At 37.6% G+C, this 288358-nt stretch overlaps 6 protein-coding genes, 1 non-coding gene and 4 pseudogenes across 16 annotated transcripts in view; 3 read left to right on the forward strand and 8 right to left on the reverse strand.

Moving 5' to 3' along the window:
* The first annotated feature begins 3655 nt into the window (after positions 1 to 3655).
* LOC143570126 (uncharacterized) lies at positions 3656 to 6524 on the forward strand (annotated as a pseudogene).
* A 9998-nt stretch (positions 6525 to 16522) lies between these two features.
* LOC143570122 (alpha,alpha-trehalose-phosphate synthase [UDP-forming] 5-like) lies at positions 16523 to 20696 on the forward strand (annotated as a pseudogene). Its single transcript, XR_013141873.1, has 4 exons — positions 16523 to 16620; positions 17104 to 19137; positions 19233 to 19506; positions 20059 to 20696. The product of XR_013141873.1 is annotated as an alpha,alpha-trehalose-phosphate synthase [UDP-forming] 5-like (transcript).
* Positions 20697 to 21596: 900 nt separating this feature from the next.
* On the reverse strand, positions 21597 to 172949 carry LOC143570123 (uncharacterized). Of its 5 annotated transcripts, none has more exons than XM_077055862.1 (5): positions 172531 to 172949; positions 166417 to 166687; positions 165534 to 165725; positions 165338 to 165413; positions 21597 to 22068 (listed from the first exon to the last, which is right to left on the reverse strand). In XM_077055862.1, the coding sequence occupies exons 1-5, from the start codon at positions 172914 to 172916 to the stop codon at positions 21929 to 21931; spliced, it is 1065 nt and encodes a 354-aa protein (XP_076911977.1). In that variant the 5' UTR covers positions 172917 to 172949; the 3' UTR covers positions 21597 to 21928. The 5 variants fall into 5 exon arrangements, with proteins under 5 accessions (XP_076911977.1, XP_076911974.1, XP_076911976.1 ...); XM_077055859.1 differs by lacking the exon at positions 21597 to 22068 and adding an exon at positions 47049 to 47261 and having other exon boundaries at positions 164973 to 165413; XM_077055861.1 differs by lacking the exon at positions 21597 to 22068 and adding an exon at positions 164884 to 165307.
* Positions 22696 to 22768, forward strand: TRNAE-CUC (transfer RNA glutamic acid (anticodon CUC)). The gene has a single exon. It is a non-coding gene; the product is annotated as a tRNA-Glu (tRNA).
* Positions 25984 to 28435, reverse strand: LOC143570125 (F-box/FBD/LRR-repeat protein At5g56420-like). The gene is made up of 3 exons (XM_077055864.1): positions 27402 to 28435; positions 26482 to 26676; positions 25984 to 26286 (listed from the first exon to the last, which is right to left on the reverse strand). Exons 1-3 carry the CDS (start codon positions 28356 to 28358, stop codon positions 25984 to 25986), a joined length of 1455 nt encoding a protein of 484 aa, XP_076911979.1. The 5' UTR covers positions 28359 to 28435.
* Positions 172950 to 206096: 33147 nt separating the features above from the next.
* On the reverse strand, positions 206097 to 209063 carry LOC143570127 (F-box protein At4g22280-like; annotated as a pseudogene). Its single transcript, XR_013141874.1, has 3 exons — positions 208035 to 209063; positions 207181 to 207375; positions 206097 to 206988 (listed from the first exon to the last, which is right to left on the reverse strand). The product of XR_013141874.1 is annotated as an F-box protein At4g22280-like (transcript).
* Positions 209064 to 222291: 13228 nt separating this feature from the next.
* Positions 222292 to 223557, reverse strand: LOC143570128 (protein FAR1-RELATED SEQUENCE 8-like). The gene has a single exon (XM_077055865.1). The coding sequence runs from the start codon at positions 223555 to 223557 to the stop codon at positions 222292 to 222294; it is 1266 nt and encodes a 421-aa protein (XP_076911980.1).
* A 7034-nt stretch (positions 223558 to 230591) lies between these two features.
* LOC143570129 (putative F-box protein At1g32020) lies at positions 230592 to 231779 on the reverse strand. The gene is made up of 2 exons (XM_077055866.1): positions 230954 to 231779; positions 230592 to 230611 (listed from the first exon to the last, which is right to left on the reverse strand). Exons 1-2 carry the CDS (start codon positions 231777 to 231779, stop codon positions 230592 to 230594), a joined length of 846 nt encoding a protein of 281 aa, XP_076911981.1.
* Positions 231780 to 250772: 18993 nt separating this feature from the next.
* On the reverse strand, positions 250773 to 252745 carry LOC143570130 (F-box protein At4g22280-like). The gene is made up of 3 exons (XM_077055867.1): positions 251759 to 252745; positions 251080 to 251274; positions 250773 to 250997 (listed from the first exon to the last, which is right to left on the reverse strand). The coding sequence occupies exons 1-3, from the start codon at positions 252743 to 252745 to the stop codon at positions 250773 to 250775; spliced, it is 1407 nt and encodes a 468-aa protein (XP_076911982.1).
* Positions 252746 to 278125: 25380 nt separating this feature from the next.
* Positions 278126 to 281594, reverse strand: LOC143570120 (F-box/LRR-repeat protein At3g26922-like). 3 transcript variants are annotated; one of them, XM_077055856.1, is made up of 4 exons: positions 281520 to 281594; positions 279943 to 280918; positions 279160 to 279351; positions 278126 to 278777 (listed from the first exon to the last, which is right to left on the reverse strand). In XM_077055856.1, exons 2-4 carry the CDS (start codon positions 280900 to 280902, stop codon positions 278361 to 278363), a joined length of 1569 nt encoding a protein of 522 aa, XP_076911971.1. In that variant the 5' UTR covers positions 280903 to 280918; positions 281520 to 281594; the 3' UTR covers positions 278126 to 278360. The 3 variants fall into 3 exon arrangements, with proteins under 3 accessions (XP_076911971.1, XP_076911970.1, XP_076911972.1); XM_077055855.1 differs by having other exon boundaries at positions 279943 to 280937; XM_077055857.1 differs by lacking the exon at positions 281520 to 281594 and having other exon boundaries at positions 278126 to 278269; positions 278355 to 278777; positions 279943 to 281019.
* Positions 281595 to 283097: 1503 nt separating this feature from the next.
* The window catches only part of LOC143570121 (putative F-box/FBD/LRR-repeat protein At4g03220), a 7274-nt pseudogene continuing 2013 nt past the window's right edge, over positions 283098 to 288358 (reverse strand). Inside the window, exons 2-4 of the transcript XR_013141872.1 lie at positions 284247 to 285237; positions 283718 to 283909; positions 283098 to 283631 (exon numbers count right to left, since the gene is read on the reverse strand). The product of XR_013141872.1 is annotated as a putative F-box/FBD/LRR-repeat protein At4g03220 (transcript). The remainder of the gene's footprint in view (positions 283632 to 283717; positions 283910 to 284246; positions 285238 to 288358) is intronic.

Raw genomic sequence — 288358 nt, forward strand, 5'->3', positions numbered from 1 at the left:
CACAACTGCCCAAATCGGACCCCTAAAACGTCGATTTTAGGCCGATTTGATGGTTGGGATTTGTAGGCGCCGATCATACGATTCCGTGGGTACCAAAATCGAGTTATTTGGCTAAGAAACGAAGGAGTTATGGGCAAACAGATCTGCAGCGCGACAACTTCGCCTTCATCTGGGCAACTTCGCCTTCAAGCGATGAACTTCGCCTGCAAGCTAAGTTCGCCTGATGAACTTCGCCTGCAAGCCAAGTTCGCCTGATGATAAGTTCGCCTGAAGCCAAGTTCGCCTGATGGCAACTTCGCTGAAATGGTAACTTCGCCTAAGGTTTAACTTCGCCTAAAAGCCAAGTTCGCCTGAGGTTTAACTTCGCCTAAAAGCCAAGTTCGCCTGAGGTTTAACTTCGCCTAAAAGTCAAGTTCGCCTGAGGTTTAACTTCGCCTAAAAGCCAAGTTCGCCTAAGGTTTAACTTCGCCTGAAGCCAAGTTCGCCTAAGGTTTAACTTCGCCTGAAGCCAAGTTCGCCTAAGGTTTAACTTCGCCTAAAGTAAAGTTCGCTTAGAAAATAAATTAAAAACCTAATGGAAAATGTGTTAAGGCAGTTATCGAAAATAAAATTTTTTCCAAGCTGACCTGGCAGCTTAACCCCAGCCAGGGGCTCTGCCCCTTGGACCCCGCTAGGGGCTGCCGCCCCTAGAACCCCGCTGCCAGGGGCGCTGCCCCCGGACCCCCGTTCGTTGTGGGTCATATATAGATAGAAATACAAAACGAGAAGTAGTAGTTAATTGATATGTGTAAATATTATACAGTTAGCCGAGCCCAGTTAAAGAAAGGAATTACGATCAACGGCGAGCGTAACAGGATCCAGGTGAGTTTCTAGCCCCATTCCTTGTTATGTTTTCGGGGCTGTGTGCATACTTGATGTGTTGTTAATACATTTATCCTAAGTGATAAGTGTATGCCATATGTGATATATGTGATATGTATGAATGATTGCTTGATGGTACGTGAACGATCTTCGGATATTGCACGTACTGTCAGGTTGTAACGTTATAAATATGGCAAGTATGATATGTATGTTTATGTGTATGAACGTAATAAAGTTAATAAAAGAAGGAAATAACGGTTGTATGGTTGTATGGTTACGAAAAGGGTACCGAGCCCTAATAATACTCGAGGTATGATGTATGGTTGTATGGTAACGAAGAGGGAATCGAACCCTACTAATATTCGAAAACTAGGGACCAGACCCTAATAATATCTGTGATGTTAGGGACTAGACCCTCATAATATCTGTGATGTTAGGGACCAGACCCTTATAATATCTGTGATGTTAGGGACCAGACCCTTATAATATCTGTGATGTTAGGGACCAGACCCTTATAATATCTGTGATGTTAGGGACCAGACCCTTATAATATCTGTGATGTTAGGGACCAGACCCTTATAATATCTGTGATGTTAGGGACCAGACCCTTATAATATCTGTGAGGTTATAGGGCGAAAGGCTCTTTAAAACGTATGATTATGAATGTAAAGAAAGTATGTAAGTAAGAATGAAGGCATGAGTACTTATGTGTGTATGAAAGAAAGTTATGAGGTTAAGTACGTATGTATGTAATATGGTATTGTATGGTATTGTATGATTAACTAGAACTCACTCAGCGTAGCTGACTTTTAGTATGCACGCAGGTGAGTAGGTTGAGACAGCTGGCTTGAGTGGAGGACACATGGCAGAAGACTAAAGCCTGGCATCTGAAGATCTGATATGTTTATTAAGTTATGTTTTGATTTTGAAAGACAAGAGGAATGTTTTAAGACATGATTATGAATCGATATGTAATGTTTTATGAAAGTTTTATATTCCGCGTAAAGTTTTTAATTAACTCTGATATTTAGAACTGTGTTTATGAGTAAATCCAACACGAAAGTAGGGTTACCGGTAACGGGGCCTTACAAAACGGGTCCTAACTAGGGATGAGTGTGGGACAGTACCCGTATCCGTACCTGTACTTGTACCCGATTGTACTTGTACCAAAAATCAGTAAAAACACGTACCCATACTCGTACCAAATTTTTTGGTAGGGTACATGTACGGATATTGGTACGGGTATTTCGGTACAATACCCGTTTTTGTACCACTTTGCTTTTTTATTTCCAAATTTTCGACAATTTTGAAACCAGTACCGCTACAAGTACCAAACAACCTGAATTAGTCGGGTATCGATACTTGCACAGGTACGTGACGGGTACCAAATTAGTACATGTATCAAATTGGCCGTCGATTTAATGATAAGATAGTACTGAAGAACCCTAATTCGGTCGCCGACTTTATGTGATTTGTTTGTTGGTTCGAGTCTTTTATGTTATATTATTTTATTTTGAAGAACGTTTGGTACTTGTTCAATAATAACATGATTGGAGAATTTATATTATATATTAAATATGAACAATCCAAATTAAACCCTTATATAATCCAAACATGTACAGAATACCAAATGTACCCGTACCTGTAGCCGATTGTACTAGTACCACAATTCAACAAAAATGAGTACCAATACCCGTACCGAATATGCAAAATCTGTATGGATACAGGTACGTGTACGAGTACGGTACGAATACAAATACTAGTATTTGGAACAAAATACTCATTCTTAGTCCTAACACTGCATAAGATTGCTTCCACATGTGTCATATATGGGTAGCAGTTAATGTCGACGCCACCTTTTTTTTACAGTTTATTTACATATCTATAATAGTACCAATAAATTGAATATAAAATAAATATTTATGTGGTTTGATCAAAATTATTTATTTTTACAATCATTCAGGCAGACTATGCATGCACATGTGTCATTCCTGTTTTTATTGTTTGTTTTCTTATCCATACTCTCTGGTTTAAGCAAAGGGTAATTATATTCAAACACCACCGTTATGGTGTGTTAACAACTTTATACAGTTTTTATAGGGGCTACACGAGTCATATAGCCCTCACATGACTAACTAATGTACGGATAGCAGTTTTTCCAGCCTATACGGGTCGTATAATCCCTATACGAGCCGTATAGGCTTCAAACGTCTGACACTCTCCATCACAAAAGGACAAACTTTTGCACTTATACGGGTCGTATATTCCCCTATATGAGCCGTATAGGCGCATATGGTGTCCAAATAACTTATATGGTGTGAGAATAACCTATGTCAGACCAAGTAAACTTATTAAAAAATTAATTGTTTAAACTCAATAAAATACAATTTTACTTAAGGCCCGAAAACTTAAACGATTATTGGAGACATCCCAGACTACACCTGCCTAAAGTCTAGACCTTGTTAGTTTCCTTAAATCTTCTTATTTATAGAAATACGTACAAATTTTGATTCAGTCATAAAACCGAAAGCGTAACCTCCAAGTTAAATTTATTTTTGCCGGCTTGAGCATGTGAAATCATGCAAATCATAACAATAAGTGATTAATTTCACCTGTTTTTACAAGTCATCTAATTTTCGGCATGATATTTATTTATGTAAAAGCGATCTTATATGCATTTAAATTCACATAATAATTAGGAGATAATATATATCGTGCTTAATTAACTAATACGGTCTGATAATTTATAAATAGTTAAATATATAATATTAACGTGAGAAGGCTAGCTTCAACGATGACAAGAGAAGGTTCATCTCACATTGACGAAAGCTGGAGCTTCAAACCTCATCATCAACAAGTTCAATCTGGTCCCGAATCTTCAACGATGCCTTCGATGTCTTCAGAGTTCATTCCTAAATCACCTCAATATGTAAATAACTATGAACCAGATTTTCACAACAAACATGATCATGCAAGGATGATCATGTTGAGGAAGAACATGATGGCGATGTTGTGATGAGGTTAGAAAAGTTGATACTGTTTGGTGAAGAACCGGATTTATCGGAGGAAGTACTTGCACATAATGATTAATTGCAAGAGGATGAGGTAAATTTATATGACTTTTCATGTGACTGCTTAGGATCGGGTTGCAAACACACATAAATAAACTGCAGAAAAGTAAGAACGTATATTATTATTATTGCTCAATGCAAAGAAATTACAGGTACAAGAATATATTTGAGCATGCAATAAAAGGGAATAAGGGTTTGACTTTATCTGTTTTGTAGTTACCATTGTTACATTTGTCAAGATTAATACCTAATTTAATTTCCAATCTCTGAGTAATTAACTCATGCATGCAGTAAGTATTATTATTGAATTTGTTAATTATTGCAAGTGTCTTTTTTTTCTGAATTCTAGGCACTGGTTATCGAATCCATTTATGGAGAGAACGTTTTTATCCTCGACAACCAGAACGGATTGCGATCGTTTCAGGTATGTAGTAATGATTTTAAGCTGATACTGATCATTCAATTTAGCGATACTAAACAGTTATATTCATGTATCCAATTGCAGATTCATATCTACATTGATACTTCTGAAGAACTAACCATCTCCACAAAGCTAAATACAGATACCAACAATTCACAAGTATTTTCGTACTCTTTTGAAGTAAATATATCCCACCGATAGTTTTGACTTGCATATTGCCCAAATCATACCTGACACATCGCCCTCCATATTTTACAATCTCTGTACAATGGTTGGATTCTTCAAGAATTTCAAGTTTGTGTTCCATGTTGGATTCAATATGGGATGAACAACAAGGGCAAGAAGTTATTTACTCGTGGGCCGAGTGGTTGCATAGTTCTGTTATTTCTTTTCTTGGATTTGATAAAGAAATTGTTCTTGGCCCGTATGGTGTGACACACCAAGCGGACCCGCGTGCACTTTCGGGATGTGTCTCACCTTATGTTGACGTTCCTTCGTTAAAAAGTTATAATGAAGAACAACAGCTTGAAAATTTCCTTAATACCTTGCAAGAATGTTGCATTTGCTTTGGTGAATATCATCATCGTACTCAGTATATCCCATCAATAGCAAAGCTATGATAGGGTCTGAGGAGGGTAAGATGTAGACAGCCTTACCTCTACCCCATGGGGATAGAGAGGCTGCTTCCGGTGAGACCCCCGGCTCTATAGTAGTTTTGCATCAAGCCTTGGACATAAGGCACATAGCACTTAATCATCGGGACGCTGGCTGATTGGTGCATGTACCCTTGTCTTTCGGCTATCAACGCCACCACATGATGCCTGATTAACCTTCCATCACTTTTAACGTTATTTTCACGAGATTAGTAAAATAACGTCAAAATTAGTGCAATTTTACTTTTGCCCACTCGAGGGTTCACACATATATACATTATATGCGCGCACTGCAAGCAGGGCACGCTTTGGTGAATATGCAGGTAGTAAATTTTCAATCTTCCAAGTAAAAGGCTAAAAAAATTGATTGCTTTTGTTCACAGGTGCTGAATTTATAAGACTGCCATGTCAGCATTTCTTCTGTGAGAAATGCATGACAACTTACGCGGATGTTCTTATAAAAGACAGAACTGTGAATAAGCTTTCTTGCCCGACTGCAAAATGCGGGGGCATGATTCCGCCAGGTCTTTTGAAGGGATTACTCGTTGATGAAGAATTCGAAAAATGGGAATCACTTACATTACAAAAAACACTGGAATTAATGTCTGATGTTGTTTTTTGTCCAAGATGTGACACACCATGCATTGAAGATAATGAAGATGCTCAATGCTCTAAATGTTTCTTTAATTTCTGCACAATTTGCATGGAAAAACGCCATGTTGGCATCATATGTTCTACACCGGAAATGAAGCTCAATATATTGCTGGTAACATATATAGTTATGAATATGATTTACCTTAGCTAGCGCGTATTAAAAATTAAAATGCAGGAGAGACAAAAGTCAAGTCAAGTGAAAGGAAAACAAAGGCAACGTGAACAAGACATGATACATGAGCTTCTTAGTGTGAGAGAGATCCTTCGTAATGCAAAACAATGCCCGTCTTGTAAAACTGCGGTGTCAAAAACCGAAGGTTGTAATAAAATGACGTGTCTAAATTGTGGAAAGTATTTCTGTTATCGTTGTAACAAGGCCATAAAAGGATACGATCATTACAGGTTATCTCCGTAATTATCTGTGTGTTTGTTTTGGCAATTTTATGTACCCTTGTCACAAACAAGCTAGAAATTAATCATGTTAATTACTAATGATTATTGAAGGGATGGAGCTTGTGAAATTTTCCCACAAGAAGAAATTCGAAAGTGGGAGGCACACATGAACCCGCAACAAGTGATAGGCGAGGTTCATGCTAATCTGTTTGGTGATAATCATGGTCATCCATGCCCTCAACGTGGTGAAAATAATGTGAAGGTATGTTATTTGTTTAGAGATTAATTGATTATGATTTTAGGAAAGTAATTAATGATGTTTGTTTTGCGGCCGGACAGGTTGGGAACAACAATCACATGTTTTGTTGGGCGTGTTTAGGGCGCTACTATTACTTATGTAGAAAGGTGGTTAAGCGTGGCACACGACATTTTGGTCCAAAGGGATGCAAACAACACTCGGCCGGATTATAAGGAGTTTTTAGTATTTGTTTTGAGTAAATTATTTGAATGAATGAATGAATGAATGGTGTCTATATGTTATCGACAATGATTTCTATATGTTGTTTAGTAAAAGCAAATGATGCACAAACCTATTTTACGTACCCTTAACAACATTCTCGGTTGTCAATAAATTTTGATTTGGTTTAATAGTTAATGGTAGGAGACGATGGGTGGGGTTGCCGATGTTGGCTGTAGTAATTTGTTTTAAAATAAATTAAAATACAAACTAAAGAATTAAAAAAAAAATGAAAAAGGAAAAATTGACAGTTTAGTCATTTTGCTTGGTTTTGATTTAGGATGTGCGAAATTTTTAGGTTTAAATGAGTTGAATAATTGAATTTTAAACAATATAAATACATGTTTTTTCATTAGATGTATAAAAATCTTTTTTTTTTATTTTTGGGCCGGTGTCGGTCGACCACCCTGTCCTCCTTGAGAGTCGGCCTTGGTTAGTGGAGTAACATCTCAAATCCACTTCGTCACTTTTGTAGCCCCATACATCCGAGTCAACATCACTTTTTCACGTTTTGGGCGCAAAGAGACATTAAACATTGCGCAAGAGTGGACGTGAAGGGTATGACACGAACATGGTAACCCCTGAAAGGGTGGGGTGATGGGACGTGGCATGTGACTTCGACGTGAGTGGTGGTAACGGAGTACACTTTAGTCTTTAGATTAAAGTGATTAAAGAATTGAACAAATATTTCATAAACTGTGAAATTTTAGAAATTTGTGCATTTAACCATACTCGACTTATGTATAGAAGTCTTAGCTTTACCAAAATGTAACTCGAATTCAAATAACTCATGTAAAAGTCCTAACTAAGCACCAAGTAAAATCCCAAATCATGTAAACTTATTAAAAAAATGCTTCTTTGAAACCCTAACTTACTAACCGTAGAGTGGGCTCATAGTTTGGGCCTGACTATTCACTCCATCAATAGGGGTTGTCTCACCTTATACCATTCCCATTAGTGATCGTTTTCCTTGGTTGTAACACCCGTCAAAATTTTGTGCTGAAATGCCAACTTTTAAAAGTTGAGGGCCAAAGTGTAAACATAAAATATGGCCGTTTCGAGATATAAAAATAGAATATTTTGTTTAAACAATCATTTAGAAGGAAAATAAACGTTTAAAGTTATGTGATATTTAACCGAGCGATTAAATTAACTCGTCGTCTAAACATTTTAGATGAGTAAAAATATATGTTTTTATATATCATGAATGTAAAGAAATATATACTTTCCTTGCAAAATAAAAAGTACACATGTAAGGATATAATTAACAAGGGCAAGTAAATGATACATGTCACATTCTTTTAAAAATGCCCTAATATTTTAACACACAAGACCATATGCTATGGGACGCCAATGAGGGGTTGGAAGGGCGCGTTGGGCGCGGGACACCATCAAGGGGCGCCCTTGGTGGTGGGGCATCGAGACTAGGGTCGTTCCAACGATGGGCGCCGATGTGGGTGTGGAGGTGGCCACCCTCTCTCCAACGGCTAGTTAACGTAAACCTAAAAAAATTAATTTATTTATTTTCTATATAATATAAATCGTATTTTCAATTTTTAATCTTAAATTTCACTCAAACAACTCTCAAATTTCACTCTAAATTCTCTCAACTTTCTACCATGGATCCTAGCTTAAACCTAAACCCGAACACCCAAACTCGAACACAAGCTTGAGATCAAACCCAAACCTAAATCTCACCCTTTTCAACTTCCTATTTATTTGCAAGTATTTGAAATGGCATGACGACGAATCGGATGATTTCTCGATTAAAAGTATGTGTCTTCTTAGGCTTTGGCAACTCTCTAACTAGAATGTTTCTATTGTTCCAACTAAGACTAACCGCTTTGTGCTAAGAATGGTTAGAAATTGGATTCCTTTATCTTCCTACCTGCTAACTTGAGGTGTTAGGGGCGTGTCTACTAATTGCCATTTTTGTTCAAATGGTTTGTCGTTTAAAGGGCGTGGACCACTTGTTTTTTTGGGTGCCTCGACAGTTTCTATCTATCTTGGAGGCATTGTTAAATCTAAAGAAAATTCTATTACTTGTGGCTCATTTATATTCTACACGCATACTTGAAAAGTTAGGAATTCCCGGGTTTTTCGAGGGGAGGTCCGTGCTTATATGAGATTGACATATGAGATTGTGCCTGTCTGGCCGTCTCTTTAATAGGGTTAGATTTGATGCATAAAATCTTGTAATATCGATCAGATTGATGATTCGACGCTATTTTGTAATTGTATTTGGTTGTCTAGCTTCTTGTTACCCTTTTTATATATTTATTTCCACACCGTTGTTAGATAAACAAGAATTCACAATTAAAACTAATCTCACAAATAAATATCCCATTACACTCCTAATTACAACAGATAATGTTTTTATTGCATCTAATCTATAACCATATATATAACACTCCTCTTATTACTTAACATGGTTTGGGTAGGTAGTTGGCATTTTATGTTATGATGATTTTCAATGATGGGTTTACCATTGGATACTATATTACATTTATTTAATGAAAAGTCAAGGTTGTGTCCTTCTCCCCCTCTTAACAAACAAAATAAAGTGTACTAATGCCATAATGATTCTATGTTCAACAATTGTTACTTCACTATACTAAACGGTGTATCTAAAAGATTAAACATACGTTTGTTTTCATTCCCCATAGGAGCAAACTATACCAAACCTTGATGATCACTAACATTATTCCAGAGTTTAATAAATAAAAGAAAAGAGAGAAATAGAATTAAGGAGATAAAATAAATGAAGGGGGAACCATCAATTTCATGTAACAGTGTGAGAAAGGGTGCAAAAGCTCCGTCACCTAAGCAATTGAGGTACGAGGACGTTGGTGTGAGCCGAATTGCGAGCACGAGGGGCATGTTTTTTTTTTAGAAAAAAAAATAATTAACAGTTAACCAATCATTTCAATCCACCCCACCTCACCTACAACCACATTACACATGTTTTTTATTTGTAATACGAAAGTCCAACTGTCTACGTGTCATATTTTCTATACCGGTTAATAAACACATAATTTCTTATAATCTATCTCACGTCTCGAATATCAACTCCAATACATCCAATACACAAACCCAAGATTTTTCGGTCGCCCTAGAACTCTGGAAGGGTATCGGGTTATGTTTATTTATGTTTTGATTTAGCTAGTTTTTGTTAACACTAATGTTTGTTTGCAAATAGTATATGCTTTATTAACATAATTGATGTCAAAATCAGTAGCTCTGGAGTCTTGGTTATAATAATTGTTGTGATGTCGATTTCGTTGTTATGATTTTGCATTAGCCTGAATTATTTCATGATAAATAATTAAATATCCGACTACTTCACTTTCCAAATATGGACAATTCACTCAACTATTATTGAAATAATAATCAAATACAATAACGCAATAGAAATGAGTGACGATCGCAGTTTCGTATTTTAGGGTTTTTGCCATTATTAAATCCTAATAGACACATATTTCTACTGTTTTTGTGAATGTGACTATTTGTCTGTCAATTTAAGTTTTTGTTAATTTTAGACTATGGATGAGCTTGGTATCATATTGCCCCGCTACCGATCTTGGATTTTACGATCCTGGTTTTCTTAAAAACATGATACCGGATGTTTTAGAAAAGTTCATTAAAAAAACAAAAAAATTATAAAGGAGCCCATTCAATTTGTCCCATGACTCGTCCGTTGCCACAAACTTGTTTTGATGACGGACTGACCGACAATGCAACGTCCATGGCTTCCATGCATGTCGCCAATATTTTTTTTAGTGTAATTAAAGTTGTAAAGTTGTTATACAACTATACAAGGGCTTCAATTATTACACAATCCCAAAAAAATTAAATACACATGATACAAAAAAATATATATCGGTATTGGGTTTACTAGTCTAGCCCATTTAATAATCGAATCATGTTTAGATTGAAGAGTCTAACCGGTTTTAACAACTCTGAACAATCAACTCGTTTTAAATTAGACAAAAATAATAAACCGAAAAAGATAAAGTTTATAAGTTTGCTATCCGTCTAGCCTGTTTATATCATGTTTAACTTTAATAAAAATTGGTTATCTACTTTATCTTTATGGGTTTATGCTCAACAGTACAGTGTATACTGGATTCAATATCACAAATTTAAAAGACAACTATGCATAATTGGTTGATTGTCTTTTCAATTCACAAAATCATTTCATGTACAAAGAAAACCAGTAAAGCTATTGGGTACAGTAACTACGAAGAGAGTGGAGTTTGCTGTTCTTGTTTCTCCACTGGTAAACAGAAAATAATAAAAATAAGTAAAAGAGAGTGCCCCTTGATTGTCATATTAAAAACCATTAATTGTGAAAATAGTTTGTACACTAATAGTGGTACTATTCATATATAATGCAACATTTTGAGCTTTTTGTACAAGTTCTTATGGTTTTGGCGTTAGTACACGTGTTTAAAGCTCCATTCTTTTTCTGTTTTAAATTTATGTTTTAATGAGTACTTTGAATTTAGAGTTAAGAACATGTTTGAGATTGAGTTTTAAAAAGGACAAATTTCTAAAATAAGTGTTTATGAATACGTTTTCAGGTTTTATGTGTTATTTCCAACAAATTCTCAAAATAGGTATTATAAACTAGTCGTGACGAATAATTTATGATTACACACGGTAGTTTGTATAACCAATTAAAACTTGTCACGTGTCGATAAACTAACCGTAACGACCAGTTTCACTAATCATCTACTTGTAACGATTAACTAAGTTTAAAGCCTCGTAATCAACGCCCACGAGTAAATAAGAAATCCTTTAGTCGCGACGAGTAGATTTTAAAACTTTACGATTCACGAGTAGTTTATCAAACTAACCACGACGATGCGTTTGTTTACCAAATACATCGAACCGGTTAGTTTTACAAAATACTAACTGGAATGGTTAGTTTGACAGGTCAACTAGTCGTTACGAGTAGATCTTGATAAACGACTAGTTTACGTTCACCATACAAGTATTTTATTGGTAACTAAATCGTCTCAATAAATTTACCTGGTAAGCATTACGCATACGAGTAGTTTATATGGAGTTAACTCGTCGTGACTAGTTTACCTTGTTTCCAATCCCGATACGAGTATTTTGTTAGTAATTAACTCGTCCAGATAAGTTTACCTGATTTACATCACCCATACGAGTATTTTATATGTAGTTAACTCTTCATGACTAGTTTACCTTGTTTACATTCCTATACGAGTAGTTAATTAGTAACTAACTCGTCTTGGCTAGTTTAACGTAACAATCTACTCGTCTCATTACTTTATAGTCTAAACTAGTCGTTACAATGTTGTTTTGAAGCCGTTGGGTTTATAAACGTCATGTTCTTGTTGTTTTGAACCTGCACATCAATGGAGGAGGAAATTGATAATATTGTAGTTTGTTACGGCGGAAAGTGGGAAGAAACAAAAGGAGCTACCGAGTATGTCCCATTTGATTGTGGATGACAAAGTGTATTTCTATCTTTGAGGTTCGGTTATTGTGAGTTTATAGATTTTGTTACTAGTCGTTTTAAAATAGGTAATGTCAAACGATTATCTTATAAGTTCTGTAATTACTCATATCTGATGGATATACACGACGACTATGACATGACGTTTTTTTTCCTAAAACGTGCTAAAGGAATACCAAATTAAGTCACAATGGGGGTATCGAACCAACATACAAAACCACATCTAGATGCCTGCAAACAATTTATTGTGACATCTAACTAAAAAAACTCACACTCATGCAGCAGTAAAATTTTCTGCCAGAATTTGCTTCGGTCCAAGAAATGCGAATCGTTGTAGCATAAACACAACAAATAACCCTTCCATCATTACTTCGGTGGCGAAGTGATTCCGACAATTCATTTGACAGCCTAGACATTTTCTACTTTTGGTGTTTTTTCAACGATAATGGTTTACCAGGAAAGTTAACTGGTAAGGGATTATAGTAAACTAAACGAGTAATATACAAATTGATATATAGCCGCGACTAGTTTATAGCGTGATATTAGTCACGACGAGTTAACTACATATAAACTACTCGTATGGGTAATGTAAATAAGGTAAATTTATCACGACGAGTTAATTACTTATAAAATACTCTTATCGGGAATATAAACTAGTCACGACGAGTTAACTACATATAAACTACCCGTAAGCGTAATGTTTACCAGGTAAACTTATCGAGAAGAGTTAATTACTAATAAAATACTTGTATGGTGAATGTAAACTAGTCGTTGACTAAGATCTACTCGTAACGACTAGTTGACCTATCAAACTAACCATTCCAGTTAGTATTTTGTAAAACTAACCGGTTAGATGCATTTGGTAACCAAACGCATCGTCGTGGTTAGTTTGATAAACTACTCGTGACTTGTAAAGTTTTAGAATCTACTCGTCGCGACTAAAGGATTTCTTATTTACTTGTGGGCGTTGATTACGAGGCTTTAAACTTATTTAATCGTTAAGAGTAGATGATTAGTGAAACTGGTCGTAACGGTTAGTTTATCGACATGTGGCAAGTTTTAATTGGTTATACAAACTACTCGTGTGTAATCATAAACTATTCGTCACGACTAGTTTATAATACCTTTTTGGAAATTTGTTGAAAATGACACATAAAACCTGAAAAACGTATTCATAAATGTCTATTTTGGGAATTTTCCCTTTGAAAAATGCTTATTGGCTTTTTCAAAAAGCTATTTTGAAAAGTCAGGATTTAAGACTTTTGGAAAACTGCTTTTTAACCCTTTCAAAAAGCTAAAATAAGAAAGTTTTTTGTGTTTGCTAAACTCATTTAAACTTATTGGCTTTTTAAAAAACTCAATAAGCCAATAAACATTTTTCAAACTCAATCTCAAACATGCCCTAAGTACGGTTTTAGTATTTGAGGTTTGCTCAGGTTTCAATTCATAATAAAGTAAAATAGATAAGAGTTTTTTTAAATCAAAATACCATTATATGACAGACAGATGAAAAAGTTAACAATATCTAACGGAGTTAACTAATTGAATGTAAATTTGACTAAAACAAAACTAAATGATCGGAAAAATAGAAAAAATAACCTTTTGTAGTAACCCACTAATTTTAGGGTTGAATTATTCAACAAAAGTCAATAAAAATTAGAAATGTGAGAAGCCATAATTAATTAATATGTGTCAATACATATTTCCTCTTTCCACATGCAAGTCACATGTTAATTTCCCTATCATTTTTAAACGTCTATAACTTTTTCATATGATATTTTTTAGGAAAAATCACCATAATAACAAACGCTTTTTTATCTTCAATATAAGTATGATTTTGTTATATAAAAATAAAAAAATATACGTAACTGTGTCTTTTTACTTACTATTGTGTCCTTTTTTTATCATTGTGTCTTTCTGTATGTCATTGTGTCTTTCAACTCATTATTGTGTTTTTTTAATATTAATAAAACCACTGTGTAATAATAATATGTAAATTTAATGAAAATACCAACATATTATCTAATACATAAAACACGATGATGAATACATATTACATAATAACATGAAACGTAAAACACAATAATTAATACATATAACACTATGGCTTAAAACATAATACACAATGATAAATACATATAACACAATGACCTGAAACGTAAAACACAATGGAAAGCACATATTATACAATGACTTGAACGTAATACACAATGAACATAATACTATTTTTCTCAAATTAAGTGAATGTTGAGCACAATGACTAAACACATAATGATAAGTAGAAAGACAAATGTTAAGCTTAAAAACATAATAACAAATAAAGACACAATGATGTAATATATGTTTTAATTTTTATCTTTAATATGAGTACCAATTGAAAAACACAATGACCAAAATATAGAACACAATGCTTAGAAAAATCCAAATAAAAAACACAATGAACAATCAAATAATACAATATAAAAAACCCACTAATTTTTGTTATTTTTATATAACAATATGATATTCATATTAAAGATAAAAAACATTTGTTATTATGGTAAAAAAATTCTAAAAAAATGTCATATGATAAATCTATAGACGGGTTATAATGATAGATGAATTAACATGTGTCTTGTATGTAAAAAGAGAAAGCCATCATAAATAAGTTATTATGTCATTCTCATTAATTTTTATTCTTTAAATCAATCTTCACAATTAAAATCTAAGATCATGGATTATAGATTAGATATTTTTTCTCCACTTTCATTTTTAATATACTTTGAATTTTAACTTTACCCTTATTATATTTGGTTTATTGGATTTAAATAATCCAAACTTTGGTCAATTGGCCAATATTAATCCCAACTTAAGAATTGGCCCACATTAATCCCAACTTTCACTGTATTGGCTGTCAACGAACCTTTTCCCAACGGAGTCTAACTCCGTTAATTTTTGCTTACGTGGCTGCTTATGTGGCACAAAAAAACATTAATTTTTTAAAAATACTCTTTTAACATATATATCAAAGTTCATAGACCATTTGTAAAAATTACCCATCACCATCTAAATCTTATACCACCACTACACCATTACTACCAGTCTACCACCACCACATCAAGCTACCATCACCTCACCATTATCACCACCATCACTACATAAGCATGGCCACCACACCATTCTATTCAGAAAAATCAGAGTATGTGGATCTGAACGAAATCTGAACATTGATAGAAATTTGATCGGAACAAAATAAATATGTTTTGTAGAGATATTCTGTCGCCGTACAATTAGTAACACATTGTTTTCTTATACAAACCCGCTGGAAAACTTAATCATGGCCGGAAAAACAAAAATGACCGGAAAAAGTAGTTAGGCCACCAGAACAATTTTCGTCATCGGAGAAATCTGTTACAGTCGGAACTCGATGTGTTATTACTAAATCAGAAAATGACACTAATATGGCTTGCCGAAAACGCGTCCCCGGAATGGCCTCACCGGAATATCCAGTTTCTTGCCGGAAAGAAAAACGGTTACGAGATCAATTAACACTCAACAAATCATCAAAGAATTCTGATCATGCTCACATCCATGGCATGAACGTCGCCGGAAATTTCTGTTGTTACAGCGAAAAATATGGTTACCTTGCCGGAAAAACCGTTTTAAGCCGGAAATCTTGCTGGAATTGTCAAAAACATCACTGGAAAATATGGTAGCCTGATGTGGTACTGGTGGTAATAGTGTGGTGGTGGTATAAGATGTTAGAGAATGATGATGGTGATGGGTAATTTTTACAAATGGTCCATGAACTTTGATATATATGTTAAAAGAGTGTTTTTTTAAAAAATTAATGTTTTTTTGCGCCACATAAGCAGACACGTAAGCAAAAATTAACGGAGTTAGACTCCGTTGGGAAAATGTTCGTTGACAGCCAATACAGTGAAAGTTAGAATTAATGTGGGCCAATTATTAAGTTGAGATTAATATTGACCAATTGACCAAAGTTTAGATTATTTAAATCCTATAAACCATTATATTTTACCTTTGAATGTATTCTTTTTAAATAATTAAGTACATCTAATAATCTGGAACCGTGGAAGTATTTAATATTGTTTAAATACTAATAAAAAACAAAAGAAGTGTATGAGTGACAGAGTGAGTGCTAGCTCTCACTTTTAGCATCTTTTCAAACAACTTGTACCATACGCAACAAAACATATACATTTGTCTCTATTAAATAGTACCATCTCTGGAAAGGTGTCCTTTGGTGGATGAACAGTAAAAGTAAGTACTGTGTTTATTTATGTGAGGAATCTTACAAAATATATATATTTAAATGAGGAATCTTTGATATTTTTTTCACCAAATTGTTCTTTAATCAAAGTTAACCTTTCTCTTATTTCATCACTACCATTCATCTAATCAACCTTTTTCTTTAATCTCTTATATTATATTATATTATTATTATTATTATTATTATTATTATTATTATTATTTCTTGGTTCTCTTTCATTATCAAGCAGCAAAATTTGTAATCTTTACTTCATCACTGATAATGGCAGGACATTGAGCCACTTTTTAAGGTTTGTTCCATCTTTTTCTCATAAAGATTTTATTTTTATTCAGAGCAGATGTGAGATATTTAACTTTTTATTATGTTTTCTCAAGGTGTGCATAACCTGTTTGTTCATATTCTTGATTTTTAGGGTTCTTGTTTTATACATATTGCTAGATATAACTTCATTTTTGTTAGTATTAATTGCTTTGTTATTGGAAAAATCAATCTTTTTTGCCATATTCTTGATTCTAATGATTACCCCTAAAAAATTTCAGATTTTTTGTTCATATATTTGAAAAAAAAAAAAAAAACCCTTGACTCAGGGTTTTATAAATGGACCTTAAAAGGGCTTTGTTTGATTATAGGTTGCTGGTTGGTTCAAAATTTTTAATATTTATTTTGTAAATTTACAGTTGTTCTTTAGTTTCTTGATAACTTCAAACATATGAATATATGATGCATGTATTGATTTGATCTAATGGTATATTATTCATGTGTTGTTTTGTAGAATCTAGCTAGAGTAAAAAAGTAAACTTTGTGGAATTGGTACCGATAATGATGTCGAGATCATACACGAATCTCTTTGAACTTGCATCTGGTGATGCACCATTACCCTCATCGGGTTTCAGTCGGACGAGTAAAAAACTGTCCCGTGTGGCAACCGTGCCAGGGGTATTATCGGAACTAGACGATGAAGGTTTCAGTTCTGATGCCCCGTCATCGGTTTCTCAAGAGCATATGATCATTGTAGGCAACCAACTCCTGCTTCGGGTCAATAAACAACCCGATGGCAGTTGGAGTTTCAGTTGGGATGAAGATTCCCTCCTTTTACAGCTCCGAGACGGGCTTCGTGAAGATGTGGAAATCACATATGTAGGCTGCCTTAGAGAAGAAATCGACCTGAAAGATCAAGATGACGTGGCACAACATTTGCTTGAAAATTTTAAATGTGTGCCCGCGTTTATACCACCCGAGCTTTTTAGCAAGTTTTATCACGGGTTTTGTAAGCAACATTTATGGCCATTGTTTCATTACATGCTTCCTTTATCACCCGACCTCGGTGGTCGGTTTGACCGGTCTCTTTGGCAAGCTTACGTGTCGGTCAATAAAATATTTGCTGATAAAGTTATGGAAGTTATTAGTCCTGATGATGACTTTGTTTGGGTACATGATTACCATTTGATGGTTTTACCTACCTTTTTACGAAAACGGTTTAACCGGGTCAAACTCGGGTTTTTTCTCCACAGCCCGTTTCCGTCCTCTGAAATATACCGAACCCTACCCGTAAGAGACGAGCTTTTACGAGCCCTTTTGAACTCTGATCTCATTGGATTTCACACGTTTGATTACGCGCGCCATTTTCTTTCGTGTTGTAGTAGAATGCTCGGTTTATCTTATCAGTCTAAACGAGGCTATATCAGGCTCGAATACTACGGTCGGACCGTAAGCATCAAGATTTTACCAGTTGGGATTCATTTGAAACAGCTTCGAAATGTTCTCGATCTACCTGAAACCGAGTCGAAAGTGGCAGAACTGAGAGATCAGTTTCATGGTCGAACCGTGTTACTCGGGGTTGATGACATGGACATCTTCAAAGGCATCAGTTTAAAACTTTTGGCATTTGAAAATTTGCTGACTCAGCATCCAGAAAAGAGGGGTAATGTGGTGTTAGTTCAGATTGCAAATCCAGCTAGAGGGCGCGGTCGGGATGTTCTCGAGGTCCAGTCAGAGACTCACATTACTAGAGAAAGAATTAACCGAAAATTCGGTCGGCCCGGTTATAAGCCCGTGATCTTATCGATGACCCACTTCAGTTTTACGAGTGGATCGCTTATTATGTGATTTCCGAGTGTTGTCTCGTTACTGCTGTTAGAGATGGTATGAATTTGATACCGTATGAGTATGTTATATGTCGACAAGGGAACGATAAACTGGACGAAGCTTTAGGGGCAAATCCGTCAGTTCCTAAAAAGTGTATGCTCGTTGTCTCGGAATTCATCGGGTGCTCACCGTCTCTAAGCGGGGCCATCCGGGTCAACCCTTGGAATATTGATGCAGTGGCGGAAGCTATGGATTCAGCATTGGTTTTTTCTGAACCCGAAAAACAAATGAGGCATGAAAAACATTATCGATACGTTAGCACTCACGATGTCGCGTATTGGGCCCGCAGCTTTTGGCAAGATCTTGAAAGGTCATGTCGCGACCACGTAAGAAGAAGGTGTTGGGGTATCGGGTTCGGGTTAGGGTTCCGTGTTATCGCATTAGACCCAAATTTTAGAAAACTTTCAATCGAACATATTGTTTCGGCTTACAAACGCACAAAAAAACGCGCGATTTTGTTGGATTATGATGGTACTATGACCCTGCCGAGTTCAATCAGCTCGGGCCCAAGTTCAGAAGTTATAGAAATAGTTAATAGTTTGTGTCGAGACCCGAAAAACGTTGTTTTTGTAGTTAGTGGGAAGGATCGTGTCACATTGACCGAATGGTTTTCTTCGTGTGAGAAATTGGGTGTTGCAGCTGAGCATGGTTATTTCCTTAGGTACAAATCTGTACTTTTAACCCTTCAAAATTACAGATTTACCCTGCATGTATATATATTTTTTACAAATTGTGAATTTTTTTTTGTGGGTGAAGAGAAAATAAGGATGCAGAATGGGAAACGTGTGTGGCGGTGGCGGATTTTTATTGGAAACAGATAGTAGAGCCGGTGATGAAGTTGTATACCGCGACAACTGACGGATCAACTATTGAAACCAAAGAGATTGGACTTGTGTGGAACTATCAATACGCTGATCCGGACTTTGGTTCGTGTCAAGCTAAGGAGCTTTTGGACCATTTGGAAAGTGTTCTCGCTAATGAGCCCGTTACAGTAAAGAGCGGGCAAAATATTGTTGAAGTCAAACCACAAGTTAGTACCCTTTCCCTTTCTTGTTTGCATATACTCTTTCCCATTTTGATCAATTGACTAGTTACCGACCGCCGCCCCTTTACTAAAACATGATTATTTAAGGGTAATGTTTACTATGATTGATAGTAAAAAACACTTCTCTTTACTGAGTATAATGATGATGATGATGATGATGATGATGATGATGATGATTGTTAGTTAAGTCGAAACTCTTTTAAGACATGGTTGTTTTTTTGAATCAATACAAAAAAAAAAGTCGGTGCTTTCTACGTGAAAGTCATTATCTAAAAAGCAAGTCTGACTCTCAAAAGTCAAACTGAAAAACAAGTTTGACTCTTAAAAGTCAAACCAAATAACGAGTTTGACTTTTAAGAGTCAAACTTATTGAATATGAGAAATTGATGCGGTTTTGTTGCAATTTCACACCAACAATGGTCTATTTGCTTTCACACAGAAGTCAATGAAGTTTAATGACAAATTGTAACAAAACATATCAGTTAATAATATTGATAAATTTGTTTAAGTAACATTTCTATTGCCCATTTTGAACAGGGGGTGAACAAAGGGCTCGTTGTAGACCGTCTTTTAACAACAATGAAACAAAGAGGAATGGTACCCGATTTTGTGCTTTGCATCGGGGATGACAGGTCAGATGAGGACATGTTTGAAGCAATCACACGAGCAATAGCGGCCCCCGCTCTTTCCCCAGTAGCTGAAGTCTTTGCTTGCACAGTTGGCAGGAAACCAAGCAAAGCCCGGTACTTTCTTGAGGACACGACTGAGATCCTGAGAATGCTGCAAGGCCTTGCTACCGCTTCTGAGATGCATTCATTACACAATGTAACTAAAGATTTTCAGAAAGTGGTCATTGAGTAGGAGGAATTTACCAAACTGCCATTCTTCGAGTTGTTCGTGTTTGTTGGTTGCTTATGAATAACTATTATCTTCTCCAAATTGGTTACAAATGGAGAGGCTTAGTTTTCATGTTTTGAAAGTTTGTGAAATTGTTGTTATAGAATGTATGTACTATGTAGTTGGTTGGTTAAACTTTGAAGTAAATAAGTTGACTTCTGATGCTTCAAGTCAAACATTTAAGGATATGTATGCTGCTTGTGGTTATGGTCAACCCTCTTTTATGTATTTGATAGTGAATAGTAAGTTTTGAAGATAAATTACATATTTACATGATACCCCTTTTAAGTACAAATTTTCTTGACAAATGTTATGTAGCAGTGTAAAAGTATTAACGAACGCAAGTTACCATATTAAAAACTTGGTTATCATTTAAAAAACCTGTGGAATTGTTTGTATAACTTAATGAAACTCTTGAGAGTTACTATATAAAAAAGTTGTGAGAGTGGTTATATAACTTAATGAAACTTGAGGGTTGGAAAAAAGGTGATGATGGGCTTCCCCCACCCACCATTATAACTGATATTATAACATATAATATATTAAGCTCACCCATATAGTAATAGATGATATGATACATTAAAAATTTAAAATCATTATGTATAATACATTGCTTCCTAAAAATCATCCTATGTATAAAAAATTTAAGCTCAAAACCACTTAGTACCTTCCCTTTAAAGGAAAGAAAACTTATGACTGAGAGAAATAGATCGTTCTAAATCAACATCGACTCATGTTATCTCTTTATGTATAAAAATTATGAAGAGTACGTATATTTTTAGTCTTTCCTCTCTAATTTCCCAAAGTAATCCTTGAGTTTGTAGCTTTGTAACTACAACCCCTTAGCACCTAACGCTTCAACATTAACCATATTTTCGACTTATTATCTAACCTGCAAACCTTGTGACCATGTAACATTTTGACTAAATAAAGGACTAATTATGTAACTTTGCAAGGTTAAACCCGAAAGGTATTTAAAAGAACATTTTAACCTTTCGCACTCCCATTCATAATCTAGTTTCTGATAGGAAAGCATACAAGGTCATTACAACCCAAGTCACTAGATCAATTTGATTCTGCATGACAACAGCAACAGCAAAAAACCATATCCTTGAATAGTTGAGTTCTTAAGTGCTAAAAGCTCAAAAATATACCATTCCAAGTTGGACAAGCGGGTTGTTAACTACTGCATTAGAGTAGTAACAAAAAAAAACATGGGACTTGTTAGTAAAACATAAAAGAACGATATGTCACCAACAGTTGGCATTTTGCAGGTGTACGGGAGAATGGCAGATCATGAACTTACAATTTACTAAGGCGACGAATCCAATGTTGTAGGAAGTTTATGAAAGTAGATACTCAAATGACTTTGATTTTCATTGCACTGGATCTTCATACAATCCGTTATTTTCATTGCACTTGTCTCATAATGTTCGCCTCTGCACACAGACTAGAAAAACATGGTTGCATCTTACTTCTATTTGTTGCAGGCAGCTTTGTCAGTAAATCTTTAATGCGCTGCAGCTATGAAATAATGAGACAAGCCTCTTTTTTTCCTTAGCTGTGTTTGCACGCCCAGATTTTCCCAATGGTCCTTGATCTGCGCCATGTCCACCTCAATTTTCAGCTTCTTTGGTTCATGGCTCTCAACTGGTGCTTTCCTCCATTCCACGTGTAACTTTTTGTAAACAGAAATTACACATACAAAACAAGATAACTGAAACCGACCGATTCACACATAGTGGTAAGTGGTAACCAAAACGAAGACGGCTAGACTAAAATTTATGTCAAAACGTGGATACACATATTCTCACAATGCCCCCTTTTATCATCGTGGATAAAACTTATGTCACAACCCTTATTAAATTTAACCATATTGTTAAATAACAAATTATTCGGTCCATAAACACATTTTACATTTCACCATATCTTAACACATGTTTTTAATGTAAAATGTGAAACTGTTACTAATGTAAAATGTAAAAGCCTCTTTAACACCTCATTGCTTACGTGTCACGATTCGTCCTTTTCACCTTGCCACTTTCACCCCTCTCGTAACACATTAAAACATTGAAATGGTCATCTAAAATACCAATACCACTTTTTCGTAATTGTTTAGTGTTATAAATGTTCTACCTAGTAACCAATATGTCACTACTATTTTTTAACCAGTTATCAAATTAAAAATACACCAACGGCAAATGGCAATACTTTTAGCTGTATATTCAAGTAAGTTGGTATAAAATGACAAGATAATTGTACAAAAATATTACGTCTTCCGTTGTAGTCTAGTTGGTTAGGATACTCGGCTCTCACCCGAGAGACCCGGGTTCAAGTCCCGGCAACGGAATATTTTTTTAATTGATATTATTACTAACTGCAAAAAAGTATTTACAAAAATACTTGTGGGGTGAGAGACTCTCGAACTCTCGACCTCAGGATTACGCAGAAGCTATGAGACCTACGCGCTAGCCAACTGCGCCACCACCCCAATGCTGCAAGGTTTTGTCAGAAACATATATAAGGTACAGGGTATCAACGTCGATGATGTGGCCAGGATGATTGGAAAAAATGTGTACTGGTATGGAGAAAGCTTAGGAAGCAGTAGAGGAGACATAGGGATGGAGGAGATTGGGAAAGTTAATCAACATTACAAACATACCTTTTTTTTTTGTTTTATACTTAGCGTTCGAGCCATGGTCATGACTCATGGCCGAAAACTTGGTTTGGTATGCTATAAGTGGAATTTTCTGTTACTTAAAAGATGCTTATGAAACCTTGGTGTGGCTACTTATTATTGATGAGTCTACTTTTGTTACCTTCATCTTTGTTCAAAAGGTCAAAGAACAAGCTTAAAACTGCTGTTTTTGAATGTAGTATACCAAATTTTGAGTCAAAACTCTATTGAAAATGGGCTTATGCACAATGAACCAGTTTAATCAAACATTTGGTATTTTAATGTTTAAACATTTGTGATTGTTTAAAGGAGAAACAAATAAGAATATGAAAACAAAAAAAAAATCAAACAAACAAGAAACTGGTTAACTCCCAATATTAGTATCAAGATAATGTAACTACTGAAACCTTGATACAAGTTTACGACTCTCCAAACACATCTCCAAACATTCCATGTCTGGTTTCTGCTAGGCAAGCACACAGCATAGAGATATTATGTAATTACAACCTAAGCCACTAAATCATATTAGTTCTGCACTCTAGCAACAAAAAACCATATCCATTAATAGTTGAGTTCATAATGCTAGAGGTTCAAATTTTATCATTCCCAGTTGCGCGAGCTGGTTGTTGACTACTGCAGTAGCCAATAGCATAATAACAATAAACTTGGGACCTGCGAGTAAAACAAAACACATGGCACCAACAAGTGGCATTTTGATTATAACTATCACATGTGGGCATAAGGGAAATCATAAACTTACATTTTACTAAGGCGACGACTCCACTGATGTAGCAAGTTCATGCAAGCAGACACTCGAACGACTTTGATTTTCATCACAATGAGTCTTCATACAATTTGTTATTTTACTAACGGCAATGTTAGCCTCTTCACACAGACTAGAAAAACATGCTTGGATCCTAGCCATGTTAGATGCAGGCAGTATAGAGGTAGGGTACTGAAAAGACCCAAATACCCTTAAGTAACACCCGCATGTCAACCGTGAACCTACCACAAGTCACCCGCGGGACATATAAACCATCCGCATAAGCATTTGAGGAAGAAACACCCTCGGAGAACATGCGGAAGCACCTTGGCACCCTCAAGAGTCATCCGCAAGAAGGAACTTTCTTCCGCGTTAATGACTGTGAGGTATTACCTTGGGAACAGCTGTCAATAGTCAAAAACCTTCCAGAAGATCTACCAGGATGCTTTCTTGGGCAATACGTGACCTCTCAACCAATCAATAAAGGACACCTGGCAAGGCCGTTATAACCGTGCACATGGCCAGTGTTGCCCATCAACTTATATCAAAAGGACGCGTGTCCAGGTGGTTATACATGCACATGCAACGTATAAACCGAACCTATCAAAAGAGGACACGTGTCCAGGTGGTTACGAGAGCATCTTCTTAAGGGCAGCTGGCCCAATCACTCTTCCCACACTCTTCGGCTATAAATACTCTCTTCGTTACCATGAGGTATTCATTCACTCTCACTGTACTCTCTCAATTTACTTAAGTGCTTATCTTCTACAGAACAGTACTTATTCTCACGCCGGAGGGTGGTTATGGGAAGACCCCATCTTGTCCTTCCCGTAACGAGACTCACGGTGTCTGTTTTGCAGGTTCTGGTCACTGGACTTTGGATGTTGTACTCATATCTTGGTTGTAATTATCGTATCCTCGGTGTGGACTCATTAAATCCAGGACCCATACCCGGGGATTGGATCTGTGTTTCTTCATTGGCGCCATCCGTGTTTTGTGTTAGAACAGCAATAGTTTTCGTTGGTTTTTTAGTTCATTTGATATGAGTAAACTTCCTGAAGGGCCGACGGGAACCCCTGCATCCGATTCACGTGTGACTAACACGGAAGCACCTCTGGGTCTTAGTGTTTTTGCACGTATTACGACTCCAGGTGGCCGTACTCTTGAACGTGTCACAACTTCGGGGTCACGAATCACCAATGTAACACCTGGGGGGGTTTTACCCTAGAAAATGTTACAACACCAACCGGTCCCACTCCCACAGACGGGGGACGTGGCTCGGCAACGGAAGGTTCAAATTTGGGTAATCTCAGACGGATTACGAATGAGACTCGCCGAAACCAGTCAGAATTTGATCTGGAAAATGATTCAGGAAAATCTGACATGGCGCGATCTCATCAATCAAGAGAAAAGCTAACTCCCGAGGAGTGGTTTCATGGCGAGATCTCAACAACAAAGTTTGGTGGCTGAACGATTTCATGCCCGCACTTTGAATTATGAGGAATCTCCCAAGAGATCTCCTTCTCCTCCACCAACAGTAAGAGGAAGTCAGCTTCGTTACAGCCAATCGACGGAACCAGAATTTTGCGAATTACCGAGGTTACGTCCTCGTCCTCGCATAAATATGCGGATGCCATCTTACTTGGAAGAATTTGATAGTTACGACTCAACTTACCAACCGGGAGAATACAGTATGTACACTGGTGATAGTAGGATGAGTTCACGGGCAAGAAGTAGTCGTCCGCAGGACATAGTCCGCCACACTAAGTACCACAGTAACGCCGAACGGGACTTCACCAAACCGAACCTATCAAAAGAGGACACGTGTCCAGGTGGTTACGAGAGCATCTTCTTAAGGGCAGCTGGCCCAATCACTCTTCCCACACTCTTCGGCTATAAATACTCTCATCGTTACCATGAGGTATTCATTCACTCCCGCTGTACTCTCTCATTTTACTTAAGTGCTTATCTTCTACAGAACAGTACTTATTCTCACGCCGGAGGGTGGTTACGGGAAGACCCCCTCTTGTCCTTCCCGTAACGAGACTCACGGTATCTGTTTTGAAGGTTTTGGTCACTGGACTTTGGGAGGTTGTACTCATATCTTGGTTGTAATTATCGTATCCTACCTTGTGGACTCATTAGATCCAGGACCCATACCCGGGGATTGGATCTGTGTTTCTTTAGGCAGCTTTGTCACTATTTCTTTAATGCGCTGCAACTTTGAAATAATGAGAAAAGCCGTTTTTTTCCTTAGTTCAATCTGAACACCAAGATTTTCCCAATAGCCCTTCATCTGCGCCATGCTCCCCATAGTTTTCAGCTTCTTTGGTTCATGGCTCTCCACGTGAGCACTGTTAGTCTCGATATTATCCTTCTCTTTCCATATAAGCGCCCGCAATTCAGCAATAAGTTTTCTTGCTGTAATCTCCAGCATTAGATCATAGAATTTATAAGAAACATGGAAACACTCCATTTACCATCATAAACTCCCAAATTTAAACGTATGTAAACTTTAGGACACAGAAAACAGAAGCATCAACACTTTTTTTAAACTACAAATGTAACTTGTGTTGAATGCCAGAAGGTTCACACAACCATTCACAAGTTGTTGAAAAACTACCTCAAATAAGACCATTGTGAAGGTGCACCCTGGAGAGCCATCCAGCAAATAGGTTTTGAGTTCAGTATGCATGGCTACTTTCTTGGGTGACCGCTCCCACCAGCAGTATCTTTCAAGTGGGTAAATGTGTAGCCTTTTTAAGTTCACAAACGGAGAAGGTTGATGCAACTCTAGTCCTACAGATGAAGACAGAAGCTGTAGAACATTTTGTAAACAGAAATTACACATACAAACCAAGAACAGATAAAGCAGCCTTCGTAATTATGTCTACAGTTTTATAAATGCAGGAAGCGTCTCTCTCTAGAGTGCAATTTCATCTTCATTATGGTGTTTGGCTAATTATTGCATTAACGGCATGTAGATTTCATGTTTCTTGATACTTGGCGCCAATATAAGTATCAAAGCATGTTTCTATATATATCTAGTTTTGGCATTGTATTATTATAAAGCAATTCCTGATTTTCGATGTAACTTAAAGAGAGCAATATATCATGATGTGAGATACACGAAAGCTTTTGTTTGGAGATACAACATAACAAAGGGAAATTACATATAGCGAGTTTGACTGACCCAAATAAATTTTATTACTTGACTTTCTTTGACTACTCAAACATCTCAACATGAATTTACACATTTGTTGCACTTCCAAATAATCATCTATAAACCAATAAGACATATATAACATATGGCCTTTTCTCCACAGTTTGGTCAAGGGCTAATTTAGAACTTTTGACTTATGAGTCGGTCAAATTGGCTATATATGTGACTTTATCTAATAACAATGCACTTTAATCACCTATATATGCAAGTAGATCAGTCGAATATGTAATATGCGTCTTTTCTAACGATGCTTAAGTTTCAAACTTTGGTAGTTCTTGGAAATAACTAAAAATCATTGTAAGTTGCTCATTAAATAATACCTCGACAATTTCCAGGTTAAGGGTAAGGAAGTGGACATTGTAAAGCTGCAGAAGCAGATTAACGATTTGATGAGCATCTGCATCTCGGGGATAGGAAACACAAATATCCGCCTTCTCCAAGGAACAGAAACCGTCAGTAGATAGAAGCAAAGGACGAGAACCGCCATAGAGCAAGGAAGCAAGGTGAGGTGCAAATATCACATGTTCTGCATGACAGAACTCAATAGTGAGATTCCCGAGATGAGGTGCAACCACCTTGACCACTTTCACACTATCGTGGTCATTTCCAAGTGTGAGATTTGACAATAGAGGATGAGAGATATTGAATCCATCTGATCCCATTGTTGTGAAGTTTTTTAACGTGAGATTCTTCAAGTTTGCACATTTTGTAAAAATACCAACGCATTTGTCGGTTTCGTCATCACACAGAGCGACTGAATGAAGTTCCAATGTTATCAATGCTGAAAGTTCCCACGTGGATGTCTGAGTAAAGAAATAACAACGAAAACGACTCCTACGCTTTTTGTGATGGACATATGCTGTCAAACTAAGATGTTTTAGAGACTGAGAGCTAAAGAGAGAAAGAGGAATCTCAGTATCTTTCTCATGCAAAAATACCACATTCAGTTGCTGGACATTGTGAGAGAATGCATAATTCAGAATTCTTCTGACAAACACCTGGCTCACCTTTCCTCGAAAACTTAGCTTTACCGAATACACTTCAGTTAGATTGTTGCGGCGAGATAGAACTTGGGTAACAAATTTGGAGAACTTTGGCAATGTAGAGAAATCCTCAGTTGAGAAAGTGAGATAGGGCATTGAAGTCCAGATGTACCTCCATCTAGGCGACAACACACTGTTACCGATAACTTCTGTGATGTTGAGAAAAGACAGAATTTTATGGATAAGATCATCGGGCAAGCTGCTTAATCTATCAGTACCAACTTCTACATCCATTATTCTCGATCGTTTTAAATACTTTTGGCTCGTTTATCCAACGGCTGCAATTTAACAGTATGAAAGGATCTTGACATGCAAAAACAAGTGGCTCGGGTTCAAAAAAGCAACCAGAAAGTGTATCGTATGTATGTTAAATAATAAACATAAGAAATGGGGTCATCTGCAGATATAATTTACTAGGCAAATGCTTATATATCTTACAAGCAAATAGTATGCTTTGGATAATAGCAAATGAGAGTTTTTATGACTTACTCAGTATTATGAATGCTAATCTAGTAACAGATTCAAATGTCACGAGCAGAGAGCAAGGACGATCGCGTGTGACGTTGAGTGTTGAAGATCAGTGATCAAAGGGGCGTGATATATATATATATATAGACTAGACCCTTATGAAAAGTGAAAAGACTGCTAACTAATTAATACCCGACCTTTAATCTACGACTAATGAGTAAATGGCACAACGATTGAGAGAACGAGATCTTAAAATATTAAATAAATAAATTAATTACGTCTTCATCATGATATTGATATCTAATAATTGTTGTTACCAAGGTGAAATAAACCAAATTGATACAATGGTGGATGAGGCAAGCGACAACTCAAGCATCGATGGCTTAAGTTTGTTTTACTTAGACTGAGGTCACATTCTGGTGTTTTGGAGTGGAAATGCTAAAGGCACACCTCTCCCTAGTTTTTTGGCTTGGCGTTTGGGTCAAGCGTTTCTCACAAAACGCGATAGAAGCACAAATTTTAATGATTTTTTTACTGTTGAAATATATAACTGTTTGATAAAAAAAGGAAGGAATTGGACAACTGTATCGAGGTTTTAACAAACGAGCTATCCGAAGACCACCCGAAAGTCCAATCTCTAAAACAAATTCGGCAAAATAAAATTTTTAAAAAATACAACATTTAGTCTTATTATTATTGTATTTTTTATGTTTAAATTTAATGTATTTTTTTAATGTAGTTTTTATTTTTAAATTTAATGTATATTTTTTTTTATTTTAATGTAGTTTTTATTTTTAAATTTAATGTACTCGTTGTATTTTAATGCATTTATTTTTAATTTAATATTTAATTATTTAATGAATAAACCAAAAAAATATAAAAGTGATTAGGCGTCACATGACACAAAATGCCCAAGGGTGGTCATTTTGACTACACTCTCTTCTTCCAAAAAACCAAAACTCTAAATAGACGTCACATGACTCAAAATGCCCAAAGACACATGGGCTTAAAACTAAAACGGTTCGGTTTAGGTCAGGTTTCAAAATTAAAATGCAACAACCTTTTTTGATTATTCGTTATTATAACTATGCCTCAAATTTATTATTTAGGTTAAAAAGTTTTAGGGTTAACTCATACGTAAAACTTAAACTAATCAGTTTTCTAAAAGCAAAAAAGAAAAAAACTGGAGTTCTAATTTGGTTTACAGTTTAAAAACAGTCCCGTGTACATCCGTATAATAATAAATTATAAAATAAAATAAAAATTGATGTAAGTTCCGATAAGAGTTTATTTTCCGGTTTAAAAAACACAATAATCAAATTGAACCTTTAGGCTGTCCACTATGGGCGACACATTGGGGCGCAGAGGGCGATATAAGCTTTGTACACATCAGAGAGCCGGTATAAAGGAACGGTGCGGTGAAGACGAGCGATGAAGGGGGAGAGTGGTGGGTTATGTGTTTTTTTTTTCTCTCTCTCCTCTCTCGCATACATACATACATACATACATACATACATACATACATACATACATACATACATACATACATACATACATATAACATGGTTAAGGGACATTAGACCATGCGTAGTTAAAAATAAGCACAGCCGGGCATTTTGCGTCATGTGATGCCTAGTCAGCTTTTGGACATTTAGCAAAAAATGGATGTAGTGGGAAAATGCCCCCAAAACACCTCTCTCTCCTCCCCCTATCTCTACCTCTCTCTTACAAGACCTCAAAACTCGTGCCACACCAAAGTTATGTAGAAAACGTCAGTACCAAAAAATCACCCCAAAACGCCAATTGGGGGGGGGGTGTTAGGCCAAAACGCGTGGATAACGCCACTACTACGGTGTAACATTCCTAAATTTCTAAATTAATATTAATTATACTATTTATTTTTGGTGAGAAAGTTTACTCGGGTTAGCGGAGAAATGATAAATAGAGTAGGAGTTAGCATGGGTCGGGCTAGTGTTGTGTAATGGATATGGGTTATGGACTTGGGTTAATAAGGAAGATGGACCATGGGCTCAAACCCATGATCCATAATATTTAAGCCTTAAATCACCCTTTAATCCTTTCATTTCACATATTCCATACACCACACAAAACACACACTTAGCTCTCTCTCATCCTACTTTATCTCTAGCCGAAATAGAAGAAGAAACCGAGCATCAACCCGAGGTAATGATAGTATGATATTGTAGAGATACAAACCCGTTAGATTTAGTCACGAAACAGCGAGCCGACACCGTTAAACCGTTGAAGTCATGAGATCCGGGTGGAATTGGGTATAAAACGAACCTAAGATGAGCTTAGGGATCACCCTAGCTCAAATCTGGATCGAACAGGATGAAAAACGGTGAAAACGGTGGCCAAACGAGTGAGATCTCGCTTTTCCGGCGAGATTCACGTTTTTCCGGCAACGGCGGCGCCGGAGGTTGTGTCACATCAGATGTGACGTCTGACGTCTGACAAAACCCTAACCCTAATTCTTTACGGAATTCTAACGAATTAGCGGTGATTCGTTAACGGAAGGGTAGCCAGTTCGTTATGGCAATTCGTTAAGGTGGGAGGACGAACTAGAAGCAGCTCGCTAAGTGATTCGTTAAGGAGAAATGACGAACGAGGATAACGAATCAGACCATGTTAGCTGATTCGTTACTCGTCCATTCGTCATGGCAAGATAACGAATTAGCTCACTAAGTTCGCTAAGTTAAGATAACGAACTAGGCGGTGTTTTGATAACGAATTAGACAGTGTTGTGATAACGAATTAGGCTTAATTCGTTATAGCAAACAAGTGGGTGAATTAAATAATAATTTAAAATCGTAGTGGAAATGTGATAAGACAGTTAATAGAAATAAAATTAGACAGCTCGACCCCAGCCAGGGGCTCTGCCCCTTGGACCCTGCTAGGGGCTGCCGCCCCTAGACCCCGCTGCCAGGGGCGCTGCCCCCGGACCCCCATTCATTGTGGGTTGTAGTTGAACTAGAAAATACGATATGGATAGAAATAGTTAATTGATATGTGTAATTGTTATACAGTTAGCCGTGCATAACTCAAGAAGGGAATAACTATTAACAGTGAACGTAACCGAGTTCAGGTGAGTTTTTAGCCCCATTTCCTTGTTATGTTTTCGGGGCTGTGTGCATACTCGATGTGAAGTGTGAATACACTTACCTTAAGTGGTAAGTGTATGCTATAGATGTTATACGAGGTAGCTATTATATAATGCTTGTCGATGCGTGAACGATCTTCGGATATTGCGCGTATCGCCAAGGATAGTGATTGCCAAGTGGTTGTTAGTGTGTACGAATGCTATGATGTGACTTGCTTATTATGTAATGATATGAAGTGTGTGTAGACAAGTAGAGGTAGAGTGTGTTAGAAGTGGCAAGAGTCTAGTAAGAGTGTTAGTGGCATGACGATAGTACGTGGTAGGGTAAGCCTATACGTGACTTCGTTATTAAAGTGGCATAACGTTATACGTTATTAAAGTGGCAAAGTGGCATAACGTCATTCGTTATTAAAGTGGCTAAGTGGTAGGGGTAAATAAGAGGTCAAGTGGTAAGGTGAGCAGGTCAGATTGTGGTCTACGTGCCTACGGACACGTATATGATGCATGATGTGCGAAAATATATATATAAATAAAACACAAGTCGCAACTAAGCTTTAAAAACCAAACAATCTATCCTAGTTCACACAAACGGCAAGTGTACCGATCGCGTATAGCACAGATGAGGAAAGTCCGGATATCGAACTCGAAGACACGTGAAAACGTTTATAATTACAAAACTCTAACCAAGACTCACCAAAATATTTAATTAATTTATTTTAACTACTTAACTTAACTAAATGAAAACTTTTGACAAAACTTTGAAAACTTTGATTTAAATTCAATATATAAAAACGTCTACCTAGGAATGAATCATGTTGATAGAAATAACAAGACAACGGATTGAAAATATTCACGACACCGGTTATAAAAGATGACACAACTAAAACTTGTTTAAGAAAGTCAAATTACCTCTCAGTCTCTCTAACAAACTCTAACTTATTTTAGTTGATTTTAAAGAATAAACCGGAAAAACAATTATTAACGTGTTCAAATGACGACTCACCTCTCGGTCTCACCGACACACTAGCCTAATGGAAACGAATACTACGCAACCAAGGATAGAGGAACAATTTAACTTAACCCAAATTAAACCAACTAATTGCATATAAACACTCAAACTTGACAAGACAAAAACCCGCTCTCGCGCGGTCTTAATTCTAACAAGTAAAAGCAACGAGACAATATTACTTCTTATCACCTCTAGGTCTCAAAGAAGGTGTATTTTAACTGATTTTAGATGATTATATTACCCACTTATCCCTACGGTTGTACACCCCGCAAATAAACCTGAAACACCAAGTCAAGAGTCTAACAAGCAATCAATTAATCAAAACCAATTCAATTAACTAATGCAAGAGGATTATAAGTAATAATAAATAAAACACAGCCATCACACACAATCTAATTTATGGTTTAGTTAAACTTTACATCAATAATTCAAGTCTTGAAAATTAACAATCCATTAAACAAGTCTAAACTATGCAACAATCATCTATCCTAGGTAGAACAAACAAGTTTAGCCTAACATAGATTTTGGACAGCCATGCATACTTAAGAAAAACATCACAAACATCAACTTAAACATGATTAAATTCATTCAAGATCCAAACAATATCAATAACAAGACAAACTATCAATCAACTGCAAAACAATTCAAAACAAAAGACCAAATCAATAAAGTTAGGGTTCTTGAACAATAAGTAAAGTTTATGAGTGTTTTACTATCAAGTATGGCTGAGATCTATGCTTGTTATTGATCCCTAGCTGCTGCCCCAATGTTCCTCTTTCTTTTCCAGCCGCCAATAGCCTCAGCCGCCTCTTTCTTTCTTTTTTTCTTTCTTCTTTTTCCGGCCGGCTGCAGTTCCGATCGCAAGGGGCTGCCAAGGGGTTAGGGTTTTGTGATTTCGGGATTAGTTGATGATTAATGGCTGGTAAACTTTTTAATTAACTTAATATAACATTATATAAGGCTTTTAAGATGTGGGCTTGGGTCGGGCCTTGACTTGTAAGTTTGAAAGTTGCACAATTAAACCCCTAAACTCTTCAATTTAACTCTTTTTTCCACCAAGCTTCATCACCTACAAAAAAACAATCATCTTTGTAATATCAAGCATAAACAAACCATAAAACTTAATAATTAAACTAAAAAGTAATTAAAACATGATAAAAATGATACGGAAAGTAAGTGTGTTTCACTACACATCAATGCATGTATTGATTGTATGATAAGTTGCTTGATTAACTAGAACTCACTCAGCGTGGCTGACTTTTAGTATGCGCGCAGGAGAGCAGATTAAAGAGCTAGTATGAGGATGACACATGGCATGGATTGAATGGCTGACATCTGAAGATGGAAGAAACGATGTTTTAAATATGATATTTTATGTTATGGTTTTAAAGAAAAGGTCAAATGTTTTGTAATAAACGGTTAAAGTTTTATATTCCGCGAAAGTTTTAATAAACTCTGATTTGTAGAACTGTGTTTATGAGTAAATCCGACGTTAAAGTGAAGTACCGGGAACGGGGCCTTACATACGGGTGGTCTTAAACCACAGCGGGGTGCAGGGCCGGCCATGGCATGGGGCTGAGTGGTCGACGACCATATGTCCGACTACCCGTTAGGCCTGATATATATATATTTTTTAAATTATGTGTTTTTTTATGAAAAATGATATGTATATTTAATGTTTAAACTTAATTACATAACAATTAATTGGTCTAGTAGCAAATGTGTATGACTCCCAACAAAAGGCTTTGAGTTCTAGTCTCAATTAAGATATACTTACATATATACGTATCCGAATATACATATTACATACTTAACCTGTTACCTTTCTTTCATTCATACATACATACTTTCATTCTTTCATATCTTCATACTTTCATACTACATGCATAACTATTTTTACCATCTCAAATATTAGTAGGGTCTGGTCGCTTTCTTTTCTATCTCAGATATTATTAGGGTCAGATCTAGGGGTGTTCTTCGGGTTCGTTTTTCGGGTTTTGGGTTTTTCGGGTCGGGTTCTTCGGGTTTCAAAGTTTTAAATCTTGACCCGAAACCCAACCCGAATCCCTCACGAGTTTTTTGGGTTTGGGTAATTTGGGTTCGGGTTTTTTCGGGTTGGGTTAATCGGGTTTCGGGTATTCTAGAAAACAAAAAAAAAATTAAAAAACTGCAATGCTAAAATTAAAACAACGTATTATTTTTTGCTCGTAAGCAAATAATCAAATAATAAACCAACATAACTTGATAAAACAATCCAAAAGAAGAGTAAAACTAACCCGAACCATAAACGTCTTCAATCAGGTATGATTTGGTTGTTCGATTACGGTAGCTATTAGTAATAAACGAAAAACATTAATTAACAATAAACAATCAATCTATAATAGTTGTAATGAAAACAATCGATTAGGATCAAATTACGATAACGTTAGTGGCTAATACTAAGCCTATAATACCTAAAAATATATTTAATTTCAAAACTAAAAGTTTATTCGGGTTGACCCGGAACTTATAAATTAAACCCGAAAACCAACCCGAATTACTTCGGTTCGGGTTCGGGTTAGTCTTTTCTCGGGTTCGGGTTTTTCAGGTCGGGTTAGTTCGGGTTCGGGTACGTGTTTTCTCGGGTTGGGTTTCAGGTTTCGGGTAAAAGTTAGGGCTGGCAATTCATACACGAGACACGAATACATGAAACGTACCTACACGACTTTAACAGGTAACGGGTAAGACCTTAACAGGTTTCGTGTACTAAACAGGTAGACACGAAATTACCTGTTAATTTTCATGTCTAAACAGGTCTAATACCTGTTTACTTGTTAGATACCTGTTAGTACCTAGTTATTTTTAAAATTAAATAAATATATATAAAATATATATAGTTATATCTCATATTAAAATATCCACAACCCTAAGTCTTCTTTACAAGTCAGAAGTTACAGCCGCAACACCAAAATCCTCTCACGCCAGCCATCACCAAACTCAGTCGCCGGCCCATCGCCGGCCATAACCCGTTGCCGCCACACTCTCTCCGGCCTCCACTCGTCGCGTCCAGCCGTCCATACTCTCTCCGGCCTCCAAGTTATTGGTAAGTTATTGTTTGTTCCGTTCATAATTCATTCAGGCTATTACTAAATCGATTCATCGTTCGTTCATTCTTCAGTTCCGTTCACCCGTCGCCTCCAGTTCACACAAAGTTCGTCAGTTCCGTTCACCCGTGACCCGTCACCTCCAGTTTCGTTCATCATTCATCCTTGGTAAGTTATTGTTAAATCCATCTTTAGTCGGTCATTAATTCATATTATTGTTTTGTACCAAAGGGTTTGTCAGATTGGGTAAAAATATAAAATCCATCTTTAGGGCTATTTTATTTTAATTATTTCACTTATTTGGTTTTGAACTTTTGATTATAAAATCCATCTTTAGGGTTGTTTTAGTTTAATTATTTCACTTATTTGGTTTGAACTATTGATTGCTCACATTTGTTAGTATTTACTATTTAGGTAATTATGAGTAACCCACAAAAGAAGGTGGAAAAGGCAAAGGATAAGAAAGCCAAAACAACGGTATGTTTGTTGATTCAACTATACTTATTTTGGTTCAAGTTTGGTTTTATTTTTGTGTAACTTTATATATTTTTTCTTTAATCATTCTAGACGGAGAGTGATTCTATCCAAATTGATTTAGAAGATGACTTCTCGATGGATTTAGAAGTCGACATTTAGTTCAAGTGGAAGAGTGATTACCGAACATCGAAGTTCACTTAGTAAAGCTACCGTTGAGGCTCTAATATGCATAAAAGATTGGTTACATGGAGAATTTTGTAATGTCCATCTTTGCTTGATTTTTATAAGTTTTATACATGATATTATATTAATTTTATAATGTATATGTTTGTTTGTACTTTGTAGCTTCTAACAAAGTTAGTGTGGAAGAGCTCACTGAAGATATAATGTCGCTTGACATTAGTTGTGAATCAAATGCTTCAAACTCGGTGAACAATGCTAAGGTACCAACTCCAAATGCTTCAAATAGTGTTACTCGCTAAAAACAATGAACAATCCTAAGGTACCTCACTCTAAAACTTTCTAATAATGTTACTTGATAAAACTATATGAATATGTCCAATTGTCCATGATTAATATGACTAATTGACTATACTTATTTTGTGTGTAGGTTTGATTGCTTGGAATTGAAGATTTGAGAAGAAAGCCCAATTGGAACTAGGAAGCTTGGAACTTGATATTGTTTTCAATATATGTTTTGATTAGAATTCTATGTGTTTTTGTCTTAAATTTGTTAAGGAGCATGGATTTATGTTATATTTTAAGACTTTTATGAACTTTGGTCGCTTTTGTTTCGCTAAAAGGTTGTCAAATATGCGTTTCTAAACAACTATTATCGTGTACTATCGTGTATTATCGTGTATACCAGGTATTAACAGGTTCGTGTTCGTGTTTGGGTTACAGGTACACGATAAGTTTTCGTGTCTTGTACAGGTATACCCATTTCGTGTTCGTGTCTTATCGTGTTCGTGTCTTATCGTGTACGGGTATACATGATATGCCAGCCCTAGTAAAAGTGACAACCCTAGTCAGATCCCTCCTGTCTCATATATTATTAGGGTCTGGTCCCTTCTATTTTAGATATTATTAGGGTATGGTCCATTCTTTCCATACAACCATACATACGTTTCTTTACATACACATTTCATTATATACTTTCATACATACTCTTAACCTCTTACATATATCTTTCATACACATTCACATATCATACACATTCACATATCATACACTTACCAGTTAAGGTAAGTGTATTAACTATTCACATTGAGTATGCACATAGCCCCGAAAACATAACAAGGAAATGGGGCTAGAAACTCACCTGGGTCCTGTTTCTTTCTGAGTTTATAGTAATACCCTTCTTTTAGCTGTGCACGGCTAACTGTATAATAATTGCAAGTATCAATTAATTATCTATAACTATATCATACTTCTAAGTTATTGTAACCCCTCAACGAACGGGGGTCCGAAGGCAGCGCCCCTGGCAGCGGGGTTCTAGGGGCGGCAGCCCCTGGCAGTGTCCAAGGGGTAGAGCCCCTAGCTGGGGTTAAGATAATCTAATTGAATTCCCAGTTCTAATCGAATTGCATATTCTATTCGAATGGACGTTCTATGCGGATGGAAGATTCTATTCGAATGGCAGATTCTATTCGAATGGACGTTCTATGCGAATGGCAGATTTTATTCGAATGACAAATTCTCTTCGAATGGACATTCTATTCAAATGACAGATTCTACTCGAATGGACTTTCTATTAGAATAAACCATCAGTTCGAATAAATCCTCCATTCAAATCCAACCTCTATTCGAATGAACCCTCTGTTCGATTCAAACCTTCTATTCGAATGGACCCTCCATTCGAATCAGACGATACCTAAAACTTTTTCCTTCTTTCTTTCCTTTCTTTCTGTCTATTCGAATGTTTTCCATTCGAATACTCTTCATTCGAATACGTCCACTGTAGTGTATTAATATCATTATTACTACATATAATAATCATCCATTCTCATATTTCTGTATTATATCATATAATTTTAAACGCTTTCATTTCTATCATTGACCGAGATCTAGCTTACTTAGCAATAAAATTTAAACCATTATTGATTTCAACCCGTTTAAGCTAGATCTAGGGCTATTACATGAACTGTACATCCTAACGAGTTCATTAAGTCCACTTTTAACTTCAAGTTTACATATTTATGGTATAAAAATACTCGATTTGCCTTAATACCAAGTCTTAGGGCAAATCGTTCTTAAAAACACAACCTTTGTACATAAATCACGTACCTTTTTTGACGTTTTAGGCTACGGGTTATCTTCATGTATAGCTATGGACTGGTTTCTTTCTTGTATAGCTAAAGATCTAATAAAATCTTCTCTAAATAGAGGATTCGAATCACGATCGTAAGGTTTAAGAGTGTTTGTGTGTGTTTTTGAGTGTGTAATGATGCTAGAAGATAAGAATGAGGGTATTAGGGAGGTTTAAGGGGGTTTATATACCCTTAACCCATGGATTTAAGGTCCATCACCATCCCTTATTCTATCTTTTATTAACAAAGCCTACACTCTATTATTTTATTTAACTTAACTAAATCTCAACACACTTTTAAATAACACACATATCCTTTTATTTATTATTATTATCAAAAGTAGGATGTTACACGAAGTAATGAGAGAAAGTGGAAATTCCAAATCTTTCTCAGGTAAGCACACCACAATATGCAGCTGCTAGACATTGTGAGGGACTGCATATTTTAGAATTCTTTTGCCATGAAAACTAAGCTCCACCGAATACACTTTTGGAGAACTTGGGTAATGTTGGGCATTGAAGTCCAGATATACCTACATCTAGGCGACAAAACACTGTTACCGATAACATTTAAATTATGTGTATAAGATCATCCGGCTAGCTGTACCAACTTCTACATCCATATTCTCACCGTAGTGCATGAATTTAACATAAATCATATAATCTTAACCGATTTAATAGGAAAATATAAATCTATTATTATATCTCACATTCAAATGAAAGATATATTCTGTCAGTTATAGTAGTTTATAACTAACTAACTAACTCGGTGTAATTGATTAATGTTATAGCAAACTGTGAGGCAAATTAACGACGTGATTTCTCTGTTATTAAAACAAGGGCTCCAAACGTTCCGAGTTTTCCGACCAAAAGTTTAATTAATAACACAAACATATGCTGCATTCATTCAAAATGAACATTAGGTAATGTGTTCATTTTTATAAATGTTTTAAAAACGAATGCTTGTATCGGATTTGGTTCAAAAATGGTATAACCGGTAGGATTGAGATGCCTCGTGATGTTTAACTAGGTTAAATATACCATGTAATTTCATATAAATACAAATTTAACAGAAAATATAACCCAAAAGTACATTAAATAACATCACATGTAAATCAAACATTACACACGAACACTGATCGAGTCAAACAGATTTTTGTACTTTGTACACAGACTTAATCAATTACACAAGATGTAAAGAAACCAACCGTGGCGTATTAAGTTTTAAAAACTAGTACGTACCGGTTGCGCTTGCTAACATGTATATGTTCGTTTATTAGAATTTATTTATTTTTAATATTACTATAATGATATGCTTATTAGCGTATTAAGTTTTTTTTTTTGGTATTTTATGTGTTGTATACTTTTGAACTTTTTTGGGTGATTTTGTGTTTATCTAATGATTATTACTCTTGAATTAATATATGTCATTGGTATCCGCTAATCCTGCTTGTTGGTGTTCATTAATGCTCATTTACAAAATTAACGAAATGACACTAACAAGCTCAAATTCTTACTGAACGAACACGGAATTTCGCTCGGTTAAGTGTTCATGAGCCTCCATTTGTCAGACACAACTTTAACGGACGAACATGAATAAGTTCTCGTGCTATTCGATTTCATTTACAACAATATTTGCAGATATTGAGTATTGGTACAAAAATCAAGAGAGAACGAAATCTAATAACCCGTAAATAAACTGAGCTTGAGCTCGGCTCCATCATGCAATAGACAAGTTCTATTAGAATGAGGGTTAGTTTAGCAATTTATGTATAGTTCAAGGGTATTATTGTAATGGTTTCAGTTAAGTCAATTAAGTGGTAATATAGCATCTTTATGTACTCAATTTCTTTAATGCAAAATTGATTAGAAAATATTCTCCTCCAAGTAGTCCATATTCACCTTATATCTCAGGTTTGACTCGTATATTATTTATTATTTACTTAATTTTATTTTTTTATATTTATAATTTTATATATTATTAATTTATCTATCATATGTTTATATATATTAACAACGATTAATATATACAAAATTAGCTCGTTTAGGTTCGCGAGCCGGCTTGAACCTTATACGTGAAGATTGCGCTCGATCTCGTTTATTAAATGAGCCTTAATAAAAGCTTAGATCCGGATTTAATCCATTTTCGTACAAATGTGAGCATTTAAATTAATTGGTTGGATTAAAGTTGTGACTTAGTGAATGTAGAGGTGAACAAAAAACCCGAACCCGGAATCGGACCTGTAAAAAAACTCAGAACCAGGTTTTTTATACTCATGTTTTTAATACCCGAACCCGACCCTACCCGTGGGGTACGAATAGGTATGCATTTCAAATACCGGGTATTATAATACTCTATTTCTGGGTTGTAAGGCCCCAAACCCGGTAGCCCTACTTTAGCGTCGGATTTACTCATAAACACAGTTCTTACAAATCAGAGTTAATTAAAACTTTCGCGGAATATAAAAACTTTCATAAAACATTACAGAAATCCAAAACTTGCCTTAATTAAACATTATTGTCTTTCAAAATAAACGTCAATTAACATTAAAACATTTTGAGTCTTCAGATGCCAGTCTCCTATTCACCCACCATGTGCCCACTCAAGCTAGCTGTCTCATTCCACTCATCTGCGTGTATACTAAAAGTCAGCTACGCTGAGTGAGTTCTAGTTAATCGGACGCCACACAATACATACACATACATACATATCCGAAGATACATAGCCATACTCAATCCGTTACCCTACTACCGTACATACATACATATCTACAATCCCTAACCTCAGTCTACTGAGAGTACGTTCATAGTCCGCCGTCTATACCTGTACTCAGGGTCGTGAACACGTAAAAGGTCCTTAGTCCTTACCTATGTTCACCATTCATGGTACGTGCAAGGTCTGCAGTCCTTCCCTATACCATCCTACATCCACAACACGTACAAGTTTCACAGTCCTTCCCTATGTTGCAACCTAATTCATAGCACGTACGAGGTCCACAGTCCTCCCCTATGCTACCACAATACAATTACAGCACGTATAAGGTCCGCAGTCCTTTCCTATGCTGATGCCTATCTATATACGTATAAGGTCTGCAGTCCTTAACTACGTTGTCGTCTATTATCTGTAACACGTATAAGGCCCACCGTCCCCATCTACGTTTACATCTATCACCTATATCACGTATAAGGCCCGCAGTCCTTAACTACGCCCTCACCTGCCAAGTCTATGTCCAATAGAAGCTAGAGGGATTTGCCATCCTAACTTACTATGTCGAACGTAGAACTCACATACCATTCGTGTACCTGTATACACATACTTCATATATACAATAATTACATTATAACATAAGAACACTCTAGGCGTTCTTCACCTCATTCATTTATCGTACTTCTTGTCGGTCCGTGCAATATCCGAAGATCGTTCACGTCCCGACAAGCATTCATTCAAAACGATCATACATCATTCATTTATAACATTCATATCTTTGTTTACAACCTGACAGTATGCGCAATATCCGAAGATCGTTCGCGTACCGAAAATCAATCATTCATATCTATCACATATATCATATATGGCATACACTTACCACTTAAGGTAAGTGTATTAACTAATCACATCGAGTATGCACACAGCCCCGAAAAACATAACAAGGAATGGGGCTAGAAACTCACCTGAATGCGGTTCCTTTCTCCGTTTATCGTGGTTCCTCTCTTTAAATGTGTTCTGCTAACTGTATATAGGTTACACGTATCAATTAACTACTACTACTCATGTTGTATTTCTATCTTTATATAACCCACAACGAACGGGGGTCCGGGTGCAGCGCCCCTGGCAGCGGGGTTCTAGGGGCGGCAGCCCCTAGCAGGGTCCAAGGGGCAAAGCCCCTGGCTAAGGTCGAGCTGCTAGGTCAGCTTGGAAAAATTTTATTTCCATTAACTGTCTTAACACATTTTTCATTAGGTTTTTAATTTATTTTCTAATTTGCTAATTCCAGCGAACTTATCACTAAGCGAACTTAACAATAAGCGAACTTAGCATAGGCGAAGTTGTCATCAAGCGAACTTAAGCATAGGCGAAGTTCTCATCAGGCGAACTTAGCTTAGGCGAAGTTCTCATCAGGCGAACTTAACTTAGGCGAAGTTCTCATCAGGCGAACTTAGCTTAGGCGAAGTTGTGCAGCAGCCGCCGCTGTTCGTCCTTAATCCCCAAAATCATCATCGTTTCTTAACCAAACAAATCGATTTAGGTATCAACGGAATCGTCTAAGCAGCGCCTACAAACCCTAACCATTCAATCATTCAAAACATCGGGTTTACAGGCTGCGATTCATGTATATACATACGGGTTTTTCATGCTAACGATTAACCTATCAATCTGTAATCAATTTCAGTAAGTTTGGCCTCGTTGGATTCGTTTTTACCATACTAAGACAGATCTATGATTTCAAGATGAATCCGAACCTAATTAAATGATTTCCGATCCTAAACGTACCTTAAACGAGTCGAACACGAAAACGAGCTGGTCTTTGATGTTGCTTTGGTCCGTCACGACGATCTAGCACCAACAAGCTCGGGTTCTCGTCTCCGGATCTTGGTTCGGGTTGTGTGTGTGTTTTGGGTGTGTGTAGGGATTATGGAAAGATGGAATGGGAAGTTAGGGTTTTAGGATGGTTTAAGGGGTATTTATGTCCCTTAAAGCCCATGGACCTAAGGCCCATCCCACCATCTTAATCCATGTAATTACCCAAGTCCATGATTCTTTCTATATTTAATATTAATTAAATATTAACACTCATTTTTAAATCATGGACTTCTTTTATTTATTAATATAAAATTCGGGATGTTACATGGGTATTGAAAAAACCTAATTTTCGGGGTTGTATCGGGTTTTCTTTTTTCGGGTATAGATTGGATTTTTAAGAGTTGGCATGCTTTAAGGGTATTTTTCAGGTAACTTCAGGTATAGATCGGGTAGTGGAAGAACCCGGTTCCGGGTATGAAACCTATTCCGGGTTTCGGGTATTAGTGGGTACAAATCAGGTCCGGTTTCGAGTACGATTTTGGAACTGAAATGCATACCCTATACGTACCATATGGGTAGGATCGAGTTCCGCTTTTTTTGTGCATCTCTACCTCTAGTGACACCACCTCTTAAGTGCCTTAACCCATTAAGCGGTTAGCAACTTTGCAGTCTAGGGCTGTTCACGAGCCTAGCCGAACCGAGCGAGGGTTTGCTCGTTTTTTGACTCGTGTCAAATCGAACCGAGCCAAAACTGAACCGACTATTTTCTAGCGAGTTCGGAGCATTACTTTTTTTCTTTTTCCCTTAAATTATAAAGTTGTAAAGAACAAGTTTAAATTTGAGTATGATGTGCATGAAAATAAATTAGTAGTTTTTAGAATAACTAGTAGCAGCTTATAACTTTGATAAAATTAAAGTTTGAAATTGGATATAATGTATAAAACAATTAATAATTAAAAAAATAATTATTTATATAAGTATATATGCACAAATATATAACTTATTTTTATAATTATTTTTAATATTGAAATATTAGAAACTAAATATAATTATCTTTTATTAAAGTACTTATAAATATTCAATAATTAAAAGATATTATAATTACTTGTTGGTGCATTTTGTGACCGTCGCTATGCAATTCTGATCAGCGGAAACGAAGTACGAAGTTAGAACAACTTCACCATAGGCGAAGTTATAACAACTTCGCCATAGGCGAAGTTGTAACAACTTCTGCCATAGGCGAAGTTAGAACAACTTCGCCATAGGCGAAGTTATAACAACTTCGCCTACTTGCCCAAGCCCAAGCCCGCGAAGTTGTTTTGTCTATATATATATGTGTCTTGTTTAGGTTTGAGTATCCAGAAAATTAGAGTTTTGTGATCAGTTTATTTGTCTAGAGAGAAACCGAGAGGGAGAGTCGTGTGGGACGGCCCGAGGTAGAGCTCACCTCGGGTCAGCCGTCATTTGTTTTCGTGTTTGGTATGTAATGTGTTTCGGTTATTATATAAAAGATCTGCAGATGTGTTTATCCCATTCGTGTGTTTGTTCGTGTGTTTGTATGTGTGTAATCGTGTTCTTCGTCTTCTACACCATTAAACGAGTCTAGGAGGATTCCTCACTCCTAGACCTCGTGCGGATCTCGTATCGATCGGCGACGCCCCGCGGGAACTTACAATTGGTATCAGAGCCTTAGGCTCTTATGCTATGGTTCGAGATATGCGTTTTGGTGTTTCTGGCACGTTTCTGATGCGTTTTTGGCCGAACAGCCGCCGCAGGCGAAGTTATGGGGTTCAGGCGAAGTTGTCGCTTAAATTTTAGGGTTCAGGCGAAGTTATGGACAGACGAAGTTAAGGAGGGGCGAAGTTGACTTTTAGGCGAAGGTATAAAAAAAAAATTAAAAAAAAAATTGTTTGGAGTTTTCGTCTGTATGGCCAGGTGTACACGATTATTGTGAGACCGAAGACGTTGTTCCGTCAACGAGTGAAACTTGTTATCTCCTGGTCGTACGTGTGAACAAATACGTGTCAACTCTGGATATGGAGTTGAGGTTGTGAATGGGATATTGATTGAAACTGGATGTTGACACATATTTGGGTGTTTGTGGGCAATGAAATAGTTGTTGTTCGAGGTTGACCAACTGAAGAAAGTCAAATTGAACTGAAGGTTTTTGTCATTACTGGATTGCGGTCAGAGCATATTATTTATGTTATTTTCAAGGCGTTCGAGAATTGGATCCTGAAACGTGATGCTTATTTATTAAAGTGAAAATTCTGGAACAAGTTGGATTTAATCGGGAATTAAAGTGTTTATGTTCTTGATCGTTATCCCTGGTGATTGAAGATGCTTCGGATTAATTAATGGTCATGTGTGTTAGATTCTGTCAAGGTGGTTTTGTGATGAAATTGATCACTTGATGTTGAGTAGTTGAAGATTAAACCTTATCGTATGCCGACGTGTTGGTGAAGTTGTGGAGGGAGCCCAACTTCACGTGTTGGTGAAGTTAGAAGAACTTCACGGGTTGTGAAGTCAGAAGGACTCACGTGATTGGTTGAGATAATCAATTAGGCACGGGGATGCATGCATTTCAAAGACCTCAATCTATATAGTCGGAGAAGCTTACACTGAAGGGGAGATCTGATATGGAAGACGCTGGGTGATTGGTAGATTTGTGAAGCTACAAGACAGTTTCAGACACGGCTTGTTGAAGAGCAAACAGAAGATCATCAGTTAAGAGGGAGTCTGTTGGTGCATGTTTTGTAACAGATGATCTTTTGTGTTTGTTAGAATTGAGAGCAACGGTCAAAGGGGAGTCTGTTGGTGCATTTTGTGAGCGTCGCTATGCAATTCTGATCCGCGGAAATGAAGTATGAAGTTAGAACAACTTCGCCATAGGCGAAGTTGTAACAACTTCTGCCATAGGCGAAGTTAGAACAACTTCGCCATAGGCGAAGTTATAACAACTTCGCCTACTGGCCCAAGCCCAAGCCCGCGAAGTTATTTTGTCTATATATATATGTGTCTTGTTTAGGTTTGAGTATCTAGAAAATTAGAGTTTTGTGATCAGTTTATTTGTCTAGAGAGAAACCGAGAGGGAGAGTCATGTGGGACGGCCCGAGGTAGAGCTCACCTCGGGTCGGCCGTCATTTGTTTTCGTGTTTGGTATGTAATGTGCTTCGGTTACTATATAAAAGATCTGCAGATGTGTTTATCCCATTCGTGTGTTTGTTCGTGTGTTTGTATGTGTGTAATCGTGTTCTTCGTCTTCTACACCATTAAACGAGTCTAGGAGGATTCTGCACTCCTAGACCTCGTGCGGATCTCGTATCGATCGGCGACGCCCCGCGGGAACTTACATTACTATTCAGACTTTTAATATTCAAAATAATTATTAAAACAAAATATATATTTATGAGTACCCTATATAATGAATTAACAATATTCAAGTCGAACCAAATAAGCTCGTTTACAATCGGGCGAAGAAACGAGCGAGTATTTTCCGAGCAAATTCTAAACAAGCAGCGAGCGAGTTCGAGCGGTTGAACAGCTCCACTTAGCACTACCTCTTTTAACAATGGTGAAATGGTTTGGCTGACGATTTGTTGGTGATGTGACAATGAAGAATATACAAAAAGTCAAAAAGAAATGTAAATAAGATCATTTACCTTTTGATTCATATGTGATTAGATTCATTTTCCCACGGATGATCAAGACAAATGTGACCATATAACTAGGTGACTTTCAAGTTTCAACCTCTTTTTTATTTAGTTTGCATTCAAGTTTCAACCTCTTTTTTTTAGTTTGCATGTGACCATTCACTCATATTCGCATATGTATAGACTTGAAAGTTATTCAATATATCATAACTAATTAACTAAACTTGGTTACTAGATATTATATTAACGGTTTCAAACACATCTCCAAACATTCCAAGTCTGGTTTCTGCTAGGCAAGCACACAACATAGAGATATTATGTAATTACAACCTAAGCCACTAGATCATATTAGTTCTGCGCGCTAGCAACAAAAAACCATATCCATTAATAGTTGAGTTCAGAATGCTAGAGGTTCAAAACTGTATCATTCCCAGTTGCGCGAGCTAGTTGTTGACTACGGCATTAGCCAATAGCATAATAACAATAAACTTGGGACCTGCGAGTAAAACAAAACACATGGCACCAATAGTAGGCATTTTGATTATAACTATCACTTGTGGGTATAAAGGAAATCATAAACTTACATTTTATTAAGGCGACAACTTCACTGATGTAGCAAGTTCATGCAAGCAGACACTCGAACGAATTTTGTTGGCAGCTTGCTTTGGAGGACAGCTGAACATTCTTCACTTAGAGTGATATGTGAGAGCTCCTCCAGATTCCTTTTGTTTTTCAGCACTTCTTTGAGAAACTTGGCATATTTTGGCATCTGAGCGATGGCTTCGACAAAAAGGATGTTGATATGGAGTTGCTTAAAGAGTTCTAGAAACTTCCCGTACTGAGCTTCCAATCGTTCATGCTTCAGTCTTCCAGGATATGGAATAGGTGGAACATAAGTTCGGACTGACTCCTTGGGCTGTACTGTGCTTGTTGGGGCCAGTCTCTCCTGTGTTTCATCAGGAGACCTCTTTTCCATAACTGAGTCTAAAGTTGGTGAGGCAACAGTGGTCGTACCGCTTCTGAGTGTAACAGCGTTAGCTGTCGCATTCGGGTTGGTGATTGTGTTGCTTGAAAGAGTGCCAGGTGGTCTTTCGGATAATTGTCGGGCAATTTGTCCGATTTGAGTTTCTAGATTCTGAAGTGATGCTTGTTGACTTTTGAGATCGGCTTCATGTTTTAATAATACTCCGTTGATATCAACGGCTCTTGAGTCGGCCTTCTTCTCTGCTTTGTTAGTTTTGGTCATGAGTTGGATTAACATTTCTTCGATCTTCGAGTAGCTTGGGTTTTGATGACTACTAGAACTTTGATCTTGAAATTGAGGTTTAGGCTAGAAGGATTGATTCATCGGTCTTTTTTCGAATGTGGATAAGGGTTGATTGTTACCTCCGTCCTTCCATCTGAAATTCAGGTGGTTTCTCCATCCTGGGTTGTAGCTGTTGCTGAAAGCGTTGTTCTGTTGAGCGATTAAATCGACTTCTTCCATGGCCATGATGACTTGTTTACAGTTACTCGCCTTATTATTTCCTCCACAAGTGTCACAGGTGAGTCTGGTTTTTGATAGTTCGGCCTGAAGTTGTTCGAATTTCTTAGAAAGGGCTTCAAGCTGTGCTGTGACAAGAGTGTTGGAATCAACGTGGTGCATTCCATTATGGGTAGGTGTAGATCTTGGTGGGTTGTAAGAGAAACTCTTCTTTGTGGCCTTCTCCAGGACTTCAAATGCTTCGTTAGGTGATTTGGATCCCAGGTCTCCACCAGCGATCTGGTCGATGGCCTGTTTGTTTTGACTGGATTGGGCGTCAAAGAAAGTTTGTACTTGTAACCATACGCTCAGTTCATGATGTGGGCATCTTCTTAGAAGACTTTTGTATCTTTCATATGCTGCGTGTAACGATTCATCATCATCGGTTCGGAATCCGGTAATGCTGGCTTGCTATTTGGCAGTTTTATCGGGTGGAAAATATTTGAGGAGAAACTGTTCAACCATTGATGTGCTTGCGTGTGTGGTAGTCAAATATAAAGGATGGAATGATTTGTTTTTGCACAAGATTGTGTTTTAAATTTATAAATGTGATTTCTACAAAGACTAAACACACACAAAATAGACAAGTGTACTTATCGCATATGTAGGATAGTATTGGTAAGAACCAAGTATCGATCCGTGGACACAAATGTTTCTAATAATGAATCGTTGTTTTACTTTAATCGGAGGTTTTAATCATTTTGGGGTTAATTTTTGAACTTTTTACAAAATGTAAATACTTATATATAATATATAGGTGACCAAGACAAGAAATTCTAAACGAGTTGTTCAATTATGCTTAGGTTACCATCTAAGATCAAGAATCCACTCCATTTTATCATTGATAATTAATATGTAGACATGTGATAAACTTGCCGTGGCAATATATGATAGATAGCTTCTTAAACCTTAAGTGAGCATCTTTGGCACTAAGGAGATGATATGCGCATTTTAAAGTCCACCCTTTCCTAATGTCATACCATCTCAATGATGTCAATTTAAGTTGGCAAGTAGTTTCGTAAAGTAGAACGATTAGGATTGACTTCAATTTCTCGAATACCAATTCTAACAACTTCGGGTGGTTGTAGTTCATCACACAACCTCCCCTTGGTTGATTTATGTAGGTTATAATTACACATTCCGTTAACATATGGTTTCTTTAACTAATTTGATATCCTAAGCAAATCCATTTTCGGATTACCAAGGGTTAGAAAAATACACCATAGCTTATATCTCATCATTTCTAAGTACAATATAAGGATCCTTGTTTCGATAATGTATCAAAGTATTTCTATCTTTCAAGAACATGAATCGATCATGAACGATTGCCAATGAGATTGACAACCACCAACTTTGAATTAGTGATTTAAGATGGTGAAACATTTCTCATTTAAAGATAATTGTAATATAACCATATACTTTACTAGACTACATCACATATCTTGATTAATTATCAAGTAAAACAAAGCTTCTTCATAGATTTTAGATGGTAAAAAGGAGTTTAGCTCATAATGAGCATAATGATAAACATTAAGATGATTGATAATAACAAATACATGATTAAACTTGGAACAATCTAACCAAATGTAGATGAATCTTTCTTCTTAATGATGGTAATGATGGTTGATTATGATGATTAATGGTGATGACCTCCAAGCCTTCAAACTCTTCACTAGATCTTCAAAGTGAGTGTTAGTGTGTGTTTTAATAAGTGAAAACCGGAGAGAATTCTTTTCAAGGCACACCAAATGAGTGCAACATGAGCCACTATTTATAGGCAATCTGGATGGTGAGGCACGACCCCGTGCTTGATGAGCACGCCCCCGTGCATTTTTATGACATGTGCCAGATTTGTTTTGTCTTTTCTGTGAGCTGGCAACGGCTCCGTGCTTGATGAGCACGGCCCCGTGTTTTTTAGTGACATGTGCTAAATTCTTCTTTGTCTTTTCTGTACTCTCGTCCACGGCCCCGTGTATGATGAGCACGACCCCGTGCTTTTGCTTCCAGATTTTGTCTTTTCTTGTTTTAAAAGCATGGGAGCGTGTTTCTTGAGGCATGGGGGCATGTTTCTTTGTTTTCTTGTGTTTTCTTCTGTTTTTCTTCGTCTTTTTGCTGGTTTCTTCGTTTGGGGCATGGTTTCACCTGAAATTATGTTTTATTATGATAAGTAGTCTTTTATGCTATGTTATTAGATAGAAATCGCAGCTTTTAGAGATTGTTTGATGCCGAAAATATGTATATTTCTATGTACATCAAACATCCCCACACTTGAACATTGTTTGTCCTCAAGCAATCTTCTTATAAATATCCTCTAAAAACAGCAAATTTAGATTATAGCAATTCCTTAAGTGAGTTCCAAGAAGATAAAACAAAATAACCAATCTTTATGTTAGTGATAAATAAGAGAGAACTTTTGTTCTTATGGGCTTCCATTTATGCAAAACGTCACGTTCTCACCATGTTCACTCACACTCGGTTTTATATCTGATCATACCTGTGATGTATGTATGTGAACACTCTTTAACCAAAATGCAACCTGTGATAAATAAGCTTGTAACAAGTTTAAATCTCCACCTTTTGAAGGGTTGCATAGATCAGAAGGTAAAAAGGGTTTTGGTTTAGTGTGAGTAGGGATTGGTATTTTGTGGCGGTTCAAGGGTTAATGGTAAATACAACTTCCACTGTTTTTTGGGAGTTTGAGATGTCTTTATTGGTTAGCTCCTTTTCTCTGAGAGTTTTTTTTAATATATACCTAATGACTCTTTTAAGGTCAGATCGTCAAGACCAGTTTTATCGAGGACGTGGATCAATTCTTCCTCAATCCTATTCTGAATATGACTTCCAACTCTAATGGATCGTTCGACTTTGAGCCTAATAGCCCCCACCCTCATTAGTTCGGTATATTCATGCTAAGACTGAGTTTGGCTTTTTCCACATCTTCCTTCGTGGGACCAGTTTCCGCAACCTAAGCATCGTTCATATCTTTTTGCTCTTCTCTTTATTGCGTTTTTGGAAATTCCACAGAATGGCGGCCTTTGTTCGTTTTGGCGCCACTTTTTCTTCACCTCATTGCTAAAGAGAAAGATTCTCTCCCTAGGTTCTGGATGCAACCTAGGTTTTGTGAAGTGTATGCAGCAAAGGAAATTTAAATCGAAAGAATGCATTTCCAGTTCTTTAGGGTCTTCCGGTAAAAGACCAGTGTTGTATTTTACCGTTGAAAATGGATAAAGTGATCGGGTTTTTGGGTTTTGTAATTTGGTAATGGGTTTGATGGAATTGTGTAAATATTACCTTCTTCCTTATACAACGCTTCGTGCGGTCTTGAAATGAATAATTGCGATAAGTTCTAAATCACACGAAACATATGACTCACTCAAAGCCTTCGAAAAAATTATTTATATGGCATGAGGTTTATCTCACAGTAACGGAGGAATTGGGTATTAACGCCATATTTTGCATAACTTATTCTTAATATTACAAAACTTCTTCTTACTTTTTCACTTTTATGTAATGATTGGTTGTTTGCAAAAAAATTTCTTGGTTTTCTCTTTAGGTTTTAGAGTAATCTTTATTTGCTGCAAAAATATTTGTTTAGAGAATTTTTGTAATTAGTTGGACAAACAATTGGTCAAGTAATTCCCCTCCCCATACTTGAATCTCACATTGTCCTCAATGTGATAAGATTCATGCAAAAAATAAAATAAAATTTTAATTGAGTATCTTGGGTAAAAATGGAGAGTTACTTCCCTATGGTTTAACGAAATTTCGACAGAGCGTCCCCTGTTTTTCGTCTGTTTTCCTGTTTTTGTACCTGTATAATATAAAACTGCAAACATCCACAAACAACCAAGCATAAACTACTGAAAATTGGGTATGGAATCATCCATCCCTTGCCCTATCGGGCCAAATTAGTACCTAGCATAATGTCTTTGGCACCCACGGCCATAAAATATCCAAACCAACATAAAAAACAATCAAACAAGTGCGACGAAAAGTAAATTGTTCAAAACACACATAATAAGTTCATAAAATACTGCCAACCCGCGCCTGTGCCCGACCTACCAGTGCCGCCAGTCATCAGTTACCCGCATCCAGGTCAAATAGTCCCCACTGCCTGTCCATGCGATAGTCCAAACGATCAATCTCTTGCCTTGTCTTCGCATATTCGGCTGCTCACTGTGCATCCGAGGCAGTCATCTGCTCTGTAATCCTGTTAAATGAGGCGGTAGTGTTAGATGAGAATTGATCAATAAGTCCAAATATACCCTCGAAAGAGTATCGGCTATCATGTGACGAACTGGGGCCGGCCCCTGATGAAGATGGGCCTCCTCTCTGATGTTAGGTGCGGCGGCGTTGTTGTCTGGGTGGTGACTGTCGTCTCTCATGCACATCCTGTATCATCATCTCTGACGGGTCTTCTGGGTCCCAAACTTGGTTGTTCTTGTCACAAAATCTCCACAAACCCGGGCTTATTTGCTGAACCATCTGCATGCTTTCACAGTAGTCAAGGTTGAGAGCTATCGTGTTTGGGCTTGGAGTTCCCTCTGTGTCTGCACCATAGGCCCTGTAGAGGTTGTAGATCCAGGGGCCACCGAAGATCGGGGATTTCCCTCGGGCAGTAGCATTTGATATGAAAAGTTTGCAAAATAGCATCGTGATATTGCATGGTACTTTGTTTTTCATGCAGTACAATGCCCAAAGATCCTTTAGGTTGACAACCCCTTCGCTCTGACCCCGAGCTGTGATGGTATGACTCAACAAACGGTGGATGTACCTCATCAGCGGGTCACGCAGTGCTGTGCTTTTAGAAACGCTTGGACTGTACGTTGTTGTTCCATAACTTAATTGTTCCCAAGCTTCTTCCCTTATGAGACCCGCTTAGGCTTCATCATCGTCACCCTCATACGTAAATGTTGATTTTGCTTCGAACCAGATATCGGTGTCAGTTTCCTCGGCCGTGTAAATACCCAAATCAATTCCCAGTTGAATGACATAAGTTGTATGCCAAATACCTCCACATCGGAATTCGATTGCCTTGGTATCCCACATGTCGAACTTTTTCTTCTTCATGTTGAATGAGGTTAGGAATTCTTTTGTTAGTTTCGTCACTGAATCCCCTGTCTGGTTAAAAACCCGTCTCCAAGGCCGCTCTACAATGTTTTGATAGCGGTCCCATTGGTTTACGTGTCTTAGGGTGTTTTCACATGCACGGAAGTGGGCTTCTGGATATCTATTGTTGAGGTACGTTAATCTTTCGTTTGCCGAACGGTCCTTTGTCTAACGGTTTCCAAAGACTAGGCATGCATGAACGTCTTCCCCATACTCAGCCATCTGCAATTTACACTTAAATTAGTCAAAACTCATGAAAAATTTTCATTTTGCTGAAACAGAGAGCAAAGCACGGTGGCGTGCTTTCAGAAGCACGACCCCGTGCTGCTGCTTCTGGTTCAGTTCCTTTGATGCTTGACTTTTGGTTGACCACGACTCGTGTTGGTTTGGGCACGGCTCGTGTTTTTTAATATTGATTTCTAACTTACTCAGACTCGAACCCTCGTTCCTAACCGGGTATATCAAATTGGTTTAATGGTGGGTCGGGTATTTATGCCAATACCCAAAACCCGAATTGTTTCTTTCAATTAAACCCTAACCATTAAACATTCAACAATCTATTCATCAAATGCAAGAAAATTAACCCATACCCTTTTCGTGTTTTGACCCGATTTGGTCGATTTGAGTGATTTTAGGGTTAATCTAAACCTAGAATGACGAATTTGAGTAATGCAATTAACATACCTTAGGTTTAGAATCGAAGATTTGATGAAGAAATTCGCAAAATAGTTGAAGATCGGCAGTTTTCGGTTCAGAATGCAGTGAAATTAGGGTTGGAAGTTATTTTATTAAGTTAAAACTCGTAACTGCTGTTTGTTGGTACATGTGTGTCAGTAATTCAAAGTCTACCATTTGTAATCGAGTCTGTAATGTAATTATGTTTATGATTATGTTTATGTTTTTGTATGTGCGAAGTTGTCAACAAGTTCGCTCAGGCGAACTTGTTGAACAAGCGAAGTTATGGACAACTTCGCCTGAGGCGAAGTTGTCGTGCTTATTTAAACTGTTCAGCCGTAACAGTTTAGGGTTAATGAGTTGAGCGTTTTGAGAGCTAGTTCATTTCGTGTATCAGTGAGTTACGTGTTTACAAGTCAGAGTCTGTAATAGTGACCTCGAGTCACGTGTTCGGTTATCAATATAACGTATTTCGGTTATTGCTCGTGTGTTTGATTTATACATATTCTGCACTCGTATCTACCTACGCAGGGATTCCGCACCTGCGCAGATAGCGACTTCCCGTGTACGATCCGTCCAGGAGCCTACAATTGGTATCAGAGCCATCGGCTCGATTGTGAGGTTCGGGATTTCACGTGGGTGTAGAAAACGTCTCGTTTGACCTATTCGCGGGACGTGTTTTTATTGGGATTGTGTTTTACTCGGGTTTGACAGTCATTTGCAAGCCATAACATCGATCGGAAACTGCTAGATTGACGAAATCAGATCTGAACAGTTTCCTTGTTCATCGGGCGAAGTTACCGTTCTTCAGGCGAAGTTGCCGTCACTGGAAGTAGGGTTTCGGCGAAGATATAAGGATTAAGCGAAGTTAACCACAACTTCGCCTACCTCCTAAGTTCGCCTAAGCGAAGTTATCCTCAACTTCGCTTACCTCCCAAGTTCGCTTACCTCCTAAGTTCGCTCATCCTAATCGAAGTTATTCTTAACTTCGCCCAGTCAAGCGAATTTAAGGCCCAGCGAAGTTACACTTTCCAGCGAAGTTAACTTTCAAGCGAAGTTATTCTTAACTTCGCCTACTGTACTGTTTGGAAGATTTTTTTTAATTTTCGGGTTTTCGGGTTTTCGCAAAGATGTCGTCAATTAACATCTCCGATTTAGTCAAGATGGAAGTAGAAGCGGGGTCAGCCACTAAGGCCCCGAGGTTGATGAAAGGAACTGACTTCGTGGCATGGAAGGACAGATTCATCCAATACATTAAATATCAGGATGCAAAAATGTGGGTGTGCATCCAGGATGGATATATCCCTCCAACTATGCAATACGAAGGTCGTGATGTGGTTAAGAAGTATAGCAAAATGGAGGACGAAGAAAAGAAAATGTATGAGGCCGAGAGCAAGGCCCATGCTGCTATAACAATGGCACTTCCTCAAGAGGTTCTCCATACGTTCCGAAAGTACACTTCTGCGAGAGAGCTTTGGGATGCTCTTGAAAATAGATTCGAGGGGAACGTGGGTATCCGTGCATCAAAGATCAAACTTTTAAAGACCCAGTTCTCCGTTTTCAAATATTTGAAGAACGAATCACTGGATGATATTATCACCAGATACTATCATCTAATGACAAAGCTTAACAATTATTCGCTTCTTATTACCCAGTCATACACGAGCCCATGTGTGTTCTGATTCCAGTGAAGAAAGCGTTTCAAGACACTGCAGTGATCCAGATTCGGGACTTGCAGTAAAATTCTACTTTGAAGTCTATGTTAAAAAAAAAAAAAAAATTGTAGGTAGATACGAGTATGTTGAGCAACCTCCGGGTTTTCCTGACCCAGACTTTCCTGATCACGTATACAAGTTGAGCAAGGCGCTGTATGGTTTACATCAGGCACCTCGTGCCTGGTATTCAACGTTATCGGACTACTTGCTCGAAAATGGTTTTGAAAGAGGTTTGATCGACAGTACGTTGTTTGTGAAGAGAGAAGGAAGCGACTTCCTACTAGTTCAAGTCTACGTGGATGACATCATATTTGCTGCATCAAGAGTATCCATGTGTCAGGATTTTGAGGCTGTCATGAAGAAGAGGTTCGAGATGAGTGCTATGGGTAAACTAACTTTCTTTCTAGGATTGCAGGTTGATCAGAAGAAGGACGGGATGTTCATTCATCAGACGAAGTACGTTCATGATGTGCTCAAGAGATTCAAGATGGAGGACAGTTCTCCATATGACACTCCAATCTGCGTCAATCACAAATTGGGCGCTGAATCAGATGGTGACGCAGATGTGGACCCAACTCTGTATCGGGCGATAATAGGTTCATTAATGTATTTAACTGCTTCTAGGCCTGATATAATGTTTGCTGTTTGTCTTTATGCTCGTTTTCAGGCAAACCCAAAGGAATCTCACATGAAAGGTGTGAAGAGGATTTTGCGGTATCTCAAAGGCAAGCCGAAGCTAGGGTTGTGGTACCCAAAGGGAGGAGACGTTGAACTGGTGGCATATACAGATTCTGATTATGGAGGATGCAATCAGAGTCGGAAGTCAACAACAGGAGGCTGTCAGTTTCTTGGAGGAAGATTAGTTTCCTGGCAGTGCAAGAAACAGACATCAGTTGCAATTTCAACATGCGAAGCTGAATACATGGCAGCATCCAACTGCTGCTCTCAGGTTTTGTGGATTCAGCAACAATTACGCGACTATGGTCTGAATTTCTTACTCACTCCTATTTTAATTGATAACACTGCCGCCATCTCAGTAATTAACAATCCCGTGAAGCATAGTAAAACTAAGCATATTGACATTCGTCATCACTTCATACGGGATTGTGCTGAGAAGAAACTGATCAAGATCGAAAAGGTTGATACACTGGAAAATTTTGCTGATTTGTTTATCAAAGCATTTGATAAATCCAGATTTCAAAACCTAATTGAGCTGAACGGGATGATCAATCCCGAGTAACCATGTTTTTGTGCTTATTAACAAATAAAAAAAAAAAATTTTTTTGTGTCATTATTGCTTAAAATAAGTCGGTTACCTCAGTTTGATGGACATATCCTCGGATATGTTTTGGTCCTCGTTTTGACTTAGAGAATGGGGATCGCCATTAACCAGAAGACTGAAAGTGACCGGGGCAGTTATGACGTGTGTTCTTTCAGTTGCTGAAAATTAGTCGGTCATTCTTAGTGAGAAGGACACATACATGTATGTGGTCGGTCCAGTTGATCCATTGGATCTTCAGGATTGCCGTTTACCTGAAGACTTTGAAGTGATCGGGGCGATTGAAATCAAAAATTTTATTGGGAAATGAAATTACTTTTCAAGTCTATTACTTCGTATGAAGTAAATGTGCTATGTTTAACAGAAAATTGATCTAACCTTGGAAAATGATATATATACTGATTGTGTGTGCTTAACTGGTGAAGTTATTAGGCTTAAAAGGCTTTAGGACAATCATTGTATGTCATGGTAACTTTTTATGGTGCGTAAAAATAGATGTGATACAAACTAATTTTACTTGATTTTACGTGGAAACTCCTTAAGAGTTTTGCGTGTCTTCATATATATCTTTTCGAATGATAGGCAGAAAAGCGATTACCCAGTCATACACGAGCCCATGTGTGTTCTGATTCCCGTGAAGAAAGCGTTTCAAGACACTGCAGTGATCCAGATTCGGGACTTGCAGTAAAATTCTACTTTGAAGTCTATGTTAAAAAAAAAAAAATAAAAAAAAAAAAAATAAAAATAAAAATTTTGAGTTATTGTAACATATTAGTGATCATAAATTCAAGACTTCTCTATCTTAGAGCAAGATGAAGAACGGGAAACAGAAGAAGAATACATACAAGTTAATCAGACACTATGGGTCGAAGTCAATTCGGGGTGACTTGGGGAAAGCCAAATACGCTTTGAGGATAGATAGGAGGCATCAATATTTCTGAGTTGTTGCCCACTTAAATTTTAAGGATTAATTGAACCTAACTCGTATCACAGAAACGATGAAAACCATCTTAAGTATATTACCTGCTTACAACCTGTCTCTATATGTCATAATACAGCTAAACACGGATCTATGTGACAGTCACGTAGTTAGTATGATTCCTGTTAGGATCTTTTCTAAAACATAGCTGTCCCTACCAAGACTGAAATTTGATCCCTTATTTCGTTAAATTTTTATAAGTTTTTCTATTTTTGTAGTTGTATTATTTTATATCTGGTTACTTAGACTTGATCATTTTTGTTTAACTCTTTATGAAACTTTCAAATGTTAATTGCAAAATGTTCAAACTTAAAGGGTTGATTCTGAAAATATAGGCGAAGTTGTTGAATCAGGCGAACTTGTGCTTAACTTCGCCTAGGCGAAGTTATCCTTAACTTCGCCTGACCAACTCTGACCCTATATAAGGTGATTTGTCAACAGTAAACATCATTATATCAGCAAAATTGTTTTCTTTCCGGCGAACTTGAGAGCTCCGGCGAACTTGATTTTTATCTCCGTTTTCGATCTTTGCTTCTAGTTTCTGTCATCATTGAGGGTATGTGTTGTCGATATCTCTCACAAAATTGTTCGTTCTTGATCGTTTTTACCCGGTTCGAGACCTCGGGTCGTCGGACCTTCAAAACTGAAATCTTAAAAACTTGTGTTAACGTGTGCATGGACGTCCTTTTCAACTTCACATCCTTAATATCATGTGTATTGATGTTCTTGATCGTCGGATTTAGCCGACAACACCGGAATTCCGATGTTGGAATCTGGACAGTCGCCGTTAGGGTTTAGGCGAAGTTAGGGTTAAGGCGAAGTTATCCACAACTTCGCCTGGGGCTTAATTTCGCTTGAGGCGAAGTTTTCCACAACTTCGCCTGAAGCTTAATTTCGCCTAACACTTATCTTCGCCTGAGGCGATGTTGTGATAAGGCGAAGTTATCTTCAACTTCGCCTAAATCAATTTGTTTAACAGTTACATTAGACGAACTTACAGATGAAGCGAAGTTGTTCCCAACTTCGCCTCACCTTTAATTTCGCCTATACAGTTTTAATCACAACTTCGCACATGGTATAACGCGAACTTGTGAGTTGCTTAACAGTTATCTAACTTGGTTCGTTTAGTGCAGATATGGCTGCTGTTGGCGGTGCTGGTGGTGATGACGGTGATGATCAAAGACAGTTCTTTCCATCGCATAACCAGTACATCATGTTAGACCCAGACGCAAGTGGCGTGGAGGACTACAGGGAAATAATCTCATTTCTCCTGCGCTCAAGGATCTTCCATGCAATCACGAATACCTTGCCTATTTCACTACCTAACATTGAAGACTTTTGGCTTTCGGTAGAGTATGATTGTCGGGTTGAGCCCCCGGTGATGCGAGCAACCGTAAATGGTCATGTTGTGCAGTTCTCTTCAGAAGATATACGGTTGGCTTTACAGTTTGGAGAAGAAACAAGGGATGACCCGACGGAGTTCGTAGCTCCTTTTCGTGATGGGGCATATCTCAGGATGTGTTATTCAGGTCCGTTGGGGGACACGCAGAGGAGAAAAGGATTTTTGCTAGATCAGTGGCGCTTCCTAATGCACGTCTTGATCGTGTGCATGTCTGGGAGGAAGGCAGGAACTGATGGAATGGGCGCGACGATGCAGTCTGCCATGACTGCCCTGACTTACAACAGAAGATATTCATTTAGTCAGCTGATATTTTACGAGATTGATCGTCAGCGAAGGGCTGTGGCGCGTGAGCGATTTGTTATGTATCATCGATTCTTACAAATGATTCTCAATCATGTGGCTCCGTTGCTACCACAGAGACGCCCTATTAGATACGTTGAATGTGTGACGAAGCGTATCTTTGCTCAGTGTCGCACTTCTAGCGCACGAAGCAAGCCTGAGCTGCGTCCCAGGCATACTCCACTGTTCGGGTATCTTGTCAACCCGGAGTATGTTCCTGCTGGTGGGGACGAGTTCAGAGACCCAAGACCACAACAGGCGGCAGCACCTCATGCTGTATCAGCTGCGCCTGCTGTGCCTACTGCTGAAGACGTCGACCTTGATGCTGCTTTTAGCGGCCAAGGAATGTTTGATATGGATGTCTCGGGTTCTCAGGCCATGGATGTTACTAGAGCAGTTACTTCGGTAGCTGACTCCGATCTTGATGAAACATTTGCTGAAGCGAGACGACTAATGGTGTCTCGGGAGAGAACGACTGGAAAGAGGCCGAGAACTGTTGACGATGATGATGAGGAAGTTGATGAAGAAGAAGCAGTTCAACTAGTGCTCAGGCGTTCAAGAAGAGAACGGATAGGTATGGGTTCGGGAGCTGGAGAATCTTCAAGGCTGGTACGTTTTGCTCCACCTGCCTTGTCTGGTATGTCTCTTATTCCTTCTACAGCACAGGTTACTGCCGTCGAGACGTCGGCTCCAGCAGTTGTGTCTCTACCACCCCAATCGCTTACTCCACCGGTGGTAGTTGCACGATTTGTTGAGTCCACAGTTACTACTACTGCAGGGTTACCAAGTGTACCACCTGCGATCACTTCTGCTGCTGATGTCCCGCCGACTCCAACGCCTACTTCTGACTCCGAAAGGATTGCATCGCTAGAGCGGATCGTTGCTGAACAGTCAAAGACCATTCAAAGCCTAGTGGAATCCAATCAACTGCAAGCCTCCCTCCTGGTTGAACACGGGAAAGTAATAGATGCCTTCAAGGCATTCTTGGCATCTCAGGGGGAGAAGACTTGTAGGGGAGATGAGTTGCGGACAAAACGGAGAGAAGATCAGGACGATGATCCCAATGCACCGGAAGGTGCAGGTGGTGAGCTGCCAAGAACCTCTCAGGCTCTTGGGGCTTCCACAGCTGAGGGGGAGTCTACAAGTGCAGCTGGTGACGAGGTGGTAGCTGTTGATGATGATGATGATGTCGAAGACGTAATCGACGCATTGAAAGAGTTGGATGAGGATGATGATGATTTTATGCTGGAAGAAGATGTGCTGCCGGTTGATGAGATTGAGAAGATCGGTGAGCAAATTACTGTTGAGAATGTGATAGAGGAGGGGGAGATTGTAGATGACTCCGTGGAACACGAGATTCCGGAGGTTGAGATGCCAGAGATGGGTGATAAGACTGTTGAGGAAGATACTGAATGGGAGGAACAACCGAATTGGAAGGATGGTTGTGCTCACTGGTTCATAAAGACGAAGAAGCCGGCGGTCCCTAAAATGTTCAAAAAGAGTTACAATATTAAGGGATACGCAGAAGCAAAGAAAGGTATTATCTGCTGGATATATGATGAGCAGCTGCGGCTCTTCGTGATCAAAAGATACGATGGAATTCAGTACTTCAGGAGAACGTTGAGATCTTTAAACACACTGCCTGAATGTGAGGTAAAAGATTTAGCCAGATTGGGATTGATAAACCGAAGTGAAGACAACATGGCTAGAATTATCGGTAAGATCGTGTGGAAGGAGTGTATTAAGGAGAAGAAGTTTGAGCTGATGAGACCACAAAAGGGGAAACTTGTCGAAGACAAGGATAGGGGTCTGAGAGTTGATGGAAAACCTTGGATGATTATGAAGTATAAACCGATCCGGTGTCTTAAAGAAGTACCGATGAAGATTATGCCCAAGGACGTGCTCAAAGACCTAAAATGGTGGTTCGTGGATTGTGAGACAGCGGAGGCGGTAATGGAAGATGAGGATGAACAAGAAGTGCTTAGGGTTTACGACCCGATGCATCTTGTTAATCTATCGCAGGCTGATCTGAAGGTGCTCAACGAGAAGAAGATCTTCTACATTCCTGCTTGGAAGGATCAAGCTAGGAAATATCAACGGGTGGTGTCGGTGTGTGTTAGAGAGGGAGCGCACGCGTAGAGATGCAAGATTACAAGACTCAAGATTTAAAGATCAAGATATGAAGCTACTGCCAAGGGGGAGTCTGTTGGTACATGTGTGTCAGTAGTTCATAGTCTACCATTTGTAATCGAGTCTGTAATGTAATTATGTTTATGATTATGTTTATGTTTTTGTATGTGCGAAGTTGTCAACAAGTTCGCTCAGGCGAACTTGTTGAACAAGCGAAGTTATGGACAACTTCGCCTGAGGCGAAGTTGTCGTGCTTATTTAAACTGTTCAGCCGTAACAGTTTAGGGTTAATGAGTTGAGCGTTTTGAGAGCTAGTTCATTTCGTGTATCAGTGAGTTACGTGTTTACAAGTCAGAGTCTGTAATAGTGACCTGGAGTCACGTGTTCGGTTATCAATATAACGTGTTTCGGTTATTGCTCGTGTGTTTGATTTATACATATTCTGCACTCGTATCTACCTACGCAGGGATTCCGCACCTGCGCAGATAGCGAAATCCCGTGTACGATCCGTCCAGGAGCCTCGGCTCCAGCAGTTGTGTCTCTACCACCCCAATCGCTTACTCCACCGGTGGTAGTTGCACGATTTGTTGAGTCCACAGTTACTACTACTGCAGGGTTACCAAGTGTACCACCTGCGGTCACTTCTGCTGCTGATGTCCCGCCGACTCCAACGCCTACTTCTGACTCCGAAAGGATTGCATCGCTAGAGCGGATCGTTGCTGAACAGTCAAAGACCATTCAAAGCCTAGTGGAATCCAATCAACTGCAAGCCTCCCTCCTGGTTGAACACGGGAAAGTAATAGATGCCTTCAAGGCATTCTTGGCATCTCAGGGGGAGAAGACTTGTAGGGGAGATGAGTTGCGGACAAAACGGAGAGAAGATCAGGACGATGATCCCAATGCACCGGAAGGTGCAGGTGGTGAGCTGCCAAGAACCTCTCAGGCTCTTGGGGCTTCCACAGCTGAGGGGGAGTCTACAAGTGCAGCTGGTGACGAGGTGGTAGCTGTTGATGATGATGATGATGTCGAAGACGTAATCGACGTATTGAAAGAGTTGGATGAGGATGATGATGATTTTATGCTGGAAGAAGATGTGCTGCCGGTTGATGAGATTGAGAAGATCGGTGAGCAAATTACTGTTGAGAATGTGATAGAGGAGGGGGAGATTGTAGATGACTCCGTGGAACACGAGATTCCGGAGGTTGAGATGCCAGAGATGGGTGATAAGACTGTTGAGGAAGATACTGAATGGTAGGAACAACCGAATTGGAAAGAAGGTTGTGCTCACTGGTTCATAAAGACGAAGAAGCCGGCGATCCCTAAAATGTTCAAAAAAAGTTACAATATTAAGGGATACGCAGAAGCAAAGAAAGGTATTATCTGCTGGATATATGATGAGCAGCTGCGGCTCTTCGTGATCAAAAGATACGATGGAATTCAGTACTTCAGGAGAACGTTGAGATCTTTAAACACACTGCCTGAATGTGAGGTAAAAGATTTAGCCAGATTGGGATTGATAAACCGAAGTGAAGACAACATGGCTAGAATCATCGGGAAGATCGTGTGGAAGGAGTGTATTAAGGAGAAGAAGTTTGAGCTGATGAGACCACAAAAGGGGAAACTTGTCGAAGACAAGGATAGGGGTCTGAGAGCTGATGGAAAGCCTTGGATGATAATGAAGTATAAACCGATCCGGTGCCTTAAAGAAGTACCGATGAAGCTCATGCCCAAGGACGTGCTCAAAGATCTAAAATGGTGGTTCGTGGACTGTGAGACAGCGGAGGCGGTAATGGAAGATGAGGATGAACAAGAAGTGCTTAGGGTTTACTACCCGATGCATCTTGTTAATCTATCGCAGGCTGATCTGAAGATGCTCAACGAGAAGAAGATCTTCTACATTCCTGCTTGGAAGGATCAAGCTAGGAAATATCAAGGGGTGGTGTCGGTGTGTGTTAGAGAGGGAGCGCACGCGTAGAGATGCAAGATTACAAGATTCAAGATTTAAAGATCAAGATATGAAGCTACTGCCAAGGGGGAGTCTGTTAGTACATGTGTGTCAGTAGTTCATAGTCTACCATTTGTAATCGAGTCTGTAATGTAATTATGTTTATGATTATGTTTATGTTTTTGTATGTGCGAAGTTGTCAACAAGTTCGCTCAGGCGAACTTGTTGAACAAGCGAAGTTATGGACAACTTCGCCTGAGGCGAAGTTGTCGTGCTTATTTAAACTGTTCAGCCGTAACAGTTTAGGGTTAATGAGTTGAGCGTTTTGAGAGCTAGTTCATTTCGTGTATCAGTGAGTTACGTGTTTACAAGTCAGAGTCTGTAATAGTGACCTCGAGTCACGTGTTCGGTTATCAATATAACGTGTTTCGGTTATTGCTCGTGTGTTTGATTTATACATATTCTGCACTTGTATCTACCTACGCAGGGATTCCGCACCTGCGCAGATAGCGACATCCCGTGTACGATCCGTCCAGGAGCCTACACTGTTTGACCAAAAACACGGCCCCGTGCAATAGGAAGCACGGTACCATGCTGCTTAGTGCAGACAGTACTGTTTTGTTTATTTTGTTTATTTGTCGAGCTGGTTTGTTTTTAACTGGGTTTTTATTTTCTGGTTATTTTAACATGGTAATTAAACATCCTAGATTTCATTAAAAAAACATAAAACTAAAGACATAATTAAAGATAGATAAAATGAAAAGTACAACAACAATTCTCGGGTCCTAACACATAGCACTAGCGGGAACAACTTAAACATGAAAACGAAGTCAGAACTTCAACGGCTACCACTCCCGAACAAGTCCTGGATGTGTGGTGGTGCTTGTTTGGCTTCCAAAAGTTCGTCACGCTTTTTGTTGAGCGTAATGATTTCTCGGTTGAGAAAGTTAAGTTTGGAAGTCACATCTTTGTGGTGGCCATCCACAATATGGAAATTCTCGAACCTAAGCAGGTCGACTTTGCTGATTAACTCGACTACTCGAGCCTCAGTTTGCATGTTGCTCTCAACTTGGTCTCTTATGATGCATTGGAGTCTCATGATTTGTTCCTCAAGGAAGGAAGATTCATGTTGTTTCCCTTTTTTCACTGGCCTCCATTCAACCCGTTTTCCTTCCATTTAGGTAATTTGTGTTTGGTGTGAATGGAATAGTGAAATTATGCATGCATTATAAAGAGACTGAAAAGTTGAACACGACCCCATGTTTTTGGAACACGGCCCCGTGCTGCTTGAGGAATAAGTGTTTCTGAGTCAGAGAATTGTACGGACTCAGCGCGTATCATGCTGAAGATTCTAGGGTGACCACGGCGCCATGCTTAGGAAAACACGACCCCGTGCTTTTTATCACAGTGAATTTCCTTTTAGCTTTTCAACATGATTTACGATCCGGAATTTTTAGAATGAAGTTTATTGTGATACTTTGGAAGTTTGGTCATCTAAAAATTACTTTTCAATAAATAAAGATCCTCGAACAATTACGGGATAAGCCCGGGTTTCTTAAGAAAAGAAAATAATCGGGTTAAGCCCGAAGTCCTAACACATTGTGCTTAATGCACTTGTTTACACATAAAAACAGAAAATTAAGTTTTCTAGAGTTCCCCGTAAGGCTCTCCTCCTCCGAATGGTCCTGGTGGTGGAAAATACGTGAAACCGAGAACTTGAAACTGGAGTTGTTCGTTGATGTCTCGGAGTTCCATTTTCATGTTTTCCACTGATTCGGTGAGTTGCACGAGACGCATCTAGGCAAGGAGATTCATTTCGGTGAGTTCTTTCACGAGTTCTTGAAGTTTCAAGAGAAGCTCGGTTTTGGAAACATGGCGAGCATCGTTTCTCGGATGTCGAGAAACGGGGATTGCTTCAATTATCTCCGTTGGCATGCTGAATTTTCAGAGCTTTTTGGTTTTGGTTTTGGTTTGTGCAAGTTATGCAATGACACAAGGTGCCTTTTATAACCAAACAGGAAACCAAGCACGATACCGTGCTTTAGAAAGCACGCCCCCGTGTTTTTGTTCTGACAATTCTGTTACAAGCCAGTCTGATTGAGATTTTTTTTTCGCAGCGAAGATGCCGGCCCGCATTTTTAGGCACGGTACCGTGCTTTTGAGAGCACGCCCCCGTGATTTTATTTTATTTTATTTTTTTTGGATTTTAATAATTATTTACAAGGCCTAGTTTTGAGAAGGTCTGGGCCAGACCTTGTTTCCTTAATTTCTTAATTAAAAAGTTTGGAGGGTTAATACCTCCAACACTTCTTTAAGTGGACCATCGATGTATGGTTTTAATCGATGTCCATTTACTTTGAACTTCTGGCCGCTTGAATTTGAAATTTCGATTGTCCCATAGTCAAAAACTGATTCAACTATGTATGGACCTGTCCATCGGGATTTCAGTTTTCCTGGGAAAAGACGTAAACAAGCGTTGTATAACAGTACACGATCGCCAGCTTGAAATTTTTTGTTTCCTTTTAAATGAGCGTCGTGTATGCGTTTAGTCTTTTCCTTGTAGGACCAGGAATTTTCGTAGGCCAGTGTTCTCAGTTCCTCGAGCTCATGAATTTGATCTTCCCGGTTTGCTCCGGCGGACGTTAGATCGAAATTCACTGCTCTGAGGGCCCAGTAGGCTTTGTGTTTTAATTCTACTGGTAGATGACATGCTTTCCCGTAAACGAGCTTGAAGGGTGTCGTTCCTATGGGAGTTTTATAGGCCGTCCTGAGGGCCCACAATGCGTCATCTAACTTTTCTGCCCAATTTTTGCGATTCATCCCCACACTTCCTTCCCAAATTCTCTTAATTCCTCGATTTGAGACCTCTACCTGCCCACTGGTCTGAGGGTGATATGGTGTTGCTAGTCGATGATGGACCCCATATCGTGCTAAGACTTTGTCCATCAGAGTGTTACATAAGTGGGTGCCTCTGTCGCTGATTAGGGCTTTCGGAGTACCGAATCTTGAGGATAAATTTTTCAGAAATCGTACAACAACTCGAGCATCGTTAGTGGGAAGAGCTTGTGGTTCTACCCATTTAGATACGTAGTCGACTTCTACAAGGATGTATTTATTTCCGAATGAGTTGGGAAATGGGCCCATGAAATCTATTCCCCACACATCAAAGATTTCACAAATTTGAATGCCTTTTTGAGCCATCTCATTTTTTGATGAGATGTTTCCGGCTCTTTGACAAACATCGCATGCTTGGATCAAAGTATGTGTATCTTTGTATATAGTGGGCCAGAAAACCCTACATCAAACACTTTCCTAACTGTGGTGGCGGTACCATGGTGTCCACCTGTTAGTCCTTCATGGCAGTGTTTGAGAATGTCTAAGGCCTCCTTGCCTGCTATGCACCTACGAATGACTTGATCCGCACATATTCTGAATACGTATGGATCTTCCCAGAAGTAAAACTTAAGATCGGAGAAGAATTTCCTCCGCTGTTGGTGGCTAAGCCCTTTTCTAAGGATCCCACAAGCTAAGTAGTTTGCGAAGTCAGCGTACCAAGGACTTTCGTCTTTTTCTTCTATGACTCCTTGAATGTGCATGAGGATCTCATGTGGGAAATTATCATTGATAATTTCTTCGTGAAGTTCCTCGGGAGTTGGACATTCTAAACGTGAAAGATGGTATGCGGCTACATTTTCTGCTCCCTTCTTGTCCTTAACCTCGATGTCAAATTCTAGGAGTAGTAAGATCCATCGGATGAGTCTGAGTTTGGCATCTTGTTTGTTGAATAGGTACCGTATTGCGGCATGATCGGTGTAAACTATGGTATTGGAAAGAACTAGGTATGATCTAAATTTTTCAAAGGCAAATACTACTGCTAGTAACTCTTTTTCTGTTGTGGTATAATTTTCTTGTGCATCGTTAAGAGTTTTACTGGCATAGTAGATTGGGTGAAAGTGTTTTTCTTTGCGTTGTCTGAGTACGACTCCAACTGCAAAGTCACTTTCATCGCAGATGATTTCGAATGGAAGGGTCCCATCGGGTTTGGTCATGATTGGTGCGTTGACAAGTTTATCTTTTAGTGTATTGAATGACTCAACACACTCCCTAGAGAAGACGAATGGTGCGTCTTTTCCAGAAGTTTGGTCATCGGTCTTGAGATTTTTGAGAAGTCTTTTATGAAGCGGCGGTAGAAACCGGCGTGACCTATAAAACTTCTAATGGCTTTGACTGAAGTTGGTGGCGGGAGTTTGGATATGGTTTCTATTTTGGCCCTATCAACTTCTAGTCTGTTTTGAGAAATCTTGTGACCTAGAACAATGCCATCCTTTACCATAAAGTGGCATTTTTCCCAGTTGAGCACTAGATTTACTTCTTCACATCTAGCTAACATTTTGTCTAGGTTTTTCAGACAATGATCGAAGGAGTCTCCAAAGACTGAGAAGTAGTCCATGAAAACTTCCATGAAGTTTTCGATCATTTCATGAAAGATGGCCACCTTGCAACGTTGGAAGGTGGCTGGAGCATTACACAGTCCAAATGGCATTTTTCGGTAGGCGAAGGTTCCGTATGGACATGTAAACGTGGTTTTCTCCTGATCTTCAGGAGCAATGGGAATCTGAAAGTATCCAGAAAATCCATCAAGAAAACAGTAGAACATTTTTCCAGATAATCGTTCGAGCATTTGGTCTATGAAAGGAAGTGGAAAATGATATTTTCTTGTGGCATCATTAAGCTTCCGGTAATCAATGCAAACTCGCCAGCCTGTGATGGTTCTCATTGGTATTAGTTCGTCCTTCTCATTCATTACGACCGTCATTCCTTCCTTCTTGGGTACCACTTGAACGGGACTAACCCAAGGTGAATCCGAGATCGGGTAGATTAATCAGGCATCAAGCAGCTTGTTTACTTCCTTCTTCACCACATCTTGCATGTTTGGATTGAGACGTCTTTGATGTTGGACCACGGGTTTGTATTCCTCTTCCATGAGGATTTTGTGAGTACAGAAAGAAGGACTGATGCCCTTGATATCCATGATCTTACATGCGATAGCCTTCTTATGGTTTTTGAGAACCTTAAGAAGTTCGTCTTTCTCTTATTTGGAAAGGTGAGATGAAATATTACCGGGAGTTGAGAGTCTTTTTCTAGAAAGGCATATTCGAGATGTTTTGGTAGTTCTTTTAATTCTAAGGCTGGTGGTTCTTCAATTGATGGTTTTGATTTTTCATTGTTTTCAATGATTTCGCATATCGTTTCTGATTCTTCGTGGTAGTTATTGTTGAGATTTTCGTTCTCTAAAATGGGTTTGTTGAGTATTTTGACTAAGACCTGTGTTTCTAAGGGAGTGTTGATGGAGGAATCTCGCATATAGCAACTTACGATGGAATCTATGATGTCAACACAATATAAGGTGTCATCGTGCTGTTGCGGATATTGCATAGATTTTCCTATGTCAAAGGTGATTGCCTCGTCATTGACCCTGAGAGTGAGTTTATCGGTGCAAACATCAATGATAGCCTTTGCGGTGGCTAAAAAGGGTCTTCCTAAAATTAGAGGTACACTTTTTTCTTCCTCCATGTTAAGAATCACAAAATCTACTGGGAAAACAAACTTGTCAATTTTGACAAGCATGTTTTCAACAATGCCCGAGGATATTTAACGGATCGGTTAGCTAACTGAATGATCATGCGGGTGGGATTTGGTTCTCCTATCCCTAATTTTGCAAAAACCGCATAAGGCATTAAATTAATACTAGCTCCTAGGTCCGCCAGGGCATTGCTAACAGATAAATTTCCTATGAGACAAGGGATAGTAAAGCTCCCTGGATCGGTCATTTTTGTTGGTAGCTTGCTTTGGAGGACAACTGAACATTTTTCACTTAGGGTGACATACGAGAGCTCCTCCAGCTTCCTTTTGTTTGTCAGCACTTCTTTGAGAAATTTGGCATATTTTGGCATTTGAGCAGTAGCTTCGACCAAAGGGATGTTGATATGGAGTTGTTTAAAGAGTTCTAGAAATTTCCCATACTGGGCTTTCAATCACTCCTGCTTCAGTCTTCCAGGGTATGGAATAGGCGGAACATAGGTTTGGACTGGCTCCTTAGGCTTTACTATGCTTGTTGGGGTCAGCCTTTCCTGTGTTTCCTCAGGAGACTTTTTCTCCATGACTGGTTCTGAAGTTGGTGAGACAACAGTGGTTGTACCGCTCCTGAGTGTAACGGCGTTAGCTGTTGCATTCGGGTTGGTGATTGTGTTGCTTGGAAGAGTTCCAGGTGGTCTTTCAGATAATTGTCGGGTAATTTGTCCGATTTGGGTTTTTAGGTTCTGAAGTGATGCTTGTTGACTTTTGAGATCGGCTTCATGTTTTAATAATACTCTGCTGATATCAATAGCTCTTGAGTCGGCTTTCTTTTCTGCTTCATTGGTTTTGGTCATCAGTTGGATTAACATTTCTTCAATTTTCGAGTAGCTTGGATTTTGATGGCTACTAGAACTTTGATCTTGGAAATGAGGTTTAGGCTGGAAGGGTTGATTCATTGGTCTTTTTTCGAATCCGGGTAAAGTTTGAGTGTTACCTCCGTCTTTCCAGCTGAAATTCGGGTGGTTTCTCCATCCTGGATTGTAGTTATTGCTGAAGGCGTTGTTCTGTCGAGTGATGAAATCGACTTCTTACATGGCCATGATGACTTGTTTACAGTCACTCGTCTTATAATTTCCTCCACAAGTGTCACAGGTGAGTCTGGTTTTTGATAACTCGGCTTGAAGTTGTTCGGATTTTTTAGAAAGGGCTTCAAGCTGTGCTGTGACAAGAGTGTTGGAATCAACGTGGTGTATTCCTTTATGGGTAGGTGTAGATCTTGGTGGGTTGTAAGCAAAACTTTTCTTTGCGGCCTTTTCCAGGACTTCAAATGCTTCGTTAGGTGATCTGGATCCCAGGTCTCCACTAGCGATCTGGTCGATGGCCTGTTTGTTTTGACTGGATTGTGCGTCAAAGAAAGTTTGAACTTGTAACCATACGCTCAGTCCATGGTGTGCGCATCTTCTTAGAAGACTTTTGTATGTTTCCCATGCTGCGTGTAACAATTCATCATCATCGGTCCGGAATCCGGTAATGCTGACTCGGTATTTGGCTGTTTTATCGGGCGGAAAATATTTGAAGAGAAACTGTTCAACCATCTGGTCTCACGTGGTAATGGAACCAGAGGAAAGAGATTCTATCCATTCTAGGGCTTGACCCCTCAGAGAGAAAGGAAAGAGTTTGAGTTTGATTTGATCTTCTGAACAGTTTTGGATTTTAAAAGTTCCGCAGATTCGTAAGAATTGAGATATGTGAGAAAGAGGGTCTTCGTCGAGGAGACCATGAAATTGAACTGAATTTTCCACCATATGAATGGTGCTTGATTTGATTTCAAAATTTCGGAGATTTCGGGTGGAGCCACTCCATTGCCGTAGCCTTCGAGAGATGGCTTGGCATACTGGCTCATGTTCGGCTCATTGTTCTGGGCTGGCATCATTTCTTCGGTTTGATTTTCTCCTGATGTAGTGGCGTCTAATGATTCTTCTTTGATTGCCTCAGCGGTTTCTGTAGTCCGTTTACGAGTTCGTCGACGAAAGAGTCGTTCCGGTTTAGAAATTGGAGAAACAAGCTCAGGCTCAAAAGTAGAGGACATACATGGGACTAAATCAAAATTAAATACTAAAGTGAAATTTAGCTAAAGTTAGTCTAAGTTAGTATAATATTAAACTCTGAGTTATGATATGCTATTTTTAAACTAAACTAAGGTCTAAATTTATTAAGCTAAAGTAAAGCAAGGTAAATAAAGGTAAAAAGTTAGGCTAGCCATAAAATTATATTTTAGTATTTAGTAAAAAAAAAAATAAAGATAAAATGAAGAAGAAGTTAAAATTTTGTACAAATATAAACAATGATTAAATTAAAACTTGGAACGTTCTTAGAAACGTACCGTGTGTCCCCGGCAGCGGCGCCAAAAACTTGATGTGCTTGCGCGTGTGGTAGTCAAATATAAAGGATGAAATGATTTGTTTTTGCACAAGATCGTGTTTTAAATTTATAAAAGTGATTTCTACAAAGACTAAACACACACAAAATAGGCAAGTGTACCTATCGTATATGTAGGATAGTATTGGTAAGAACCAAGTATCGATCCGTGGACACAAATGTTTCTAATAATGAATCGTTGTTTTACTTTAATCGGAGGTTTTAATCATTTTGGGGTTAATTTTTGAACTTTTTATAAAATGTAAATACTTATATATAGTATATAGGTGACCAAGACAAGAAATTCTAAACGAGTTGTTCAATTATGCGAAGGTTACCATCTAAGATCAAGAATCCACTCCATTTTAGCATTGATAATTAATATGTAGACATGTGATAAACTTGCCGTGGCAATATATGATAGATAGCTCCTTAAACCTTAAGTGAGCATCTTTGGCACTAAGGAGATGATATGCGCATTTTAAAGTCCACCCTTTCCTAATGTCACGCCACCTCAATGATGTCAATTTAAGTTGGCAAGTAGTTTCGTAAAGTAGAAGGATTAGGGTTGACTTCAATTTCTCGAATACCAATTCTAACAACTTCGGTTGGTTGTAGTTCATCACACAACCTCCCCTTGGTTGATTTATGTAGGTTATAATTTCACATTCCGTTGACATATGGTTTCTTTAACTAATTTGATATCCTAAGAAAAGCCATTTTCGGATTATCAAGGGTTAGGAAAAAACACCATTGCTAATATCTCATCATTTCAAAGTACAATATAAGGATCCATGTTTCGATAATGTATCAAAGTATTTCTATCTTTCAAGAACATGAATCGATCATGAACGATTGCCAATGAGATTGACAACCACCAACTTTGAATTAGTGATTTAAGATGGTGAAACATTTCTCATCAAAAGATAATTGTAATATAACCATGTACTTTACTAGACTACATCACATGTCTTGATTAATTATCAAGTAAAACAAAGCTTCTTCATAGATTTTAGATGGTAAAAAGGAGTTTAGCTCATAATGATAAACATTAAGATGATTGATAATAACAAATACATGATTAAACTTGGAACAATCTAACCAAATGTAGATGAATCTTTCTTCTTAATGATGGTAATGATGGTTGATGATGATGGTTAATGGTGATGACCTCCAAGCCTTCAAACTCTTCACTAGATCTTCAAAGTGAGTGTTAGTGTGTGTTTTTATAAGTGAAAATCGGAGAGAATTCTTTTCAAGGCACACCAAATGAGTGCAACATAAGCCACTATTTATAGGCAATCTGGATGGTGAGGCACGGCCCCGTGCTTGATGAGCACGCCCCCGTGCATTTTTATGACATTTGCCAGATTTGTTTTGTCTTTTCTGTGAGCTGGCAACGGCTCCGTGCTTGATGAGCACGGCCCCGTGGTTTTTAGTGACATGTGCTAAATTCTTCTTTGTCTTTTCTGTACTCTCGTCCACGGCCCCGTGCACGATGAGCACGGCCCCGTGCTTTTGCTTCCAGATTTTGTTTTTTCTTGTTTTAAAAGCATGGGGGCGTGTTTCTTGAGGCATGGGGGCGTGTTTCTTTGTTTTCTTGTGTTTTCTTCTGTTTCTCTTCCTCTTTTTGCTTGTTTCTTCGTTTGGGGCTTGGTTTCACCTGAAATTATGTTTTATTATGATAAGTAGTCTTTTATGCTATGTTATTAGATAGAAATTGCAGTTTTTAGAGATTATTTGATGCCAAAAAGATGTATATTTCTATGTATATCAACCATCTGGTCCCAAGTGGTGATGGAACCAAAAGAAATAGATTCTATCCATTCTATGGCTTGACCCCTTAGAGAGAAAGGAAAGAGTTTGAGTTTGATTTGATCGTCCGAACAGTTTTGAATTTTAAAGGTTCCACAGATTCATAGGAATCGAGATATGTGAGAGAGAGGGTCTTCGTCGAGGAGACCATGAAATTGAACTGAATTTTCCACCATATGAATGGTGCTTGATTTGATTTGGAAATTTTTGGTGATTTCGGGTGGAGCCACTCTATTGCCGTACCCTTCAAGAGTTGGCTTGGCATACTGGCTCATGTTTGGCTCATTGTTCTGGGCCGCCATCATTTCTTCAGTTTGATTTTCTCTTGATGTGGTGGCGTCTACTGATTTGTCTTTGATTGCTTCGGCGGTTTCTGCAGTCCGCTTACGTGCTCGTCGACGAAAGAGTCGTTCCGGTTCAGAAATTGGAGAAACAAGCTCACGCTCAAAAGTAGAGGACATACATGGGACTAAATCAAAATTAAACACTAAGGTATAAGTTAGCTAGGATTTGTCTAGTTTAACTATGAGTTAGGCTAAGCTATTTTAAACTAAACTAATGTTTAAATTAATTAAGCTAAAGTAAAGGTAAAATAAAGGTAAAAAAACAAAAAATAGTCTAGTCGTAAAATTATATATATTTTTTTTTGTAAAAAAATAAAGATAAAATAAAATAGAAGTTAAAAATTTGTACAATTATAGACAATGATTAAATTAAAACTTGGATCGTCTTAAAAACGTACCGTGTCCCCGGCAACGGCGCCAAAAACTTGATGTGCTGTGTGTGGGGTGTATAATATGATGGATGGAATGATTTGCTTTTGCACAAGATTGTGCTTTAAATTTATAAAAGTGATTTCTACAAAGACTAAACACACAAAATAGACAAGTGTACCTATCGTATATGTAGAATAGTATTGGTAAGAACCAAGTATCGGTCCGTGGACACAAATGTTTCTAATAATAAATCGTTGTTTTACTTCAATCGGAGGTTTTAATCATTTTGGGGTTAATTTTTGAACTTTTTATAAAATATAAATACTTATATATATATATATATATATATAATATAGGTGACCAAGACAAGAGATTCTAAACGAGTTGTTCAATTATGCGAAGGTTACCATCTAAGATCAAGAATCCACTCCATTTTAGCATTGATAATTAATATGTAGACATGTGATAAACTTGCCGTGGCAATATATGATAGATAGCTCCTTAAACCTTAAGTGAGCATCTTTGGCACTAAGGAGGTAACGTGCGCATTTTAAAGTCCACCCTTTCCTAATGTCACGCCACCTCAATGATGTCAATTTAAGTTGGCAAGTAGTTTCGTAAAGTAGAAAGATTAGGATTGACTCCGATTTCCCAAATACCAATTCTAACAACTTCGGGTGGTTGTAGTTTAGTCACACAACCTCCCCTTGGTTGATTTATGTAGGTTATAATTACACATTTCGTTAACATATGATTTCTTTAACTAAAATGATATCCAAAGCAAAGCTATTTTCGGATTACCAAGACTTAGAAAAATACGTCATAACTTATATCTCATCATTTCTATGTACAATATAAGGATCCGTGTTTCGTTAATGTATCAAAGTATTTCTATCTTTCAAGAACATGAATCGATCATGAACGATTGCCAATAGAATTGACAACCACCAACTTTAAATTAGTGATTTAAGATGATAAACATTAAGATGAATGATGATAACAAATGTCACACCCCCAATCTAGGGCCTAGGAGTGTGATCAATAGTTGGTACCATATTTGAAATAAATCAGAGTAGCGGTTATTTAGCGAAAGTTTTATAAAAACAAAGGATCGATATTATAAATATTTATAATACAAAAGACGAGACGAAAGTCTCGTTTAGTATTTACTTGTTTATATGTTTAACAAAAAGATTATATTTTAATATTTAAACAAAATTTATCCGAGCCATAGGATTCTTGAGCTTCTTCGTTCTTCAAGCTCTAATCTTGATTACCTGCAAAATGTTATAAAAATACGTCAGCAACGAATGCTGGTGAATATGTTGACGCTATTTTCTTTACTTAATTACTCCTCGAGACCACGTAAGCCTCGGCCCATCTTGGCTTAGGAATAATCAAGTTAAATAATCATTATAAACTCGAGTCTCTACACTAGGTTACCTCAGCAAAACACCGCAGCGTTTCGACGTACTTAGGTACCATAAATATACACAAGGTCATTTTCACTCGAACATACTTTGTTTCGGCCCATCGTGGCTGGAGGTCGTGACCAGGCGTGGTGCGATGTGCCCACCGCATACCACATATGTAAGGATCCAGACAAACGTATACCACAGCCTGAGGGCTAGGCTCATACTCTTATTTATAATGTTTTTAGAGACACTTAGTCTCATGTAAAGTTTTACACATAACACATTTGTTTGTTTGAAAATAAGTTTGTAAAAGTGGGGTGTATTCACCTTTTCAATGGGACCGGCTTCCAACACCGTCCGTGAGTCTTTCTCTTGCTATCTCGCACCTATAGTACGAGTATAACTTTTTGTTAGTCGGATACATGATCCGGCTTAAGACCTTTAGTCTTAATTATCTCGATGAACCTTTAGTTCATTATCTCTTTTTTACTTTAAAACCTTTAGTTAAAAAGTAATCTTTATAAACCTTTAGTTTATTTATAAAACCCTACGTTTCTTCTTCTTCAAGAAACGCATTTCTTTCTTTATTATTTAAGTATACTCATTATACCTAAATAATATATTTTATAACAAAGAATAATCTTATACATATATATACTCACATATATATTTCATTTTTCTTTTTCTTTATTTTCTTTGTTATATATTTCTTTGTTTATCGAGAATAACTTTGACTTGGGTTTTAAGCCCTTATAATATTTATTATTATTTTATTCGGGCATTATTCCTACCTTTGTCGGCTTAATAAATCCTATTCACTCGGGCAGCACTTCGAATTTGTTTCTCTTATCAACAATCGCTTGATCAATCCCTTGACACGCTTATCGAGACGCCAACTCTTCATGGCACGTACTTCGAGATGATCGTTAGGACGTCAGGGCAACACCTCCTTCTTGACTTAGAGTGTTTTCGGGAATTGGTACGTATATCGAGGTAATGGGCACGGAAAACGAGGAATCGGGGCACGAATTTCGAGGTGGTTCGAGGACACGCTTTATGAGGTTTAGAGAGAGAGTAGTGAGAGAGTAATGTGTGTGATTATGAGGTGTGAATGGATCAAACCCGTGGCTGCCTATTTATAGACTGAAATTGGACCCTATCGTGGTACGGGATGGGTTCCTTGGCAAGCCCATCGCGTACCGCGATGTAGGCTTGCTGAGTCAGTGTATAGACCTGCCACATGGTGACACGTGGCAGGCGCCGCGCCACGTGGCAGACGTGTTGCCACGTGGTGACACATGGCGGCAGACGTTGCCACCGAGTGCCACATGGCACACGTGTCACAATTTGTCAGACACCCCATCGCGTATCGCGATGGGGTTCTCTTCTGATCCATCGCGTAGCGCGATGGGTCAAGAAATCATAATTTTCTTTTTTAGCCCCTTGAGTTTGAATATTGATAAATTTGGTCCCTTGACTTTGGAGATTGACATTTTTGGCCCGAAATTTACGTGATGTTACAACAAATACATGATTAAACTTAGAACAATCTAACCAAATGTTGATGAATCTATCCTCCTAATGATGATGATGATGGTTGATGATGATGATGATTAATGGTGATGACCTCCAAGCCTTCAAACTCTTCACTAAATCTTCTATGTGAGTGTTAGTGTATGTTTTAATAAGAGAAAACCGGATTGAATTCTTTTCAAGGCACACCCAATGAATGCAACATGAGCCACTATTTATAGGCAATCTGGAGTGTGAGGCACGCCCCATGCTTACGTAAGCACGCACCCGTGTATTTTTATGACATGTGCCAGATTTGTTTTGTCTTTTCTGAAAGGTGACCACGGCCCCGTGCTTACTGATGCATAGGCCCGTGATTTTTAGTGACATGTGCTAATTCTTTTTGTCTTTTCTGTGTTGACGTCCACGGCCCCGTGGTTGAGAGGCACTACCCCGTGCTTTTGCTTCCAGATTTTGTCTTTTCTTGTGTTCAGAAGCATGGGGGCGTGTTTCTTGAAGCATGGGGGCGTGTTTCTTTTTTTTTCTCGTGTTTTCTTCTGTTTTTCTTCGTCTTTTTGCTTGTTTCTTCGTTTGGGGCTTGGTTTCACCTGAAATTATATTTTATTATGATATGTAGCCTTTTATGCTATGTTATTTGATAGAAATTGCAGTTTTTAGAGATTATTTGATGCCGAAAATATGTATATTTCTATGTATATCAAACATCCTCACACTTGAACATTGCTTGTCCTTAAGCAATCTTCTTATAAATATCCTCTAAATACAGCAAGCTCTGATTATAACCATCCCTTAAGTGAGCTCCAAGAAGATGAAACAAAATAACCAATTTTATGTTAGTGATAAATATTAAGGAACTTTTGTTTTTATGAGTTTCCGTTTATGCAAAACGTCACGTTCTCACAATGTTCACTCACACTCGGTTTTATATCTGATCATACCTGTGATGTATGTATGTGAACGCTCTAGTCAAAATGCAACTTGTGATAAATAAGCTTGTAACAAGTTCAAATCTTCACCTTTGTTTAATGGTTGCATAGATCAGAAGGTAAAATGGGTTGGTTTTGTGTGAGTAGGGTTTTGGTATTTTGTGGTGGTTCACGGGTTTAAGTTAATGAGGATGGTAAATACAACTTCTACTATTTTCGGTAGTCTTGAGATGTCTTCAATGGTTAGCTCCTTTTCTCCGATGATATATATATATATATATATATATATATATATATATATATATATATATATACACCTAATGACTCTTTTAAGGTCAGATCGTCAAGACCAGTTTTATCGAGGATGTGGATCAACTCTTCCTCAATCCTGTTCTGAACATAACTTCCAACTCTAATGGATCGTTCGGCTTTGAGCCTAATAGCCCCCACCCTCATTAGTTCGGTATATTCATGCTAAGACTGAGTTTGACTTTTTCTACATCTTCCTTCGTGGGACCAGTTTCCGCAATCTAAGCATCGTTCATATCTTTTTGCTATTCTCTTCGTTGCGTTTTGTGAACGCCTAAATCGATCTCGGATCTAAGATTACCTTAACCGATTATACGGATCTAGTTCATGATGCTATTGATTATATGTTATATGTTAGTATTAATATTTGTTGTATATATGTGTATGTATAATATTAGGATTGAATACGTTAATGAAGATTGAGAGTAGATCTGGACAGAGATTCGATAACATATTTCTCAAAACTTAAATAAACTATGAACAGTGTTCACATATAAATAGAAGATGGACCTAGTTCGTTAACATCCCCTAACGAACTAGGGTCCACTTCGTTACATACATTAAAACGAAATACTCTTAACGAATCACCCCCTGATTCGTTAAACATCCTTAACGAATCTGGAGGGATAATAACTTAAGTCTTATTTCGCTAAACATCCTTAGCGAACTAGACATTACATTTAACGAACTAACTTAATACTTTATTAATTTATTACATAAATAAAACGACAATTACGTTAACGTTAAATACAAAGACTCGAGATGCAAAACCGTGTACTAACAGACACCCCCTCGTCTTGAGCTCTTTGTCTTTGATCTTCACTTGAAACACTTGGACTTCCAATCCCTACAACTATGAATCTCGTTCTCATAACAGACACGCACAACGCGTTGGAATTGCATAGCCAGCTCATAGTCTTCATTGCGTTCAAACAAAATCTTGTTCTTGTGCATCACGTCATTATCGGTCTCGGTTAAATTAACCAACCACATCGGATTGATAATCTGAATCAGCTCAGTCTTTAGACCCTTTCCCAAGACAATGACGGCCTCGCCGGTTCGGTAATCGTAGTACCAGCGGTTGAAGGGTAACGCCATGTGCTGGTTCAAAGTCTTCACTGGAACCTGCTTCATGGTCTTTGGAGGTTTTACTTTAAGGATCAACTTCCTCCAACCAGTCCTTGGGTCAATCTTATCAATACGTTTACGAGTGGGGACCTGAGGCTTGAGAAATTTGAACCCAGAATTGACCTCGAATAGCAATTGTTGATGAAACCAATCAGCTATCCGGTCACCACCTCGATTGATGAATGGACGACACGCGAGGGTACGAACATCCCATCGCGGTAAAGTAAGCACGTCCATAATCTTCTTGTAGTATTGAACCCCCTTTTCCCACTTCACAATACATACCTTAAGATCAGAATCAAACAGCCATGAAATGATATCACCTTGAACCTTTGACACAGTCTTGAATGATGTTACTTGATTGGCTTTGGCACGAGTAGCAGCTTCGTCCTTTCGTTCTTAATCAACATATCGATACGCATCAATAATCTTTCGGGTTCTCTTGCTTCGATACCCAAACCATCTTGCAATATCGGCATCAGTCGGGTTCTCAATCGACTTGAACCTTGTATCAGCCACCTTCTTACCCTTAAACTCATTTTCCAAATCATCCTCAGCAGCTTTAAACGTTTGCTCGTTGAATACTGGAGCACCTTGATCAACATTTGTGTGTTTAAACAAGTCAGGATACTCCTCAGCAGTGACGTCTTCAACCTCGACTTCCTCGTCTTCATAAATAAAATCCGTGTTCTTCTCGACGGTTGGATCATTTAAGATCTCTTCATCATTTAATACCTCAACGTCAGGCTCTGCCTCTAACATGGTCAACTGTTCGTCATTCAGACCAAGCAGTAATGAAATCTGCTCTCGTGTTCGGGCTCGCTCAACAAACTGACCAACCTCAATCTCATTCCTGTTCACCACACTCCTAACCACCCCCAATCCATCCACAAAAATAACCATATCATCTTCGATCATCTCAATCGGTTAAGCAGCAGTCGTATCCTGATAAATAATAATCTGCTTATCCATTTCACCACCACCACTAGTACCTGCACCTGAGGCTGAACCATGAGATTGTTTAGGCTCACCTTCTGTACCTGAATCGTCGGGATCTTCATCATCGTTCTTGATCTTCTTAAGTGCATCATCTTTGCAAGTTAACTGCAAGATCAGATCCTCCTGTTCTTTGAGCTTCACCCCCTGAGACTCAACAATCGCACGAAGCGCTTTTGCCTCTTTCTGACAATAGGAAACACATCCCATCAACTTTCGTTGGTTCTCCATCAAAGTTTCTTGGTTAATCCCATCAGCAGACATTTGATTTTCATACAAATGAAGAAGGTTCAAAAGCATGTCTGTCTGACAGTGTGGTGGCAAGTTATACACTAGGTGGATGAACTGGTTGGATTGGTCCTTGAGGCCGTGTAATTCTCATGAATGAGATATCACTAGGTGGAGGGGGCCTCACAGACGGTGTTGGAGGAACAGTAGAAGGTGTAGCAGAAGGCATTGGTATTTCCGCTAAAGCCATTTGTGGAATCATACAAAGCCTATCATGAGATACCATCTTCGTCGTCAAGGTAAACGCCGGAGTGCTAGTAGTAAGCGACACTGCCGGGCGTTGAGACATAGTTGTACGAGGCGGTGGAACACCAATAATTACACCGGCTCCAGCTGATACTCGTCTCTTTGCTGGAACTTCAGAAGCTAGTGCTTTACTTTTTCGTTTCCGTTCACGTTGAGCTGCAATTGTGGCAGCTAACGCAGCATCGGCTGCAGCTTGTTGTTCTTGAAGAGCTGCATTACCAGCACCACCATGTCCACCATCACCACCATCATCATCATCTCCATCGTTCCCACCTTCTCTTCCCTCACGCTCGGAATCCGAGTCATCATGGATCCACCGATCCTCGGGAGGACATACATAGTCAGGGTTAATAATATGATCAATAATGCGTTTGTCCCATGGTCTCCCCTTGCGATAGATTGTCATTCTACGCACCGTATCGGCCTTCATATGTTCCAAAGGAAAAACGTCATCCACCAATGTCTGATCAATTACCAAGTTGGGAATCAAATCTTGAATAATCAGTTGGAGAAATCTTGGATACATGAGGAATTTCTTCTTTTGAACCGTTTTGCTGGACTTGCTCCTTGAAATGATAGAAGACCATTTCTGAAAAGTTGAATGGTTTATTGAGAACAAGGGCCACAAACGCCGATTGTAGACTAATTCGGCATTCATCAAATCCACCTCGATGACCACCCAAACAATGAATCAATACGTGTAAAAGATACTTGTAGGGTGGACATAGACCATTCTTGTTAAACATAGAATCCTCAATATCTCCACCATAACGTACACGTCTGAACAAACCCTTGTTTAACTTCTTATCAAACTCACTTGGGTTATTATCATTGTCCCCAAACCGAAGCACACGTCTGATCACTTTAACATCCATTGTTATGGGAGTTTGATTGATTGTGGCTCGAATGTGATTCTCGACTTCAACAAACTCAGCAGTATTCCAGAACTGCCTAGTAATGCTCAGATAAACTTTAGGTCGAGCAGCTATAGCATAATGTATCGCTGAAAGTCGTAAAAATGTTAACATGGTCCAAAAAGAGCTTCGTCAGCAATGTTTGAATCAGCATAAGCGCAGATGTTGTGTTTCTTGTCATATGGTAGCAACTGTACTTCATCTTGTTCTTGATGTTGTTGTTGTTCTTGGGGAGCAACGAGTGGGTCTTGATTCATTTGATCGGCAATTATACTAAATAAATATAGACGAATATAAGTAATGTGTAGGTTTAATATACATTAAGCACTTATACATATCTAACACTAGACAATGTATTTAATTTTAGATGTCGTGTGTAATCGATGTATCTACGCGTTTAGACCTTTGGAATGTTTTATTAATTTACAATATTAAGTTAAATTAATTAAATAATTAATTTTGAAATGTCATTCGTTATCAAAACAGTCTGATTCGTTATAGAAGTATAACGAATCAACTGATTCGCTATCATGTAAATATTTTAACGAAGAAGAATTAGCGAATTAACTATTTATAATAACGAACCAACTTCTAGTTCGTGTCAAAATAACGAATCCATATCTGATTCGTTAAATAAGTGATACGCTAATTTAGTTCGTGTGAATCCTTAACGAATTGGACACAGAGGAGTTCCAATTCGCTAAGGTTAACGAATGGTCAAAATTTGACTTAATCTTTGACTCTTCTGGTCAAAGTCAAAATTAACATGAACACAGATGGTCAAAGGAGCAAATCAAAGATCAATTACTCCATAATTTACGATGAGTAGCCGAACAAATGACTCTATAAGTCTCGGAAACTCATTGCGAAGTCAATAATACCGTTTATGAGGTCCTATAACCAACAGATAGGTCAAGTGATGAACATAGCTGAAACATCCAAAACTACCAATAATTATACACCCGGCAATCAGTCAATCATGTTGCGATTAAAGATTACCAAGGATGTCGAAACTATATTCCGATCAAAATAATATCAAATTTAAGTCTATTAACAGAGTATTATATCGATTAAGAAGGGTTTCAAAAATCGTAAAAACTCTTATATCAACATTACATACTTACCCTATAAAAACTGTGTTATTTTTGACGAAAATCACAAAGAAATAACCATCTATACCTTACGAACACAATGGTATATTCAAAATATCGAATTTCGAAGGTCGAAAAATCAAGAAAAATTTGAACAGGGTAACTTTGGTTGTAAGGAAGATGAGTGAATAGTGTAGGACTATTCGTTTCACGCCGTCCTTTATACACTGTCCTTACACGCTTCCCAATGTACGAATCAAGCTAATTCGTTTGAAATTTGAAATAACGAATCAGCTGATTCGTTACCCGAACTGAACGCGTGGTATAGCGAATTTGGTTTGATTCGTGACTTTGATTCGTTAAATATGCATAACGAACTAAGTGTGTTTCGTTACAGAGAGCGGAAGCGAATTAGGGAACGAACTAGGATGTAGTTCGTTAAGACAACCTAATTCGTTATCCATAAATAACGAATTATGCCTAATTAAATTTTAACTTTAATTAAAATAAATAAATCAAGTAAATAAATAAATGAATTAAATAAATAATAAATTAAATTGATTATTTAAATAACTTAAATGAATTACCGAGAACCTTTATATTGATAATCGAATAACTTAAAACGTTTCTCACTTTTGAAACATAATTTAAAAAACAACTTAAATAACATGTAAAATGAAAAAGTAAAATATTTTTGGTATTTATTAAAATTTGAAGAATGTATTTACATGAAAAAAAATATATATTCGAAACAAAGAATAGACAATCTTTTTATGTTTTTCTATGATTTTCAAAAACAGTACATATTTTTGTGTTTTTGTTAAGTTTGAGCAGAGAATCATATTGACCAAAATGACCTTCCATCACAGTTTTATATTTCAGCAATATTATGACTGGCGTTTGATCGGTCATTGATATTGTTGTCCACTTAAATCTATTAACAAGCTTTCGAGCATTTTTGTGATATGATTTAAGGTTCAATTAGCGCACATAATATCAGAAACTATCAGCCCCTAATCTCGGTTCAAGCTTAATTTGATTTTTGCCAAATCACCCCAACTTGACTTAAACCATTATAGTGTTGATCAAAATTTTAAAGATTTAAGAATATTTGAGCAATGCATCGAGTTTCCTTTACTGTGAGTGAGTATGCACGAGTCCATCTGTCGGTTTACATACATTGTATCCCCAAGGGTCCGTTTCTTATTGGTATTGAGATGCGCGCAAGGTAGGAACAATTGTATGACTAACAACGGATTTTGATCAAGTCAGTAATTTGGATTGTACAAAGTACAACAGTGATCAAGTTTAATGACTTTGGGTTTGCTCTAAAAGCGAGTGAAATATTCATGCATATGAATACCCAGATGATTAAGCCGCAGACTCACAGTGTCCAAAATCCAAACGCTTGTTATTTGCTTTATTATATTTTTGGGAGATCAACAACTATAAGGCTTGAGTATGACCGGTTATTACATTTCTGCCATCCTCACCGAGACTTTTGCTAGAGACTAACACCTCTTTCAATTTGGCTTTTCTTTAGGTTTATATCACTTACTTTACTCTAACAGCTTGTTTACGACCTATCAATGCACCAATGATTAAGCACTCAGTCTTTTAAGCTTATTTCTTTCTGGATTTGGGGTCAAATAATCAATTTACTATCATTTTCTCTTTTTGCTTCAAAAACTCAAAATTTTGAGGAGCATAAAAAAATTTTAATCGCCCCAGTTAATTTAAGTTTATAAATTAATGGCTATCCTGTCAAGCTACACGTAGATAACAAGACCAATACATGCAAGCATGCTTCACAAACTTAAATAACTGACATAATTTTCAGCTAAAAATAAAATAGAAAGCTTAACGAACACCCGAAATACTTTCCATTGTCAGGTGAATGGCTATCCCGAAGATTTACAAGAAATTATCAGGGCCAAACATATACAAGTATATGTCTTTCAAAATAGAAGTAAATGACATAATTTTCAGCGAACGTAAGCAAAAATCTTTTTGATTTTTCTCTTTTACAAACTAAAAAACAAAATCTTTTTGTCTTTTCAGATTTATCTTTATAAACAGGAAATTCACAATCTTTTTGACTTTTTCAAAATTTTCTGTACAAACTGAAAACACAATCTTTTTGATTTTTTAGATTTTTCTGTACAAGCTAGAAATTTACAATCTTTTTGATTTTCAATTTTGGTTTTTCAAATTTTGAAATATAAAGACATGACCACACATTATTTTTGAATTTTTTAAACTTTTTAATGCTTTTGGGTTTTATCTATATAAACTAAAAAAAAAAAGAAAAATAATCATCCTTGTTTCAGGATATCAGTAAGGGTCTTCAATCCATTTAAACCAAGCAAAAATTGAAAACATGTTTTATCAAAGGCTTTGGTAAATAGATCGGTTTTCTGAAAATCAGTATGTACTTTCTCAAGGTCAATTAATTTCTTTTCATAACAATCCCGTATAAAATGATATCGAATTTCGATATGTTTCGTCTTAGAATGTTGTACGGGATTTTTGGTGATACTAATAGCAGCAGAATTATCAATTAAGATGGGAGTAGTAAGAAACTTCAAACCGTAGTCACGAAGATGTTGTTGTATCCACAAAACCTGGGACAGCAACTCGAGGCTGCAACATACTCAGCTTCGGCTGTTGAAGTGGAGACCATTGTCTGCTTCTTACACTAGCAGGAAACAAGCCGGATTCCTAAGAATTGACATCCTGCTGTGGTAGACTTGAAATTAATCTTGCATCCTCCATAGTCTGAGTCTGAATAAGCGGTAAGATCAAAAGTATCATCTTTGGGGTACCATAACCCGATGTCAGGATTTCCCCTTAGATATTGCAGAATACGCTTGACCGCTGCCAGGTGAGTCACTCGGGGATTAGATTGGTACCTAGCACATAAACAAACAACAAACATTATGTCGGGTCAAGAAGCAGTTAGATACATTAAAGAACCAATCAGAGCTCGATAGAGGGTCGGATCAACGGTATCCTCCAATTCATCCGGTGATAAATTGTGACCCACGGGAAGAGGAGTAGAAGGGATTTTTCCGGCAGTAATCTTGAATCGGCTCAAGACATCGCTCACATACTTTGTCTGGTGAATGAAGATTCCCTTCGCAGACTGATGAACCTACAACCCTAAAAAGAAATTCATCTCTCCCATCGAACTCATCTCGAACTTGGTTTGAATTGATTTCTCGAACTCCTTACACAATGTGTTGTTTGTTGACCCAAAGATTATGTCGTCGACATAAATCTGAACGAGAGAAGATCATCACCAATATTCTTATAAAACAAAGTGCAGTCAACAGTTCCAAGTTTGAAACCATTATCCGTCAGATGGTCGGCGAGCGTGCTATACCAAGCTCTTGGGGCTTGATGTAGACCATACAATGCCTTGTTTAAACGGTAAACACGGTCAGGATAATCAGGATCTTCAAAACCTGGAGGCTGTAAAACAAACACTTCCTCATGAAGTTCACCATTGAGAAAAGCACTTTTGACATCCATTTGATATACTTTAATGTTCTTGTAAGCAGCATACGCCAGAAAAATTCGAATCAACTCTAATCTTGTAACTGGAGCATATACTTCAGTGTAATCAGTACCCTCTTGTTGATGAAAACCTTGCACCACTAAACGTGCCTTGTTTCTCACAATTACCCCATGATCGTCTTTCTTACATTTATATACCCACTTAGTCGGAATCGCCTTCTTGACTCTAGCAGGTTTGTCGATAAGATCCCAAACACCCAAACGTGCAAATTGCTGTAATTCTTCTTGCATGGCTTCTACCCAAGAAGGATCTTGAAGTGCCACACGAGGAGTCGTTGGCTCTACTTGAGATAGGAAGCAAGTGAATTTAGCAAGATTTACAATCCCAGACGAATGTAAGTCAGCATAAGCACATAATACATTATTCTCACTTGAAGAAGCAACCTGATGTCGTGTTTGAACTCCCACATCAAGTTCTCCAATAATGTTTTCTTTCGGATGATAATTATGAATCCTAAGAGTGGGATTCTCAGGAACATCAACAGTTTCAAATAAATTAGTGTAATGTTCACCCAGATCGTGAGATGAAACATCACTATCAAGTTCGATAACTTGATCAACAACTTGAGTGTCATCAGATGAAGTAGATGCGTTGTCGAAGAGAACTGGAAACTCATTATCAGGTTCTTCTGTTGGAGCCACGATTGGAAATTCAACATCATTAGAACTTGAAAATCTTGGAATTACCAATTGTTCTTCAAAATAAGCACGGACTAAGTCTTCATCTGGTTGATCGGTTGTTGGAGTAAACGAATTAAATAAACCATCATAGTCAAACATCCAGTCGGGACCTTTCCCTTGAGAATGTGTAGTGTACTTTTGACAGTCCACATGGTACCATTCTTCAACACAACCAGACGTAAAATTAATACTCGTTTCTTAGGAGAAGCATAACCCAAGAAATATCCTTCAATGGCTTTTTCATCAAACTTTCCCACATCCTTTTTCAACATCGTACTCGGACACCCAAATAGTTCCATGTACTTTAAATTAGGTTTACGATTATTCAACAACTCATAACTTGTCTTCTTTAGTCTCTTAACAGTTAGAACTCGATTGAGTGTATAACAAGCAGTATTCACCGCCTCATTCCAAAACTGGACAGGAAGCTTTGAATCAGCAAGCATCGTTCTAGCAGCTTTAATCAACGTTCTATTCTTTCTTTCCTCTACACCGTTCTGTTGTGGTACATATGGGGCATTGTATTCTCGATAAATTCCCTTTTGTAAACAAAAGAAATCCAATACAGTATTCTTAAATTCAGTACCATTGTCACTTCGAATTCTCCTCACTTTCTGTTTGTATAGTGATTCGATCTTAGTGATTAAATTTTGAACGAGAACCGGTGTTTGATCTTTCAAACTCATAAACAAAACCCATGAGTATCGTGAATAATCATCAGTAACTACCAGGCAATACCAATCTCCATAAATACTCGCACGATTCGCTGGACCGAATAGATCCATATGAAGTCGCTCAAGTGGAGTATCAATGGAATTTAATAACTTAGAGGGATGTGACTTCTTCTTCTGTTTGCTCTTTTTACAAGCAACACTGTGATCGAATAACTTAAAGTTCTTTAAAGACACACCTTCAACTTGGTCATTTGCCATTAAATAATTCATCTTATGAACATGAATGTGACCCATTCTACGATGCCATAGAATAGAATCTTTCTCGGTTGCTTTCGAGACAAAGCATGTTTTGATCGATGTTGACACTTTAGAACTCATATTCAAGACATAAATATCATTTGATCGAGGTGATCTCATGACAACCATGTCCTCGGGAATCACATACCTCGGTTATAGAATCAGACACTCTTTATCTGTAAATACTGTAGTGTATTGCTTGTCACAGATTTGCGACACACTCAATAAATTATGGTCCACTTTATCACAGTAATTAACCTTCTCAAAAGTAATATGCCCATTCGAAACATCACCTTCTTGTGTAATCATACCCCCAGAATTTCCAGCAAACGCCACATAACCCCCTTGAATATTTCTTACATTTGTTAAGAGGTTGAGATCTCCAGTGATATGACGAGAACATCCACTATCCATGATCCAGTTTTCACCAGAAATGGTCTTGGATGTACCCTACACACAAATGAAAATGATTAGTTCAAAAAGGCAGCCTAGGCCTCAGTCTTGGGCACCTTTTGGTTTTCTTGAGAAAAGTTAAACTTAGCTTAATTCAATTGTTGTTCAGTCACCTGAGAATAAGTTACAGGTTTCCTAGACTTTCGTCTTAGATATGCAGCCTGAACGACATTTGAATTAACCTTCTTGCACAATGGTTTAGTTGGAATAAATTTTGGTTTTACGTAACCATGAGTTTCATTCACATGAACAACCTTTCGAGTATTCATATTCGAGAACATAATATGAGTATCATCATCATACGATACAGGTCGTATCAAAATCTCTTTTACCAAAGGAACCGGTTTGGAATGGTCATTGACAAAAGGGTGGAGATTTTGAAATTTCTGTTGACCACAATTTTTCACGACATGACCATGTTGACCGCAAAGAAAACAACTGCGCATGTCAACCCGATCTTGTTGAGGTTTAGCAGTAACATATGACACAGACGGTTGATGAGAACTCACATTCTTTGTAAAGCTCTTAGCTAGATCATCAGATGACTTGGATTTCTTTTTTAAATAAAAATCTAAGTTAGAGCAATTTGAGAAACTTTTCAAAGTGTCAGTTCCGGTTGACTTTACAAGTTGAACTTTCTTAGCATGTTTTAAAGTTGCATAGCTTGAGTCAACGGATCTGATGAAGCTGATGTTTTAGCTTGATCATACAAACGTTCAAGTTCTTGAATCTTGGAAGTTTCATTGTGAAACACACTCTCAATCAATTCAGGTTTAATGATACTTATTGGAATGTCTTTCTCAGTGAACATCGTGTCCATCCCCTTTAACTTAAACACACGAGCAGATGACGTCTTTAAAACATTAGGATTGATGAAACGCAACAAATCCTCATCAGAAATTTTAGGTTTTTCTTGTTTCTTAGTTCTCACTGGTTTGACTTTAGCATGAGACTCGTGTTTCACCTGAGTTGTGTGCGAACCATACACAGCTTCCTCAAATTCATGAGGTTCACACAATATGTGATTTGAACTTGGAATATTCTTGTTTTTGTGTATAATTTCAGGTTCGAACACATCCTCAATGATGACTTTGTCAACATTTTCAACAAAGACTTTGTTACTTTGAACATGAGGTTTCTGAATTGAAGGTCGGGCTTTAACAGATTCAGGTTTAAGTGGTTTTGATTTTTCTGAAATCACTGGTTCCTTAACTATCACATCTTCCTTAGTCGGAGCAAAAGGATTTGGTTTATAGTCATTATGAAAAGGTGGTGGAATTTCAACAAAACCTATTCCTTTCTTTGAATCTTTTTGCTTACCAGATATTTCAATTATCTCAATTAACAAAAATGATGAGTTTCTAAATTTTCCCAATTTGTTTTTCAAATCAAGAACCTCATTTTCAAGCTCGGTTATCTTTGATCTATGTTTCAAGATTTATTGAAAAATTTGATCATTGATGGTCATTTTCACTGATAACTCAGCCTTAAGATCATGATTACTTATAGTCAAAGCCTCAATTTTCTCTCTTGAATTCATTTGAGAGGTCAAGGATTGTCTATAAGTATCTTTTAACGAAACAACCTCTTTTAACAAATTATCATTTTGAAGTTTCAAGGCATCTAGCTTAGGCTTATTAATCTCACAATCAGCACATGACAATTTAGAAGTAGAAGTACTAACCTCATTTGGCTTAGCCATGTAAGCAGATGTGGTTGAATCACTGATCTTTGCCATACAAGCAAAAGTAGTTGGAAGATTTTCACTTGAATCATCAGACTCAGACTTAGTATCAGCATCAGAAGAAATTTCACTTCCACTTACATCTTGAAAGTACTCAGGAAATCCAAGCATTGCCAGATTTGCTTAATTGTTACCACACAACAGTCGTTGTGACCAGTCATCTCCATCTACGTTAGACAACAGTGCTTGAGATCCAGAAGATGACGGTTTACCTCCAGAAGACTTTACAGCATCACTTTAACTTTTACCCGATGAGTTCTGATCTTGCTTTCTAGGACCGGTGTATTCTATTTTAGGCTTGTCACATTCTTTGACAAAATTTCCAAACTCTTGACAATTGTAACGCTTGACCGTTAACTTATCAAAACCCAATTTCTTGTTCAAAGGTGGAAGATTTTTACCCGTTCTCTGCATGAACTTCTTCACTTTCCTGACTATTATAGCCATGTTCCACTTTAAATCCATTAGTTCCAAATCATCAGGATCAATCTGATCATAATATTCATCGGTCAAATCACTTGTGGCAATCTTACTACTAACCAAATTCTCATATGAAGTCATGAAAGTAGACAAGAACGCAAAGTTTTGTTCAGCTTCTCTCATGTTTACATTTGGTTGTGATGAAAAATGATTTGATGGTGATGAATTCCCAAATCCTCCAGATGAACCAACATTCCCAGCTGTGTAGAAACAAGCACGTTGATCATTATAGATAGTTGGTGCAGTTTCACTTGCAGCTTGTGTTAGAAATGCAGTGATTGGTGAAATGGTTGAACTTAATGGCATACTTCCTGTTAGTGCACAGAAATTTGACACTGTGGATACGTTATCCTGGCATATGTTCTTGGATCAGTGATCCTTAGTTAGATCCCGTCAGGATCAAGGATCCTCGGTACTTATTATTTACTAACGATTGTTTCCTGTGTATAATATTATATATAACAGATGTAACGGCTAGAAGACCTGGTCTACCACCTATTTCGCAGCCTGAGTGATGGAGCATGTGGTCAAAGTGGCTGTTACAAGTATATTCAAGATAAAGGCGGATTTTTAGGAAAAATAGTTAATTGTATTAATTATTAATAACTCCATTGAGTTATGATTAGTTAAGGCACACTACTATATATAGTACACGTCCATAATCATCCAGAGGACAAGCTAGGCTAGCAATACACACACTTAGAATTATTGTATCACTGATCATAATCTCCACTATTGTAACCCGATTTTTGATTAATAAAGTGGTGATAGACGATTTGTCATCACCCGGGGTTTTTATGCCGGCGATCCGACCAAGATCAAGGGCTTTTCCTCGTAACAAATCCCGGTGTTCTTCATTATTTCGTTTATACAATCGTTGTTAATATCATAGCACTATACCTCACAATTACGAATTTGGATACATTATCCTTAGCTGATTTTTATCCAAAACAATTTGGCGCCCACCGTGGGGAAATTGGTGCTATAATCCAGATTATTTCCTATCAATTTTCAACCTTTCATATCCATATCACCATCAATGGCCTCTCAATCAACCTCTGTTTCATAAACCATGCCATCTTCGGTTCCTCTCTCATCAAGGACTTTGCCGCCAATGCCTCCTCCAATCACGGGAGCACCACGGGCTGCTGCTGCTGGAAACAAGACACAAATTCCAGTCTTCCAGAGCTCAAAGACCACTGCTGCCACATCGGTGGTTAACTTTAACAATGATATTTCTGCTATGTTTTCACAGGTTAAGGCATACATGGAGCAGCAGAACAAAACCAACCGGAGGATCCTACATGAAATTGAAGATCTCAAGAAAAGAAAGAGGCCAGCGGAGGATCAGACTCCCTTGATGCCTAGGGTGCTGGATTTCACTACTCCAGGATCCATGGCTCAACATACTCAAGGATCCTCGATCCTTCAGCAAGGATCATCCATCCTTCAACCAGGGTCTGTGGGTCAACAAACTCAAGGATTCTCGTTCTTTCAGCCAGGATCATCTATCATTCAACAGGGGTCCGTGGGTCAACAAACTCAAGGATCCTCGTTCTTTCAGCCAGGATCATCTATCCTTCAACAGGGGTCCATGGGTCAACAAACTCAAGGATCCTCGTCCCTTCAGCAAGAATCATCTATCCTTCAACAGGGGTCCATGGGTCAACAAACTCAAGGATCCTCGTTCCTTCAACAAGGATCGTCCATCCTTCAACCAAGATCCTCTGGATTGTATCCTCAAGGATCCTTCAATTCCCAAACTCAAGGATCCTTCTAGCAGAATCAAGGATCCTCAGGAATTCAACATCAGCGATCCTCTGAGGTCTATGAAGAAGATATAATCCCCATGAAGACCATTGCCTCTAGTGGACCTGCTACTGTAGCAGATCCCTCTTATCTTAACTACACTTCTGGGATGCCAACGTTCAACCAACCAAGAGGTAACGCTTATAATCATATATCCTCAGACACTAACCTTGGCTCTATGCAGGATACAGGTATCAATCAGGCTATGGCTAGGGAACTTCAGAAGCTTAAGGATATGATATCCAGTGTGCCAGGAGTGGTCCGTTCAATTCCTGAAATACCTGAAGGGAGCCACAAGCTGTCCAGATTTGCTCCACCGATATGCGATGCGGAGATCCCGAAACGCTTTCAAACCCCCAAACATGAAGGTGTATGATGGGACCACTGATCCAGAAGAACACGTGGCTCAGTATAGGGAAAGGATGGAGATCAATCCAATTCCTGAAAGACTCAAGGAAGCTTGTCTATGCAAGGGTTTAGGATCCACACTAACAGGATCTACACTTAAATGGCTGCTAAGTCTTCCTCCTTATTTTGTTACTTCTTTTTCACATTTAGTTAACTTGTTCAACAGCCAATTTTCTTGTAGTATGAAATTTGAAAAGTTAACTAGTGATTTATATAGAGTTGTCCAACCTTATGATGAATCCTTAAGGGATTTTGTTGCAAGGTTTGGCAGGGAGGCCCTAGAAATACCTAATCTTGATATGGCTATGGCTGTTGAAGCATTCTAGATGGGACTTCAAAGGGGCTCCCCATTTTATGATGATCTTGTGATGACTCCATGCAGGACTTTAGATGAAGTCAGAAATATGACACTCAGATTTATAAGGCTAGAGGATGATAGGAAGATCCAGGAACGGTTAGGAGCTCCAGCAAAACAAGAGTCACCTAACCGGAAACAAGAATCCTTATTCAGGAACAATAACTCGAAGCCTTACTCCAAGTTCAACAACCAAAACGTCCGGGCAGTTGAAGAAGGAGATGATGATGAGGACTACCCAAGTATTTCTGAATATTGCTTCTCTGTTGATACTCATGGTTTGATTTGTGCCATGAAGGATCTTGGAGAGAAAACAAGATGGCCTCGGAAAATTGAGAAAACAACATCCTTCAAAGACAAGTCCAAGTGGTGTCATTCCATGAAGACTTTGGCCATCAGACCGATGATTTTATTGGTTTAAGGAGGGAAATTGGATAACTCCTAAGCAAAGGCCATTTCAAAGAACTATTGGGAAGAAAAAAGTCGAGGATCCAGGATCCTGAGGATATCCCGCAAAAAGCAACTCCGCCCCCACCAGATGCACAAGTAATCAACTTCATCTCCGGTGGCTCGGATATATGTGGTACTTCCTTCTCTGCAGCTAAGAGACTGGCCAAAGAAACCAAGATGGAGAACGGGGAACGACCAGTCATATCCACTACTTTGACGACTGACAAAAGAATCTTCTTTGATGAAGAAGATAAGACAAGCATCCAGGATCCTCACCACGACGGTTTGATTGTAACTTTATTTATAGCTAACCATTATGTTCGCAGGATCCTAGTTGACGGTGGAAGCTCGGTCAACATCATACAGCATGATGTCCTTCAAAAGATGAACATACCAGATTCAGAAATCATCCCAAGAACATCGGTGCTAGTTGGTTTTAGTGGAGAAACCAAGAAAACATTGGGGGACATTAACCTCCCAGTATACATCGAAGGGTTAAATTCTTATCAAAAATTTTGTGTTATAGATAACCTTTCTTGTTGCAATGTTATTTTAGGCAGGCCTTGGCTACATGGGATGAAGGCTGTAGCTTCTACTTACCATCAGTGCATTAAACTACCAACTTCTTGGGGAGTAGTAAGGATAGATAGTGACCAAGTGGAAGCCAAGAATTATTATTCTTCATCCATGAAGCCGACAGCTAAACAAACGATAGCATAGCAATTACAACAAAATCCTAGGAATGTACTGGAAGCTGGGGAGAAAGACATTAAAGAAGTATCCTTAGATCCCGAGGATCCAGATGTAAAGGTGTTCTTAGGATCCAGTATCCCCAGCGGAATCGAGGAGGATATGATATCCTTCCTAAGCCAAAGAAAATCCACTTTTGCCTTCAAACATTCAGACATGACAGGTATTTCCAAGGAGGTAATTACTCATAAATTAGGTCTTGATTTATCTATTAAACTCGTCCATCAGAAGCGAAGGAAATTCGCTCCTGAGAGGAACGCGATCATACAAGAAGAAGTTGAAAAACTTCTTAAGGCCGGTATGATCAGAGAGGTTAAGTATCCTCGATGGTTAGCTAATGTGGTTGTTGTTTCTAAAAAGAATGGAAAGTGGAGGGTGTGTGTCGATTTTACTGATTTAAACAAGGCATGCCCCAAGGATCCTTTTCCGTTACCACATATAGATTCCATGGTGGATGCAACGACAGGACATGAAATGCTTACCTTTATGGATGCTTCCTCTGGATTTCAACAAATTCAGATGAAACCATCTGATCAAGAGGATACAACATTCATGACTCCTACCGGCATATATTGTTATACTTCTATGCCGTTCGGACTAAGAAATGCAGGGGCAACATACCAAAGACTAGTCAACATGATGTTCAAGGATCAATTGGGCAAGACCATGGAAGTATACATAGACGATATGGTGGTAAAGTCGAAGAAAGCTGAGGATCACCTCACAGACCTCGAGGAAGCATTTAATATGCTCGACCAATATAACATGAAATTGAATCCATCAAAATGCCACTTTGGTGTTAAGTCTGGAAAGTTTCTGGGATATATGGTGACTAAAAGAGGAATGAAGCAAGCCCCGAGAAAATTGAAGCCATCATCAACTTGAAGTCTCCTGCAAATGCCAAGGATGTCCAAAGGCTCACGGGAAGAATAGCCGCTCTCAACAAGTTCATCTCAAGATCCTCCGAGAAGTGCAAAGACTTCTATGACATTCTGAGAAAGAATAAGAAGTTCGAGTGGACGGAAAAGCATGAGGCTGCACTCAAAGCCTTGAAGGATTACTTATCCTCAGCTCCGGCTCCGATGAAGCCTGTGGATGGAGAATCCTTATACCTGTACCTAGCTGTCTTAGGAAACGCTGTAAGTGCTGTCCTTGTGAAGGATCATGAAGGTGAACAACATCCCGTTTATTATGTAAGTAAAAGTCTTTTAAATGCAGAAGCCAGGTATTCTCATTAAGAAAAATTAATTCTTGCACTTATTATGGCTTCTACTAAATTGAGACATTACTTTGAAACACATACTATTATTTTGAGAACTAACTATCCTGTTAAGAATGTTCTTAGAAAGCCAGAATTATCAGGTAGAATGGCCAAGTGGGCTGTGAAGCTGAGTGCATATGATATTCAGTATGAACCTAGAACAGCCATTAAATCACAAGCGCTTGCAGACTTTGTGGCTGATTTCAGTAGTGACATGAAAATTGAAGCTGATCTAGAGGTCCAACAACTTGAAGAAACCAAGGATCCTTGGATCCTCTTCACAGATGGAGCATCCAATGTAAGAGGAACAGGTTTGGGAATACTACTAAAATCGCCACAGGGGGACATAATACCCCAGTCCATTGCATGTGCATTCCAAGCCACTAACAATGAGGCAGAATATGAAGCTCTGATCGCAGGTTTGCAATTAGTCAGAAGCATGAGGATCAGGTATCTTCAAGTATATATAGATTCTTTGTTAATAGCTAACCACTTTAACGGTTCTTATACTGTGAAAGGTGAGAATATGGTCAAATATTTAGAAATTGTGAAGGAATTGGCAAAATCCTTTGAATTGTTTAGTATAATACAGGTACCAAGGGAAGAGAATGCTGGGGCAGATGCCTTAGCAAACTTAGCATCATCGTTGAAGATCCCGGATGATGTAAAGATACCCATCATTCATATATTGTATCCGGCAATTGGAGAACAAGAATCCGTGAAGATAACAGTGGATTGCACAGGAGAACATACGGATCCTCCATCCTCTTCAAAAGTAGGATCTTGGATCCTTCCAATCAAAAAATTCCTGCAAGATGGAGAGATCCCTATAGGGGAAAATCCTAAAGCTTTCAGATTAAAGGTATCACAATTCATTATTTTACAAGATATTGTGTATAGAAAATCTCTTGCAGGTCCCTATTTGAGATGCATTGAGGATCCTGAAATACAAGAGGTACTTCAAGACTTCCACGAAGGCGATTGCGGCAACCACACAGGGGGAAGAGCATTATTCTCCAGAATACTTAGGACTGGATACTTCTGGCCAACAATGAAGAATGATGCTATGGAATACTCAAAGAAGTGTGATGCTTGCCAAAGGCATGGAAATATTCTTCACCAGCCAGCAGAACCTATGTATCCTATATCCTCTTCATGGCCTTTCATGAAATGGGGAATGGATATTGTAGGCAAGCTACCAAAGGCACCAGGCGGAAAGGTCTTTATGCTTGCTATGACAGACTACTTTTCAAAATGGATAGAAGCAGAAGCTTTTGTTCAAGTACGCGAAAAAGAGGTGATATCTTTCATTAAAAGAAATATTATTACGAGATTTGGTATTCCATCGAAAATTATTTGTGACAATGATTCCCAGTTTATTAGGAAAAGAACCACTAACTTTTGTGACAGCTAGGGCATCAAGATGATAACCTCTACTCCAGTACATCCTCAAGCTAATGGTCAAGCGGAGTCTAGCAACAAAATCATCATCAATAATCTGAAGAAGAAACTAGGATACAAGAAAGGAAAGTGGGCTGAAGTGCTACCTTATGTTCTTTGGGCCGACAGGACAACACCCAAGAATGCAACAGGCCAGACACCATTCTCATTGGTATTTGGCTCAGAGGCAGTAATTCCTACAGAAATGGTGATTCCTACAGCAAGAACGAGCATCCGTGATCCTGAAGCCAATGAAGAAATCCTTCTTGAAGACTTGGATACTGTAGAAGAACTCAGAGACCTAGCCAAAATCAGAATGGCAGCGTATCAACAAAGGGTAGCTGGGGCATACAACAAAAATATAAGGATCAGAAGATTTCAAGAAGAAGATTTAGTTTTGAGGAAAGCCTTCCAAAACACGACCAATCCGGCTGATGGGAAGTTAGCACCCAAATGGGATGGTCCTTACCAGATCGAGTCGGAGGCAGGAAAGGGGGCATATCATTTGCTCACTATGAAAGACAACAGGTTACCAAGAGCATGGAATGTTATCCACCTCAAGAAGTACTTTTTCTGATCAGGATCAAGTATCCTAAGAGGATTGAGTATCCTTAAATAATCTAGGATCCTAAAAGCGGTAACATCTATCTGATCACTTTTCTTTTTCAAATTCTTATTAATATAAGGATAATATATTTTTAATGTTTGTATTTTCCAAGTTTTTAATTAACAATGCAGGTTTCAATAAGAGGTACATCGCTAAGGTACATCGCTATTTTCCTTGGCCTAGCCCACGATTGGGTATGACCCCTGATGGTCATACCCTCCAAGGTTTAAAGTTTTCACCTTTCTTATAAATTAGAGTTTCTACACTCTCGCCTGGAGCGTACACTATACAACGTATAGTCCGGGGCAGCGGGATCAGTACACGCTTAGTGGCTGACAATTTCGTTGTCTTCGGCTATATGGAGGATCCTACGATTTATGGTAGACGTACCATACCACCGGTTTATAAAGTTTTCACGTTATCTCAAGACAAAGGTTTCTAACATTTTCATGTTAGCTAAGGTTTATAACGTTTTCACGTTATCTCACGTTTGGGCTAAATCCCGGTTTGGTCGAGTCCCCAGTTAACATCCGTATCCTTGGGCCAGTCCCCAGTTTGGGCTTGTCCCCAGTTTAACACCAGTTCACGGGCTTGTCCCCAGATTACATGGGCTTGTCCCCAGTTACACGGGCTTGTCCCCAGTTGCATGGGCTTGTCCCCAGTTTATTTTACGGGCTTGTCCCCCAGTTTATTGGGTTTAATCCCAGATAATATCATAAGTTATTTGCATCAGGTATCATAAATTAGATTCTGAGGATCACCGAAGGATCAATACTTATGGATTCAAAATCCTTAAATTTCGTTTTATAAGGATTGCAAAAGGATCAATACTTATGGTAACTTAGGTCTAACCAGACCTTACAATATGATTTATGTTTATCAATTTACACTTATTTGATTTCAGTTTATATCTTCATAGATATAAGGATTCATTATTCTCAATCTATTTTTATAAGGATTTAAGATCCTGGTTTATTTTTGCAAGGATATTTTATCCTAAAAGCTTTTTCATAAAGAATATTTCTTAAAACTATATAAAGATCTAAAACTATAACAAACATGCTTTTATAATATATAAACAATCAGGAAATAGTTAAAAAAATACTATTTATTAAACTTACTTGCAATTACCAAAAATCTTTAACCCGGATTTCACCATTTAAAAATGGACCATCCACCCGGGTTACACAGGTGTTACTAATTGTTCAGGATTTGCAGGAAAAAGGATATACAGTAAAATAAAAGTTAAATATTTGTACAATTATAGACAATGATTAAATTAAAACTTGGATTGTTCTTAGAAACGTACCATGTCCCCGGCAACGGCGCCAAAAACTTGATGTGTGCTTGCGCGTGCGGCTTAAGATGGGATGATTTACTTTTGCACAAGATCGTGTTTTAAATATATAAAAGTGATTTCTACAAAAACTAAACACACACAAAATAGGCAAGTGTACCTATCGTATATGTAGAATAGTATTGGTAAGAACCAAGTATCGATCCGTGGACACAAATGTTTCTAATAATAAATCGTTGTTTTACTTTAATAGGAGGTTTTAATCATTTGGGGTTAATTTTTGAACTTTTTATAAAATACTTATATAATATATAGGTGACCAAGATAAGAAATTCTAAACGAGTTATTCAATTATGCGAAGGTTACCATCTAAGATCAAGAATCCACTCCATTTTAACATTGATAATTAATATTTGGACATGTGATAAACTTGCTGTAGCAATATATGATAGATAGTTCCTTAAACCTTAAGTGAGCATCTTTGGCACTATGGAGATAATATGCGCATTTTAAAGTCCACCCTTTCCTAATGTCATACCATCTCAATGATGTCAATTTAAGTTGGCAAGTAGTTTCGTAAAGTAGAAAGATTAGGATTGACTTCGATTTCTCAAATACCAATTCTAACAACTTCGGGTGGTTGTAGTTCATCACACAGCCTCCCCTTGGTTGATTTATGTAGGTTATAATTACACATTTCGTTAACATATGGTTTCTTTAACTAATTTGATATCCAAAGCAAAGCCATTTTCGGATTACCAAGGTTTAGAAAAATACACCATAACTTATATCTCATCATTTCTAAGTATAATATAATGATCCATGTTTCGATAATGTATCAAAGTATTTCTATCTTTCAAGAACATGAATCGATCATGAACGATTGGCAATGAAATTGACAACCACCAACTTTGAATTAGTGATTTAAGATGGTGAAACATTTCTCATCAAAAGATAATTGTAATATAACCATGTACTTTACTAGACTACGTCACATGTCTTGATTAATTATCAAGTAAAACAAAGCTTCTTCATAGACTTTAAATGGTAAAAGGAGTTTAGCTCATAATGAGCATAATGATAACATTAAGATGATTGATAATAACAAATACATGATTAAACTTGGAACAATCTAACCAAATGTAGATGAATCTTTCTTCTTAATGATGGTGATGATAGTTGATGATGATGATTAGTGGTAATGACCTCCAAGCCTTCAAACTCTTCACTAAATCTTCAAAGTGAGTGTTTGTGTGTGTTTTTCTAAGTGAAAACCGGAGAGAATTCTTTTCAAGGCACACCAAATGAGTGCAACATGAGCCACTATTTATAGGCAATCTGGATGGTGAGGCACGGCCCCGTGCTTGATGAGCACGCCCCCGTGCATTTTTATGACATGTGCCAGATTTGTTTTGTCTTTTCTGTGATGTGGCAACGGCCCCGTGGTTGGTAGGCACGGCCCTGTGTTTTTTAGTGACATGTGCTCAATTCTTCTTTATCTTTTCTGTACTCTCATCCACGGCCCCGTGCAAGATGAGCACGACCCCGTGCTTTTGCTTCCAGATTTTGTCTTTTCTTGTTTTAAAAGCATGGGGGCGTGTTTCTTGAGGTATGGGGGCGCGTTTCTTTGTTTTCTTGTGTTTTCTTTTGTTTTTCTTCGTCTTTTTGCTTTTTTCTTCGTTTGGGGCTTGGTTTCACCTGAAATTATGTTTTATTATGATAAGTAGCCTTTTATGCTATGTTATTAGATAGAAATTGCATTTTTTACAGATTATTTGTTGCCGAAAAGATGTATATTTCTATGTACATCAAACATCCCCACACTTGAAAATTGCTTGTCCTTAAGCAATCTTCTTTATAAATATCCTCTAAAAACAGCAAATTTAGATTATAGCTATCCCTTAAGTGAGCTCCAAGAAGACAAAACAAAATAACCAATCTTTATGTTAGTGATAAATAAGAGGGAACTTTTCTTTTTATGAGCTTTCGTTTATGCAAAACGTCACGTTCTCACAATGTTCACTCACACTCGGTTTTATATCTGATCATTCATTTGATGTATGTATGTGAGCACTCGTAGCCAAAATGCAACCTGTGATAAATAAGCTTATAACAGGTTCAAATCTCCACCTTTTGAAGGGTTGCATAGATCAGAAGGTAAAAAGGGTTTGGTGTGAGTAGGGATTTGGTATTTTGTGGTGGTTCAAGGGTTAATGAAGATGGTAAATACAACTTACACTGATTGTCGGGAGTCTTGAGATGTCTTCAATGGTTAACTCCTTTTCTCCAAATTGTGTTTTTTTATATACCTAATGACTCTTTTAAGGTCAGATCGTCAAGCCCAGTTTTATCAAGGATGTGGATCAATTCTTCCTCAATCGTGTTCTGAATATAACTTCCAACTCTAATGGATCGTTCGGCTTTGAGCCTAATAGCCCCAACCCTCATTAGTTCGGTATATTCATGCTGAGACTGAGTTTGATGTTTTCTACATCTTCCTTCGTGGGACCAGTTTCTGCAACCTAAGCATCGTTCATATCTTTTTGCTCTTCTCTTCATTGCGTTCTTGGAAATTCCACAGAATGGTGGTCTTTGTTCGTTTTGGCGCCACTTTTTCCTCACCTCATTGCTAAAGAGAAAGATTCTCTCCCTAAGTTCTAGAGGCAACCTAGGTTTTGTGAAGTGTATGCAGCAAAGAAAATTGAAATCGAAAGAATGCATTTCCAGTTCTTTAGTGTCTGCCGGTAAAAGACCAGTGTTGTATTTTACCGATGAAAATGGATAAAGTGATCGGGTTTTTGGGTTTTGTAATTTGGTAATGGGTTTGATGGAATTGTGTAAATATTACCATCTTCCTTATACAACGCTTCGTGCGGTCTTGAAATGAATAATTGCGATAAGTTCTAAATCACACGAAACATATGACTCATTCAAACCTTCCGAAAAAATATTTATATGGCATGAGGTTTATCTCACAGTAACGGAGGATTTGGGTATTAACGTCATATTTTGCATAAATTTATTCTCAATATTTCAAAACTTCTTCTTACTTTTTAACTTTTATATAATGATTGGTTAATTGCAAAAAATTTTCTTGGTTTTCTCTTTAGGTTTTAGAGTAATCTTTGTTTGCTGCAAAAATATTTGTTGTTTTAGAGAATTTTTATAATTAATTGGACAATAAATTGGTCAAGTAATTCCCCTCCCCACACTTGAATATCCCATTGTCCTCAATGTTACAAGATTCGTGAAAATATAAAAATTCTAATTGAGTATTATGGGTTAAAATGGAGAGTTACTTCCCTACGGGTTAACGAAATTTCGACAGAGCGTTCCCTGTTTTTCGTCCGTTTTCCTGTTTTTGTACCTGTATAATATAAAACTGCAAACATCCACAAACAACCAAGCATAAACTGCTGAAAATTGGGTATGGAATCATCCATCCCTTGCCCTATCGGGCTAAATTAGTACCTAACATAATGTATTTGGCACCCACGGCTATAAAAGTATCCAAACCAACATAAAAACAAACAAACAAGTACGACAGAAAGTAAATTGTTTAAAACACACATAATAAGTTCATAAAATACTGCCAACCCATGCCCGTGCCCGACCTACCCGTGCCGCCAGTCATCAGTTACCCGTGTCCGGGTCAAATGGTCCCCACTGCCTGTCCATGCGATAGCCCAAACGATCAATCTCTCGCCTCGTCTCTGCAAATTCGGCTGCTCACTGTGCATCCGAGGCAGCCATCTGCTCTGTAATCCTATTAAATGAGGCGGTAGTGTTAGCTGAAAATTGATCAATAAGTCCATATATACCCTCGAAAGAGTATCGGCTATCGTGTGACGAACTGGGACCGGCTCTTGATGAAGATGGGCCTTCTCTCTGATGATAGGTTCGGCGGCGTTGTTGTCTGGGCGGTGATTGTCTTCTCTCATGCACATCCTGTATCATCATCTCTGCCGGGTCTTCTGGGTCCCAAACTTGATTGTTCTTATCACAAAATCTCCACATACCCAGCTGATTTGCTGAATCATCTGCATGCTTTCACAGTAATAAAGGTTGAGAGCTATCGGGTCTGGGCTTGGAGTTCCTTCTGTGTCTGCACCATAATCCCTGTAGAGGTTGTAGATCCATGGACCACCGAAGATCGAGGTATTTCCTCGGGCAGTAGCATTTGACATGAAAAGTTTGCAAAATAGCATAGTGATATTGCATGGTAGTTCATTTTTCATGCAGTACAATGCCCAAAGATCTCTCAGGTTGACAACCCCTTCACTCTGTCCTCGAGCTGTGACGGTATGACTCAGCAAACGGTGGATGTACCTCATGAGCGGGTCATGCAGTGCTGTGCCTTTTGAAACGCTTGGTCTATACGTTGTTGTTCCATAACTCAACTGTTCCCAAGCTTCTTCCCTTATGGCACCTGATTCAGCTTCATCATCATCACCTTCATCTGTAAATGTTGTTTTAGCCTCGAACCAGAAATCTGTGTCAGTTTCCTCGGTGGTGAAAATTCCCAAATCAACCCCCAGTTGTGTGACATAAGTTTTATGCCATACACCCCCACATCGGAATTCGATTGCCTCGTTGTCCCACATGTCAAACTTTTTCTTCTTTATGTTGAACGAGGCTAGGAATTCCTTTGTAAGTTCCGTCACTGAATCCCCCGTTTGGCTAAAAACCCATCTCCAAGGTCCCTTCACAATGTTCTGATAGCGGTCCCATTGGTTGACGTGTCTCAGGGTTTCTTCACATGCATGGAAGTGGGCTTCTGGATACCTGTTGTTGAGATAAGTTAATCTCGTGTTTGCCTCTCGGTCCTTTTTGTGGCGGTTTCCGAAGACTAGGCATGCATGAACTTCTTCTCCATACTCGGCCATCTGCAATTTACACCCAAATTAGTAAAAAATCGTCAAAATTTTGCAATTTTGCTGAAACAGAGAGCAAAGAACGGCATCGTGCTTTCAGAAGCACGGCCCCGTGCTGCTGCTTCTGGTTCAGTTTACTTTAATGTTTGACTTTTTGGTTGACCATGACTCGTGTTGTTTTGGGCATGGCTCGTGTTTTTAATATTGATTTCTGACTTACACAGATTCTAACCCTCGTTCCTAACTTGGTATATCAAATTGGTTTAATGGTGTGTCGGGTATTTATGCTAATACCCAAAACCCGAATTGTTTTCCTATTTGGAAGGCTGCAATTTCTTAACTGTCTTCCAATTAAACCCTAACCATCAAACATTCAACAATCTATTCATCACATGCAAGCAAATTAACCCATATCCTCTTCGGGTTTTCCGATTCAGTCGATTTGAGCGAATTTAGGGTTAATCTATTCCTAGAATGACGAATTTGAACAATGCAATTGTTAAATTAACATACCTTAGGTTTAGAATCGAAGATTTGATGATGAAATTAGCAAAATATTTGAAGGTCGGCGGTTTTCGATCCAGAATGCAGTGATATTAGGGTTGGTGGTTGGAGAAAGTTATTTTATTAAGATAAAAACTCGTAACTGCTTTGTGACCAAAAACACGGCCTCGTGCTTTTAGAAGCACGGTACCGTGCTGCTTGGTGCAGACAGTACTATTTTTTTTATTTGTCGAGCTGGTCTGTTTTTTTAACAAGGTTTTTATTTTCTGGTTATTTTAACATGGTAATAAAAATCCTAGATTTCATTAAAACATAAAACTAAAGACATAATTAAAGATAGATGAAATGAAAAGTACAACAACAATTCTCGGGTCCTAACACATAGTACTAGCGGGAACAACTTAAACACGAGACGAAGTCAGAACTTCAACGGCTACCACTCCCGAACAAGTCCTGGATGTGTGGTGGTGCTCGTTTGGCTTCCAAAAGTTCGTCAAGCTTCTTTTTGAGCGTAACGATTTCTCGGTTGAGAAAATTAAGTTTGGAAGTCACATCTTTGTGGTGGTCATCCACAACATGGAAGTTCTCGAACCTAAGCAGGTCGACTTTGTTAATTAACTCGACTACTCGAGCCTCGGTTTGCATGTTGCTCTCAACTTGATCTCTTACGATGCATTGGAGTCTCATGATTTCTTCCTCAAGGAAGGAAGATTCATGTTGTTACCCCTTCTTCACTGGCCTCCATTCAACCCGTTTTCCTTCCATTTGGGTAGTTTGTGTTTGGTGTGAATGGAATAGTGAATTTATGCATGCATTATATAGAGACTGGAAAGTTGAACACGGTCCCGTGCTTTTAAAAACACGGCCCCGTGCTGTAAGAGGAATAAATATTTCTGAGTCAGAGAATTGTACGGAGTCAGCGCGTATCGTGCTGAAGATTCTGGGGTGACCACGGCCTCGTGCTTAGGAAAGCACGACCCGTGCTTTTTGTCACAGTGAATTTCTTTTTAGTTTTCAACACGATTCAAGATCCGAAATTTTTAGAATGACGTTTATTGTGATAGTTTTGAAGTTTGGTCATCTAAAAATTACTTTTCATTTAATAAAGTTTCTAGAACAATTACGGGATAAGCCCGGGTTTCCTAAGAAAAGAAAATAACCGGGTTAAGCCCGAGGTCCTAACACATTGTGCTTAATGCACTTAATTACACATGAAAACAGAAAGTTAAGTTTCCTAGAGTTCCTCGAAAGGCTCTCCTACTCCGAATGGTCCTGGTGGTGGAAAATACGTGAAACCGAGAACTTGAAACTGGAGTTGCTCGTTGATGTCTCGGAGTTCCATTTTCATGTTTTCCACTGATTTGGTGTGTTCTTTCACGAGTTCTTAAAGTTTCAAGAGAAGCTCGGTTTTGGAAACATGGTGGGCATCGTTTCTCGGATGTCGGGAAACAGGAATTGCTTCACTCATCTCAGTTGGCATGCTGAATTTTCAGAGGCTTTGGTTTTGGTTTTGGTTTTGGTTTGTGCAAGAGATGCAATGACACAAGGTGCCTTTTATAACCAAACAGGAAACCGATCACGGCACCGTGTTATTGGAAGCACGCCCCCGTGTTTTTGCTTTGACAATTCTGTTACAAACCAGTCTGACTGAGATTTTGCAGCGTAGATGCCAGCCCGCATTTTTAGGCACGAGACCGTGCTTTTGAAAACACGCCCCCGTGGTTTTTAAATTTTTTTTTAGAGTTTTACATTTATTTACAAGGCCTAGTTTTGTGAAGGTCTTGGCCAGACCTTGTTTCCTTAATTTCTTATTTAAAGAGTTTGGAGGGTTAATACCTCCAAAACTTCTTTAAGTGGACCATCGATGTATGGTTTTAATCGATGTCCATTTACTTTGAACTTCTGGCTGTTTGAATTTGAAATTTCGAATGTTCCATAGTCAAAAACTGATTCAACTACGTATGGCCCTGTCCACCGGGATTTCAGTTTTCCTGGGAAAAGACGTAAACGAGCGTTGTATAATAGTACACGATCGCCAGTTTGAAATTTTTTGTTTCCTTTTAAATGAGCGTCGTGTATGCGTTTAGTCTTTTCCTTGTAGGACCAGGAATTTTCGTAGGCCAGTGTTCTCAGTTCCTCGAGCTCACGAATTTGATCTTCCTGGTTTGCTCCGACGGACGTATGATCAAAATTCACTGCTCTGATGGCCCAGTAGGCTTTGTGTTTTAACCCTACTGGCAGATGACATGCCTTCCCGTAAACGAGCTTGAAGGGTGTCGTTCCCATGGGGGTTTTGTAGGCCGTCCTGAGGGCCCACAACGCGTCATCTAACTTTTCTGCCCAATTTTTGCGATTCATCCCCACACTTCTTTCCAAAATTCTCTTAATTCCTCGATTCGAGACCTCTACCTGCCCACTGGTCTGAGGGTGATATGGTGTTGCTAGTCGGTATGGACCCCATACCGTGCTAAGACCTTGTCCATCAGAGTGTTACATAAGTGGGTGCCTCTGTCGCTGATTAGGGCTTTCGGAGTACCGAATCTTGAGAATAACTTTTTCAGAAATCGTACAACTACTCGAGCATCGTTAGTGGGAAGAGCTTGTGCTTCTACCCATTTAGACACGTAGTCGACTACTACAAGAATGTATTTATTTCCGAATGAGTTAGGAAACGAGCCCATGAAATCTATTCTCCATACATCAAAGATTTCACAAATTTGAATACCTTTTTGAGACATCTCATTTTTGATGAGATGTTCCCGACTCTTTGACAAGCATCACATGCTTGGATCAAAGTATGTGTATCTTTGTATATAGTGGGCCAGAAAAATCCTGCATCAAACACTTTCCTGACTGTGGTGGCGGTACCATGGTGTCCACCTGTTGGTCCTTCATGGAAGTGTTTGAGAATGTCTAAGGCCTCCTTGCCTTCTACGCACCTACGAATGACTTGATCCGCACCTATTCTAAATACGTATGGATCTTCCCAGAAGTAAAACATAAGATTGGAGAAGAATTTCTTCCGCTGTTGATGGGTAATTCCTTTTCTAAGGATCCTACAAGCTAAGTAATTTGCGAAGTCGGCATACCAAGGACTTTCGTCTTTTTCTTCTATGACTCCTTGAATGTGCATGAGGATTTCATGTGGAAAATTATCATTGATAATTTCTTCGTGAAGTTCTTAGGGAGTTGGACATTCTAAACGTGAGAGATGGTCTGCGACTACATTTTCTACTCCCGTTTTGTCCTTAACCTCGATGTCAAATTCTTGGAGTAGTAGGATCCATCGGATGAGTCTGGGCTTGGCATCTTGTTTGTTGAATAGGTAACGTATTGCGGCATGATCGGTGTAAACTATGGTTTTGGAAAGAACTAGGTATGATCTAAATTTTTCAAAGGCAAATACTACTGCTTGTAACTATTTTTCTGTTGTGGTGTAATTCTCTTATGCATCGTTAAGAGTTTTACTGGCATAGTAAATTGGGTGAAAGTGCTTTTCTTTGTGTTGTCTGAGTACGGCTCCAACTGCAAAGTCACTTGCATCGCACATGATTTCGAATGGAAGGGTCCAATCGGGTGTGGTCATGATTGGTGCATTGACAAGTTTGTCTTTTAACGTATTGAATGATTCAATACATTCCTCAGAGAAGACGAATGGTGCGTCTTTTTCCAGAACTTTGGTCATAGGTCTTGAGATTTTTGAGAAGTCTTTTATGAAGCGGCGGTAGAAACCTGCTTGACCTAGAAAACTTTTAATGGCTTTGACTGAAGTTGGCGGCGGAAGTTTGGATATCGTTTCTATTTTGGCCCTATCAACTTCTAGTCCGTTTTGAGAAATCTTGTGACCGAGAACAATGCCTTCCTTTACCATAAAGTGGCATTTTTCCCAGTTGAGCGCTAGATTTACTTCTTCACACCTAGCTAACATTTTGTCTAGGTTTTTCAGGCAATGATCGAAGGAGTCTCCAAAGACTGAGAAGTCGTCCATGAAAACTTCCATAGAGTTTTCGATCATTTCGTGAAAGATGGCTACCATGCAACGCTGGAAGGTGGCTGGAGCATTACATAATCCAAATGGCATTATTCGGTATGTGAAGGTTCCGTATGGACATGTAAAAGTGGTTTTTTCCTGATCCTCAGGAGCAATGGGAATCTGAAAGTAACCGGAAAATTCGTCAAGGAAACAGTAGAACATTTTTCCATATAATCGTTCGAGCATTTGGTCGATAAAAGGAAGTGGAAAATGATCTTTTCTCGTGGTATCATTAAGCTTCCGGTAATCAATACAAACTCGCCAGCCTGTGATGGTTCTCATTGGTATCAACTCGTCCTTTTCGTTCATGTCACACCCGGCCCTGAGCGGCGGAATCAGCCGGGCGCGCGCGAGTGGGGATTGATAATTAAGCACGGGCCATTGCAAACATTCAAAGATTTTCATTGCGCATGAAATGTCTAATACAAATACATTACATTGTTTAAAAATTACATAAAAACATCCAAGTACAAAACTGTTGAAGATTTCCACGCCATATCCCTTTGCGCGGCGGGAACAACCACGCGCATCGAAGGGATAGAACTAAAATCTTCCAAAAAGCTAGTTTTAGATGTTCAGCGTGAGGTGCTCTAAGTGTGACTCCATGCGCTATCTAGTTATCTCCTGAAAGACACGTAAAAACATTTGAATCAGTATAAACTGAGTGAGTTCACAAGTTTTAGTAACTTGATAAATCGCATTGCATCTTAGTCTTGATAAAATCATATTGAAACACATTTGTGATTTCATGTCTAAACATATACTTGATAATCCGTATGAAAACATAGATCTGACACATATTTCGGATAAAAGTCGTTCCGCGGGCTACGCGCGATCATTACTGGAAGTGTGCTCGTCCATGCAAAGTGGCGCTGCCACTACGAGCTAAATAATATAATGCCGTCCCGCGGTTTACGCGTGGACATTTCTGAAAAACCGTGCTCGTCTATGCAAAGAGGCGCTGCCCCTGCGAGCTAATCAATAATTCCGTCCCGCGGGTTACGCGCGGACGTTGTGCCGGAAAACAAGGCGCTCGTCCATGCAAAGAGGTGCGACCCCTACGAGCGGGCTCAAACCCATAGTACTGCCCCATGACCATACTAGGCACTCGTCCATGCAAAGAGGTGCGACCCCTACGAGTGGGTGGATCAAACCAGCAGTCCCTACCCTTAGAGTTCCAATGGTAAAGTGATCACTTACTCGAGTTCTAGCGCACATACATCGAAAACCTTAGATAACCGTTCGCATTGCTCATCAAGAAATATAATTTAAACACATAATCGCTTGCATAGCTTGTAAGTATACCATGATAAAACATTATTTAAGTACGTGTCCCTCGCCCCGAAAGCAGTTTAAAAACAGTGAAAACAGCGAGAATAGGGGCTGTGAGACTCACCTGTGGTTCTTGTTAAGGGGTTAAATCGAGATTAGGGTTTTCTTGGTGTTGGCCTCGGAATTGAAGGTCTAGAATACGATTAAATAACAAGAAGTATATATATTAAGATCAAGAAATAGGAGAATATAAGGGTTGGAAAGTAGATCTCAAGGTTATATTCTCGGCTTACCTAGTAACAGGATCGGAGCTGAAAACAACGGATGCTTGGGAGAGGATTAGTGCAAGTTTGCAGTTCTTTGAAGTGTGTTTTGGGTGATAACTTAGGTTACATATTTATAGGCAAACTCAAGGGAACACAATCCCTTGCTTTAGGGGATTGTAATCTTTTCATATCTAGGGGTAATGATGATAAAGTATGGAAATTATTATTATTTATTTAAAAGTGGAGTAGTGGATAAAAGATTTTGATTTGATTTGGTCAGGGCATGCAGGTCTGGGGTTGGTGAGAATAGGGTGGCTGATAGTTGACTTTTCGTGTTACAGTGCTTTTTCAGGTACTTTTGTTAGTGTACAGTAAAAAGTGGAAAATCTCTGAAACACGCTACTGTTTCCTTTTGGGCGGGAGTAATCTCCTTACGCCTGGAGAATAGACTAAGTGTTCTGTGCGTATTACTTTGTGCGCATAGCTTTCTGCGTGAAGGACATTTCTTTGCTGCGGGTAGGTGCGTAACCTTCTCGCAGTTAGGGACATTGAGTTTCATTTGTAGATTCTCCAGGTGGTCTTGGTATTTCAACATAGTGATCAGTTATGTTGAAGTCAATTCCATCTTAGAGCTTCAGACAAACTAGCTCTCAATGTTCCCGCCATGCGGGGAGGTTAGTTCCCTTCCGCACGCGCATAAACGATTTAGGATGCACCCGCCTTAGCATCATGCGGGATGGTCAACCCATTAGACAACATAACGTTGAGGTACATGAAAACATAAAGCCAAAACATTCGCGCATGGCGCATATAACATATGCCCACGCTGGTTCTTAACATGGCGCGCTCGCGCAGGGCGCACATAACAAATGCACGCGCTGACTATCATGGCGCGCTCGCGCAGGGCGCACATAACAAATGCATGCGCTGACTAACATGGCGCGCTCGCGCAAGGCGCATATAACATAATTACCTAATATTTAGGTTGATTACTTGGTTTAAGGGATTGGGAATTTACCGGGTGTCACATTCTCCCCCTGTTAAGAGAATTTCGTCCCGAAATTTAGGAGACGTCGCTGGCAGAAGCCATGTTCTGAAAGAGGTGTGGGTATTTCATGCGCATCTGGTCTTCTCTTTCCCAAGTGAATTCAGGCCCACGCCTCGAGTTCCATTGAACCTTTACTAACTTGATTCTGCTTCTGCGTAACTTTTGTTCTTTCCAATCGGTTACTGCTATCGGTTCTTCTACGAAGTGCAGCTGTTTGTCGATGTGAATCTCTTCCAACGGCAAAATCAACGTTTCGTCAGATAAACACTTTTTGAGGTTGGACACATGAAACGTATCATGAACTCCACTGAGTTCGGCGGGTAAACGGAGTTTATAAGCAACCGGACCGATCCTTTCCAGGATCTCAAATGGTCCAATGTAGCGCGGATTCAACTTTCCTCGCTTGCCGAAACGGGGGACTCCTTTCCATGGAGAGACTTTCAACAGTACTCTATCCCCTACTTGAAACTCCAATGGTTTTCTTCGCACATCTGCGTAGCTCTTCTGTCTGTCGCGCGCTGTCTTAAGGCGATCCCTTATCTGAAAAATCTTGTCTGTTGTTTCTTGGATCAATTCTGGACCAGTCATTTGCTTGTCACCCACTTCAGCCCAGCACAGTGGGGATCTACACTTGCGCCCATACAAAGCTTCGAACGGCGCAGCCTTGATGCTTGTGTGATAACTGTTGTTGTAAGAAAATTCAACCAATGGGAGATGAGTATCCCAGCTACCTCCGAAATCGATTGCGCACGCGCGTAGCATGTCTTCCAATGTCTGGATTGTTCGCTCGCTTTGCCCATCCGTTTGAGGATGATAAGCTGTACTCATATCAAGGCGAGTACCTAGAGCTCCTTGTAACGATCTCCAAAACCTTGATGTGAACCGACTATCTCTATCAGAAATGATGGACACTGGGACTCCATGTTTTGAAACTACTTCTCGAATATACAATCTGGCTAACTTTTCCATCTTATCGGTTTCCTTGATTGGCAGGAAGTGCGCTGACTTAGTTAGCCGATCCACAATAACCCAGATCGTGTCGTAACCCCCAGGTGTCCTTGGCAGTTTGGTGATGAAGTCCATAGAGATTTGTTCCCACTTCCACATGGGAATTTCTGGCTGTTGAAGCAACCCTGATGGTTTCTGGTATTCAGCCTTTACCTTCGAACACGTCAGGCATTTATTGACATACGTCGCGATGGCGCCTTTAAGATTGGGCCACCAATACAGCGTTTTAACATCTTGGTACATCTTGTCTGCGCCAGGATGTACGGAATACCGTGTCTTGTGAGCTTCGTTTAGTACTTGCTCGCGCAATCCTCCCTTGAGAGGGACCCATATGCGGTTAGCGAAATATAGATTGCCGTTCTCTTTAAGTTCCAAACTCTTAATCATACCCCCAAGGCATTCGTTTTTAACAAACTCTGGTTTCAAGGCTTCTTGCTGAGCGTCTCGGATGCGGGTAGAGAGATCTGTGTGAATGGTTAGCCTTAGGGCCTTGACTCGTAGCGTTTTTATTCGCTCCTTCCTACTTAGCGCGTCTGCTACCACATTCGCCTTTCCAGGGTGGTACTTAATTTCACAATCATAATCATTCAACAACTCCACCCATCTTCGTTGCCTCATGTTTAAATCCTTTTGATCAAATATATGCTGAAGGCTCTTGTGATCCGTAAAGATTATACACTTTGTACCATAGAGGTAATGGCGCCAAATCTTTAGCGCGAAGACAACCGCTCCAAGTTCCAGATCATGCGTTGTGTAGTTCTTTTCATTGGTCTTGAGTTGGCGCGAGGCATATGCTATGACTTTGTCTCGCTGCATAAGGACACATCCGAGTCCTTGATGTGAAGCGTCGCAGTAAACGACGATGTCGTCCGTCCCTTCGGGCAGAGACAAAATTGGCGCACTACATAATTTTTGTTTCAACATTTGAAACGCTGCTTCCTGATTTTCGTCCCAAACAAACTTCTTGTCTTTCTGAGTTAGCGCGGTCAGAGGTAGAGCTATCTTGGAGAAGTTCTCAATGAAGCGTCGATAGTAGCCAGCTAGTCCTAGGAATTGCCTCACCTCAGTTGGGGTTTTTGGCGCTTCCCAGTTTTCGATGGCCTTGACTTTGGAAGGATCAACGTGTATTCCTTTCTCGTTTACAATGTGACCGAGAAAGTGAACTTCTCTAAGCCAAAACTCGCACTTGGAAAACTTCGCATACAACTTTTCTTTCCTCAACAATTCCAAAATCAATCTCAGGTGTTGCTCATGCTCGGCCTTGGTCCGAGAGTAAATCAGAATATCATCTATAAACACAATCACAAACTTGTCCAAGTATGGTTTGCATACGCGGTTCATCAGATCCATGAATACAGCCGGCTCATTAGTTAGCCCGAAAGGCATCACTAAGAACTCATAATAGCCGTATCTAGTTCGGAAGGCTGTTTTCGGCACATCTTCCTCATGGACCCTAAGTTGGTGGTATCCTGACCGTAGATCTATCTTCGAATAATAACTGGATCCCTGCAACTGGTCAAATAAGTCGTCAATCCTCGGTAAGGGGTACCGATTTTTGACTGTCAGCTTGTTCAGTTCCCTGTAGTCAATACACATTCTGAACGAACCATCCTTCTTCTTAACAAACAGTACTGGAGCTCCCCAAGGTGAAAAGCTTGGGCGTATGAAACCCTTATCCAATAGTTCCTGTAACTGATTGGATAGCTCTTGCATCTCAGATGGAGCTAATCGATAAGACGCTCGAGCTACTGGCGCAGCTCCTGGGACCAAATCAATACGAAACTCGACTTGTCGCGGCGGCGGTAATCCGGGCAAATCTTCAGGAAAAACTTCTGGAAATTCGCGCACTACTGGTAAGTCTTCAATTCTTCGCTCATCTCCTTTCTTTTCTACGACATGCGCCAGGAAGGCGTAGCACCCTTTCCTTAGGCACTTACGCGCCTTTAGGCACGAAATCAGTTTCGTCGCAACTCCCCTTCTTTCCCCTTGAATTACCAAGGTTTCTCCGTTCAACAGTGGGATCCGAACCTGCTTCTCATGGCAAATAACTTCCGCGTGGTTCTCGACTAACCAATCCATACCTACCACAATGTCAAAACTTCCCAAGTCTATTGGCAACAAATTAATATTGAACCCGTGACCTCCCATGACTATTACACATTGTTCAGTTCTTTCGTTCGCGCATAACTGCCTACCATTGGCTAGTTCTATAGCATAAGGCGTGTCTAGCCTACTGGTTGCTAGGCCTAGGGAGTCTTTAAACTCAGCGGATATAAAACTTAGGTCAGCGCCAGTATCAAATAAGACAGATGCAAAATGTCCGTTAAGCAAAAACGTACCGGTTACCACATTCGGCTCTTCTTTAGCTTCGCCTGCGCCGATCACAAAAGCTCTCCCGCGAGCTTGGTTTCCCTTTTGCGGGCAATCCCGACTAAAATGCCCTGGCTTCCCGCATGCGTAGCAGTTGTCGCTTGCTCCAGCTTCTCTGACACGGCAATTCATCGTCTTGTGCCCTGGTCTGCCACATTTGGCGCATTCGATTCTTGCGCATTCACCCTCGTGGTGATACTTGCATTTGTTGCACCATGGGCGAGGCCCGCTGTATCCTTTTCGTGGTGGCTCCGCGGCCTGAATCGCGTAAGTCCTTGCGCTCTCCTGCTTCTTGAACGGTGGCTGCTTGGAGTCGGACCCTCGGTGGTGAGAGTTCCATTTCCTCTTGGGATCAGAGGTTCGCTGCTCGTTTCCGCGTGTAGCTAACATACCCGCACGGACCGTATCCCTTGTAAGGGTGATGGCCCGCGCTACCGCCTCATCAAAAGTTGGAGGCGCTGCGGCGTTGAGCGGAACCCTAACAACAGGAGGTAACCCAAAAATATACCTCTCGATCTTCTTTTCCTCCGTGTTTGCCATGTCTGGTACCAATTGGCAAAGCTCGTTGAACCGGTTGTTGTAGGCGTCGATATCCGTTCCTACCATGGTGTGGTTCCAGAATTCCTGTTGTAGACTCTGGATTTCTGCGCGAGAGCAGAACTTTCTTATCATCATTTCCTTCAGTTCCTCCCAGGTCTTGTGGAGAGCAACTTCTCGCCCCAATGTTTTTGTTTGAAGCTTCCACCAAGACGAAGCTGCTTCTTGGAACATGCAGGTCGCGTAAAGGACCTTCTGGTTCTCACTACATCCGCTAATGGAGAGAACTGTCTCCATCTTGTCAATCCAGTTGTAGAGCCCAATGGCCCCTTCGGTACCCTTGAATGGCCAAGGCTTACAGGCCAGAATGTCTTGTAGGAGCATCCTTTGTCCAAGGCTCCTGATTCGGGTTATGGGGTCTCATTCTGACGACCCTGACTTGATTCGGCCTTGCTGGCCTCATGTGTTGCGATTGCTTGCGCGATTATTTCCGCGAGTTCCTCGGGTGTCATGGTGATTCCTTTGGCTTTAGTTGGAGGCATTTTCGCTTTAAAAGAGTGAAAATATATCAAACTTAGCGCATGTACTCTGAGCACATAATGTTATCATTATTTACTAGACACTGAGTGACCCGTGTTCCTAAGTGTGTGTATAGTTTCTTTTGAAAATATTTTCTTTGAAAAATATTTCATGCGATTTCCCCCAACGGTTATAGTCTAGGTTAAAACTTCCTTTCCTAGTTCGCTATAACCAGTGCTCTGATACCAATCTGTCACACCCGGCCCTGAGCGGCGGAATCAGCCGGGCGCGCGCGAGTGGGGATTGATAATTAAGCACGGGCCATTGCAAACATTCAAAGATTTTCATTGCGCATGAAATGTCTAATACAAATACATTACATTGTTTAAAAATTACATAAAAACATCCAAGTACAAAACTGTTGAAGATTTCCACGCCATATCCCTTTGCGCGGCGGGAACAACCACGCGCATCGAAGGGATAGAACTAAAATCTTCCAAAAAGCTAGTTTTAGATGTTCAGCGTGAGGTGCTCTAAGTGTGACTCCATGCGCTATCTAGTTATCTCCTGAAAGACACGTAAAAACATTTGAATCAGTATAAACTGAGTGAGTTCACAAGTTTTAGTAACTTGATAAATCGCATTGCATCTTAGTCTTGATAAAATCATATTGAAACACATTTGTGATTTCATGTCTAAACATATACTTGATAATCCGTATGAAAACATAGATCTGACACATATTTCGGATAAAAGTCGTTCCGCGGGCTACGCGCGATCATTACTGGAAGTGTGCTCGTCCATGCAAAGTGGCGCTGCCACTACGAGCTAAATAATATAATGCCGTCCCGCGGTTTACGCGTGGACATTTCTGAAAAACCGTGCTCGTCTATGCAAAGAGGCGCTGCCCCTGCGAGCTAATCAATAATTCCGTCCCGCGGGTTACGCGCGGACGTTGTGCCGGAAAACAAGGCGCTCGTCCATGCAAAGAGGTGCGACCCCTACGAGCGGGCTCAAACCCATAGTACTGCCCCATGACCATACTAGGCACTCGTCCATGCAAAGAGGTGCGACCCCTACGAGTGGGTGGATCAAACCAGCAGTCCCTACCCTTAGAGTTCCAATGGTAAAGTGATCACTTACTCGAGTTCTAGCGCACATACATCGAAAACCTTAGATAACCGTTCGCATTGCTCATCAAGAAATATAATTTAAACACATAATCGCTTGCATAGCTTGTAAGTATACCATGATAAAACATTATTTAAGTACGTGTCCCTCGCCCCGAAAGCAGTTTAAAAACAGTGAAAACAGCGAGAATAGGGGCTGTGAGACTCACCTGTGGTTCTTGTTAAGGGGTTAAATCGAGATTAGGGTTTTCTTGGTGTTGGCCTCGGAATTGAAGGTCTAGAATACGATTAAATAACAAGAAGTATATATATTAAGATCAAGAAATAGGAGAATATAAGGGTTGGAAAGTAGATCTCAAGGTTATATTCTCGGCTTACCTAGTAACAGGATCGGAGCTGAAAACAACGGATGCTTGGGAGAGGATTAGTGCAAGTTTGCAGTTCTTTGAAGTGTGTTTTGGGTGATAACTTAGGTTACATATTTATAGGCAAACTCAAGGGAACACAATCCCTTGCTTTAGGGGATTGTAATCTTTTCATATCTAGGGGTAATGATGATAAAGTATGGAAATTATTATTATTTATTTAAAAGTGGAGTAGTGGATAAAAGATTTTGATTTGATTTGGTCAGGGCATGCAGGTCTGGGGTTGGTGAGAATAGGGTGGCTGATAGTTGACTTTTCGTGTTACAGTGCTTTTTCAGGTACTTTTGTTAGTGTACAGTAAAAAGTGGAAAATCTCTGAAACACGCTACTGTTTCCTTTTGGGCGGGAGTAATCTCCTTACGCCTGGAGAATAGACTAAGTGTTCTGTGCGTATTACTTTGTGCGCATAGCTTTCTGCGTGAAGGACATTTCTTTGCTGCGGGTAGGTGCGTAACCTTCTCGCAGTTAGGGACATTGAGTTTCATTTGTAGATTCTCCAGGTGGTCTTGGTATTTCAACATAGTGATCAGTTATGTTGAAGTCAATTCCATCTTAGAGCTTCAGACAAACTAGCTCTCAATGTTCCCGCCATGCGGGGAGGTTAGTTCCCTTCCGCACGCGCATAAACGATTTAGGATGCACCCGCCTTAGCATCATGCGGGATGGTCAACCCATTAGACAACATAACGTTGAGGTACATGAAAACATAAAGCCAAAACATTCGCGCATGGCGCATATAACATATGCCCACGCTGGTTCTTAACATGGCGCGCTCGCGCAGGGCGCACATAACAAATGCACGCGCTGACTATCATGGCGCGCTCGCGCAGGGCGCACATAACAAATGCACGCGCTGACTAACATGGCTCGCTCGCGCAAGGCGCATATAACATAATTACCTAATATTTAGGTTGATTACTTGGTTTAAGGGATTGGGAATTTACCGGGTGTCACAGTTCACTACGAACGTCATTCCTCCCTTCTTGGGTACTACTTGAACTGGACTAACCCAAGGTGAATCCGAGATCGGGTAGATTAATCCGGCGTCAAGTAGTTTGATTACTTCCTTCTTCACCACATCTTGCATGTTGAAATTGAGACGTCTTTGATGTTGGACCACGGGTTTGTATTCTTCTTCCATGAGGATTTTGTGAGTACAAAAGGAAGGACTGATGCCCTTGATATCCATGATCTTCCATGTGATAGCCTTCTTATGATTTTTACGAACCTTAAGAAGTCCGTCTTTCTCTTCTTTAGAAAGGTGAGATGAAATAATTACTGGGAGTTGAGAGTATTTTTCTAGAAAGGCGTATTCAAGATGGTTCGGTTGTTCTTTTAACTCTAAGGCTGGTGGTTCTTCGATTGATGGTTTTGATTTTTCATTGTTTTCACTGATTTCGTATATCATTTCTGATTTTTCGTGGTAGTTATTATTGAAATTTTCGTTCTCTAAAATGGGTTTGTTGAGTGTTTTGTCTAAGACTTGTGTTTCTAAAGGAGTATTGATGGAGGAATCTCGCATATAGCAACTTACGATGGAGTCTATGATGTCAACACAATATAAAGTGTCATCGTGCTGTTGCGGATATTGCATAGATTTTCATGTCAAAAGTGATTGTCTCTTCATTGACCCTGAGAGTGAGTTTACCGGTGTAAATATCAATGATAGCCTTTGCGGTGGCTAAAAAGGGTCTTCCTAAAATTAGAGGTACACTTTTGTCTTCCTCCATGTCTAGAATCACAAAATCTACTGTGAAAACAAACTTGTCAATTTTGACAAGCATGTTTTCAACAATGCCCCGAGGATATTTAACGGATCGGTCAGCTAACTGAATGCTCATGCGGGTGGTCTTTGGTTCTCCTATCCCTAGTTTTGCAAAAACCGCATAAGGCATTAAATTAATACTAGCTCCTAGGTCAGCCAGGGCATTGCTAACAGATAAATTTCCTATGAGACAAGGGATAGTAAAGCTCCCTGGGTCAGTCATCTTTGTCGGTAGCTTGCTTTGGAGGACAGCTGAACATTCTTCACTTAGGGTGACATGCGGGAGCTCCTCCAGCTTCCTTTTGTTTGTCAGCACTTCTTTGAGAAACTTGGCTATTTTGGCATCTGAGCAATAGCCTCGACAAAAGGGATGTTGATATGGAGTTGCTTAAAGAGTTCTAGAAACTTCCCATACTGGGCTTCCAATCGCTCCTGCTTCAGTCTTCCAGGGTATGGAATAGGCGGAACATAGGTTTGGACTGGCTCCTTGGGCTGTACTGTGCTTGTTGGGGTCAGCCTTTCCTGCGTTTCATCAGGAGACTTTTTCTCCATGATTGGTTCTAAAGTTGGTGAGGCAATAGTGGTCGTACCGCTTCTGAGTGTAACAACGTTAGCTATCGCATTCGGGTTGGTGATTGTGTTACTTGGAAGAGTGCCAGGTGGTCTTTCGGATAATTGTCGGGTAATTTGCCCGATTTGAGTTTCTAGATTCTGAAGTGATGCTTGTTGACTTTTGAGATCGGCTTCATGTTTTAAGAATACTCCGTTGATATCAACGGCTCTTGAGTCGGCTTTCTTTTCTGCTTCATTTGTTTTGGTCATTAGTTGGATTAACATTTCCTCGATCTTAGAGTAGCTCGGGTTTTGATGGCTACTAGAACTTTGATATTGAAATTGAGGTTTAGGCTGGTAGGGTTGATTCATTGGTCTTTTTTCAAATCCGGGTAAAGGTTGAGTATTACCTCCGTCTTTCCAGCTGAAATTCGGGTGGTTTCTCCATCCTGGATTGTAGTTATTGCTGAAAGCGTTGTTCTATCGAGCGATGAAATCGACTTCTTCCATGGACATAATGACTTGTTTAAAGTCACTTGTCTTATGATTTCCTCTACAAGTGTCACATATGAGTCTAGTTTTTGATAGCTCAGCTTGAAGTTGTTCGAATTTTTTAGAAAGGGCTTCAAGCTGTGCTGTGACAAGAGTGTTGGAATCAACGTGGTGTATTCCTTTATGGGTAGGTGTAGATCTTGGTGGGTCTTAAGCGAAACTTTTCTTTACAGCCTTTTCCTGGACTTCAAATGCTTCGTTAGGTGATTTGGATCCCAGGTCTCCACCAGCGATCTGGTCGATGGCCTGTTTGTTTTGGCTGGATTGTGCGTCAAAGAAAGTTTGTACTTCTAACCATACGCTCAGTCCTTGGTGTGGGCATCTTCTTAGAAGACTTTTGTATCTCTCCAATGTTGCGTGTAGCGATTCATCATCATCACTCTGGAATCCGGTAATGCTAGCTCGGTATTTGGCAGTTTTATCGGGCGGAAAGTATTTGAGGAGAAACTGTTCAACCATCTGGTCCAAGTGGTGATGGAACCAGAAGAAAGAGATTCTATTCATTCTAGGGCTTGGCCCCTCAAATAGAAAGGAAAGAGTTTAAGTTTGATTTGATCTTCTGAACAATTTTGGATTTTAAAGGTTCCGCAAATTCGTAAGAATCGAGATATGTGAGAAAGAGAATCTTCGTCGAGGAGACCATGAAATTGAACTGAATTTTCCACCATATGAATGGTGCTTGATTTGATTTCGAAATTTTCGGTAATTTCAGGTGGAGCCACTCCATTGCCATAGCCTTCGAGAGATGGCTTGGCATACTGGCTCATGTTCGGCTCATTGTTCTGGGCCGCCATCATTTCTTCGGTTTGATTTTCTCCTGATGTGGTGGCGTCTACTGATTCGTCTTTGATTGCTTCGGCGGTTTCTGTAGTCCGTTTACGGTTCATCGGCGAAAGAGTCATTCCCATTCAGAATTGGGGAAATAAGCTCATGCTCAAAAGTAGAGGACATACATGGGACTAAATCAAAATGAAAACTAAGGTAAAAGTTAGCTAAGATTAGTCTAAGTTAGTCTAACATTAAACTACGAGTTATGCTATGCTATTTTAAACTAAACTAAGGTTTAAATTAATTATGCTAAAGTGAGGTAAGGTAAATAAAGGTAAAAAGTAGGCTAGCCGCAAAGTTATATAGTTTAATAGTTAGTGAAAAGAAAATAAAGTAAAATAAAAGTTAAAAATTTGTACAATTATAGACAATGATTAAATTAAAACTTGGATTGTTCTTAGAAACGTACCGTGTCCCCGGCAACGGCGCCAAAAACTTGATGTGTGCTTGCGCGTGCGGCTTAAGATGGGATGATTTACTTTTTCACAAGATCGTGTTTTAAATTTATAAAAGTGATTTCTACAAAAACTAAACACACACAAAATAGGCAAGTATACCAATCGTATATGTAGAATAGAATTGGTAAGAACCAAGTATCGATCCATGGACACAAATGTTTCTAATAATAAATCGTTGTTTTACTTTAATCGGAGGTTTTAATCATTTTGGGGTTAATTTTTGAATTTTTTATAAAATACTTATATAATATATAGGTGACCAAGATAAGAAATTCTAAACGAGTTATTCAATTATGCGAAGGTTACCATCTAAGATCAAGAATCCACTCCATTTTAACATTGATAATTAATATTCGGACATGTGATAAACTTGCTGTAGCAATATATGATAGATAGCTCCTTAAACCTTAAGTGAGAATCTTTGGCACTAAGGAGATAATATGCGCATTTTAAAGTCCACCCTTTCCTAATGTCATACCATCTCAATGAAGTCAATTTAAGTTGGCAAGTAGTTTCGTAAAGTAGAAAGATTATGATTGACTTCGATTTCTCAAATACCAATTCTAACAACTTTGAGTGGTTGTAGTTCATCACACAACCTCCCCTTGGTTGATTTATGTAGGTTATAATTACACATTCCGTTAACATATGGTTTCTTTAACTAATTTGATATCCTAAGCAAAGCCATTTTCGGATTACCAAGGTTTAGAAAAATACACCATAACTTATATCTCATCATTTCTAAGTACAATATAAGGATCCATGTTTCGATAATGTATCAAAGTATTTCTATCTTTCAAGAACATGAATCGATCTTGAACGATTGCCAATGAAATTGACAACCACCAACTTTGAATTAGTGATTTAAGATGGTGAAACATTTCTCATCAAAAGATAATTGTAATATAACCATGTACTTTACTAGACTACATCACATGTCTTGATTAATTATCAAGTAAAACAAAGCTTCTTCATAGATTTTAGATGGTAAAAATAGTTTAGCTCATAATGAGCATAATGATAAACATTAAGATGATTGATAATAACAAATACATGATTAAACTTGGAACATCTAACCAAATGTAGATGAATCTTTCTTCTTAATGATGGTGATGATAGTTGATGATGATGATTAGTGGTGATGACCTCCAAGCCTTCAAACTCTTCACTAAATCTTCAAAGTGAGTGTTAGTGTGTGTTTTTATAAGTGAAAACCGGAGAGAATTCTTTTCAAGGCACACCAAATGAGTGCAACATGAGCCACTATTTATAGGCAATCTGGATGGTGAGGCACGGCCCCGTGCTTGATGAGCACGCCCCCGTGCATTTTTATGACATGTGCCAGATTTTTTTTGTCTTTTCTGTGAGGTGGCAACGGCCCCGTGGTTGGTAGGCATGGCCCCGTGTTTTTTAGTGACATGTGCTCAATTCTTCTTTGTCTTTTCTGTACTCTCGTCCACTGTTGGTGCATAATGCCAGTAGTTCAGTATCTCGTGTTTTGTTGTGTCTGTAATCGTTTATATTGATAGTTTATAATGAACGTGCTATTGTATGTTCGTCGAGTGTTAGGCGAACTTGGAGGATAGCGAAGTTATGGAAACTTCGCCTAGTGTGTTAGGCGAAGTTGTCGGGTGTTATAAACCCAAACTTCGGCTGTTTTGGTTTGAGTTTTTAGAGAACGATTTGTTAAGGGTGATCTTTTGTATCACGTGTTGGCCTTTGCAATATATCAAGTTTCACAGTATAATCTCGTGTGTTTCATATACATATTCAACGTATTAATTGTCTCGATACCCGTATCGTATACCTGGGGATTCCGCACCCTCGTGTTACGAGATACTCCTGTGTAGATCCGGCTGGGAACCTACAATTGGTATCAGAGCATTTTGCTTGTGATTGTGTGGTTCGGGATTATCACACGGGTGTCAAGATCGTTCCGTTAGACCATTCGCGGAACGAGTTTACGTTGAAATACCTCGTTTTTGTCATTTGCTTCTCTTCCCTCATCATATATACCAACATATCATCCTCACGTCCCTTGCAATCGACCTAATTAGATCTGCAAAACTCCATTGTTCGTCAAGCGAAGTTGTCGTCACTAACTCTAGGGTTTTCAGTGAACATATAGGGTTTCAGCGAAGTTGAGATTAGCAAAGTTGAGAAGTAGCGAAGTTGAGAAGTGCGAAGTTAAGTTCCAGCGAAGTTACATGCTAGAGCGAAGTTGCCCTAACTTCGCTATAGCTGTTCACAGAATTCTGTTTTCGATTCTTGAATTACCATTCTTTCGACTATGACTTCGTTAAACATCACAGAACTGGTAAAAATGGAGGTTGAAGCTGGTTCAGCAACTAAAGCTCTGAAACTGCTTAAAGGTGCCGATTTCGTTGCATGGAAAGATAGATTTGAACAGTATGTGAAGTATCAAGACACAAAGATGTGGGTCTGCATTCAATACGGGTACATTCCAACAACGTTCATGTTTGAAGGTCGTGAACAGTTTAAGAAGTACAGTAAGATGGAAGATGATGAAAAGAAAATGTACGAGGCAGAGAGTAAAGCGCATGCAGCTATTACAATGGCACTTCCACATGAGATTCTTCATACCTTCAAAAAATAAAAACTGCTAGAGAGCTATGGGAAGCACTAGAGAATAGATATGAAGGAAATTTTGGGATCCATACCTCCAAGACAAAGCTGCTAAAAACCCAATTCTCTGTATTCAAGTATCTGAAAAAGGAATCACTTGATGACATCATCACATGATATTATCATCTGATGACCAAGCTAAATAACTACTCCATTGAATACAAGGAAGAAGAGATCGTAGAAAAGCTTCTTGATGCTCTCCCACCAAAATGGGAGATGTACACTGTTCTGATGAGAGAAGATAAGGACTTTGACAAGATTGATTTGGAGACGGTGGTAAATAAGTTACGAAATTTTGAACTTAACATGATTCGAAAGGAGACACCGATTGATCAGGTTCAGGATCCGGGAATGTATGGTGCAAAAGTCACTCCAAACTCAAGTTCAAAATCAGAATCCACTGCCTACTACTCAAAGGGGGAATCAAACTCCACTCCAGATGGTCATGTGATCCTCAATATGGATGGTGACGTATGTTTCGTAGCATGAGGTAGTAATTCCTCAAAACCTCAAACTACAACTTGTAATTTCTCATCCAATGCTCCAAGCAATAACTACTCACAGATGCCCATGAGTGTAAAATCAGCTGAACAGCAGTTTGCTCTCTATGCATCCTTCATTGCATCTTATGAGAATTACATCAAAGGTAAAATAGTCGACCCTACAACTTTGGATGAAGACTATGATCAGATCGATGCTGATAATCTGGAAGAGATGGATCTGCAGTGGCAGATGGCTATGATAGTTAGAAGGGTAAAGAGATTTAAGAAGAAAACTGGTAGAAAGTTTGTTGGAGAAAGACCGGGGTTTGATAAGTCAAAGGTTCGTTGTTATAACTGTCAACAAAATGGTCACTTTGCTAAGGAATGTACAAATGAAAGAGTCGAACGAAGTCAGAACAGGCCTGCTCAACAGAATGGGGATGGTAGTGAAAATAGGGCTATGGTATCTCAACAGAACGGCGGATACAACCGGAATATACAAGTTGAGGAGGTGTTCGAACAGGCAAATCTGGTAAACATTGAAACTGGAGAAAGTGAGAGAGAGACGGGGGAAGATCAAGCATACATGGGAGAAGTAAACGATCAGCTCTCTGAGGTAAGTTCTGAACTTCATTGTGAACGATGTGAAAACCTGTCTGATCAATTGAAAACATTAACTGATCAGTTTGTTAGTTTGGATACTCAATTTAAAAACTTAAAAGAAGAACATCACTATTCTAAAACTAAAGAAAATAGCTACTCGGTAAAAATAAAAGCTAGTGAAAAGGATATCAGAAGTCTTAAAGCCACTCTAGCTGAAAAAATACAAGTGATTGATCTTAGTTATGAAGTGTTAGAAGAAAAGACCAAACTAATTGCTGAAAAAGATAAACAGATAGCTGATTACCAGGTAAAAGTGATGGAACTGAAAAGAAAAATTGAACAATTTAGAAATTCTTCTGCTATGTTAGATCACATCATAAGTGTTCAACATTCCCCGGTTAACAAAGGGGGAATTGGATTTTCTGAAGTTCCACCACCATACAATAACAACTATACTTATGATCCTAGTAATCAGCAATCTACGAATGTTGAGATTAGTTAGACAGTTCCAATAAAAGTTTCTGCTAAGGAAACTAAAGTTAATGAGAGTGAAACAAGTAAGACAAGTTCAAATGTCACAAGTTCTATCTCTAGTTCTGTCTCGTCAAATTTGGACAAGACGTCCGAATCGAGTGAGATAAAAGAAGAGGTTGTGTTACTAAAACGAGGGGAGGACTATAAGTTTGATGAGAAGAAATCTTCCCTAAATCCATTCATCCCACCATATGTGAGACAAACGGATAGTAACGCAACCTCGACATCTGCAACAACGTTTGAAACGAAAGTTCAAAACCACCAGAATAGTTCGAACAGAAGTTGTTTTAGATGCAACAGAATAGGACATCTTGTTGCTGATTTTCCTCTGAAACAATGAAAACCTAGAAATATGAGGCCTACTAAAACTGAGTATAAAACGAGTACTAATTATGATGCTGGTAAGAACACTAACACACCAAATTTAAATCATTGGTCTAATCCCATATTTCAAAGAAATCAGTCTCGCTTTTTCCCAATTACCAAACCAATAATTATAATTTAATTAACTCAAGAAGGTTTGGATGACCTCATAGCCAGTCATCTAGAAGTTTTTCTTACAGAACTTATAGAAACTCTCCTCAAACTAACTTTGGGCAACCAAGATACTGGATGCCGGAAAACAGATTTAATCAACCCAAGACCAGAAGGTCTTGGGTCCCCAGATTTTAATCTATTTCTTTAATTGTGCAGGAACAGTCAAACATGGCTGTAAACAATATGTGGGTTGTTGACAATGGCTGTTCCCGGCACCTGATTGGTAACAAGAAATTGTTACGTGACTGGAAATCTGTTCAAGTAGGAAGGGTTAGTTTCGCAGGAGAAAGTGGAAGAAGAATTAGTGGTATTGGTACTGTGACGAATGGAAGAATAAAGTTGGAAAAAGGTGAATTTTGTGGAAGAGTTGAAGCATAACTTGTTGAGTGTGTCTCAGATTTGTGACAAAGAATACACTGTTCATTTTACTAAAGATGAGGCACTCGTACTTTATCCTGGTTTCAAGATACCAGAGACGTGGGTTGTAATGAGAGCTCCAAGAGAGAAGAACACGTATGTGATGGATATGAGATCTACCGAGATACCAACAGAAGAATCATGTCTCCTGTCTAAAGCAACAAAATCTGAGTCAGAACTATGGCACCGAAGAATGGGTCATATTCATCTTCGCAAGATGAATTACATTGTCAAGAACGGGCTTGTACTTGGGGTTCCCTTGAAGAATTTTAACTTCGAAGATCAATGCATGTCGTGCAAGAAAGGGAAGCAACACAAAAAGCCTCATCACTCCAAGAAGGTTAACTCAATTGTCGGCACCTTAGACCTACTTCACATGGATCTCTTTGGTCATGTGAATGTAAAGAGTCTAGGAGGAACTTCATACTGTTTGGTTGTAACCGATGATTACTCTCGATACTCTTGGGTATATTTTCTGAAGGAAAAAGATGAGACAGTTCAGTTGGTAATTAACTTTATTACCAAGGTGGAAAATATTGTCGGGAGGAAGGTTAAGTACATCAGGAGTGATAATGGTACAAAATTCAAGAACTATCAGATGGAGACGTTTTGTCTACGGAAGGGAATAGAGCATCAGTACAGTGGCCCATATACTCCACAGCAAAATGGAGTAGCTGAAAGGAAGAATAGAACTCTAATCGAAGGAGCCAGGACCATGCTGGCAGATGCTAAACTTCCCGTGGTGTTCTGGGCTGAGGCTATTGCTACAGCCTGTTATATCCTTAATCGTGTTTTAACCGTTAAAAGATTAAATAAAACATGTTATGAACTTATGCATGGTAGAAAGCCAAACTTGAAGAGTCTTGAACCTTTCGGGTCCCCTTGTTTGATATTAAAGACTAACTCTAAATTTGGTGAGAAAGCTGACGAAGGTATCTTAGTTGGCTATGTTGTTGGGACACCCAATAGAAGAGTCTTTAATCTATCTAACAACAAGGTTGAGGTGGTCTGTAACAATGACATTACTAGTTACAAATCACCAAGGCTTAGCATGGGACCGGCAGAGGCTTTCGACTATGATAAGCTATTCAAATCTTTTAATGTGCCCTACTTGGATTTTGCAGAGATTGATGAGAAAATGGCCTCACAGATACTGTATGACGACGAGGAGACCATAGTGCAACGTCTACAATATGATGAAAATCAACCAACCTCGTCAAGTGCGGTTGAAACTCCTTTTGTCTCGATTGAAGACGAATTCTACAATCCATTTCACACTCAACCTCAGTCTCACACTGATGAACTTTCTTCAAATCTTGAGAATGATCTGGAAATCGGTCCGGTACAGTCCACCAAAATTCACAAGAATCATCCTTTGGAGAATGTAATCGGTAATCCTTCTGATGGTGTACATACAAGAAGAAGTTTGGATGAACACACATGTGTTTACGCAAGCATTAAAGACACGGGTATTATAAATGAATGCTTGTACACCTGCTTCATCAGCCAGATTGAACCAAAGAATTATCAAATGGCTCTGAAGGATAGCTCGTGGGTTGAAGCCATGCAGGAAGAACTGGCACAGTTTGAGAAAATGGAAGTATGGCAATTGGTTGAAAAACCGCAAGAAGTGAACGCTATCGATACAAAGTGGGTTTTAGATGTAAGAGAGATGAAAAGGGAATAATCATACGCAACAAGGCAAGATTGGTAGTGAAAGGGTTTAATCAGCAGGAAGGAATCGATTACAATGAAGTATTTGCTCCTGTGGCGAGATTGGAGGCAATCCGATTGTTTTTGGCATTTGCTGCACACAAAGAGATGAAGGTGTTCCAGTTAGATGTTAAAAGTGCCTTTCTTAATGATAAAGTCGATGAGGTGGTGTATGTTGAATAACCTCCGGGTTTCCCTGACCCAGATTTTCCTGATCATGTGTACAAACTGAGCAAAGCATTATATGGGTTACATTAGGCACCTCGTGCCTTGTACGCAACACTGTCAGATTACTTTCTAGAGAATGGGTTCGAGAGAGGAAAGATTGATAGTACGTTGTTTGTAAAGAGAAAAGGGGGAGATTTTCTACTCGTTCAGGTTTATGTGGACGACATCATCTTTGCAGCCTCAAGAGTTACTATGTGTCAGGAATTTGAAGCAGTCATGAAGAAGAGGTTTGAGATGAGCGCCATGGGCGAATTAACTTTCTTTTTGGGATTACAGGTAGATCAGAAGAAAGATGGTATGTTTATTCATCAAACGAAGTATGTCCATGATGTGCTCAAACGCTTCAAGATGGATGATAGTACCCCATTTGACACTCCAATCTGCGTCAACCACAAATTGGGTGCTGATTCCGACAGTGATGAAGATGTGGATCCCACTCAATATCGAGCAATTATAGGTTCTTTAATGTATCTAACTGCATCTAGACCTGACATTATGTTTGAATTTTGTCTTTGTGCTCGTTTTCAGGCAAATCCGAAGGAATCACACATGAAGGGAGTGAAACGAATCTTGCGATATCTCAAAGGAAAGCCTAAGTTGGGACTATGGTACACGAAAGGGGCAGAACTGGACTTGGTAGCTTACACCGATTCGGACTATGGAGGTTGCAATCAGAACAGGAAGTCAACAACCGGTGGATGTCAGTTTCTCGGAGGAAGATTGGTGTCGTGGCAGTGCAAGAAGCAGACCTCTGTAGCCATTTCCACCTGCGAAGCAGAGTACATGGCAGCCTCAAACTGCTGCTCCTAGGTTTTATGGATACAACAACAATTGTGCGATTATGGTCTGAATTTCACTCAAACTCCTATTTGCATTGATAACACTGCTGCTATCTCAGTAACTAACAATCCTGTTAAACACAGTAAAACTAAACACATTGACATTCGTCATCATTTTATACGGGATTGTGCTGAGAATAAATTATGTGCTTGAAAAGGTTGATTCACTGGATAATTTTTCCGATCTTTTTACTAAAGCGTTTGACCGATCCCGTTTTCAAAATCTTGTTGAGCTTAATGGAATGATCAATCCCGAGTAATCTTGTTTTCTGTTTTTTTTTAAAACATCACTATCGCTTAAAAACATGTCGGTTACTCAAGTTTGAAGGGCATATCCTAGGATATGTTTGGTCCTTACTTCTACGTGTAGATTATAAGGATAGCCATTAACGAGATGACTGAAAGTGACCGGTTTTATGATGGGTTTTTATTCTTTCGCTTAAAATTATTCGTTCATACTTAGTTAGAAGGACACATACTTGTATGTGGTCAGTCCGGCTGATCCATTGGATCTTCAGGATAGCCGTTTGCCTAAAGACTTTGACTTGATCGGGGCGCTAGAATTTAAATTTTTTTTTAAGGGAGATGATATAATTTTTCAAGTCTATAACTTCGTAAGAAGTTTCAACACGGTGTTTAAAATGAAAATTGATCCAACCTTTGAAAGTGATAGATAAACTGATTTTGTGTGCTTAACTGGTGAAGTTATTAGGCCTAAAATACTCTAGAACAGTCATTGTATGTTATCGTAGCTTTCTATGGTGCGTAAAAGTAGAAATGATACAAACTAAATCTTCTCGATTTAATGTGGAGAATCATTCTGAGTTGTGCATGTCTCCATATATATCTTTCCGAATGGCAGAAAAGTGATTACCCAGTCAAACACGAGCCCGTGAGTGTTCTGATTCCCGCGAAGATAGTGTTAAGTATCTGCAGTGATCCAGATTCGGGACTTGCAGTTGTCTTCAATTTGAAGTTGTATTACTGTCTTTGATAAAAATAAAAAATAAAAAAAAATAAAAAAAAAACTCTAGTTATTATTGTTAAGCCTTCTGAAGCTTATTTTTTTACAAAAATCTAGAAAGAGGCAAGAAAGAATATTTCAAAGTAGATAGACGTATGCTCATTGTTTAATCAGACACTACAGGTCGAAGTCAACTCGGGGTGACTTGGGGAAAGCCAAATACGCTTTGAGAATAGATAGGAGACATCACAATCTCTCATGTGATGTCCATCTAAATTTTGAGCTTAATTGAACCTAATCCGTATCACAGAAGCGATGAAAACCATACCAAGTTTTATACCTGCCTACAACCTGCTTCTTTATGTCATAATACCGCTGAACATGGATCTGAGTGACAGCCGCTTAATCAGTATGATTCCTGTTCGGATCTTTTCTAAAACATGCAGGCTCACGTCAAGACTGAAATTTGATCCCGTTTATTCTATTATTCAAATTTTCGTTATGTATTTGGTATTATGTTTAGACTTTTATGCTTTTGGTTACTTGGTTCTTTGATCGTTAAGTTTAAATCTTTTTCGAATAAATTTTAAAAGCAAAGTTGACCTTTGGTCAAGTTTATGTGTTTCTGTTTTTAAATGGGCGAACTTAACGTCTTGGCGAAGTTAATTGGTGAGCGAACTTAACTCAAAGTTGGCGAAGTTGACCAAGTGGTTGACCATAGGTGAAGTTATGAACAGGGAGAAGTTAACCTTAACTTCGTTGCTGGGTTTTCGTGGTATATAAGGGGAAACGGTGGTCAATTTGAGTCAAAACCTTTAAACCTTTCAATCGTAAACCCTCGACGAAGTTATATTTTGAATCAAACTTAGTTTTTTTAATAGTCTCTGGTCTAATCTTAAGGTTCGTTGGTCCTCATCATGATCTAATTCATATATTTTGTGTGTGAATTTGGATCCTATTGCCTGTTTTAATTAAGTTTGTTATCGAAACACCTTGAAACTAGGGTAATGATTGTTTGGAGGTCTCGTTTATGTTAATCGGTCTTTATTCTCTTAATCGCACATTCATGTACAGTCGATCGACATCGAATTACTCATCCTTCAACTTAAGCTGGGTGTATATCATACGCCGCTTGATGGGGCGAAGTTAGGGTTTTAGGCGAAGTTAACATAACTTCGCCAGTCACTTAACATCGCCGAAGCTATAAATTCGCATGTACCATGCAGGGCGAAGTTGTAGCCTGTGGTACACCAGATCTGACTTGGCTCGTTTGTTGTGCAGGTATGGCTGCTGTGGCAGGTGCTGGTGGTGATGAAGGTGGAGATAATAACAGACAGTTCTTTCCGGGTCACAACATGTATATTACTTTGGATCCGGATGCTCGGGGAATAGACGATTATCGTGAAATCATGGGGGCGTGTTTTTGCTTCCAGATTTTGTCTTTTCTTGTTTTAAAAGCATGGGGGCGTGTTTCTTTGTTTTCTTGTGTTTTCTTCTGTTTTTCTTCATATTGTTGCTTGTTTCTTCGTTTGGGGCTTGGTTTCACCTGAAATTATGTTTTATTATGATAAGTAGCCTTTTATGCTATGTTATTAGATAGAAATTGTAGTTTTTAGAGATTATTTGATGTCGAAAAGATGTATATTTCTATGTACATCATTGCCCATACTTCTCATTCAGATATGTTGAAATAATGAAGCACAAATCTTTATACCTCCTACTTGGTGAAAGATATTTTCAGGTAAAGCCATAGTAAGAGTAGAATAGGCTTTTGTTTCAATTTCTAAAGATTTCTTCTCTTCAACCTAATATTGTGAGATAGCTTTAGGTGTAAAACCAATAGTCGCATCCCCAATCATAGGAACAGTATAAACCTCATCCAAACAGTATGAACAATCAGGGTGAACTGACCCTAGATGAGCTCGGAAACGGGGTTCCCATTTAGCAAAATTGCTAAAATTTCATCAAACGTGGGCATTTCGAATGTGAACCAATCTCAGTATCCAACTGTAACATTTGTTGCATTAACATGTTTTGAGAAGCTAATGCATACATACCAGCCATGTTGGCTAAATGATCAATTTTCAAACACCAAGGGTTAAACTTGAAAATTAATTAACGAGCTATGAACAGTGTTAACGAACTGTAAACAGTCGAGGTAACGAACTGTGAACAGTAATCAACGAATCAAATCTTAACGAAGTTAAGATTGATCGGTAGCGAATCAGAATTGAAATTAACGAATTGATCAACGAATCAGATGGTCAACGGATAAATCAAATAACGAATCACTAAGTATTAGCTTAGCGAATCATAAAGTTATCTTTAACGAATCACTAAGACAGTCCTAGCGAATTAGATAACGAACAAGCTACAGTTGATAACGAATCAACTTATAGCAAATCAGGTTGTTACAACGGTTTGTAACAAACTCTGACAACAAATGCCACGTGGCAAAAGTTTTTATAACACAGTTTCCATGGTATCACACGTGTCACACGAATCAGTTGACACGAATCAGAGAGTATAACAAATTGATTAACGAATCAACCAAAACTCATAACGAATTTGTAGGTTCCCAGCCGGATCTACACAGGAGTATCTCGTAACCCAAGGGTGCGGAATCCCCACGTATACGATACGAGTGTCGAGACAATTAATACGTTGAATATGTATATAAAACGCACAAGATTATACTGTAAAACTTGATATATTGCAAGAGCCAACACGTGATATTCAATATCACCCAAAAAAACAAATCGTTCCAAAACTTAAACAAAATAGCCAAAGTTAAGGTATTTATAAACCTCGACAACTTCGCCTAACATACTAGGCGAAGTTGTCATAACTTCGCTAATCCATAAGTTCGCCTAAACACTAGCGAACATACAATAAACAGTATTCAACACGAAACAAACAAACTAAACGATTACAGACACAGACAAACACAAGATACTGAACTACTGACATCATGCACCAATAGCCTCCCCCTTGGCAGTAGCTTCATATCTCTATCTTCTTTCTCGTGTCTAGTAATCCAAAAATCTCGTACCACTCGTCTTCAAGCATGAACGCCCTGTCTTACACAGACAGAGACCACCCTCTGGTACTTCTTGGCTTCATCCTTCCACGCAGGAATGTATAATATCTTCTTATCATTGAGTACCTGCAAATCAGCTTGAGACAAATTAACCAAGTGCATAGAATCATACACTCTCAGAATCTCCTGTTCGTCCTCATCTTCCATAACAGCTTCAGCAGTCTGGCAGTCAACATACCACCACTTGAGATCGTTTAATACATCCTTGGGCATCATCTTCATCGGAACCTCTTTCAAGCATCGAATCGGCTTGTACTTCATCACCATCCAAGGCTTACCATCAGCCCGCATTCCCCGTTCCTTATATTCAATAAACTTTCCTTTCTGAGGCTTTAGAAGTTCAAACTTTTTCTCCTTAATAGCTTCCTTCCATACTATCTTTCCAATTATTCTAGCAATATCGTCATCACTCCTGTTAATCAATCTCAATCGAGCCAAATTTTTCACCTCACACTCAGGCAAGGTGTTGAGCGATCTCAAAGCCTTCTTAAAGTACTGAATCCCATCATAACGCTTTATCACAAACAACTTCAACTGTTCGTCATACAACCAGCAAATGATACTTTTCTTTGACTCAGTGTACCCCTTGATGTTGTAACTCTTCTTAAACATTGTTGGCACCGCGGGTTTCTTTGTCTTGAAAAACCACTGAGCACAGCCTTCTTTCCATCTCGGCTGTTCTTCCTACTCAGACTCATCTGACACATCTGCATCTTGACTCAAGTTCACCTTGTCAACATTTGGAATATCATGCTCTACACCATCATCAACAATCTCCCCTTCTTCTAAGTCACTATCAATCTCTATATGTTCCTCAATCTTTTCAATCTCATCAATCGTTAACACATCATCGACTAACTCATCATCGTTTCCCAACACTTCCTCATCATCCACAACCACCACATTCCCACCACCTGTACTGCCTGACGGACCAGCAGACTCCCCCTGAGATGTGGAAGTCCCAAGAGTTTGTTCAGTTCTTGGCAACTCACCACCTGCACCTTTCGATGCATTGGGATCATCGTCTCTGTCTTGCCTCTTCTTTGTTCTCAATTCATCACCCTTGCAGCTCGTCTCCCCCTGAGATGCTAAGAACTGTTTAAGAGCATCAAAGAGTTTACCGTGTTCAACGAGGAGGGACGATTGTATCTGATTCTCTACCACAAGTCGCTGAATAGCTTGAGTCTGGATGAGATTGATTCTTGACTGTTCAGCAACTACCCGCTCAAGAGCCGCTATCCTTTCAGAGTCAGACAAAGTAGCATCAAAATCAAACCGCATGTGAGAAATATCTTGAGCATACGGTGAAGGAATTCCCAAACTAGCTGGTATATCTGAGGTAGGATGAATAGTAACCGCGGGTGGTATTGAGACAGGTAACCCCGCAGTAGCAACCAATGTCGAGTCAACAAATCTAGCAACAACCTCCGATGGAGTAAGAGTAGGAGGTGGCAAGGAAACTATCTCCGGAGCAGTAAACTGAAACGTGGTTGGAGGAGTACCAACAGATGACGACGTGGTCACCAAAGGAACATTTGTGGTTATCGGCAGTGTTACAGTCGAAGAAGCTAGAAACAAAGTCATACCCGATAATGATGGTGGGGAAAATTGAACAACCCTCGAACTTTCACCAACTCTTGAAGTTTCACCAACCCTTGCCTTCTTTGATCTTCGCACCAGACGATATAAATCTTCCTCATAATCTGATTCACTGTCATCCGAGTCTTTCTTACGCTTGCCATGAATCCTTTCTTGTCTGGCAAGTATCTGTTGTGCTTCGACTATATCGTCAGTAGAGGAGTCAGAGTCGGTTCTCTCAGAATCTGCCACCGATGTAGCGATCATGGAAACATTCACACCAGACGCCTCAGCTACTGAGGCTTGAATTTCAGCAGCTGGATCAATCCGGTCCATGTCAAAGAACCCTTGCCCTCCAAAGGCAACTTCAAGATCAACCTGTTGCTCCGGAGCGACAACAGGATCAGCAGGCGGTGCTTGTTGTACCACTGGTGGTGGTTGAACTACAGGAGGTGGTTGAGGGATATTAGCCTGTTGTGGTGGAGGATCCATAAACTCATCTCCCGGAGGAGCAACATAAGCAGGGTTCACTAGATAACCGAACAAGGCAGTGTGCCTCGGACGAAGTTCAGGTCTACTGCGAGAACTTTATGACTTACATTGCGCAAAGATTCTCTTAGACACACTTTCCACATATGAAATAGGACGTCGTTGTGGAAGATTAGGGGCTACATGATTCAGAATCATCTGTAGGAGTCTCGGATGCATCAAAAATCTTTCCCGCGCAACAACACGTCTCTGACGATCAATCTCATAAAAGATCATCTGGCTGAAACTATAGGGCTTGTTGTAGGTTAAAGCAGTCATAGCCGATTGCATCGTCGCACCCATACCATCTGTACCAGCTTTACGACCAGACATGCACACTATCATCACGTGCATCAGAAACCTCGACTGATCTAGCAGAAACCCCTTTCGTCTTTGAGAATCTTCCAAAGGACCCGAATACCCCATACGAACAAAAGCACCATTTCGGAAAGTGGCCGAAAACTCAGTAGGATCGTCAGTAGTCTCAACTCCAAACTGCAAAGCTACCCTTATTTGATCGGCCGAGAACTGGATCACTTGATTATTAACAGTGGCACGCATAACCGGAGGATCAACCCTACAATCATATTCGACGGTTCTCCAAAAGTCTTCAATATTTGGTAGTGAAATGAGTAGAGTAGTTGTAATGGCGTGAAAAATACGCGAACGAATGAGAAAAGAAATGATTTCACGATAATCGTCTATTCCCCGAGCATCCGGATCCAAAGTAATATACATGTTGTGACCCGGAAAGAACTGTCTGTTATTATCTCCACCTTCATCACCACCAGCTCCACCAGCACCTGCCACAGCAGCCATGTCTGCAAAACAAACGAGTCAAGTTAGATCAGTACCTCAACAGGTCATAACTTCGCCGTTACCAGGAGCGAAGTTATGATGTGGCGAAGTTGTATAATTCGCAGAAGATTGAACTTCGCTGGATTAGAGGAATCCAGATTCAGAAGATAGCAAGATCATAGTTACTCGGGCGAAGTTAAGTTCAACTTCGCTTAGTTCTAACTTCGCCTAACCCTAACTTCGCCTAACTTCGCCTCTGTTCATCACCGAAATCACTATTCGATTTGACACAATAAGGTGCAATCAGAGGGTAGGCGAAGATAGGTAAATAGGCGATTAAGACTTTGATACCATCTGTTATAAATCAAACAGCCTTAAATCGAACGAAACATGGGTATATAGGGTTTGATGAAGAACAAGAGCAAAAACATACATTGCAGACCAGATTAGCAACCAGATAATAAGAATTATGAGACACTATGATGCAGCGAATCTTTAATCACTAACAAAAACGGATTATAATGAGGGTTGATTCGAGTGGATAAGTTCGCCTAGAGTTTAGACGAGGAGGTTCGAAACAGAAATTTGGAAAAATTGACCAAGTTAGACTATCAATCCACTTATATAGATTTGAAAAACCCAGGAGGCGAAGTTGGGTTTAACTTCGCCTGAAATCAACTTCGCTTAGTCAACGCGAGGTCAACTTCGTCTACTTTGAGTTAAGTTCGCTCACCAATTAACTTCGCCATTACGTTAAGTTCGCCCGTTGTAACTTAAAAACAGAAACACATAAAGTTGACCAAAGGTCAACTTTGCTTTTAAAATTATCCGAAAAAGATTTAAACTTAACGATCAAAGAACCAAGTAACCAAAAGAATAAAATTCTAAACATAATACCAAATATATAACAAAAATTTGAATAATAGAATAAACGGGATCAAATTTCAGTCTTGACATGAACCTGCATGTTTTAGAAAGATCCGAACAGGAATCATACTGATTAAGCGGCTGTCACTCAGATCCATGTTCAGCGGTATTATGACATAAAGAAGCAGGTTGTAGGCAGGTATAAAACTTAGTATGGTTTTCATCGCTTCTGTGATACGGATTAGGTTCAATTAAGCTCAAAATTTTGATGGACATCACATGAGAGATTGTGATGCCTCCTATCTATTCTCAAAGCGTATTTGGTTTTCCCCAAGTCACCCCGAGTTGACTTCGACCCGTAGTGTCTGATTAATCAATGAGCACACGTCGATCTTCGGAGTCTTCTTCCCATTCTTTCTTATACTTTGAAATATTCTTTCTTGCCTCTTTCTAGATTTTTGTAAAAAAAATAAGCTTCAGAAGGCTTAACAATAATAACTAGAGTTTTTTTTTATCAAAGACATTAATGCAACTTCAAATTGAAGACTACTGCAAGTCCCAAATCTGGATCACTGCAGATACTTAACATTATCTTCGCGGGAATCAGAACACTCACGGGCTCGTGTATGACTGGGTAATCACTTTTCTACCTATCATTCGGAAAGATGTATGTGGAGACATGCACAACTCAGAATGACTTTCCACAGTAAATCGAGAAGATTTAGTTTGTATCACTTCTACTTTTACGCACCATAGAAAGCTACCATAACAAACAATGACTGTTCTAGAGTCTTTTAGGCCTAATAACTTCACCAGTTAAGCACACAAAATCAGTTTATCTATCACTTTCCAAGGTTGGATCAATTTTCTTTTAAACATCGTATTGAAACTTCTTATGAAGTTATAGACTTGAAAAATTATATCATCTCCCTAAAAAAATTTAAATTCTAGCGCCCCGATCAAGTCAAAGTCTTTAGGAAACGGCTATCCCGAAGATCCAATGGATCAGCCGGACCGACCACATACAAGTATGTGTCCTTCTAACTAAGTATGAACGACTAATTTTAAGCGAAAGAATAAAAACTCATCATAAACCGCCCCGGTCACTTTCAGTCATCTGGTTAATGGCTATCCTTATAATCTACACATAGAAGTAAGGACCAAACATATCCTAGGATATGTCTTTCAAACTGGAGCAACCGGCATAATTTTAAGCGATAGTGATGTTTTTTTTTAAAAATAAAACTGAAAATAAGGTTACTCGGGATTGATCATCCCATTAAGTTCAACAAGATTTTGAAAACGGGATCGGTCAAACGCCTTAGTAAAAAGATCGGCAAAATTATCTAGTGAATCAACCTTTTCAAGCACAATTAATTTCTTACCAGTACAATCCCGTATAAAATGATGACGAATGTCAATATGTTTAGTTTTACTGTGTTTAACGGGATTGTTAGTTACTGAGATAGCAGCAGTGTTATCAATGCAAATAGGAGTTTGAGTGAAATTCAGACCATAATCGCGCATTTGTTGTTGTATCCATAAAACCTGGGAGCAGCAGTTTGATGCTGCCATGTACTCTGCTTCCCAGGTGGAAATGGCTACTGAGGTCTGCTTCTTGCACGGCCACGACACCAATCTTCCTCCGAGAAACTGACATCCACCGGTTGTAGACTTCCTGTTCTGATTGCAACCTCCATAGTCCGAATCGGTGTAAGCTACCAAATCCAGTTCTCCCCCTTTCGTGTACCATAGTCCCAACTTAGGCTTTCCTTTGAGATACCGCAAGATTCTCTTCACTCCCTTCATGTGTGATTCCTTCGGGTTTGCCTGAAAACGAGCACAAAGACAAACTGCAAACATAATGTCAGGTCTAGATGCAGTTAGATACATTAAAGAACCTATGATTACCCGATATTGAGTGGGATCCATATCTTCATCACTGTCGGAATTAGCATCCAGTTTGTGGTTGATGCAGATTGGAGTGTCAAATGGGGTACTATCATCCATCTTGAAGCGTTTGAGCACATCATGGACATATTTTGTTTGATGAATAAACAAGCCATCTTTCTGCTGATCTACCTGCAATCCCAAAAAGAAAGTTAATTCGCCCATGGCACTCATCTCAAACGTCTTATATGTCGTTTTTGAGTCTATTGATCTGTCCATGAGTATTATTGAAAATGATTTTGTTCCTCGCCTTCCATATACATTAACATGTCGTGAGTATAATTGATTGGATGGATCATTTTTCCCTTCATGTTCGTCTATGTTGAGATGTGACTTTAATAAATCCTTGACCCCAAATGAGTAGACCGGGGATGCCACACCAACCACTAACAAATTGTTAAAAAAACAAGGCTATATAGCATGATATTAGGATATAGATATACCGACTTCAACGAATCCACACATAACGCGCACCATTTTAGGCTCATCAAGGACCCTTCGTTTGCATACAACGTGTGATGTAGCTATCTTTTTCATCTCCGTTCGCTAGGTTGCGTTCGTTTACATATATATATATATATATATATGTAGGGTGAGGATCCTAAGAGAACATTTTGGAAACTGAGAACTTTTGAGAACCATTTTGAGCCACAAAAAAACCCTTAAAAAAATTTAACAAATAAAAACGAAAATATTTAAAAACTAAAAAAACCAAAAAAATTGATTTTTCATCCCAGTTTCATAAAAAAAAAAAAACTTAATTATACATATATGTATATTTGTATTTAATCTCGATTTATATAATGTACACATATGTACATCATCATTTATCTTAATGAACCTATACTATTAAAACAAAAACAATAGAGTTTATGGGCACATGACATTTTTTTATTTGTCCAACCCTATTGTTTCCATATATATCAACCACTTCTTTAATTTTCTTCCCTATTAAATAATTCAAAAAGAAATTAAATTAATGAAAACCCATTTATGTTGGATAACTTGTATATGGATGCTTTTTGACTAATGGTTATTCTTTTATTTTGGACCAGAAACTACCTCGCAAAGTAACATATGAAGTTAATTTCGATGACGACTATATGATGATTACCACGAGGATAATTATGATTATAACTATTAAAATGGCATATATGCTCATGACACTGGTAATTAATTTTTTAGTATATCTGAGTATTGCTTTTGGAGTCACTTTTTAACACATTATATTTTTTTATAGATCGACTCAGTTCACCGGTTATAAAAACAACCCATTTATACATTTGTATATATGTGTGTGTGTTAAAATATGATAAAATTTGGCACTTTAAAAGAATATATTTTAGTCTTTTGACTTTTATGGTCAAAGAAACAACTACCCAAATTGAATATTATATCTATCGACTTATTCTTTGTAGATAAATTTGAAATAATTTCTTTCAAAACACACATCTAAATAGTGCTATTAGTTGCTTTGGTATTTGACCCATGAATGATAACAGGAATGCTACACAGATGGAAGGTCTGCCCATCTTGAAATTTGTAAATATTGAATATTTGACTTTAGATCTAGCTTTGCATATGGTATTTTATAAAAATAATTTTCCTTTATAGTCTTTATTATATCAATGCAATATATAAAATATATCTAAAACATATTTCATTTTAAAATTTTAGTATCTTATTCAAATTATTACCAAAATTATATATTTAATATAGGTACATAAATGTTGTAATTATGTCTAAACAATTATTGGTAAGTATTTAATAATTGGTTTCACTAATAATAATGGTTTTCGTATTTACATACCAATATTTGAATTATTTGATTAATTGATTTTTAGTTATTTCCTTAATACGTTATAATTACTAAAGATGTCCGTTATTATTGTTTTAATTAAATTAATTATGTCATTATGAGATTTTCAAATTTTATGACATTTTTTTGATTTTTTATTTTATTTTGTGATTGATGTTTTTTTATAACTATCTTCAAGTCATTATCACTATCTATATAATGAATACAAAACTCTCAATAGCTCATAGATCCTTCATCCATTTCTACTATGATTTCTGCAAGTTTTTTCATCCACCATCACGCAACAAATGCATGCTATATTTTATTAACATATTAATCCATTTATCGATTTTGTTTGTACAAACAGTATTATATAGCCAAATGAACCAACTGGATGTTATTAAAGATAATTATGTTTTAAAGGTTCAAATCATAATAATATGGCGACAATCAGACATGGAAATCCTAAACGAGGACTACTTGATTTTTCATGACGCATCAAACACTTTTCCTAAAATCCGCGGTGAAGAGGTTACAAATAAATAGTATGCGTTTCTTTATTTTTATTTATTTGTTATTCAACTTTGTCTATTAGAATATTAATTATAATTATATTTTTTGTAATTAACAACTATAAATTTAGTTGTGAAGCATATTTGATGCACAGGGGTAGGGTAGTACAGGAAGTTATGTTATGGGATACTACATATCAACGGCATTAAGAGTATATGCTCTTTCCGCTAATTACTATGATGTTTATTCAAGCGAACTGTAACAACTCGGGTTTTCGAACTTATACATTTACCCAACTTAGTTCAATGCTCGGATTATTTTATTAAATAAATATAATTGGCGTTTATCGAGCAAAATTGATTATTTTATTAATATATAATTATAATTATAATTAAATCTTTATTGTTTTTTTTACACTTTTAGCCCAAATCATATAGTTTCAACTTCTTATGTCCATCTTTAAACATTAGGGATTAGATTGTAAGTATTGTTATAACCCATATGATAATCTGGGTATCCTAATACCCAAACCCGTACACAAAACGTCTAATTCAACCCTAGTTTGTTCTTGAGCCCAAATCCATCATCCAAAATCTAATTAGATACTTTTAGATTTCAATTCACGTCTAGCCTACCCGAATCCTTCATTCAATTACGTTTAGAAGGATCCAGAACGTGGGCCTTAGCTTATTATTCACGTTATGAACCCTAATCTCGTTTTCTATATAAACGACCTCATAAACGCAATTAAATCCACATCAACCTTCCCTCAGTCGTCGCCAACATTAGCCCTATACATAATTATATTGTAAGGCCCCGTTACCGGTAGCCCTACTTTCGTGTTGGATTTACTCATAAACGCAGTTCTAAATATCAGAGTTAATTAAAACATTCGCGGAATATAAAAGCTTTCATAAAACTTTTCATAACAAAACACGTCTTGTCTTAAAACATCATTTTGTCTTTCCAAATAAACGAAACATTAAACTTAAATGTCTTGAGTCTTCCGATGCCAGCCTCTTATTCAGTGCCACGTGTCTCCTCAAGCGAGCTGCCTCATTCTACTCACCTGCGTGCATACTAAAAGTCAGCTACGCTGAGTGAGTTCTAGTTAATCATACACTATACAATACACATAAACTTATATTCTTTCATTCATACTTTCATACTTTCTTTTGTATTAACTTGCTTTCATATCTTACGTTATAAAGAGCATTACGCCCTACATTCCTCGAGTATTATTAGGGCTCGGTACCCTCCTTCCTCGAGTATTATTAGGGCTCGGTACCCTCCTTCCTCGAGTATTATTAGGGCTCGGTACCCTCCTTCCTCGAGTATTATTAGGGCTCGGTACCCTCCTTCCTTGAGTATTATTAGGGCTCGGTACCCTCTTTCCTCTAGTATTATTAGGGCTCGGTACCCTCTTTCCTCGAATATTAGTAGGGTTCGGTTCCCTAGTTCTCGAATATTAGTAGGGTTTGATTCCCTCTTCGTTACCATACAACCATACCTCATACCTCGAGTATTATTAGGGCTCGGTACCCTCTTTCCTCGAATATTAGTAGGGTTCGGTTCCCTAGTTCTCGAATATTAGTAGGGTTCGATTCCCTCTTCGTTACCATACAACCATACATCATACCTCGAGTATTATTAGGGCCCGGTACCCTCTTCGTAACCATACAACCATCATTTCCTTCTTTTATTAACTTTATCACATTCATACACATAAGCATACATATCATACTTACCTTATACTTAGCGTTACAACCTGACAGTATGTGCAATATCCGAAGATCGTTCACGTACCGTCAAGCCATCATTCATACATATCACATTATTCACATAAGGCATACACTTATCTCTTAGGATAAGCGTATTAACAAACATATCGAGTATGCACACAGCCCCGAAAACATAACACATAAATGGGGCTAGAAACTAACCTGAATCTTGTTACGCTCTCCGTTAATAGTTATTCCCTTCTTGAGCTGTGCACGGCTAACTGTATAATATTTACACGTATCAATTAACTACTACTACTCATGTTGTATTTCTATCTTTATATGACCCACAACGAACGGGGGTCCGGGGGCAGCGCCCCAGGCAGCGGGGTCTAGGGGCGGCAGCCCCTAGCAGGGTCCAAGGGGCAGAGCTCCTGGCTGGGGTCGAGCTGCCAGGTCAGCTTGGAAAAATTTTATTTACATTAACTGTCTTAACACAATTTCCATTAGGTTTTTAATTTATTTTCTAAGCGAACTTAACTTTAGGCGAAGTTAAACCTTAAGCGAACTAAACTTTAGGCGAACTTATCAATTAGGCGAACTTGGCCTTAGGCGAACTTGGCCGTAGGCGAAGTTATCAGTTAGGCGAACTTGGCCTTAGGCGAAGTTATCAATTAGGCGAACTTGGCCGTAGGCGAAGTTAAGCTTTGAAGGCGAAGTTAAGCTTTGAAGGCGAAGTTAAGCTTTTGCAGGCGAAGTTGCCCAGTTCAGCTACGGGTTTGGTTTTTATCAAGCATTTTGGCGATTTCAATACCCTTGTTATGGTTCGACATCACCCACTAACGTTCCCTAACCATTTTCGGTCGTATATATATCCCGTATATACTATAAAGCTTGGATCTTTAAGCTTAAGGACATTCAAAAGGCTAAACGTTCAATAAAACGTAAACTTTAAAGGTCAAGAACATACCTTTTATACGTTCGGTGTGGTCGCGGTTTGCTTGGTTATCTCGTATATAGAAGATCTAATAATGGTTGGCTCGATTTTGGTCTTGGACGTCTCTCTCTCTCTCTCGGCCGAAATATGGTGTGTGTGTGTGTTTGGAGTGTGTTAGAGAATAAGATGGAAATGAAATGAGGGTTTAGGGTTTTAGGTTGGTTTAGGGGATATTTATATCCCTTAAAGCCCATGGACCTAAGGCCCATTCTCATTTAACCCATCTCAATTAATCTAAGTCCATGATCCGTTCTTTACTCGATATTAATTAATTAATAACGCGAAATCACTAAACGTAACTTTCTTTATTCAACATTATAAATTTCAGGATGTTACAATTCTTCCCTCCTTAAAGAGGTTTCGTCCACGAAACCTAACTATTACTTAAAAAAACTAGGGTAGAACTTGCGCATCTCATCCTCAGCTTCCCAAGTAGCATCCGATCCTTTGCGATGTTTCCATATCACTTTTACCAAAGGTATAACCTTGTGACGAAGCTGCTTCTCCTTGCGATCAACGATCTCTATCGGTTGCTCGATGTAGTTCAATTGTTCATCAACCTCGATGTCCATCAATGGCACGTGAGACGTGTCATCAGCTAGACACTTCCTCAGATGAGAAACATGGAAGGTTGAATGAATTCCTTCTAACTCATCGGGTAAATCCAGCTTATAAGCTACTTCCCCCACACGATCTAAAATTTTAAACGGTCCAATGTACCTCGGACTCAACTTCCCCCTCTTTCTAAAACGGATAATTCCTTTCCAAGGCGAGACCTTAAGCATCACATTGTCGCCAACGTTAAACTCAATTGGTCGTCGCCGCTTATCTGCATAAGACTTTTGTCTGTCTTGAGCGGCTTTCATTCTTGCTTTGATCTGATCGAACTTTGAAGACGTTTCTTGAACCACTTCTAGGCTTCCCATTTCTTTCTGACCAATCTCACCCCAACACACCGGGGTTCTACATCGTCTACCGTAAAGCATCTCGAACGGTGGCATACCAATACTTGAATGGTAACTGTTGTTATAGGAGAACTCTGCCAGGTGCAGATGATCATCCCAACTCCCACCAAAATCTAAAACACAAACACGCAGCATATCCTCAAGGGTTTGGATCGTCCTTTCAGACTGTCCATCGGTTTGAGGATGATACGCCGTACTGATTTTCAACCTCGTCCCCATAGCTTCATGGAATTTCCTCCAGAACCTCGAAGTAAACCGTGTATCTCTATCAGACACGATCGATAACGGTACTCCATGCTTAGCCACAACCTCTTTAATGAACAAGTTTGCTAACGTTTCTGACGAGATAGCCTCTCGTATAGACAGAAAGTGAGCACTCTTGGTCAAACGGTCCACTATCACCCAGATGGTATCATGATGCTTAGCTGTACGAGGTAGCTTAGTTATGAAATCCATGGTGATGTGTTCCCATTTCCATTCAGGTATATCTAGCGGTTGCATCTTCCCATAAGGCTTCTGATGTTCGGCTTTGACTTGTAAGCAAGTTAAGCACTTACTAACATAATCCACTACATCATTCTTCATTCCAGGCCACCAGTAATCTCTTTTCAAATCTTGATACATCTTTGTAGCTCCTGGATGAATCGAATATCTTGAACTATGGGCTTCATCTAAGATTCGACTTCTAAGATTACCATGGCGTGGGATCCACATACGGTCGAACCTAGTCTTAACTCCATGAGTGTTTTCCATCAACTCATCTTGCTGGCCATAAATCCTTTCTTTCTTTACTAACCCTTCATCTACTAACACCTCTGACTGCACCTTGATGATTTCTTCAAAAAGACTTGGGTTCATGATCAACTTGTATGACTTCACTGTTGCAAGGACTTCCTCATTCTTACGACTTAACGCGTCAGCGACTACATTAGCTTTACCGGGATAGTACTTAATGTCGCAGTCATAATCCTTAATCAACTCCAACCATCTTCTCTGCCTCATGTTCAATTCTTTCTGCTCGAAGAAGTACTTTAAACTCTTATGATCTGTATAAATAGTACACTTAGTACCATACAGGTAATGCCTCCATATCTTTAAGGCATGCACTACTGCCGCTAGCTCTAAATCATGCGTCGGATAAGTACTTTCATGGACTTTCAACTGTCTAGACGCGTAAGCTATCACCTTCCCTCGTTGCATCAAAACGCAACCTAGCTTTTGATGCGAGGCATCAGCACAAACAACGAAATCCTCATCACCATCGGGTAGAGAAAGGATTGGAGCTTGCGTGAGTCTCTTCTTTAATTCTTCAAAGGCTTCTTCTTGAAACTTTCCCCAACTGAATACTATCGCCTTTCGGGTCATACCGGTCAGCGGTGCGGCTATCTTGGAGAAACCTTCGATGAATCTCCTATAGTAGCCAGCTAACCCTAGGAAGCTTCGTATATCAGTCGGATTCTGCGGAGTCTTCCAATTCGTTATCGCTTCAATCTTAGCTGGGTCCACGGTAATCCCTTCAGGATTAATCACGTGACCTAAAAATTGCACTTCTCTTAACCAGAACGCGCACTTTGAAAACTTGGCATACAACTTCTCTTTCTTCAGAATCTCCAATACCTCTCTCAGATGCTCAGCATGGTCAGACTCGCTCTTTGAATAAATCAATATATCATCAATGAAGACGATAACCGACTTATCCAACGTCGGTCGACACACCCTATTCATCATGTCCATAAATGCTGCAGGAGCATTTGTTAGACCGAATGACATTACGAGGAACTCGTAGTGTCCATACCGCGTTCGGAACGCTGTCTTAGGGATGTCTGCCTCCTTCACCTTCAGCTGATGGTAGCCTGATCTGAGATCTATTCGTGAGAACCAACTTGAACCTTGCAGTTGGTCAAACAGATCATCAATCCTTGGCAAAGGATATCTATTCTTTACCGTAAGCTTATTCAACTCACGATAGTCTATGCACATTCTCATACTTCCATCCTTCTTTTTCACAAACAAAACCGGTGCGCCCCACGGAGAAACACTCGGTCCGATAAAGCCCTTGTCGAGGAGTTCTTGCAGTTGGGACATCAATTCTTTCATTTCGGACGGCGCTAGACGGTAAGGCGCTTTCGCGACAGGTTAGGCTCCTGGTATTAAATCTATCTGAAATTCTATCTCTCGCTCCGGTGGCAACCCCGGAAGATCCTCAGGGAATACTTCTGGGTAGTCTCGCACAATAGGAACATCTTTCATTTCTTTAATCTCGGCCGTAGCGTTGACGACATACGCCAGGTAGGCACAACACCCTCGCCTTAGCAAACCCTCGGCTTTTATCATCGAAATGACATTAAGCCCAGAACTTTCCTTATCACCATAAACCGTCACCGCACTACCATCCAAGGACTTTAACCTTATTATCCTACTCTTACATACTATCTGAGCCTCAAACTCAGACAACCAATCCATCCCCAAAACCACATCGAACCCTCCTAAGGTCATAACATACAAGGTAACAGGGAACTCATGTCCCTCCAATTCTATCCTACAGTCCTTAACCATTTTCATTATTTTAACCGAAGTGTCACTAGCGGTTTCTACTATAAGAGTCTCAGACACTCGGCAACATTTCATTTTAGCTAGCTTACTAAATGTCGTAGCTACAAAACTTCTATTCGCACCAGAATCAAATTATACGGAAGCAGAAATGCCGTTTACTAAGAACGCACCGGTCACAACATCAGGAATCTGTCTCGCTTGTTCCTGGGTTAGCATATAGGCTCTAGTTCTTGGCCTAGCTTGATCGGCATCCTTCTTTCTACTACCTCCAGCTTCACCCTCGGTGCATTCTCTAGCAAAGTGACCTGTCTTACCACACTTGTAGCATGCAGGCTTAGAACTGCACTCATGAGCATAATGACCTGCCTTCCCACACTTGTAGCAAACATTCGACCCAACTCTACACTCTCCAGCATGCATCTTTCCACACTTATGACATGTATCCAAACCCTTTCCCCACCTACACTCACCACTGTGTGCCTTGCCACAAGTCTTGCACGACCTGTTCTCCCAAACTCTCGGCTGCTTGTTCTTAGGGTTCCACATCTGGTTACCGGGTCGTTTAGCAGGAGCGACCCATTTCTTCTCTTTCTTCTCGTCTCCCACCACCACATCATCCGCAGCCAAGTCTGCATAGACCATTTCTGCGAGTTCGACAGCAGAATCGAAAGTAGCAGGTTTACTTGTCCTGACTAACATACGGACTCTCTGTGGTAATCCCCTCACGTAACACTTGATTCTATTCTAAAAGGGAAAACACAAACATCATCACTTAAGGAACTATTTAGTACAAGGATAGCAAGGCTAACAGGTAATAACAGTGGCCAGCTGTGACTAGCTGATCACGTTGCTCTCCGTGTCCTATACACTTCCCTTTATGAGTCTATTTGTGCTGGTTCTACTTAAGCAGTTAGTCAAATCAAACAATCAATTATTCCTATCAATTATTTCGGGTCATACGCTTGTTGTTGTGATTGTTGTTGCGGTGATTGTTGTTGTAGGAAGCAAGTTTGGGTTCGGCTTTAGCATCAGATGTTGAGTCGGTTTCAGTCTTGTTGGGATTAGGCTTGGAATCCTTGCGAGACAAGGTTCCATCCAAACTTGCAAGGATTCCAAGCCTAATCCCGACAAGACTGAAACCGACTCAACATCTGATGCTAAAGCTGAACCCAAACTTGCTTCCTACAACAACAATCACCGCAACAACAATCACAACAACAAGCGTAAAGCCTATGCCGTTAACCAACCCAATAACCAACCTCCTTCTAACCAAAACCAAATTACCCCGAACAAAAAGACTTACCTCGGTCCTCATCCCCTATGTGCTAAGTGTAACTTCCATCACTCTCCCCAAAACCATTGCCGACTATGCACCCAATGCAACCTTTATGGCCACCTTGCTAACACTTTACGTATCCCGCCTAATGCACAAGCCACCTCACGTACTCAACCCGGTGCTCCTAATACCCGTGCTTGCTATCATTGTGGAGACCCAAACCATCTTCGCAGCTTGTGCCCTCTACTTATTCATGCCCATCAAGCTCAAACTGTGACTACAACCGGCTACTTGACACATGCTCATCAAGTTCAAACCCAACCACCTCATGTTTTTCAAGCTCCTACCATCAATCCAAGTCAGTCTTACTTAACAACTTTATCAGACCCCGCATCCGCAAGCTCAAGTGTACCAAGCATACTTTGCTAAAGCCCCTGCTATACAAGCTCAACCTATTCAAGTTATTCCAAGCCAATCTACCTCAACTGCTCCTACTCATGCAACTCCTCATGGTGCCCCAAGTCACATCAATTAATCTACTCAATGATATTGAAGACTTTTGCCGTTCCCTTTACCTATCTTAATTTATTTTGTCTTTTTCTTAATTATTGTAACACCACTTTATGGCCTTGGATTATTTCTCATTTGAACTATTTATCTTTTATAATCTACCTCATGAATAAAATTCCTTTGGTTCAATAGATTGTTTATTAAAGTTTACTCTTATCTTATTTATTTACCTTCATAAGTGATGACTTCTTCAAATACTTATATTTTTGCGATGTCTTAATAAAATCACACTGCAACTTTTGGAATCATTTTATACATTGATGTTTTCTAATTTAAAACTCTTTAAAAACTTTGTTCCCTTAAAAATAATGTTTTACTTAAACTTTTTGTAACCCACACAATGGGACGAGTCATGTGGACCATCCGATGATCTAAGTAATTATGAATGCATACGTAATTACCAAAGTCCTCGCATGGAAATCATGATCCGAATAATTGTGTGTCATAATCTAGAACTGTAAGTAATTGAGATAACGGTACGAATGCAAAGATGATAAGGACATGGTGGATACGTCGCTGGTACATCCTATATATAAGTGTCCTTATCAGATTTTCATTTGGAGCGTTACCTCGACTATCTAAAGTTCTATATTATGTATTTTATTTAATGGTGTTGTTATGGTATTCCTTAATTTCGGGACGAAATTCCCTAAAGTGGGGGAGACTGTAACAACTCGAGTTTTCGAACTTATACTTTTACCCGACTCGGTTTAATGCTCGGATTATCTTATTATATAAGTATAATTGGCGTTTATTGAGCAAAACTGATTATTTTATTAATATATAATTATAATTAAATCTTTATTGTTTTTTTCCTACACTTTCAGCCCAAATCATATAGTTTCAACTTCTTCTGTCCATCTTTAAACATCAGGGATTAGATTGTAAGTATTGTTATAACCCATATGATAATCTGGATATCCTAATACCCAAACCCGGACCCAAAACATCCAATTCAACCCTAGTTTGTTCTAGAGCCCATATCCATCATCCAAAATCTAATTAGATACTTCTAGATTGTAATTCATGCCTAGGCGACCTTAATCCTTCATTCAATTACATTTAAAAGGATCCAGAGCGTGGGCCTTAGCTTATTATTCACATTATGAACCCTAATCTCGTTTTCTATATAAACGACCTCATAAACACAATTAAATCCACACCAACCTTCCCTCAGTCGTCGCCAACATTTGCCCTATACATAATTATATTAACTTTTACGTTTACTTGCTCGTTCGTGAACATCTTTGGCTGGCTCTGCTCTGTCCCCGTTAACCTATCACTGATCGTTAAACGAGGAAATTGTTTATATCATTAGGATCGCGATATTGTGAGGATCAAAAGCCCTAAGGTTGGAATCGTTAAAATTAACGGATTTGATTGATTGTTAATCCTAGGGTTCTTAATCAAATCTGTTAATATATGCGTTTGTAATTAATAAATCAGATCGGGTTTACGATGCAAGTACTGGTGAAGCCTAGCTGGTTAGTTCTTGAGGGTTCGGGGGTGGTCGCGGGTTCGACCCCCTGCCACCCCGATTTTTCTATTATTTTGATATTTATTTTTTTTAAAAGACCTTTACTAGTATAATAATAATACTAATGATTAAATAAAACTATTTCATTAAAAACCGATCCTATAATACTTGTTTCTCACGTCTTTTGTCCGTGTATGTACGTATACGTATATTTTGATATACATACATGTATATATGCGTATATATAATACCACGTAAACTAATGTTTTGGTTATACAATATTAAATGTTTTAACGAACGAATAAATATTTTTAAAGATTTATTTTAGTTAAATAAAATATTTTTATATAATAAAATATTATAATACACTTTTAAACGGCTTTAATGAAGTAATAATATTATTAAAGATGTGTTTTACTTATATAATCTTTATATATATATATATATATATAATACAGTATTATAATGTACTTTGTTTATAATTTAACAAACTAGTAATTTTTCATATAATATCTTTATATAAAATAAAATATTATATTACTAAATAGAATATAATATGACTTAATAATAATTATAATTATCGAGCTTTCTTAATCGATCTAGTTCATTAACTTAGTATTTTCGTATTCTATTATCCTTGTTAGGCTTTATCGTCAAAACGCGTGACCCGCAATCAACAATCTTAATATTTCTCGTTTCACTTTTGTTCGTATATCGAGGTGAGTACCACATTCCCCTCTTTTACTTGTTTTCTCACGTTTTGGGGACATATGCGTAGATCATATTTTTTATATATACTTATACTCAAAACTGCAACTATTGTCTTATGTGTTAACAACTTATACCTTACTTGTTTATGTGCTTGCTTGCTTTATATGCTTCCGCATTCGGAGAGGTCCAGTATAATCTCATAATAGTATGATCATAGGCCAGTCGTTATAGCTTTGTGCTTCTCGACATCTCAGTTATACTTGCTCATTTGGTTAATTTGTTATTCTCATATGACTTGTTGCAAATACTTATTTTCTATATGGATATTTAACCTGGTGTGTTGCTCACTCAACCTTGTGTTGACAAAACCATTCTATTTTCAACGCATATGTAGGTTATCGTTTGATGTAAAATAACTGAAGTACAAGATTCTTAAGGATTTACGCTAGAAGAAAACTTATGTGTCATATTGTTAGTGATTAATATACGTACGTTGTTTATTTGGATTTTGTAAAGATGATTCTTATTTGGAAATTTGATTAATAGATATCGAGACATTTATTAATGCGTGATAGTAACCTGAGAGCTGTGACAATCAAATCACGCCCCGACATTTCCCCCGTAGGTTGGGGTGTGACACGAACGCAACAGGTATTGATTTGATTTTATCATTAATAATGTTGATTAATAACTTAATATATTAATCATGGTGATTTGATGATTTAGGTGAGGATTGTAGTACAAAAAAGCTTCAAGGAAGCATTAGATTTACATGATATTTTTTATTTCACCATCTACGACATATAAAACCGGTATTTACCAATACATCCTATGTATCATATTATTTACCATAATCTTGTAAGTGGTAACCACTGGTGTGTTTTTTTATTTATAGGCGAAAAGAAAAACAATCCCCTAGCAATGCATGCAGGAGATATCATTAGTGTGAGTTCATTAAGAAGAATAGAATATGAGTTGGTGAATCTTGCATATTCATGCTTCACTAATTCAAGATAGTATGATGATTTTGAGCAATGTCTCAATGTGCAATTAAAAGTAAATATTGAAAATTGACTTATAGAATGACAAAATTGGTAAAATGATGTTTAATATGAAAATTGAGTTGAGCATGTTAAACTTACTAGATGGGCAATTTTTGGCACCTGTCAAAACAGGTCAGGTTGGGTTGACCAATTATGGATGTTTTTTCTCCAAATTTTGTATTTTATAAAATGTTATTGTATTCACCCTTTACTATGACAAATTCATATGACAGGAAACTATAAGCACAGGAGATTCTTGGGAATTTTGTGTCATATTGGCAAAATGGCGGAGAAGAAGTCTCCTCCAAAACTTTATTAAAGCAGGAGTACCAGGTCATGTATTTTTGTCATTTAAATATGAAGGGTTAAATTGAAACCCAAAAGAACCCGACCCAAACAAACACGAGTTTGACCCAGCCTTTTACGGTTCGGTCCTTGACCCAATATTTCTAGAAATTGCTTGATTCGTTCTGTGTCGGATCGGACCAATTGCACACTCCTAATTAGGATGCTTGATCATAGCAATAAAAATGAGAATGTTCATGTTTAAATCTCAGAATTCTCCAAAACAAGGGATTGGAACTCCAGTCTTGCCTTACGCCATGTTCTAACTGCATGTTTTATAATTATTTTTATGCTTTCAAATTAAAAGTAATTCTCAATTTGTGGTCAATATGTTCTTGGCAGCAGGTTGTAGGGATTCAATTGCCTATTAATTGCGTATGGGTTATGAGTATAATTAAGATGATTAGTTTTCTGTTTTCGTTTAATTAAAGTGTAGAAATATAAAATTGTTTAGTATATGAAAGATATTTACAATGACATGATTTTTTTTGTTATACTTGAAGTAATGATTTGGGTGGTAATTTTTCATCAAGTACCCGTGTAGTATACAAGGACGATTTAACTTATTTATTGTTGAAGGGTTTGGTTTATTTTATCTTTAATGTATACTATTTTAGTGATTCATTACAAAAGCATAACAATAAAGTAAAATCATCCATTCATACTAGCTATGTTAAAGTTTTACAATTTGTTCAAATATATAAACATAATTTCAAATTTGCATTTTTCATAATTTCTCGTTTTGTGGTACATGATGTGCCAATAATGTTACTAGGGAATATTGACCAAAAGAATGGTATGTGCAATGGAACTACACTTTATATAATTAAATTGGGGAGGCGTGTTGTTTAAGTTTACGTAATTTTAGTTACTAATATTGATTATCACTCTTATATTATTGTAGTAATCTAACGCTTTCAGATAAAAAAAACCTTCCGTTTAAGTTCAACATAAGGTAGTTTCCCATTGGAGTTTGTTCTGCAATGAACATCAACAAAAGTAAATGCCCCTATCAAGAGTTACATATACTTGAAAGACCCAATTTTTATACATGCCCAACTTTATGTAGCTTTATCTAGAGTCAAACGTAATTTTAGTTACTATTATCGATTATCACTCTTATATTATTGTAGTAATCTAACGCTTTCAGATAAATAAAACTTCCGTTTAAGTTCAACATAAGGCAGTTTTTCATTGGAGTTTGTTCTGCAATGAACATCAACAAAAGTCAATGCCCCTATCAAGAGTTACATATACTTGAAAGACCCAATTTTTATACATGCCCAACTTTATATAGCTTTATCTAGAGTCAAAAGTGGAGATGGGCTTAAAATATCTATTTCAATTAAGGTAAAATCACAAACAAAACAACAAATATAGTTGGTTTATAAGGAAATTTGTAATAGTTTATGAAATTAATGTTTGAAAGTTAAATTTTCTTTATCAACATTCTACTATTTAATGTCAATATTTATAATTTTATGTCCTTAAATGTTATGTTTTCGTTTGAATGTGACTTGCAATTATAAATCATGTTGCCGTATGAAAAAGTAGATTATAAATGATCTTGACCCCTTCTTAAAACAAATTGCCATTTTAAATAATAAGTTTTATCATAGGCCCAAACTAAATATTTTAATATTAATTAATTACATGTAATAATTTATGTATGTGTGTGTGTTTAATTGACGATTTTTATATTTTCACCCGTATCGTACACGGGTTAATAACCTAGTTGTACATATGTGTATAAAGAATAACATGTATAAAATTTAAAAAATAAGTATTATACATATGTGCATAATTTTGCTAAACCGATATTTTTTTTATTTTTTTATGAAACCGTGATGAAAAATAAAAAAAATTGGTTGTTTTACTTTTTTTATTTTCGCTTTTTTTTATAATTTTTTTTAAAAGAAATTTTGTTCAAAATTGTTCTCATAGTTCTGAATTTCAAAATAATTCTCACATGATCATAATCCTCTCTCTCTGTATATATATATATATATATATATTACATTATAATACATATTAGCAACTTTTGGCCTTCCTACACTCTCTCTCATGAGACGCCGTAATATTCAATGACCATAAATATCTCCGGCGTATTCTCAGTGCTTTCCGGCGGATTCAATTCAACATCGACCGTTACCTATTCAAAGTAATTGAATGGTATTGTTTGATCGATTGAATGCAACAATTGAATTGTTTGTCATCAAAGACATCTGGCTCCTTCATTCTCATCGTCGGTTCAAGGGAATCTTCAGTTTTATTCATCGTTCAATTTAATTGCAGCCAACACGATACCCATAAATCTTTACATGTTGCTCTGCTAACTCTCCATGCCGGCTACCAAAATCCTAATTCTGAGATTTGGGCATCTGTGTGGTATGCACGCTATTTCATTCTCAACATATTCAGTTAAATTAACATGCAAAAGTACTAATTAAATGCAATATTTCAATATGAAATATGGTTATTGGTTTGCCTTTTTGCATTTGTTTAGGTTGTTGTTGTTGTTCGGGTTGTAATCATTCGTGTGATTCAAGGTACTTCCACTCCTATTTTAGTTTGCTTTTAATTCAACAATAATCGGGTTAATTGGTGGTTCGGTTTTTATACATCTATATTACATTATAATACATATTAGAAACTTTTGGCCTTCCTACACTCTCTCTCATGAGACGCCGTAATATTCAATGACTATAAATATCTCCGGCGTATTCTCAGTGCTTTCCGGCGGATTCAATTCAACATCGACCGTTACCTATTCAAAGTAGTTGAATGGTATTGTTTAATTGATTGAATGCAACAATTGAATTGTTTGTCATCAAAGACCTCTGGCTCCTTCATTCTCATCGTCGGTTCAAGGGAATCTTCAGTTTTATCCATCGTTCAATTTAATTGCAGCCAACACGATACCCATAAATCTTTACATGTTGCTCCGCTAACTCTCCATGCCGTCTACCAAAATCCTAATTCTGAGATTTGGGCATCTGTGTGGTATGCACGCTATTTCATTCTCAACATATTCAGTTAAATTAACATGCAAAAGTACTAATTAAATGCAATATTTCAATATGAAATATGGTTATTGGTTTGCCTTTTTGCATTTGTTTAGGTTGTTGTTGTTGTTCGGGTTGTAATCATTCGTGTGATTCAAGGTACTTCCACTCCTATTTTAGTTTGCTTTTAATTCAACAATAATCGGGTTAATTGGTGGTTCGGTTTTTATACATCTATATTACATTATAATACATATTAGAAACTTTTGGCCTTCCTACACTCTCTCTCATGAGACGCCGTAATATTCAATGACCATAAATATCTCCGGCGTATTCTCAGTGCTTTCCGGCGGATTCAATTCAACATCGACCGTTACCTATTCAAAGTAGTTGAATGGTATTGTTTAATTGATTGAATGCAACAATTGAATTGTTTGTCATCAAAGACCTCTGGCTCCTTCATTCTCATCGTCGGTTCAAGGGAATCTTCAGTTTTATCCATCGTTCAATTTAATTGCAGCCAACACGATACCCATAAATCTTTACATGTTGCTCCGCTAACTCTCCATGCCGTCTACCAAAATCCTAATTCTGAGATTTGGGCATCTGTGTGGTATGCACGCTATTTCATTCTCAACATATTCAGTTAAACTAACATGCAAAAGTACTAATTAAATGCAATATTTCAATATGTAATATGGTTATTTGTTTGCCTTCTTTACATTTGTTTAGGTTGTTGTTGTTGTTCGGGTTGTCATCATTCGTGTGATTCAAGGTACTTCCACTCCTATTTTAGTTTGCTTTTAATTCAACAATAATCGGGTTAATTGGTTGTTCGGTTTTTATACATCTATATTACATTATAATACATATTAGCAACTTTTGGCCTTCCTACACTCTCTCTCATGAGATGCCGTAATATTCAATGACCATAAATATCTCCGGCGTATTCTCAGTGCTTTCCGGCGGATTCAATTCAACATCGACCGTTACCTATTCAAAGTAATTGAATGGTATTGTTTGATCGATTGAATGCAACAATTGAATTGTTTGTCATCAAAGACCTCTGGCTCCTTTATTCTCATCGTCGGTTCAAGAGAATCTTCAGTTTTATTCATCGTTCAATTTAATTGCAGCCAACACGATACCCATAAATCTTTACATGTTGCTCTGCTAACTCTCCATGCCGGCTACCAAGATCCTAATTCTGAGATTTGGGCATCTCTGTGGTATGCACGCTATTTCATTCTCAACATATTCAGTTAAATTAACATGCAAAAGTACTAATTAAATGCAATATTTCAATATGTAATATGGTTATTTGTTTGCTTTCTTTGCATTTGTTTAGGTTGTTGTTGTTGTTCGGGTTGTCATCATTCGTGTGATTCAAGGTACTTCCACTCCTATTTTAGTTTGCTTTTAATTCAACAGTAATCGGGTTAATTGGTGGTTCGGTTTTTATACATCTATATTACATTATAATACATATTAGAAACTTTTGGCCTTCCTACACTCTCTCTCAGGAGACGCCGTAATATTCAATGACCATAAATATCTGTAAGTCCCCCCGGGGGGTCGCCGATCGATACGAGATCCGCACCAGGTCTAGGAGTGCGGAATCCTCCTAGACTCGTTTAATGGTGTAGAAGACGAAGAACACAATTACACACAAACACATACACGAACAAACACACGAATAGGATAAACACATCTGCAGATCTTTTATATCATAACCAAACCATGTTACAAAACGAACAAAAACGAAGACACGGCAGACCCGAGTTGAGCTCTACCTCGGGTCGTCCCACACGACTCTCCCTCTCTGTTTTTCTCTAGACAATTGAACTACACAAAACACACTCTAACTTTTCTGGATACTCAAACCTGAACAAGACACATATATATATAGACAAAACAACTTCGCGGGCTTGGGCTTGGGCCAGTAGGCGAAGTTGTTATAACTTCGCCTATGGCAGAAGTTGTTACAGCTTCGCCTATGACGAAGTTGTTATAACTTCGCCTATGGTGAAGTTGTTCTAACTTCGTACTTCATTTCCGCTGATCAGAATTGGATAGCGACGGTCACAAAATGCACCAACAATATCTCCGGCGTATTCTCAGTGCTTTCCGGCGGATTCAATTCAACATCGCAGTTACCTATTGAAAGTAATTGAATGGTATTGTTTGATCGATTGAATGCAAAAATTGAATTGTTTGTCATCAAAGACCTCTGGCTCCTTTATTCTCATCGTCGGTTCAAGGGAATCTTCAGTTTTATTCATCGTTCAATTTAATTGCAGCCAACACGATACCCATAAATCTTTACATGTTGCTCTGCTAACTCTCCATGCCGGCTACCAAGATCCTAATTCTGAGATTTGGGCAACTGTGTGGTATGCACGCTATTTCATTCTCAACATATTCAGTTAAATTAACATGCAAAAGTACTAATTAAATGCAATATTTCAATATGTAATATGGTTATTTGTTTGCCTTATTTGCATTTGTTTTGGTTGTTGTTGTTGTTCGGGTTGTCATCATTCGTGTGGTTCAAGGTACTTCCACTCCTATTTTAGTTTGCTTTTAATTCAACAATAATCGGGTTAATTGGTGGTTCGGTTTTTATACATCTATATTACATTATAATACATATTAGCAACTTTTGGCCTTCCTACACTCTCTCTCATTAGACGCCGTAATATTCAATGACCATAAATATCTCCGGCTTATTCTTAGTGCTTTCCGGCGGATTCAATTCAACATCGACCGTTACCTATTCAAAGTAATTGAATGGTATTGTTTGATCGATTGAATGCAACAATTGAATTGTTTGTCATCAAAGACCTCTAGCTCCTTTATTCTCGTCGTCGGTTCAAGGGAATCTTCAGTTTTATTCATCGTTCAATTTAATTGCAGCCAACTCGACACCCATAAATCTTTACATGTTGCTCTGCTAACTCTCCATGCCGGCTACCAAAATCCTAATTCTGAGATTTGGGCATCTGTGTGGTATGCACGCTATTTCATTCTCAACATATTCAGTTAAATTAACATGCAAAAGTACTAATTAAATGCAATATTTCAATATGTAATATGGTTATTTGTTTGCCTTCTTTGCATTTGTTTAGGTTGTTGTTGTTGTTGTTCGGGTTGTCATCATTCGTGTGGTTCAAGGTACTTCCACTCCTATTTTAGTTTGCTTTTAATTCAACAATAATCGGGTTAATTGGTGGTTCGGTTTTTATACATCTATATTACATTATAATGCATATTAGAAACTTTTGGCCTTCCTACACTCTCTCTCATGAGACGCCGTAATATTCAATGACCATAAATATCTCCAGCGTTTTCTCAGTGCTTTCCGGCGGATTCAATTCAACATTGACCATTACCTATTCAAAAGTAATTGAATGGTATTGTTTGATCGATTGAATGCAACAATTGAATTGTTTGTCATCAAAGACCTCTGGCTCCTACATTCTCAACGTCGATTCAAGGGAATCTTCAGTTTTATTCATCGTTCAATTTAATTGCAGCCAACACGATACCCATAAATCTTTACATGTTGCTCTGCTAACTCTCTATACCGGCTACCAAAATCCTAATTCTGAGATTTGGGCATCTGTGTGGTATGCACGCTATTTCATTCTCAACATATTCAGTTAAATTAACATGCAAAAGTACTAATTAAATGCAATATTTCAATATGTAATATGGTTATTTGTTTGCCTTCTTTGCATTTGTTTAGGTTGTTGTTATTCGGGTTGTCATCATTCGTGTGATTCAAGGTACTTCCACTCCTATTTTAGTTTGCTTTTAATTCAACAATAATCGGGTTAATTGGTGGTTCGGTTTTTATACATCTATATTACATTATAATACATATTAGCAACTTTTGGCCTTCCTACACTCTCTCTCATTAGACGCCGTAATATTCAATGACCATAAATATCTCCGGCGTATTCTCAGTGCTTTCCGGCGAATTCAATTCAACATCGACCGTTACCTATTCAAAGAAATTGAATGGTATTGTTTGATCGATTGAATGCAACAATTGAATTGTTTGTCATCAAAGACCTCTGGCTCCTACATTCTCAACGTCGATTCAAGGGAATCTTCAGTTTTATTCATCGTTCAATTTAATTGCAGCCAACACGATACCCATAAATCTTTACATGTTGCTCTGCTAACTCTCTATGCCGGCTACCAAAATCCTAATTCTGAGATTTGGGCATCTGTGTGGTATGCACGCTATTTCATTCTCAACATATTCAGTTAAATTAACATGCAAAAGTACTAATTAAATGCAATATTTCAATATGTAATATGGTTATTTGTTTGCCTTCTTTGCATTTGTTTAGGTTGTTGTTGTTCGGGTTGTCATCATTCGTGTGATTCAAGGTACTTCCACTCCTATTTTAGTTTGCTTTTAATTCAACAATAATCGGGTTAATTGGTGGTTCGGTTTTTATACATCTATATTACATTATAATACATATTAGCAACTTTTGGCATTCCTACACTCTCTCTCATGAGACGCCGTAATATTCAATGACCATAAATATCTCCGGCGTATTCTCAGTGCTTTCCGGCGAATTCAATTCAACATCGACCGTTACCTATTCAAAGAAATTGAATGGTATTGTTTGATCGATTGAATGCAACAATTGAATTGTTTGTCATCAAAGACCTCTGGCTCCTACATTCTCAACGTCGATTCAAGGGAATCTTCAGTTTTATTCATCGTTCAATTTAATTGCAGCCAACACGATACCCATAAATCTTTACATGTTGCTCTGCTAACTCTCTATGCCGGCTACCAAAATCCTAATTCTGAGATTTGGGCATCTGTGTGGTATGCACGCTATTTCATTCTCAACATATTCAGTTAAATTAACATGCAAAAGTACTAATTAAATGCAATATTTCAATATGTAATATGGTTATTTGTTTGCCTTCTTTGCATTTGTTTAGGTTGTTGTTGTTCGGGTTGTCATCATTCGTGTGATTCAAGGTACTTCCACTCCTATTTTAGTTTGCTTTTAATTCAACAATAATCGGGTTAATTGGTGGTTCGGTTTTTATACATCTATATTACATTATAATACATATTAGCAACTTTTGGCCGTCCTACACTCTCTCTCATGAGACGCCGTAATATTCAATGACCATAAATATCTCCGGCGTATTCTCAGTGCTTTCCGGCGAATTCAATTCAACATCGACCGTTACCTATTCAAAGAAATTGAATGGTATTGTTTGATCGATTGAATGCAACAATTGAATTGTTTGTCATCAAAGACCTCTGGCTCCTACATTCTCAACGTCGATTCAAGGGAATCTTCAGTTTTATTCATCGTTCAATTTAATTGCAGCCAACACGATACCCATAAATCTTTACATGTTGCTCTGCTAACTCTCTATGCCGGCTACCAAAATCCTAATTCTGAGATTTGGGCATCTGTGTGGTATGCACGCTATTTCATTCTCAACATATTCAGTTAAATTAACATGCAAAAGTACTAATTAAATGCAATATTTCAATATGTAATATGGTTATTTGTTTGCCTTCTTTGCATTTGTTTAGGTTGTTGTTGTTCGGGTTGTCATCATTCGTGTGATTCAAGGTACTTCCACTCCTATTTTAGTTTGCTTTTAATTCAACAATAATCGGGTTAATTGGTGGTTCGGTTTTTATACATCTATATTACATTATAATACATATAAGCAACTTTTGGCCTTCCTACACTCTCTCTCATGAGACGCCGTAATATTCAATGACCATAAATATCTCCGGCGTATTCTCAGTGCTTTCCGGCGAATTCAATTCAACATCGACCGTTACCTATTCAAAGTAATTGAATGGTATTGTTTGATCGATTGAATGCAACAATTGAATTGTTTGTCATCAAAGACCTCTGGCTCCTTCATTCTCATCGTCGGTTCAAGGGAATCTTCAGTTTTATTCATCATTCAATTTAATTGCAGCCAACACGATACCCATAAATCTTTACATGTTGCTCTGCTAACTCTCCATGCCGGCTACCAAAATCCTAATTCTGAGATTTGGGCATCTGTGTGGTATGCACGCTATTTCATTCTCAACATATTCAGTTAAATTAACATGCAAAAGTACTAATTAAATGCAATATTTCAATATGTAATATGGTTATTTGTTTGCTTTCTTTGCATTTGTTTAGGTTGTTGTTGTTGTTCGGGTTGTCATCATTCGTGTGATTCAAGGTACTTCCACTCCTATTTTAGTTTGCTTTTAATTCAACAATAATCGGGTTAATTGGTGGTTCGGTTTTTATACATCTATATTACATTATAATACATATTAGCAACTTTTGGCCTTCCTACACTCTCTCTCATGAGACGCCATAATATTCAATGACCATAAATATCTCCGGCGTATTCTCAGTGCTTTCCGGCGAATTCAATTCAACATCGACCGTTACCTATTCAAAGTAATTGAATTGTATTGTTTGATCTATTGAATGCAACAATTGAATTGTTTGTCATCAAAGACCTCTGGCTCCTTTATTCTCATTGTCGGTTCAAGGGAATCTTCAGTTTTATTCATCGTTCAATTTAATTGCAGCCAACACGATACCCATAAATCTTTACATGTTGCTCTGCTAACTCTTCATGCCGGCTACCAAAATCCTAATTCTGAGATTTTGGCATCTGTGTGGTATGAACACTATTTCATTCTCAACATATTCAGTTAAATTAACATGCAAAAGTACTAATTAAATGCAATATTTCAATATGTAATATGGTTATTTGTTATCGTTTGCTTTCTTTGCATTTGTTTAGGTTGTTGTTGTTGTTCGGGTTGTCATCATTCGTGTGATTCAAGGTACTTCCACTCCTATTTTAGTTTGCTTTTAATTCAACAATAATCGGGTTAATTGGTGGTTCGGTTTTTATACATTTTTTTATAATTTTTTTAAAAGAAATTTTGTTCAAAATGGTTCTCATAGTTCTCAATTTCAAAATAATTCTCACATGATCATAATCCTCTCTCTCTCTCTCTCTCTATATATATATATATATATATATCAATGCTGTAAAACTCGCTAGGCGGTCCCTAGGCGGCCGACCCCCTTGTAGGGAGTACTCGACTACTCGACATGTACTCTGGCATGATAAATATAACACAATAATTGCTAGATGTGAATTTCACTTTATATTAAAAAGAACATTATCGAACTATTGACGGACGAGCATGAACAAGGTATCGTTCGTTCGATTCATTTACAACTCTACTTACAACTATTGAGCAGTGGTACAACAATTAATAATTGTTAGATGTGAATTTCACTTTTTATTAAAAAGTACATTATCAAACTATATGAGGTGGTTTAAATAAAAGTGAATAACGTTGTCGTTTACTTAAAAAGTGAAAATGTCCCGCCACATCATTACCTCACTTCCACTTAGACGCAAGGCTTGCTAACTTTTCACTCAAAAATACGTAATGACAACAAAAACACAATTATTATTTATTTAGTTTTTATATAAAAATGTGAGCAGGTAAATACCCTGTTAAGCCACTCAACCTGTTAATCGGTTTGCACCCCCTCTTTAACAATGGTGAAAAAGTTTGGTTGAAGATTTGTTAGTGAGGTGGCAGGGAGACCACCCCCAATTAATCTTAATAAAATCTAATGATTATAAAGAACATACAGGTAAATAAGATCATTTAGCCTTACAGAGGTTCAACACAGACTAGTGGAAGACGGATGATTTATCTTGTGTTTCGTATTTGATTAGATTCGCTCTCTCGTGGATGATCGAGACAAATGTGACAATATAACTAGGGGAGTTTAAAGTTTCAATTTTTCTTTTTTAGACGGTACGCTATGGGGCGCGGAAATGAAAGATGACGGGCGCTGAACACCACCAAGAGGCGCCCTTGATGATCGAGCAAATGTGACAATATAACTAGGGGAGTTTAAAGTTTCAATTTTCCTTTTTTAGACGGTACGCTATGGGGCGCGGAAATGAAAGATGGCGGGCGGGCGGGCGGGCGTTGAACACCACCAAGGGGCGCCCTTGATGGTGAGGCGCTGAACACCACCAAGAAGCCCCCCCCCCCCCCACACACACACACACCATGAAGGATAGTCTTAGTATGTGACCATTCTCTCATGCATATATCATATGAATTTAAATGATCAAATTTCACTCTCTTAAATTCGATATCACAATTAATTAACTAAACTTAGTTACTGGATGTTATATAAACGGTTCCAAACAAAACATATCTACAAACATTCCAAGTCTGGTTTCTACTAGGCAAATAAACAGCATAGAGATATTACATAATCACAACTAAAGTCTCTAGATCATATTAGTTATGCACGACAACAGCAAAAAACCATATTCATTAATGACAAAAGGTTCAAAATTTTGCCATTCCCAGTTGCACAAACTGGTTGTTGACTACTGCATTAGCCATTAGCATAATAACAAAAAACATGGCACCAACAGTTGGCGTTTTGATTATAACTAAACTTGCGGGTATAAGGGAAACCATAAAATTACATTTTACTAAGGCGACGGCTCCAATGCTGTAGCAAGTTCATGAAAGTAGATACTCGAACGACTTTGATTTTCATCGCACTGGATCTTTATACAATCTGCTAGTTTACTAATGGTGATCTTAGCCTCTGCACACATACTAGTAAAACATGGTTGGATCTTAGCCCTATTTGTTGCAGGCAGCTTTGCCAATAATTCTTCAATGCGCTGCAACTTCTGAATAATGAGACAACCCTGTTCTTTCGTTAGCTGTATCTGCGAGCCCATATTTTCCCAATGCTCCTTGATCTGGGCAATGGTCCCCCCAATTTTCAGCTTCTTCGGTTCATGGCTCTCCACTGGTGCTTTCTCCCGTTCCACGTGAGCACTGTTGGTCCTGATATTATCTTTCTCTTCTTTTAAAAGCAATTGTAATTCATCCATAAGCTTATTTGCTGCAATCTCCTGCATCAGATCATAGAATTTATAAGAAACATGGAAACACTCTCCGTTTATAATCATAGATTCCCCAAATTTAAAAGCATGTAAACTTTAGGACAAGGCAAGACTACAAATGAAAGTTACCTCACGTAAGACCATTGTGAAGGTGCACAATGGAGAGCCATCCAGCAAATAACTTTGGAGTTCAGTACACATAGCTACTTTCTCGGGTGATTGCTCTAACAAGTATTTTCTATGTGGGTAAATATATAGCCTCTTTAAGTTCACAAACGGAGAAGGTTGATGTAACACAAGTTCTCTAGATGAAGACAGAAGCTGTAGAACATTTTATAAACAGAAATTACATATACCAAAAAAGAGCACACAATGCAGCCTTCATAATTATGTCTACAGATTTATAAATGCAGACAGCATTTTCATCTTCAATTTGGTGTTTGGCTAATTATTGCATTATAAGAGAGAACGACGTGCAGATTCATGTTTCTTGATACTTGGCGCCAATATAAGTATGCAGTTTTAGCATTGTATTATTATGGAAAACAATTCCTGATTTTCGATGTAACTTAAAGAGAACAATATATCATGATGCGAGATACGCAAAAGCCTAGTTTGGAGACACAACATAACAAAGGGAAATTACATATAATCAGTTTGACTGAACCAAAACCATTAATTAGCCTAAATTTTATTACTTGACATTCTTTGACAACTCAAACACCTCAATATGAATGAACACATTCGTTGCACTTCCAAATAATCATCTATAAACCAAGTAAGACATAACATATGCCAGTTTGGTCAAGGGACAATTTAGAACTTTGAGTTGGTCAAATTGGCTATATATGTGATTTTATCTAATAACAATGCACTTTGATCACCTATATATGCAAGTAGATCAGTCAAATATGTAATATATATGCCTCTTTTCTAACGATGCTTAAGTTTCAACCTTTGGTAGTTCTTGGAAATAACTAAAAATCATTGTAAGATGCTTATTAGATAATACCTCGACAATTTCCAGGTTAAGGGTAAGGAAGTGGACATTGTGAAGCTGCAGAAGCAGATTAACGATTTGATGAGCGTCTGCATCTTTTGGATAGGAAACACATATATCCGCCTTCTCCAAGGAACAGAAACCGTCTGTAGATCGAAGCAAAGGACACGAGCCTTTATAGAGCAAGGAGGCAAGGTCAGGAGCAGAAATCACAAACTCCGCATTACAGGATCTAATGTAGAGATTCTCAAGTTGAGGTGCAACCACATTGACAACCTTCACACTATAGGAGTCGCGTTTAACTGTGAGATTAGACAGTCGAGGATGAAAGATACTGATACCACTGATCCCATAGTTCTGAATTTCCTCAATGTGAGATTCTTCAGGTTTGCACATTTAGAGAAAACACCAACGCATTTGTCGGTTTCGTCATCACACAGAGTAACTGAATGAAGCTCCAATGTTATCAATGCTGAAAGTTCCCACGTGGATGTCGGAGTAAAGGAATAACTATCAAAGCGACTCCTACGCTTTTTGTGATGGGCATACGCTGTCAAACTAAGATGTTTGAGAGACTGAGAACTAACGAGAGAAAGAGGAAATTCTAAATCATCCTCAGGAAAGCACACCACTTTCAGTTGCTGAACGTTGTGAGAAATTGCATAATTCAGAATTCTTTTGACAAACACCTGGCTCACCTTTCCACGAAATTTGAGCTTCAGTTCATACACTTCAGTTTGATTGTTTCGGCGAGACAAGAATTGGGTAACAAATTTGGAGAACTTTGGCAATGTAGGGAATTTCTCACTCGAGAGACGAAAATATGGCATTGAAGTCCAGATATACCTCCATCTAGTCAACAAAACACTGTTACCAATAGCATCTGTGATCTTGAGAAAAGATAGAATTTTGTGTATAAGATCATCAGGCAAGCTGCTTAATCTATCAGTACCAACTTCTACATCCATTATTCTCGATCGTTTTAAATACTTTTGGCTCGTTTATCCAACGGCTGCAATTTAACAGTATGAAAGGATCATGACATGCAAAAACAAGAAACCATAAACAAATAGGGCAGTAATCGAGCCATTTGACGCTCAATATTAATAAGTTATTTTCACTTAAATAAGCAATCCTAAACACACCCTTATTAAAAGAGTAAAAGTGTGAAAATCCTCTCTAAGGTTGGTCAAATATGCAAATTTAATTCAAATAGTTTATTTTTTGCAACTAGATCATTGAGATTTGTCATTTTTTGCTAAAGTTTAGGGTTGACAATTTAGGCACGATACACGACACGAACCTACACGAATTTAACAGGTATCGGGTATTGCCTTAACAGGTTCCGTGTACCAAACAGTTAAGGTTTCGTGTACCAAACATGTAGACACGAATCGACATGTTAATTTTTGTGTCTAAACATGTAAAATATCCGTTTACCTGTTAAGTAACCGTTAGTGTACGTACCTGATTAGATTTTCATATAAATAATATAATATGTTATATACCGTAAATAGTTAACCCTAAATTTTTATATCAAAAACTGAACACGATGCACTAGAAATGAGATCAGTACCGTACATGTGCCTAAAATCAGTAAATCTTGATACTCGTACTCGTACCTAATTTTATGGACCGGGTGTATTCATGTAAGTCAGTATAAAATGACTAAAAACACTCACTAACAAAATCACATCTTGGAAGCTACAGAATCACATCTTAAGGAATAGCGGAGTTGTCGACCTGGACTCAGAATACGTGCAGGCCCTGGAACGCCTAAATGGCGAGCTGGGATATCAGCTAAAAATGAAGCCCCCTAAACTTCCTTACAGACCCCACGGAAGGGAGATCCACCCTACGACCGACAGATTTGCTCGTCTTTGGTTGGGCCGGGGGAAAACACGCTTGTGTTGACCTCACAGGGGTATCTCCTTTAGCTGGTTTGAGGGATAATGGTTTTGTAGCTGGGCAAGCAATGAAAAGGGCTGAAACGAAGAAGGTGGAGAAACATGCTAAAGCCTGCGAAGAGAACCAACATGTTTTTGTCCCTCTGGCTTTTGATACCTTTGGCTCCTTGGCACCGGAAGCTATCCGTTTCCTAACCAGGGTCCAACGGGTTGTGCATAGCAATGTGTCGACTCCAAAGGGCCAGGGGTATGTCTTTAGCAGGTTAGGGTTTGCAATTCAGAAAGGGGTGGCGGCGCAGCTTGTTGCCCGCCTACCTGCTATGTTACCTGCTATGTTGATGTAATATCTATGTTTCTATATAAAAATCCAATAATATAAAATAAAAAAGAAAAAAAAAGAAAGGAAACTAACAAATGAAAAATTAATTACTTATTATCCTCTCTTTATTTATCTCTTTATATCTATTGCTAAAAACTCTGACGGTGTTAGTTGTAAAAATTAGTTGATTGATAACGATAAGAAAAAAAAAAGAATCAATTTACTTTTTTCTAGAATTGTGACGTTACACACAAGACTCGGCATAACTCAATTAAGTAATTAACTAGTGGGGTTGAAGGACCTGGCTTGAGGCCTTAATTGGCTTAAACCAATGGAAAGGGATGGCAATGCGTCAGGTTTGGGACGGGTTTAAGTATTTCCAAACTCATGTCCGGTTATTAAAATCCGTCTCAAACCGTCGGGTTTTAATCGGGTAATTACCCGTCGGGTTTCGGGTTTTTCCATCGGGCTTCGGGTTTCTTATCGGCTTTTGATAAAATACCTGTCGGGTATACCCGGCACAAACCCACCAGATTTTGACAAAATATAACTAATCGATTATAAAGGTAGTTATCATAAAGATAAAACATCTCAAATATTTGACATAAACAAGTTTCGACAAATAATATATTTGGAATATAGTATATATATATTACCCTATATATATATATATATATATAATATAATAAGTTATATTAGATACATCGGGTATATAATCGGGTAAATGAATTTATGTTATCGGGTAATCGGGTATATTAGCCATCCCAAACCTGTGAAAAATTTCAAAACTAATCACAAACCCGTCCCAAACCCTAATGGTCGGGTATTACTCATCCCATTTATGTCGGGTTTCAGGTTTTCCCATCGAGTTCGGGTTTCATTGCCATTCCTAGGAAGCTGCATATTATTTACCTTTTGATTCTTATGTGATTCCATTCGTTCTCTTGTTATTAAATCGAAAACACTGACATATAAATAGGCAAGTTTCAACCTGTTGTAGTTTTCATGTGACTATTCACTCATTTCACATGTGAACAGGCTTAACCATATAGGTAATATAAACAATGAAAATATACACAATCACTCTTACATTCTATTTCATCACAACTAATTAGCTATATTTGGTTACTGGATGTTATATAAACGGTACTATTAAACGCATCTCCAAACATTCAAAATCTAGTTTCTGCTAGGGAAGTACACAGCATAGAGATATTACAAAATTACAACCCATGTCACTTGATCGCAGCAAAAAAACATATCCCTACCTAAATGGTCGAGTTCATAAGTGCTACAACTTCAAAAGGTTACCATTCCCAGTTGCACATGTGGGCTGTTAGCTGCATTAGGTTAATAACAAAAACAGGGACCTGAAAGTAAAACAGACAACAACATGGCTCCAAAAGTTGACATATTGATTATAATTATCACTCGGGAGTATAATGGAAATCATAAACTTACAATCTGCTAAGGTGACGACTCCAGTGTTGTGGCAAGTTTATGAAAGCAGACACTCGGAAGACTTTGATTTTTATCACACTGGATCTTTATACAATCTGCTAGTTTACTAATGGCAATGTTAGCTTCTTCACACAGACTAGAAAAACATGGTTGGATCTTAAGTCCTATTTGATGCAGGCAGCTTTGCCAGTAATTCTTCAATGTCTTGCATCTTCGAAATAATGAGGCAACCGTAGTTTTCCTTAGTTTAACCTGAGCTTCAAGATTTTCCCAATAGCCCATGATTCGTTCCATGTCCCCCAGCGTTTTCCGCTTCTTTGGTTTATGGCTCTCCGCTGGTGCTTTCCCTCGCTCCGGTTGAGCATTGGTGGTCTTAATATTATCCTTCTTTTTATTTAAAAGCACCCGTAGTTCAGCCATAAGCTTATGTACTGCAATCTCCTGCGCGAAATCATAGAACTTATAAGAAACATGGAAGCACTATCCATTTATCATCATAAATTTCCAAATTTAAGCGTATGTACATTGTTAGCTTAATTTGGACCTGATCAAGAATGGTCTTGTTAGCTTAATTTGGACCTGATCAAGAATGGTCCATATCACACGTGGACCAAGGAGTTTGAGTTGTTTATTTTTTGGTTTTATTAGGGTATTTTTTATTTTGATAATTATTTATTTTTATCTGGTAAGATATAAAATTTGCCTTCTATTTCGATGTAAGAGAATCTATATATTTTATGAAACAGAACAGCCTGGTATTGAAGTTTAATTTTTACTACAAAAAAGGGTTTAAGGTTATTGTATTTTGTGTGGTTTTAATTTAGGGCTTATCATAATAAAAGGAGCCGAGCGGACTGCTCAACAAAAAATTAGTGTATTTCGTGTTTGTTTTTGGCCTGCATAACAAGCGGAAACAGCAACACTTTTTATAAATTTAGTGTGTATCCACACCAGATATCTAGAATTCTGACGTTAATTTGCAAGTAAACTAAAAGAAAAACCATATGGAAAAGCTTCAAAAAAGATCATAACTTAAAACTGAAAATGCAAATTGTGTTGTGATTTCGCATAAAACGATGAAACTGCATTGCCTGAATGAATGGATATTAAAACCTGTTGCTACATCAAACGAGGCCTTACGAGAAATGAATGTCAGGAGGTTTACATATCTTTGAAAATAAATAAAACCTTACACAAGTTGTTGAGTAAATACCTCAGGTAAGACGATTGTGAAGGTGCTCCCTGGAGAGCCATCTAGCAAATAGCTTTTGAGTTCAGAAGACAAAGCTTTGGGTGCTTGCCCCCACATGTACATTCCTCCTGGGTAGATCTTCAAGCTCTTTAGGTTCACAAACGGTGAAGGTTGATGCAAGAGAAGTTGCACAGATGAAGAAAGAAGCTGCAGAAAATAATATAAACGAAAATTACAATTCAGAACAAGAATATATGCAGTCTTCATAAGTATGTGACTATGTGTAATGTGTGCATTTTATAATTGCCGGCAGCATATCTTTGTGGAGTGTAATTTCATCTTCAATAAGGTTTTTGGCTAACTATTGTATCACAACAGAAATCACTTACAGTCCCACGTTCCTCGATCGATACTTGGTGCCATAAAAAGTATCAAAGCATGTTTCTATATCTAGTTTTGGCATTGCATAATTATGGAAATAAATTCCTGATTTTCAATGTAACTTAATATGTAATACCCAAACGCCTAGTTTGGAGATACAACATAACAAGGGGAAATCTCACATAACCAGCTTGACCGACCCAAAACCATGAATTAGCCTTTTTATAATTTTCTACCTAACCCTGCTGATAGCTTTTGATATATGTGGGATTCACTGGGTTTGGTGGTTGTAGTATAATTTTCTACCAGACATCTTTTGACTACTCGAACATCTGAATAGAAATGTACATATCTGTCGCGTTTCCAATACAATTATCTATTAACCAAGTATAACATAACACGCAGCCTTTTTCCCCCAGTATGGTCAATGGCTAATTTAGAATTTTTGGTCAGTCAACTTGGCTATATATGTAGTAAGTAGAGCACTCAAATACTCAACATGCCTCTTTCCTAACAATGCTTACGTTTCAACCTTTTGTAGTTTTTGGAAAAAAATGAAAATCACTGTAAGTTGCTTATTACATAATACCTCGACAATTTCCATGTTAAGTGCAAGGAGTTGGACATTGTGAAGCTGCTGTAGCAGACAAACGATTTTATGAGCATCCGCATTGAATATACAGGGAACACAGATATCTGCCTTCTCCAAGGAATGGAAACCGTCTATAGGTCGAGGCAAAGGGTGCGAACCTTTAAAGAGCAAGGAGGCAAGGTGAGGTGCAGAAATCACATATTCTGCACTACAGCCATTGATTGTGAGATTCTCAAGTCGAGGTGCAACCACATTGACAACCTTCACACCATACCAGCCATGTTCAAGTTTGAGATTAGACAATCGAGGATGAAAGATACAACAACCATTTGATCCCATTGTTTTGAAATTCCTTAATGTGAGATTCTTCAAGTTTGCACATTTTGAGATAATACCAACGCATTTGTCAGCTTCGTCATTACATAGAATGACAGAATGAAGATCCAATGTTGTCAATGCCGGGAGTTCCAAAGTTGATGCCGGAGAAAAAGAATAATTACGAAAATGACTCCTACGATTGCTTTCACTGGAGAAGCACGCTTTCAAACTAAGATGTTTGATAGACTGGGAACTAACGAGAGAAAGAGGAAATTCAAAATCTTTCTCAGGAAAACACACCACATTCAGCTGCTGGACATTGTGAGAGACTGCATAATTCATAATTCTTTTCACAAACACCTGGCTCACCTTTCCACGAAAATCTTAGCCAAGCCGATTATGCATTAATTTAGGAATAGATTATGATTACTTATTTAGAGATAATCATTGTATTTTCTTGTAGATATCTTTTCCTTATTTTTAGATTGTATTCTTCCCTATATATAGGGACATTGTTTTATCAATAGAGGAAGAGAGAATTCTATTGCTTTGACGTGGAGCGTCGTGAATCTGGGCAACCGCCCCAATCAGCATCCGAATAAGCAACCAATTCATGAGAGGCCGAATACAAAGGTGTTGCTAATGCAGTTGCAGAAACGACTTGGATTCGAAATCTGTTGTTCGAACTGCACAGACCTTTAACGCGAGCATCGGTAGTGTTTTGTGACAATATTTCTGCAGTTTATTTGTCCAATAATCCGGTTCAACACCAACGGACTAAACACATAGAGATTGATATACACTTCGTACGAGAAAAGGTTCGTCTTGGACACATTAAAGTTCTACATGTCCCATCGTCTATGCAGTATGCGGATATTTTTACTAAGGGATTATCTCGTGAACTATTCCAATCATTTCGGTCCAGCTTGAGCGTCTGTCCTCCTCCTGCTCAAACTGAGGGGGTGTCTTAGCCAAGCCGATTATGCATTAATTTAGGAATAGATTATAATTACTTATTTAGAGATAATCATTGTATTTTCTTGTAGATATCTTTTCCTTATTTTTAGATTGTATTCTTCCCTATATATAGGGACATTGTTTTATCAATAGAGGAAGAGAGAATTCTATTGCTTTTAGAAAATTGAGCTTCACTGAATGCACTTGTGCTAGATTGTACCGGTGGGACAGAACATCCGTAACAAATTTGGAGAACTTTGGTAACGTAGTGAAATCCTCACTTGAGAAAGTGAGATAGGTCATTGAAGTCCAAATGTACCTCCCTCTAGGTGACAAAACACTGATATCAATAGCTTCTGTGATCTTGAGGAAAGATAGAATTTTATGGATAAGATCATCCGGCAAGCTGCTTAATCTATCAGTACCTCCTACAACATCCATTATTCTCGTTTAAAGTAATTTTGCTCTTTTATCAAATGGCTGCAATTTAATTCAATGAAAAGATCACAAGTTCACAACATGCAAAAACAAGTGGTTTGTGTTCAGAAAAAGCTACTAGAACGTGTATCGTTTGTATGTTTTAAACCATAAACAAATAGGGTTGTAATCGAGCCAGTTCGAGCTCGAACATAAACGAGCTGGCTCAAGCTTTGCTTGTTTAAAGCGTGACCATTATTATTATTATTTTTATTTTTACTTTTATTTTTTTTACTAATTGGTATATATAAGACAAAAATATATAATTTTTAACATACATTTCATGTAATATTTATAAACTTAAGAATTTATAACATTATATATTAAATTTTAGGGTTTAACATTACATAGAGAATCAATTGCATATTTCCCCCTCTAAAACATGTTTAATTATATATTTACCCACCCAAAAAATTCAATTGCTTATTTCCTCATCTTTTAATGAAAATTCTATATTGACAAAATTGCTTTCATAACTTCTCTTATTTTGAAACACTCCAAAAACCCCTCCAATAAAACTTTAAAAAAAAATTAAAAAAAAAACATAAAACAAAAAAAAAACGCAAAATTAAAAAAAGTAAAAAACACAAAATGTTTCCCCTAAATTTTAGGTTTTAATTTTAGCGAGCAAGACGTACGGAGCCACAAGCCGAGCCTGGCTCGAGCTCGGCTCGTTTAGATTCAAGTTTTTTCCCAAGAAAACCGCAAACTTTTTGAACAACCCTAAAATAAAAAGAAAAAGGGCATCTGCAAATATATATATATATATATATAATGAAAACAAAACAAATTTAGTAGAGGAAATGCTGCTAATTATGTTGCAAGCAAATCAGTATATCAAGAGAGGGTTACTGGCTAACAAAATAATTAGCAATAAAAGGTTATGACTTACTACTAACAGATTCAAATGACTCGAGCAGAGACCGAAGAAGATCGCGCGTGTGTGTGTGTTGAAGATCAGTGATAAAAGGAGGCGACTGGAAAAGTTGAAAAGATTGTTTAAAGCTCCACTTGTAAACTATGAGTATTTGCACAACAATCGAGAGAACCAAATCTTAGATGATTACTAAAAATGAAGAAAAAAAAATACCATAAAAATATTAAGGGAAAATTCCTAATATAATCGTTTATGAAAATGGTTTTCATGTTTTAGGTGTTATTTGTAAAAAAATTCTCAAAATATGAATTATAAACTCGTCATAACGAATAATTTAATATTACACACAATTAGTTTGTTGAACCAATTAAAACTTGTTACGTGTCATTAAAATAACCGTAACAACCAGTTTCACTAATCATCTACTCGTGACGATTAAATAAGTTTCAAGCCTTGTGATCAACGCTCACGAGTAAATAAGAAGTCCTTTAGTCGCGACGAGTAGATTTTAAAACTTTTCAAGACACGAGTAGTTTATCAAACTAACCACGACGTGGTGTTTGTTTACCAAATACATTGAACCGGTTAGTTTACAAAATACTAACTGAAATGGTTATTTTGAAAGGTCAACTAATCGTTACGAGAAAATCCTGATCAATGACTAGTTTACATTTCCGATACGAGTATTTTAATATATATAATATATAATCCAACTTACCTTTTAATATATATAATATATAATGTGAAAGCCTGTTTGACATCTCGTCACTTTCATGTCGTGGTTTGCCATTTTCATCCTGTCACTTTCACCTCTCTCATAACACATATAACACATAGTTGAATATGTGTGTTTACAGCCTACACATGATGAATTTTTAGGTAGGTAAACATAAATCGATTTTAATGGTGATATAAAATATCAATACTGCTTTTTCGTAAATGTTTATTGTTATAAATGTTCTACTTAATAATCAACTAGTAGAAGCTCGCCGTGTTGCAGCAAAGCTGTAACGTGAATGCGGTTAGTATCGGTTAAACTCGTTACAGCTCCGACACTAAATTCAAAAATAAATCTGTAAAAGCCCAAAATAGTATTGATACACATACAACTTATGACTTACACGAAATCAGACGATATTGGATAGATTCGTTACGATATCGGCATTAATGAAAATATGGTTTTCTCAAAATGAAAAGATAACAAAAAAAAGTATTATAAAAAAATCGATAAACCCGGGCATTGCGGCGTTTAGTTTATATGAATTCGGCATTGGTTAATTCGTAAAGGAACATATCAAAAACAAAAACAACAAAGATCGGTAAAACCCCAGGCGTTAATTCATTCGGTGTTGGATAGGTTCATCACGGTACTATACTAGAGCTAAACACCTAAAAAATAAATTCATAAAATGATCATATTTAACAAAAATTAATAAAACATGGACGTTGTGACGCCTAGACGACACAAATTTGATCGGTATCATTTAAGTTGTTTAATAGTGGAACTAACAAAAAAAAAACTATATTCATGAAATAAACATATTTAAAACTAATAAAAAAAGCAATAGAAAAAAAAGCTAAACAATAAAAGAATTCAAATAAAATATTCCAAATATGTTAGCCGATTTTTATCTATGTATTATAACTAGTTTTTTTTCCCGGCGTGTTGCGCCAACAGGTCGATAAACATGGGAGGTGGTGAAACAAAAGCATTGATACGGTACGTCGACGCAAATTCGGTCGGTTTTCAGTTGCATGCGTTATTGTATCGGAACTAAGAAAAAAAACAAGAAATTATAAAATTAGGGTGGACCAAAGGCGTGGCGTCGATCGATAAAACTCGATCATTTGTAAAACCCGGTTGTTATCGATCTCGGGCGTTGAGACGGTTGAGTCTACACGAATTCAGCCGGTTTTCGTCATGCTCGTTACGGTACCGAAACTAAAAAACAAAAATCATCATTCGGTCGGCAGTCGGTTTTTTCATGTTCGTTACAGTTTCGGAACTAGAAAAAAAAATCATCATTCAGTCATTTTCCGTTACGGTACTAGAACTAAAACAAAACGCGGTGAATCTACACAAATTCGATCGGTTTCCAATGCATTCGGCACGGAACCGTAACTAAAACAAAATAATAAAATTAGAACAAAAACAAAATTCATATCGGTAGGTTTTCATTACATTCATTATGACCGACCAAACAAAAGAAACTACCAGTAGGGTGCCGCAAAATGGCTCAATCAGGGCTTTGCGGCACCAAACTCCTTAATTATGTTATCTAAAATATGTCACTATTAATTTTCAACCGTTAATCAAATTATTAAAAATACACTATTACCGTTAGTTGTATTCAAGTAAGTTGGTATCAAATGACAAAAACACTCACAACAAATAACAAAAAAATTTACATATTATTATCTCTCTTTATTTGTCTCTTTCTCTATATCACCCGGCTAAGAACTCTTAGAGTAACCACATCGGGCTTCAAAGCCCAATGTCCAAATCTAGCCGACAACTCACGTACATAAGACTATCAGGTGTGGATCACGATTTGCCGCTGAAATGATGACCTGGCGGGCGGTGCCGGCGGCAAACACCGCCCCAGGCATGTCGGGGTCGCCCAACGGCAACTTTTTCTGTGAATTTTCCACAACAAAAATGTCGCTCAAATCTGAGAGATGAGAGAGAGAAATGTATAGAGAGGAACAAGTGTGGTGGTTATTTGTTGAATGTTTTGAGTTTTGTTGATGTTTCAGATTAGGATCATGTGGTTAACTGTGAAGAAGACCATTTGTGTTAATTCTTTTTACTTTTTTTCTTTTTTAATATTTAGAAAGAGGACCCCACTTAAATAGTCAAATGTGTGTTCAAACTTGTTTGTTTATTTATATTTATTTTTTAAAATTAATGTTTATACTTATTAGTATAATAAATAAATGTTTTTACTTGATTAACTGGTAATATTTGATGTGATATTAGTTTAATGTAGTTATGTTAAATTTAAATTTAATTTTAGTTATATAAATATTATTATTAATATACATAAAAAGAGAAAAAAATAGTAAATTAGTGACCATTTTAGTTGAGTGAAATATGATATGGCTTTGACGTGACTATTTAAGATGGGAAGCAAAAAAACATCCATACATACCATATACGGAGTAAATAACCTAACATAAAGCAAAATTCATTGATGTGTTGGTAATGATTTTATTCCAATGGTTGCATTCACAACCCTACAACAACGAAACATGTGGGCCCTCCCCACCCATGGCTTTATGGGCATTTTGAAAGAAATATTAATGTATTTAAAACATAGAAAATTTTGAATAAATTATTTGATTTTTGGTTAATGTATTTTATTGTTTAAATGATTCATTTTTATATATTATATTTTTTAAATGTTAGCTAATGAGTTGTGAGAGACTAGACGAATATGTAACGTTCACTAGTCGGATCATTGAATTGAATGGATTTTATCTCAACGAACTATCGTGTTTTTGAACGAGTGTTCATGAACGTTGGCCTTAGGGAGGGTTTTTCCTTGATTGAAAAATAAGTGTATCTCGATGTGGTGAATTTAACCAGTATCCCGTTTGAAGGATTTGTTGGTCGTTAAAAAAATATTTTTTTAAATGTTTAATGTATCATTTAAATATATACAAAACATAAAAAGTAAATTTGTTATAAAAATAATTTAATTAAATAATAATTTGATTAAATATAAATTAATTGTGAAGGAAGGTGATGATGTGGAAGTTAGTTGTTTTGGAAAAAAAATAGGTTTTTAAGATAAATTTGAAATATGATATGACGTTAAGGTGACAGTTTGTTTATTGTTATAGATGCTCTAAAAACTCTGACAATCAAAAGTCTTGTTCTTACTTCTTACCCCTCTTGGCAATCTTGGAGTTGGATCATGCCAAGACAAAAAGTACACACATCTATTTGACAAAAGCAATGACATTCTAGTTCATATTGATACGTCGATGTCCTGAGCCGGCTAAACTTTTGCCAACACAAAAAACCTTAAAAGGTACTATGCGTCCACAAAAACATTCAATCAAAACAATACAAAACAATACATTTGCTAAAGTTTGGTCGGCTCAAAAAATGTATGCTAAATTTAAATGGACATGCTTTTGAATATTTACGAAATAAGAAATATGTTAATTCATGTGATAAAATTCGTCCGTATGTGAAAATTAGTTGATATAAGGAAAATTAGAGCGAATTTATTTACTGTTTATATAATTATGAATTGTTACCCTGCATAACCCAGTAGTCCAATATCCATCTAACTAGTGGGATCTAGGACATCATGCGCTTGAGGCCTTAATTGGCTTAAAAGACAAACTAGTGGAAGCTGCATATTACTTACCTTTTGATTCTTATGTGATTCCATTCGTTCTCTTGTGAATAATCGAAAAAAACGTGAAAGCAGAATCAGGCAAGTTACAACTTGTTCGTAGCTTTTATGTGACCCTTCACTCATGTTCGTAAATGAATGAACTTAATCATATCGGTAATTATATTCTATTTGATCACAACTGATTAGCTAAAAAACTTGGTTACTGGATGTTATATAAACGGATTCAAAAATATCTCAAAACATTCCAAATCTAGCTTCTGCTACAGATATTACATATTAATTACAACCCAAGTCACTTGATCGTTCCACACGATAGCAGCAAAAAGCATATCCCTATATGGTTGAGTTCATAAGTGCTAGAAGCTCAAAAGTTTACCCTCCCCAGTGCTAGATTTGGGTAATAACAAAAAACTTGACACCTGAAAGTAGAACAAAAACGAAAAATATGGCTCCAACAGTTGACATATTGATTATAATTATCACTTGGGAGTATAAGAAAATCATAAACTTACAATCTGCTAACGTGACGACTCCAGTGCTGTAGCAAGTTTATGAAAGTAGACACTTGAACGACTTAGATGTTTATCACACTGGATCTTTATACAGTCTGCTAGTTTACTAACGACAATGTTAGCCTCTGCACACAGACTAGAAAAGCATGGTTGCATCTTAGCCCTTTTTGATGCAGGTAGCTTTGCCAGTAATTCTTCAATGCATTGCAACTTTGATATAATGAGACAAGCCTTTTCTTTTTGCACGCCCAGATTTTCCCAATGGCCCTTGATCTGCGCCATGTTCCCCCCAATTTTCAGCTTCTTTGGTTCATGGCTCTCCACTGGTGCTTTCTCCCATGGAACCACGTGAGCACTGTTGGTCTTGATATTATCTTTCACTTCCTTTAAAAGCACTTGTAATTCGGCCACAACCTTATTTACTGCAATCTCCTGCATCAGATCATAGAACTTATAAGAAACATGGAAACACTCTCCGTTTATCATCATAGATTCCCAAATTTAAATGCATGTAACTTCAGGACACGGCAAGGAGAAGCTCAACACCTTTTATAAACTACAAATGTAAGTTGTGTTGAATGTACAAATTGTTGAAAATTAATAAATACCTCACGTAAGACCATTGTGAAGGTGCTCTTCGGAGAACTACCTAGCAGATAGCTTTTAAGTTCAGTAGACATGGTTACTTTCTTAGGTGCTCGCTCCGACAAGTATTTTATGTCTGGGTAAATATTTAGCCTCTTTAAGTTCGCAAACGGAGAAGGTTGATGTAACACAAGTTCCCTAGATGAAGACAGAAGCTGCAGAACATTTTATAAACAGAAATTACATATTCAAAACAAGAACACACAATGCAGCCTTCATAATAATGTCTACAGATGTATATAAATGCACACATACAAATCTCTCTGGAGTGCAATTTCATCTTCAATATGATGTTTGGCTAATTATTGCATTGACTGATCCAAAACAATTTATTAGCCTTTTAATAAATTTTATTACTTGACATTCTAAGAACTCTCAAACACTTCAATATGAATGCACACATTTGTTGCACTTCCAAATAATCATCTATAAACCAATTAAGACATAACATATGGCCTTTTCTCCCCCAGTTTGGTCAAGGGATTTAGAACTTTGAGTCGGTCAAACTGGCTATATATGTGATTTTATCTAATAACAATGCACTTTGATCACCTATGCAAGTAGATCAGTCAAATATGCAATATGCCTCTTTTCTAACGATGCTTATAAGTAGATCAGTCAAATTAATATGTAATATGCCTCTTTTCTAACGATGCTTAAGTTTCAACCTTTGGTAGTTCTTGGAAATAACTAAAAATCATTGTAAGATGCTCGTTAAATAATACCTCGACAATTTCCAGGTTAAGTGTAAGGAAGTGTACATTGTGAAGCTGCAGAAGCAGATTAACGATTTGATAAGCGTCTGCATCTTTTGGATAGGAAACACATATATCCGCCTTCTCCAAGGAACAGAAACCGTCTGTAGATCGAAGCAAAGGACATGAGCCTTTATAGAGCAAGGAGGCAAGGTCAGGAGCAGAAATCACAAACTCCGCATTACAGGATCTAATGTAGAGATTCTCAAGTTGAGGTGCAACCACATTGACCACCTTCACACCGCAGTCATGTTCAAGTGTGAGATTAGAAAGTCGAGGATGACAGATACTTATAACATTTGATTCCACTGTTCTGAAAGACCTTAATGTGAGACTCTTCAAGTTTTTACACTTCGAGAAAATACCAACGCATTTGTCAGCTTTGTCATCGCATAGAGCGACAGAATGAAGATCCAATGTGGTTAATGCTGGGAGTTCCCAAGTTGATGTTGGGGTAATTGAATAACTACGAAAACAATGCCTACGATTTCTGTAACTGGCGTTGGCTGTCAAACTAAGATGTTTGAGAGACCAGGAACTAACGAGAAAAAGAGGAAATCCAAAATCTTTCTCAGGAAAGCACACCACATTCAGCTGCTGGACATTGTGAGAGACTGCATAATTTAGAATTCTTCTGACAAACACCTGGCTCGCCTTTCCACGAAAACTTAGCTTCATCGAATACACTTCAGTTCTATTGTTGCGGTGAGACAAAAATTTGGTAACAAATTTGGAGAACTTTGGCAATGTAGTGAAATCCTCACTTGAGAGACGAAGATAGGGCATTGAAGTCCAGATATACCTCCATCTAGGCGACAAAACACTGTTACCGATAGCTTCTGTGATCTCGAGAAAAGATAAAATTTTATGTATGAGATCATCCGGCAAGCTGCTTAATCTATCAATACCAACTTCTACATCCATATATACTCGTTTTAAATACTTTAACTAGCTCGTCTACCCAACAACTGCAAATTAACAGAAGCAAAAACAAGTGGTTAATTTATATGTATGCATGCATGTTAACTGATAAACAAAAGAAATGGGGTCATCTGCATTATAATGTACTCGGCAAATGCTTATGAAGAAACGTGGATCTACTCACTGGTAGCAGATCTACTTTCCTCGGGTGTGATTAAACTATTTCACCGATGGTTCTTCTGGATCCGAGTTCTTCCACCTACAAAATGAACAGCGCCGTTACTTACCCCTCAGAAAGGGACAGAGGGGTCCTCTTTGGGGTAACCCTCCGGCGTGAGAATCAGTATCTTTTGGAGAAGATAATAATGTTGTATGTAAGTGAATCTCAAGAGTATTGCTGAATCGCTGAATACCCTTGATGATGTGACTGTGTGTCTTTCTGTAACTGACTGTGAGTGAATATGATTCAATATGACTGAATGTGATATCACTGCTTGTAACTGTCAATGATTGAGTGTGAATGAATGTGTCATCAAAGTGGAGTTGATGCTGTATTTATAGTGCTAGGGTTTCCATTGGTTGGGCTCAGCCTCGTTGGCCTCCTCCAACCGCACTGCGCCATGTGTCCTCTGGGACACCTGGCGCTTTCTCGTTGGTTGTAATCATGTGGTAGCACATGTGTCATGCTGAGTTGTCGACCTTTCATTTGGCAGCTGTCAACATCAGCATATTCTTACTCCTTAAAAAGATGCCTTCTAGAAGATTGTCTGACGTGCACAATCAAGGTTGCCCTAACCCTGATTTGGATAAGGACGAGGTTGATTATGTGCACGTGTGATATGCGCCCATCCTGAGGATGCGCGAAGTCTTCTTTTTATTCTCACGCGCAGATATTTCATGCGCAGGTGTGATATGCACGAGCGTGTGATATGCGCCGCGCGCTGGTGCGCCACGCGCATATGTGACGCGCGAGCATATGTGATGTGCAAGAGCATGCGATATGCGCCGCGCGCATATGTGATGCGCGAGCATATGATGCCTGAGCATGTTTTGTATGCGCCATGCGCCTGGGTTTTGGCTTTGTGCCTTCATAATGTCTTTATCTTGCGGGTTGACCCGCCTTGATTGGTGTTGAGGCGGGTACATACCTCTTCAAGCCCCCCCAGTCTAATGTGTGTCTTACCTCGCGCGAGCGTGGTGAGATAGATATTAGACTCACTGAATTGTCCTTTTATAGGGGGTTTTGTCGTTTTCCTGGTTGTTTCCATCATCGCGCGAAGTTCTATCCACTTTGTTGAAAACCAAAGGTCCAAACACGTGGTTGGTTGGTGGTGACGTGCGCCGTAAACGTGTCAGAGGTTTCGTGTGCTCGAGGTGCTACAGTTGGCTTTCACGTCCCCTCACAGCTGTCCTGAACACGTGTTGCACTCGCATTGGTTAGTACCTGCGAGTGGGGGCGCGTCACTGTGCCGTGGCAGGTCGGTTACATCTTTCTGTCCCCTCACACAGCTGTTAGGGACACGTGTCGCGCCTTCCTTGGGTTGCCCCTGCGAGTGGGGGCGCGTGGAATCCGATCAGCTGCCACTTTTCTCTCTCCTGGTCCTATAAAAGCAGGCCCTTAGGAAATTTTTATCTTCATCTTCATTGTTTCTAAAATTCAAATTTCTGCTTTCAAATTCTGATTTGAGTGTTTACATCGATTGGAATCCTCGATTATCGGCTATTACAGTTGTATGTCTGATAGTTCATACTCGTCTAGCCCTTCAATCACCTCCGTTGCCTCTCGAAGACGCCGTGTGAAATCTGTGGTGATGTCGACATTGAAGCAAAAAGGAAAGGGGAAGAAGGTTGTTGAAACCACATCGGAGGAAGTAGGGAGGACCAAGGCCACCAAAAGGTGGAATGAAATCCCCTGCAAATTGAAGCAGGCCGATCTCGACAACCTCATCGCCTCTCAGGGGTTTCCCACCCTGTTTGGCTGCATGTTGCCTAGGTCCGGGCAAACGGCGGCGGACCCGCCTGCCGGCTATATATCCCTATATAGCCACTTTTTCACCCACTGCAACCTTCGTCTCCCGATGACAAGGTTTGTGGGTGCACTGTTGAAGTTCTATGGGATTCACATATCCCAAGTCCATCCGTTTGGACTCGTGCGCGTGACTCACTTTGAGTTCATGTGCAAATCCCAGCGCGAGGAACCCACTCCTCGGCGCTTTCAATATTTTTATAAGGCCAAGATCCAAGACAATTGGATCTCTTTTATTCCTCGCAGTCAGAAGGTGAAGTGCTCCACTGTTTCATTCAAGAGCCTTCATGACTGGTCTGAGAGGTTTTTTTACATTAAGGCCGGTGTGATCCCCATCCGTATGACCATGCGCTCTATCACTTCTGCGCCTGCGGATGAGGATGTCCTCAAGAACCCAACTGGCGCATGGGTTAAAAAGCTGACCGCCGAACCATCCCCCGCGAAGAAAATTTGCGAGGAGGCGCTGGTTGGGGTCGGCATGAGCAGGCTCTGGGCCGACAGCGCGCTTGAGCCCGTTATCCAAGTCGACGGGTTGTGTAAGTGTTTTTGTTTTTTTTTTTTTTTTTTTTTTTTTGTTGTTGCGCGAACATCGTTCTTTTGCTGATATCATTTAACTTGTCTTTGCGCAGTCACCAAGGATTACATCCTTGCCGCTTATGATGAACATGTGGAGGGCGGCTCCGTCGAACTTGGCGTTGGGGAGGTTGGTTTCCCGGATCGCTTCGATGACATGTTCATCCCAGTGGATCTGGATTTTGACTTTGACGGTGACGCGCCTGGTAAGCCTTCGCAATCCTGCTCATTCCTTTAGAATACCCAAGTTTATTAACAGTTCTGTCGCTTGTTTTTGTAGATGCGCTTGAAAACTACGAGCTAGAGCTCGCGGAAGAGGAGGAGGAGGAAGAGGAGGTGCCTCTACTAAAGCGCAAAGCTAAGGGGAAATCTGGCGCAGGGGCCAGTAAGAAACAGAAGAAAGAGGACACCCCTGTCGCTCATCCCCATGCTCAAACGAAGAGACCTAAGGAAACCACAAAGGTGTCTTTAAGTTCTCTGCCTGTGAGAGTGGGCAGACCTCCTGTCCACTTGAGGTATGGTGCCGTCGCCTCCTCCGTTCGCGCTGCTGAAGAGAGAAGCCGCGCCGCGCCTGCAACAGGTATACTTTGCTTATCTTCATCTGACTGAGTTTTTATTAAACCGTTGGTTATTTGAATGATTGCAGAGCCGGCGACGGTAACAGATCAGCCGCAGGCGCCACAAGGTGCTACGGCTGCGCCGGGGACTCCATCGAAGTCCCCTGTTCTACCCTCTGAAAAGGGTAGAATGAATTTTATGGCGATGTTCGACGCGCGAACAGAGTTGCGCCAAGGTAAGTGTTGCACATTTGTCTTCTGAATTTTTCCTTTTGGACTTAGTCATAAACCATTCCTTGTTTATTTGTTCATAGGAGTTGTAGCTGGTACAACAGTTGCTGATGATACTCCTGGCGCAGCTGCCGGCGCCGCTGGTTCTGGTCCTGCTCCTGCTAGTGCTGAGTCTCCCCTTGTTGGGATAACCAAGGAGCAGGAAACGGTGTTGCGCGCCGAACTGGCGGCGTCGAGACCTCCTTCGCCTCCTCCTGCACGTAGCCCTCCCCGCGAGGCTGGTTTGGAGCCTTCCAGGTCGCAGCAGAAGAGGCCTGTTGAAGGAGACGAGGAGGACGAGGGGGTTCAAGGTGAAGACTCCTTAGGAGATCGCGCCAGCCCTGGGATGCCGCAAGTGTTCGCAGCGCAGACCTCTGGTGGGGCTGGCGCTGACTTTCCTGCTTCATCCCCGCAGGTATGTATTGATTTGTTGGTCCGCTTCGCGTATCTCCCTATAAGTATGTTTTATGACTTAGAACTTTTCTTACATTTTTGCAGGAAGGTGACCACGTTTACCGCCCGAGATGGAATATTAATGAAGAAAGTTCCTTTCAATCCATGGGCGTATGCGAGGACTTCTGGGCTCATGCCGTGCCTCCTACTGAAAGGAGGTATCAAGAGGAGCGCACTCGCGCGGACTTGCTGAACGACCATGTTTTCGCTGGGTCGGCTTTTTTCGCTGCTTCCCAAGAGCTTCGTCGTGATTATATTAAAGTACGCGACGCTCTTGTGGAAGCCCAGCGAGAGGCTAAGGTGGCCGCCTGGAACCTGTCTGATGCTCGCGCGCGAGCTGAGAAACTCCAGGCGGAGCTCAGTGAAAACCGAGCAAGTGCCAACACCGCATACATCAAGCGCGGGCATGAGCTCCAGGCTGCGCGGGAGAAGCAGCAGTTGGCGGAGGCCGAAGTTGCCAAGTACGCGCGCAGAGTGCGTGTCTTGGAACAGCAGGCCGAGGCGCGTGACCAAGCTATCATCAAGAGTATTACTGAGAAATCATCGTTGGAGAGCGAGGTTGCGCGCCTGAAAAGGGATTTGGCGGCCGCGCAGGCCGATAGAGATGAGGCCTTGGCCACGGCGGCGTCCAGCCAGGAAGCACTTGGTGCTGCGCAGGCGGAGAAAGAAAAAATTTTGGCGGCAGCAGGGTCTGACAAGGAGGAACTAAAAAAGGCTAAGGAAACTGTTGAGTTATTAAACTCTCAGGTTCCTGCCCTCGAGACGTCTGTTGCTGGCCTCGCGCAGGATCGCCAATGGCTGGTGTCACAGGGCATGGCTCGCTGCGCTTTGGCGATGAAATATTCCGCCGAGTTTCAAGCCCTTGTGATGGACTGCAATGCCGCCGCGCGTTTGGTGGGCCGAGCTGAAGGGTTTACGGATGGGTATGAGTATGGCATGTTGAGGAAGAACCCATCCGAGTACCCTTACAAGTTCGATGCGGCCTGCGCGGACATGGCCGCGGTGGGGGAAAAGTATATGAATACTCCCATCCCCATCCTTATGCAGGTACCTTGATCTTAATGAGTTTTACTTTACTAACTTTTCTAAGTGTTTGTACTCATTACTTTTCTAATGATTTACAGATAGCTGCGCTTGCTGACCAGCCCGACCTCGGCGCACTAAAGAAGTTGCTTGATGATTGCGAGAGGGCTGGTGGCGATGATGGTGGCGCGGGGGATGTTGCCCCTGCCAGCGGCTCTGGCGCGGCGAAAGAATCTGCTCGTGACACCGTTGTGATCGAAGACTCCAATGAGGAGGAAGAACTTGACTATGGTCAGTTCGGAGATGAAGAGCAGACCGCGCCAGATGCTGCGCGAGATGATGAGGATGATGAAGCGGCTGACGTCGACGTGGAGACTTGAGAAGCCCTTCATCAAATGTTGTATATTTATCTTTTATACTTGTAGTTTGTAACTCATCATACTTGTAAATTTCGATCCAATGAAATGAAACTTGTTATCTCCTTTTCGTATCTTGCGCATTTCCATTCATCTCTTCATGTTTGGTTGTATAGATATAAGATATGCTTGAACGTTAAAATAAGAACAAGGTTGTAAGGAAATTATTCAGTTAACCTCTGTTCTATTTTGTTTGTGGCTCTCGCAGTATCTTGCTCATGCTGACATGCACGCTAATTTTTCGTTATTTCTTTTTCGCGCGTTGGTGTCACGCGGTATGGAAGTATGAGTTTAGCCATTACATGTCAGGTTGTGTTACTCAGATATCCACTATGGTTCCGCGCGCGGCCTCGACCTGAGACCTTAACATGATATGGCATGTACTTTGCCTTAGTTTTGTTTAAGGATTTTTATGATCAGGCTGCGCGGGGTGTAAGATGGATGTATGTGAGTGTTTTGAGCTAAGGCTCTTTGTTTTGGGCTAAGGCCCTGACGATTTTAGAGTTAAGACTCATTAACGTGTTTGAGCTAAGGCTCGTAATTTTGGGCTAAGGCCCTGACGTTTTAGAGTTAAGACTCGTTAACTCGTTTGAGCTAAGGCTCGCGCATGTATGTTTTACTTCGCTTTATTTTGTTTTGAAGTCAATATAGTGTTGTCATATTGTTCCAATTTAATAAAGGAAGTGTGAAACATGTATGCAAAGGTAAGAGAACCAATATTGAAAGATAGCGCGACAAATATTGAAAGATAGCGCGACAAATATTGAAAGATAGCGCGAATCATCATTGATGATGGCTTAAAAGCCTTGATTACAAATTTGAACTTTTTACATGAAGCATTTTCTAAGTTGTGCCGCGTTCCACGCGCGCGGTATCTTTTTTCCGTTCAAATCTTTTAAAGCGTACGCGCCTTTCCCCAGATCTTCTGAAATTTGATAAGGTCCCTCCCAATTGGGGGACATTTTTCCTGGGGGTATTGCGCGACTAGCTTCATTGTTTCGAAGGACAAAATCATTTTTCTTGAAGTGGCACTCTTTAACGCGCTGATTATAATATTTTTCCAGCTTTTTCTTGTATCTGGCTTCATTAATGATAGCCGCTTCTCTGCGCCCTTCAAGCAAGTTAAGGTCCAACCTTCTATCGCGGTCGTTATCAGTTTTGCCCATCATGAGTACCCTATGGGATGGGCATCCAATTTCCGCTGGGATCATAGCCTCTGTCCCATAGGTTAGGCTGAACGGGGATTCGCCATTGCTAGTTTTGCTTAATGTCCTGTGCGCCCACAGGACATTAGGTAACTCTTCGACCCAAGAATGGGATTCTCCCTCCAATCTTTTCTTCAGCCCATTTAGCAAACTTTGATTCGCGCGCTCCACTTGGCCATTCCCTTGAGGATGGTAGACGGACGTGAAGATTTGGTTGATGTGCAATTCTTTGAGCCAGCTTGATATCTTCCTGTCAGTGAATTGTTTGCCATTGTCGCTCACAATTTCCAGAGGAAGGCCAAAACGACAAATGATGTGGCTCCAGATGAATTGCTTCATCGCCTCAGCTGTGATTTTTGCTAGTGGCTTGGCTTCAACCCATTTTGTGAAATAGTCTATCGCCACTACCAAAAATTTCACCCGCCCTTGCGCTTGCGGCAGGGGCCCCACAATATCAATGGCCCATTTGTGGAAAGGCCATGCTGAGGTGACTGGAATCAAGTTGTTTTTTGGACGCATGGTGTTTGGCGCGTAGCTCTGACATGCCTTGCATTTTTGGATTTCTTTTAGCGCATCCAAGTACATGCCTGGCCAATAGTAGCCCGAGCTCATCGCCTTGGTAACCACCATGCGCGGACCAGCGTGAATTCCACAGATTCCTTCATGAATCTCCCTAATCACATAGCTTGCTTCTTCCGCATCCAGGCATTTCATGAGCGGTCCAAGATAAGAGCGCCGATACACTGTACCATCAAGTAGTTCATAGTTCTGCGCCTTGTGTCTTATCTTTTCGCCTGTGCGCGATCATCCGGTAACTTCCCCTCTTTCAGGAATTCCATTATTGGAGTTATCCAGGATGAAGGAGTTGTATGAATTACCAGGACCGATTGCGTTTGCACTGACGGGCTGCTCATTATTTCCACCCTGACATCTTTGCCAAAGTGATCAAAATTAGTTGATGCCATTTTACTCAACGCGTCTGCGGACTTGTTTTCGCTTCGCGAGATGTGTATGATTCTGAAGAAGTCAAACTGCTCAACGAGCTTTTTTGCCTGCTCTAGATACAGAGGCATTGTGTTCTCCTTGGCGTCATATAGGCCGTTGACCTGAGCAGCTACCAAGTAAGAATCAACATGCGCCTCTAGTCTTTTAACCCCAAACTTGCGCGCGATGCGCAGACCAGCCAGCAGGGCTTCATACTCAGCCTCATTGTTGGTACTCTTGAAGTCCAACCTGATAGCATAAGTATATTCATGATTATCAGGGTCCACCAGTTTGAGACCTGCGCCAGACCCTTCGCTGTTGGAGGCTCCATCAGTGAATAGCCTCCAAACATCTTCTTCATCATTTGGTCGCGGAGGGTCTACCTCGCGCTGAGCTTCTTCAATCTTTCCCTCTGGGATTTCCGTGATGAAATCCGCCAAAACTTGACCCTTTATTGCTGGACGGGGCTTATAAGTGATCGTGTGTTCACCTAATTCCAGCGCCCACTTTGTCAGCCTTCCGGAGAGCGCGGGACGTCGCAAGACTTGCTGGATGTTGTAACCAGTCAGTACTTCAATAGGATGACCATTGAAATATCTATGTAGCTTGCGCGACGCGTGTGTTAGTGACAAAACTAATTTTTCCATGATGGAATAGCGCGTCTCAGGGTCTGTGAGCACTCGACTCACATAGTATATTGGCGTTTGGATCCCCTTGCGATCCACCAATAATACTGCGCCAATGGCGCGATCTCCAGCTGACAAGTACAATGTAAGGGTTTCGCCAGGAAGTGGGGCTGTGAGCGCGGGCAGCTTTATGAGACATTCTTTTATCTCATTGAAAGCTTGCTCAGCCTCAGGCGTCCACTTGAATTGGCTCTTCTTCAAACAGTTCCTCAAGGTGTTAACGAATGGAGTAGATTTGCTGGCGTGGTTCGCTAGGAACCTGTTGATTGACACCAATCTACCATTCAGCCTCTGAACCTCTTTCATGGTGGATGGTGAAGGCATGTCAAGGATGGCTTCCACCTTCTCAGGATTCACCTTGAAACCCTCCTTAGTGACCATTACACCAAGAAATTTCCCCTCTTCCGCGCCAAAAGTACATTTGCTCGGGTTGAGCTTCATGTTAACTTCCGTTAGGCGCTGAAGAGTTTCCTCGATGTCGTTGAGCATTTGTCTCTCCTCCCTGCTCTTGATCACCAAATCATCGACGTAGACTTCTAGATTTCTTCCGATTTGTTCACTGAAAACCGAATCCATAAGTCTCTGATAGGTTGCGCCCGCATTCTTTAAACCAAAGGGCATTTTTGTGTAACAAAAAACACCCTTGTCGGTTCTGAAGGCCGTCTTGTCTTCATCCTGTGGTGCCATTTGAATCTGGTGATAGCCTTTGTAGGCATCCAGGAAACATTTGAGCTTGAATGGCGCCACGGAGTCCACCTTTGCGTCGATGTTTGGTAGTGGGTAACAGTCTTTCGGACATGCTTTGTTGAGGTCCTTGAAGTCAATACACATCCTCCATGACCCGTTGCTTTTCTTTACCATCACAGGATTGGCTACCCACGTCTGGTATCGGATCGGGCGGATAATGTTTGTGCGCAACAAGTCCTCAACTTGCTCATTCATGGCCTTCGCCTTTTCATCCCCCATGATTCTCTTCTTCTGAGCAATTGGCTCCACCGACTTGAACGTGTTAAGAGAGTGTTGCGCCAAGTCTCGCGGGACCCCAATCATATCGGAGTGTTGCCACGCGAAGACCGACATGTATTTTGTGAGCAACCTTTTCACTCTCAATCTCGTGTCGTCTGAGACGGTAGCGCCAATTGTGACCGTTTGGTCGGGGAATTTTGGGTTTAAAATCCACTTCTCTGGCGCATTGTCCGCCGTTGGAAGTTTCATTCTCCCTTCCCGCGGCGTGGTTGTCACTGCGCACAAATGATCGCGGTAAACAAATACTACGCCTGTTGGTGTAGGGATCCCCAATGCGCCGTGCGCTGGCGATGGTACAGCATTAAATTGGGCAATTGTTCCCCTACCCAGGATCATATTGTGGCATGACGTGGTGGGCAAGACCAAGAAGTTGACAACTTCGGCTCGCTTGTGCTCATCATCCCCCATAGTTAGTTCAAACTGAATCTGGCCTAGGGGATGTATGATCTCATTTGAGACACCACAGATTGGTGCGTTCACAATTTCGAGCCGAGCTTGGTCTGCCGGGTCTAACTTTCTGAAACACTGCTCATACATAATGTCAGATTCGCTTCCAGTGTCCACCAGGACCTTTGACACTTCGTAATGAGCAATGTGTGTGGTAATAACGAGAGGACTGCTTATTGAAGGGCCTCCCCTGATTCTTGGGAAGATGACTTGCTGCTCGCGCCAATCTCCGTGAATTTGCGCGCTTCTCTTTCTTGACGTCTGCCCTTGTCGTCCCCCCTCAGCCACACAGATTCTTTTGTACTTCTTGTTGGCAGAGGCTCCCTCCGGTTGCTCATCTTCTATTCTTTGGTTTTTTACCAAGTGAGCCAGCCTGCCAGACTTTACATCCTTCTCGATCGCATCCTTTAAATGATGGCATGCGTCGGTGTTGTGGCCCGGGGACCTGTGAAATTCACAATATTTACCACTGTTTTGCGGCCCCTTGTAGTGTAGTTGCTTGGGAGGCTTGAATTGGACATTCTCAGTACTTAACACCTGTGAAGGTGTTTTAGTGAGGGGAGTCCATATTCTTGGCAGAGGTCTGCTAGGATCTCTGCCGCCCTCCCTCTTGTCACCCTCCCCGTGTTTACGAGCATCCTTTTGGGGCTGGGGTGAGCTTGGTTGCGCTTGTTTTTCCGCGGAAGAAAAACTTGTTGGCTGCAACCTGGACCATACAGAGTTCTGTTTGGCCCTCTTCTCTTTGCTGCGCGGTGATTCAGCCTGATGCGCTCTTTCTCTTGCCCTATCTTGGGCAATCTGTTTCTCATTTCTCGCGAAAACTCGCGATGCCTCCATTAACTTGGCCCACGTGGTGGGCATACCATCTTTGCTTACGAGAGCTCGTCGTAACTGATCACTGCGCGCGCCTTGTATAAAGGCCACGCGCAGGAGCTGCTCAGTTATGCCCCCGATTGCCAGGGACTCCTGATTGAAACGAGTGATGTAATCTTCAATCGTTTCATCATTCCTGCGGATGCAGTGCATGATGTCATCAGGATCGCGCGTGTGCCTGCGCTGCTGTACGAAGTGGGCCTGGAACTTTTCTAATAGTTCCTCGAACCCATCAATTTGCCCTGTCGGCAAGCTCTCGAACCATACTCGCGCTGCGCCCGTGAGGCAGCGGGCAAACATATGACACCATGTTGGCATCGTCCAGCTCTCTAGGTTTCCCGTGTTATAGAAACCTTGCAAAAAGTCATCTGGATCTGTCGTGCCATCATATTTCCCCAGACCACTTGGCATCTTGGTCTTGTGCTGGATGGGAGCCTGCGCGATGCGCGCAGTAAACTTTGAGTGTTTTACCAGGATGGCTGGTCTGTAGGGTGTGGTTACGTCCACTTGCCCTCTGACCGGTGGGCTGTATGGCATGTGCAAATCCGGATCTGCTCTGGCTCCTGGCGCCATGTTCACAGGCGCGCGGAGCTGCGAGCCTCCTGCATGAGTATCCCTTGTCTTTCTCATGCTATGCACCTCTTCATCACTGAACTCTGTGTGTGCAGTGTGAACAGAATGCCCTTCTTCCGGCGCGCGCGGCCTTTTTGTGGGCTGCTTCTCCATCGCTTGCCTTTGTGTTTGGTCGGCTAGCTTCTTCTGTTTGATCATTTCAGTGTACTTTTCCATCAGACGCCGCTGCTCATTTATGAGCCATTCATTGGGATCGTCTGCTTCATCTTCTGGACCCATTGGTCCCTTCAGCTTCGCGCCGGCCATATTTTGTAACGTGTGATCATCTGGAGGAGTTTCAGTCTGTCCGTGAGGGGTTGTGACGAAGGGACGGTTGCTGGTGGTACGCGTATAATCACGCGGAACCCTCAGAACCTGCTGTCCGTCGTTAACACCCTCACGTTCTATATCCTCCAGAGCTTGATCAACGTTACGAACTCCAGAAACCATGGTGATTGAATTTTTTAGATCTGGATGAGATCTGATTGCCGTTTGTCCCACGGATGGCGCCAATGAAGAAACGTGGATCTACTCACTGGTAGCAGATCTACTTTCCTCGGGTGTGATTAAACTATTTCACCGATGGTTCTTCTGGATCCGAGTTCTTCCACCTACAAAATGAACAGCGCCGTTACTTACCCCTCAGAAAGGGACAGAGGGGTCCTCTTTGGGGTAACCCTCCGGCGTGAGAATCAGTATCTTTTGGAGAAGATAATAATGTTGTATGTAAGTGAATCTCAAGAGTATTGCTGAATCGCTGAATACCCTTGATGATGTGACTGTGTGTCTTTCTGTAACTGACTGTGAGTGAATATGATTCAATATGACTGAATGTGATATCACTGCTTGTAACTGTCAATGATTGAGTGTGAATGAATGTGTCATCAAAGTGGAGTTGATGCTGTATTTATAGTGCTAGGGTTTCCATTGGTTGGGCTCAGCCTCGTTGGCCTCCTCCAACCGCACTGCGCCATGTGTCCTCTGGGACACCTGGCGCTTTCTCGTTGGTTGTAATCATGTGGTAGCACATGTGTCATGCTGAGTTGTCGACCTTTCATTTGGCAGCTGTCAACATCAGCATATTCTTACTCCTTAAAAAGATGCCTTCTAGAAGATTGTCTGACGTGCACAATCAAGGTTGCCCTAACCCTGATTTGGATAAGGACGAGGTTGATTATGTGCACGTGTGATATGCGCCCATCCTGAGGATGCGCGAAGTCTTCTTTTTATTCTCACGCGCAGATATTTCATGCGCAGGTGTGATATGCACGAGCGTGTGATATGCGCCGCGCGCTGGTGCGCCACGCGCATATGTGACGCGCGAGCATATGTGATGTGCAAGAGCATGCGATATGCGCCGCGCGCATATGTGATGCGCGAGCATATGATGCCTGAGCATGTTTTGTATGCGCCATGCGCCTGGGTTTTGGCTTTGTGCCTTCATAATGTCTTTATCTTGCGGGTTGACCCGCCTTGATTGGTGTTGAGGCGGGTACATACCTCTTCAGCTTATAAAAATATTATCTTACACGCAAATAGTATGCTTTTGGATAATAAGAATTAAGAGACAAAGTTTATGACTTACTTTACTCATCAGTCATCAGTATGAATGTTAATATATATAGTAACTAACAGATTCAAATGCAACGAGCAAAGACGATCACGTGTGTGATGATATATATCTCGACCCCTTCTGAAAATTAAGTTGAAAAGATTGCTAACCAATTAAAGGCCCGACTCTTAATCTACTGATGAGTATTGGCACAACAACTGAGAGAACGAGATCTTAAAATACTAATTAAATGGATTAATTACGTCTTCATCATGATATTGATATCAAATCGTTGTTGTTACCAAGGTGAAATAAACCAAATAGTTGATTCCAGACCGAAACAAACCAGATAGATAAAAATGCAACAACCTTTTTTGATTATTCGTTATAATAATAATTATGCCTCAAGTTTATTACTTTCTCCGTCCCATTTTAAATGTTATGGGACCCAAAACACACAAATTAAAAAATATTTGATCATTTTATTTTATGGCTAAAAACCATTTAAATTGGGACAACCAAAAATTGGAAATTGAAACATTTAGTATATGTAATAGTAAGGGCATAATTGAAAATTGAATTTATATGTATAGAAATGACATTTAAATTGGGACAACCAAAAATAAAAAAATGTGTTACAAATATATTAATATTATGATTATCAATACCTAATATAGATTAGTTTTCTTCCCAAGTTTGTCTATATTATATATACATCAATTAATGAAATCTCTTCATCTTTCTCCCTACATCTCTTTCCCACATGTTTAGTTGGCTATTAGGCTTGTTTTACAACACGTTATCAGCACGAAGCTTCTACAGTTTATCTCGATCATAGTGTATGTTCAATCGAAGTATTCTACAAGTAAGTTTTATTTTTATGTGATTATTATATATATTCAAATATGTGTATATGTTCATGTCAAAATCACTAATCAATATTTTTATTCAAATTCACAAAATCAATCTTGTGATGGAATGTCAATTTTTCGAGACGACGTCCTCAACCACTTCCTCTATACCTTCTGATTTAGTCGTTTACAAATTATAAATGTTGATGGACTCAGGTAAGCAAAATTCTCTTTATTGATTGTTGAATGAATCTATTCTTTTCATTGGCCAAATAATAAATTTAGATATATATATTCTATAATAGTTATCATATAATCAATAAACGACATGAAATGTTTTATGTTAGTCGTTTAATAGTATTCCATCATATTCTCTTTTATTTGTTTTTATACAACTAATACTTTTAGTTTACTATTTGATTAACAAAAACGCAAAACTAAGACTTTTGTATCGGTACGAAAACCTTTTATTGTTTTTATTTATTTTAACATCGATTGTTGGTATGATATATCTGAGAGATTTCCATGTACCTAAACTTTGATTTTATCTTATTTATGATTTAAAATTGTAATGTGTAAATCTTTGATTTACGTGGTTTTTCTATGTGGGGTGTTTAAAATAATTAAGAATAAAATATCAGGACACCTCTAAATTGAGTGTATATGCTGAAAGAATCAAATGAAATATATGACAATTTTGAATGTTGATTAGTTTGGTATATTCAATTGCCTATTATATGTACTTATTGTATTATGTGATGATTGACAAGCTGACAAAATTAAATTAAAGGAGCTTCTAGTAAAATGTAAATAAATTTTGTTGAGTTGTTATTCAATAATGCTATTTATTTAAGTTTGAGTATCTCTCTCATGTTTTAAAATCTATTTAAACACACAATCTATCAATTTTAGACAGTACACTCTTTTATCATTAATATAAATAAGATTTTCCTTTAAGCATTATATTGTTATATTAGTATTATTAACTATTAGTAATATTATGTGTTATACGATTATGAATGTTTCACATACTTTTAGTGACATTAAACTTATTTTGCTATGGTTATTTTAATCAGAAGTTGTAAGTTGTTTAACTAGTAATGGTAAATATCAATTAATTGAACATGTTATATTTGAATAGATTTAATTTGTTTGGACCGACATCCAAGACATCAAGTTTAACAATACTGTTTTAGTGATTGGTAAATAAATAAAAGCTTGTGTTTAATCGAATGTTAAATAAAAGCAAATCTTTGATTGTAAAAGGAAAATTTTAGAAATCCTTATTAGTTTTATATGTTTTAATTAATATTCTGATACATGCTATTATATGTATGTTTTCATTCCTTATCATAGCTTTAATTTGAGATGGCTATTGAACTTAACATACAACTTATATGGTCTTTATTAATGAAGTAATTTAAACAAGTATTTATGTGTAGGCATACTTGTGATCCGTTTAAAACTTACTTTATATGTTGACATGTTATAATGTTATGCCTTTATGTATCTCTTGTATTATGAATGCTATTATTTATTAATAGTCTATAGATGGCATTCAGTGAAACAACTAAACTGGAGTTGTGTATTTAAAAAACTCAATGAAAGAGTATAAATATGCTTGAAAGGACATTTAAAGTGTTGTCCAAGTCTCATTATCTATTTATAGATCATAAGATTTTTGACCAATATTTATAATATGAATAAAACAACTTGCATTTGTAATATCTCAAATATGCTCTCGAAGTTTCAATATTATTGAAAGAGTATGAAAGTTTTGAAATAACTTCATATCCATGTATTAGAGAAAATAAAAGGCATGAAACTTGTTTCTACTCCACCCCCTTAAGTGAATTTAATTATTTAATGATCATTGTATATATCATGATCATTGACATAATTGAGAAAATGATAATAATGGTCAGATAAAAGTGAGATCGACCATAAAAATTTAATGGCATCCATGTTAATAATGAGATTGGCCACACGATGTGGCAAGTGAAAAAGTGGCAAAGGATTGAGAACAAAATATGGATGTATAAAAGTGATATAGCCTGATCATTTAAAACAATAGTACATTGCTCTCTCGTATATTATGTCTTGTATTAAATAAGCATAATACATATACAATCAGACCTGAAGTTTATGGATCATGATTATCTAATGGCATGACCGGTTAGACCACACCGAGTCAATGATGTAAAATGTATTGAAGAAATGAAAGATTCTTCTTGATAATTGAACATGCAAAGTTTGCTCTCAAGTAAAATTACTTATTACCAAGTAATCAGACACATATCCCTAAGTATTATGAAAGTTATAAAGGATATGAACATCCTAGCATGATACCATTGAGTGTTTTAAATCGATGCATCGTCTAAATGGTTATCAAATTCACAACTTTAAGTTTGTGAAATTTGTGGCTTAGCTAATGAGATAGCAAGCACTTTATTCAAGATTATGATATTTGTTTGGTAATAAGAATAAACTTAATGACCATCAGAAAAGTGTTGAACTTCATACAATTGTTCTTAATGAAGATGATTATTCAATGCCTATAATTGGTTGTGAAGCCAATGATCACGAGAGCAAATGTTCATGTTTGTATATTATTGAATCGCTTACCAGACATGTTCACTGTCATAAATAGAGTGACTAAGTCACATATACTGTCACACCCTCAAAAATCCACTAACGGAGTTTTACCGTCAGAGGGTGTGAACTGGCAGGATCGGAATCATCAGTTATAATCAAACCATAAAATAAAGTTTCAAAACCATGAAAACGTTTACGAGTAATTAAATGCGGAAGCGTAAAAACCTTTAATCAAAAGTTGCGTCACGCAGGACGACTTAAAACCAAAGATAACCGTTAAAAATAAGTTTGCAGGACAAAAGCGTTTTCAATCAATGCATGTTCCTAAACCGCGCGCCCGCCTCGGCTACCTGAGAATAACATACTAAAAGTGTCAACACAAGGTTGGTGAGTTCACAAGTTATATAATAATAAATCGTTTAGCGTTTGCGTTCAGCGTTTCAGCATTACAGCGTTTTGCGTTACAGCGTTACAGCGTTTTGCGTTACAGATAGTGTTATGTCAAATTATATATCGATAGGTAGCTAGTCTATACAACAAGTATTACTAAGTGTTCGACACCGAAGCTGACTCGTTTAATAAGTGCCTTGTCACCAGGTCCTCCAGACCATGGTACGTGTTAGCCAAAATTACACCCGCTCGACCTCCAGTCGAGTTTAGCGTTGGGTGGGGTTTGTCAAACCCAGTAGTACTACTCAACAGTGACTCGCTATTCTAAATATTAACCGGTTCGATGTGTAGGACTTCAAATGTTTCGTTTGCCACTTAGCCTTTACAAGTGATATATAATTTATAACAAAATCTTAAATGCGTTGTGGAGTATGTTATCTCCCCCAAGTGAAAAGCGTTTGAAAACAGTTTAAAGAGGGGAAAGTGAAACTCACTGTTTGCGAAGAATTTCCCAAAATAAATCACCAAGATGCGCGTCACCGAAAAACTCTCTCTAACGTTCTAAAACAACAAAGAGATTTTTCTAAGTGTCAGAATATTATCGAGTCTCTAGACCCGGCACATAATACCTATGCACATAACATGTTTCGTGTTTCGTTTGTGAATCGTGGGTGACTTAAACAAGTGTTTTTGTGACACATTACATGTGTAAGCAATCATATACGTGTCATGTATTCATAACGTACGTTACTAGCAATTATTCCCCGTAAGGGCATTTTGGTCAACAAATGACAATTAACTAGCCATTATTCCCCATGAGGGCAATTTGGTCAAATCATGGCAATCAATAAGAAATTATTCCCCGCAAGGGTATTTTGGTCAAAACATAACAATTATATAACAAGTATCATGTTTCATGCATTTTTACACAACTCAGCAGCTAGTTTCACCGAGACAGAAATCCTACTAGAAAGATTGTACTATTTCACCGATCATAGCATCTCAATTAATTTACCAAAAATCATCACAGAAGCACATATGTCTTAGGTTTCCAGAACATATTTTATTACATTTTTATTCCTCACAGTTTTCTCACAATCATCAAATCATTACATCAAACTCATAACAGTCAAATTCATGCGCAACAGAATGTTATTTGCAATTCCCGTTAAACGAAAAATCCAATAAATGCAAGACCACTTGGGTTAGGTTCCTAACTCAATGAGTCAACTTCTATAAGTGGAACCAACCCAATTGGTCTCGTAGTTCATGAGATATAACATTTACAACATAACCTAACAGCAGGTCTAACAGCTCAGCTTTGCACAACGTTTTTGTAAAATCATAAAAGTTAACCTTTACTTGTCCAAAAATTACAAATTTATATTCTATAGAAACTAGACTCAACCTAGTTTACTGTGGGTACCAACAATCTCAACAAATTTTCATGTTTACACTTCGTTACAGTCACTTAAACATCATATACACATTCTGTCCAGAAACTGTTTGCATCCAAACTCAACATATTAACAACCTATGAACTATCATGCATTCATATGATCCTCTAAACTCCATAAACACCATCCATGCACATCAATTACATATTACATACTTGATTAGGGTTTGTGTTTGAACTCAAATCAAAGACACAACAATCAACATGCAACAAGATTCAATCTAGTTATCAAATCATCATTCAATCAACCACAATCATATTAGCTATATACATACACAAAATCGGCAGCTTAGGGTTTGTGGTTAACCCAACAAACATCAAAATCAAGCAACAAGAATGTATAGGAAACTCAAATATACCTTCCTAGCACCTAGTTCTTCAATCAATGGCTTGAATTGATGTTGTATGTGTGTGTATTGATGGACGGCAGCCAAGGGACAAGGGGGTGGGGTTTGCGATCGGAAACTTGGGAGAAGAATAATAATAGTTAGGGTTAATTGTTAAGGATCTATTTATAAACACACAAGTTACACTCAAGTCCCTCCACTTCTAAGTATTACTTTTCTAGCCTAACTAACTTGTTTTTATCTTGAGTTAACGTTTATAACCATGTTATCACATAACACATAAGTCTAACACATAATTATCACATAATTACTGTTTTGACGTTTTTCGTTTATTTCTCAATCGTTTGTGTCAACTCGTTTGCGTTTCGGTGCAATTCCCGAAAGACTACACATGTAGTAAGTGTTAAGCGTTATTTAAACCCTAGTTTAAATGTAATGAAGTGTGCGTTATAGATTCAATGATCTTAAGTTTGAATTGACGGAGTTGAGTTAACGGAGTTAACCTGAAATTGACGATTGTCACAACTGTTACTGCTTCAATTAATAAATCTCCTAGAAGGACAAACACATATTAATAATAAGTCTAAAGCTCGTGTGTAGCGTGGTAGACCGATCAGTTCCAAATGTAAAATCCTCGAAAATTGGAGCAAGTAATGAAGATGGTCAAGTAGAGGTACAGTAAAAAAGGTCTCTTGAAAGACATTAGACATGATGGTTCTTGAAGAACCTCAAGTACCTGAAATAAAGAGCTCTTAGTAAATTATATTGTATCATGTCTATAAAGATGTATGGAATCGAAATATAGTCGACGCCATTATACTTATATATATATATATATATATAATTAGCGCTTGAGATGATGATGAGGATCAAGATTTAATATCTGCCTATGAATGAAAACATACAAATGATTGGCCAAAATTTAAATACGCAAGTAAGGCATAATTAAAATTCTCTAAATAACGGAAAGTTTGTTTGACCAACAGTCCGTACAACTAAAGTTGTAAAATGTGTTAGATACAAACGGGTCTTGTATATGAGTTATGAAAATTCATCAAGTGATATAAAGCAAAATTGATGGCACATGGAGTTTGTAAGGACCCATAATAGACACATTCTTCAATGGTGGAAGCAATGACTTTCCGATAACTAAATAGTCTGGTAATATAAAAAAAGAATTGATATGCGTCTAATAAATATTGTTATTCAGTTAATACTGAAAGTTTACAAGAAAATCTATGAAGGATTTTAATTATCAAATCATATAAAGTAAGTTCTCGAGAACATAATGATTGTTGTGTATAGAGTCATATTTGAATACTTTACGATTATTGAATATGTTGAACATAAATGGAACTCCTGAAGAGTTTCCTAAGGTAACTGAATACTTGAAATATTAATTGCTAAATTTTAATGATGTAATTCTTTGCATCAATAAGCATACACATAGAAGAGAATGTACATGATGAGTATAATATCTCAATAAACAAAGAAATTGTACAATATGGATTTTTTATATGTGATATTAAATGATGTGTTAATGAGCAAGTTTATGAAGCAAAAAATCTTGGAAGAGTGAATGCGTAATTTTTCAAGTTGAAAAGAAGTCCATGATGTATTAGTAAATGCATGGATTTATGCTAATTACGTATGGACTAAACTATTCGAATTGAACTTAACACAAACCAAGAGATATTTTGATGAAGAGGGAGATATGTTGGATATAATTAGCTATAGTTTTATCAAAATTTCACTCTTAAAAGGTCATTATAATCACAATTTACAATGATGATGCACATACCACCGAGAGAAACTTATGAGCTTTCAAAGAGAATTTTTTTTGAAAGACTTTGAGAAGGTGTGATTATTGTTCAACGTATAGTTCGAGTACATGTGTGATTGTATGTTTGTAAATTCATCAAAGAGCATCTAGAAAATGTTGAGACATTTTACCATTGACAAATTTAATCCTTTTAGCTTATTAAAGGATGTCTAACAATGACTCTATATCATTGTCTATCTGAGTATGAATATTATTGGTTCGAAAATACCATAATTAAATGCATGTGTATTAGTGTTAGCTATATATTATTATTATTATTATTATTAGTATTATATTTATATTTATTGGCATGTGTCCTGCTAAGAGACATCATAATGAGTTAAAACATATATTTCAAGTATGAAAGATATGTGTTTATATTTTACTAACTCATCAAAACAAGTATTGTTAGTATTGTTGATGCAGAGAAACACAATAGGGTCATAAATCCAATTGATATGTTTGCCAGAGAAGCAATAGAAGTTTTAAACATGAAGATCATGTAACACTGTTCAACTTAGGATTTGCCTGCCAAGGAACGAAGACACAAATGATTGACTACAAAAGTCTTGGGAAACTTTCACAGAAGATCGCTATTTACCATTTTAACGGATATATAAATCAGTGAGAGACAATACACGCTGCACTCTTTTCCCTTAGCTATGTTTGTCCCATTGGGTTTTCCTAGCAAGGTTTTTAATGAGGCAGCATCTCCAAGCGTATTAAGTTGATAACCAAGGGAGAGTGTTATAAATATATTGATATTATGGTTATCAATACCTAATATAGATTAGCTTTCTTCCCAAGTTTGTCTTTTATATATACATCTCATTGTACCTCTTTGTAACACACACCAATTAATATTATCTCTCCATCTTTCTCCCTACATCTCTTTCCCACGTGTTTGGTTGACTATTAGGCTTGTTTCACAACAAAATGGACATTTAAAATGGGACGGATGGAGTATTTAGATTATGTTTTAGGTAAATCATTATTGTTAACAAAGTTTAGCCAATTTAATTTATTTTATGGGGTGTTTGATATTCTTTATTTTGGCCTCCTTGTAACTTACGGAAAATTCATAAGTTATAAGTTATAACTTGTCCAACTTTTCCACTCACACCATAACGACTCCCAAACATCATTTAATTTTTCAAAAAGTTAAAAAGTCACAAGGAGGCCACAATGAGGAATCACAAACGCTCCCTTATATTATTTCGTTTCAGGCATACTTTAAACCATAAATAAAACCGGCCATAATCAAAATTAATTCATACGTAAAACTAAAATTGATCATTTATCTAAAACAAAAACCGACGTTTTAATTTGGTTTACAGTTTTAAAACCTTTCCGTGTGCATCCCTAATTGTCTTAGCATAACAAATAAGGGGAATGTTCATGTGCATTTTAATATTAACATGATAATGTAGGAAATAATAATAATTTATAAAAAAATGAGAACGTAATAAACAATACCAACTACAATACCAATTTACATAAACAATGATTTATAATAACAAAGGAAAAAACCTAAAAAATACATCAAAATATTGGCTCGAGCCCGACAACGAGTCGATTTCAAACAAGGGGGCCAAAGTTTGGCTGGCCAAAAAAGAGTAGGCAAAATTTAACCGACATGTCTTTGAATGTTTATATTTTAGTGAGCTAAAAGTCAGTGTTTTTTAATGGATTAAAATCGATGTTTAATTTGAAAAAAAAAAAAAGTGGGTTAGCATATTTATTTTGATACTATTTCTTTTATCCGATTTAACAACATATTGGCGAGTAATTATAGACAAAGTATAGTATAATTAATTAATATAAATTTATTTAACAGTTAAATTCCTACTCTTATCCTATACAAATAATTATTTTTTTATCCTGCACCAATAATTAATTAATATAATAACAACATATGAGTTTTACTTTTTTAAATACCTTAAAAGTATATTATTAATAAAATTTATTGCACAAAGTTTCCAAGGAAAACCACTTAATACTGAAAATCACGAAATAAAGAATATAACCTGCTAATTAATTCATGTAATAACATTTGTCCATGTGCGAATATATATTAGTTCATAGTAATAATAAAAAAAAAAGGAATCAAATTACTTTGAATCTATAAGTGTGACGTTTTATCAGTTGTCACGCTAACCCAACTAATTAACTAGCGAGACCAGACAGCTTGCGTTGGAGGACTTGGGTTTGTGGCCTTAAGGCTGCTCGTAGTGGGTGAGAAAATTGGGTGATTTTCATTTTCAACACCCCCCCCGGGCGAGCGATAAAGGGGGCGAAATGTGGGGGGTGGGGGGACGAATTCTTCTCGCCTCACTTCCTTTTGTTTTTATTATTATTATAATTGTTTGTTTGTGGTATATATATAAGGCTACAACACCATTACACCCTAGAAACAAAAAACCTATCATTTGTTGACTGGGTGGCACATGACGCAAAACACCCCATTTTGTAGCACCTCCACTACACATGGCCTAAAAGACGAACAAGTGAAAGCCGCATATTGTTTAGATTCTTGTATGATCCGATTCATTATTGTGAGTAATGAAAAAAATGTGACAAATTATCAATAAAGATTTAACTTATGGAATTTCCAGTGTTGTGACGGATCCAGAAATATTTTTTACAGGGGTTGGAAAATTTGAAGGCTAGTTTTTTTGTTTATATATTAACTTTTTCGGTTCATTTGGTTCGGGTCGGGTCGGATCACATTATAAAAAATCAAATTTAATTATACATACATAAATTATTACCGAATCATGGGATGCAACAAGGAACAATCCAAGGCGTAAAGCGTACCCATTTACGTATGCGTTAAAATATAAATAAGCTTCATTTAATACATAAATAACATGTATGTATAAACAAAAAAAACTATTCTTATAAATAACCTATATGAATAATTAAGCATTATATATAATTTAATAAACTAATTTTACACCAGCTCTGGAGACTTTATATCGTGTGAGCTTTTGTTTGTTTTTATATATATTTACTTGGTGTTTTAATTAAAAAAAAAAAGCTTAATGTAATCCCCCCTTTATGTTTGTCACTTGTTTTTTCTTTGTTTGCCCTCATTGAATCAACCAAGAACCAGAAGCAAGTCAGACGTCATCGACAGTAATAGAACCAAAACTTTATTATGTTATTTTTTTTTATTTACTAATCATGCACCATAAACACAAGAACAACCTACTTTTAAAATCTTAACGTAAAGGATTAGAAAACTAATACTATTATTTTTATTTATAATATTTTTAGAAAAAGCTATCACTATAGTATAGACAACGTTATTCGTATATTAGAAAAGAAAATGAAAAACTTATTAATAAACCTAAACTAAAGAGTAAACAAAATGATGAATGGATAAATTATAAAAAAAATCATTCGAACGGAAAGTGACAAATCCTATTTTAATAAGTTATTAATGAAAATAAATAAATGTAAGATTAAGTATTTGGATTGGGTTTAACCATTTAAAGATAAGTTTAGGTATCTGGGCTATGACCACACTTTAAAAAAGGCGGCAAGGCCCAATAAACATAAAGGTCTTCATCATCATCTTAAATTTTTAATGTTGCAGCCCCCTCCGATGAACAAAAAGTTCCCGGTTATCCGGTCTCACTTTTTCTAATAAACTTATTTGCTTATTGCTTTTTTCCGTGTTTCACAGGGGTTGGTGTTTAAATTTTACAGGGGTCGATCCTGATTTTATTGTATATTTAACACTAACTATTTACTTTCTACAGGGGTCAGCCCACACCCGTGGTCAAGCCATGGGTCCGCCTCTGCTTGTTGGTAGTTTTTATGCAACCATTCACTCATATTTGCATATGAATTAACTTAATCATATAGGTAATATAAATGGTGAATACACACAATCTTTCTTACAATCTATTTTAGCACAACTAATTAGCTAAATTTGGTTACTGGATGTTATATTAACGGTTTCAAACATATCTCCAGGTTACATTCAAGATGTAGTTTATGCTAGGGAAAGTACACAAAATAGAGATCTAACATAATTACAAACCAAGTCATTTGATCAGTTTAGTTCTGCATGGTAGCAGCAAAAAAGCATGTCCTTGAATAGTTAACTTCACAAGTACTACAAGTTCAAAAATTTACCATTCCCAGCTGCGCATGCGGGTTGTTTACTGCATTAGGGTAATAACAAAGAAACTTGGGACCTGAAAGTAAAAGATAAAAAAAAACAAAAACAACGTTATGACACCAGCAGTTGGCATTTTGATTATACCTATAACTTGTGGGTATAAGAGAGATCACAAACTTACATTTTACTAAGGCGACGACTCCACTGATGTAGCAAGTTCATGCAAGCAGACACTCGAACGACTTTGATTTTCATCACACTGGACCTTCATACAATCTGTTATTTTACTAATGGCAATGTTAGCCTCTTCACACAAGCTAGAAAAACATGGTTGGATCTTAGCCATGTTAAATGCAGGCAGCTTTGTCACTATTCCTTCAATGCGCTGCAACTTTGAAATAATGAGAAAAGCCGTTTCTTTCCTTAGCTCAATCTGAACACCAAAACTTTCCCAATAGCCCTTCATCTGCTCCATGTTCCCCATAGTTTTCAGTTTCTTTGGTTCATGGCTCTCCACGTGAGCACTGTTAGTCTTGATATTATCCTTCTCTTTCCTTATAAGCACCCGCAATTCAGCAATAAGTTTTTCTGCTGTAATCTCCTGCATTAGATCATAGAATTTATAAAAAACATGGAAACACTCCATTTACCATCATAAATTCCCAAATTTAAACGTATGTAAACTTTAGGACACAGAAAACAGAAGCATCAACACTTTTTATAAACTACAACTGTAAGTTGTGTTGAATGCCAGAAGGTTGACACAACCATTCACAAGTTGTTGAAAAAATACCTCACGTAAGACCATTGTGAAGGTGCACCCTGGAGAGCCATCCAGCAAATAGCTTTTGAGTACAGTAGGCATGGCTACTTTCTTGAGTGACTGCTCCAACCAGCAGTATCTTTCAAGTGGGTAAATGTATAGCCTTTTTAAGTTTACAAACGGAGAAGGTTGATGCAACACTAGTTCTACAGATGAAGACAGAAGCTGCAGAACATTTTTTATACGGATATTACACATACAAAACAAGAACAGATAAAGCGGCCTTCATAATTATGTCTCTGGAGTGCAATTTCATCTTCAATATGGTGTTTGGCTAATTATTACATTGAAAGAGAGCACGACATGTAAATTTCATGTTTCTTGATACTTGGCGCCAATATAAGTATCAAAGCATGTTTCTACATATATCTAGTTTTAGCATTGTATTATTATGGAAAGAAATTCCTGATTTTCGATGTAACTTAAAAGAGCGCAATATTTCATGATGTGAGATACACGAAAGCCCTTGTTTGGAGATACAACATAACAAAGGGAAGTCACATATAGCGAGTTTGACTGACCCAAAACCATTAATTAGCCTTTTAATAAATTTTGCTACCTGACGTTCTTTGACTACTCAAACACCTCAACATGAATGTATTCGTTGCACTTCCAAATAACCATCTATAAACCAATTAAGACATATATAACATATGGCCTTTTATCCACAGTTTGGTCAAGGGCTAATTTAGAACTTTGGATTTTTGAGTCGGTCAAATTGGCTATATATGTGATTTTATATCTAATAACAATGCACTTTGATCACCTATATATGCAAGTAGATCAGTCAAAAATGTAACATGCCTCTTTTCTAACGATGCTTAAGTTTCAACCTTTGGTAGTTCTTGGAAATAACTAAAAATTATTGTAAGATGCTCATTAGATAATACCTCGACAATTTCCAGGTTAAGGGTAAGGAAGTGGACATTGTGAAGCTGCAGAAGCAGATTAACGATTTGATGAACGTCTGCATCTTTTGGATAGGAAACACAAATATCCGCCTTCTCCAAGGAACAGAAACCGTCTGTAGATCGAAGCAAAGGACACGAGCCTTTATAGAGCAAGGAGGCAAGGTCAGGAGCAGAAATCACAAACTCCGCATTACAGGATCTAATGGACAGATTCTCAAGTTGAGGTGCAACCACATTGACCAACTTCACACTGACCAGCAGCAGCCATGTTCAAGTGTCAGATTTGACAGTCGAGGATGGACGATAGTGAAACCATCTGATCCCATTGTTTTGAAGGTCCTTAACGTAAGATTTTTCAAGTTTGCACATTTTGAAAACATACCAACGCACTTCTCAGCTTCGTCATCACATAGGGCGACAGAATGAAGATCCATTGTTGTCAATGCTGGGAGTTCCCAAGTTGATGTCGGGATAATGGAACAACACCAATAAGAATGCCTAGGATTTCTGTGATTGAAGTTCGCTTCCAAACTAAGATGTTTGAGAGACTGAGAGCTAAAGAGAGAAAGAGGAATCTCAATATCTTTCTCATGCAAGCATACCACATTCAGTTGCTGGACATTGTGAGAGACTGCATAATTCAGAATTCTTCTGACAAACACCTGGCTCTCCTTTCCTCGAAAACTTAGCTTTACCGAATACACTTTAGTTAGATTGTTGCGGCGAGATAGAACTTGGGTAGCAAATTTGGAGAACTTTGGCAATGTAGAGAAATCCTCAGTTGAGAAAGTGAGATAGGGCATTGAAGTCCAGATGTACCTCCATCTAGGCGACAACACACTGTTACCGATAACTTCTGTGATGTTGAGAAAAGACAGAATTTTGTGGATAAGTTCTTCGGGCAAGCTGCTTAATCTATCAGTACCAACTTCAACATCCATTATTCTCGATCATTTTAAATACTTTTGGCCCGTTTATCCAACAGCTGCAATTAACATAACAAAAGGATCATGGCATCCAAAAACAAGAAACCATAAACAAATAGGGTTGCACGTAATCGAGCCATTTGATGCTCAAACTTAAGCGGGCTGGCTCAAGCTTTGCTCGCTTGTAGCTCGACCGTTAATTAATATTTTTGTTTTTTACTGATTGATATATAAAAGACAAAAATATAAATTTTAAAATAAACTTTATACACTCAAGAATTTGTAACATTATATGTTTTATTTTTTCTTTTGTGTAATGTTTTAAAGATCGAAAGACATAACATATATTTTGTTATTATACACGTATATTATTTTTTTAATTTTGGTTTGCTATTATTATTATTATTATTTTTAAAGTTAACTCACCACTCGTTCTCATTATATAGAAACACAGATATTACATCAACATAGCGGGTAGGCGGGCAACAAGCTGCGCCACCACCCCTTTCTGAATTGCAAACCCTAACCTGCTAAAGACATACCCCTGCCCCTTTGGAGTCGACACATTGCTATGCACAACCCGTTGGACCCTGGTTAGGAAACGGATAGCTTCCGGTGCCAAGGAGCCAAAGGTATCAAAAGCCAGAGGGACAAAAACATGTTGGTTCTCTTCTTAGCATGTTTCTCCACCTTCTTCGTTTCAGCCTTTTTCATTGCTTGCCCAGCTACAAACCCATTATCCCTCAAACCAGCTAAGGGAGATACCCCTGTGAGGTCAACACAAGCGTGTTTTCCCCCGGCCCAACCAAAGACGAGCAAATCTGCCGGCCGTAAAGTGGATCTCCCTTCCGTGGTAAGGAAGTTTACGGGGGCTTCCGTTTTAGCTGATATCCCAGCTCGCCTTAAGATGTCCCAAAGAACGTCCCGCACCCAATCATGTCGGTATTTGAACCCAGGCATCTCCTTGCAATGAACCGCATGCTCTCCAAATTTATCCAGGCAAGCCTTACGGCAGATCGGACATGTTTTGTCTTCTGGGTACATTGGGACCATCAAACGGTACTTAAGAATGGCCCTATACTCGACCGCAGACATGCTCTGGCCCAGCCATCAATCGGGATAACGGTCAGAAAATCTTGGGCATGAGGACCTTGTAAGCATTCAATAACCGCCTTATGTCGGGGGACAATCCAAAAACTTCTCCCAGGCTCTGAGCGATTTTGCCAAAAAGGGCATTCGCCAAAGTTTTTTGAGGCTTTGGTGGGGCGGTGTCCTTATTAGAGAAACCGCCAATGTCAAAGTCTGGGAGAGCGCCATTTAGGCGTTCCAGGGCCTGCACGAAGTCTGAGTCCAGGTCGAAAACTCCGCTATTCCTTAAGATGTGATTCTGTAGCTTCCAAGACTGAGCCCTCGACACAACAAAAGTGTAAATCCCAACATCATGAGCCGAAAGAAGGCCTAAACCCCCCCCCCCCCCCCCCAAGCACATCGGTAAAGATGCAAGTCGCCACTGAAGATCACCAAAGAACGGGCCTCCACATACAACTATGTCTTCGATTGCTTCTCGAAGCCCCTTATCAAAACAGGATACCGCATCATCCATCATATGGGGGTGGCATGTTCGTAACCCAAAAAGCAACTTAGCAACCCCCATGCAGTAACCCAAAAAGCAACTTAGCAACCCCCATGCAAGACCTAAGTAGGAGGAGTTCGCTCTGGGGATCCCTAAGGCAAGGTAAGAGTTTCATAAGATCAACCGCACGAGATGTTCTCCGCCTCGCCAACTCCTTAATAAAGTAGGGATCTCGACTAACAGCCCCTCCAAGGAGCTTTACCCCTCTCTCTGGTCTACCAATCCCACTAGGAAAAAGCCCATCTTTAACTTTCACTCCATTACAAGTTGGCCAAAAAACCTCGGTTTTCTTAATATTAAGTTGAAGCCCCAATGATGGCCCTTCCGAGCTGATAAGGTCTAGGGCTTTAGCGACTTCGTTGGCACCACCAATAATAGTCCCATCATCCAAGTACCAAGCATGAAATGGGAGGTTACAATCATTTTGTACCCGGATAACAAGAGGGTGTAAGGCTAAGGCAAAGAGGAGGGGGCCAAGGGGGTCTTCCTGCTGAACTCCAGTAGTAGCCCCTATACAGTCATCACCAACGTACAACCTAGCCGTCTGGGCATAAAGGAAATGGACCCATAGATAGATAGACGGGCAATGATGATGAACCTCCCGGAGAAGGGCTGTGCGGTCGACCATATTGAAGGCGTTAGAGAAGTCCACGGTAAGCATAGCTAAAGAACCGTCCGCGTGAAAGGAGTTAAGAAACCGGTTCGCGCTGTGAAGCACCGCCTCTGCCCCATTAGGGGTCCCAACCCGAAACTGAAAGTCCCCTAAATACTGAGTCATTTCCTTCCCAACCATCTTCATAGCTACTTTAGAAACCAACCTACGCCAGATAGCCCCCACAGCAATGGGCCGAATTCCATTATCCGGCTTTAATAAAGGGGTAAGGGGGGCCGAAGCAATAAACTCAGCGAGCACCTTGGGGCATAGACCCCCTAGCCATAATTTGACGACTTCAGTGATGGCTGAGAGAAGACCCATGGAAGTCACTTCACCACTAAGAGCTATTATTATAATATATATTAAATCTTAGGGCTTAATCTTAATGAGCCAGCGAGCCACAAGCCGAGCTTGGCCCGTGCTCGGCTCATTTAAATTCAAGCTTATTTCGAGCAAGCCACCAACTCTTTAAACAACCCTAAAAAGAAATGAGGCATCTGCAAATATTTATATAATGACAATGAAAAAAAATTTACTAGAGGAAATGTTGCTTATCGTACATGCAAATCAATATACCAACATCTTTTAAACAAAATGAAGACAGGATTACTAACAAAATAAGAACCACTTTGGAAAATAATAATAATAATAATAATAATAATAATAAGAGTTTATGACTTACTAAATAGGTGTGAATGTTCTTAATGACTCGAGCAGAGACCGAAGATGATCGCGTGTGTGTGTTAAAGATCAAAGGAGACTGGCAGGCAGCACATGAAATGGCGGCCGTTGGAGGCGATTTTGAAAGCTGAAATGATTGTTAATTAAAGCTCCACTGTTGTGTTCCCGAGATGAGTTATAGAGTTTCCTTTCCTTTCTTTTCACTCTCACTTTCATTCCTCTTTTCATTTCCTTTCCTCCCTTTTCCATCCAATTCTTTCTAATTCTAATTTGGAAAGAAAACAAACTCATTCAATTTACACTTCATTTACTTTGTTTTTCTTTTCTTTTCTTTTCTTTCCTTTAATGAAACTCGAAAACAAGCATTTCCTTGTCTCTTTTTCCTTTTTTCCTTTAATGAAACTCGGGAACACAACACCCCACTTCTTTCTCTCCATTTCCTTTCCTTTCCTTTCTTTCGTTTAATGAGACTCGGGAACATAACGTTAAAGTATGTTAGTATTTGCACAACAATCGAGAGAACCAAATCTAAAATGAAGAATATCATAAAATATTAAATCTCTTTAGCTTCTTGATAGTTCCTTCTTGGCGTTTCAAAATTAAAAATAAAGAAAAACATGATATAGTCGTTCGGCTGTGTGAGATTGCTCAATAAAGCCGTTAGATGATGGGCTTTAATTTTTTTTAACCTATAAATACAAATCCACATACTTTATTTTAATTAAAACTCGACTCATTATCTCTTATTCTCTTAAAAAAACCACACTTTCCCTCTAACAAAACTATATTTCTCACCATATTTATTCTCTTATAAATGGCATCGTCTTCATCGTCTTCGTCTTCCAATTCTTTCGAAGAGGACAAACTCATTTGTCAGGAGGTTCAAACGACGATAAACTTTTTGATAGATCGAAAACGCCACCAAGCCCCATTATTCCAGTAACCACGTATTCGTGATCGAAATACTGCTAATGAAACTTTGATACGTCACTATTCTAGCACCAATCCCGCATATGGTGATGATAGTTTTAGAACCCGTTTTCGAATGACTAGACGATTATTCATGCATCAAGCAAATGACTTGCCGGAGCACTTGGAGTATTTTCAACAAAGGGATGATGCTAGAGGTAATCCCGGGTTCACGGCTACTCAAAAAATTATCGCCGCTCTTCGGAAACTAACGTATGATGTTGGCTCGGACATGTTGGACGAGTATCTACAAATGGCTAAAAAGACCGGACGTGATTCGCTTAACCACTTTTGTAATTGTATATAGTTTCAATATAATTTTATTATTTACATTTATTTATATAATTTTAAATATTTAGATAACTTATATAATTTTAATAATTACATTTAGTGGTCATATCGCTATACAAGCGGAGATTCTTACTTAAACCAACAATGTATGATATCCAACGCATATACTAGGTGCACGGTGAAAGACATGGTTTCCCCGGGATGCTCGGTAGCCTCAATTGTATGCATGTTGGTTGGGCTATGTGTCCTACTGCTTGGCGAGGTCAATTCCATCGAGGTGATCACCCCGAACCTACTATTGTACTTGAAGTGGTGGCGTCACAGGATCTTTGGTTTTGGCATGCGTTCTTTGGGGTTGTCGGGTCTAATAATGACCTCAATGTTATCGATCAATCATCGATAATCGATGACCTTATCAACAGGGCTAAACCCCCTCAGGATTTTTTTGCAAATAGAAAACATTTCAAGTAAGGGTACTACCTCGTTGATGGTATTTACAACGAATGGGGGATACTTGTTCAAGCTTACGCGTCTCCACTTTTTGACAAACGAAAGTACTTCACGAAGAAACAATAATCGCAAGAAAAGATATTGAAAGGGCGTTTGGAGTCCTAAAGAAAAGATGGACAATGTTGGCGAATCCAATAAGATTTTGGACAAGGGAGAAGATAACAAAAGTCGTCATCACGTGTATAATCCTACATAACATAATACTATAAGACGAGGGTCACGCTATTTGTCAAAACTACCAAGGTGATACTCCAAGATAAGAATCGATGATCACAAATGAACAACGACTCGACAACATAAATATCATTAAGAGCCGTGTATCGGCATGAGTAGATCGGGCATTTGTTGGATAGAAGACCCGATAATCTTGTATTAGACTAGTAATATTTTAAATTATTATTAATGTAATGTTTTATATTATTATTATTGTAATATTTTAAACTATTATTTAATGTAATATTTAAAATAAATAAATAAATAAATAACTGGATCAAGCCCTAGATCACCTGGACCACTACACCCTCTGGGGCTTGATCCCGGGGCTTGATATCGTGTCACGTCAGTGCCTATGTGACATAAATATATCGGATCACTTGGGGCTAAATCAAGCCCCATTACCCTTAGCATAAGTAAACATGTATTGTTATGGGGTGAAAGTACCTAATAATTGATTAGAGATCCTCTTGTGTTAGTGGTTTATTTGGACTTGCAAAATCTTTTAAACAATTAAATACTGCGGGAAGTTAAAAGAAATTTGATTAGAGATCGCTAATAGATACATCAAATCGAATGAAAATAACTGACCCAAATAAATGACTAATGGCTCTCTTATGCTTTATTTAAAAACAAAAAATTACGGTTGTGTTATGTTATGATCCTTGTGACACCTGACATTTTTAGATTAACTTTGTTATCTCTGTAAACTCAGTTAGGGAACACACATGCATGCCACGTAAGTGTGTCACACCCCAACCTACGGCGGAAATGCTGGGGCGCGAACTGACTGTCACAGCTCACAAGGTTACTATCATGAAATTATAAAACGAAAATATCTAATTAATTTATTTATTATCAAACAACATTCATATACAACAAAAATAAAGAAAATTACAAATACAAAACCAACTATTGTTGTATATGTTTTATCCTAAAGTCATCTCTATGTGAGCTTCAGTTCGATAAGCAATCCATATCTATAACCTGCAAATGCGTACAAAATATACGTTTGTCAACAACACATGTTGAGTGAGTAGATCACCAGTTTTGACACAAACAAAAATGGTAATAATATATAATGATATAAGTGAATAAAAATAGGCAAGCACATACATAAACAATCAACCATAAAGAAAGGGCTAAACCGTTGCCATGCGAATGGGCATTGGTTACCAAAAATGAGGTGTCGGTGAAACCATTGCCAATGCGATCGGGCTCCGGCCACTACGACGGTCGTATGATCATACTATAATGAGATTATGTTGGACCTCTCCGAATGCGATTCAAGTAAGCAAGTAAGCAAATAGCAAGTAACAGACTATCATTCAATTGATACACATCACAAAGATCACAGTTTCCGTTTGAGAAATAATAAGATAAATAATTTGATAAATGGTACGCAAGTGTCCCCAAAACATTTGAAAACAAGTAAAATAGGGGAGTGATTACTCACCTGATCGGATGGATGAAATATAAGTGATGATGATGTGAGAATGATGAGCCCCTTTGGGATTTACCGTCAAAAATTCATAATTAAATAATATAATATAAATTAATTTATAATGAGACAACGCGTATAATGAATTAAAATTTCGATGTGATTTGAGTTATGTTTGGGATTGATACATTATTGATTTAACGATTGATCTCTACGGATTATTTTTTATTATGAAAACAATATTATTAGTCATCGTTTATTCATAAGATTATTAGCTTTATTTACAAAATACCATTAATATATAATTTTTATTAACAATTTTATGAGGTATAAATATAATACAATTATAAATACTTAAATAAATAAATGTTTAAATAAATATAATGAAATTGTATAAATAATATAACTTGTAGTATAATAAATAATTTATTACAAACATTTAAATATATAATTATCACATGGTATATATTTTGGGATTTTTAACGAAAATCTAAATGTATAAATATAAACTAGTGGGAGTGCCCGCGCGTTGCGGCGGGACCCTACGGGGTCGTATAAGGGTGTTAGTGATGACATATTTGTTGTTGGGTCAATTCAAGAACCAGATAAGTTATAAGTACGTGGTTATTATTTAGTTTACAATACCATAAAGCCTATTTATTAGCAAAACTAATTAAAAGTGTTATATTACTCACGCGTTGGAATGGAGCCCGTCAAATGCATTACATGTTCGGATAATTTTGAATGTGTTAATTTAAAGATTTAACTAAAATAAAAGCGCATTAAACTAAGTCGAGAGGCATCCATGACCCATATGAAAAAAAAAACATATGAGAAACTTATGCATATTTTTTTAAATAAATGCATGTATATAAGCAAATTTTACATATGTGTTCAAGTAATATATTTAAAAAGAAAGCACATAACGGCAGAGACTCGACGGGGACTCGGTCATTAGGGTTCAGTTTGTTATAGCCAAATTTATAGTCATTATAGATAAATTTGCGTCAAAGAAGATACATGACGCAAATAAGAAGTGTATTGAGGCCTCTACTACTTTCTAATAGTATGATCAAATTCAGTCAAACAATTATTTTTTAACACTGTATCAAAAATAATAATGAAAAATGAACTTTCTTGACGATTCACAAATTACGCCATGTCTTAATTTTAACATGTTTTATTTAAAATTACTAAGTGCCATAATATTGAAGACCAGGTGATAAGAGAGGTTACATTTGATATGTAACTTCTTCCATCTCATTTAAGTTTCAGTGATATTGTATCATAGGGATCTAAATCAATGAAGACATGAAAGTACGTTAGATAAAAATGAACCACTATGATGTTAGAAAGCTTAATGTAATGCAGTGTATGGTTAAATGAAGATTAACTCCACAAACTATTGATCTAAAGCCTGAACACCCTTTTAGACCTCATTCCGCAGAAGCAACGCCCCTCCTGCTAATATTCCATTTTTAACATTCTCTATAGATAAGTCCAACAATATTCTAAAGAATCAAGGGTTTAAAGTTTAAACGCACCTAAAATATACTCATATAAGCCCTCACTCTGTTCGTCTCGGCTTGTGAATGTCCCTACCTACAAGTGGAATATATATGTAATCTCAATATTAATATACAATTCGTATTCATATAAATATTGCCATAAGGGTCTTCGTTGTGGGCATCAACAGGGGTGGTATGGGCTGAGTTGGCGGGGGTTTACTGCCCCAAACACCGTGCCGGGGCGGCAAGCAGTGGGCTGCAAGGGGGTGTAATATTTATTTGGTCGCTATATGGGATGGAGGTGGAACCATGTGCTTCAACGGCAATACGATCGTTTCATTTAAAAATAAAAAATAAAAGTTCTTGTGATGTAAATTTCCCGTAACTAACCTGGAATATAATATATAAAGGCCAAAACCATAAACACAAAATGTGCAGTTGTTTCCTCCTAAAAGGTATAAAAATAATCATCCTCTTAATAAAAAAAATTTCTAGCATCAATTTTGGCTCCGGTTATCTATCAAGTCAAGGCCTAATGCTTACACACTTGCTCGATACCGCTCGAAGAATACTTGGAAAATGTTTCTTTATTTTGGGTTTGTTCGATTTTGAGCCGATCGGCTCTGTTCGAATTGTAAACGAGCAAGCCATCACTCAGTAACGCAACATATTTAGCTTGCAGTCAGAGTGTCTCCGGCTCGCTTTATTATACGCGTGTTTCATGCAACTTCTACCCTTCTTCGGACTTTAAAGCACCATAGTGACCAGTCTCATGATCTTGTTATGCTATCTTTTCTTGTGTAATACAGGGCTAATGGGTTGGATTCTGTATGAATTCCAAATTAGTTGCTTCGGTTTCTGTCACTTGACAAATTAGTTCCAAATTAATGTGATTAGGCCTGTAAAAACCGTGAGTTATGTAAATCTTTCGGTATGAAATTTGTTCATGTTCTTTTATTTAATAAACGAATGAACATGAACAAAACTTCTTGTTCATTTACTTAAACGATCCTAAAAAATTTAAACAAGTACATAAAAGGGATTCAACGAACATAACTATATAAACAAATTAACATAAACGAACTTAAATGAATAAACGTCCACGAACACATATGAGCAAGTGGACTTGCAACGTACTTGATGACCACCACTCACGGTCATCAGGTCAACCGTATTTATACATGCCAACTCGAACTTGACCTGTTTTTAAAATATGTCCACCCAAAGCTGACCTGTTTTGACGTTTTGTAAACTGGCTATGTTAGCCGAACCAAAACCTGTCTTTTTTCACTCAGTAATTAGTTTTTGTTCCACAGGTACCGAAAGTGTTGGAAAACGTGTTACAGGCTGAACACCACCAAATATACGAGATTCGAACACAAGGGGCAAAAATTTGGTAGCATGAGAAAAATTCAACCGTTAGTTTTGGTCATTTGAGTATGATTGACATTTTGATCAACTTTGACTTCGTGACCAGCATTGACCTTTTTTTGGTAAAAGTCGACATTTGTGACCTTTTAGCCAAATTCAACAATATAATGGATGTATGTAAATATAGGTATATATACATTACTATAATAATAAAATAATCCTAATTTGATTTCCATATATTAAAACACTAATTAGTTTTAAACATATTACATTAATAAATATTAGTTTTTTATCAACTACCGTGATATAAATTCAAACAATGCATTCGTTTCATTCATCATGAATCGCCATTTTTGCCAGTTAACTTTTTAAATGTAATGTAGCTATATGGAAGTTTAGTTAGATGGTTTAAAACTGTCATTCGTAGTTTTCAAAGCTATTGCATTTAACTCATTCACCCCGTATAACGTTGGCCCATATAGTTAGACGAAACTTGGGCCTGTTTACAAAAATGATAATTTTAACCGTTTTACAAAATGGTAACCCGTTCACTGCAAATGATAATATTGGCCCGTTTATTGAAGGATATATTTCTGACTCGTTTACTAAAAAGGGTATTATCGACTTTTTTACTATAAACAGTAAATGTGAAATCAAAAATTTGCAACTTAATCATCGACTTGTTTACTAAAAACAGTAAATGTGAAATCAAAAATTTGCAACTTAGTTCTTTTACAGTATGAGTGAAACGTCTTCCAAAAGTCAAACAGGTTAAAATCATTAAGCCAACAAGTGAGGGTAGTTTTGGTATTATTAAAGAAATTTGCAATTGGTAATGAAGTTAAATAAAATTCCCATTAATTAGCAACATGATTATTTTAAAAATTTGATCTTGTAAGTCACGAAGCAGTAGTTTTGACGTGTTTGCTAAAATCGGGAGTTTTGACCCCTTTTCCAAAATGACAGTTTTGTCCCGTTAATTAAAATCGACAATTTCTGCGCGTTTGCTAAAATGATAGCTGTGACCCATTTATTTAGAATTTTAAATTTTGACGTGCTTACCAGAAATGCAATGTTAGTCCCACCAACGACACACCCAAAAACGTTGTTGTTTAGAAATGCCACTCACATCAATGGTTTGACGAGCCAGAATTTCATTTAATTCAGACATTAGCTGCTGCAGCTGCAAATCGATTAAAAAAAAGGTTAACAATTTTAAACTAAAGGAATTGGCTTAAATAAAGTGAAAAACAAAATAACAAAAATCTGGTCCGAACGGAATTGGCTTAAATCTGGTCCAAACGGAATTGGCTTAAATAAAGTGAAAAAAAAAGTAACAAAATTCTGGTGCAAACAGTTATTAAACAAGATTCAGAATCGCCATTGCCACCATCTTGAGCCTAACATTGTTAAAACTAAACGTAGATCAAAATCTAAAACTCAAATTACATTCAGATTCAGGTATCGTACCATAACTCCTACCGGTAAATACATATATATTGAGAGTATATTAAACAACAGGGAATAAATATACAACCAATTGGCGTTTAAGATATGACCACCAATTCCAGCAAACCCCATGGCTCGAAGCTCCCAAATTCTACCAAACTGTATAATTTAGTGATAAACGTCATAACAATGGTAATATACAGTAGACTGAAATAAGAACGACAACCAACACTCAAAACCTAAGCCAGCAACAATTTCAAAAAACACAAACACAATACAAATAGAATGATTGAAACCCTACTTGGAATCAAATCAATTCCAAATTAAAAATAAACAGTTAAACAGAAAAGGAATTAAGTGATTACGAGTCATAACCTTCAATTATTATCATCACCACCATTGCTCGATTTTGGTTTGCGATGATTATGTTCTTTTCATAGCATCTATATATAAGAATTGAATTGGCGTTAATTAATCAGTTGGGATGCTCAGGAGAATTGAAGGGCCTTCAATTGATCAAACCTCTATAATACGAAATACATTAAATAAATCGAAGGCCGATGATTAAGAGAAAATTGAAGATAATTTATTGCAATTGAAGGTGGGCAAGCATCACTTGTAGCGTCAGACCTAAATTGAGGAAACTGATAATTGATTGCACATAATGATTATTGAATGTCCGAACAATGAATGGTGAATGGTCAGTGGGATGAATGACTATCGGAGCAATAAATATCCAGGCGTCATATGTTGGATAATGAAAGTTTGTCTATCTCCGTTATAATGTAATATAGATATAGATATAGATAACACATTTAATAAATGGGAAAAGGGAATATAAGGCTGTTATATATCTAAGTTAGATGCAAAACTACCAAAACTACGTAATTAAATCGATTCCTCTTCATCATCCGTTCCCTCTCCTTAGCTTTTCCAGTGAAACCTGTAGCCAGCTTATTATGTGACACCTAGAGATGGGGGTATTCTACTTCTCAAAATCTAATTCTTCGATCTTGGCCTAGAGAATTGTCCATTTGATGAGGTTCCTTTAGGGTTTCAATCAACTCTACTCCAAAAATTGATGAAATCCAGAGCGGTAAGCATTCTTAAATTACACGAAAGAGTAAAAGAATTCGTCTATTGATGAATTCCAATTTCTATGTAAACCTAGTAATAATTGTCAACTATAGGCTGATTGAATTTTATTATGCTTTCTTTTTGAATGATGTTGTTAATCTTAGGCTACTACATTATTGGCACTGATGTTGTATGTTTGACAATATTCTTATGTGTTACAACGTCTATGTTGTGCATCTGTTGGAACCGCTGTTACAGATGATGCATGCATTTTCGGCCCAAAAACCGCAATTTTGATAATTATTTAATTTGATCACTGACATGTTCAATGTTGTTAGGGCTGTTAAAAATATGAGTCGAGTAAATTATATTCTTTTGTACCTTCATGGGCCAGGTGAACAACTCAAGTTTATATCACTAAATTAATTATTTTTATACCTTTTTACTTGTGCATAAGTCATTTGGCTTTCTTTGTGCAGTAGAAACAATGTAGCCATGGTTTTGCTGTTGCAGCAGAAGCTCTACCCTGTATCAATCTTTTCTGTAGATGGCATTTGCAGTATAGATGAAGGTATTATTCAACATCTTGCTCTAAATAAAAACCCTGCTTGTAAACGAGCCAAGCCGAGACAACTAGGTTTTGTGACTGAGCCGAGCCAGAGCCGAGACAGGGTTATTTAGTTTATAAATTTGGCAATACTAAAAAAATATAAGTTTTTTGTCCTTTGTATATCAGTGTGTATAAAATAAAAAATATGAAAATAAATAAACTTAATGAGTTTGGATTGAGCATTTTTACGATCCGAGTTCAAGCTTGTTAAATAAATGTGCAAAGACCCACATAGGCTAAGCGGCTCGTTTAACTTTGAGTTCAAGCACGGGCCCAGTCTGTCTCGGCTCAGTTAAGCTTGTTTACAGCTTTTAACTATTGTGCATATTATTCTTTCCTTGCAGATTCGGTATGAAAATCGTTCATGAACAAATGATTGAGTTATGGAAGAAGCATTTTGAGGTGAAGGAAATGGTGGTGTTCTTTTGCGTCGGCTACATGCTTTGCACCAGAGGCAATTTGACATCCTAGGATATTGATACAAAAACTGTTGGGCGAGATGTGATTTGTGTGCTTGTTAGATTATAATTTGTTATGTTGTAAAGAAAGTTTACATTCTTTGTACAAGTTATCATCAAATGTTAATGTATGTTTCAATCCATGGTCTTTTACCTGTTTCATTTTAAGTTTTTGTATTAGACCCGATTAATTTTATTTCATTGTATTGTGACCCAAGTTTGAGCTTAACATTTCAAATATGAACAAGATAAATCATTTTTACAACTTAAGCATTAGCGACCCAAGTTTTAACTTGCAGCAGTTGCACTTCCACTAGTCATTATCATTCCTCAGTACACTTTATGCTGCTTCATGCAGCCTAGTTGGCTCAGTATACTTCATGCTGCTACAAGTTTGTCATGGAAATTTATCACATAAATATTTCCAACGAGTTTCAAAATCTTCAATCGTATTACTTTTTTTCCATTGATTGTGTAACTCTTCAAAGTCACTATATTGAACTTTAAAAGCCCGAAGATGTTCAGTCTCATGTTTTTTAATATGCCATGAACAATAGCGATGCCGAGTTTTTGGAAAACTGTTTTGATTGCATTGCAAATAGCTTTATCTTGATCAGTAATTATCGCCAATGGATACTTATCAAACATGCACTTTAAGGAATTTTGAAATAACCATTCAAAAGTATCTTGCTTCTCATTTTCCAATAGTGCACCACCAAAAAGTATAGACTGGCCATGATGATTCACCCCGACAAATGGGGCAAATGGCATCTTAAATTTGTTGGTCATGTATATGACATCAAACACAACAACATCCCTAAACTTTATATACGATTTGCTTGATCTCCCATCAGCCCAGAAAATATTTCTTGGAGACCCATCATCAAATAAATCCACAACAAAATAAAGGTTCTGATCTTCTAGTAATTTATCTTGAAAATGTTTAATAAGCCCGTAGAACTCCTTACCTTTGTATTGTTTTCGTTGATCGACTAAGACGTCAGAACATTGTTTTGATGTAACATTATTTTCATGTGGACTTTTCATGGCATTTATGACCTTGATTTGACAAGGTTTTAACCCGGATTGACCTAGTTTCGCCATTAGAGATTTGCAAGCCAATGAGCGGTGAAACTTCCGATGAGACTGGTGTTTCAATACTTTGGTCGGAGAAACAGTAAGCTCATGATTGTGTGAATCATTGAACACATCCACAAACCATTTACCATCTTTTCTTTTTGAAATCCGAATACATGCGTTACATCCGGTCCTTAAATCCCTTCGACGTTTTTTAACGTCTCCTACTGAACTTTTACACTTCAAATCTTTAAAACCTTCTTTATTGCATACATAAATTCTTCTATAATGCTCATTTGTTGTCCTATTTTTATAAGCATTATGGATACGTACTCCAAATCCATGTACAAACGCATAGTGATTGTAGAAATCATAAGCATCATCAGGAGTATCAAAAACTCTTCCCATTATGTCATTAGCTTCTTTCTCAAACGTAGAATCCATGTCATTTCTTTTTTCTATTTCAACATCTGAACCGCTATTAATGACCAAAAGGCCTTCTGAATCAATACGATCAATTAGATTTGTTTCAAAAGCTTCAACCGGTGACTGAACTTCTAAATCCATTGTTGTAACTGCTATGTTCAAGAAAAATGAACAAGGTTATTAATTATTATAGTACACATATATATACAGAATTAAAAAAGATCCGTTTAAAGAAAAAAGAAATAACAATGGAGTTATTAATTATTATAGTACACATGTATATTAGAGCATGGATATTATCGTACTAATATAAAGAACTAAGCTACTTATTTACACTGACCTCCTGATGCAAAAGGTTATTGAGAATTCTGGTTCCAATGGAGTTGAAAATTTTCTAATCCCTGGTCGCAAGTTTTTTTAGGTTTACAAAGGGATTGATATTGATGGAGAAGATCGCCATAGGGAGGAAACTGAACGGATGATGAAGAGGAATCAGGGAAATTAGGGATTTAATTAGATTTGGATCAAAACTACGTAGTTTTGATAGTTTTGCATCTAACTTAGATATATAACAGCCTTATATTCCCTTTTCCCTAAATAAATACATGTATACGTATAATATAATATAATAAATATAAGAGATTTGTAAAGACGTTCAATGACGAGAATCATAAATGATGGCTTCGGGTTCTTATAAAATAAGGTTTCTTATTATTACCTATTTACAATGCATATATATATATACACACACTCACACGTATACGAAAGTTCTTAACAAGATTTTGACAAAAACGTAACCTAATGAGATCGGTTTAAATAAAATAACATTTATCTAACAATTAATATAGTTCATTCATTTATTAAAATTATTTATGAAATTAATAAAAACTAAATAAGAAAATAGAAACCAAAAATACGGGTAGCCGGGTTCGAACCCGTGACCACCAAGATCACAGCACACAGACCCAGCCAAATGCTCTAGCATATCAGTTGGATATTAACCAAAACGAATTAATATGTTCAGAAACCCTCAGAACCCCCAAATTGAAATAAACCCTAGAATTTGAAATTGATAGATCTGTCAAATGTTTATTGAATTAAGGTTAGGTTTAATATCAAACTGATGAAAACGAATTGAGAGCATATGACAATTACCAGTTCTTGATCCGTATTGATGGTGAACGGCAAGCACTTCGATGCGGCTCCTACGCGATCCAGAATCCATATACACAGGTTGTTATACATCAATTGCTCACAGCGTTTCGATTGCTGGGTTATTAGTATTGTTCAGTCGAGGTTAATTGAAATATAATGATTGTTTACATGGTTAATCCTAAATGATTTATGACGGTTTAATAATATAATTAATCCGTATCATTATATATTCGTATTTCCTAATTCCATGAGTCGGTGATATCGTTTCGGTGAGATATACGATTTTCAATGATTCTTTCCAACTATAATACGAAGATTATGGTGCAAGGAAACAAAACGGGTCTCTATTAACACGGATACGGGTTCTGGGTTTGAATTAAAGATATAATATAATGTTTTGAATAATTTACAGATTAGTCCTTGAACTTTAAGAGTGACCACAATATGAATTAAAACTTATGTTTAGGGTGAAATAGGTATATAGATCAAAGTTGTTTTGATAAATTAAATAAATATAATAAAAAATAAAATATTAATGACTCGATAAACGCGATGCTCCTTTAATTAAAATTTCCCGAACGTAAAATGGGTCGGGTATCGGTTAATAAATATTAACTGGAAAATCCGAGTTATTACAAAGTGTCACGTGAGCGTACACATGAGTCTATCCGTAAACATTGGTAGTCTAATAAAAAGAACAAATTACAAATATTATTAATAACAAAATACATTTTAAGTGTATAAGGTGTTATATACTTATGTTATTTGTCATGTCTAGCAAATACACATAATAAAAATGTAACGACACATAATAAAAATGTGTTACATGTCAAGTCTATATTAATATAAAAATAATATAAGTTAAATAAAGTGTAATTGAAATAACTTCATTTAATATCTCATTCATGTTTTAGTTTATGGTTAAAATAAGTATAAACTAGGTTAGAGGATCCTTGGCTTGCATTTCTTTCATTCTCTACCTTTTCTTGGTTGAACTTATCTAATGTGATTTTTGGACAAGTTTAGAATAGTTTTTACTATTTTACAGAAACGTGTGCCAAGACTATTATGAGAATTGATTCCCTGACCTTGATTCCTTACATCATAACTTCCTCTTGACAATTTCAATTAGGTTAGTTCCATTTATGGGACTTCAAATTTTGATTTACGATTCTAACCCAATTGGCCTTGCTTGATTTGGTTGAGTATGAAATTTTAACCTAATCAAAAACTTTATGTTGTACGCTGAAATAACTGCATGTATCTTTCTGTGTTAGATGGATTTCATTTTTTTTGCTTGGCCTGACTCGGATTTAAGAAAATTTATGTCGGCACACAGATAAAAAAGCACATCTCAACGATATATTCAGAATTTTATAAAATTTTATACTTTAAAAGTTGTAAAAGAAAAACTAAATATGAGAAAAATTAATTATAATAATAAAATATTGAAAAAAAAAGAATAACTTAGTTTGGTTCAAAAGTTGTCCTCCAAGATGGATTTCATTCAAAACTCTTCGACCAAGAAGGATTTCATTCAAAAGTTGTCTGCCAAAACGGATTTGGAATAAGTGGTTTGTTTTGATTGGTTCAAACAAAAATTGTCGGCAAAGACGGATTTCCGCCGACGAGTTTTGTATGGTTAGTATGACAATGTTAAAAAAAAGGTAAAATTTCCAAAATTAGCCATTTTTTAGAGAGAGAAATTCAAAAAAGGCTAAAATTTGGAAAAAAAACACCCCAAATTTCGTTTGGGCGCCACATTGGGAATTGATCTGACGAGATTCAAAATGATTTGAACATCGTCGGCTCCGTCCAAGGTTTAACTAATTTCGTCTTTCCCGGCCAAATTTTAGAAAATCCTGCTTGCATCGTTCATTTTTTTTAAAAAAAATTGTCCTTTTATTTAACACTATTTTCTTTCGTCTCACATCTCTCTCCATCATCTTGAAAGGCAAGTAGTACTTCGGTTGTTCTATCATGAAAGACAAACTCGTTCACACTAGATTCAGGAAATTTGTTTTGTAGAAACTGTGTCAAACACAAGCTTCAACCACAACATATTGTTCTTAACTTACGTTGTTTATTTGTAACTGCATGGTAATTTTTTCTACATTAGAATTTGCTTTTCATACTGTGATTGAATTTAAAATGTTTTATTACTTTACTAACGGTACTCATACACGTTCTTTTCTAAAATTGAAAAGTTATTGTTATACACGTTAAACTTAATCATTAAGTATGAACGTTAGGGAAAGTTCACAAATAGTTAAAAAATGTTGGAAGCAGTTTTAACGTTGTTAAATAAAAAGTGGGGGTGCTTCCTTTTTTACCATCTTAAACAAAATGCTATTGCCATAATCACAAATTCATCTTTTCCCTGTAATGATGAGAAACCGAGAATTCGTTATCAAAAACAATCTCACATAATACCAGTATTTTGTTGTAAATATTGTGTAGTACATAACCCAAATCAATCAATTAAACAAATCAACAAACTTAGTAATCTTGTATGAGATTGAAGATGAAGAAATTGCAACCTGGATTATTCTTTGAATCGTGTGATCACTATCGGATAAACTTATTTGTGGGTTACACACAATGAATTATCGGATAAGACAAAGAATTTCTGCACATAGAATTGAATCTTTATTATTATGTGAATTGATGAACTAGAGAAAACCCAGTAACCGTGTTTCTCTTATGTATGTATGTGATCGAGAGTATTCATTATCTCTATACCAGGAACCATCGGTAAATGTATATAGTTGATTCCAATTTCCAACATGAGTCCACACCTTAGTTAAGCCCATTTTATATACACTTAAACCCAAGTAAATAAATAACAAAACCCAATGTTATAATAAAGGCCCAAATAACCTTTAGGATTAAATTAAGCCTGCACTCTCGCGTCACCTAATTCGTTTAATCTCTAACGTTATTTTCTCAATCGACAAGTTAATCCAATAACACTAAAATAACCAACATATTTTACCAACCAATAAGACCACTTAGCTTTTGTTGGGCGTGTACCGTTAAAAGGGTTAAAAGATAGACTAGTGGAAGCAGGGATGAGCATTTGGTACCAGGTACCTGTACCGTACCGGTACCGAAAATCCCGAACCGATTAAATTCGGTACCGGTACCAAGTATTTTCAAAATTGGGGATCGGGAAAATCGGTAACGGTACCGGTTTTTTTCGGTAGTACCGATTTGGTACTGAAACTATATATAATACAATACAAGTCTCACTTTAAAAACTTATCCATATTCCATAACAATATCATATCACCCTCACCAACTCTCAGTTAGCGTAACCTTCACACCACCTTCATACACCTCCGTCATCCCGTGCCTCCATCCCGTTGCTAACACCCAATCGCCCTCCCACAACGTCTGTCACCATCGGCAACACCTCAATCCCTAATTTTTCACAAGTAAGTTGCATTAAAACCCTAGTTTTGTTAATTTCATGTTAATATGCTAATTTCAAGTTATCTGTTGAGTTTTGTAGGTCATTTACAAACTGGTCAAGGTTAGGGATGGCATCTTGTTCTTTTTCTTTGAATGAACCCCTCATTCTCAAGTAAGTTTGTTTGTTGGTTTTTCAAGTTATCTTTTTAATTTAGTCTCAACTCTCGGGCTTATTGTTCTATATGGTTTGTACCTTGTAGGATGATGATGATGATAAAACATATGTTGTTGATACACTTCAAAATGACCATGTTGACCTTAGTGATGATTCAAAATCAAGTAAAGATGTAAAACCAAAATCAAGTCGCAAGAGAAAACAACCCACAAAGAAAAATGTTTCACAAAAGAAACCTAAAACGGGAGGCGAGAGATCTGTGTATTGGAAACCTTATGATGTTGTTTATCTAAAAGAGAAGGATGGAGTGCGTCAGAAGTACGGAAAGTGCAAGTGGTGTAAAGAGCATATTAGAGCCGATCCATACCGAAACGGTACATCAGGTCTTAAAAAACACACTCCCACTTGTGTCAAAAATCCCGAGTTAGTCAATAAGCAAACTAATTTAGAGTTTCAAAAGGAACCTAGTAGAGAAGGTAGTGTGACAATTTGGAAACATGACGATTCTAGAATCATGAAAGCGTTACTAGATTTGTTTATTGTTGCCGAATTACCTTTTAAGCTTGTGGAACATCCGGCTTTTATTGAATATACCAATGCTTTGAATGGAAAGTTCGTTTCGCCATCAAGACATAAATTGTCTAGAGATATTGCAAAGTATTATATTGAAGAAAGGAACAATTTGTTATCATATGTTAGTAAACCTACCAACACCGTACACTTGACCACCTACACATGGACATCCTCATGTCAATGGGTTAACTACATGGTTCTAACAACACACTTCATTGATGATGATTGGGTAATGTATAAGCGAATTATTAATTTTAGACTCATTCATAGTCATAAAGGGGAGGATATTGGTCAAGAGTTATTGCAGTGTATTCATGGTTGGGGTATTAAAAATGTTATGAATATAACAATGCCTCTAGTAATGATAAGGCGATTGCTTATTTGTTGAGAAAACTGCCTAATTTGTATGATGAGGGGAGACATTTTCATATTAGGTGTATGGCATACATACTAAACCTAATTGTAAAGGATGGTTTAACAAGTTGTGAGTGATCGAGACAAATGTGACGATGGTGGAGTTTCAACTTTTTTGCAGTTTTACTCATCTAGGTAATTTAAATGGTAAAAATACAAAATCTCACTTTCATTTCGATTTTTATCACAACTACTTAATTAGACTTGGTTACTGAATGCTAAATAAATTTTTTCAAATGCATCTCCAAACATTACAAATTTGGTTTCTGCTAGGCAAGTACATGGTACATAATTCAAAGCCAAGTCACTTGATTCTTTTAGTTCTGCACGGGAGCAGCAAAAAGAACATATTCTTAAATAGTTAACTTCATAAGTGCTTGACGTCCAAAAACTTACCTTTCCCAGGTTGACTGCTACATTGGGGTGGTAACAAAAAACTTGAGGCCTGAAAGTAAAACAAAAAAGAACAATATGGCACCAGCAGTTTCCATTTTGATTATATTTAACACTTGCAAGTATAACGGAAATCAAGAACTTACAATTTGCTAAGAAGACGTCTTCAATGTTGTGGCAAGTTCATGAAAGCTACTTTGACTTTCATCGCACTGACTCTTCATACAATCTGTTATATTACTAATCCAATGTCAGACTAGAAAACCATGCTTGTATCTTAGCCCTGTTAGATGCGGGCAGATTCTCGAGTAGTTCTTCAATGCACTCTAACTTTGAAATAATGAAACAAGCCTTTTCTTTCCTTTTCTGAATTTGCTTGCCCAGATTTTCCCAACAGCTCCTGATTTGAGCCATGTCCCCCCCAATTTTCAGCTTCTTTGGTTTATGGCTTTCCACCTGTGCTTTCCCTCGGGCCAACCGAGCCCCGTTGATGCTGGTATCCTCCTTCTCTTTCTCTAAAAGCACCCCTAATTCTGCCAAAAGCTTTTGTGCTATAATCTCCTGCATGAGATCGAACATATAAATAAAAGGAAACACTGAATTTATCATCATAAAATTCCTAGATAGATGTGTGTACCTCACGTAAGACCATTGTGAGGATGCTATCCGAAGAACCATCTAGCAAATAGCTTTTGAGCTCATTAGACATAGCTACTTTCTTGGGTGCTTGCTCATAACAGAATGTACTTTTTGGGTAAATCTTTTAAGCTCTTTTAAGTTCACAAACGGAGAGGGTTGGTGTACGATTAGATCCGCGGATGAAGACAGAATCTGTGGTAAAATTTATAAAACGAAATTACATACACAAAACATGAACAGATAATGCAATCTTCAAAACTATCACTGTTTGTTGGCCTTAAATCGATAAACACAAATGGATCAAAAAACGATTTTGTGAGAAACTCCTCATGACTCTCTTGTTTTTATTGATCGAAAACAAATACACAAAACAGTGATCCTAACCCTATTTATACTAATAATAACTTGCTTCCTACTCTTTAAGTCTAACTCCTACCAATCAGCAACAAATAATAAACAAAACACTAGCATTTATCTTTTCTTTCCAGCCGATCTCTATCTCCTCTATTTATTTATTTTTCAAGCTATGTTTCGTTTTAATCTTTTTATTGCTTTTTTTAATTATAAAAGTAGTTTTTAAGATTAAAAAATCATTTTTAAGATGCTCATTCATTATAAACATTGAGAACCAACGCAAACATAGCTCAACAATTTCCAAGTTAAGTGTAAGAATGTGGACATTGTGAAGATGTTGAAGCAGACAAATGATTTTATGAGAATCTGCTTTTTGTGGTCTGGAAACGCATATATTCGCCTTCTCCAAACAATGGAGACCATCTGTAGATAGATGAAAAGAACCATAACCGCTATAGAGCAAGGAGACAAGGGCAGGTGCAGAAATCATAATATGCTCTATACCACCAGCTCTAATAGTGAGATTCTCGAGTTGGGGTGCAACCACATTGACATCCTTCACATTGAAGGAGCCATTTTCAAGTGTGAGATTTGACAATCTAGGATGAGAGATACTGAAACCATCAGATCCATTTGTTTTGAACCGCTTTAATGTGAGATTCTTCAAATTTACACATTCTAAGAAAATATCAATGCATTTGTCAGCTTTGTTGTCACACAAAGTGACTGAATGAAGAACCAATGTTGTTAATGCCGGGAGTTCCCACGTTGATGTTGGAGTAATACAATGACTACAAACTATATGCATATGAGGTTTTCCACTTTGCATTGTCAAACTGAGATGTTTGAGAGTTTGAGAACTAAAGAGATAAAGAGGCAGTTCAATATCTTTCTCATGCAAGCATACCACATTCAGTTGCTGGACATTGTGAGAGATTGCATAATTCATAATTCTTTTCACAAACACCTGGCTCGCCTTTCCACGAAAACTGAGCTTCACCTTATGCACTTCTGTTAGATTGTTACGACGAGACAGGACATGAGTAACCAATTTAGAGAACTCTCGCAATGTAGTGAAATCCTCAGTTGAGAAAGTGATATAGGGCATTGAAGTCCAGATATACCTCCATCTAGGCGACAAAACACTGTTACCGATAGCATCGGTGATCTTGAGAAAAGATTGAATTTTATGGATAAGATCATCGGGCAAGCTGCTTAATCTATCATCACCTTCTAAAACATCCATATATACTCGTTTGAAGTACTTATGGTTCGTTTATCCAACCACTGCAATTTAATAGAATGAAAGAATTATGACATGCAAAAGCAAGCTACCAGAAAGTGTATGTTAATCTGATATTCAAATAAAATATCTATCTTTCTGTAATGCAATCTGATATTCACTAATGGAACAAATCAAGAGAGGAGTAAGCAATAAGAGTTTTATAATTACTAACTTACTCAGTGTGAATGTTAATCTAGTATTTAGGTTAAAGTGACACAAGCAAAGTGTGATCGAAGGGGACTGGGGGCAGCACACGAAACGCCGGCCGCTGAAATGGTTTGATTTATTAATATGTAGACGGCCGCTGACGAACCTAACACCAAATATTTAGGCTCGTTTGTTTTTTTTTTAAAAGTGAATATGTTCGTACGTATTTGTTTTTGTTTATGTACGTTTATTTAAATTATAAACTAACAGTTCACAAACATATATATACACAAACTGACAAACATAAATAAACACTGAAAAGATATAAAACATTAAGTAGGTGGTTCATCCAAAGTTTTATATGGAAAACGAAAATATAGTAAACGAACAAACATAAATGAACGTTTCCGGACATAACGAACAAACGAAACATGTGTTCGTGTTCGTTCGTTTAATTAAACGAACACAAACTTTAAGTTCATGTTTTTTCATTTATTAAATAAACAAACATAAACGAACTTTCCGCCAAACTGTTCACATATAGTTCGTTTAAACTACTTGACCCATTTCCCTATATGTGAACAGTTTGGCGGAAATTAAATACACAAAATAATTAAAAAACATATATAAACTAATTAATAGACAATAAATAAGCCAAGCCCGAGTTTAAGAAATAACTCATGAGTTGAGCTTGAGCTTTAGAAAAATAGCTAAAAATTAAAGAGCCGAGATCGAGCCCAGTCAAGCTTGTGCTCGGCTTGTTTATACAGACCCCTACAGAATAAACCAGTGACTGTAGTTTTGAAATTAAGCAATATGACACCAGCTTACTGACCTCTATAGTACATGTTCAAATGACACGATCAGAGGACGAACAACATCGGCCGGGGGAGGATATTATTTCTCTTTGTTCTCCCTTCTGAATCGGTTGAAAGGACTATAAAAAAAATAAAAAGAAATTACTGTAATTAGTGGTTGCCCGCCGCGTTGCGAAGGCACATGGAGTATTTATACACATGGTAAGAGATCAGTAAAAAGGTTACGTGAGCTGGTGATGATAAGGAGGAATAACCAAAATACTTAAATGTTCATAACTCTTACTCTAGCTAAGTTCCTAGCTACATAGGATCAAGGGATGTTTGACTTTTGGAGTCATACTGACATCCATTCATACATGCTATTCTTATGGATTGCATCATTATATTAGCACAAAATATACTGGTTTTGGCAATATTTACACAGTTAAATGTGGTTATTAATTAGTGTTCTATCCAATATCTAATATACCTATGTCAATTTTGTTGTTGAAAATTTAGCTCTTTGACTCAAGAAGTCAAACATATTGACTTTGTTTATCTTATCTCATACTTGTTTAATGTAAAGGTTACCCGTCGCCTCCCCACCATTGCTGGAAGTCTTGCCTATACTATTAGCGGCAACATAAGACCTGCGTTTGCAAGGTGTCCGCCCTAGGAAGCATGAATATGCATTCAAAACAAACAAAACAAATCAAGAGAATGCAGGAGAATGAATATATATATACTACACCAAACAAATATAAATAGGAATAACTAGAGCAAAATAACAAAAAGAGAGACACACAAATGGCTTGCAAAAGAACATATTCTGATACAAGAAAAAGGCAAAAAGAGACGCAAATCTCACCCAATCAAATACCGTCTCCGGTGAAGGGTAACGAAATCCTAGGCCGACCGGATAACTCTCCCGTCGATTGCAACCGCTCTCAGGTAGGTTCGATTCAATCGGTGTATGTGTAGTTAGTGGCGGTGCTGGGTGCCTTGAAATTACAAAAGTCTTAGCTGAAATTACCAAAACAAAGTCACTGTAGATTGCTACATGAACACAGTAGTGTAGTGTAATGTGTTAAACAACTCCAAAACAAAAGCATGCAGTTATAGATTTACTTTTTTGACTTTTTATCCTACGAAGTACAAAAGTCTGCACCTAAACAAAAGCATGCACACGTTTCTTTAATGAACTTTCCTGTAAACCAAAAAGGTTTTCTTTTTTAATGATTTTGTAAACCAAAAAAAAAAAAAAGTTTTCTTCTTCCTCTTAACAACGTATATATGTTGTACCTTTTGCTAGTATTTGAGGATGATGTTGTTGAGTGACATGGAAAACGGTGGTGACTTTAGATGGTGCTTGTTGTAAAGCATGTCATTGGTTTTTTAAGAGAAAAAAGAGACTTATCTCCACGAAATAAATTGAGTAATAGAAGTTTTAAACTAAAGACAAAATAGTTTTATAAGTAACAAATTTTTTAATCTTTAATCAAAGACCAAATGTATAATAGGACAACTTATTGAATGAGGAGAGTCAAGCCCAACCAGCTTTAGCTTAAGCTAGGGTTTCAAGTTAAAAGAGTTAGCTTTGTTGGGTTTGTTTATTTTTAATTTAATATTGAAGTTAAAACTGAGATTAAAATCAATATTAGAATTGATATTACATTGGCCTTTAACGAGCTCATGGGCCATATTATGTGGACTTATTTATAAATGAGACTGATTTATAAGTGTCTGAATACAAGAAAACTTGTTTAGAGAATCAACACTTCTTATCTGTTTTGTTTTTGATACATTTGGTTTATTGGAACCAAATGATATGGAATTTCTAAACAGGGTTCAGCAGTGGTTCATAGTAATTTCTTGGCCTCTAAGACCCACAACTTTGATTTTAGTAAAATTAGTTTTGCTATCCAGGGGGACTTATTGCCGTTTACCTACCACTGTATCATAATCAGTTGACTCTGTTAAAAATAAGCATTTCATATTCTATCAAAAAAAAATATATATAGAACCATTCAAATTTGGGCTTAACTTAAATGAGCCTAATGAACAAGCTAATATTGGCTCCCTCGACTCGTTTATAAACGAGTCAATATCAAACAAGCTTTGATACGCAAGACTTTTAATCATTCCAACTCAAGTCCCGGATCGATAATCAAACACGAAGTAAACGAATCAAAACTTAGTCTCCTTGTGTTCCCGAATCAAAACACGAGCACATATTTCAAATCAAAACTTAGTCAACAAACTTGATTGCTTCACACAACTGAAATCTCGTCTCGTTCACACAATCGGTCTCAATTTATGATCAGTCTGTCACAGATTGACAATTTTCTTCTTCACCGGTATCACAGCGCGCCACCCGAATCACTTAGGTAAACACTGGTATCACACTGTACCACCCGAATCGCTCAGGTAAATTTCACACCCCTCCTAGGTGATCAATTTTTCACGCAATCTGAATCACTCAGATTGATGTCCCCTAGTTGCCTCACACAACCCCCTTGCTCCACTTTGTTGGAACAAATAGAAACCAATCAACTAGCCGTGAACAACTTTCAGGCTCGAGCCAACTTGCTTAGAAAAAAATCAAACATTGGTCAAAACCTAACTCATTTAACCCAGTATAGTAAAATACGAACTCTGAATTGAATAGTCGTGTTCAAACCAAAAAACAAAGCAACAGTGGTTAAACCTTCTAATTAAACCCAAAAGAAACTGTAATAATGACTCACGAAGCAGCCACACCAATCACAAAATAAATTAAAGGACCCTCTTTTTGACTTTTGAACCAAACACCAATCACAATATAGAAAACTCCTTGTATAATCGCCAAATACGGAACAAAATGGATATTTTTTCCCGGTTCCATAACTGAATCTTCTTGTACAAGCTTTAAAAATCACCAGAAGATTACTCCAATCGTTCCACCAACACAACTTTGGAACGACGAAAAGAAACACCGGATAACGGATGGAACAAATTCTTGATTGCCCGATCTCCTTCTCGATCACGGTTCTCCAAAAATCGATACCTCCTTATCGATCACGTCTTTGATCGATGAACTCCAAGAGCGTAACCGCTTTGATACCAATTCAAGTCTCAGATTGATAATCAAACACAAAGTAAACGAATAACTCTCGTTTATATTAATCAGAAAATCTAATACAAAAACTGATTATTACAATATCTATCAAACCCTAACTCGGTTTGACTTTTGATGAACCATAACACGATTGCATCTAGATGAACCCTAACTCGGTTACATCTCGTGTATGTCTCTAGATAACTCTAACTTGGTTGCATCTCACACTCCATACTCTCTAATGTCTAACCATGATTTGGTTTATATAGACTAATCTAACTTGCTAGTCAAGACATTTCCAAATATAACAAACCCTAACTGTAACCCCATAAACCCATTACATATTGATGAATCTCACGGGCTGATACGTCCAACCTGGTCACCTACAAGTGACGGGCCTATTAAGTTGGAAATTACTTCCAAGTTCCAACACCAACTAGACTAGATCAACTATAAAACATAAAACATAGGAACCTTGTCTACATGTTTAACTTGTTAAACATTCAACCCACTAAAGTTCTAAGTATACATGTTACCCACTGGTCATAGGTGGCGGCCACATGACACTCCTCACTCTATTGGTGTCACTCAAACAACCCCCCCCACCCCAAATAAATTGGTCACGCGTGACCGGGCGCCACTGACCACGGTCAGTCAGTCAGGTCACAAGTTTTTAAGGTTAAATATTGGGTTTTAGGTTGGACATGGGTTGATTATTTGAAGTATTTGAAGTGAGGAAGGTAGGTTGAAAACTTAGGGTTTTGAAGATGTGTTTTGGGGATTTTGGACTTGAAAAAGATGATGTGCAAGTTTGTTTTAGGTTGGGTATAGTTTTTTTTTCTTTTATTAATAAAATTGTTAAGTTTAATTATAATCAATAAAATCAACTGTTTTATAAAATTGTTATTGAAAGACTATTAATAAAATTATTAATAGTATGAAATATCACTTATAATAATAATTATTATTATTATTTTACATTAAATTTAATTATTAGTGTTAATTTAATTCTTAATATTAAATACAAAAATTGTCTAAAAAAGAAAAAAAGGAAATGGAGAATGACGAAGAATGATGTATACCCCTAGGTTGAAGGGTGATGTTAAATGATGGGAGGAAAGCTGACATGACACAGACGTGGCGAGTGATGAAAATGGTATTAAGAGTGTATACCCGTTAACCTTATGAATTTGTCTGTTTTATCTTCTCAAATGACTAAAACTTGATGCTACGTTAGTTTGGGGCACTTGATACATTACAAAACCACTAGTTCACAACAAACATACAAAATTTTCCAACAAAGATATAATCATGTCAGGTACATTCCAGGCTCAATGGTCAATTCCGGTAGTATAGCTATGGTTGTTGTCGTAGTGGAGAGGCTACAAAATGGGCGATTTGTGTCATTTAACGCTCCGGTCAGTAAAGGGTATGTTTTTGTTTTTAGGATGTAATGGTGTTGTAGCCCCATATATATATATATATATATATAATATAAACGAAAACATAAAAATCCTACGTGTCATGATGTGGTCGTTCCCCCTTTTTTTGGAGTCACCAGATTTGCTTGATTTTTAAATGGAGGCTTATCATGCATTTGACCCGATTATATGGGTATGGGTTTTACCAAACCCATATATTCCTTAAACGAGTTATAACATCTCATTAAATTAAAAATTATTCTCACCAAATTATTGATGTAAAAATCCTATAAAATAGGATATACTAAAAATTAATATCTTATTTATTTTAAAAAAGATATATATATTATTTAAATTAAAAAAAACAATTTTATAGTAAAAAAAATATACCGGTTTTGGGTCTTATCAAACCATAAGTATATTATTAACTTTCATAAACATTATTTATAATGAAAAAAAACAATTTTTAGTAAAAAAAAATAAATAGGTCTTGGATCTCATTAAAACCATATAGCTTTTAAACCGGGTTATAACATCTCATTTATTTGTGAAACTATTTATCATCAAACCATAAGTATATTATTAACATTCATACATAAAAAAATATAAATTCAAAAAATAAATAAATATTAGAACAAATAATATAAAACAACCCCGTAATACGAGGGATAAAAGCTAGTATATATATATATGTATATATATATATATATTAATATATATATCACACACATATATAATAATAATATATGCATACACAACACACACAAAAGCAGCGACAAATACCCGGCACCCCCTCCCGTTATCGCCCCTCATTTCGCCGTGAGGGGGGGAGGTGCTCGCCCCTATCGCTCGTTTATCGCCTCATGTTTACTACGACTAGTCTTAGACGACAGCCTCGTTCTCTCGCTAGATTCAAGAAATCTTTTTTATAAGAAAATGTGTTGGCCCCAACCACAACATTCTTCTTTCTCATCCTTAATATTCTTTGTGTTATTCACTTATTTGAAACATGATAATAATATTTTTTTCTTTGAGTTAAAATTTGCTTTTTATATTATAAATGAATTTAGAGTGTTTTGTATTATCGTTGTAGGTCTCAAAACAACCACCAAACGGTTTTGCTTTTGACACTTTTTTCGAGATGGGTGCGGTGAAATCAAACGATCCGAACATAAATAATAAACATAAAGATATGAACGATCTCGTTGTCGGTTAAAAGATTGGATATATTAAAACAAAAGAACCGACCCACCCAAGGTTAGCTCCCATTGGGTGGTGATTTACATCTTACAAAACACACCTAAAACTAACAGCAACGGTTCTATTTATAACCAAACAACTAACATTCTAAAAGTCTTCCCGTTGAAGCTAAACGCGTGTCCTGAAGCTCTCGTTTCGTGTCTGGTTTCCTCGTCGGCTTTAATTATTAACATGACTATTAATATATAACGGGTTTCGTCATTTGATATCGCAAGTCACTAAAATTGGCCTTACAATCACCCCTTGGTTTGTGATATCAAAACATCGTCGAACCGTGCCTTGCAAATTCACGAATCAACCCAATAAAGCCGAAGCCTCTTCAATCACCCCCTAAAGGTATGATCCACCTAATTCATTCATGAAGGAGTTATCGCTTCTTTATCCATCTCGGATCTTCAAGCAATATAGGTTCAGAAGAACAATCGGGGACAACGATCAAATGACAAAGCTTATTATTTCCGTCAACGAAATTATTTAGGTAACTCACGCCTAATAAATAAGTATCCCAGATACTCGTAGCCCACATTTTCAGGTTGAGAGCTTAAACAATTTAATTCTCTATTAAATCCAACATGTTTAAAAGTTATCACCTTAATAAATAAGCATCTTGGATGCTCGTAGCCCACATCTTCAGGATCCAATTCTCGAACGCCTTGAAAAAAACATAAATAATACGCTTTGAACACGGTTCAATAATGACGAAAAACCCAACCGGATTTGACTTTCTTCAGTTGGTCAACCCCGAAAAATAATAACATACTCCATGGACAAAACATCTTGCAAACAAAAGCCCAACCAGATCGGCCCACAATTTGGATGTTTAACTTCTAGCCCAAAAACATAATCAACCCATATCTAAAATGAACCCAGCGGGCCATAATAGATAAAACCTAGCAGCCCACATTTACCTAACCAGACCCAACTCAGTTTTCCGGCCACCATGCCGAAAACCATTAAACGCTGATGCCGCCATCGTCTTTCTCACTCCACCATTCCAGATCAGTTTAAACCATCATCGGATCTATGATGACCTCACCGGAAACCCGATTCCGATGGCTGGCCACTCTCCAAACACCTCCATCGTCGTCCTCAAGAACCGTAGGGTCGCCGGATTTTTGGCATATAGCGGAATGGCTCCCGAAACGCCCAGATCGGGCACTCGTAGATCCCGAACATTCGAATCTACAAGGAGAATGCTTCAAACACGCTTATTTCCCACTTTATTTCCATCTTTGTTTCTAGATCTATAAACTTTATTTTCAAACTTGAATGGGTTTTAACGTCTCGGTTCGGGTAATTGCGGAAATACAACCCGAATATCAAGAGAAAACTTGAATCATAAGATTCGACCCGCTCTGATACCAATTGTAGGTCCCGTGACCGGATCATACAACACAACAAACTAAGTACTAGTTGTTCTTGGATCAACCTCACAACTAGTTGGCGGAAACAACTAGCTAGTGTCACACCCCAACCTACGGCGGAAATGTCGGGGCGTGAGCTAATTGCCACAGCTCACAAGGTACTATCATGAAATTGTAAAGCAACAATATCTAATTAATTTATTAATTGTCAACGAACATTTAAGTACAATAAAATTAGAGAAAATTACAATACAAAACCAACTATTCTTTTTTATGTTTAACATCCTAAGGTTATCTCTACGTGAGCTTCAGTTCGATAAGCAATCCAATCTATAACCTGCAAATGCGTACAAAATATATATATTTGTCAACAACACATGTTGAGTGAGTAGATTCACCAGTTTTGTCACAAACAAAATGATAATATATAATGATATAAATAATAGAGTAAAAATAAGCAAACCTGTTATCTGTGAGTATAAACAATGAAAGTGTTAAGCAAGTAATGAGTGTCGGTGAAACCATTGCCAATGCGATCGGGCTCCGGCCACTACGACGGTCGAATGATCATACTATAATGAGATTATGTTGGACCTCTCCGAATGCGATTCAAGTAAGCAAGTAAGCAAATAGTAAGTAACATGCACTCATTCAATTGATACACAACACAAAGATCACAGTTTGCGTTTGGGTAATAATAACGTAAATAATCTGATAAATGGTACGCAAGTGTCCCCAAAACATTTGAAAACAAGTAAAATAGGGGAGTGATTACTCACCTTAGCGGATGAACAAAGATCAATAAATGATGTGAGAATGTGAACGGTTGAACCCTTCGGGATTCCGACCAGAATTCCTAGTTAAAAATGATATAATATAATTTAATTATATAAAAAAACCAACACGACTTAATGAATTAAGATTTCAATTATTTGTGTTATGTTTGGGTTTGAGATGTTATTTATTGATCGATCTCTACGGTTACTGTTAATGCGAAATCATTAGTCTTGTTAAATATAAACCACCATTAATTATTCTTGATAAAATATATAATTAACTACTTATATAATTTAAACAATTAAGATATAGGATATGCTTATAATAATAATATCCAAATAAATAAAATAATATGATTAAATATTACTTAAGATACACTTATAATTATTTGAATAAAATAAAATACGAATATATAAATAAATAAATAATTTTAATAATGCGTAGATAATTAAATATAGTATTAGTATGATATAAATAAATATTTCGTTTGTATCTTTAAACGAAAATATATTTAATACATTTATTAGAATTTTGTTTAAAAACAAGTAATACATATATATATATATATATATATATATATATATATATATATATAAAGTTTGTGAAAAAAAACGCTCAACGACGAGAAAAACGTGAATTTTAAAGTGTCGGGTTCTAATAACTAAATGTTGATTCATTATTATTAATATACACTTATATATATACATGTATATGTATGTGGGTGTGAGTATTCATGCATTACGAAAGTTTGTAACGGAAATAAGTGACATGAACGTAAATCTAATGGTGTCGATTTAACCAAAATGATGTTTATTTTAGTACTTAATATTAACAAAAATGATTTAATATATTAATAAACCAACAATAAAAAAACATTAACCTAAACTGAGGGCTATGAGGTTCGAACCCGTGTGTGCAACTGGTTCGGCCTCAGAGTGTTAGCCCACACACACCCAGCCAACTGAACTAGGTGTTTTAGTTGGTTTAAATATGAAATCCAAACCTTATAAGCAAGACCGATATCAAACCCAATTGATTCGTAACCCTAGAATCTAGATCGATCGAATCCGTTTATATTTGATTAATTATTGTTAGGGTTTTTGAAGTTGTTAACCAGACGAACTGAAAACACAAAACAATTACCTTGAATGATGCTTAATCGATGGTTTAATTGAACGAGGTATGCCGACGGTGAGCTCAAACAATACGGCAATAACAGGCTATGATAATGAAATCGATGATGGGTATTAGTGTCGCGAGGGTTTAAGGATTGTAACCGTAGGTTTAATTGAATTTTGATGTTCGTTATCATGTATATTATGATCACGGTGAGGTCGGCTCTTATAAAAGGCAATACGAATTCGCTTTGACCGATATAACATAATTAGGGGTGTAATCATGTCGTTTAAGGAATGGAGAACAATAATCGTAAATCAATTCCTTTAATATGACGAAAATTAAGGCTCAAGAATGTCAATCGGGTCACGGGTTTGGTGTTTGGTTCATGGATACGGGTTGGGTTAATGGGTAAACGGGTTAAATGAAATAATATTTCAATATTTACAAATTAGTCCCTAAGCTATTGAGGTTGGTACATGGTATGTTAAACTTTTTGTTAGGGTTAAAAATGTATATGTCTCAAAGTTAGTTCAATATAATGAATAAATATAATAACAAATGATAATAATATAATAATAAATTGATAAACGCAATATTTTATTGGTGAAATTCCTGAACATTAAAGCGAGACGGGTAACGGATATAAAATACTAAGTGGCAAAACCGACTCGTATCCGCCATCGTATGGTTTAGCATCAAATAGCAAGGGTTCGTCTTCCATCATATGTCGAATGCAACCACTATATATGTACTGAATACCCTTGATAGTCCTCCCTGATTGACCCTACATGCACTAAGCGTTTAAATAGACACGGGTTCCCGAGACTTAGTTGTCTCGGGAAAGTCGACCATAAATTGACAAAACTTGATTTTATTTCTTGAAAAAGATTTATTTCTTGGCGACTCATCGCTTGAAGAATAGTCCTTATGAGTCCAAGCACAAACTTGTTCCTTTGTTTTAACAATTTTGGACTTTAGTTTTCTGAATTTTAAAACTGTTTTTGGTGAATCCTTAGACTTTTCAGTCTTAGGATCCTTTTTGATTTTATCCTTTTTAGTTTTCCAAACTGGTTTTCTCTTGCGTTTTACTTTGTTGACTTTGGATCTCACATCCACTACACTAGCTTCACTATCAGTTTGATCAGTCCTTGAATCTGGGCTACTAAGAGCACCTTTGGGGACTAACTAAGCCGCCTTTGAATATTTAGCTGTTGCTTGAACCAGTTCTTTCAATGTCTTGCAAGGTGAGAAGAATGACCACAAATAAAACAACATTTTCTCCTAGGAGCACTATAGAACTCATCAAAACTATAAAATGGTTGGTGTGGCGGGAAAGGTGATCCGTGAAAAGGAACATGATTATAAAACACATTTGATGATTGACCCTGATCATCAAAGACATTAGTGTAATATGAATCAACAAAATTATGTTGATAATGACCATAGTAGTTGTTATCAAGACTATTGTATTACTGAGGATTTTGTGATTGATTAGTTGTTTGGGAAAATGATCTTTTATTTGGTGGCACATATTTACATGAAGTACTCGGTTGATTATCAATTTCAAACACTTTTCTTTTACTAGAATTATCCTCAGTCTCATAACTTGATGATGAACAACTTGATATGTTCACCTCAACAGGCCTTTCCACCGACCCACTTTCTTCTACACAAACTGCTACAGAAGATGGACTACTATTAGGATTAACTGAAGGAATAGCTGAATCAACAGTCCTGGGAGCAGCAGGAACAAATGTCTTTGAAATTGGCACATGACCAATACCATAGACCATTTCTTCCTCCGGAGGAGAGTTAAAATCAAAGTGAGCAAGGCTAGTATAGTTATTGTTAAAAGGCGGTGGTACAGCAGAACTATCATTGCTTATTCCAATCTTTATCCTTAACTCCATTTGTGACCCAATTAGTTTATTCAGCTTCTCAGAAGCTAACTCAAAGTTTTCTATGGCAAATTTCTTTTGGGTTAATTTAATTTCTAACTTGGAAATTTTGGCGTTTAGTTAATCTATATGATTTTCATGACGTTGAGCTAAATATGTAGCAATAGTAACCTTTTCCCTAAGTTTTTCCAAATCATTATCATGAGTGTTAATTCTAATAGTGTAAATCTTTACAGCCTTTTTAAGATCATCATTCTGAACTCTAATGCTATTAATTTGTTCAAGAATTTTAGCATTATGGTTTCTATAGTGAAGAACTTTATCAATACATTCTTGAGAGCAAAGTTTGTGTACCTCGGGAATGAGCGAGCCATGTGTAGGAATCCCATCGGAGGTGCTTGAAGAGGTTCCAGCCTGATCGGTGAATGCCATTCCAGCGAAGTTCAGAGGATTCTTTAATTCTTCAAATTGATCCCCTTCCCAATCAGGTACAGTTGAATCGACATTCCTAGCAATCATCGCCTTAGAGCTCGACTCGAAGTTCCCGTTTGATGAGCTTTCTTGATTATTTTTCGGGACCCTTGACCTCGAGGAGTATTTTGGGATGATTCTCTTTTCAGGCCTCTTACCACTTTCATTGTCAGACATCTCAGTGATCTTGATATCTCCCACAGCCATTGGAGGATTTGTGCATTCACGTGCAAAGTGACCTAGCTTCCCACACTTGTAGCAATGCAGCTTATCTTTCTTAAAACCTAGATTCTTCCATCTTTGAAACTATTCTTCCCGTACTTCTTCATAAAGTTTGTGGCACGATGAACGGCCATGGCCATCTGGTATTTGATATCCATTTTCTTGAGATCATACTTGTTGATCTCGGGAAGATCTCCTTGTTCAAACGACGGAGGAAGCAAATTTCCTTGTAACAACTCCTCATGACTTGACAGAAAAGCATGAATCAAAACCACAGTGGAGTCGTCAGTAGAGATGGGCTTTGAAGCAGTTTAAGCTGGAGTGCTTGAAGTAGGCTTGATTCCATGAGCTTTAAGTGCTTGAGCTACAGCTTGATCAACAACATATTGAATGGAGCTTGAGTTTGAACTTGATGAAGCATGAGATACATCAGAAGTATTGAAAGTTGAGCTTGGATTCTGAGCAGTGGTGTTGGTTTGGCTTATGAATTCAGAGCTCACACCAGTTACAGTTGTCATACCATCCTTCGAAAGAGAACTAACATGATTACCCATTCTTAATTTGTCGTCCATTTCAAATGACTTGATAATTGAGGTCAAGTCACTGAGACTGGTAATCTGAAGGTTTGTGGTTCTCTTAATAGTAATGACACTACTGCTCCATGAATAGGGAAGTGAGTTGAGTAACTTGTCATTTATCTCAATTTGATCATAATCAATACCAACACTGTTGATTTTAGTCATCAACGTTTCAAATCTTGAGATAAGGCTAGCAATGGTTTCTCCTTGAATTAGCATCCCTTTTCAGCTGTTTCTCATTTCCAAATTTCCTTCAAACTTATCAACCAATGCATCCCATAAAGTTTTAGCAATGGTGTAGTCTCTCAGTGTCAAAGCAATTTCTCGTGAAAGGCATACGATCATAACACCAAAAGTTTTTTGATCTTTAGCAAGCATTCTTCTATCATCATCGTCATAATTTGCAACCGTTTTAGGGACTTCACCATCAGCATTAGTGGTCACCGGACGATGTAGACCTTGCTCAAAAGGTCTAAGAAGGTTATGGTCAACGATCTTGAGATAATTCTTAAATATCCATTTAAACTCGTCAAAGTCACAGTCCCATTTCATCAACTTTGGAGGCTTAGATGTTGTACCGGCCGTGTTCTCAAACATCACATAATGAACTACTTCAGCACTTGCAACAGTGATAGGATTTGCCATTTTATCAAAATTCAGCTAAAAAACTAAGTGTAATGTAAGCTAATGAGAATTGTATTCTAATCAAGTTTGATTAGATTACAATTTACTTAGAAAAAATTCACACAAAGTTTGTAATTGAATGAGATTGTAAGCTAATGAATTGAAAGTAAGCTAAATGGAGCAAAGTAATCGAGTGGGCGAATTTTGTCAAAGTAAGCGAATTGGATCAAAGTAAGCGAATTGGGTCAAAGTAAGCGACTAAGAGGAAGTAAGCGAATTGGGTAAAAGTGATCGAGTCTGGAATTGTAAGCGAGTACAAATGTAATTGAGTTGGGAAAGTAAGCGATGTGGGAAAGTAAGCGAGTTAAAGTGAGCGAGTGAAAGTAAACGAATGAAAGTAAGCGACTGAGAGTAAGCGAGTGATGAATGTAAGCGATGAGATGAAAGTAAGCGACCAGACAATTGTAATTGAGTGTAGGAAGCAATCGAACAACCTGATAGTAATCTAATTGAGAGACTGTAAGTGAATTAGCTAAAAGTAATCGACCCACAATCAAAGTAATCGAGCCTTTCAAATATGTTCAACTCCAAACAAGGAAAGTCACCAACCACTTTCCATCACCTTTCTCAAACACCCCCATATGCATGTTTATCACAATTTTTGAAGCAAAAACATCACATGCAACACCTTAAACACAATTCTTGAGAATTCAAACACCAAAAACAACCACTTTTACACAAACTTTAACATCTTCATGAACATGAACAATTTCATTTTCTTAAACTTGAAGAACACATGAACCCGAAAACCACTTATTTTCTTGAAAATCCGTCTTTTCACATATAAAACCAAAATCCAAGGTTGTGACCCAAGAAATGAGTTAAGTATAACTCATCAAAAAGATTTTACCTTTGTTAAGAAAAACAAAAATGAGTCATATGACTAACCAAAAATATTTTATATTATTATTATATTATTAACTTATTTAAGAAAATCACAAAAATATTTAAAAGTATAATCTCTTGTTTAGAAGGAGCTCCTGCTTAGAGGGAGTCGGTTAATATTAAAATATCAGAAAATTTTGAGAAATCGATCTGACATTTGGAATATGATAAGAAATTGTCTTAGGTGATCCTAGCATATGAAAAGAGTAGATCAAAAGCCAACGAGATCATTGCTTGATGTGTAGATAGGCTTAACAAATGAGTAAGTATCATAGTGATATAAACTTAAAATATCTGCCTATGCTAGTGGTTACACTCTTATGAAGCGGATGCAGACTCCAAGTAAGTCATATCGATGAAGGCAACAATGTTAATAGTCAGTCATACATGTGCCCGTTAGTGATTGGTCACAATAAAATTTATTTCTCGCTTTATATTCAAATATTGAAAAATAAAAAATTATTAAAGCAGAAAAACTGCAAAATGCTTAAAAGTATTCAAACCAACAACAAAAATGTTGATAAATTTATCAAACAAAAAGGGGTATATTAGAACTACGTGACGTGTGGCAAACAAGTAAGACCTAAACACTTTATATGAAGGCTTGTAAGTCCGGATGGCATGTAAGTCCATGGTTCAACCTTTAAATTGTTTGAAAGAAAAATTTTGCAAAAAGTCTTTATAAGCTCAAAAATGTTTTGATCAATCATTAAGGGGTCGGAGTCAATTCAGGGTGATACTGATGAACACAAACTATGCCCGATGTATGATGGAGTATGTAGTATGTTGGATTAACAGGGGACCACACAAGTATTGTGCCTAATTATACCTTAACGTATCACGGTGAAATCAAAATACTTGTTAAGTTTAAAGTGGACCAACATATCTACAATCGACTTTGGGTTCTTGGCGTAATAATATCCAAATAGAAGTGTGATCTAGGACGCAATAGACAATGTGATTCCACCTTTCTCACCCAAAAACAAGTATCCATAGAATTTTGTAAATTATTTAATATAATTAATATAATATTAATTTTCTTCTTACCTTAATTTTAAATTTTCGTTAATTTTTATATTTTATTTTAATTTACTTGTTAAAATTAGTTTAACTTGAATACATATATTATATCATTTTCTCGCTAAAATATTAAAGTCATTGGAAAATTCTGTAAATATTATTGTTATATAATATTAATTTCATCTTTACTTCTATCTTTTTCATTTTTCTTGTTTTATTTTATGTTTCAACTTTAATATATTATGTATATATATATATATATATTTGAAATATTTGATATATGAAAATTCCAAAAAGATTTTAAGTTTTTATGTATTTTTACATATTTTGTTAAATATTTGTTTTATTCAAAATCATGGGTTTTGTTGTCAAGGTCGTTCATACAAAGTTCGTTGGAAACCTGGGACTTAAACAAATAATTTATAAGTTGAGGGTCTGAAATTGATATTTTGTGAGAAGTCTATATAAAAACAAATTTCAGAGTTATCTTTCAAATACTTCAAACCAAGAGCATGCTTTGAAAAAGAAAATTCTTCTTTGACCCTCAAGAGGGTCTGTGAACGAGTTTTATTCGCTTTAAGTTTTGTGCAGCAGTACATGAACATGTAGATCAAGATCAAGTGTCCCGGGCTGCAGAGACTGATGTTGCAGATGCTGAATCGCTTAAAGGAAAACGAGAACGTGACAGTTGGTTGTTGAACCTATATATGAACTGATCGTGTCTAAAGATCAGTTGAAGGACAAAGCAAAGATTCAAGTCAGCACAAGAAAGTCAACACAAGAAAATTAGATGTCGAGCCTCCCGCATTTGATGTTTCCAAAATTTGCTGCTGCCGATCCTTCCCAGAAAATAAGATTGAAGTTCAAGTCTTCAAGAACGGAAAATAAAGAATTGTCAAGATCCAATCTCGTTCAAGCTCTTGGATCAAGAAAAGTACTAGGTTTTAAGAAATAAAGACGAAACAAGGAACTTGATGAAGGTTCCTGGACATACTCAATCCTAGAGGGAGATTGTAGGGCCAATATTCTATATTAGTTTTAGAATTGCGTATATCTTTATATTCGCTAAAAGTCTGTGTAATACGTACCTCAGTACGTTTATTTTTAAGGACCAAATGTAAATGTTGGAGAAATGGGAACCCTATATAAAGGGTCACTTAACCCATCTAACCTTGTTAATAAACCATTTGCATTATTATTATTGTTCTAACTCTCAAACTCTCTCTACCTCACCCTCTCTTCTTACCTTTCGGCCAACATAGAGTCACCATAACATCCGAGATCTCAGTCCTTACCAGTTGTTTCCGCCAACTAGTGAAGAGGTTGATCCAAAAACGACTAGTACTTAGTTTGTTGTGTTGTTTGATCCGGTCACGAGACCTACAATTTTACTAATGATACTTACATACTACATAGTACTATATTTGGGTGTTTTATATTATTTAACTAACTACACACTACTATACATGTTCTTTTTTAATAATTGAAGAATTATTACAATACTCAATTACACATTAAACTAGATCATTAAGTTTGAACACTAGAGAAAGTTCACAAATAATTGAAATACTGGGAGCTTAATATTGTTGAACCAATAAGGTGCTTGCATGATGCACAAGCCTAATTGAGTCGATCCAAGGCTAGTTGGGACTAGACTTGAACTATGTTCCAAGTTGGCTTGGCAAGGCTCCTAATTAAACTTGAGCTAGCTCATTCGACTCAATTTGGCTTGACATTACAACTTATTTGTCGTAAGGGCCAAATATACAACTTATTAAGTATTAGTCTCACTGGTGAATGAGCGGATGCACTTTGCAACACTGGTTTCAAGAACAACCCACCAACACCTCTAACGTCTGCAAACCCATCCACTACGCCTCCGGCCATTTTTCTCCGTTCAGTATTCCGTTTAGAAAATGAGGAAAGGACAATAGTACCCGTGTGATACACTTTGCGTCCCGGTGTTGGCAAATATTCAATGTTCCCTCAATATTAAAAAAAGTCATGCTCGATGTTTGACTTTCTATTTGATTTCTATCTTGACTACACCTTTGACTTTAAATACCCATGATCTGATAATACCTTTGACTTTCCAGTAATAAACTTAACCTACTTAATGGCTTTCCTTTTGACCTGATTGACCATATAATTTGACTTTCAAGAACTGATGCAAGAACTATAATTTGACTTTCAAGAACTGATCAAGGTAAATAACCGATCCAAACATGCCTAGATAACTGATCCAAACATGCATATATAACTGATATATCCAACTAATGCCTATATATACACAAAGGTCAAATGAAAAACCACTCAAAAGTCAGAACCATGAAATTAAAAAAAAATAAAAATGATTACATGTCAATTCATGTGATAAAATCCGTCTATATGTGGATAACAATAAGAAAAATATTCCATCAATTTATCTTTTCCAAGTTATGATGAGAACCGGTTATCAAAAAAATCTTAGCTTGTGCTGGACATGTACCCGTAAAGGGGTTTAAGGACAGACTAGTGGAAGTTGGATTATTTACCTTTTGATTCACATGTGATTCGATTCATTCTCTTGGGAATGATAAACGAGTTCCAACTTTTTTTCGCTCATATTCGCATTAGAATGGACTTGATCAACAGGGTAATTTAAACAGTATTTCTTACATTCTATTTTATCACGACTAATTAACTAAACTTGGTTACTGGATGTTAATATAGTGTTTCAAAAGATCTCCAAACATTACAAATCTAGTTTCTTCAAGGCAAGTACACAACATGGATATTACTTAATTGAAACCAAGTAACTTGATCATTTTAGTTCTTTACAGAAGCAGCAAAATAGCATTATCTTACATAGTTAAGTTCATAAGTGCTGGAAGTCCAAAAACTTACCATTCCCTGCTGTGCAGGTTGTTGACTACTACATCCGAGTAATAACAAAAAAACACGGGACCTGAAAGTAGAACAAAAAGGAACAGTATAACATTCTGATTATAAATTTCAATTGCGGGTATTAGGAACTTACAATTTGCTAAAACGACGCGTCCAATGTTGTGACAAGTTCATGAAAGCAGACACTTGAATGACTTTGATTTTCATCACACGGGATCTTCATATTATCGGTTATTTTACTAAAAATAATGTTAGCTTCTACACAGAGACTAGATAACCATGGTTGTAGCTTAACCCTGTTTGATGCAGGCAGATTCGCAAGCAGTTGTTAAACGCGCTGCAACTTTGAAATAATGAGAAAAGCCTTTTTTTTCCTTTGCATAATCTGCACATCCAGATTATCCCAACTGCTCCTGATTTGCGCCATGTTCCACCCAAGTTTAAGCTTCTTTGGTTTATGGCTTTCCACAGGAATCTTGTTGGTGTTGGTATCATCCTTCTCTTTCTCTAAAAGCACCCCTAATTCGGTCAAAAGCTTTGATGCTAAAATCTCCTGCATTAGATAGTATAAGTTATAGACAACATATTTATCATCATAAATTTCCAAAATAGTGTTACTAGAATAATGTTTGTACCTCACGAAAGACCATTGTGAAGGTGCACTTTGGAGAACTATCTAGCAGATAGCTTTTGAGCTCATTAGACATAGCAACTTTCTTGGGTGCTTGCTCATTACAGAATGTACTTTTTGCTGGGTAAATCTTTAAGCTCGTTAAGTTCACAAATGGAGAAGGTTGGTGTAAAATTTGATCCGCGGTCGAAGAAAGAATCTGTAGTAAAATTCATAAAACAAGAATTACAATATACAAAACAGGGTTTATAAATGTAAGCAGACATATTTTTGTGAATGTAATCTCATCTTCAAATTATCACTGCCCTAGTTCAAAATGTTGCTGATCCACATTATCGTGAAAAAAAATATTAACCAAAATAAGTCAATCGGGCCATGTTTCAATTGGTTTATACATATATAGTTTTTTGAAATTTGAAACCTTGCCTGGTATGCACAATAGAGACAATTTTTAACAGCCAAAGATTATTGGGGTACAAGTTTGGTCAAAGAAGTAGATTATGATTTTGGGTTGGTCAAATGTAAGCAGTTTGACCTCAATATGCTTTTTCCCCCCTTTTATAGCAGTGTTGTTTTCCTTATATTTTTATTGTTATTTTAATTATGAAAATGGTTTTTTTAGATTGAAACTCATTTTTAAGATGATGGTTCATTATAAACCTTGAGAAGCAAAACAAATATACCTCAACGATTTCCAAGTTAAGCTTAAGGAATTTGACATTGTGAAGATGTTGAAGCAAACAAGCTATTTGATGAGCATGTGGATAGTAAACACAAATATCCGCCTTCTCCAAAGAATGGAAACCGTCTGTAGTTAGATGAAAAGATTTAGCCCCTGTATAGAACAAGGAAACAAGGGCAGGTGCATATATCACTAGCTCCATACAACAGAATCTAATAGTGAGATTCTCGAGTTGAGGTGCAGTCACATTGACAACCTTATTATATAAGTAGCCATCTTCAAGTGTGAGGTTTGACAATCGAGGATGGGAGACACCGAAACCGGTTTCGGATCCCATCGTCTTGAACCTCTTTAATGTAAGATTTATCAAGTTTGGACATTTTGAGATGAAGCCAACACATTTGTCAGCTTGGTCATTACACAAAGTGACATAATGAAGATCCAATGTTGTTAATACTGGGAGTTCCCAAGTTGATGTCGGAGTAATGAAACAATGATATCCGCAATAGGTGCCAGCCGTCAAACTGAGATGTTTGAGAGACTGAGAGCTAAAGAGAGAAGGAGGCAGTTCAATATCTTTGTGATCCAAGCATACCACATTCAGTTGTTGGACATTGTGAGATAATGCATAATTCAGAATTCTTTTGACAAACTCCTCGCTCACCTTTCCACAAAAACTCAGCTTCACAGAATCAACTTCAGTTAGATTGTTGCGGCGAGACAGAACATGGAAAACAAATTTGGAGCGCTCTTGCAATGTATCGAAATCCCAACTCGTGAAACTAAGAGAGGGCATTGAAGTCCAGATATACCTCCATCTAGATGACAATGCACTTGTTTCCATTGCTTGTTGAATGCCAATCAAAGAAAGGATTTTGTGGATAAGATCAACCGGCAAGTTGCTTAGTCTATCATCATCATCATCATCATCATCATCATCATCTTCTTCTACATTCATTCTCTTTTTACCAAGCCAGCCAGAATCCATTATTCAAATTAGACAAAACTCAACTTGATTTGAATCTCTCTTTTGACCCAATAAGCAGCAGGCGATGAAGAAGAAGAAGAAGAAGAAGAAGAAGAAGAAGAAGAAGAAGAGAAGAGAGATCGGCTCTAGGGTTTAGGTTTAGGATTACTGGAATGAAACCCTTACCCTTCTCTAGGGTTTAGGTTTATGATCCAATATTTACGTAATGAATACAAATCACCTATAGTATTACAATTATACTGCATTAATGATTACAAATATATATTCCAATATATAATACACAATCTATTACAAAAGCCCCCCATTATTAAGACTTTAGCCTAATTCACCCTTGTTGATCAATAACAATGCAAATATATGTTTACCTAAGACTTTGGCCTTTTCAAAATTTTAAGTGAAGCAGTAGAAATACATGTTTACCTAAGATGTTCTATAAAGGGAGTTCTCCTAGCCATTTTATCGTGTCTTGTCTTCTACAATTAAGGTTTAAATATATTTTACAAACTTTTAATAACTAAAAGCACCAGTGTGTAAAACCGAATTAATCAACCAATAATCAAATTAATCGAACCATGTCAAAAACCGGTGGATCGGTTTAATATTTTTTTGAAAAACAACAATAGTGGGTTAATTATGGTTAACAATGTTTCTTTACCCAGTTACCCGCCAAACCTGAACCAAACCGATCATATGTATTTATCTGACGTTATAGATAATATATTTTTAAATGCTATAAAATATAATAATAAATATATACAAATATGTAATTACATTTTATTTTATTGTCAACAAATTTTAAGCCAAAATTTCATTCCTAATAATGCTTAGTTATAGTGTTTTGAACTATTTTAAGCTAGGCCTAAATTCATGATTAATCGATTCATGACTGATCTGCTATAAAGAAACCGTCAAACCGACAGGTTATGGTTATTCATTAACCAACATCTTAGTTATTATTATGGTTTTGTACCAAAACCAACTCATGCGCACCCATAACTAAAATTTTAACTAACTTGGGGTGAACATAAACCGGGTACCCGTTAAATAGGGTCGGTTCCCGGGTATAACACGTGCATCAATCGGGCCGGATTCTCGAAACAGACCTGGAGAGAAGACCCGCGAAATCCGTTTGTATTTGAACATTTTCTTTGAATAATTGAGTTTATTTTTTGAATTTGTTTTTTATGGTTTATGAGCGGGCCGTCTCAATGTTCTTGAAGACCTAAAACAAACTAAAATGTTGAGGCTTTTTTTATAAACAATTTGATATAAACCCTCTTTCTTTACTCGGGCTTGGGACCGACAATAATAAACTATTAAGTTTATAGTTGGCGGAGTTAAAAATTTTAATTTTTTTTGTATGTAAATATATTTACATGAAATTTACTTTTCTTGCTTTATTTGATGCAAACTATTTTATTAAATACTCATAATCATGTTCTTCAAAAAAATCTTTTCAATCGACATAGCTAAACCATTTAATCTTTCTTGCGACATTGTAGATCTTAAGTAATTCTTAACTAGTTTTAATTTCGAAAAGCTACGTTTTGCAGTAGCAACAATTACGGGAATGGTTAACATAACTCTAAGATTTTAATATAACTTAGTATATTGTTGGTGCATAAATGTCAGTAGTTCATATGTCTAGTGTCTGTAATCGAGTCTGTAATATTGTTTATGTATTTGTTTGTTTAAAGCGAAGTTGTTGACAAGTTCGCTTAGGCGAACTTGTTAACCAAGCGAAGTTGTTGACAAGTTCGCTTAGGCGAACTTGTTAACCAAGCGAAGTTATGGACAACTTCGCCTGAGGCGAAGTTGTCGTGTATTTATATAGGTTACGGCTAGTGGTTCAGAAGTTCGGGTAAGTCAGTTATTGTTCGTGAGTCAAGTGACGTGAGGTCGAGAGTCTGTAACTGTGATTATATCACGTGTTGAGTTATTAATATAACGTGTGATTGTTCGTATCGTATTCGTGTGTTCGTGTGTTTGTGTTCTACGTCCGTAACGATCTACACAGGGATTCCGCACCTGTGTATATCGGGATATCTCGTGTGATCCGTCCAGGGAACCTACAATTGGTATCAGAGCTTTTGCTCGATTGTGTGGTTCGGGATATTCACGCGGGTGTAGAATTCGTCCCGTTTCGACTATTCACGAGACGAGTTTTTTGGTGTTTTTGCTCATTCTAGCCTTCTACCAGTGTGTTCAAGCCTTTAAACCGTTAAAAACCTCGTTAAAATCCGATTTTCAGATCTGCAGAAAGTTTGAGTTCGTCAGGCGAAGTTGCTGTTTATCAGGCGAAGTTGCCGTCAGGATACGTAGGGTTTCAGCGAAGATATAAGGAGAAGCGAAGTTATTTACAACTTCGCCTACCTCCTCAACTTCGCCTAACTCAGCGAAGTTCTCATCAAGTTCGCTTAGCTCAGCTAATTTTTCTTCAAGTTCGCCTACTTTCTAAGTTCGCTTACCCTAAGCGAAGTTATTCTCAACTTCGCCCAGTCACGCGAATTTAAGAAAGATCCTGCGAAGTTATTACTTAAGCGAAGTTATCCTTAACTTCGCCTACAGTACTGTTCAGAGGAAATTTTTTAACTTCGCCTACTCAGAATTTTTCGGGTTTCTTAGTCTTCAAGAAGGATGTCGTCGATCAACATTTCGGAGCTTGTAAAGATGGAAGTTGAAGCGGGGTCAGCTACAAAGGCCCCAAGGTTGCTGAAGGGAACCGACTTTGTCGCGTGGAAGGATCGGTTCATACAATACGTTAAGTACCAGGATGCGAAAATGTGGGTATGCATCCAAGATGGATATATTCCACCAGTCATGGAGTATGAGGGTCGAGACCAAATCAAGAAATACAGTAAAATGGAAGAGGAGGAGAAAAAGATGTATGAAGCCGAAAGCAAGGCTCATGCTGCAATCACAATGGCTCTTCCACAGGAGATCCTCCATACGTTCAGAAAGTATACATCAGCTAGAGAGCTTTGGAAAGCTCTTGAGAACAGATTTGAAGGGAATGTAGGTATTCGGGCTTCAAAGATAAAGTTGCTCAAAACTCAATTTTCAGTCTTTAAGTACTTGAAGAACGAATCTCTTGATGATATTATCACTCGATATTATCATCTAATGACTGAATTGAGTAACTATTCTATTTCCTACCGAGAAGAAGAAATAGTTGAGAAGCTTCTCGATGCCCTCCCACCAAAATGGGAGATGTATACTGTACTGATGAGGGAAGACAAGGACTTCCCTACTTATGATCTTGAAACCACTGTCAACAAGCTCAGAAATTTTGAGCTTAATATGGTAAGAAAAGAAACATCTATGGATCAGGTTCAAGATCCATGCATGTACGGTGCTAAAGTAAACTCCAATTCAAGTTCAAAGACTGATTCTGCCGCCTACTACTCGAAGGGCGAGTCGGGTGCCAAGTCTTCACAGGAGGGGCATGTGTCAGTAAACTCAAATGGGGATGTTTGCTTTGTAGCCGGTGGATCAAGTGGTACTAAACAGACAGCAAGCCAGAGTAGTGGCTCTTCAAGTTCTTCAAGCAATAACTACTCTAAGATGCCAATGAGCGTCAAATCTGCTGAAGAGCAGTTTGGCCGCTATGCTTCGTTTATTGCTTCATATGAGAACTATATCCAAGGGAAGGTTGTTGATACAGCGATGCTGGATGAAGACTATGACCAAATAGATGCTGATGATATGGAAGAGATGGATCTACAATGGCAGATGGCCATGATTGTGAGGAGGGTGAAGAGGTTTATGAGGAAGACAGGGAGAAAGTTTGTTGGTGGCAGGCCTGGGTTCGACAAGACTAAAGTGAGGTGCTATAACTGTCAACAAAACGGCCACTTTGCTAAAGAGTGCAGAAACGAGAGAGTTGAACGTGGTCAAGGCAGGTCTGCACAGTACAATGGGAGTAGTAAAGATTTAAGTGCCATGATGTCTAGAGAAGCAGGTGAATACAACTGGAACCTGCATTCGGATGAAACTTTTGAGCAGGCAAATATGGCTAAGGTTGAGAATGAAGAATGTGAGAAGGTCACCGGAGAAGAGAAAGCTACTGGTAAGGAAAAAGCTTTCATGGCAGATAACAAGGATCAACTCTCCGAGGTAAGTTCTAAACCTATTTGTACTAAATGTGAGAATTTGTCTGAGCAACTTGCTACCATAACTGATCAGTATGTTCGTTTAGATGCTGAATTTAAAACTCTTAAAGAAGATCATCACTTTATGAAAGCAAGAGAAAACAGTTACAAAGTTAAAATAAAAGCGTGTGAAAAAGATGTTAAAAGCTTAAAAACAAAACTTGCTGAAAAAATTGAAGTAATTGATCTAAGTTATGAAGTTTTAGAAGAAAAGACTAAACTGATTGCTGAACGAGAAAAGCAGATTGCTGACCACCAGGTGAAAGTGGTGGAACTGAACCGAAAACTTGAGCAGTTCAGAAATTCCTCAGCTATTCTTGATCACCTTGTTAGTGGTCAAGATTCCTCTGCGAAAAGGGGAGGAATTGGTTATCACGAGGTTCCACCACCTTATAACCACAATTACACTTTTAACCCAAGTGTTCAGAAATCTGTTGATTTTGAAGTTCCTCAGACAGTTCTAATCAAGGTTACGAGTAAAGAACCAAGTGTTAGTAGTGGCGAAACGAGTTCGCCTGTTTCAAGTGTGAAAATTTCTGTTACGAGTCCAGTCTCATCAGATTCGGATAAGTTGTCCGAATCGGGTAAGACAAAGGAGAAGGTAGTGTTACCCACTGGTGGAGAAAAAGATAAAACTTATAAAAAGAGTACTCCACTCAACCCGTACATCCCACCTTATGTGAGACGAACGGCCGGTAACACAGCCTCGACATCCAAAACAACCTTTGAAAAGAAAATGGAGCATAGGTGTTGTTTTAGGTGTAATAAGTTAGGACATCTTGTTGCAGATTGCCCTCTGACGCCGAAATTCAGAGGTGTGAGGCCTATTAAAACTGAGCATAAACCTAATGGTAATTTTAATACTGCTAAAAATGAAAACCCTTCAAAGTTCCGAAATGTAACTAATTCAGGTTTTCACAGAAACAAACCTCAGTTTAACAATGCTAATAACCAAACCGCAAGATATAATACTTTCAATACACATAGGTTTGGAAGGCCTCACACTCAATTTCCAAGGAGATTTCCTAATAGGACTGACAGGAATTATCCAGATGCTAACTTTGGAAAGCCGAAGTACGGAATGTATAGATCCAAGACCAATTGGTCTTGGGTCCCTAGATTCTAATCCTTTGCTTTATTGTGCAGGAACAGTTGAACAGGGCTGCCCACAGTCTTTGGATTGTAGATAGCGGCTGTTCCCGGCACATGACGGGTAACAAATACTTGTTGCACGACTTAAAACCTGTTCAAGGAGCGAGAGTTAGCTTTGCCGGTGAAAGTGGAGGCAAAATTACTGGAAGAGGAACGGTGTCCAATGGAAAAATGACTCTTGAGAATGTGAACTTTGTAGAAGAGTTGAAGCACAATCTGCTGAGTGTGTCGCAGATTTGTGATAAGGAGTACACTGTTCATTTCACGAAGAATGAGGCGATCGTGTTGAAGGTCATTGAAGGAGCCAGAACTATGCTGGCTGATTCAAAGCTTCCTGTGGTGTTGAAGAATGGAGTGGCTGAAAGGAAGAATCGAACGTTAATTGAAGGAGCCAGAACTATGCTGGCTGATTCAAAGCTTCCTGTGGTGTTCTGGGCTGAAGCTGTTGCTACAGCCTGTTATGTCCTGAACAGAGTCTTAACGGTTAAGAGGCTAAATAAAACGTGTTACAAGCTTATGCATGGGAGAAAGCCCAATTTGAGTGGTCTTGAACCATTCGGGTCCCCTTGTTCGATTTTGAAGACAAATTCTAAATTTGGTGAAGTAGCCGATGAAGTAATCTTAGTCGGTTATGTTGTTGGGACTCCTAACAGACGTGTCTTCAATACATCGACCAGCAAGGTTGAGGTGGTGTGTAACACCGACATCACAAGTTACCAACCGCCAAAACCAAGCAACGGACCTGCTGAGTTTTTCGACTATGTTAAACTCTTCAAGTCTTTTAACGTACCGTTTTTGGATATTGCTGAAGAAGAAGAGAGAGTTGCAACGAAGATGATCCTTGATGAGGAAGACATTCTATTACAAAGACAGCTGATTGATAAATGTCAACCTTCCTCATCAAACACTATCGGTACCCCTGCTGCCTCGACTGAAGAAGAATTTTTCAATCCATTTCATTCTCAGCATGAAGCAACCATTGACGAGCTCTCTTCTAACTTGGAAGACAATTTGCATGTCGGTTCTGTTCCGCCCACGAGAATTCATAAAGATCACCCTTTGGAGAATGTGATTGGTGATGTGTCCTCCGGTGTACAAACTAGAAGTAGCTTGAATGAGCACACCTGTGTTTATACAAGCATTAAGGAGACAAGAATAATCAATGAATGCCTGTACACCTGCTTTATAAGCCAGATTGAACCGAATAATTATCAAATGGCTTTAAAGGACAGCTCGTGGGTCGAAGCCATGCAAGAAGAGTTGGCTCAATTCGAGAAGATGGAAGTTTGGACTTTGGTTGAAAAACCAAAGAATGTGCATGCGATAGGCACAAAATGGGTGTTTAAGTGCAAGAGAGATGATAAGGGGATTATTATAAGAAATAAGGCGAGGCTAGTCGTTAAAGGTTTTAATCAACAAGAGGGGATTGATTATAATGAAGTGTTCGCTCCTGTCGCCAGGTTGGAAGCAATAAGATTGTTTTTGGCGTTTGCTGCTTATGAAAAGATGAAGGTATTTCAGCTAGATGTGAAGAGTGCGTTTTTGAATGGGAAAGTTGATGAAGTTGTGTATGTTGAGCAACCTCCGGGTTTTCCTGACCCAGACTTTCCAGATCACGTGTACAAATTGAGCAAGGCGTTGTATGGATTACATCAGGCACCTCGTGCCTGGTATTCAACTTTATCGGATTACTTGCTCGAGAATGGTTTTGAAAGAGGGAAAATTGATAGCACGTTGTTCTTCAAAAGAGATGGAAGCGACTTCCTGCTGGTACAAGTCTACGTGGATGACATTATATTTGCTGCGTCAAAAGTCTCCATGTGTCAGGAGTTTGAAGCCGTCATGAAGAAAAGGTTTGAAATGAGTGCTATGGGTGAACTAACTTTCTTTCTAGGATTGCAGGTTGATCAGAAGAAGGACGGGATGTTCATTCATCAGACGAAGTATGTTCATGATGTGCTCAAGCGCTTCAAGATGGAGGACAGTTCTCCATATGATACTCCAATCTGCGTCAATCACAAATTGGGTGCCGAATTAGACGGTGATGCAGATGTGGACCCAACTCAATATCGGGCAATAATAGGTTCTTTAATGTACTTAACTGCATCTAGGCCTGATATAATGTTTGCTGTTTGTCTTTGTGCACGTTTTCAGGCAAATCCAAAAGAATCTCATTTGAAAGGTGCAAAGAGGATACTGCGGTATCTCAAGGGCAAGCCGAAGCTGGGGTTGTGGTACCCGAGAGGAGGAGACTTGGAGCTGGTCGCTTACACAGATTCTGATTATGGAGGGTGCAATCAGAGTCGGAAGTCAACAACTGGAGGATGTCAGTTTCTTGGTGGCAGATTGGTGTCGTGGCAATGCAAGAAACAGATTTCGGTCGCAATTTCAACCTGTGAGGCAGAATACATGGCAGCATCCAACTGCTGCTCCCAGGTTCTTTGGATTCAACAACAGTTGCGCGACTATGGTCTGAATTTCTTACTTACTCCTATTTGCATTGATAACACAGCTGTTATCTCAGTAACTAACAATCCCGTGAAACATAGTAAAACTAAACATATTGACATACGTCATCATTTCATACGGGATTGTGCTGAGAAGAAACTGGTAGTGCTTGAAAAGGTGGATACGCTTGATAATTTCGCTGATCTTTATACTAAAGCGTTTGACAAAACGAGATTTCAAAACCTTATTGAACTGAATGGGATGGTCAATCCCGAGTAACCATGCTTTTCTTGTATTTAAATAATAAAAAAAAAAACGTCACTAATCGCTTAAAATTATGTCGGTTACCTCAGTTTGAAGGACATGTCTTAGGATATGTTTGGTCCTTATAGAATATGAGGATAGCCATTAACCAGATGACTGAAAGTAACCGGGGCGGTTATGATGAGTTTTTATTCTTTCGCTGAAAATTAGTCGATCATAATTAGTTAGAAGGACACATACTAGTATGTGGTCGGTCCAGCTGATCCATTGGATCTTCGGGATAGCCGTTTACCTGAAGACTTTGTTTTGGTCGGGGCGATTAATGTTAAAATTTTGAAAAAAAATGGGAAATGAAATTACTTTTCAAGTCTACTACTTCGTAAGAAGTTCATTTTCTATGTTTAACAGAAAATTGATCCAACCTTGGAAAATGATAGTTATACTGATTCTGTGTGCTTAACTAGTGAAGTTATTAGGCTTAAAAGGCTTTAGAACAGTCATTGTATGTCATGGTAACTTTTTAATGGTGCGTAAAAGTAGATGTGATACAAACTAAATTTACTTGATTTTACGTGGAAACTCCTTAAGAGTTTTGCATGTCTTCATATATATCTTTCCGAATGATAGGCAGAAAAGTGATTACCCAGTCATACACGAGCCCGTAAGTGTTCTGATTCCCGTGAAGATAGCGTCTCAAGATACTGCAGTGATCCAGATTCGGGACTTGCAGTTAATTTCTACTTTGAAGTCTATGTTTATTCGAAAAAAAAAAAAAAAATATTTGGAGTTATTGAAACATATTAGAGATGACAAAATCAAGACTTCACAATCATTGAGTAAGAGAGAAGAACGGGAAGCAGATCAAGAATACTTACAAGTTTAATCCGACACTATGGGTCGAAGTCAATTCGGGGTGACTTGGGGAAAGCCAAATACGCTTTGAGAATAGATAGGAGGCATCAATATTTCTGAGTTGTTGCCCACTTAAATTTTGAGGCTTAATCGAACCTAACTCGTATCACAGAAACGATGAAAACCACTTTAAGTTATACCTGCTTACAACCTGTCTCTATATGTCATAATACAGCTAAACACGGATCTATGTGACAGTCACGTAATTAGTATGATTCATGTTCGGATCTTTTCTAAAACGTGGTAGTCCCTATCCAGACTGAAATTTGATCCCTTATACTTTAAATTTTTAAAGTTTTTGTACTTAGATAGTTTTATGATTTTTTAACTGGTTACTTAGAATTGATCATGTCCTTTATTTCTTAAAGGGAAGTTTTAAAGAGTTAATTGAAAAATGTTCAAATTATAAGGTTTGATTTTGTAAATATAGGCGATGTTGTTAAACAGGCGAAGTTGTGAATAACTTCGCCTAGGCGAAGTTATCCGTAACTTCGCCTGTATAACTCCGCCCCTATATAAGGATGTTCAAAGGTCAAACCTTTTCATTATTTTCAAACAGCGAACTTATCAAATATATCCGGCGAACATATACAGCCTCCGGCGAACTTATTGCTTCAATTCGATTCTTAGTTATTTTTCTCAGATTTCCTCACGATTCAAGGTTCGAGATGTCGATTTATCATACACTCCATGTTCATTCATGCTAAACAGTGGTCGTTTCGAACTGTTTCGAAACCTCGGACCATCGGATTTTGAACCCTGATTTTCAAAACCTGTTGTTACGTGTTCATGAACGATTTGATCATCAAGATAGACCCTAAACCATGTTTTTCGGGGTCCTTGATCTTCAAACTTAACCAAAATCCCAGATTTTCCGATGTTTGATTCAAACCTCACTGTCGCCGTTTCAGTTTAGGCGAACTTAGGGTTTCGGCGAAGTTATCCCTAACTTCGCTTGAGGCTCAACTTCGCCTGAGGCGATGTTGTGATGAGGCGAAGTTACCATTAACTTCGCCTGGATCATTTTTACTTAATATTAATTAGACGAACTTAAAGCTGAAGCGAAGTTGTTCCCAACTTCGCCTCATCTTTAACTTCGCCTATGCAGAGTTTATCACAACTTCGCTCATGGTAACCAGCGAACTTATGTTATTCATTAACGTTTATCTAACTTGGTTCGTTTGTTGCAGATATGGCTGCAGTAGCTGGTGCTGGAGGTGCAGGAGGAGACGATGGTGACAATCAGAGGCAATTTTTCCCGGGTCACAATATGTACACCACCCTTGACCCGGAAGCGAGTGGCGTTGAGGATTACCGCGAGATTATTACTTTCCTCATACGCTCGAGGATTTTTCATGCTATCACGACGACTCTGCCGATATCCTTACCAAATATCGAAGACTTTTGGCAGACGGTAGAATACGATTGTCGTGTTGAGCCCCCGGTCATGCGAGCGACTGTGAACAATCATCAGGTTTAGTTCAATTCTGAACAGATTCGGGTGGCATTACGGTTTGGAGAAGAGACGAGGGACGACCCAACTGAGTTTGTGGCTCCGTTTCGTGATGGAGCGTTTCTCCGAATGGGCTATTCTGGTCCATTAGGCGATACACAGAGACGGAAGGGTTTTCTACTTGATCAGTGGCGCTTCCTTATGCACGTCATGATAGTTTGCATGTCAGTAAGGAAGGCGGGCACTGACGGTATGGGTGCGACCATGCAGTCGGCAATGACTGCACTGACTTACAATAAACGCTATAGTTTTAGTCAGATGGTCTTTTACGAGATTGAAAGACAGAGGAGGGCGATGGCTCGTGAGCGGTTCATTATGTATCCACGTTTCATCCAGATGATATTGAACCATGTGGCTCCGAATCTACCTCAGAGACGACCAATAAGATACGTGGAATCTGTGAGCAAGCGTATCTTCGCTCAATGCCGCACTTCGAGTGCGAGGAGCAAGCCTGAGCGGCGTCCAAGGCATACTCCACTGTTTGGGTTTTTAATCAACCCAGAGTATGTTCCTGCTGGTGGGGACGAGTTCAGAGATCCTCAACCGCGACAGGCAAGAGCAACTCAAGCTGCATCTGCTGTGCCTGTTGTGACGGCTGAGGAGAATATTGATCTTGATGAAGTATTTGGTGGTCAAGATTACTTTGATATGGACCGGGTTGATCCGCTGGAAGAGGTGCAGGTCTCTGCTGCACAGGGTTCGGGTGTGAGTGTTACTAGAGCAGCTACGTCGATGGCTGACTCAGATTTGTATGAGATCATGGATGAGGGGAGACGGTTGATGGTGTCTCGAGAGAGAACGTTTGGGAAGAGAAAGAGAACGGAGGATGATGATGAGTCAGAAGAGGAAGAAGATATACATAAGCTGATAAGACGATCAAGACGGGAAAGGACAGGTGCAGGTATGGGAGCTGGAGAGACTTCAAGGATGGTACGTTTCGCTTCGGCTGCACTGTCTGGTATGTCTATCGTTCCTACTTCTGTACAGGTTACAAGTATAAGCACTGCGGATGTTCCCGTGGTGGCTACATCATCTGCTGGCATTCCATCTACCACTACTATCCAGATGTCGACTCCGGAGATTGTGTCTCTACAACCTCCAACGCTTACTCAGTCGGTGGTTGCTGCACGATTTGTAGAGTCAACGGTCGTCACTACTGCAGGGTTATCAGGTATGGTACCACCTGCGGTTACGCCTGCTTCTGATGTCTCGCCTACGCTTATGTCAGACTCAGAGAGAATAGCTTCACTAGATCGGATCGTGGCAGAGCAATCGAAGACTATTCAACGCCTAGTAGAAGCAAATCAACTACAGTCATCCCTCCTGGTTGAGCATGGGAAAATTATAGATGCCTTGAAGGAGTTCTTGGCATCTCAGGGGGAGATGACCTGTAAAGGCGACGAGCTAAGGACGAAAAGAAGAAATGACAAAGACGATGATCCCAATGCATCGAAAGATGCAGGTGGTGAGTTGCCAAGAACTACTCTAGCTCTTGGTACTTCCACAGCTGAGGGGGAGTCTGCCGACGCGGCTGGTGGTTCTGGTGGTGATGATGTGGTGTTGGTTGATGATGAGAATATAGGTGATGACGTGATTGATGCGTTGAAAGAACTAGATGATGATATGTTCAGCGATGATATATTGTTTGATGAGGATGTGCTGCCGAGTGATATGATTGAGAAGATCGGTGAGCAGATTGAGATTGAGAATGAGATTGAGGAAGGAGAGATAGTAGAGGAAAATGTCGAACATGACATTCCAGAGGTTGAGAAGGCCGATATGGGTGATCAGACGGCAGTTGAAGATACTGAATGGGAAGAGCAGCCGAGGTGGAAGGAAGGATACGCTCATTGGTTCGTCAAAACGAAGAAACCGGCAGTCCCTACCATGTTCAAAAAGAATTACAATATTAAGGGCTATGCTGAAGCAAAGAAAGGGATTATATGCTAGATTTATGATGAGCAGTTGCGGCTCTTCGTGATTAAACGATATGATGGAATTCAGTACCTTAGAAGAATGTTGAGATCGTTAAACACACTGCCTGAATGTGAGGTTAAAGACTTAGCCAGATTGGGGTTGATCAATCGAAGTGATGATAATATGGCTAGAGTCATAGGGAAAATCGTATGGAAAGAGAGCATAAAGGAAAAGAAGTTTGAGCTGTTGAAACCACAGAAAGGGAAACTTGTTGAAGACAAGGATAGAGGTTTGAGAGCTGATGGAAAGCCTTGGATGGTTATGAAGTATAAACCAATCCGGTGCCTTAAAGAAGTACCGATGAAGCTTATGCCCAAGGATGTGCTCAAAGACCTAAAGTGGTGGTTCGTTGATTGTGAGACAGCGGAGGCAGTGATGGAAGATGAGGATGAACAAGAGATTCTTAGAGTTTACGATCCGATGCATCTTGTTAACTTATCGCAAGCTGATCTGAAGATGCTTAACGAGAAAAAGATCTTTTATATTCCTGCTTGGAAGGATGAAGCAAGGAAATATCAAAGGGTTGTGTCGGTGTGCGTTAGAGAAGGAGTGCACGCTTGAAGTTACAAGATTACGAGACAAGAGCTGAAAGATCAAGATATGAAGCTACTGCCAAGGGGGAGTCTGTTGGTGCATAAATGTCAGTAGTTCATATGTCTAGTGTCTGTAATCGAGTCTGTAATATTGTTTATGTATTTGTTTGTTTAAAGCGAAGTTGTTGACAAGTTCGCTTAGGCGAACTTGTTAACCAAGCGAAGTTGTTGTTCAGAAGTTCGGGTAAGTCAGTTATTGTTCGTGAGTCAAGTGACGTGAGGTCGAGAGTCTGTAACTGTGATTATATCACGTGTTGAGTTATTAATATAACGTGTGATTGTTCGTATCGTATTCGTGTGTTCGTGTGTTTGTGTTCTACGTCCGTAACGATCTACACAGGGATTCCGCACCTGTGTATATCGGGATATCTCGTGTGATCCGTCCAGGGAACCTACATATATCAATAGGTGTGTCTAAATCTAAATGTATAATATGTCTTAATATTTTAGTTTTTGAAATAAATCTAAACCACATATATCTAATTTTTCATCATGCTTCAATAAATTTTCAAGAGAAATACGTTTTGTAAATCTTAAGTAATTTTTAACTAGTTTTAATTTTGAAAAGCTACGTTTTGCAGAAGCAACAGTTACGAGAATAGTTAACATAACTCTAAGGTTTTAATTGATGTGCGAAAAGCTATATATAAATATTAATAACTAATTATCGCAATTCAACACTAAGTCTTGAATTTATAAAACAGAACAATCCTAACTAAGCTTCACACAAACACCAAGTGTACCGGTCGCGTAGAAGCACAGTCTAATAGAAGTCCGGATGTCGAACACCAAGACACGTGAGAGCGGATCAGATAATTAACCCTAATATAAGTCCTGCCTAAATAATATATTTATTTATCTTAATTGTTTAAACTAGCTAAACTTAACTAACTTAACTTAACTAACGGTGAAACTTAACGGAACTAACGATAATAAGAAAACGAATCACCTAGGTAGGATGACTTAACGGCTATAAGATGACACGGGTGCTAACATGTGTTCGAAACCGGCTTCTAAAAATGAACTAAGATAGATGGAATCAAGGCAATTGGGTCCCTACGGTCAGTTTTACAAGAAAACCCTAACAATGTCTATTTAGCTTTTAATTTACAGTTGTTTATTTACGTACCCTAATGATTTATTGCTTGGTTCGTATCAAAATCACAATATTCACTAAGGCTCGAGCTAATTACAAACCTAGGAAGAGAGGGGTAATTCAATAATGAGGATAAAATAACTCAACTTACAAACTACCCTAGTCGATAGCTAGAAAACCGCACGTGGTCTCGCAACGGGTAACTAAATCAACTAAAGCAGAGAGATAAGCTAACCCCTAAGGTTTTGGTCCAACTCAAAGAGGATGATCCTACTGACCTAAATGATTCAAGAAACATAAACCCTAATGGCACGCGTCTACCACAATCAATCAACACACTCAGTATTAACCGAACTAGCAATTAACGACTACACGAAACAAGTTCATGCAATAATCAAGTACTCGGGGCTCATGCAACCTAAAATACATCTAATGGCATCAAGGTTCATGGAATAATATCACAAATTATGAAGTTTACAATAACTAAACAATCAAACACGACATTAGCACCGAAAAGTGATAAATCAATCGTTAAACAAACCAAGGCGATTCAAACAAGTTTAGCCAAGCATAATGAACGAACAACTTGTTTGAATGTCTACAACTCAAAAACGAACTCACAATCGTTAAAAAACTCAAAACCGACAACCGTGTGATGAAATAACGAACCGGCTGCTCCTCCCCCTTGGTATTTCGTCTGGAAATAGGTCTTGGACGACTGGAATGGGCTAAAAATCGTTCATAGGGTTTATGCTCCATATATAGATGTTTAAACACCTCATTCCTTATATAAAATAGGTTAAAACAAGCCCACAAGCTCGCTAGAAGATAAAATAGACGGGGTAGCTGATTCCCGAACATTCTTGGCAGCCTTAGGGACATGTGGGACGCCACGTAGCATGGGCATGGATGCCTGACCTGGTCGCGTAGCGCGGCTAGGTCCTGGGTGCTCGTTTCTTAGTATTCTGACTCGTTTATCTTCAAACGCGCATACCGGCTTCATCCGAATCCCGTTTGAGCCTATTCTTTCTTCAAATAACTCGTTTTTTCGCTCTTTTCAACAGGGGACCTATCATATACACAAACATTTAATTTCATGCAAGAACAAGTTATATTCGTTAACAGTTTACGCACAAAACAACACAAAAACGGGATAAAACGCTATGTGTTTTGCAACACAGCATTAATATAACTTAGTATATTAATAGGCGTGTCTAAATCCAAATGTATAATATGTCTTAACATTTTTAGTTCTTGAAATAAATCTAAACCATAAATATCTAATTTTTCATCATGCTTCAATAAATTTTCAAGAGAAATACACTTAGTTTTTAAAATTTCTTCATCTAAGGTTTTTAACTATTTTATACTAAACATAAACCGAAAATATGTTCATACTCTTTAAATTGATCATATCTTGTTTTATGAGAAGAAATAGCTTGATCAACTATGCATTAGTAATCTGTTCTAATATATTTAATAGGAGTTTTAGAAGTTTTATTATCAACATTTTCATCAAATTTTTGTATCGCTACGAATAATACGTTTCTCATGAAAAATAGGTTCAATACCAATATGTAACGCACTTTTCTCAGTTGCAATCATAGCATTTTCAAACCCTTCATCTCTATACTTTTTAAAATAACAAATAAGTCCATCTAGTTGTTTAATAGCATCATCAACAAACATGTCTTTCACTTGTAAGTTTTTACTAACTATATTAGTAGCATGCAAAGCGTTATATCAAATAACTATCGCTTAAAAAAATTCAAAACTTTCAAACTCATTCTCAACTAATGATTTAGCTTCACTTTTAGTTTTAGGATCGCCATCATCATATACTTCCAATATTGCTTCTCTTAGTTGTGGAGCTTGAACCTAATTGCTTTAACACTTTCTAATCGACTTTCCCAACGTGTTTGTGTTAATGGTTTAAGAGTTAAATTTGGTATACTATCTTGAAAAATTTTCCATCTTTATGGGATGATGTAAACATACAATAAACACGTTGTATTAAACCAAAAAAATTTTAGCTTTAGTACATGCGTAAGCCATATCGAAAATCACTCAATTCAAATTATGAGAACCACATGGTGTATAAAATGCTCTAGGATTAATATCTACGAAACTTTTTTGCACTCCTTGATGTTTACCTTTCATATTTGATCCATTAACATAACCTTGTCCTCCAATGTTATTCACATCGAGTCCTACTTTATTAATTTTTCAATAATAGTATCAAAAAGACCTTTACCGGTTGTATCAACTACTATTAAAACCCCTAGAAAATATTCTTTAACTTGTATCGTAGTTGTCGAAATATCTAAACATCGTAATAACGGACATTTGATCTTTTATGTCGGGAGTACAATCAAGTATAATTGAAAAATATTTAACTTCTTTAACTTTATATTTTAACAATTTTAGCTTTTATTTCATTTGCTAATAAATCAATTAGTTTGTTTTGCGTATTGTGTCCAAGGTAATGACTATGTATTTACCCGTCGTAAATGTTCTTGCATTATTAAATCAAATTCCACAATAATCTCAATGATACTTAAAAAGTTATCGTTGTTTTCTTCATAAAGTTTTTCATTTGTCCCACGAAATGATATATATGCCAAAAGTTTTTACAACGGTGAGAATTCTTATTAGCATGTTTCTCCAATGTTCCTTATTTTTATTTATTTATTTAATCTTGAGTTATTTTATTGATTGTTTTATTTTTCGCCAATCTTGTTTCTAACGCAAACCAAGTGCTCATATTCTTTATATGTTCTTTACATGATTCATGTAACTTTAGTTTAGCACTCATATTTTCCCAATCCTTACTACCCATTTTTTACACGAATTCACATCAAATGTTTCCCCAATAACTTTTTTGTGCGAATTCATCTAACTTACTTTTACACAAATTCACATCAAATAACTTACAGCAAAAACAAAACACTCTATCATACTGTTTTGAGTAAAGCAACCGTTTTCTTTCATATGTTTCTCCATTTGTCATCATTTTCATATAAAAGAAGGATTAAAGTTTCTAGAGTATTCATCTTTTGAAAAATTTCTAGAGTACTCATCTTTTGTAAAATCATAATCATAAACTTTTAATGATCCTTTTTCTACTGGTAAATCTCTTAACTTATTATTAATATTAGTCCATTTACTTGGATCATCAAAATTTATAGGTTCAATGTTATTATTTTCATCAACATTTATAGTTTTGTCTTCCTTACTATTTTAATCAACGTTTATGGATTCATTGCTATGAGGCTGATCTTCTTCTACATTGAGAGGTTCATCATTATTTAAATTATCTACATTACCATTTGAAGGTTTATCACTATTTACATATTCATTATTGTTATATTTAATTGTTACATATTTTAGTAAAGAATCTTACAATCGATTAGGGGTATAGGAATCTGGAAAATTCTTCATCTTTAATATTCAACAACACAACAGACACAATGATGAAACTAGAACGTTGGAGACTTGGAACTTGTAATCTATCGGTCGCTTCAAAATCTTGCGGCGCGTAATCTACCTTAGCTTCCGAGTTCTATGTGTCGGTCCGTCCTTTTGTTTTTTATTTTTTCATTTCTTATTAGGCGTACATAAATCATAATCAAAGAATTGGGCCTTACTTTGGCCCATTTTAAAACATATAGTATATACATGCTGCAATATTTTGGAGGCCTAACAAAGTTGGAGGCTATGCATTTATTGGGTAACCCGTATTTATAGGGTGACCCAAACTTGGCCAACAAGTAATTACCAAATATAAATTCCAACTGCAACCCATAAACCCATTACAACATTAATGAATTTCATGAGCTAAATAGATCCACGGTCACCTACATTTGATCAGCCTAATAAGATGGAAATTACCAACAGATTTGAGCCATGATGTTCAACCCAATTTTCAGTTTCTTTGGTTTATGGCTTTCCACATGAGTTGGGTTGGTGTTGGTATCATCCTTCTCTTTATCTAAAAGCACCACTATTCGGTCAAAAGCTTTGGTGCTAAAACCTCCTGCATTAGATAGTAATATTTATAGAAACATGCAAACACTCTCTCTATGTATCATCATAAATTACCAAATTAACTTTTCTAGATTAATGTTTGTACGTCACGTAAGACCATTGTGAAGGTGCTCCCTGGAGAACCATCTTGCAGATAGCTTTTGAGTTTAGCAGACATAGCTACTTCCTTGGGTGCTTGTTCTGACCAGTATACTCTATATGGGTAAATCTTTAAGATCTTTAAGATCACAAAAGGAGAAGGTTGATGTAAGATTAGATCAGCAGATGAGAAAAAAAACTGTCATAAATTTAAAAAAAGAAAATTTCATGAATGAAACACTACTAGAATATTGAGCAATTGCAACCAAAACTTGCTACCGAAAAAACCGATAGCAAATTTAGTAACAGATTTAGCAAAATTGCTACCAAAAATGCCAATTGCTTGATACGAGTCGAAGTTTTTGCAACCATTTATATTCGATGGCTAGACGGTCGAATTTTTTGTAACCGGTGGCTAGGCGGTTAGAGTTTTTGCAACCGGTGGCTAGGCGGTCAGATTTTTTGTGGTAGGAGTTCTTTTGCAACCGCGGTTGGAGTTTTTGCAACCGGTAGCTAGGCGGTCGAAGTTTTCTGCGATGGATAGACAATCGGTGTTTTTGCAACTGGTGGCTAGGCGGTCGGAGTTTTTGCAGTCGGTGGCTAAGCGGTTGGAGATTTTACAACCGGTGCTATGCAGTCGGAGATTTTAACCTTTTATTTTCAAAACTTGTTTTCACCGTAGTTTTTATCCTTTTATTTAACATTTTATTTTATTATTACACAGACAAAGCATGTGACTTAAGTAGAGTAGCACTTTACAAACACTGGATTTTACAAAAACTTTACAACATACTGATTTTACAAACACTGGATTTAGGATGCAACAATTATTAACACACAATGGGATCTTGAGATTAAGATTAAGGTGAGTATAGTATTTGTTGAATTTGTGTATGAACGCCATCACTTTACAACATACCGTTATTACCGTACCATTGTCTACAAAAGTTTATTTATTTATGAGATGTCAATTGATTGCATGCTTAATTTGATTGTGAGATTCTTAGCTAGGTTTATCTGTGATTCTGCGGCTTAAGTGATAGAAATTACTTTGTTTTTTCACTTATTTCAAATGTGCACACCAGGTGTTTGATGAAACGTCCAAGTGATATTTTGAAACAGAAAGTGTTATAAAAGAAACCAAAATTAAAAATAATGGTTTTAGGTTCATATAGATAGAATCAGAAAATACCCTTAAAGTCTGTTTTCATCATTTGTAGGTCGGTTATGAATAAATTACCACTCAAGATTTTTCATGATAATCACTCACTCAAAATTCTGCTTTATTTGGAGACTTCTAGTCATTCTTGTTTTGAGACATAATACTTTTTGCAGTTTAATTATTGATGTTTTGAAGGTGGATTGTTTCCAAAAGCTTTGATTTGGACTGGCATGGTACACCGATCGAAAGTGGATGCGAAAGGAGTGATGGTGATGGATTTCTTAATTCCGAATACTGTTACAATGGGGATTTGTTTTTGAACTTTGCATTTTCTGATGATGTTGATACGAGGGTGAATATGCGTGGTGAGACTATATGTGAGATAAAATGTCCATGTTATAAATGTCAAAATATAAGCTATAAAGATATCCACCGTTCATCAACACTTGTACAAGGAAGGTTTCATACTTCTCTATGAAACATGGGGTGAACACAGTGGAAATTTCATCCACGAGGTTAGGCAATCTTCAACTACAATGGAAGTTGATGACAATGATGATGGATATAAACGCATGGCATTAGATAACATGCATGCATGTGGTTATAATTCAAATACTATAGAAGGACATGCACCAAATGCGGAAACCAAAAGATTTTATGACATGTTACAAGCTACAGATGAACCTTTATGGTAGGGGGAGAAGGCTACGGATTTTTCCAAGTTACAAGTTGCCACGAGTTTCTTGACATGGAAATCACTTTTTTATCGTGTCAATTGCATTTTGCAACTATAACATTTCCATGGTTAATGCATTTCTACCTGAAGATAATAAGTTCCTAAAAAGCTTTTACGATACAAAGAATAGTTTAGAAAGGTTAAATCTTCCTTATGAAAGAATTGATGTTTGCAAAATTGCATGCTATTCTATACGTAAGACAAGACATTGACATGATGTAAAAACTGGAAGGAATCCCGTTATAAGAGTGATCGGAATAAGGTACCTAATTTGGTGATGTGTTACATGCCAATTGTTCCTAGACTTAAGAGGTTTAATATGTGTCACACCCTCAACCAAAAACGGAAATGCCGGGGCGCGAACTGATTGTTCACAACTCATAAGGTACTATCATGCAATATCAAAGGTGACAATATCTATTTATTTAAATTAAATTATCCAAATATTTTAAACAACCAAAGTACATAATATTTAAAATAAAAGCAACATAAGTTCAAATTCAAAATAGTCTTGATAAATTCTTCGAAATTAAACATCACAAAGTTCTTCATCTTGGCAATCAATTCAAATGAAAACCTGCATATGTGTATAAAATATAGTAGATTTGTCAACACAAGGTTGAATGAGTAAAACATTAGTAATTTAAATATAATATAATATAAAATTGCAAAACTGTCCTTTGTGGGATAAATAATAAAGCCATTGAGCAAATAATTAGTGTCGATAAAATCATTGCCTTGCATAGCGGGCTTTGGATAGTACGACGGTCGTATTATCATACTATTAATGTGATTATGACGGACCTCTCCGAATGTGATCAAATAAAACAACTAGAAATGTAACACATTAGACATTTAACTGATATGCACACAAGATTAACAGTTTGCTAATATGAATACTAGATAATATATAAATATGATACGATACGCATATGTCCCTAAAATAATTAAAAATAAGTAAAAAAAAAGGGAATGAGTTACTCACCTTATCAAATAAGCAAAAGGGAAACGAATTGATAAGAAAAATCTGATGTCACACTTTTCGAGAATTACCAATGAAAAAGCCTAGTTAAGAATGATTGCCGAAACAAACACGAGTTAAAGACAGATCCTGTAACATAATAGAGATTCAGGATTTAATGATGATCGGGTGTGTTTGTAAAATCACTTATTATTTAATTTATTATTTATTTATAAAACCACTTTACTTACCAAGATTTATATAACATATTTTAAAATATATACTTATAATTTAATACTTAAGCCACAAATCACAACTTAATTTGTTATATAAGAATATTTGTTAAATATTTATTTTAAATAAAAAACACATCCATTATATTTATTATAGTTTTATTTGTTAAAACCTTTATTTTTATAAATACATTGCATACATATATTTATGGATATATATATATATATATATATATATATATATATATATATATATATATATATATATATAGTTTGAATGAAAAAAAACCTGAAGAACGCCAATCTAGAAGTGCCAAAGTCTCAAAGTACATTTACTTACCCTTTTTATATTAATTATATTAAGTTCTATTAATTAAAACATAAACAAATAAAATAATTTCCCAAAGAAACGGAATGGATCCATCCCCTGACTTAACACCATATGAACCCTAAAAATTACAATCGGCCAAATCGTTTGATGATTGGCCGTATTGTCATGGGGTTAATGTTAATGGTTTGATGCCGAAACTGAAACATGCTTTAATTACCTTGAATGATGAATAATTGATGGTTTAATTGTTCGAACAATGGATGGCTTAAACTGGAACTGGGATCGTTAATGACAAGGCTGCTATAATGAAATTGCTTCTAGGGTTTAGTTTATGAAGTCACAGAGAAGGTGCACACGATTTTAATTGAGTTAATATATACTATAACTGGTATAATACGCATTGGCATATAGCGGTTGCTTATTTTGATCAATATAATGAATTCTCGATCTTAATCCTTAATTAAAAGGTCGGTGTAGCTTGTATTAGGCATATAAACGATATGCAAATATCAATTCCAGTTATAATATGAAGATTAAGGCACAAGAAATTCAACGGGTTATGGTTTGGATCAAATACGGCTCATGGATACGGGTTTGGGTTTGGGTTTGGATCAAGAATATAGTATATTATTTAATCAAATTTGCATATTAGCCCTTGCACTTCATACATGAATACAAAAAGGGGTTAAAACTTAAGTTTAGGGTAGAATTTGTATATAAACCAAAGTAATGGATAATTAATAAATATGATAAACAAAATAATAATAACTCAATAAATGCGATATTTTATTGATTAAATTACCCGAACATAGAAACGGGTTGGGTAACTGCTATCAAAACAATAAACGAAAAATTACGATTGTTACATTATGTCTACAAAAACAGCCAAAGATATAACTTGGCACCATCACCACAACACAAAGAAAGGTAACATGGCATATCCAGGTGACGACATATCTTGGAAGCATTTTGGCTCGCTGAATCCTGAATTTGCAAAAGAGATTCGAAATGCTCGTTTTGGGTTATGCACCTATGGTTTTAATCCAAATTACTCCAACCCAATTCCAACCCTTATATAACTTTTTGTTTTTTTTTGCTGTTTTATTTTTATAACTTTTTTTAATTTTTTTTCGAAGGCTAAACTAAGATTTTTTTTAAACAATGTTAGATAAACAATTTTGTTTTCTTACTTCTTTTTTATTTTTTTTCGTTTTTTTTTGTTTTATAATTTTTTTGGATTATTTTTTGAAGGGATTTTTTTTATCTTACAATGATGCGATGTAGGTGATTGAGGCTGTACGTAGAGATGTGGGGAATTAATCTAAGGGTTGGGAATGATGTTTCTCGATTCATGTCTTTTTTTTGAGTCCCCTTTTGAACTTAACTCTATATATTTTACTTTTAATGATTCTAATTTAATGTTAGGATAGCCTTGCAAATCACATCAACTTGACATAGCAAGTTACTAAGGTGCTGTTTGTTTTTCTAAAAACTGTATGTGCATTTTCTTTTGTTTGCGCCGTGCAGATCACGAGCAGACATTGCTATCTGCAGACTGTTTGTTTTCTCGAAGACGTTTCATTAAAAAACGTCTGCGCAAGCTCTTCTTGGTGCAGACATGGCCCATCCACTTCTGAGATCTTATAAGGTCTGCAGAAGGATAAAACACCACACCCTACCATTAATACCCACTGTCCACAATCACCACCACCCACCGTTCACCACCACCCACCCATCGTCCGCTACCATCACCGCCCACCCCACCACCTACCGCCATTGTCCACAACCCACCACCACCGTCCGCCGCTGCCACAGTTTACCACCACCACCACCACCACCCCACCATCCACCACTACCACTAACCATCCACCACCACCACCGCCGCCACCATCAACCACCCATAACTGCCACTAACCATCCACCACCACTGCCTTCTACCACCGCCACCATTCACCACCTACCGTCCATCACCACCACCCACCACTACTACTATCACCATCCAGCACCACTACCACCCACTACCACAGTTCATACACCACCACAAGTTTATTTTAGCAATCTACATACATTAGTATTTATTTTAGCAATCTACAGATGTGTTCTCTACATATTACAAATGGTCATGTATGTTTCTGCAAAAGAAATAATGTTATGAGATTTGACGAGAATGAACATAGGATTATAGGATTAACATTTAGGCTTTAAAATAGGATGAATCAAGCTTGGGTTTTGTTGACATCTAATAGTCTTTTTGAACATAATATTTTACCTTAAAGCAAGTTTCTTTGTATTTTCATATTTGTTGTATATTTATAATATGTAAGCAAAAAAAAAAGAATAGATACAGAAGATGAATTGTTCTCAACTTTCATAATTCATCTTCAACATTGTTTTAAGCATAACATCTATCAAATAACATTGTTTATGCAAAGTACAGAACAAGTGATTTAAAAAAAATATTGTTCTTTTATAAATATTATTTCAGTGTTGTTTGACTATTATTTAAATTTCTATGTTGAAGGACTTTTTTATTTAAATTTCAGCTTATTAAAAAATTCTGTTTGATTTTAGCAGTTTGCAGACGTTAAAAAACAATCAGTCTTTTTTTTGCAGACTGCAGAGGATTGTTCCACCTCTTCTGCTACCGATGACTGCAGATATGGTCCGTAGACTGCAGACATTTTACCTTTTAAAAAATAAACAACATAGTCTAAGAGGATTGACAAGCACGACAGGAGATGGTACAAGTCCTTGTCAACAAAGGGACCCACCAGGTAATGGATAGATCTTCATGATATGTGAAGTGGTCCCTATAGGGGATCACTGCCCGTGATGTCATTGTATACGCGATTAGCTTATGTGTATATCTTGTAAACATGTAAAAAGTCTAATTCATGAGATGTAAAAGCCAGTTACTTACTCTCATGGCTGTCTACATTATACTCAATCTAAATTATCTAATAAAGTATGTATCGTCGGAACAACCTTAGACAATGGTATTTGCTTTAACATTAAATGTCATTGGTTTTCAGATTATATTATCATTTCACTCAATATCTTGAGAAATGCATGCTTGATATGTTCTATGAAGGGACTAGGGAGATGTCCTTTGCTATTTTAGCGTGCCGTCAACAATTGAGGTTTGATGGTAATTTAAATATACACGTTGATCTTTTTATTTCCAGCATAAATATATATTAAATCCAAACCTTGAATTACTAAAAGTTAAGTTTAACTAAGGTCAAGCATACTACTCATACGTGAATATTGATAGCAATAAGAAAAATAATCCTTCATTTATCTTTTCGTTGTAATGATGAGACAGAACCAGACCACTTAGTCTGCATTAGGCATGTAACCTTTAAGCAGCGAAAAGACAGATTAGTGTTAGTCAGATTATTTACCATTTGATTTATATGTAATTAGATTCATTCTCTTGTGAACGATATAGTTAGGTGACTTTTAACTTTTTGTAGTTTCTATGTGACCATTCTCTCATGTTCGCATAAGAATGACTTAAATCTTATAAGAATTCAAAAATAAAAAAATTAAAAAAATCACACAAGTGATCTCTTCAAATCTTATTTTACCACAACTAATTAGCTAAATTTGGTTACTGGATGTTACATAAACGGTTTCAAACGCGTACCAAAACATTCCAAGTCTAGTTTCTGCTAGGGAGTACCCAGCACAGAGATATTACTTAATTACAACCCAAGTCGCTTGATCAATTTAGTTCTGCACGATAGCAGTGAAAAAGCATCCTGAATAGTTGAGTTCATAAGTGCAATGAGTTCAAAATTTACCATTCCTAGTTGCGCAAGCTGTTTGTTGACTGCTGCATTAGCGTAATAACAAATAACTTGGGGCCTGAGAGTAAAACAAAAAAGAGCAATCAGTTGCCATTTTGATTATAGCTATCACTTGCGAGTTATAAGGGAAATAAAGAACTAACCATTTGCTAAGAAGACGTTTTCAATGTTGTAACAAGTTCACGAAAGCGGAGACTTGAGCGACTTTGACTTTCATCGCACTGAATCTTCATACAATCTGTTATTTTACTAATGGCAATGTCAGCCTCTGTACACAGAATAGAAAAACGCTGTTGAATCTTAGCCTTGTTTGATGCAGGCAGGTTTGCAAGTAGTTCTTCAACGCGCTGCAACTTTGAAATAATCTCACAAACCTTTTCTTTCCTTCGGTAAATCTGCACATCCAGATTTTCCCAACAGCTCTTGATCTGCGCCATGCCAATTTTCAGTTTCTTTGCAGGCGTTTCCCCTTGGTCCACGTGGGCCCTGTTGGTCTTGGAGTTATCATCCTTCTCTTTCTCTAAAATCACCCGTAATTCATCCATGATGTTCTGTGCTTGAATCTCCTGCATTAGATCATAGAACTTACGACAGCACTACCAACGGCGAAGCTTAGTGAGGGCCCGGGGGTGCCCCGCCCCCTGTTTCTTTGCCCAACAGTGTAAATTTACCCATTTTCGCCCGGCCCCCCTCGTTTATGATTTTTTAAATACATTTTGATTGCCCCCCCCCCCCTCCAAAAAGACAAACTCGTCCAAGCTTTGCCAGTTAGCACTTCCCATTTATCAACATAAACACCCAAATTTAGCATAATTGCGAATAAGCCACAATGGTGGACATATCAAAAGCATTAACACATTATAACAAGTTGGTGCATAGGCTCCAACAGATCAAAGCTTCAACTTAAAAGGCAAATCTACCACAATGTTAATAGATTAATGTTTGTACCTCACGTAAGACCATTGTGAAGGTGCTTTCCGAAGAACCATCTAGCAAATAGCTTTTGAGCTCATTAGACATAGCTACTTTCTTGGGTGCTTGCTCATCATAAAATGTATTTCTTGGGTAAATCTTTAAGCTCTTTAAGTTAATAAAGGGAGAGGGTTGGTGTAAGATTTGATCCACGGATGAAGACAGAATCTGTAGTAAAATTTATAAATACAAAAATTGCATATACAAAACAAGGTTTATAAATGTAAACAGGCATGTCTTCGTGAAGTGTAATCCACATATTTGTGAATGAAAAATTACCGAAAAAAGTCAAATGTTCACAAGTCGGGCCAGGGTGGTTTCGAGCTAGAGTTGGATCTCATTAAACGAGGCAGCTCAGTTTGGCTCGAGCTTGAAGTAAAGCGATCCTATGATCGAGCCAACGAGCCGAGCCAAGCCAAGCCCTGACCCGAGCTTGGCTCAGTTACCAAAATGAGCCAGCTCGGCACAGGCCGTTTCAAATCAAGTTTTATTCGAGCGAGCCATGACTGGTATTCACAAAAGGGCTTTTTGAACAGCCGTGGTCATGTTTCAATTGGTTTATGATTTTGGGTTGGTCCAGTTGGCTATATTTGTGATTTTACCGCAAATGGAACCAGATTTACCACAATATATATATTTTCTTTCTAGCAGTGTTTTGTGCTAAACTTTTTATTGTTATTTTAATTGTGAAAATAGCTTCATTTAGATTGAAAATCATTTAGAAGATGCTATAAACATTAAGAACCAATGCGAATATACCTCAACCATTTCCAAATTAAGCTCAAGGAATTTAACATTGTGAAGATGTTGAAGAAGACAAGCTAATTGTTGAGCATTTTCATCCCCTGGAAAGCAAACAGAAATATGCGCATTCTCCAAAGAATGGAAACCGTCTGTAGATAGACGCAAAGGATAACTCCCATTATAGAAGAAGGAGACAAGTTCAGGTGCAGAAATCACAAGCTTCACACGACAGAATCTAATAGTGAGATTCTCAAGTTGAGGTGCACTCACATTGACAACCTTCAACTTATAGTTGCTACTTTCAAGTGTGAGATTTGACAGTCGAGGATGAGAGATACTGAAACCATTCGATCCCATTGTCTTGAAGTGCTTCAATGTGAGATTTTTCAAGTTTGAACATTTTGAGAAAATGGCAACGCATTTGTCAGCTTCGTCATCACACAAAGTGACATAATGAAGATCCAATGTTGTTAATGCCGGGAGTTCCCAAGTTGATGTCGGAATAATGAAATAATGATATCCACGATTGATGTATGCCATCAAACTGAGATGTTTGAGAGACTGAGAGCTAAAGAGAGAAAGAGGCAGTTCAATATCTTTGTGATGCAAGCATACCACATTCAGTTGTTGGACATTGTGAGAGAATGCATAATTCAGAATTCTTTTGACAAACACCTGGCTAGCCTTTCCACGAAAACTTAGCTTCACCGAATACACATCTGTAAGATTGTCACGGGCTGACAAAAAATGGGTAACAAATTTGGAGAACTTTGGCAATGTAGAGAAATCCTGACTTGTGAAACTGAGATAGGGCATTGAAGTCCAGATGTACCTCCATCTAGGTGACAAAACATTGTTACCGATAGCTTCTGTGATCTTGAGGAAAGATAGAATTTTATGGATAAGATCATCTGGCAAGCTGCTTAGTCTATCATCTTCTACATTCATTCTCTTTGTACCATGCCCGGAATCCATTCTCTACCCACTCTACCTTGATATAGCACGCATCACTAAACAAGCGAAAATAAAATCAAAACTTTTTAAAGTTTTCGGTATATAATCGAGGTAAACAGGTGTATGGTTTCGGGTAATCGTGTCGAGTATCACCCAATCTTCGGCCCGTTAAAACATCACATTGAGACACATATAACGTAAAACCATTTCAACAAAAATCTTTATCTGAATACATTAGAGTTTAAACATGCTCATAGAAATCCATGTATTTTAAATACAAGGCTCAGCTTGATTAATATGTCTTTTCTACCCATTAACCCAATCTTGAAAAACTTGTGTTTTAATTTTATGTTTGAACCATTACAACAGTACATGCATATTCAAGGTGGTTCATACCACAGTTAACCAAAAGCCCTAAATTGGCATTATTTACATTTGGACCTGATATATAATTCATCATTTAAATATTACAAACAACAATTTCAGTGCAACAAGAACGTTATTTTATCTTGCATACATCAGCATGAAATCATAGAGACATGGAAAGTATAATATAAGAACCCTTATAACCCATCCAATATTCATAACCTAATAATTAATTCACTCTTCCAATTTCTAAGTGAAAGATAAATGCTTACCTAAATGTTTTTGCTTGAAGACGATTATCGAGTTTTAATCCCTTAAATTTTTTTACTGGAATCTCTCAAGAGAGACAACCACAACCCGCTTCTCGTTTTTCTCTGCAACCCCAAAATAAGCCAGATTTATGTTAACTTAATTAACTTTTAACTAATTCACTCATTTGGTCCTTGTATTTTAAACACCTTAAATTACTCAAAGTTTTAACTTTTGTTTTCAAACGATAACTTTCTTTAAACACGGCTAACTAGCAAGACGTTAGAGCCACCAGTATCAAACAACGCCAACCCATTGAAAGGAGAAAAAATACCAATCTTTCCAACATATAGAATTAAACGGGGAGTTATTCTTAATCCAAATAAAACCCAATGATTTGGTGTCTTCCAATCTTCCAAAACTTAGGAGCCACAATATTTTTACCTTCAAATATAGCATCGTTTCTCGCTCTCCAAGTACACCACCATTAGACTCGTTGTGGACGGTAACATCGAAGGGCGGCATGCCCACATGACCACTGACGTGGCAAGGCTTTTGCAGAGAGGGGGGGGGGGGGTATCTGACGTGGAAGTGAGGCAGAGGCCATACCGCCCTTGAGTGGTAACCAAAACATGGAGTCTTACCAAGTCCTCATTACAATCCCATGTAGAACTTTCTTTTTGTTACATAGTGAGGCTGTTTGTGCAAAGAAAGAAAATCATGAACCGAGACGCGAATATTGGGAGGAATGTGACACCAAGAACTTATGTAACACCAAATCCTTTTGGTATTTGGATATGAATTAAGCAAGTGTCCAAGTGATCAGTATTTTCCGGTGCTTCAACACAAAAAGCTCAGTCAACCTGGATATCCTAATCGAGTAGATCGGCATCCTCTCCATCTCCGCTTTCCAAACCAGAACATTCACTTTCTTAAGGGCCCAATGTTTTTATCAAAAACAAACGGTGCATTTCTTCCTGTTGTGTTAAACAAAACTGTTTTCATTGACGTCATCGTGAATTTGCCCTGGGGATATTCGGTCCAAACCCACTCATTTGCCACTTTCGAGAAAATCGCTGCTGAAGTAAATTGATTAAACCTTAGAGTTCATCATATCCAGCTGAGTTCAAAATTTTCGTTTCCGTTTCCAAGACCAAGATTGTGACTGTAGGTCAAAGCACATCAATCCAGAACTGAATGAGTTACCATTTCCAAATTTGCAACCATATTTGATAATTAATATTAAATGAAGCTAGTGGCAATCAACCTACGCGTTTGCGACGGGGATGCGGCTAAAACTTGATCGGTTTTGGTTCGTGGTGCTACATAGCAACTAGCAAACCATGTGGGTAAGTTACCTAGTTTAACATTTCAAGAATATTATAATTAAATTTTGTATTTTAAAATTAATTTAGTTAAATAATAAATAACTAAACAAGTTTTGTTCGTTAGCTACAATAACCGATGCGTGTAAGAAATGAAAACGACTTGAATAAATATTACTATGCAGAAACATAGTTAAAAAATTCACAACTAATTAACTAAACATGGATGTTAAATAAAAATGTTTCAAACACATCTGCAAACATTACGAAGCTAGCTGCAAGTACACAGCATAGAGAGTAAAACATCTCTTTATCTACTTAAGTTCATAAAACCTAGAAGTCCAAAAACTTACCATTCCCAGTTACGCAAGCGGGTTGAAAACTACTACAAAACACTTGTGCACTAGAAGCCCTAAGAAGACGCCTTCAACGTTGCAGTGAGTTTACGCAAGAAGACGCTTAAACGACTTTGATTTTCGTCACACTGAATCTTCATATCATCTGATATTTTACTAATGGCAATGTCAGCCTCTGCACACAAACTAGAAAACCTTGGTTGAATCTTAGCCTGTTTGATGCAGGCAGTTTTGAAAGTAGTTCTTCAACTAACTTCAAGTTTGAGGTAATGAGGCGAGCCTTTTCTGTCCTTCTCCGAACTTGCACCCTCAAATTTTCCCAAGACCTATTGATTTGTGCCATGTCCGTCTCAGTTTTCACTTTCTTTCGGTGAGCACTGTTGGTGTTGGTATCATCCTTCTCTTTCTCTAAGAGCACCCCTAATTTGGCCAAAAGCTTATGCGCTATAATCTCCTGCATGAGATCATCATATAATATGAAGTTCAGCTCAGTAATAAATGAAACAAAATGAAACAATGTTACCAGATTAATGTTTGTACCTCACGTAAGACCATCGTGAAGGTGCTTCCCGAAGAACCATCTAGCAAATAGCTTTTGAGCTCATTAGACATAGCTACTTTCTTGGGTGCTTGCACATAACAGAATGTACTTTTTGGGTAAATCTTTAAGCTCTTTAAGTTCACAAACGGAGAGGGTTGGTGTACGATTAGATCCGAGGATGAAGAAAGAATCTGCAGAAAAATTTGTAAACAATTAGAAGTACACACAGAAAATAAGAACAGAAAAATACAATTTTGATAATTATGTGCACTAATTTATAAATCTTGTTTTAACATCATATTATTATGCTGAAGAATTCATGTGTGATCAAAGAATTTAGATTTCGGGTCCGTCAAATTGGCTATACATATGCTTCTACCTTATATCAACACACTTTCATCACACATTCAATATGCCTCTTTTCTAGCTGTCTTTTGTTATAATCTTTTAATAGTTTTGCAATTATGAAAGTAGTTGCTTGGATTAAAAATTATTATAGTTTTGCATCAAGAACCAAAATAAATATACCTGAACAATTTCCAAGTTAAGTTTAAGGAATTTGACATTGTGAAGCTGTTGAAGCAGACAAACTATTTGATGAGTGTTCCCTTTTAGTGGAGTAGAAACACAAATATCCGCCTTCTCCAAATAATGGAAACTGTCTGTTGATAGATGAAAAAGATACCAACAATTATAGAGAAAGGAGACAAGGCCAGGTGCAGAAACTTTGACATGATCTACAAAACAGGATCTAATAATGAGATTCTCTAGTTGCGGTGCAACCACGTTGACAACTTTCACCCAGTAGCCGCCATTTTCAAGAGTGAGATTTGACAATCGAGGATGAGAGATACTGAAACCATCTGATCCCTTTGTCTTGAAGTGCTTCAATGTGAGATTCTTCAAGTTCGGACATTTTGAGAAAATGGCAACACATTTGTCAGCTTCGTCATCACACAAAGAGACAGAATGAAGATCCAGTGTTGTTAATGCCGGGAGTTCCCAAGTTGATACAGGTGTAAAGGAATGACTATACCAAATCTCTTAAATCGCATTGTCAAACTGAGATGTTTGAGACAGTCGGAACTAAAGAGAGAAACAGGAAATTCAATATCAGTCTCATGCAACAATACCACGCTCAGTTGTTGGATATTGTGAGTGAATGCATAGTTCAAAATCCTTTTGACAAACGCCTGGTTCACCTTTCCATGAAAACTAAGCTTCACTGAACTCACGTTAGTTTGATTGTTGCGACGAGACAAAACTTGGGTAACATATTTGGAGAACTCTCGCAGTGTAGTGAAATCCTCAGTTTAGAAATTGAGATAGGGCATTGAAGTCCAGATATGCCTCCATCTAGGCGACAAAACACTGTTATCAATAACTTCTGTAATGTTGAGAAAAGAGAAAACTTTATGAATAAGATCATCCGGCAAGCTACTTAGTCTATCTCTTTCCACATCCATTCTTATTTTTGTCTTACTTTTTGCTCTTTTGTAGTCTTGTTTAATCCAAAAAGCTGCAGTTTAACATAGTGATACAATCGGTTACATAGATATATAATACATGGCCCAAAGACAACGGCATGTGTATGGTAAAATACAACTTTGGTAACTGGTTTGCCAGGCAAATTTGTATCATTTGCAAACCAAATATATATCTTTCTATAATGTAGTTCGATCTTCACTGGGTCAACAAGTTTTTAAATGGTGGAATAAATCAAGAAAGCATTAACAAAAATAACTTAGAGCATTCACGCCAACTTCCCTATATTAATCTTTATAATTAGCTAAACATTATCTTTTTCTAAATTATTTTTCTCTATTAATTTCACGCACAATTCACAAATACTTATTTTATTATTCTTTCTTTTTTTAAACACTCAAAAACATTTATAGAGATATTGAATAGTAGATCTCTATATTTAGATAATCATTGTTTATTAAACTATAAATTTTAGGGATAGAGATGGATCCTCATAGATATAAGAAAATGATCAACCACGGATTGTAATAATAATTTATACAATTTTTTATCCACCGTATTACGGGGGTTTTTAAATTTTTCGTTTATAATATTTTTAATTATAATATTGTGAATGTATTTTTTGGATTTTAGTTTATTTATTATAAGAAATTAATAATATACTTGAACCTATTTTGATTAATTTATGTTGGGTTATATTCATTTTTTAATGAAACGTTGAATGAATTATCTACTTAATTTTTATATTTATCGGTTTATGTTCATTTGTTATAATTTGGATATTATTTTGTGAAACTATTCATTTAAGTTAAATTTAAAAGAAAAAAAAAGAATTGCTAATGTAAACTAAATCTATATTGAGAAATGAAATTAGGGTTTGATTATGGGGATTGTTTTACATTTTACGTTCTAAAATTTATATATTTTTTTGTATGTTATTTTATTTATTGTAAGGAAATTAATAATATACTTAGAGTTTAATGATGAAATGGTTTCACAAATAAATGAGATGTTACAACCCGTTTAAAAGCTATATAAGTTTGATGAGACCCATCACCCACTTATTTTTCTTTTACCATAAAATTGATTCATAATTATAAATATAATAATATATTTTTAAAAAAAAATCGGATATTAGTTTTAGTATATCCTTATTTTATAGAATTTTATGTCAAATATTTGGTGTGATTAATTTTTTATATAATGAGATGTTATAACCCATTTAATGGTTATCTGGGTTTGGTAAGACCCATACCCGTCAATTCGAGTCAAATTCATGAGAAACCATCATTTACAAATAAAGCAAACTGATGGCTTTAGAGAAAATAAGAAGGTTTTATTTATACATATTTAAGATATCCTATAACTAAAACTAATAATAACATTTGACTATGACCTTGACTATGACTTTTGACTAGATAAACAATCTTCAAAATATACAATTAGAGTATGTTTGGTTGGAAGTAATGGAATGAAGAGGGAATGGATTGAGAGAATGAATGGAATGAACAAAGGAATGAAATTGATCATTACCATTCTTTTTTCTTGTTTGGTTAACCTATGGGAATGAAATGAATAATTACTTTATGTTGTTTGGTATCCAAAAAAAATTATAGGAATGATATAGAAATAATAAAAATATTTCTATCCCAAAATTTATTTTTTTTACCAAAAAAAAAGCTGAAATGGCGACGATAGTGGTAGCTCCGGCGACGAAAATGGTGTTGGTGGCGGTTAGGCGGGGTGGTTGTGGTGGTGGTGGTGGCGATGGTAGCATTGGTAGTGATGGCGATGGTAAGGTGGCGGCGACGATGGTGGTGGTCAGGCAATGACAATGGTGGTGGCGGTTATGGTTAGGTGGCGGTGGTAGCGATGGTGGTAAGGTGGTGGCGGCGGCGGTGGTGGCGACGGTGGCGGTTAGGTGGTGGTGGTGGCGATGGTAGTGGTGGTGGTGTTGAGAAAGTAGGGTGAGGGAGGAATGGAATGAAAAAAAATGAAGGGGGTGGGAATGAATGGTTTTGATGGAATGGGATTCAATGTGTAATGAATGATTTCATTCCATTGAGCAACCAAACACTACTTTTTTCATTCCCACGTAATGAATCATTCCATTCCCCCTGTCATTTCTGCATATCACTAATTGTTTCTAATATATCCCCGCAAGATGGACGGCCATAGGATAAACTCAATCTTGAATAAAAGTAGATGATGATGGTATTTGAGCAAGAGAAGAAGTTGAAGAAGCAAAATTAGATATATTTTGGGAAGGGGAAGAGGTATGAGATTATGAGGGTGGTGCAATTGATGAGGTGGTAATATTTTACATGTATAGTAGAAGTGGTGTTGGAAATGTTGGGTGTGGAAATGGGTAGTAATGTGCAAACCCAATATGTTGACTCTTCACACATATTTTGTAGGGTTATTTATTTATTTTTTATTTTTTTAATAGGGTGAAGGAAACAAGAGATAGAAGATCAAAGATTATGTACGCCAAAAAAATGATGGTTATGGCGGTGATAGAATTTTAGGTTTTGCAAAACCTAATTGATATAGACAGAGAGAAGTAAACTTGTTTGAAGAGGTAACCATTGTAATGGTGATGTAGGAAGAAACTTTTCTTTCCTTACTTTTTTTAGGAGAAGAAGATGGGCTGGAAAATGGATTGTAGGTGGTAGGGGTGGTGGTAGTGGTGTTGAAGTTGAAATATTGTAATAGAAGGAGGTATTACCAGACTAAAGAAAGAAGAAAGGAGCTTTTGTGTGACCACCCTAGAACCTCTCTTGGTTTCTCATAATATTTTTATCGTATTTAATGTTATTATTTTGTAGGAATGAGAAATAAAGTTTCCATGCTCGACAATGCTTTGAAAAACAATATTGACATTTACCGAAGAAATGTCAGGATTTGAAGTGGGAAAAAATATGGTTGTAGGATCAAAAGCTTCTCGGTGAAGATAATTGATGTGATACCATAAGAAAATGATCGACCATGTATTGTATTAATAATATACAATGGGTATGTTTAGAAAATTTAGCTGGTGGTTGGTGTCTGGAAGTCGTTAGCTGCAACTTTTTAAATATATTTAGGTGTTTTACTAGAGCTCTGGAGCTTTAAATAAAATGTATAAAAATGACCAAAATAAGCGTAACTAAAAA

The sequence above is a fragment of the Bidens hawaiensis genome, unplaced genomic scaffold, assembly GCF_021521415.1.
Source record: "Bidens hawaiensis isolate Kalapana, Puna unplaced genomic scaffold, B.hawaiensis_p1.1 tig00024824_1, whole genome shotgun sequence".
NCBI classification, from domain to species: Eukaryota; Viridiplantae; Streptophyta; class Magnoliopsida; order Asterales; family Asteraceae; genus Bidens; species Bidens hawaiensis.

Coding starts and splice junctions, on each gene's coding strand:
- LOC143570125 (XM_077055864.1), bottom strand. CDS start 28,358: ATGGATGTAGAAGTTGGTACTGATAGATTAAGCAGCTTGCCCGATGAT. Junction 26,677..27,401: donor TTAACCTGGAAATTGTCGAG/GTATTATTTAAT, acceptor AATGTTCTACAG/CTTCTGTCTTCATCTGTAGG. Junction 26,287..26,481: donor TCACAATGGTCTTATTTGAG/GTAGTTTTTCAA, acceptor CTAATGCTGGAG/ATTACAGCAAGAAAACTTAT.
- LOC143570123 (XM_077055859.1), bottom strand. CDS start 172,916: ATGAATTATGCAGTCTCTCACAATGTCCAGCAGCTGAATGTGGTGTGT. Junction 166,688..172,530: donor CTCAAACTTGAACATGGCTG/GTATGGTGTGAA, acceptor CGACTCCTATAG/TGTGAAGGTTGTCAATGTGG. Junction 165,726..166,416: donor TTAACCTGGAAATTGTCGAG/GTATTATCTAAT, acceptor AATGTTCTACAG/CTTCTGTCTTCATCTAGAGA.
- LOC143570128 (XM_077055865.1), bottom strand. CDS start 223,557: ATGGATTTAGAAGTTCAGTCACCGGTTGAAGCTTTTGAAACAAATCTA.
- LOC143570129 (XM_077055866.1), bottom strand. CDS start 231,779: ATGGATGTTTTAGAAGGTGATGATAGATTAAGCAGCTTGCCCGATGAT. Junction 230,612..230,953: donor TTTTCATCTATCTACAGATG/GTCTCCATTGTT, acceptor GCTGATTGGTAG/GAGTTAGACTTAAAGAGTAG.
- LOC143570130 (XM_077055867.1), bottom strand. CDS start 252,745: ATGGATTCTGGCTGGCTTGGTAAAAAGAGAATGAATGTAGAAGAAGAT. Junction 251,275..251,758: donor TTAACTTGGAAATCGTTGAG/GTATATTTGTTT, acceptor ATTTTACTACAG/ATTCTTTCTTCGACCGCGGA. Junction 250,998..251,079: donor TCACAATGGTCTTTCGTGAG/GTACAAACATTA, acceptor TATCTAATGCAG/GAGATTTTAGCATCAAAGCT.
- LOC143570120 (XM_077055856.1), bottom strand. CDS start 280,902: ATGGATTCCGGGCATGGTACAAAGAGAATGAATGTAGAAGATGATAGA. Junction 279,352..279,942: donor TTAATTTGGAAATGGTTGAG/GTATATTCGCAT, acceptor ATTTTACTACAG/ATTCTGTCTTCATCCGTGGA. Junction 278,778..279,159: donor TCACAATGGTCTTACGTGAG/GTACAAACATTA, acceptor GATCTAATGCAG/GAGATTCAAGCACAGAACAT.